The sequence below is a fragment of the Rhinolophus sinicus genome, chromosome 15 (genome assembly GCF_057876585.1).
Source record: "Rhinolophus sinicus isolate RSI-liver-muscle chromosome 15, RSI-T2T, whole genome shotgun sequence".
Lineage (NCBI taxonomy): Eukaryota > Metazoa > Chordata > Mammalia > Chiroptera > Rhinolophidae > Rhinolophus > Rhinolophus sinicus.
The window spans coordinates 88,343,799-88,632,156 of record NC_142515.1 but is presented as its reverse complement, the minus strand read 5'-3'; the positions used below and the strand labels follow the sequence as shown (position 1 = coordinate 88,632,156).

At 38.4% G+C, this 288,358-nt stretch overlaps 7 protein-coding genes and 4 pseudogenes across 19 annotated transcripts; 7 read left to right on the top strand and 4 right to left on the bottom strand.

The window, feature by feature from the left end:
• The first annotated feature begins 34,992 nt into the window (after nucleotides 1-34,992).
• LOC109454202 (large ribosomal subunit protein uL23 pseudogene) lies at nucleotides 34,993-35,416 on the top strand (annotated as a pseudogene).
• A 15,627-nt stretch (nucleotides 35,417-51,043) lies between these two features.
• APELA (apelin receptor early endogenous ligand) lies at nucleotides 51,044-63,047 on the top strand. Of its 4 annotated transcripts, none has more exons than XM_088792457.1 (4): nucleotides 51,044-51,419; nucleotides 52,780-52,869; nucleotides 58,376-58,413; nucleotides 62,347-63,047. In XM_088792457.1, exons 1-2 carry the CDS (start codon nucleotides 51,347-51,349, stop codon nucleotides 52,866-52,868), a joined length of 162 nt encoding a protein of 53 aa, XP_088648583.1. In that variant the 5' UTR covers nucleotides 51,044-51,346; the 3' UTR covers nucleotide 52,869; nucleotides 58,376-58,413; nucleotides 62,347-63,047. The 4 variants fall into 4 exon arrangements, with proteins under 4 accessions (XP_088648583.1, XP_088648584.1, XP_019600191.1 ...); XM_019744632.3 differs by having other exon boundaries at nucleotides 51,048-51,419; nucleotides 62,336-63,047; XM_088792458.1 differs by lacking the exon at nucleotides 58,376-58,413.
• A 5,504-nt stretch (nucleotides 63,048-68,551) lies between these two features.
• On the top strand, nucleotides 68,552-75,509 carry TRIM61 (tripartite motif containing 61). The gene is made up of 3 exons (XM_074338281.2): nucleotides 68,552-70,203; nucleotides 70,774-70,897; nucleotides 72,217-75,509. The coding sequence occupies exon 3, from the start codon at nucleotides 72,568-72,570 to the stop codon at nucleotides 73,987-73,989; it is 1,422 nt and encodes a 473-aa protein (XP_074194382.2). The 5' UTR covers nucleotides 68,552-70,203; nucleotides 70,774-70,897; nucleotides 72,217-72,567; the 3' UTR covers nucleotides 73,990-75,509.
• Nucleotides 75,510-81,538: 6,029 nt separating this feature from the next.
• LOC109454201 (tripartite motif-containing protein 75 pseudogene) lies at nucleotides 81,539-82,977 on the bottom strand (annotated as a pseudogene).
• An 8,144-nt stretch (nucleotides 82,978-91,121) lies between these two features.
• LOC141572859 (tripartite motif-containing protein 75-like) lies at nucleotides 91,122-92,756 on the bottom strand. Its single transcript, XM_074338720.2, has one exon. It carries the CDS (start codon nucleotides 92,510-92,512, stop codon nucleotides 91,127-91,129), a length of 1,386 nt encoding a protein of 461 aa, XP_074194821.2. The 5' UTR covers nucleotides 92,513-92,756; the 3' UTR covers nucleotides 91,122-91,126.
• Nucleotides 92,757-96,173: 3,417 nt separating this feature from the next.
• On the top strand, nucleotides 96,174-96,555 carry LOC109454200 (large ribosomal subunit protein eL31 pseudogene; annotated as a pseudogene).
• A 1,281-nt stretch (nucleotides 96,556-97,836) lies between these two features.
• Nucleotides 97,837-98,441, bottom strand: LOC109454207 (dynein light chain Tctex-type 1 pseudogene; annotated as a pseudogene).
• Nucleotides 98,442-103,756: 5,315 nt separating this feature from the next.
• Nucleotides 103,757-170,428, bottom strand: TMEM192 (transmembrane protein 192). 2 transcript variants are annotated; one of them, XM_074338285.2, is made up of 9 exons: nucleotides 170,291-170,428; nucleotides 168,624-168,837; nucleotides 165,538-165,690; nucleotides 146,440-146,523; nucleotides 120,954-121,100; nucleotides 119,493-119,757; nucleotides 114,442-114,576; nucleotides 110,803-110,905; nucleotides 103,757-110,340 (listed from the first exon to the last, which is right to left on the bottom strand). In XM_074338285.2, exons 5-9 carry the CDS (start codon nucleotides 121,092-121,094, stop codon nucleotides 110,202-110,204), a joined length of 783 nt encoding a protein of 260 aa, XP_074194386.2. In that variant the 5' UTR covers nucleotides 121,095-121,100; nucleotides 146,440-146,523; nucleotides 165,538-165,690; nucleotides 168,624-168,837; nucleotides 170,291-170,428; the 3' UTR covers nucleotides 103,757-110,201. The 2 variants fall into 2 exon arrangements, with proteins under 2 accessions (XP_074194386.2, XP_019600198.3); XM_019744639.3 differs by lacking the exons at nucleotides 146,440-146,523; nucleotides 165,538-165,690; nucleotides 168,624-168,837; nucleotides 170,291-170,428 and adding an exon at nucleotides 125,458-125,641.
• Nucleotides 106,487-107,893, top strand: LOC109454199 (tripartite motif-containing protein 75-like). Its single transcript, XM_019744625.3, has one exon. The coding sequence runs from the start codon at nucleotides 106,487-106,489 to the stop codon at nucleotides 107,891-107,893; it is 1,407 nt and encodes a 468-aa protein (XP_019600184.3).
• Nucleotides 170,429-170,608: 180 nt separating the features above from the next.
• KLHL2 (kelch like family member 2) lies at nucleotides 170,609-266,591 on the top strand. Of its 7 annotated transcripts, none has more exons than XM_019744634.3 (15): nucleotides 170,609-170,990; nucleotides 182,658-182,783; nucleotides 193,602-193,708; nucleotides 214,408-214,529; nucleotides 236,173-236,335; nucleotides 243,801-243,910; nucleotides 247,156-247,272; nucleotides 248,449-248,598; nucleotides 253,676-253,793; nucleotides 257,953-258,150; nucleotides 258,572-258,673; nucleotides 259,900-260,028; nucleotides 261,097-261,237; nucleotides 264,263-264,406; nucleotides 265,464-266,591. In XM_019744634.3, the coding sequence occupies exons 1-15, from the start codon at nucleotides 170,965-170,967 to the stop codon at nucleotides 265,490-265,492; spliced, it is 1,782 nt and encodes a 593-aa protein (XP_019600193.1). In that variant the 5' UTR covers nucleotides 170,609-170,964; the 3' UTR covers nucleotides 265,493-266,591. The 7 variants fall into 7 exon arrangements, with proteins under 7 accessions (XP_019600193.1, XP_074194385.1, XP_019600195.1 ...); XM_088792455.1 differs by lacking the exon at nucleotides 170,609-170,990 and adding an exon at nucleotides 172,361-172,501; XM_074338284.2 differs by lacking the exon at nucleotides 214,408-214,529 and having other exon boundaries at nucleotides 170,649-170,990.
• A 4,075-nt stretch (nucleotides 266,592-270,666) lies between these two features.
• MSMO1 (methylsterol monooxygenase 1) lies at nucleotides 270,667-284,949 on the top strand. Of its 3 annotated transcripts, XM_019744666.3 has the most exons (7): nucleotides 270,685-270,804; nucleotides 273,457-273,516; nucleotides 275,394-275,679; nucleotides 278,748-278,896; nucleotides 280,358-280,484; nucleotides 281,872-282,026; nucleotides 283,864-284,949. In XM_019744666.3, exons 3-7 carry the CDS (start codon nucleotides 275,425-275,427, stop codon nucleotides 284,054-284,056), a joined length of 879 nt encoding a protein of 292 aa, XP_019600225.1. In that variant the 5' UTR covers nucleotides 270,685-270,804; nucleotides 273,457-273,516; nucleotides 275,394-275,424; the 3' UTR covers nucleotides 284,057-284,949. The 3 variants fall into 3 exon arrangements, with proteins under 3 accessions (XP_019600224.1, XP_019600225.1, XP_019600227.1); XM_019744665.3 differs by lacking the exon at nucleotides 273,457-273,516 and having other exon boundaries at nucleotides 270,667-270,804; XM_019744668.3 differs by lacking the exon at nucleotides 273,457-273,516 and having other exon boundaries at nucleotides 270,698-270,776.
• The last annotated feature ends 3,409 nt before the right edge of the window (nucleotides 284,950-288,358 follow it).

Sequence of the window (288,358 nt, the reverse complement as noted above, 5' to 3'; positions counted from 1 at the left end):
CTGAACTTGGCTAGAATGATTCAGGGCTAAAGTTGTTTATTTCTGAGGGCAAATTTCAAGTTTGTCGTAAATCAAATCATAATATCCTCTCTGCATCGATACTCCTGACACACCTAATTTAGGGAAATAGGGAGATCAATAAAGTTATATTTAAAAAGAAGGAAAAGTCACAAGACAGCATTTAATAGTGGGTTGCTAGAGGTGGAAATGCAGAGAATTTTGAGAGCAGGTAGAAAATTGCTTCCTGTATGTGATTTCTTAGAAGTAATTTCATCAGCCAGCCAGCAGAGGGAAATGTTTTACAAACACTTGAATACAAAAATAATAATTTTGGGGCGGCTGGATGGTTCACTTGGTTAGAGCACGAGCTCTCAACAACAAGGTTGCCGGTTCAATTCCCGCATGGGATGGTGGGCTGCACCCCCTGCAACTAAGATTGAAAATGATGAATGGCCTTGGAGCTGAGCTGAGCCCTCCACAACTAGATTGAAGGGCAACAGCTTGGAGCTGATGGGCCCTGGAGAAACACACTGTTTCTCAATATTCCCCAATAAAATAAAATTTAAAATAAATAAAAATAAAAGAACTTAAAAATTAATAATAATAATTTTACTTGAAAGAACAACAACTTGACTTGGAAAAAGTCCTGGAAGTACACACTGTTTCCCAATAAAGTCCTGTTCCCCTTCCCCAATAAAAAATCTTTAAAATAATAATAATAATAATTTTGCTCTGTTGTGCTCAGGGGCTACTCCTGTGGAATTCACTTCATGCCAGACACCATGTTAGACAAGGGAAACATCAAGGCTTTTGTCCTTTTTCCCAGTAAACTATGAGCAATACATGCAACTCTTACAGACAACCCCTTAATTATATTAGGTTGGTGCAAAAGTAATTGCAGTTTAAACGGTTAAAAATAATTGCAAAAACCACAATTACTTTTGCACCAACCTAATATTAAAAATGAGGATGGCTTCTCCTCCTCCTTTTCTCAAAGTCCTGGGCCAGGCATGTCCTAAAGGCCTTTGTATATCAAGAGTCCTAACATTGGTAAACTGATGAGAAAAGAAACAGTAAAAAAAAAAAAAAAAAAAAGGAACTGTAAAAAGATCAGTAGCTTTACAGTGAGGAAGAACCGAATGAAGGTCTACAAAGGTGTTAACAACTTTGTGCCATTTATTCATACTTCATATATATGACATTATTTTTGTAATCTCAGAAAACGTGCATTTTTTATTGAGGTATAATTGGCATATAACATTATATTAATTTCAGGCATACAACATAACGATTTGATACAAGCATACATTGAGAAATGATCTCCGCACAAAATCTAGTTAACATCTGTCACCATACATAATTACAATTTTTTTTTTCATGTAATGAGAACTTTTAAAATCTATTTTCTTAGCGACATAGAATTTTTAAAATTACCTACCAAAATACTGCTTCAGCAATTTGAAAATAGCAAGAATTCCAGGCATGATTTCCCCTCACCAGAGCATAATAAATTTCCCTGCTCACCCACCATTTGCTGAAAAGCAAAATAAAAATGGTGGCCCTAAAAATAAAACTTAGAAGTAGATCTAGCTATGAAGAAAGACAGCTGGGGTCAGAAACCCAGCTGGGAGATGAGACTAATAGTGTGGGAGTAGTAAAAAAAACATGCAATTTTTTACTCATCACTCCCTAGGGCGATGTAAAATATGATGAGAGGACAAAAGATATACCAAGCTTGACTCCCAAGCTTGCTTCGAGTTATAGATAATGACCGAAGCCTGGCTACCTTTCTGCTTGAACTCTGAAACAAACAACAGTGTAATTTGTGGTTGGTAAATACAACTGTTCCACGCCATTGGTCCTTAATCTTAGAAAATTTCACATATACAGATAAAGTATTTTTCTAATGCAAACAAAAACATTTGCTGGGTATAAGAAAACATTTAGAAGATGGCAAAATAACTGCAAACAGGAGGAATTAGCTTCTACATAATGAATTTCTTAAGGATGGAAATCCTATACTAAACCAGTAAATGGAAGAATATGGCTTATTGACGCCTGTTGAAAACAAAGTCAAAATATTGTGAGAAATAGCCACAAACTTACTCAGGTATTGAGATGCAAATAAGGAAAGCCTAGTTTGGAAATCCGACATCCTATTTTTGCACCTGGGAATCATAAAAAGGATCAATGTGGGGTCATGTCAGAGGAATATGCCATAGCTTGCCTCATACGACTCATTAGATAGAGTGCCGTGGGTACCTTTGGAATGCTGAGTTTTGGACAAAAAGATCTTTGCTATTATCAGTTGTTCCTGAGGGTTTTTCTTTTTCTTTTCTTTTTCTTTTTTTTTTTTTTTGGGGGGGGGGTGGTGTCTTTTTTTTCTTTCACCTCCTGAATAGTACAAATAGTCTTGTAACATTTAGTAAATGAAGAAAGATTTCTTCAGGACAGAGGAATTTAAAAATCACTCCAAAATGAGTTTCTTTTGCTATTTTTGTTGGTTTACATTGCTTTATTTCTCAAAAACTTCATTAACTCTGAAATTCAAGGTCCATCATCAAACATCCATAAGCCTCAATCTCCTACTCTACAAAACGGAGATAACGCAAGGATCTGATGAAATGATGCATTTAAGTGATCCTTGGGAACTATAATGCTAATCGTGTTCAACGGACTATTTATATAGGCACTCAATAATATTTTGTTCATTAATGAGATTCTTGAGATCAGATCCAACTTTCAATTAGGCAATGTATATTTTCCATACGCTTTTTACATGTGTCTTTTTTAACAAATGGAAACAAATGTCTTGAGAATTATAAAAATGAGATACTTTCTTACAATGATAGAAGCAGAATACCATTTGGAATGGGTTATTGAACATCACAGTAACAGATAACATATCCTCTCAGCTTCTTAAATCCCATCCCAAACTTCAATTTGTAGATAGTAAAAATGGTATACAATAAAGGATAGCGGTTGTCCCTAAAGACCGCATAAACTATATATAGTTCCCCATCTGAGATCGTCAAGAGACCAAGCATTTTTAAGAAAGTATATATGTACAATAAACCATATCTAAACCATATCTAAAAATTATAACCCTAAGGAAAAATCAACTTAACAGATCTGAGGAAAGTAAATTTACTTTTATGACACAATTTCCCAGGAACTTAATCCTAGTTGAAGGACATTTGCTAAATCATTTGCCCAGTAAACCAACTTCCACCCACCAGCAGTTACAGTCTTTGTGGCTCCAGTTTTAAGTAATGGGTTATACTTAGGCCATCCTAAGAGATACTGAAAATTTTAGTCAAGAGCCAACTGGAAGCTATTCTCAGAGCCCGGTCTACGTTATAGGTAAAAGGATGCATCAATGACATCTTCCAAATGTAAAAACTTTGAAAACTACATTTCCTTATGGGTAATTAAAATTCTGCCACTCAATAGTCAGAATTATTGCCAGAAACTCTAGGACTTAGGAATAGAGAGATTTGTTCACTTTTGAACATTTTAGCTTAAGGGCATATTTTCTTTTAGAATTCCAGGGCTTTATTCTGGTATTCTTGAGCCAAAAGCTGCCTATCTAGAAAATGTACTCTCTTTAGCCACTGGAGTTTCTCTTCTTTTGTGCCTAAATGCTAGTGGCAAGGTTTTCTGGGTAGGTTTTTTTGGGAATCCAAACCAGTAAAGCTGCACTGAATTTTGCTCAAAGGGTTTTGTCACTGCCTTGTTTGAACTGACAGCTTAGATTGGGTTAAAAAGTTTATGGCCTGCTTGATTTCACTCAGAAGTAAAAATGGAAATGAGTATGTATAGGATTCAAAGATATTTAAGAAAAAAATGTTGGATCTTAGATTAGCATACATAAACCAATAGGAATCGTAGCTCAAACTGTCCTTGGAATCTCTAGGGAAACCATGAGGTTGCAATTAACACCAATTATGTTTAGCACAAACTAAAGAACGTTTTCCAGAAATTTTCGAGGATAAAAAATTAAGGGAGAGAAGTAACATTAAGTCCTACCCTCAGGGATAGCTGGTTATATTTTAATAATTTTCAGTTTTCTTTGTTTATATCTCAGAGTTTTCGTTAAATAATTCTTAAAACTACTTTTAAAAGATAAAATAATGGTATTTGTGATCAATTTAAATCAATATTACTATTCCCTGGACAATACTAGGGTGGATACTAAATGTTGTACCAAGATATTTTATATCCATTATAAGGTGTTTAGAGAAAGAAATGAACATTTTCAGAGAATAAATCTAGTATTTCCTTGATATTTTAATCTTCCTTCCTTCCTCCCTTCCATCTTTCCTTCCTTCCCCCCACCCCCTTCCTTCCTTACTATCTTGTTTTCCCTTCTTTATATCTTTCTTTTTGGTCCAAGTTAAAAATAAACACTTTTTAAAAAGCTAAAACTTGTGGATAAGTCAGAGTGGGCCCAATGTTCTCTGTGCTCTTTCTTCCTTGACAATTGAATCTCAAATGTCATGAACTAGAACTTACTTTACTTGGGTAATGGAACTTCTAGATCTCTTAATCCTGACCTCAAAATCCCTACCTCTTTAGAAAATGCATTTCATATAAACATAGGCACACTATCAGCTGCCCAAGGATATAAGTCTGCTTTTTATCCTGTTCTGTTTTAGTTTCTTTAGTGCCTTAAGAAGTCAGCCATTTAAGAGAAAGTCTTTAAACATAGTATCAAGTTCTCATTTAGACACATATTTGTACTTTTAACATCTTTGGCAATGTACATTTGTACATATGCACCACCTTGGAGCATGTGTTATTCTCAATTTTTCAGGGCTATAATACCATTCCCAGGCTAGGCTCCGTGCTCAGTTCTTTGGTTGAATCCTTTCCAAAATTCAACCTACCAATCTTTACTCTTGTATTCTTAGGAAGACTTAAGATTACATAAGTGTTTTTCAGGTGTGTTTTCAAATCCTTGCTTTTCTTGAGAAGTACAATACAAATATCACCAGTGTTCATTGAACCCACTGGTCCTGATTTGGAAGAACTTTTTTAATACTGTGTAATACTTATATTTCAGAAAAGTAGTTGACTATAATTAATAAAATGATATTGTATAATTGAAAGTTGCTAATAAGATATTGTGTATTTGAAAATTATAATAATACGGTATTTTGTATTTGAAAGTTGCTAAGAAAGTTTAAGTAGATCTTAAAATTTCTCACCACAAAGAAAAAAATATATAACTATGTGCATTGATGGATGTTAATTAGACTTGGTGTGATTATTTCACAATATACACATATATGAAAACATCTCCCTTACCTCCTGTTTCCTTTGCAGATTTCCTTTTAGGAACAGGACTCAATCCTTGCACCTCTTCTCTATCTGCACACACTCTCTTGGTGATCTCTTTCATCCCGTCTGTTTGGCTTTAAACCGTATCTCTAAAGTGATGATTCACAGATTTACATCCCCAACCTAGACCTATTTTCTGCTCAGCATCTCTACTTCAAAGTCTAATACCAAAACTTAATTCCTGACATTTCTCCCAAAACCTTCTCCGCCTGTAGTCTCCTTCAAAGTTGTTGGCAACTCCATCTTTCCAGAAGCTCAAGACAAATCTCTCTTCCTCTCAGACCCCATATCCAAACTGTGAGGAAATCCTATTGGCTCTAGCTTCAAAACATAACCAGAATCTGATCACATCTTATTAAACTTCCATTACCAATAGCCTCGTCCAAGCCACCACCATCTCTCACCTGATCACATCGTTGCTTGGCTCAAACTTTGTCATGGTTTCCTGTTTCATTCAGAGTAAAAGCCAAACTTTCTACAATGGCCACAGAGCCGAATGTCTTTCCGCCAGCCTTCTGATCTCCTCTCCTATCTCAGTCCCCCAGACCCCCCTGACCACCCGGCCATCCTTGCTGTTTCACACAGACATGCTCCTACCTGAGAGCTTTTCCACGGGTCGTTATCTTTGCTTGGATCTCTCTTACAGCTAATATCCACATGGCTCACTCCTTTGCCTTCTTTAAGTCTTTACTCAATGTCACCTTCTCAATAAAGTTTACCTCAACTCTCATTTAAATTTTGATCTCCTTACCTCAGTATTCCTGGCCCCACTTATCAAGTTCTACTTTTTTTATACAGTGTTTACGAATATACTGTACACTTTCTTATTTATAATTTTATGTTTATTTTCTATCTGTCTGCAAGAATGTGAACTTGGGGGATGTGGGGAGAAGAAAGCAGGAATCTTTGTCAGTTTTAGTCACTGATACACCGCAGAGCCTGATGCATGGTGGGTGCTCAATAATAGTTGCTGAATAAATGAATGAATGAATGTTAATGATGCTAATTGACATTAGCACTAAATAATGTAAATGGATAGTAAGAATGATCAATGTTGATAGAAGTAGAATTTCAAAGTCATAGGTGCTTTAAAGCTCACCCAATACAATCCATTTAAAAAATGTAAAAAACACAACCAGAGAAATAAAAAGATGTTATCAGAGATCATACTGCTAGTTTATGGCAAAGAGGAAAGCAAATCTGGATCTTTTATCTTAGTGGTTTTCCCCAATTTTCCCTGATTCTCTTGCCTATTCCCTAGGCTCAGCCCAGACTTCTTGAGGCTCTGGCAGACTGTCATAATTACATCTAAATAGTGTTTAACTTATTTTTCCCAAGAAATATTAATGAGTATCTAAATAAATGATATCTTGATAGTTCATATAGTAGGTCCAAGGACCGCATAGCAGGCTGAGACCAGACACCAGACCAAATGATACAGTGTTTCCCGGAAAATAAGACCAAGCTGGACCATCAGTTCTAATGCATCTTTTTGAGCAAAAATTAATATAAGACCCGGTATTATATTATATTATATTATATTATTTATATTATTTATATTATTTATATTATTTATATTATTTATATTATGTTATATTACCTTAGCTTACCTTACCTTACATTACATTACATTACATTACATTACATTACATTACATTATATTATATTATATTATATTATATTATATTATATTAAAGAGCCGGTCTTATAGTATATCAAAATAAGACTGGATCTTATATTAATTTTTGCTCCAAAAGACGCATTAGAGCTGATGGTCTGGCTAGGTCTTATTTTCAGGGAAACACGGTAATGACCCCAGACTTACGGATCTGAGCACAAGAGCTCCCTGAATTTATCACTGATTATCTGAAGCACCCAGCCCTCCACAGCCTCCTCTGTATTTACAGATGATGTTGCTCGCATGCAGTTAATTTTAACATCAGTTTATGTGATCTCAGAGTTCACAGGCAGTTCACATCTTACAAAGGACCTTATTAGACTTTGTGTTATTGAACAAAAACATGACCAGGGAAGAAATGAATAGTCTCTTCTCAGTGGTCAGATTTCTTCTTTCTTTTTGCTGTCTTCTTTCCCTAGGTACAATTCCTTTCCTTAGCCAATAAGGAAAACTATGTTAGTGAGTGCCCAAGTCCTGTTAGAACCAAAGTTAATTTATACTTTTGCAAATGGCTAATTCCCAATCTTTCTTTCTTTCTTTTTTTTTTAGAGGAAGACTACCAAATAAAGAAAGAGAAAAAGAAAATTAAAAAGTCTGGAAAGAAGAAAAATTCCTCAGAAGAAGAGAACAAAATTGAAGCTATTTAAGGTTCAGAGCTGTCATCCATGATGCCTCAGCCACAGCAATTTTCCACTAAAGAGACAGAGGGATTGATCCATGGGAGCTACTTACCCAGAGTAAACAAGAGGATGGGATGGGTCAAGAAAGTTAAAACATGCACTGACTGATCAGACAAGATGGTGATAACCATTAATGAACTGAATACTGAGGAAAGGGTTTCATAACATGTTAGTCACTCAGCTTCATGCAAAAATATTTATTATACTTGTTAAGAGCAATACACCTTGCAAGGGGCAATAGAGTACACAAAGGAATATAACCAAAGTGGTCACAATAATAAGATAGTACAAAGAGCAAAAAGAGCCCAAACTATTATACATGTGTTACAATTTGCTAAGAGAAAAAAACAATACATTTTAATCACTTTATTTAAAAAACTTGAGGCTCATATGGTAACATATAAGCCTTAATTCTCCTAACACATGATGGTGAAAAACTTCAATTAACTATATTACTGCTTCTGTATCTAAAATAAACATAAAAGAGAAAAAAACACTATATATTTTTATAGGCTTAAAGCATAAATGTTAAAGTGTTTACATTAAATGGAAATACCATCATTGCTTCAGTGAATTTTAAAACACAAACGTCTAAGTTCTCCAGAGCAATATGGTTTACAATGGCAGTCTTTGTAAATCTCTGATCCTAGTACTATGTAAAGTGTTACCGTAGAGGAAAAAGTGTCATTCTGTGTCTATTACAATACTGCCCAAGATACCTAAGCTGCAATTACTAAGTATAATAGTTTAGGTCTATATTGCTGTTGGCTACTGAGTTCCAGAAATGTGACAGATCCAACTCATCTATACTTATCCCTGCCCTGTACATTTCACTCTCAAGCAAGAATTAATAAAAGTGGTTCCCTGTCATAATTAGATATGCATATTACTGTCAACATACTATTTAGCATTTAACCAAGTAGTTATCCAAGTCATAGGTCAGGATACTAAACATTTTAAAAGACGCACTAAGTTAGAGAGGGACAGAGCATGCCCTTTAAAGACAAACAGATCTGGGTTTGAATCTGCTCCAAGCTTTCCTTATTATATACATCCTTGAGCAAATCACTTAATTCTCTGAGCCTTGCTGTTCCCCCTGGGAAATGAGGATTTAAAAAAAAGAAATCTGCTTTGCTGGATTGATGAATAGATAAGAGACAGTGTATATAAAATGTATAATTCAGTGCTAGGATAGTTGCTCAATAAGGCTAGCTGTTATTATTAGAAAGCATTGATATTCCCTCAGACCTTTAAGTATACTTGATATGATTTTCCAGGAAAGCAGAAAAATCTACAACATGGTTCCAAATACTTGGTTGCTGCCTAGTTCAGTTCCCTTAACCCATCTCCCATAATATTGCGTTGACTGAAAATGGGAAGCACTTAGCAATTAATTAAGACTCTTTCAGGCCAGAGCATAAAGGGGAGATGGGAAATAAAAGTCTCCCTAACATGTGTAGAATAACTGCAAACCCTTAGGCTATGATCCTGTTACCTAGAGAATAACCAATCTACCAAATCAATTCAAGGTGCTTCAGAAGCAACCGTACTGTTCATTACCATGATTGTATTACAAAAATATTATACCGCAAATAGGAATTATGCCATTTCATACCTACACATAAATTATGAACAAACTATCTCACATAAATAACATATTTTTAAACTTTATCCCCATCAGGCACAAAATTATTATTTCAATAGTTTTAATGAACATTCCACATTTTACCTTAAGTATTCTATCATTTCTGATTTACAGCCAGACTAATAGTAAAATGAATGAGAAACTTCGGAGTCTCCCAGAGGCTGAAAAGTATTAGTATCCTCTCAAAAAATTCTGTTCTCATAGCTTCCCATCCTGGATAAGTATATGAATTTGGAAATATTTATTGCACCCCTAAGACCTTTTGAATTGTACCCTTCTCTTCTGTCTCTTGTTTTGATGTGCGCAATTAATATAAGTTTAAATATATATTTGCCCTCTGGCATTTAGTATAAATATATAGTTATAGACCCCTTGTGTTTTTTTCCCTAATGAGAATGTTAGAAATAGACTTTGTTCGAACTCTAATCACACTTACTAAAAAAGTTCTCTTGACTTAATGGCAACTTTCAAGCAGCCACATACTAAAGAAAGAAAGCCTTCCTTTCCTCACAGCTTTTCCCTGTGCATCTCCAAAAGAATTAGCTGTTTTTATTCGAATGGCTTTCCATTTTGTGAAGGGTTTAAAGGGCTTTATAGGAGAGCTAAGAATTGGAGAAATATGATGGATAAGAACTGTATTTCAAACTTGTACTCCTGAAACAGTCAGAGCCCACCCTGGAGTTAATAGGCTGTTCTCCTGTCCACTCAGAGAATAAAAGCCAAACAAAGAAAAATGTTTGCTCAGATAAGAGAAGGATTCCATCAAGAAAATAAGAAGAAAAGATAGGGGAGAGAGAGAGACTTAAAGAAGATATAGTGTTCCTGATAAGTAAACATTTTATTTTGCTTTACAATAGACAGGAAAACAACCTACTGTTTGTTATTTTCCAAACTATCAGTATTTTAACTGATTAAAGACTGAAGTATTTTATTTCTCTTTGGTCTGATTTGGGGAAAAAGGCCAAGGACTGGAATTCCAGGTCACTTTATTTGTAAGAAAACCTTTTCTTTTTAGGCACATTGTTTTACAGACAGTGACAAAATACACAGATGGGTTCAAAATGATATCCCTGCATTTATCCACCCAAATAAAATAATCATTGCCTAATGACTAGAAGACTGAAGTAAATTTTTCTAAGAGTAAACCAATAATCCATTACTTGTGCTACCGGAAAATAGAGAAAGAATAACTAAAGCTTATAAATACAGCAAAAGACAACTTTACTCAATGGTTTTGAGCTTCTCTCAAACTTAATCTATTATTTGAAGAGCTAACCAGAAACTAGACCAACTAGCTTAAGTTTTAACTTCCTCCTCTTTCAACCTTAAGTCCTTCTGGAAAATATATAAAAGTACAAGGAAAAGACTAGCAGGCTTGCAGAAAATAAAAATGGAAAAGAAAATGTAGAAAGACACTGTTGGGGTTTTTTTTGCCCCTGTCTCAGACTAATCCTGTCCTACATAATCCTTTCGTGACTCTTCAGTGCCCAACCTGTGTGCCCACCTGGACCCTATATGCCATGCTACTGTGCTTGCCTCATGAGTCTCTGGCCACTCATTTTCTCCTGGAAATCACATATTGCATCCTCCAGAGAGAGAAATATCTCCAATGCTCCATCCATTAGTTTTTTACCCACTGGACAAAGCTAACAAAAACTACTAGTGGGGCCAGATGTTTATTTAAAAATTCTGTTGGCATCAATTAAGTTATGAGAACACAAAGCCATGGGTGACCTGGGAAATAGAAAGAGAACACAGGAGGTAGCAATAGGTGCTTCCAGCCAGACTTCAGGAGCTAGACTAAGATGCAAGCACAGGAACCACAGACTAAAGACGCCAAGGAGGGATAAAGAGAACCACTGCCTGCTATTCCAGAGCACAGCTTTCAGGTTTCAAAGGAACCAGTTGACATCAGTTACAAAATGGTTTTTTAGATCCCACAGCCTTTCTCATCTAGGTTTGTAAAAGAATTAGCCTTACAGGAAAATATTTGAGTGACTTCTCAATTTCTCCAAGGTAATAGACAGCTAGGACCAATCTAACTGCATAGGAGAGAAGTTCATTCATTACTTTAATCGATGCCTTGGGAATGTGTTGACAAACTTACAGCCACACAGGCAAAATCCAGTCACTCATGTGTTTTTTGTTAATAAAGTGTTATTGTAACACAGCCATGTTCATATGTTTTGTCTGTGGCTGCTTTTGAACTACAATGGCAGAGTTGAACAGGTGCACCAGAAACCACATGGCCTTCAAAGCCAAACAATGTTTACTACCTGGTCCTTTACAGAAAGTTTGTTTTGACCTCTGCCTTAGGTAATTAAAGCATAACTCTACCATAGATTACCAGTTGAGAAAGCTTGTTGGTATATGGCTGAAGCACAAAATCCAAGAGAAGCTGTCAGTCTCTAAAAGTCTACCTCAAAGTCATGGGTGGTGACAGATGGGGGGGATGGTGATAAAAACTAAGGGGAATATCTAGACCTATAGAATGATTTTATCACTCTGAATAAGGTGGTAACACCTTAAAAATTTTTAAATCTCGTCTCATTCCTTCTATACCTATTTGCATGCAGTTTATGTTGGTAAATATTTCCAATAATTCCACTCCTATTTTTCATTTATCACCTTCCTCAAATAATTTTTTTTTAATCTGATGTCTCATGTCATGTTTGTCCTTAATCATTTCACCTTCTTAGGAAGCTAATTTTGGAAACGCCATTTCTCCATATGTCCCTTAGAATTCACTCAACTTTGGGGGACAGGATAGTCTCCTTAGGAAAGAAGTAATATGACATGAATATAGACCATTTAACACATTATGTTGTTGAAGGTTGTGGAGAAACAGACACTCTTATACATGATTGATGAGATTATATATTGATACAATCTCTATGGAAGGCAATTTAACAATATCTAATAAAATCACAAAGGCATATCCCTTTGACCTAGCATTTCTACTTATAGGGATTACCCCAGAGATTTACATCACTTAAATATTTAGCAAAGGTATATGTAAAAGGTTACTCTTCACAGTATTGTCTTGTTACCAAAAGACTGAAAACAACCTAAATAGCCCTGAACTGGGAACTAGTGAATTGTATGAAGGTTCATCCATATCTTCCACACACCAATGGAATACCATGCAACCATTTAAAAATTGAGATTTATGTACTAATATGGCAACTCTTTTGTTTCTTCAACAAAAACTTATTGAGCACCTATTATATGCCAAGCACTGTTCTAGGCAAAAATAAATCTTGTTCACACAGGATACCAGCAATAAATAAGTAAATATACGATGATGAGGTGAGACAGGTGTGGGATAAGACCTGAGAGGTAACAGGAGGACAAGAGTATGTTGTGTCCACCAAGGCAAAGAATGTGACTTTCATTCTGAGTGTGATGAAAAGCCATCAAAGGGTTAAGAACAGATGAGTGACATGATCTGACTTTCTAAAATTTTTTGAAAGGATTGCTCTATTTCATCTGTTTGTTCCTCAGTCAGGCTATTGCTTTCATAGAATCAGGAGATGCCACTGGCTCAAAGCACAGTGGTAACAGAGAAAGTGGTAAGACATATTTGCGTTTTGGATATATTTTAAATGATATCCAAAAATTATTGCTGAATTAAGTGTTAAGGGAAATGTGTGTTATCATTTATGCTTTAAAAAAACAAATGGAGAGATAGAGATATATCACTGTTTGTATGTATATAAAACTTCTAGAAGAATAAACAAGGAATTGGTAGCATTACTTGCTCCTGATGAGTGAAACTAAAGGTCTGGGGAACAAAAGTGGGAAGGAGGTTTTTCAATCTACAGTCTTTTACGTCTTTTGAACTTTGAACCGTGTGATACATAAATGATTCAAATATTTAATTTTTTTTTTAATTTAAAAAAGAAAGTTATGAGCTATGGTTTATGTGGACAAATCCATTTATTATGATTGTAAAAATACCTAAAGAAAAGAAACAACAAGAAACAGGGCCGGCCCGGTGGCTCAGGCGGTTAGAGCTCCATGCTCCTAACTCCGAAGGCTGCCGGTTCAACTCCCACTGGGGCCAGTGGGCTCTCAACCACAAGGTTGCCAGTTCAATTCCTTGAGTCCCTCAAGGGATGGTGGGCAGCACCCCCTGCAACTAAGATTGAACACGGCACCTTGAGCTGAGCTGCTGCTGAGCTCCCGGATGGCTCAGTTGGTTGGAGCATGTCCTCTCAACCACAAGGTTGCCGGTTCGACTCCCGCAAGGGATGGTGGGCTGTGCCCCTGCAACTAGAAAACGGAAACTGGACCTGGAGCTGAGCTGCGCCCCCCACAACTAAGACTGAAAGGACAACTTGAAGCTGAACAGCACCCTCCACAACTAAGATTGAAAGGACAACACGTTGACTTGGAAAAAAGACCTGGAAGTACACACTGTTCCCCAATAAAGTCCTGTTCTCCTTCCCCAATAAAATCTTAAAAAAATAAAAATAAAAAAGTTCTCCTTGAAAAAATTAACAACATCCCAATATAGGATACTGGGTTAAATTAGGTCCCAAGAAGTTATCATTATAAAATCAATTTTATTTATTTTCAAAGAACCTAACACCTATGCTAAAAAATACATTTAGTGTTCACTCACCTTCTAGCAAGATTTTGGACTCTGCTGACAAAGTAAATACTTTTATTTATCTATTTGTTTGTAACATTATAATATGACTTTTATTGTTCAGCCATATCAAGAATTAGATACTCTACACATTTTAAATCTTATAATCAATGAACTTGACTACAAGTAAATCTATATAGTTATACCTTCAATATGTGACTATCTAAATTCACCAAACTACAATTAATTGCTTAAACTTTTATGGTCAACCATTAAAAGTAGATTTATAATTTAAGTTCTCAAACTTTAGGGTCAAAACTCATTAGAGAGGCTTTAATACATGTTTTTAAAATGTTTAATCCCATCCTATCATAACTGAATACCTGAGAACCCAATGGAATGGATTTAATTACTGATAGTAGATGAAAAAACAATTGTTTTTTATTCACACTGAGCTATCACCAAAATTAAAAACTATTTTCCTATGGCATATGGTTCTTCCCTATGGCAGATGACATCTATATTAGTTTGCTAGGGTTGCCAAAGTACCACGGACTGTGTGTATTTACACAGCAGAAATGTATTTTTCTCAGTTTGGCTGCTGGAAGTCCAAAATCAAGGTGTTGGCTGGTTTGGTTTTCCCTGAGGGCCTTGAGAGCAGGGTCTATTCTAGGCCTCTCTCCTGAAATTGCAGGTCGCTGTTCTCTTGCTGCCTCTTCACATTGCCCTCTCTCAATATACCCATGACTTTGGTGTCTCTTCTTCTTGTAACAGCACCACTCATATTGAATTAGGACCTCCCTCTACTGGACTTAATTTAATCGCTTCTTTAAAGACCATCTCTCCAAATATGCTTACTGAGGTACCAGACAATGGGACTTCAACATATGAATTTTCTGGATACAATTTAGCCCATAAAAATGTCCTAAAATGGTTTTTACTCTCAAAGATAGAAGATTTCTAAGCAAATTAATTCTACACACATACACACACACACACACACACACACACACACACACCACAAAAAGGCTTATAGGGCTCCCAAAGGCAATCTGTAAATGAGTGGGTGGTCACATCTGAATCACTTGGGAAATATTTTAAGAATGCAAACTCTAGAGCCTTGCCACTCCGCTACCATCACCACCTCCAGAAGTTTAATTCAGTAGGTCTAAAGCGGAATCTGGGAATTCATATTTTTTTTAAAGTCCAGGAGACTCTGTCATGCTGCCAAATTTAGGAAACCCCGCTTGGTAATACTTCTTCCTCCTTGAAACATCAACGCAAGAAAACATTTGTAGGAACATGTCCCTACTCACACAAGACTTCAAATAGGAGAAGCAAATTAGGGGCCAGATAACATAAGATTTTAAAAATTAAATTCAGAAATTAAAAAATTTTAATGGCATTTATTAGTAATCAAACCATTAATGAAATAAGAAGAAACTTCCTGTCTACATCTAAGATTTCAAATTATACTTCCAGTGTGGAGAAAGGCATTTTCAAAGGAATGGTACAAATTGGCTCAGAAAATCGTAAATAAGATAAATTTGTAGTTACAGATCTCAGTCCATACATCTCAGACCACAAACTTATACTTACAAGAGAGGTGATGAATTTTTTAACCAAAGAGATTTAATCTTGAAGATTCTGTGCCCCTCCATCCAGTTTCTTGGAAATGTTCCATGCATGATCTTATGCAGTTGCAAATTTGTGTTTTTCTGTTTTTTGGGTGGTATTTATTTTTGGCAGAGGAAGGTGTTTGAATGAAAATCTCATAATATTATCCAGGCTCTGAAAGAATTCATAACTCTTCTAATATATAGAAGAAGAGATTCAAATTATTCCTTGGGGTCCCTGCAAAGCAAGAGAGCTCTGGCTATAGATGTGGAGAATAAACCAACATCTTTCTAACAAAAGACTCAAGATTGCCCCTGACTTTGTCTTACAGGTCCTCTGACTAGAAACTGGGGTGTGATTTTCTGCAGCAAATTGGAGAGGGGCAGGGAGGATGAAATTATATCTATTTCAAAATAAACAAGAAAAAAGTTACATTTTCAACAGACACAGTTTAAATGAAAGTCTGGAAAAGACAGGATGATCTTGGAGTTTTCTGGAAAGAAACAGAACCTGCTTCTTTGTCCCCCAGACGATCTAAGTCCTGAAATCAGTTCCATGCAGGACATTCAAAATTCTTCTAAGAGGCGCAATGCCTGAACTGAGTGATGACTGAAAACTGATTAAGACTTGTCAGCTACAGCAAACTCTTTTTATCAAGAAAAAAAATTCCTTTGCACTTAGGAAAAAACACAAAAGCACATGTACTTTGTTGTTGCTGCTATTCTTGCTGTGGTTTAACTCAGACCATATGGAGAACATGTGTCAGGACCCTATCGACCAAATTATACAGGCTTCACAACTTGGAATTTTCATTAATGCTATGAGTCAAATAGGAGTAATTTTACCAATTATATCATGTTGTAAGAAAAGAATTCAGAAAAAAAAAAAAGGTCTGTAATTTTGATTAAGTGTTCCAATTAAATCTATTGCTCTAAATACCAAGATGTATCTTCCTTGGCCTAACCATGCAAGGAATTTAAATTAATTGTCTAAAAATAAAGACTCCATTCATCTTAATTTATCAATATAATGTGTTGTTGGATATAAACTGGCTTGAGTTGGATAATTCTTTTTGTCCAGGTTTCCCAAAATGAATTGTAACATTTTACCCCTTGGGCATTACAGATTAGAAACTTCATATTGAATACCAGTCTTCATTCCTCATACCAAAAAAAAATCGTAACTATTCCCACTTTATCTTTAGTATTTCTTCCATTACTCATCAGATCACTTTCCTGTGTCTTTTCATATACTTTTGAAACTATAAAGACCCTTAGAGAGCTAACCCATCCACGTCTCTTCCCTCTACCACCATCACTTGTGTCCCAGCCACAACCATTTCTCATCAAGACAACTGAGGGAGCTCCCAATTCTGCTGGCTCTCTTCCCTTTGTTCTCCACCATGAAACCAGAGTGATTTGTTCAAAAATGTGTTCACCACTCACCCCACTTCCAGTTATCCCACCCACCCACTAACATCCTCCACCCCCCCACAGACACATCTTAAAACTCTCGAATGTCTTCCCACTATGTGTATGATAAAAATCCTTAATTCAGCCAGCAAAGCCCTACAAAAGCTGGTGCCTGTGAGGTCCACACCCTCATCTCAGACCACCCTCCTTTTGACTCCCAGACTTGGCAGCATTGACCTTCTTTAAGTTCCTACATCACTGCTGCTTACACTTTCCTCTGCCGGAAATGCTCTTTCCTCCCTCTTTGCCTGGCTGAGTTATCCTTCAAGGTACTTTTTCAGAGATGCCAATGCCCTATGTTTTGAATAAATCCCCAGTAGATTCCATGTGAATTCTTTGCTGATAGGTTTGTTTTGATGAAACCCTTACTCCAGCTGCACTAACTAAAATGGTACTTTATGCAAAGTTGGTACGAAACATGACTGTATTCAAAATGCTATTTTTGGTTCTGTTTTTGGAGGCATGACAGGAACCCACTTTGGATAAAAGTAAAGCCAGTGTTCACATGCAGCAGGTTTTCAACTTGTAATGTACCTGAACCTCTTTATTCTGTGAAGGAGCAGAAGCATGAATGCAAACAACGTGAGACTCAGATGGGGAAATGTCTGCCAGACTCCTGTGTTGGAAAGAAAAGATGCGGATAACCAGTTGGTGTGTAAAGGCTTATCTGAGCGTAGTCTTGTGAAATCAGCCATTACCCTGTGTCACAGATAAATGAGTCCCAATTAGGAAATGGACCTCATATTGTTTGATCTCTTGAATCGGAAGTACATCTAAAGAAACGAAGCCTATCATCAACCTAAACCTTGAAAATCGATCAGGTGTACTCATGGATATCAAGAAAGAGAGATGGAGAAGGAAGAGGAGGAGAGGCAGTTTTCTTTCTTCGACTGAATCTGAAGGATGAGGTCCTGAAGCTCTTCCAAGAGCTAAGACTTGTAAAGGGCCCTCTGATGTCTTATCAATGTTTACTTATCTTTCTTAGTTAATGGTGGCAAGAGAGGGTAGTTAGATAAACCTCATATCATTGTTTTAGTGTCTCTTAAATGAGTGGCAAAAGGTCTGGGAATGTAGGTCAATAGACTCCAAATTTTCCTCAGTAATTTAATGAAGACTGGTTAAAGTGTCTATAGAGACTAGCAGTGAATTAACTTGTATGTTTATTGAGTGCTTCTGTGTACTGCCTTAGGATCATGTCTTAAGGGAATACATCAAATAATGAGCTCGGTGGTGAAATATTCACATTCATTTTTCTGATTGGTGCAGAAGAACTGTGATGATTTGTTTCTTCTTTGAAAGCATAATAAGTATTATGTGAAAGAGACATCATTGAAAACTGGGTTTATCTGAACCTAGGAACACATTCTCTTTTAACTTGAGTAGTAAACGACTGCCTATCAGGATTGGAGGATGCACAACAAATGTTACTAGATTATACCAATAACACAAATCTTACCAATGGAAATCTAATTGTTTTTAATTTTTTAAATTTCTAGGCTTTGATGATTTATCAAATAAACCTTTGTACTTTTTTTAAATTTGCAAAATATTTGTTTTAAATTAGATTTGGAGCAGACTCATGAGCAAAATAAGTCTTCAACATCAAGTTTGATAACTAATAACCTGATAACTAAAATCAGCAACTCTTGGAATAAAAATGTCAAATAGCTAATGAAAATAATAGCACGCAGTTGTCACACATGAAACCACACAGGCATGTAAACCTTTAACCTGAGCTTGTAATCACTTGTCATTTTTAAAATCATACATAGGAATCATACATGAAGCTGAAAATTAAATGAGTTTTCAATCATATAAAGGAAAGATCTATTAAAATGGGGTTATTATCATCATATATGGTAATGACAGAGAAATTTCAAAGTTTTTTTTGATGACTTTGAGGTGTAGAGAAGTTAAAAAATTTTTAATAGCAACAAATGAATAATTTCTAATAAGACCTATTTTACTTACCATTTCAGGCGACTATATGCTAAATTATACTGTCACTTTACTATTAAATCTTGCCAGGTCTCAAAGTGAGAAACAGGAAATCTTATATATTTTTTTAATTGGGGAATATTAGGGAAAGTATGTTTTTTCCAGGACCTAAGTCAAGTCGCTGTTTTCAATCTAGTTGTGGAGGGCGCAGCTCACTGGCCCGTGTGGGAATCGAAACTGTGACCTTTGTGTTGCAAGCACTGTACTCTAACCAACTGAACCAACCAACTGCCCAAGAGACAGGAAATCTTATGTCATGGGGAATTGTGTGATGGCTCCATGAAAGGAGAAGACTTCAGATTACATATATAAGTTGCATTTGGGGAAAAGAAAAAATTAAAACATTATGCTCCATATATTATTTGGCCATTCAGTAGATTTTAAAAAAATAAAAAGGTATATTAATAATAAAGTAATAGACAATATGTACATACATATAACTTAATCTGAAATCAATTGTCAAAGCATTTGGTTTATTTCTTTAAAAACTTTTGTTTTCATTTACTCAAAAGGTAAATGAGCACATACTAACATCAGTGAGGAAGAGTTTTGTGTACAGGGAATATAGAAACAAATCAACCACAATCCTGAATTCCAGTGTGTCCTAACAGTTCAAATCATTTTCTAGTCACTTTACCCCTTCTCGTGGTAGATGCCTTAAAATCATGTAACCACTGCATATACCGATTTAAGCTCATAGACGACATAATTCATACCTGTAAACTTTCACACACAAATTCAAAGCACATTCAGAAAAACAAGTAGTTATCTAGCCTAAAAATAGGCAACTTCCCAGTATATTTGCACAGGCCAGAAAACCTCCATAAGATACTGACTGAAAAATCTCTCAGTTCCCAAAAATAAGATTCAGATGAGGAAATGTCTGCCAGATTTCAACAGGTGAGTAAACCTGTTAGGGTTATAATGGTTTGGGGCAGGGGATATATTAAGGACAAGGAAAATAACAAAAAGGTAAAGTAAAAATGTCCCACTACAAATTTAAATTAGATTAAATATTTCCAAAGGAAGAAATGTTGCTTTTCAGAAGAACAAACTCCAGAGTAAAAACTGGTTCCAGAAGATTATTCCCTGAATAATGTATATGAAACCTCAAACAGTCCCTTCAAAACCTGAAAAAACAGGAAGAAAACCTGCTGCACTTAAGGGCCTAATTTCTGGCCAGAAAAAGATAACATACGAACTAGGAACTAAAGATACAAAACGCTTCTTCTATAAGTGTCTATTTCCCTAAATGTGAGGGCTGGACAGGCCTTAGATAAATGCTTTTCCTTTCTGGGAAAGCACATTCCTTCCCAGAATGTTCACATTCTCAAAACCACCTTTTTATTACTTAAAATAATTGTTATTATTGTTATAATTTTATATTTATACTTTATAAATTATTAAATACTTATTATCTTTAAGACCATGGACAAGTTATTGAATCTCTCCCAGCCTATCTTTGTTTTATCATGGGGGAAGGTGGAGATCACAATTCACAGCTAACGCCTACTACTGTTGGGAAGTTTAAAAGCTGTAACGTACAAAAAACACAGGGACTGGCCCATAGGAAAAAATCAGGCCAGAATGGTAACTGTTGTAAGTATCTATTCTATAAAATATCTTGATAATTCTTCTATGCCCTATAGTTTAAATTCAGTCTCCATGGCAGTTCCGTTTGTGTTATTTAAATTCTATATTACTTCTATACCACAACTGAAAAGAGTCATCTAGAACTATTTCTTTATTCCACTATTGTTCCAATAAAATGCCTTTAGCCATTTTTATACATAATGGACACACAAAAGGACCTCTAGGATCATTCAAATGCCAGAGAATTTCAACCCCTTTTCCCAATTCCCCTATATTGTAAGCAGTGAGTGAGGAAACCTCTTATTTCGTTTTTTGTTAAGTAATATTATTTCTAAGACCTGGGATATATGAAAACAACTGAAAAACAAGCACAATGGAAATAAATCATGCAAGCAACAACCAATACTAATATCAGTTGCATTTAATCTTGTTTAGTTTGCATGAAAACTAGGCAAAACAGCTGATGGGAAGCTTCGCTTTACTGAAAACAAGGGAGTACTATTTAAAGGACTAAGGTGCTCAAGAATATATACAGAGGGTGCCAAAAAATGTATACACATTTTAAGAAAGGAAAAACTGTATTAATTGTAATAATACGTACTGATAACAAAAGATAAATACAAGTCACATTTGACGTCTGCAATTACAAGAGGTGCTCAGAGTGGTTACTGTCAGCATCCAGACACTTCTGATGACAGCAAATTACTGCTTGAGTACAGATAACATCTCTTAAAATGTGTATACATTTTTTGGCGCCCCGGGTACATCAGGACAGCTGTATCAGATTATATGACAGAAAGAGGAAGGAGCAATGTGCCTTTTTTAACTACCATGTTTCCCCGAAAATAAGACCTAGCCGGACAATCAGCTCCAATGTGTCTTTTGAAGCAAAAATTAATATAAGACCCGGTATTATATTATATTATATGATATAAGACCAGATATTATATTATATTATATTATATTATATTATATTATATTATACCCAGTCTTATAGTAAAATAAGACTGGGTCTTGTATTAATTTTTGCTCCAAAAGAAGCATTAGAGCTGATTGTCTGGCTAGGTCTCATTTTCAGGGAAACACAGTAGTTTGCAAACTTCCCAGTCTAAGTTATAGGACTGCGATTTTATTAGAGCTGTGACCATTCCACTGGAGAAGACCGCGGCTTATTACTTTGGCTGTTTTCATGCCTTCCCTGCAGTGGTTTTATCATCATGGATGCTAACTGTTATTCACATTAAAAATAAGCACACCTCAAAATCTAAGAAAACAATGTAGAGGGGTTTGGAGGAAAGTGAAAAAAAAAAGTACCTATAACAGCTGAAGCAGTTCCTATTTAAAAGAATCATGCTAATTACATGATGTAACTATTCTATTCCTGTAACCATACAGGACTGTGTGTACATTCTATGTATATAGGAGAATCGTTCAGGAATTGTCACTGTAACTAGCTAATGAAGAAAACTTTTAGTGATATCCTACAATTATGTTTGGCATCAACTCTTTGTTTTTACAGGCTTTGATTTAGTAAGAATTGTCCTAATCCCAACACATACCTGAAAAGTTATTAGCAGTAAGTCTTACAGAATCAGTTATGGCCAATGGTTGGGTTGATGGGGCAACGCACCCTTTGGTACTTATTTACACAAGAATTAGATACTGATAATATAACTTCAGTCAGAAAACTACAGCCCTATAAATGTTCTCTGTGTGTCCCCTCATGCTTAATTAAACATCACCCATGACTGAGTTTTGTTGGAAGTCGTTCAGCTTGCTGAAGGGTCAGGGGATGAAACTTCATGGACTGGAACCAAACGAAAAGTCTGAAAAGTTACAAATGCAAACAAAAACTGCTGTGGTTATGTTTAAGTTTTAACTAGTATTCCAGGCCCACATTCACCCCCATCCTCTGCCCTCAAATCTATGTACAGCCAAGTCCTAGTCAGCATTGCCTGAAGAGAAATATAATTTCAAGGTTTACAAATTTTCCAATCTCTTCAACCTTTCTAGCAATACCCTTTTATCCACATTCACCTCAGCCCAGAGTAAACACACTCTAACTTTTTTGCTCTCCAAACAATTAGAAGCAGAAATCATAAATTTTTAGCAAAGTCTGTTATTTTTTGCTTTATGAGAAGAAAAAAAACACACATCAATTTCAATATAAAAATAGGAGAAAAATTGGAAGGTCTTAACTTCTTATTTAAATATTTAGGATATTTTTATAGCAATATTTTATGAAGTTAAGAGATATTCAGTGGAATTACTATTTTTTCTTCTAGTTCTTCCTTCTAGCTGCTCTAATATTTACTTAAAATAAGACTGTATACTCATGATCATGTTTATTTTTGTTCTCTAAAATTTGGAATCTTGCTATCAACTAGATATGTAATCGTGATCTTACTAAAATTTCTACTATGTGCTTTAGGTTGTAAGTAAATCAACTGCAATGCAGCTCTCATATGCAAATGAGGTTTCATCTGGATTCTATTCTGCCCTGGTCCTCTTTCCTTTCAGGCTGCTTGGCCAGGCTTACCCTGTATCTATATTCTGGCTTTTCTTTTTCTTTCTTTTTACCCCTAAGTGACAGACTTATCTAAAACTGTCAAATAAATTATTTGAGTTCTTCCAAAAAAGCAGGGCATGTATAAATAACACAAAACCATTCAGCAGAAACTAGCCATTTGTTTCTCATTCAGTTCTATACGGCTTTTACAATACCTTCCCAGAAGGGGGTGAAAGGATGGGAGATGTGACAACAATGAACTCAGGGGATTAGTTTACTTTCTTCTTTGTTCATCTTTTATTAGCCCTCCTGATGTTTCCTTGATAGATCTTCTCTATTGTGTATCTCTATGTACATTTAAGAACTAATCTGCGTTTTACAAGCCCACTTTGTGTTCAGAGAATAAGTTAAAAGAAGTTTGTTTTTGTGATGTGATTAGCAACTTTTCATTATAATAAGAATAGGACTGGAATTCAGTAAGGGTTCAAATTTACATCTCCTTTCACCTTCCCCTCTGTGATCCATTCACTAGGAAAGAACTGAAAGGAGATGTCTGGAAAAGCATCTCCTCCCCACCCCCACCCCAGTGAACATCTAATAGTTACTTCGAAAGCCAAAAGATTTCCATCAAGCATTTCTGTGCATATATACCACTACATTAATTAAAAGTAATTACAGTACTAATGTCAAGTTACCATAATTTCTTGAAACAAGGACCAGCATTGGTGACATCCACCAGGGGAGGGAAAGAATGCCCTATAAGAAATCAAACCATTTTCCCTTAGTTTCTGATGTATTTTCTGGTTGGGGGAAGGAAGTTATTTTAGAAGGAACAAATGAAAATGTTTTATGTGAAATTTTGTTTTGGTTTTGAATGATTTTTGTTTTCCTTTTTCTTTCAAGGATTTTTTTTTTTTTAATGCTTTCACCAATGTGCAAATACATATGATCCAGAATGTTACATGTTACAACAAAAAACTGAGAACTACACAGTTGTGTTCTGGTAAATGGTGTGTGGCTGAGGGTAAGGAAAGAGAGCGCTCATGTAGCATCTGCCATTTTCTATGGTATAAATACTCCTACGATGGCTGATTTCAAGCTACCCACATGATGTCAACTGAGCACTGAGTTAGGAAGAGATGCTACAATCAGCTCTTATGAGCTGGTATAAGCAATGTCCAGTGCATCATTGAAAGTACAATTAATGTCCACCAGATGATCACTGTTTAAATAACCTAAGGTAAATTTATACAACATTATAATACTATCTACAATACTGTGCATACTTGGACGAAAAAAGGGGCCATATACTAAACCTGGCAAACTCAGTGGATGCCTGCATGGTGGATCTTATAAACTCAGGAACAAAAGTACTGCAAAGGATGGTCTGAACAGAAAAATTCCTAAAAGCCGATCATGGAGGATAGTATCGTTTTAGGCCTGTACCTTCCTTGAGAAAGGTCAATCTTTACCTTAATTAAGCCTGTGTATTGTCTTTTTGCATCGAAAATAACATACTTTTGAATGTCAGAGTGATCTTCTTTTCCAGACCCCTCAAGCCATAACGGTGGGTACCAGAGCATCATTCCACAGAACCCTTCGTTGTTATCTTGTTCCCTGCGTACCATCTCTACATGCTGTAAATGTTAATTGTTAACTATCCTATACCCACCAATGTAAAGAAGTATGTGCCCTCAGATTTTGATTTTATCCAATCCCAGAGATTTCCCTGCTTTTCTTTCTCCTGCCTCCTTAATCTACCACCAATGGATTTTATATATTTTCCTTACATTCTGTCTTTTGATTCTATATGCATAGAATGAAGTGCAAAACTGCCATTGTCTAGAGCATTTCTCAGTCCGTTCAGATTTTGCTTCCCTGAAATTGTCATCAGTTTGGTTCAACTAAATTCATAAAAATTCTCTACAGGTTTGGACATTTCTCACATCAACATAACCTTTGAAAGAATGTGACAATATATTAATATGAAAAGAATTTCAAGGTGGATATTATTAAATAAGAAAAAACAAAATTCTCTATGATTCTCATGTCTAAAAAATTGATATATAATACATAGTATGTAAAATAAAAAATGGCTAACTTTAAATAAAAACTATAAAATGCCATGTGTATAGAGCTTCATATGTATTATCTCATTGAATATTCACAATTTCTTGACAAGGTAGGTATATTATTATCCCTTTAGAAATGAGGAAACAGAGCATCAACCAGTGTGTGGTAGAGTCAAAATTTACGACAATCGGACTTCAAAACCAAACCTCTTAATAAGTCTTACTGTATGTGTTACTAAATACAAATGCATAGGAGAAAAACATTTGTAATGTATTTACCAATTGTTTACATTGTTAGGTAAGGAGGAAAGAGATTGCAGATAGGTTCAATTACTAGATCGACATTTCTATAATATTTGAACATTTAACGCATTTGTTATTTATTTAATCAGAAAAAAAAGTTGATTAAAACCTTTTTTTTTTAATCAACTGAATCTTTGTCTCTTGCCAAACAGGAAGAACAGAGACATTTACTTGTTACTGAAATTAGTGGGATAAAAACCAGGTCAAAAGCCACAGATGCTCAAGTCTCTTATATAAACTGACATAGAACAATGCATACAATTGGCCTTCCACATCCATGGACTCCCCACTGAGGATGGGAAAAACTGTTTTTGATTCACAGTTAGTTGAATCCGTGGATATGAAACCTGGGCTATGGAAAGCCGACTGCATATTTATTGGAAAAAAAATGTGTCCAAGTGGACACGCACAGTTCCAACCAGTGTTGTTCAAGACTCAACTATATATGTGTGTATTTTACTCCACAAAGCAAATGAGATGAAGGTCATTGTTGACTTTGACAAGATCAGTTTGGTGGGAAGAGGAGTCTAAAAGGACGTTTAGAATATGTTCCTTCGTCTGCAACTGGCTTCCAAAAAATCAGGTGGAAGCTAGATAGTTGGGTATATGGATGTTCAGTTCACAATTCTCTTTTTGCTTACGTTTAAATTTTTCCATTAAAAGAAAGAAAGAATGGGTTCAAGAGAAAATGAGAAGAGAGAAACTGGAGACAGATCATCAAAAACATATAAGCAACTTTTCCAAAAAGTTTGTTTTAAAGAAAAGGAGAGAAAGGGGATGATGTCTGGAGATCCAGATATATATATATATATATTTTTTTTTTTTTTTTTTTTTTTTTGCAACATTTGCAAATGATCCAGGAAAAAGGAGGTGGGATTAATGACGCAAAAGATACTGGGGGCCAACTGCTGGAGGGATAAGTTTAAGTGGGTTAGGGAAGGAGAGGATTATGAAGGTAGAATGGCAGGAAATAAGAGACAAAAAGGTCTGGGCCAAGATGACAGAGCCTTAAATCCCCCAGGAGAGAGGCTGGATTTTACTCAGAAGATCATGGGGAACTTTCAAAGGGTTTTAAGCAGGGGAGTGGCATGTTAGGTTTGTGCTTTAGATAGCAAAAGCTATCTAAGATGGAATTTAATTTAGAATGTGAATTGACCCCTACTGTTCAATATTTGGTATTAATAGCACACCAAAACCTGCAGTGTTCAAGTGAATTCTTTGGATGGCATTTTACATCTTTTTGGAAATCCTTTGAGTGTTAACAAATAAAATTTATCTCACAAAAAAATATCGACTTCATTATATCACTACACCATGATCAATATTAGAAAGTGTAATCATTTTTCTTTGTAGTTTAATATAGGAAAATTGGTATTTCATCACTGTTTTAAGGTGCATTTATTTAACTTTTGAGACTAAACATTTCCATATGTACATTCGTTTTGTGTATTTCTTTTTTACTGCATTGTTAGTAAACTTTATTGGGGTTAAAGGTGAAGTTGTTATACAATGTGTTTTAATAACTCAAGAAGTCTCCTCAAGTAAACCAAGAAACTGTTTCTTGATGGTTTCTAGTATCAGCCCAGAACTTTCTTCTCAAAGAACCCGAAGCTTTTAAATCTATGTACAAAATTTAGTTTTATCTCTCTAGACATAGAGTATAAGGAGCTCAAAACACAATGACCATTAAAGAAAAAACTCCGTCCCTTGAAGACAGCGTAGTCAGATCCCATGGGGAGACTGTTCCTAGCTTTCCCGTTATAAATGATGGCAGTGCACACCTTCTGTTGCTAGGTTGTAGAAAGCTTTTTATGTCTGCCAGATGTAAGCATCACTTGTAAGCTTTAATTTTTTTTTTTTAATGAAGAAAGGAATATGCAGACATTGACACAGTATTAAGCAAGAAGAGAAAGTCAGAAAAAATATGGACCTATTTTTGGGTTATTTGCAATTTAGGGATAAAGCTTTGGTGTAGTCCTCAAAAATACTGAAATCACTGGTTCCCATTAAATAGCTATCTAAGTGTCTTCCAACTGTTGGGAGTGATATAATACTGTGTTTCCCCAAAAATAAGACCTAGCCAGACCATCAGCTCTAATGCATCTTTTGGAGAAAAAATTAATATAAGACCCGGTCTTATTTTAATATAATATAAGACCGGGTCTCATATTAATTTTTGCTCCAAAAGACACAGTAGAGCTGATGGTCCGACTAGGTCTTATTTTTGGAGAAACACAGTATTTGTTGCTGTAATTCAGTGATGAGCAAACTTTTTCCATAGAGGGCCAGATAGTAACTATTTTAAGCTTAACCGGCCACATGGTTTCTGTTGCAACTATTCAATTCTGCTGTTGTATTGACAAAGTAGGCATAGATATTACTTAAAAGTAATGCTGTATTTTGATAAATTAAGCATGGCTGTATTCTGATAAAACTGTAGTAATGAACACTAAAATTTGAATTTCATATCATTTTCTCATGTCACAAAATAGTATTCTTATTTTTTTTCCAATTATTTAAAAATGTAAAAACCATTCTTTGTTCATGGATTGTACAAAAATAGGCATCAGGCCAGATTTTACCCATAGTCTGAAGTTTGCTTACCTTTGCTATAACAGATTAATCGTTTCTTTTTTTAAAAAAGAATCAATATTTCTGCAGGACTCTGAAAATGAACAGCCATTCTAGTCCCCACCTAAAGACAGTATCATAAATGCTACATACTAAATGACAAATTGCAAAGAGCAGGTGACCATGTGTGCCTGAAAGTTGAAGGTAGTATTAAATTCTATCGTGCAAGTAATTCACAAGAATCCACCTATTTGAAGAAAAAAAAAGGTTTGTGTAACATTCAAATGCTTGTCTTTAATTACATTTATGTATCTGTGTAGCAGCTAGCTGATGGCAATGGACAAAGCCCTGGGAAAAGAGTTCATAGCTTTGATGTGAGCTAGCTGTTGGATTTAGGGCAAATCACTTAAACTTTCTTAACTACTATTGTCAATAAAATAAGCCATTAGACCATATTATACCTAAACGTCTTTCCAGCTATGAATTTTTATGAAGTCTATCGATTTACAGCATAAAACATGTAACCTAGTCCATGTTCTTAGAATTTATATAACCTAGTCCTGAGTAGATTGAACATTACTAACCCATGTTTGTCTTTGGTCACCATTAATTCTAACTCCAGGATCTAGACGAGTACCTAAAACATAGCAGGAATTCAATAAATGTGTTCAATCAATAAAAATATGTACATTCCCTCACTTTATAAAACAATGAAAAACAATTTAAATAGGTTAATGTATTCATTCAGCAAATATTTTCTGAATAATAACTGTGTTAAGCATGGAAACTGGACAGACACCAAGAGTAACGAGATAACATACCTGTCCAGGAAATTTCACAGTCTGGTGAACCAAAGGGCAGAATGGGGTGGGGACACAAGAGGTGCTGGTGAAACTTACTTATTTATGCCAATTTTGCCTTTCATTTTCATTTAATAGCTCTAATACAAACACTGAGGAGAAAGAGCAAAATCTGAACTAAAAGACTGTTTTTATGTCTCTGGTCCCTGTCTTTAGAAATGAATAAATATGATTTACTATCATTGGCTGTGTCCCAGCATAGTGTCTTTCACACGTACACAGACAAACACACAAACACATGAACATACTCATGGATCTTCCAATTCATGATCTTTCAATTGTCATGTCTAAAAATATTAATTAGCTTATCAATAAATGAGGATTGTTACATGAGGAGGATTCCAGGGATTTAAAAAGGTATAATAGACAAATATAGAAGTTGTTAGTTCTAGATTATGAAGACTACCGTCATTATGTGAACATAATCATAGGCATCAACAGACTAACCTGGCCAAAGCTTAGCAACAGTGTAGGACAGTTTGGAAAGCAGAGTACACAAGGATTGCTGATGGTGGGTGAATAAATACCGTAGAAATTCTCTTCCGATTGCCCCTAGTGTAATTAGTGAAATAGCAAATAAGCAAGGTCAAAACTGAGAGTGATTAGAAGGAAGGGGGAAAGGTGTTGAAAGTTTGAGAGGGGAAAGAGTAATAAAATAATCACCCTATACATTTTTTTCTCCTCAAATAACCTCTAGGATAATTTTTTAAAACTATGTCCTCACACATTTTTAAGTTGACATTTAAAATTATTTACTATGACTTTTAAAAATTGCTACAGATACAATGTTTGATATGTTGTAAATATAGATATCTTAAATAAAACCTTTATATGATTTTTTTAAAAATATAGACACTGGAATCAGTCAAAGTATAATTTACAAAAATCAAAAACATGACTTATAGAAATATAAAGTGAGGGTGTGTCAAAATTTATTTAAGTCATTAATAAGGAAACCAGCAGAATGGTAAAGAGGGTTTAAAGGAGTATAGAGAAAGAATGTTCATAGTCTCTAAAAGGAAGTATGATGAAATCGGTTGCTAAATTAGATATAAAACTGGCTAATGTCATACAGGGAAATAAAAATGCAATTTTTGAGCTATCCTTTCTCATTCACATCTCTACTGGACAAAATTTATTCACATCTCTACTGGACAAAATTCATTTGCAATGCTATTAGACAAAGAATCTTTGCATTGCCATTAGTTTTCTACAGTCTAGCATCTGCCTTTAGAGATTTATAAAATATTTTGATCAATAGTAAATAGTGAAGTCAAAACAGGTACATAGCCTTAACAAATTAAGTAATTCATGTTTGAACTTGTTAGACAATGTTTCAGTCTTACAGTGAAAAGACACGTGATCATCCTTTTGCCTGTGTGCATGTTTCAGATGTTTTATTTCTTATCAAAACAGCACAGTAATCTGATGTCCAGAATCATTCATTTTAAAAATACGTTGATTCTTCTTTAACAGAAGAATTTACATTTTCCTTTTTTCTTGAAACACTATTTCTATTTATCCTCCCCATATTCTAATTTAATATATTTTTATGTTTGACTGTTTTCCAGTTAGTATTTCTACTTTATGAATGAGAAAACAGAGTAATGAATATCTGAGTTAAGGAAAGAATGCAGTATCAAATATGATCACTCATACTATAGTCAATAACCTCTGGACTACACAGTATTTAGTCTACAGGATTATAATTTTAGATGCTTTCCTCAAAAAAAAAATTATGAAGAGATATTTGCATTCCCTTGTTCACTGTAGCATTATATACAACAGCCAAGATGGAAAGCAACCTAAATATCCATTGACAGATAAATTAATAAAGAAAATGCACTATATTTGTACACATACAATAAAATACTTTCAGCTTTAAAAAAGAAGGAAAAAATTCCATATGTGACAATGTGGATGGACTTTGAGGATATTATGCTAAGTGAAATAAGTCAGTCACAGAAGGACAAGTACTGCATGATTCCACTTATATGAGGTATCTTAAACAGTCAAATAGTCTTTGCTCACAGAAACAAAGAATTAGAATTGTGGTTGCCAAGTGCTGGAGGGAGGGGAAATGGGGAGTTGCTAATTAATAAGTATAAAATGCCAGTTATGCAAGATGAGTAAGTTCTAGTGATCTGCTGTACAATATTGTGCCTGTAGCCTGTAGATTATACTATATTGTACACTAAAAAATCTATTAAGAGGGTAAATCTCCTGTTAACTGTTCTTACCACAAAAAATTTTTTTAAAATTCATCATGACAAATATTCACTATGTTTTACCCTGGGTAGTCTTCGGCAAGGTACTTAACTTCAGTGACAGCAGTTTCTTTTTCCATAAAATAAAGATAAAAAAGTTTCCAAATCATAGGACTTTTGTCAGAGTTCAATGTGAGCGGGAAAATACTCAAATAATATCTGACTCAGACTAACCACCTGATAGTTATTATTCTTTTTATCTGCTTTAAATTATATTTTTATTGATAGTGAGATCAATATACAATTATATAAATACATAGTTTTCTGTGTATTTATTGTATTATTACTGTTTTTCCTTGTGACTTGACTGTTCCTTTGCCTATTTTTTTACTGAAGTGCTCATCTTTGTTCTCATTGATTCATAACAGTGATTTATATTTTAAAGATAATAATCCTGGGGTGGCCGGTTAGCTCAGTTGGTTAGAGCACAGGCTCTAAACAACAAGGTTGCTGGTTCGATCCCTGCATGGGCCACTGTGAGCTGCGCCCTCCACAACTACCTTGAAACAACTACTTGAGTTGGAGCTGATGGGTCCTGGAAAAACACACTTAAAATAAATAAGTTTTTAAAAAAATCTATCTAAAAAAAGATAATAATCTCATATATGACATATATTTAGCAAATACTTTCAAAGTTTATCAGTTGTCTTAACTTAGTATTTTTTGGTTATGAATAGAAGATTGTTTTCAAATTTTTATTATGAAAATTTACCAACATACAGAAAAGTTGGAAGAACAGTATATGGAATGCACATTTACCAAACAACTATTGAACTACATTTTAACAATTCATCACATTTCCTTTACTTTATCTCGCCTTTTTTTCTGAAACATGTCAAAATATGTTGCAGACATGGTATCAGTCCACATCTACATGCATTCGCACGCGTCTCCAAAGAACTTAGGCATTCTCATATATATGTCCACAAACATCATCCTCACCTCAAATATCATCTACTAGAGAAGTTTTCAGTTGTCTCATTAAAATTCTATAAATAAACAAACAAGCCTATTAAGTCTTCAAAATCAAAGGAGATGTTTCAGTGGCAAAGTTTTTCAGTCCTGTAAAATTCCTAGTGAGCCTCTGAGAATCTATAAAAATTGTCCGTAAAAATCAGACGGTTTTACTTTGGCCCGCAGCAATCTTTGCACTGAAGCTGCAGTGAAGCGCATTGTCCCTAGTGAAGCGCATTGAAGCCCCCCTTGATCACGCCCCCACCCCGCCCGCCCATTCTAAATATTCCTCATAAAGTAATTGAAATGAGGATGACAGCTAAACAGAAGACACCTGGGAACAACTGCCCAAAAGGCAGTTGTGGAAGTTGTTAGCCTCATATAAACATGAGTAAACAGACCAAATAACAGCTTGAAATATTTAGTTTAGCCCTCCGTGTATCCACCGGATGTGCGAGTCATTTGTCTTGTAATTACGTCCTATATCCTAGGCACGTATTTATCCTGCTTCAAACATCCCCAGCAGAGCGGCTTTTTTCAGTACACTCGTATCTTGGTGCAGTCAAAAAAAGAAGGCATGCTATTTCTAGAACTTTTGTGCAAGCACATCTGTAATAAAGACAAATTTGGGTTTTTTTCCCAACCATTATCTCTATTCAATATTCCACAAGAGGAGAATTTTATCATTGAAATCTAAACCAAATGATGCAAAACAGAGGTAATAAAACGTGTACTCCTTTGAACTCTCTTACTAATGTGACTATTAACAATTGGAAGGAATTCAAATATTTTACTTTTAAATATGACTTAGCAAAGGCTGGAAGGCATTAAAGACTGCAGAGCTCAGCACCTGTTTGGTGACATTTAATGAAAAGCAGAAGCATCTCCCTTTACCCATGAACGCAAACCATTTTAAATTATTACCAGAATGGGCCTGAAACCCATTATGAAAAGTGTGGTTTTTGTGCCCTGGAATTTACATCATCAGCATCTCTTGGGAACCTGGAACTTTGGCTGTATCAGCAGAGAAGGAAGCAGTGGTCCGCAATGACCTTGAATCACCTAGGCACTCATGAGAGTCCAATCCAGCCGGCCCCATATACTGAAATGTGAAAAGCGTAGGTGGGTGTTTCCTCCTAGGTTCAGACACACTCCTTCCTTGAATTGAAGACTCAAATTCTATTCAAACATACAAATGTTTCTTTTTCACATCTTACTGATTCATCAAACAAACAAACAAACAAACAAACAAAGCACACAATACTAAAAGTACTGGCTAATATTTATGGTTATTTGGAATCCCTTTGTGTAAACTGTCTTAATACATGACAACTAATAGATACACCCCAGAGTTCTGTTAAATCAGTTTTCTCATTTTTCACTATTTCACAGTGATGCTTCAAGAGAATATGGATAAGTAATGAAAGCAGGGCTTAAAGAGATTTTATGATTTTCTTGAGGTCACATAGGAAAATGATGTTACGTTTGTCTCAGCAGGTGACAGCATTGAGACCATTACCAAAATTTTCTGTGAATGTGGTGCTTGTGCCACCATGACTCAGTAGGTTCTTACTTTTCGTAAGTGGCAAGGCTCCAGGTATTTCTATCCTGGGCACCATCCACCCCTAGGGAGGGCAATCTAAAAGAGAAGGGCTGAAGGGAATGTAGGAACTGAGGTGCTATTTGCTGTGGTTGAGTCAAATCCCTGCTCAATGAAGAAGGCAGACATCAACATCCATCACTATGGGAAGGAAGGGCCGAACCTGGGCATTTCAGACAGCAGGATTGAGGAAGAGGAAATCACGCTACTGAGGTTCAAAGAGACATCACTTGCTTCAACACACTATATTTCTGGTAGGCTGAAGTCAGAGCTCTGCAAAGAAAATCATTAGATATTTGCAGTCCAAGTACTAAGACTGTGAAGTACCTGAGGAATCACGAAAAACCTAACATTCCTCAATTCAGTGTGAGAGGCCCTTCTCCACTAGCTTCTGCCACCAAATTAAAATGTCTGTTTTATACAAACAAACAAACAAAAATGCCTGTTTTGCTCCTTCCTCTGTTTGTCAAACCTTCTGTTCCTCCTCACTCACCCCATGGACAGGTGAAGCAGGCAGCAGGAAATGGAATTAATGGGTGGTGTTATCAAGAATTAAAGAAACTGGCCCGGTCAGGTGGCTCAGGCGGTTAGAGCTCCATGCTCCTAACTCCGAAGGCTGCCGGTTCGATTCCCACATGGGCCAGTGGGCTCTCAACCACAAGGTTGCCAGTTCAATTCCTCGAGTCCCGCAAGGGATGGTGGGCTCTGCCCCCTGCAACTAAGATTGAACACAGCACCTTGAGCTGAGCTGCCTCCCGGATGGCTCAGTTGTTGGTTGGAGCGCAGGCTCTCAACCACAAGGTTGCCAGTTCAATTTCTCGACTCCTGCAAGGGATGGTGGGCAGCGCCCCCTGCAACTAAAAATTGAACATGACACCTTGAGCTGAGCTGCCGCTGAGCTCCGGGATGGCTCAGTTGGTTGGAGCGCATCCTCTCAACCACAAGGTTGCCGGTTCGACTCCCACAAGGGATGGTGGGCTGTGCCCCCTGCAACTAGAAAACGGCAACTGGACCTGGAGCTGAGCTGCGCCCTCCACAACTAAGACTGAAAGAACAACAACTTGAAGCTGAACAGCACCCTCCACAACTAAGATTGAAAGGACAACAACTTGACTTGGGAAAAAAAAAAGGCCTGGAAGTACACACTGTTCCCCAATAAAGCCCTGTTCCCCTTCCCCAATAAAATCTTTAAAAAAAAAAAAAAAAAAAAGAATTAAAGAAACTGATCTCACAAAGATGGCGCTGAAAGCAAAGAAGGAAGCCCCTGCCCCTCCCAAAGCAGAAACCAAAGCAAAGGCTTTGAAGGCAAAGAAAGCAGTGCTGAAAGGCATCCACAGCCACAAAAATAAAAAATATCTGCATGTCACCCACCTTCCAATAGCCCAAGGCACTTCAGCTCTGAGGCAGCCCAAATAGCCTTGGAAGAGCGCCCCCAGGAGAAATAAGCTTGACCTCTATTCCATCATGAAGTTCCCCTCAACTACCGAGTCAGCCATGAAGAAGATAGAAGACAACAATACACTATGTTCATTGTGGATGTCAAGGCCAACAAGCACCAGATCAAACAGGCTGAGAAGAGGCTCTGTGACCTTGACATGGCCAAGGTCAATGTCCTGATCAGGACTGATGGAGAGAAGGCATATGTTTGACAGGCTCCTGACTATGATGCTTTGGATGTTGCCAACAAAATTGGGATCTTCTAAACTGAGTCCAACTGGCTAATTCTAAATATAAAATTTTTTCACTGTAAAAAAAAAAAAGAAAACAGAATTAAAGAAACTGGATGTCTTGCAAGAAGGCATTTCACAGTATGTCGTTCACCAGCCACTGTTGTCTCAATTTGAATGAAATTTCAAATCAAGTAGGATTGCCATTAATAGTAAAAGCTAGCATTTCACTCACTAGGCCTTACACTGAGTGGTCCACCTGCCTACTAATTTATTCTACACCCCTTTCTTATTAGACTTTATCCCTGCTTACAGAGAAGAAATCTAAGAGCACCCAGTTAACATATGTTAGGGCTAAGTGTTGCACCCAATCTTTCTGATACCAGATTATATGGCTCTTACCTACTACATTATACTGTCTTCATTGAAATAAATTGGGATATCTAAAAATTAAAATAAAGAAAAGAGACAGGAGCAAAGAAAAAAGAAATGCATGAGGAGATGTTATCCACATTCTTTTAGAAAGGCAAATTCCATTCCCATGTGAAATATGCAGATGATGTTTCCTGCTACACACACAAGATGTCACTGTAAATGACATCAGTAAAACATTTTCTACACTACATGCATGTATGTCCCAGCAGTTGAGTGAATGTGGTGTCCAACTGGGACCATTGCCACAGATGGTTTGGAGGAGCTGAAGACCCTGTAGTACTGAAATCTCTGACTGGATTTCCACTGGAAATAAAAATATGTAATATACAAAGAAGGAATAGAAAGGTACAGGCAGTAGCCTTTTGGGAGAAAGTCGTAATATATATTACCATCCACATTCCAAGGCTGAAAAGTGCTGCTGTTTAAAGAGTATTTGTGGGGCACGAAAGTCTTCCTTGAAAGGATAATTTGATTTGGTGGCAGAGAGAATGAGAAGGGCTTGGCAAAAGCAAAGCAATTCGTTTCTATTCTTTAGCTTGACCACTACTGTTGGATAAATAGGTACTTCTAGATTGATAGTTATAGCCCATTAGATCAAATGGAAAAGTTTTGGAAATAAAACCATTGACAGATGACTAAATTTTTTTTTTTTTTAAGATTTTATTGGGGAAGGGGAACAGGACTTTATTGGGGAACAGTGTGTACTTCCAGGCCTTTTTTCCAAGTCAAGTTGTTGTCCTTTCAATCTTAGTTGTGGAGGGCGCAGCTCAGCTCCAGGTCCAGTTGCCGTTTTCTAGTTACAGAAGGCACAACCCACCCACCATCCCTTGCAGGAGTCGAGGAGTTGAACTGGCAATCTTGTGGTTGAGAGGATGCATTCCAACCAACTGAGCCATTCGGGAGCTCAGCAGCAGCTCAGCTCAAGGTGCCGTGTTCAATCTTAGTTGCCGGGGCGGAGCCCGCTGAGCCCACCATCACTTGCGTTACTTGAGGAGTTGAACCGGCAACCTTGTGGTTGAGAGCCCACTGACCCATGTGGGAATCAAACCAGCAGCCTTTGGAGTTAGGAGCCTGGAGCTCTAACTGCCTGAGCCACCAGGTGGCTGGCCCGGCAGATGACTAAATTTATTTGGATTAATCTAAATCATGAAATGCTAATGTCTTTATGAACTGAGCTGCTCTGCTTACCTGATGACAAAATAACTGCAGGTAGCGTTATTAAGCATTTTAGATAGTTGAGAGGTATAGTTATTTGTTGTGTTGTCTTTTAAAGTTAATGTTTGTGGACTATGTTTGTCGACAATAGCCATGTCTATTTCAAAATGCTTTACTCAAGTACACTTACTGGACGAGCCTTTTAAAAGAGAAATCACAGATCTATATGTTTAAGTACAACCCATGAAAACATTGAAAAAGTAATAAGGACATCAGTATAAAAATACCTTGGAAGCTAGATCTTTGTTTAATAGCTAACTTTAACATGCCCCAGGGCGAGAAGCTACCTGGGGAGAGTAATAAAAAAACTTTCCCTTCTGCATAAAGGTCTTAGCTATGCCTCCTCCATGTCCCCTAAAATAATAGAAATAATATTGGCTCCTTTTCTTCTTGCATCTCTAGCGACCTACCTTAGTCCTAAATAATGATAAGCACCATATAATTTAAAATTTCTCTCATTTACAAATTAACTTTTCATATGTAAATTCCATAGAAGCAAATGGCTGAAGAGTTTTGGTCAGAGAAGGAAGCCTGCAATTCAGTTAAGTCTGAATTTGTCACACACACACACACACACACACACACACACCCCCCACCTAAGCACTCTTGATTTCTCCATCATCACTATATAGTCAATGTATTCTGATAAGATCAGGGTAAAAGATTTTCTTTTAATAGGAATGAAACTAACACAACTACACTGAAAAGTACTTACATTTATCTTAGAATATGCTAGGACCAAGAAAAATAGAAACAAGTTGTAATTGAGCAATATATGTGACATTAAAGCCAGTGTGGTAGATTCTTGTTCAAAGATTGAAGGTTTAAATCACAACTTTATTTTTATACACAAATGAAAACTAGTGAGAAGTTGAATGCTAGTCTTCTCTTAAGCACCAATTTCAATGAGTTGGAAACCATTGGCTGTCCTTTCCTAATTCCTTTACTCAAAACCTGGATTCCTTCCCAAAGGAACTCTATTAATTAAGGGGCGGGGAGAGGGAATCTTTCCTCAGTTTGTTTCTTTTCCTTTCCCAAAGTTTTGTTTCCCTCTTTAGAAATAAATAAGGAATATTACCCTAACTTGGAGTAATAAATTTTTTTAGCAGAATATTTATTTTACAAATTACTCTGAGCTGTCATTTTTTAAAAATTTAAAAACTAGGCACAATTTTTTAAGTCTCTTTATTCATTACGGGACAAAATTTAGCCAGAGTAGCACTCTGATATCTGACATTACTCTAAAGTGCAAACAAGTAGAACAAGCCAATCATCAAATGTGTAGAGTGACATTTTCATTGGAAAATAAGAGACAACATGAAAATCAAAAGAATAGGGGAAAATATTTTTAAAGAAAAAAAAGAATACTCCAAATGTTAATAATAGCTGCCTGTAAGTGTGTAGGATTATGAGTCTTTTTTTTTTTTTCCCTTCTTTCTTGCACTTCTACATTCCAGGAGCCTTAAGTTTGAGGTGGGTATAGAAAGACCCAAGGTTTAAAATCTCCAAATCAAAAAGAAGGAGGTTCAGATGTTATGGCTGGGGGCAGTCGTGCCAAACTAGTAAGGTAAGTGACTATCATACATTCTATATTTGACTCTTCTCTTGGTCAAGCAACTTCATGGAGAATAATGTGGGCACTTTTGCTAACTTGATAAAATAACAATTCAATTAAAATACTTGCTTATATTTAAACCCTAAAATTTGAGAGGAAATAAAAATAATATGTAAGGGCTTCTTCAATACCCCTTCTGTAATTTATTATCTGCAAACATGGACACAGTTTTTAAACTAAAGTAATTGATTCCTTCACACCAAGGTGTTTTAGTTTCTCAGGATTTACAAAACTCCCTGAAATGGGTACTAGTAATCTAATGTGCAAAGCACACAGATTGAAGTTTTATACATTTGCATAAATTAAACCTACCAGTCATTAATCCAGAGGTGACCTTTGTCAGTCAGCGGATGTTTTCTGATTCTCTGAACACAAAGGGAGTACACAGTATATTTGAATGGCTCGCTCTGTCTGGCATTTTTGTGATCCACCAGATAGGTCTTCAGCATACAATGAGTCAGCCCTGGGCTATATTCTCTGTTCTGTGCGACAGTGACAAAGTACTCTGGTGGGATTTAACCCTTACCTTTGTTTGTCTGGAGGCTGTGCAAATTAAATGCTTTCACAAAATAAGAAAAATAACTTCCCAACTACATTACAATATAAACATTTTCTCCTACTTAATGTAGTTGAGTCATAAAAATGCTTTTGTAACATGGGTGGTCAGAATACAAAAGCATATACAAGGAAGATGGGATTTATTCTGGAAAACATCATTTCCCAGTCTTGTAAAGGCCCTCAAATCTAGCTGTTTATTGAAGAATTGATAAATTATATTGTTTTTCTTTATCCTTTAACATCTTTTTTGCCTCACTAAATAAAATTTAGTTCCCTCATGTACATATATAACTTTTTTTAAACAAAAGCATTAAAAATTTAAGATTGCACTAAATGTTCCAAAGATAAGGAAACAGAATAATATAAGAGATCTAACTAGAGGGGTAGCTGGGACCAGAAGGAAAAGCAATTGTAGGGAAGGAAAAAGTTTTCCTTGACCCTCTTAGGGTTCCTGGCTGGGTCAGAAAATTACACTGGCTGAACAACAGAATAAGCATACAAGTTTATTTAATATAAGTTTTATCAATACCTAACAGAAGAGCCCTCTGAAGGAAAAAAGACCCAAAGAAACAGTTGGACCTGAGTCCTTTTATGCTAGGTTTGACGACAAGTGGGTAGTTGTATAGAAATCTGATAGGTTAGAAAATATGAGCTAAGTTAAGTAAACTGGGGAAACTCAGCAAGGCCTGTTTGTTGGGATTCTTCTCCATGGCCCTTTGTTTTAGGAGATAAGGATACTCCTTTCCTCCAGGTAGAGGGAGGGTACCTCTCACAGGAGGGTTTTATGATCCATTTCAGGGTAGATAGGGGAAGGGAAGATCAGAGTGACCTTCCTGCTGCTCTCATTTTTTTCAAACTTCTTTAGCTTAAAGTATTCAATATGCCCAGGTGCCATATTTTGGAGTAACATGTTCTTAACCTCATTACTATCCATGTGAGGATCCGAGAAAGAGAATTCTAAACGGGGGAGATACTGGGTGCAAAGATCCTCTGGCAAGAAAATGTGTGGGTTTCATAAGCAGTGGAACCTAGCAAGGGAAGCGGAGGAGTAGGAGGTAAGCACAGATAGCAGCCACACTACAAAGAACTTAGAAGGAACTGGTGCCATATTTGATTTTCTTCTCAGTGGGAAATCTATCCAAAATGGCTCTTATGTTTTATGACTTTGCTTCTGAGGCTCAATGTAATCTTTGTTCAAGAAGGGCATCTTTTTTATACGCATATTTCAAGCTGTTCATTTAGCCACACATATCCCCTATAAGCCCCAGCAGCCACTTGGAGTTTGATTCTGTGTTTCAAGCTATTTTTATTTTCTAAAATTACTGCCATACTTATTATGAAAATTTTAGACATAAACAAAAGAAGAATAGTTTAACAAGCCCCAAGTTTCAACAATAATCAATAAATTATTTTTAATTGCACAAGCAACCGTGCTCTCTGTAGATAATATAAAATAACTCAAAGAAAAGGCACTTACAATTCCACTACCTAGAGATAGCCACCAGTAACCACAGCAGAATGCTACATCTCCTTCCAGGTTTTGTTTTCATATATACATATACATAGGGTGTAGTTTTTCTTATATGTTTGTTTCTTGTTTTTGTTGTCAAGGTGAGTCCAAACTGTATATGCTATTTTGGAAGCTTAGGCAACAACCTTCAAGCCACTTCTTCTCCTGTCCTCCCCCTTCCCATGGAATTATTTATTTAACCTGAGCTCATGATACATTTATTTTGACATTCCTAATGTTTACCCATCCTTTGTACATATCCAGCATAGCAGAACCATGTTGTGTTAAGAATAATTTCCATATTAATAAACCATCTGCATAGTTGGAAATTGCAGGTTAGCACAGTGGTTAGGAATGTGGACTCTGGGTGAGACAGGCAAATGATTAACCTCTCTGTGGCTCAATTTTATTGCTAGTAAAACGGAGAAACAATCGTTTCTACCTCCTAGTGTTGTTGTGGATAATGTAGAACAATGTATGTATTCATGGTACTAGTCACTGTTCTGAAAACAAAATCCAACCTAGTAAATTTGAAGATCTAATTGGCTTTATGAAGTAATTTCATGACTCTGGTAGCTGCCCGTCTAACAACTGGAAAGTCTCTCCAAATGGTTGTACAAAATGGAAGGATTTTATAGGAAGAAAGGTAGGGTGAGGGAGCTATTAACAAAAGACAACCTGCACATCGTCTTTTGGGGGGAAGGGAATGGCAAGGGTTTTTATCATGCAGATTGCCTCTCCTTTCTAAGGGGGATGAGGGGGCCGACGTATCAGATTACTTCACTGGTGTTGCGCAGAAAATTCCGTACTGGTTGATTGAGATTATGTTTCTACAAGAGGTTGAAACATCAGTGAGGTTAGGTATTAAATTTAGGTTTGGTGTCATGAGCTTTAGTATAGTGACACCATTTGGAGCCCATGATCTCCTCTTTAACATTACATACCATGAGCTTAGCAAATGGTTGCTATTTTTATCATTAAAATATGTGTTATTGGTGAACTAAACTTTTCTGCCAAATGCTAAAATATCAAGGATATTGATTTAATTTCCCAAAAAGCTGTACTCAGCACCTGTGGAAAGTCTTATAACTACATAACTCAGAAAGCCCATTTTCTTATTAAGTTGTTATTGAAGTTAAACTATACTGTCACATTGGCATTCTTATATATCAATCTGTGTATCATGTACAGTATGGTACTTCAATAGGTCTTGGTCTATTCAAAAGGGGCTGAATAGTGTTTGATCAACTTTCACACCCAGGTGGGGAAAGGAAAAATTATTGGTGTGGGAATAAAAAACTTATTACCTTTCATTAATCAACAGTGAGCATATGAGAGCTTGAAGAATCTTGCTGATACAGACCTTCATGACAGTTGGAGGGATAGTTTATCTGGGCTACACCTAGCAATTATCTGTCCTTCATTCCTAACCTGTAGGTAGCCCTGAAAAATCATTACAAGTAAAGGAATGTGGACTCCAAAAGTGTAGAGAAGAATGTTATCTCCTTGATAATTCAGCCTTGCAATTTTCCTTCCAACCTATTTTGCTGATAAAAATTCTCCTGAATTAGATGGGGGGAAAAAGACTAAAAAGAAATCAGAAATGGAGCAGAGATTCAGCAGAAAACAAAGTGAAGAGGTTGATCGCCTTTGTCAGTTTCATTTTTAAGGTGAGAGTTTAAGGACAAAGACCCTCCATTGTCCTCTCCTACAACCAGGAGGGAACATTGATATGTTAACTGCCCTCTTTGCCTCTCATGCTGAGGTGTGATTAGATGACTAGCAAAGCATTTTCAAAATTTAAAGTTGTTTCCATGCGATAGTAATTCCAGCTCTACCATTTCCTTAAATGCATTTAATTTGGCATGACTTTAATGTTACTTTTTACTAGGAGAAATCCTGTTGTGTGGTAATTCAATTTGCAAAATAGATTTTCCTAAAAGTAAACAAAGACTCCATTGAAATTCCTTAACACTCAAGCTCTCTCTTTTTAGCTTACCTTTTGTCTTACTCCCTCCACTTCTCTCTTTACATCTCCCCATTTTCCCCTTTCACTTTCCACTTTATTCTTTTCCTTTTCAAATGACAAGATTACCATAAACATTTTTTCCTTCACACACACACACACACACACACACACACACACACACACACACACACCCATTCACCCAACTGCATCTGCTACTGATTGGCTTCTTCCAAAGGACAAAGGGTCAGTTAGAGGAGCCATCCTTCAGTTTGCATGTAGAGATCCGCCAGACTAGCTGAAATGGGTAGAACTAACTGTCATTACAACTCTGCAGACAATTAAGTAATTGGATCCATATGTGCTGGCTTACAGGATTTTAAAAAGAAATTAACTTCAATGTGCAGTTCTGATTTCAGTAAGAAAGGACACACCTACAATTATTTGTCTAGTTTACTTCCTGGCAAGTTAGTATACCAACCTTTTATAGAAACTATGTGTTATAGCATAGATTTTTGTGCTAGTGTTACAGAGTAATTGGATGTTTTAAAGTCATTCACAAGAAGGTAGTAGCCTAACCTTAAAAAATTAAATTTCTATAAGCACATATATACATACATATTCTATAACTCTACAACCATTATATTTCTGAAAAATAACATTTGACTGGGAGTTCAGCAGAATCAAAAATTCAATATGATTTGTTCATTTGAAGACAAGAGCATTGAATAACACTTAAAATTCAAATAAAGGCTTATTAAAAATATCCAATGGGCAGGCCCGGTGGTTCAGGTGGTTGGAGTGCCGTGTTCCTAATGCCAAGGTTGCAGGTTTGATTCCCACATGGGCCAGTGAGCTGCGCCCTCTATAGCTAAGATTGTGAACAATGGCTCTCCCTGGAGCTGAGCTGCCATTTGCTGCGTGGGCTACCGTGTGCTGCAGCTGGGGAGAGCTGCCCTCGTGGTCAGCTCCTGTGAGCGGCCCACCAATGACCGACCAGCGACTGACTGCCTCAGCTGGGGCAGTGCAAGGCTCATAATACCAGCATGGGACAGGGAGCTGTGTCCTATACAACTAGACTGAGGAACAACAGCTTGAACTGGAGTGTGGGGGGAGGGGAGGCGGAAGAAGGGGGAAAAAATACACAATTATTTTCATTATAAATATTAAGGAAGACTCCACGAAGTTTACCATATGATAAGGATTGTTTTATTCTTACAGCTGTGGAGAGGTAGCTAGCAACTACGAACAGGAATTCTAGGGTCTCCCTGTCTGGGTTTAAACTCTAGATCTGTTTACCAGCTATGTAACCTTGACAAACTATCTCAATTCTCTATACCTAAGTTACATAATTAGTAAAGCAGGCATAAGAGGGTTGTTATGAAGATTAAATCATTTAACTGAAGTAAAGTCCCGACAACAATGCTTGGGATATACTAAGTGATGCAGAGAGGATCTTTCACATTCAACTTGTGTCTGACAAGAACCATTAGTGGTGCACATCTGTCCAATTACGTGCTTTGGCCTTCAGCAAACCATTTCATGCCAATTTCCTCATTGTATAGAGGAAGCATATTGGACCTCATTTCTAACATTATATATGTATATTTCTAGGATCTTTATTGGACTTCAATAGCACATATCCTAGTTTAAATGGCGTTGTGTGTACTATGGGCTCAACAGTCCTAGCAATTGAGTAATTGGTCACAAATATTTCTAGCTCAGGTGCCAAATTTGGGAACTGCAGAGGTAACAACATACTAATAATAAATAATAATAAAATACCCCTTCCAGCCAGGTCAAGAAGGATGACAGAGAACTTTATCCAACATTCTTATCAAATATCCCTTGTGGGCACCCACTGTAGAAAGGAGAGAGTTGGAAATTGTTCTTGACTAGTTATCAGGAAAAAATTCAACCAAAGTATAGCAATGCTAGACAACTGGGATAACACTGATTGGACTGGATTCTCTGGGAAAGAGAAATGATGTTTTGTAGGATATTACTAAGGAGTAAAATAAAGGTCAAAGTTGAAAGGATGAAATGCTTGGAAATTGATCAAAATTATCTGTACTTTGTCAACCACACATCAATTAGCATGTTACCACCCTAGTGTTCTATTTGAGATGTGGATGCTTTGGGCTTATATTACTCTTTCTCATAACATGTGACAAAATCCCTGCACACTAAATGTTCGTTTTATATTTATTAAATGAATTAATGAACCCTCTTACATTTTTAGCTACAGGAAATTGAAGTAGTGCCAAAAGTTAGGGTTTCAGAGAATTTAAGAATCTGTAGATTTAAAGACTAAATATCTCACATTTTAAATGAAGGATCTGAAAAAATAACTTGACCAAAGCCATAAGACTGTGTGACAGGAGCAGGAATAAAAATTCAAGTTGCCTGACTCCGGCAGTCATGCTATTTCCATTACACCAAACTACCTTTACTTTTGGTGAAGAACGACATCATCACAAGTCAAGATTCAAATACCAGGTGTCTATTCTATTAGTTTAATATTAAACCCTAGACCACTCAAGCTCTGTAGTTAAAAAATGATTCAAAAGTCCATGAATTGCAAAGTCTTAAATATGTCCTTAAAGAATTCCAACACAAGGTTTACTAGCAGTTTTATATCATATATAATTCATTGTATACAATAATTGTTTCCCAGAAGTCTCTCATATTTATTATGAAAATTCCCTAGACTGTTTCGATCAAAAGAAGCATATAAACAACGTTAAGAGTAAGGGTAGAGAAGATGCCCCTAAAATATCTCACTTGTTTCTTTTTTTTTTTTAAAGAGAAATATTACTAAGTGGGATCTCCCTTGTGTCAATTAAATTATTCTTACCTAATTTTTTCTTCATTAGAAAAATATGTAAAGATCACCTATATCCCTTTTACTCAATAACAAAAGTGTTCTTGATACCATTTGGTCAATCACTTTAACCCAACAGCCTGGGTAAGAATCACCACAGTGGAGGGGTGCCTAAATGTTCCACATATGTTGTGCCTTTTATTATTTTTGTACTGATATAAATGAAAGTCTACTACTCCCATGAACATGTTATTTTTTTTCAAGTTTGCCAGGCATATGACAGTTAGGAAGACATCCATACTCTCAACAGTGTGTGCCTTTTTTGGAGTTATGGTTTCTTGTGAAAATATATGTTTTGGCTCAGATATTAGCTTGATGTAGCACTTATGATCAGTAATGTTTTTTCAACCAGCACATGTACCCAAGAAGATCCTGGGAAAATTTTTTGAGTGAGCATTGTACTGAATAAATGTTTTACCACACTCAATATTCTAATTTTGTACATTTGATATCTCCAACATGTCTAATTCACCATTTCCTCTAAGTAGGGAGAATGTCAATTTTGGTCACACATTTTCAAAACCAATAGTTTTTTATTTACATATGATTCTATTTTCTATAACTTTGGTTGTTAGTTTCCTTTTCAGTGTTTATTTGGGACCCTAGAATGGCAGTAGATAAGGGAGGTGTAGGAGAACAAATGTAGGGAATGAAAACTAAAAATCATGGGGTTGATCTAGACCTGTAAGTGGAACCAAGGATCAAAAGAAAAATGTATACCAAAACCAGAAATCAATCAATGTATTGGTTCAGAATTCAGAAAGAGTCAGAAAGCAGAGAAATAAATAAATGGGAAGCCAGAAGGAAATAAGGCCTCAGGTAGATAAGTAAAGTCAAAGCAAGGTATTGGGAAGGGGTAGTCAACACCATCCAAGAAATCAAGAATTAAATAGGAAATATTCTTCGGAAGATAGACTACATTAAGCAATAATCTGTCTCCCCCCAGATTAGTTTTAAATGTTTCCATCTGTGGGCAGGATATATATAATCCCACAACAAAGAGAGATAGGTAGTTAACCAGGAATCAAGAGTAGATCCTAATAATATTAAGATCTACTTTGCTATACTCGGATATTTAGAATGGAATTTTAGTAATTCATCTAGTAAATAATAAGTTAGATAATGAAAATACAGCAATGAAGAAAACACAAAATTTCCTACCCTCGTAGAGTTTACATTCCGTAGAGGTAGGTAAATCACAGGTTATGGAGCTTAGTTACAGACCCAGCTTGCAGACTTGAAAGGTAATCTAGTTTCTATCCTCATCTAGGTCAAGTTGCATAAATTGCTATCCTAGTGGTTGCTCTAATTAATTCCTGAATTTATCTCAGTTTTGTTTTCACCTTTTCCAGGTAAATATTTTTTACACATTCCTTTTCTTTATCCAATATTCACTTCTGAAGCCACACTACTTTTAAGTTCGCACGCATTCATTTTTTAACAACTCATGATTTCCATATTCAATTCAATTCAATATTTCTAGGTCCTGGATAAGACATCAAATGGACAGGTCTCTCCATTCAAAGAGTTTTTATTTCTGCAAAAGTCCATATGTCCTCAAGAAACTGTCAGACCAGGATGAATGTACGATGGCCCACACGGGAGGAATTAGTGCTACGGTGGTGAAAAGGCTATGATAACAGAGGAAACTTTCCAGACCTCCAGAACAAAATCAAAATTCCTTCAGTTGGCAGGAATGGGAAAATGCTTATAGAGAATTTATTTAAAAATTAAATTACATTGGATAAAATGTAATGAATAAACAGTAAATTCAAAAATAGGGACTATGTCTGATTCCTCATTGTATCCCTGTACCTTGAACACAGCCCGAACATAGTAGTAATTTAAGTATGCAACAAATATCTGTTGAACTGATCCTGAATGACTGACTTAAACCCTGAACAACCAGTAGGACTTCAATGAGGTAAAATTGGGACAAACAGAGCGGATGTTTCCAAAGAAAAGAAATGCACAACATGAACAAAAACAAGAAAAGAAGAAAGAGTGAGCAGAAAGTAGTTTAATTTGGATGGATTGAAGTTTTTGCAAAAAAGGCCCTATTCGAAAGTTTAATGATTTTCTGTGAGACACACCAGTGCCAGCAGTGTGGTGAAAGCTGGAGTCCAATATCAATGAGATGTATCCTGAGAAGGTGGTGAGGGAGTAGAACAATCAGGGGAGACTCTTTATTTCAGCAACTGGCTGAATAGAGTCTGAACGAAAATGAGCCAAAGGAGAGAATTTTTAGGTTGGAGAGAGCACATTTGTAGGGAGAGAGAGATAGAAAGAAAGATTAAGATGCAAGTGGGAAAGAAGACAAGATAGATGGGGCAGGATCGCTTAGGACAAATGAGGGCACAAGGTGAAAAATCAAAGGGGTAAAAAGCCCAGAACTAGACAGACACAGGCCTCACCCTTGGCTTTGTTATTAGTATTTCATTAAATTCAGAGCTAGTCACTTAATTCTCTGAGTTTCTTCTCTCATCCCTAAAATGGAGATGAAACTTGAATCATATGATTAAATGTCTAAATAAAATAACTTCTCTTAAATACCTGGCATACATAGTACACCACTACAAAAATGTTTTTAAAGAATTATATAGAGAATATATCTACTTATAGAATATAAATATATAGGAGTGTACTGGTTTCCTAGGGCTGCTGCAACAAAGTACCACAAACTGGGTGGCTTACAACAACAGAAATTCATTCTCTCACCACTCAGAAGACCAGAAGTCCAAAACCAAAGTATCAGCAGTTTTGATTCCTTCTTGGGGACTCAGGGGGAGAACCTGTTCTATGCCTCTCTCCTAACTTCTGATGGTGGCTGGCAAGCCTTGCCTTATAGCAGAACTCTAATCTCTTGCTCTGCTGTCACATGGCATTCTCCTTGTATGTCCCAGTATGTCTCTGTGTCTCTTCTTATGGGGACACCAGGAATATTGGATTTGGAGCCCACGCTACTCCAGCATGACCTCAATCTTAACTAATTACATCTGTAATGACCGTATTTCTAAATAAGGTAACACTCTGAGGTCCCAGCTTAACAGGAATTTGGGGGGTATACTTTTCAACCCAGTATAAGAAGTATTTTCTTAACTTACCCTTATTTTTATAATAGCATCAACAAGCTATTATTATAAGAACTAGAATTTGGACCTTAGACGAGAGGATAGCAAAATGCTTGAAAGCTCGGGTCATGGAATTTGAATTCCATCTATTCCTCTTTGAAGTCCATCTATTCCAAGTCGGGTGGCCTTGGAGGTTACACCCTCTTTAGTTGACAGTTTTCTCATTTGGTAAAACAGGGAGTAATACTTCAGAGTGTTCTGAGGAGGTTTAAGAGATGGAATATATGCAATGCATTTAGCATGCTACCTGGTTCAGAGGGACAGTGCTTGGCTCTCAAAGAGGCCCATCTTTGCTGTAGGTGGGGTGGAAGTGGGGCTTTGCATTCACATAAACAAAGATGATTTATCACTTGCATCTAGTTGCAGACTCAAAGCCCTGTCACAGAGCCATTTGCATTGTTCTGACTTACCCCTTTGTTACCAAGACTTCTCCATGCCTGGTTGTTTAACACTAACATGAATGATTTACCACCACTGTTGACCCACATTCCACAGAAATGCTGGGTCATTTTCATTGTCCTTCAATGTCTAGAATTTCAGTTTGCCCGTCAACTCTACAACACTTTATTACTGTACTTCAAAAAGCAACTGCTTACACATAATCATCACTGTCATCTTCCTTAAGTTGTTTTTGGAAAGAATCACTTTTAACTATATAAATAATGTCTTACTTTTCATAAATTTAATACATTATCTCACTAAACCTTTAGAACTCTGCAAAGTAGAAAACCAGGTATTACATGTCAATTTTTTTAAATGAGAAAATTGATATTCCAACGGGTTGTAGGACAAATACAACACTTTGCTGTATCCTAGTCAGTGATGTCATATACCTTGCACAGTACTTGAGTATATTGGCCATATTCTAAGAGTTCACTGTTGATCATCTGGTTATAAAACATAAAAATTTTAATCTATAGATGCAGTGTATGGTAGTCACTATTTTATCCATCAAGAAAACTCACTACTATACCTTTGAATAAACTTATAACTTGGCTTGACGTTATACTGTCAAAATCTACATTAATCTCCTGTTGGTTTTCTTGATTTAAACATCCAACCGTGGTAGCTTGCTGTTTTCCAGTGTGCTAGATTGAGAAGTATGCAGGGGAAGCAAAAATCTGAACAACACCTTTGTCGCTCATGAAGCACTTTTATATCATGAGTCCAAACTCCTGTATTCAATTGATTGTCTGGAGCGATGTACAAACACAGCACGGTAATGTAGGACCCTTTAACACTATGCGTCCTCTTCCCAAATGGGCAAATGTTCTTTGGATTTTAAGGAAGTGATTCTAAGAATTCCTGTATGCTATTGCCTGTTATAAGGTGTGTGCATAACTAGGCAGGCAGGGAATGTTACAGACTGACTTGGAAGACCAAGACCAAATTATGCCTTAATTTCAAACCTCAGGAAGCCCAAGGTGGTGTACCATCTACCTGAACCTAGAAAAGCCAAATGCAAAAAAAATCCCTGGCAGTGTGTAAAAGCTTCATATGCTTTAGATTTGGTCTTTGGGCTCTACATGTGTTTCAACAGTGCATCTACACTATCCTTTTGGATTACTTTATAGTAAGTACAGTAAGTTCCATTTATAACAGCTACATATCACAGAGAAGGAAGCACTTAAAACAAAAAGAGTTGTTAGGACATGTGTGCAAAGACCACACTAGATTATTGTTTGTATCTTCTGAAAGTGTTAGGAGATGACCTGAGAAGTTCTTTCCCCATCACTAATTGCTGTGTCTGTGATATGTTAGCTTGGCATTCCACCACATATAAATGTTTTAACAGAACACAGATTTCATTAGTTCGTGACTTGTGTAAACTTCCTTTTTTAAAATTCTGGATGTATTACCGATAAAAGCAACTCCCATTACTTTTTAAATTGCACTTTACAAAATAAAAACATAAACGTTTTCCAAATTTATTTCAGAATATCCTAAACCCCAGGAATGTTTATTGATACAGACCCACCTAGATTAAGCAATTTAGAAATTTAGGATAAATAGGCAACACTTTGCAGTAGGTTTGGTAATGAAAAAGCATTTCAGCACATGTTCTGCCACAAAGCATTCGGGAGTCATGGGTTAGAGTTTCAGAATTCCTTCTGAAAAGGACAAAAGAGAGACTTCCTGTCATTTCGATTGGTTTCTGCATGTGGGACCAATATGGGCAATGCAAAGTTTAAACAGATGCAAATCATGAGGGGGAGGAGGCAAAGCCATGCCTAGTTTTACATATTCCTGCAAATCCAGACTGAATGAAATCTCTGCTAAGCGCTTCCAGAGTACACTTCCACTGAAGTCACAGCACACTAGAACGCTTCATTTCACCAATATGTGCTTATGGAAATAAAGGGGAGTGACAGAGGGGAAGGAGGAGAAGCGTGGAGGAGGGGCTTGAGGCCGAGGGAGGCTCTAACCACAGCACGGCGCACCAGTAACCTTGTCTGATGTGATCATTAACCTTTCTAGAAAACGCAGCTGGCAGTTCTCTGAGGGTTGTCATTAGAATGTGAGAAGAGCCACACAGCTTTTGCACAAGACTGTTCAAAGAAGTTTGGTTTACTTGGAGAGCTACTGCTCCACTTTAGTGTGGCAGAAAAATGAGATTTCAACAATTCTTTTTTGTATTTTTTATTTTTATGATGAGTCTTCTTATCAATGGACAGAGACCAGGTAAGACTTTGGTACATTTGTACAAAGTAACTTGTTTTTAATGCCTGTTTGTGTCCGTGGGCCTCTAAGCATGATTGTGTTTATGTTGAAAACACCTCAGAGACTGGGGTATTAGAGTGAGGAGGATTTCTGAAGTAGGCTAGCTAGACTGTTAGTTCTATTACTTGGATATTTTTTTAAATAGCTAGATATTAAAATGATGATACATATTTTACCACTACTTTTCTAATTTCAAAGAATATTGATCCCTTAGCTATTGTAGATATGTTGTCCTTATAAGTAAAAAAGGAATTAAAATGCTTGGTCTGTTCCTTACAGAGGTAAACACACTTACAGATTTTTAGGTAAAATGCAAAATCCAAAGCAGTGTATTAAAAGAGTGTGTTGCTGGCTGGACTGGGACAGCATTAACTGAATTAACAACATATAAAAACCATAATGTGACAAATTGTCGATGAAATCTTAAAATAGGTCAATAGCTGTTATTTCTCGTTATAGAATTAGATGTGTCACTTTAAAAAGTACAATTTTTAGTATTGTGCTTATAAAGCCAAAAATGTCAAAAATATGTATGGTTAAGATAAATAATGTTTACTGGATATATTTTTTTAAAATGATATCAGTTGTGTTCTTATCCAACTAGAATTCAGTAATCAGTTATTCTAATGTGCTTTTACTTGAAAACCAAATAGTAAGGTTTCAAAGCACTGGCAAGTAAAAAAATTAAAGAGTTTTCCGACTCAGAAAAAAACAAACCCAAAGTTAAATAAAAAGGTGATTATACGTATATCCAAATATATAAGATTATTTACTTGACAATATACTTCTTCATTTGAACAGAAAATGGTGCATAACTTGTTAAAAATTCAGTTTCTCCTTTTAGTTAATCAGAAGTTTGATCACTGAGGTCATTTCAAATAGACTCCCCTGGTGTGACCTTTTACATAAATAAGAAAAGAGTTCCAAATTAGCAACTCAGATAGCATTCCTTCTTACTATTTACAGCAATTGCTATTCAAACCATTTCTACTTTTCTGAAATATAGAACACTTTGGACAATGTTCTTGTAAAATATTTTTGATTAATTCAGTACATAAAATGAAAGGTCTAGGAGCATTTAGGAAGAAGCCTTGTAGAAGGAGGAGGATATTACTATTAATAGTAGATCCTGCTATTAACAGGAACTGTTAGGAATATACCTTGTGCATTTACATCACATTAATTTTTTTATATCAAAATCACATCTAAACAAATAGCAAATAATCACGGTATATATTGAACCCTATACTCTCCAGAGTAAACAACACTTAATTTTCTGAAAAATGCTCCTAGCTCCTAATATTTCTCCTTTTTTTCTCAGCTAATTTGGCAATGAGAAGAAAACTGCATAGACTCAGCTGCCATCAGAGGAGATGTATGCCTCTCCATTCACGAGTGCCCTTCCCCTGAGGTATTTCTGATGGAAAATAGCTTTCCTACATTTACGCAATGTTCCAGATTGGATATACCAAAGAATGTCTATTCAGATTTTGTAATATGTGATAAGGGCTTTATGGTAATGTCAGTTTAAGGCATGCATATCAATAGATGAAACAGTGAATTTAAATAATTTAATGGGATCGATGCGAAAAATGTAGGAAAATCTTAATTGTTGAATCTGAGTGATAGTTATATGGGGGTGTGTGTTTGATGATTACCATAATTAAAAAATCAGGTACCAGGAGAACATAATTATTAAAGCATCTTCAAACATGTGTTTTGAAAAACACTGACTAGCTCCCTATGTTATCCAGAACCAAGCACATTTCCCACTAATACCATTGTGTTCTTAAAAGCATTTGGACATATTTGCCCAACAACACCATATAAATGAGGTGCTGGCCTCAATATGCAGTTTCCTTTTCCTGAAAATATTTCTTTTAATATATAAAATCAACTTAATATTATTGGCATGGCAGATTTCCAGCCACACATAGAACTGGTCTTGATGGTTGCATCTTTAAGGATAAATCCTGAATAGAATTTTGCTCCTCCCCTTTTGTTGAAAAAAAAAAAGTGATTAAAAGGCCAATGATTTTACACCACCATTATCACCAGTGATACTGCCTGAATCATTTAACTTCAAACACTGCCGAAGTTTAAGTTATTTCACACTAAAAATAAATTTGGCATTCTATTATAATTATTTTAAGCTCTTTAAGTCATAAAATGTCTCTTCTGTTAAAAAAAAATGCTACAGAAATATTCCTCGGCTGGTTAACATACACAGGCAATTGTTAAATTAGCTTATTCAGTTGGCCTCTAGACTGTAGTGTTTATGGCACTATTCATTCAGAGGAAAGGATGGTTGCTATATCTATTGTTTAATATGTGCTTTTCAAACCCAGTGAAAGCCCTGAGTAGGACATTCAAAGAAGGAAGAGCAATTCAGTAACAAGCCTTTACCACCAGGATTAAAACAAAAAGCCAAGTTCTCTATGTCTGTATCTGTAACATATTACTCTTTGCTACGAAATTATAAAAAACAAATTTTGGTGGAAGCAGCCAAAAAGAACAACATGAGGTTTTTGAGAAGATAATTAGTAGTGACTAAACATGCTTTAAAAGGATTTTATATGTTAAAAAACTCTTTGTTGTGTGTTAATAAAGCATTTCAGTCTCACATATAAATTATGGTAAAATCTGTGTTGAGGAGTAGTGGAGAAGTTCAAGATTTTCCCAGCACTTCCTTCCCAAGTAACAAAGAGGAGAGGAGGCATTTCACAATAGCAAGGGAATTCCTGCATATACAGAGAAAGATACCTTACATAACTGTGAAGGAAAGCCCTTAGCTGCAGGTTTTATTGGCTTTCTTCACAAACCACCTGCCATAAAACTACTTGTTGCAAGTAAACATGAAATTTGAATTGCCCAAGTTGAGGAAAATTTTGACCTATAAACCAAATTTGTAAACCAAAGGGAAATTTAAGTAAAGGCCATGTAAACCATTTAATAATAGCACTCCTTTACAAAATTAGGCTAATCTTTTAAAGAACTGCTCAGCTCACAGCATCCATTTTCTCAGTGTTCACACTAGTCTTGCATTCCAGCTACAGTTCTTTGAAGAAAATGTAAAAGCCACATTTTGGAATCCAGGGATAGTATACGCACCAACGCAAGATAAACATGAAGATAAGATTTTCCAAGATCTTGCTGAACCAGGGCTATAGTAGTAACAAGTGCAACTTTCACATTCAGTGGCATAATACTCACTGTCCTGAATATTTGTACATTTTTTATGTCTTGCAACAAAACAACTTGACAATTGGGTAAAGGCACGACAGATCTAGGTAGTAAAACTCTAAGGCAACCCTCCTTTTCATTTATCCCCCCTGTTTTCCTTGCGTGCTTTAGGTAAAATCACATGTATTTATTCGATTCAATTTGGGTCAAGTGAAAGGATAGGTAAGATAAACAGTTGACTTTGGAATTTTTCCAGAGCTACCCTTTAGAGTGGTTTAGACTTTTAACTCACTTAGTAGGTATGCTCTATTACCTTTTACTCTGTCAGTTTTTTCAGCTCCGAGAGTCCTGCTCAATGATCCTCAGTAAGATTTCTTAACAATTAAATAGAAAATCTATGCTGTACTCAATTCATTTTCTTGATTTTCTTTTTTCCTCACAGAAATATTTTGGCATCACATTCAGCCCTAAGGGAATTAGAGTGGAGGAAAAGTGAAGGGGTGTGAGGAAGTCTAAATTTACAGGTTAACAGGAGAGCATAGAGTGGAAAAATGGGGTAGGGGCTTTAGATTCTAATGATTTCCCCCTTCCAACAGTAGAATCTCACTATAATTATTAATGCTTTTATTGATAAATATGTACTCTAGATAACTACATACTGTATTAATACATACTTTTTGTAGCTTTTTAATAACAACTTACTACATTTTCATGGTATAAAATTTTTTTCCAACAATATAGCAAAATGTAAAAGTCAAAAGTAAGTCTTTCTACCTTGTTGCCCGTTTTCACTTACCAGAAGTAATAGCTATGAAAAGATTTTTGGTAAAGCTACCTTTTATAAATTGAGACCAGCTAATATTCTCTTACCACCCTTGATTTATCCAAAATGTAAGTTCTTCCAATTCTCTATTTTCTGCCTCATTCTTAAACCCTGAAAATAAGTCATGGACTTCTGACACCCTTGACCAAACCTCTGCCCTGCTTCCCACCTCTCTCCTGAGGTGTCCTACTATCTTGGACTTTTCACTCCATTCTGCCTTTTTGGCTTAACTGATAGCCAACTTTGCCTTTAACACAGAATCTCCACTTTAGGTGGAGCACGCCATCTCCAACTGGTGCAGCGCTCTCTGAAAAGTACTCTTCTGCTTACTCTTAGGTGCCTCCGATTCTGATGCAGCTATATTTCAAATTTTAATGACCTCCAGTTTCCTTAAACTTCTAAATCTCCTTTTCCAACTCATAGCAAGAGACAATTCCTCTTCCCAGAGGAAATGGAGATAATCAAGCCTCAAAATCAGACCCTGCCTTCAAACTACACACTTCTACATCTGCAACACTTCTATTTTCCCTTCCTAGACTTTCACTAAGAGATTCCTCTCTTGGGTACAGTTAATCTCTACACCCCAAGAACTTCGATCCAACTGTTACTCCCTTTCTTCCCCAGAATGTTCCTTAGTCAAAACTGATCTATTTCTGGGAGCTGCTGGTTAGCTCAGTTGGTTAGAGTGCAGTGCTCTTAACAAGGTTACTGGTTCCATCCCCACATGGGCCACTGTGAGCTGCACCCTTCACAACTAGATTGAAACAACTAGTTGACTTGGAGATGATGGGTCCTGGAAAAACGCACTTAAATAAAATGTCTAAAAAAAAAAAAAATGAAAAAAAGAAAAAACAGTGATCTATTTCATCTATTAAAAAAAAAAAATTGCACCTTTGACCCTATTGTGCTTTCTAGTGACCAACCCACGTTCTCTGTACAGCCAACTTGCTTGAAAAGGTGGCTGTTTCCTGTCCTCCCATCTAATTTCAACTCACTGCTCCCCATTAACAATCTGGGAAAAGTCCTGAGTGACATTCTTCTCAAATCCAGTGAACACATTTTGGTCCTGATCTCAGTTATCTCTCACTGTAGGTCAAATCACAGGATGAATTTAACTTGGTTTCAATGACACCATGCTCCCTTTTGACTATTTACCTCTGGAATAAATCACTAGTCCTTTCAGGCCCTGTAAGGGTATCCAAAGGCCTACAGGAAATCACCTTAGCTGTCCTACAGATGATTCAAGCTCATGTCTCAGGGCATATGCACAGCTCTACCAGGCCTTCTGCACAGCTTATTTCTGTAACCCAGTTCTCTGTTCCAGTATCATAGATGTCATCAGGAAGGACTTCCCTGATGATCCTTTAGATACAAATACAATACCCCCCCCCCCCCAAAAAAAAAAAAAAAAGGCAATATGTCACCTTAACCCTTCTCTTTTCCTGGTTTGTTTTTCTCCCTAACACGGAACGTCATATGATATAACATATATTTACTTTGTTATTTGTTTAGTGTCTGCTCTTCATTAGAATGTAAGTTCCATGAGAACAGGGACTTTGCTTTGATCACAGCTGTATGCCCAGTTACTACAGTAAGTTCCCCAGAAATATTTGATGAATGAATGGATAAACACCTCAAAGTAAACATTTCAATTCCTTCCACTCAGATATTCCTCCTGTGTTCTCAAGATTTGGTGAATTGTAAAGATACTACATATTAGATGTTTACTATGTATGATACCACTATGTGCTATGAAATATACATGTTACTGTCTCGATGTAAATTTCCAAAAACTGTCCTAATGTTTAGTTCTAGTTGGTTTCCCAGGACTGTCATTTCTACCTTGAAATGTGTTGTTTTCCTCTGCTCCCTTCTCTTCATCTCTGTTACTACTACCTGTTATATCTCTCCAACATGACTTCAACAACTTAACTGATCACTCCAGCCTCCAGTTCACGTTCTGGAAAGTCCATTTTTGTTTTATCATCTGATTTTTTTAAACTAAATCTAAACATGTCATGCTATGATCAAAATTCTTAACTGTCCCTGTAGCCTTCAGGACAGCGAGAACTCCCATAATTTTAACAAACAGCACCTTACAAAATATACCTCTTTCGCATCATCTGCCACTTCTCCCCTCCCCTCTCCCAGAGGGAATAAGAAAGAATTAAGAGTGTTTTGGACTTCTGGGATTCGAGTTTTGGGTACATAGCTCACTCCCTGATGATCATGGGTAAGTCACTTACCCTCGCTAAGCCTCCCTCCACTTCCAGACCTGTAAGATGGAGCTAGTAATGGTACTTATCATAACCATCCCTAGCACGTAGTAGCTACATAGATGGTAGCTAGTGTTATTTTTAAATATTACCATTACTTTAAATTCAGTGGATTCTTCACCTGTTGTTCCTCAAGCTACACTTCTGCTTGCAATATCCTTTCTGTCATCTTTTCCTGACTATCAATTCATCCCTCAAGAAGTGTCCCTGATTAAAGAAACACTTCCTGATTTTGATACTCCTATCAATTATATTAGATGCCCACTTTTTCCTCTCAGTACCATTTCCATATTAATGTCAGAGTACTTGTCTCACTGCATTGTAATAATCTGTTAACTGACTGTACTCTTCCCTTCTCTCAGCCTGCTGTAAATTCCCTGAAAGCAGAATGTGGAGTTCTGACTTTGGTTAAATTAGCATTTGTTAAGTGGAGCAGAGTACAGAATGGTGAGTCAGGGGTGAGCCTTAGTTCCACAGCTGACTACAGATGAATTGCAATAGAGAAGTTTATTACTCATGGCTCCTGGAAAAAACATATGGCATGCCTGGGGGGCCTACATGGGGAGGTCAACAGAACAAAGACAGAGACAGAGATGGGACTTGGGGTACAAACAGCATTTTTTTTTTTTCTTTAGGGTCCATGGGTGGAGTGCTTTGGCATTCCTGGATGAAGGTGAGATTGGCACATTCATACCCAAAGAGCTGGGTTTTGGGAAGCCCCACAGGGGTCTTATCTAAGGGGTACATAAGGTATATAGGTTGTGGGAGGCAAGGGAGACTTGATCACAAGGGCTGTTGGCAAAATCATATCAGGAACTTACATCTCCTTGTGACTCTACAACTACTCTCCAGGGCATGTGTTTGTAGGAGGCGCTATTATCAGAGTAAGGTCCTCACAGGCCCCTTCGACAAACAAAATGGATATTGAGGCAGCAATACCATGGAGTAGCTTACCTATAGTCTCAACAGTGGGTTGTAGTTCTCTTTGAATTTCAGCTGACAAAAGTGCCTGGAATACAGCAGGAACTCCACAAATGTTGCTAAAAGAAATGAAATCAAACTTTTATTTATATCTTAGCATTTAAGACCTATCAAATCAGACTCCCCCCACCATACATTTTCAGCTTTATTTTTTTAACTATTAACTTCCAAACTGAACTCCTATCAAATGGATTTCCTATCTCTGTACTTGAAAGTGTTTTCTCTTCCAGGAATTGCTGCCCTCATCTCATTAAGTTCAAACCCTTCCCCTCCCCCAGGGTTCTCTTCAAATTCCATTTTCTTTATGAGGCCCGCCCTGATCCAATTAACTTAAAATAATCTTCCATTCTTTCAACAATCTCAGCATTTTTATCAGTAGTTTTAAAGCCATTTATCATATTCTACTTTATTTTGTCAGATTTTATCTGCATTGGAATGTGAGCTCCTTGAAGACAAGATTGGGCCCCTGAAGTTTAGAATATAAACCTTCAAAATGCATGAATGTCCTGAGAGCAGTTTTAAGTATAGGGGATTCCTCTGTGGACTATCATTATCTGCAGGGCATCTTGCTTAAAACTCAATAAAACAGAAAATTAGTCTTGTCTCAGTGATTGAGAAAAACATTCTTAATTTACTGATGAAATAAAACTTCTATAATGATCATGATGCCTGAATGTTAATACAATTTTCATATATATTTATTGAAAATATAAATATATAAAATTTAGTTACATTATACATTACAACAGTAAATGTATATTCCCCTGTATACAACATGTGTATGACGAACTAACACCTAAATTCAGTTTTCTTCATTTTGGAAACTTATTTCTCATTACAAAGCCAGTAATAATTATTTCTGCAGATATTCAAAATAGCTGCTCTCTATATATCATTTGTGAGTCTAAAATTTCTTTTTAGCATAAAGCTTTTTGTCTTTAGTTTTTTTTCTCATTTATGCATACAATTAGTAACCTAGTGATATCGGGTTAACTTTATTTTTTCAGAGCAGTGATTTGAAAAGTATTCTTAGATAATAACAAGAGGATATTTATTGTTTTGTAGGTGACCTGAAAAAAAACAAAATCATTGATTATTAATGACGTCAATACATTTCATACTTGGATGTATTTTTTAATAGCGGTGTATGGTATTGAATGCAACAATTCTTTCAACACTATTGATACTAAGAAAATTTATGTAAGAATTGTAAACTTCCTGATCATAATAAAATTATAAGCAATTATCACCAGAAACATTCAAATTCTTGTCAGTGTAGCTACAAGTCCTCAAAATATTGCTAACTTATAATTAAAATTCCTTGATAGTTTATTTGTTACCACTCAGAATGTTTATACTTATTTATAAATAATTAATAATGCAAACCACATGTCTTCTGCTTTGTTAAAATTTTATTAAAGAAGAAAAATTGGTAGAATACACAGGCTTTACCAAGACCTTCTCCTCCACGAGGTCTCAGCCATGCGCACGCATAGTCATGCCAGAAGCTTGGTCAGCCACTGCCTCCATTCCAGCCTCATCAGGCCTTGCACATTTCTCCATGTCCACTGACAGGTCTCTCTAGTCTTCCCTTTCTCCATCTAAGATTCTATAATTCATTCTTTCCATAACTGCTACCAATACAGGTTTCCTTGCTGCTGTCTTCATCTCATTATTCTGGAAGGATCCGAAAGTTTTCATCCAAGCATGTTATTGCTACTGAAGAATATACAAGAAGTCTCATTGGAACCACTTATAAGTTCCTCATCGCCCATCTCAGTTCCTCAGTGTCCAGCAAAACTCCTACATTCCTGTGGTCAATGTGTTGCCTTGCACTCCACAATAACTGTTTCTAACTTATACACTGAGCTCAAATTTCAGGCCCTTTTCTTCATTGTTTCAGCAGATGGCCTTGACCCTTATATCACAGAGAAAAAAATTATCTTTTTTTATACCTCAACTTCCCACACCAGATTAGAATGCCGTCTAATCTACTTCTCCTGACCACTCCCGTCCTTCCCTCTTGGTTCCATTCCATTCTTCCAGGAGCCCATTCCCACCTTGAGGGGAAAGGAGGGGCAAGTATTAGGAAAGCTGACAGTTACTGACCAAATTATGCCCATTTCAGGCCAACTGCTGAAGAGGTTAAGGTTTGGCTTCATGGGCTGGTTGTTTACAGAGCTCGTGGGACAGAGTTCTATTTTAATATAGTGTCAAGCCATTGTCCATTTGTATATTCAGTCTCCCAGCTCCAAGCGTATTTCATCCCCAGTTCACACCACCCCAGCCTAACTACTGTTTACCTTGCACCAACCGCCTCACATCCACTTTTGACTAATCCAAGGTCACAAATATTTACACTTATGTATTCTTCTAAAACTTATTTTTATGTCAATGATCCATTTTAAGTTAAATTTTGTACATAGTGTGAGGAAGGGGTCTACCTTATTTTGCACATATTTAATTTGGGTATCTAGCATCATTTGTTGAATGCATCACTACTTCCTCCATTGAATTCTGTTGGCGCCATTGTCAAAAATCAATTGATGATAAATGTAAGGGGTTATTTCTGGACTCTCAGTTGTATTTCATTGATCCACCTGTCAATCTTTGTGCTAACACCATACTGTCTTGGAGATTGTAGTATTGTAGCAAGTGTTTACATTGTGACTGAATCCTCCAACTATGTAGTTTTTCAAGATTAGTTATTCTGGTTCCCTTGAATTTCCATATGAATTTTAAGATCAGCTTCTCAGTGTCTGCAATGAGCCAGCTGTGATTTGGACAGGGATTGTGTTGAATCTAGATCAATGGGAAATATTGCCATCTTGACAATTAAGTTTTCCAGTCCATGAACATGAGATATATTTCCATTTATTCAGATCCTCTGTAATTTCTATCAAGTGTTTTGTAGTTTTTAAAATACAAGTTTTATACTTTTGCTTAATTTATTCCCAAGTATTTTATTCTTTTGATGTTATTGTAAATTAAGTTTCCTTTTTGAATTGTTGATGGATAATATGTAGAAATATAATTGATTTTTGGTTATTGATTTTATGATGAAATTATTGATTTATTAATGAAATTATTGATTCATTCTCATAGCTTTTAGTGGGTTCCTTATGATTTGGTATGTACAAGCACATGTTATCTGCAGAGATAGTTTTACTTCTTTCTAATCTAGATGTATTCTATTTCTTTTCCTTGTCTATATGCCTTAACTAGACCCTTGCATACAATGTTCAATAGAAGTGGTGAGAACAGACATCCTTGTTTAATTCCTGATCTTAGATGGAAAGCATTCTGTCTTTCATTATCAAGTATGAAGCCAGCCATGGGTCTTTGCAGATATCCTTATCAGGTTGAAGGAGTTCCCTTCTATTTCTAGTTTGTTGAATGTTTTTATTATGAAAATAAAAGTGTTAGGTTTTGTCAACTATTTTTTCTATTGAGATTATCATGTTCTTTTGTCCTTTATTCTACTGAAATTATGAAGTTTTCATAACTCATTTCATAACTCATTGTCTATTAAAAAATTAAGCATGGGTAAATTGGCCTGCTGGATAGCATTTCTTATTATGCTATGTTCTTTCTCCTTTGCCTTCCAAATATAGATCTTCTCTAGATAACTTCCCCCAGTCCACAAGATGAAGAAGAGGAGTGAATGAAAAATACCCACCCACACAATCGTGTGCTTGCTTAGAAGTTCCTGTATGAAAAGGAATCATTTGAAAGCACCTGGAATGTCTTAGTTGTTTCACAGGATTCTCTTCTTTTCTTTTTAGAGGGAAAATAACATAAATTTAAAAGCAATTACAGTCTGAAGCACAATTATTTACCTGTATAAGAAAAATCTCTCATCTTTTCTGCACATTATAATTCTTATATGGGTTAAAAAGAAAAATACTTTGTAATGTCTTAGAACTCTCTAATAGTAAAAAGTGCAAGAATTTAAAATTTTTCTTTGATATTCTTATCATTCTTCAAAAATATTAAGATAACTGTATATGTTTGAGTAATTCTTTTAAAAACGCTAAATCTGAAATCAAGTGCATGGACTATTCAGCTTTGCAGAATTGGGAGAAAATAATTGGTTCATTGATTACTTATATAGAGAGACTAAGAAAGAAGCTATTAGTTGCTACCAATTTTATATTATAGGCTTTAATGTTTATAAAAGTATTTTTTATTTTGAATAATATTCATTTAAAGTTGTAAAAGAATGTTTGAAATACTAGTTGTAGTTCATTTTATTTTAAAATTGAAATGTTCATTTCTGAATCTTTTTCTCATCATGTAATTACAAAAAGCTAATGTTTGATTTCCTTTGAAGTTCTGTTTTATTTGTGTAGATAGTCTCTTAGAAAGGCCCACTTAATGTGGACATTTAAAATATAGTTATGCCAATGAAGTCCCAAGTGGGGCAACATCTCTAACATGAGAACCTAGCTCATCATTCTGCTAGGTTCTGTTTTGGTGCTGTTCAACCTATGGTGGTGAAACATGTTAAAAAAAAAAAAAAAAATCAGAAGGAATTTAGGGATATAAAATTATCCTGTCCAAATCTGAATTGTATTGATAATTAGGTGTTCCCAAATTCTTAATTTTATTTATTGAAAGACTGTTAGCTCAGTGTCATAAAGGTTTCTATTATTTTACTGTAAGTTAATTCCAGGTATAAAATTTACAAATTTACAAATTCCGTGGCTCAAGTGGTTAGAGCTCGAGCTCTGAGAAACAGGGTTGCCGGTTCGATTCCCACAAGGGCCAGTGAGCTGCAACCTCCACAACTAGCTTGAAGACAACAACTTGAGCTGAGATGCTGCTGAGCTGCCAAGGGGTGGCCCCATGGTTCAGTTGGTTAGCAGAGCGAACTCTTAACAACAAGGTTGCCAGTTAGACTCCCGCATGGAATGGTGGGCTGTGGCCCCTGCAATTAGATTGAAAACTACAACTGGACTTGGAGCTGAGCTGCGCCCTCCACAACTAAGATTGAAGGACAACAACTTGACTTGGAGCTGATGGGTCCTGGGAAAAACACACTGTTCCCCAATAAAGTCCTGGAAATATACACTGTTCCCTTTCCCCAACAACAACAAAATCTTAAAAAAAAAAAAAAAATTTTACAAATTCATATCTTAACTAGAAATTTTACTTTGTAAACATAAAGTGGGAGAAGCCATGAACCATTAACCCTTATTTTGCTAAAATAAAAGGTTGGGATTAACACAAAGAATTTCACATAAAAATTCTGACATCATGGAGTTTGTCTACCTTTTATAGCTTATTAATGGTGTCTTTTGGGATGGAAAGTGCTTATATAAAGCACTGTAATTAAATTTACACACTAACAAAAGACGTCTTATAAAATGTGTTACTTCATTATTTAAATCAGATATTTGGAGAGATTCTAAATGATTTTCTGGATAAATTATAATTCCTTTACACATGCATTTCAATAGGAACATAAGATATTATCAATTATGTTTGTTTAAAACATGTACTTGTTGATATGTTTACATATTTTGTACAAGAAAACAACACTCGGTTCAGATACATCTCATTGAATACAAGCCTATACTTTTTCAAGTACAGGTTCTCACACTGACAGTAAAAGTTAAATTTTACTGTCCATACCATTGCAAGGCAAGGAAGTGGTTTTAGATTTCTGCTCATACCACTTCAATAATTGTTCAAGAAAATACTCAGTGATTTGAGTGTCTAGTTGTCCTCAGTTTTGTATAAGAAATGCTCAGAGCATTGAGTGCAACATGATAGAAATGTTCCTGACACTTGTCTCTATTTTATTGTTTGTTCCTTTTAATTGATGCATTTAAGATTGAACAGTCTTGATATATTCTCTGCCACTGCAGATTTTTTTACTTAATTCAAGACTATCAGAGTAAGGGCAAAGATTCTCTCAAAATCTGTAAGAACTCAACAACTAGTGGCACGTACGCTGAAAGTGGCATACCAGAATAAGTCCGTAACAATGGAGCCATATTTTATTCACTGACAAGGTGGAACAGTAGACTAGGGAGTGTCAATTACTCGCATGTGTACTTTAAACTTAACCATCTCTGTGATTGGTGTTTGTTTTATTATTTTTCTATTAAAAGTCCTTTGTAATTTCTAACATTTTCAGAATACAAATGAAAAGAGATTTTACATAGTTTAATCAAGATGGCTAAGGGGATCAAATGTAATGGTGCCCCCCCAACTTGGGGCTGTGGGGTGAGTCAGTGAAGTGGAGCAGATGGAGTGGTAGACCAAGGAACAGCTGTAAAGGCTGATCCCTTTCTTGGCTCCATTTCTTCCAAACTCTGAAATCAGTCTTTGGTCCCATTGCATCATTTTCACTCTCCTTTGCAGGGGCCGGGACTAAAATGAATGTGTATAAAATTTAAGGGTTTGCCAAAAGCCTCAGTAATCAAGATTAGTAATATTTTAACACCCTTTAAAAAAATTAACACCGAAAAGAATGATGAACAATATACTGAACTTTTAGGAAAAAAGATAAGCTGAGCCATGTTAGAGCCTGAGGCAAAAGGGAAAAATTAGTAACATAATTCTGTCAGTAACAAGAGCCTTATTTTAGTCATATTGGAGCTGAGTTCCAGCCCTTTGATTCCTCCTCACTTTCCAAAATGACCTCACTCCCGAAACCCTTGATCTATATCCTGTTTTTTCATTCTTGGCTTCCACCTTGCCAGAGTGTTCATGGGAAGAACACTGGATTCTAGCCTTGACTTTTTACATCTAAGCTCTCATCCTACTATAAGATCATGCCATTGAATTACAAGGCCTCTTAATAAAAGGTAGTGAGGTTGATAGTTTGAGGCTCTAGCCCCTGTCAGTGGCTCTGCAGAAAAGCCCTATCAATCTCTTCTGGAAGTTTGTCATCCAGTTGTACACTTAAGAACTACACACACCATCTCCTGACTATACTTTAGGATTGTTAAAATACTCTATTTTTGCAATTTCTCATAATACCTTACATCAACTGCTTTGTGGCACTTGCTATGTAAGTGATTGATAACATTCTTCAAAGTTTTTAACTATAGTGGGTAAAAGTAAAAGAATATTTTGGTATATAAGCATTGCTCAGTTTTTCTATTTTTAATGTAACATTACCTGGTAGGATGTGTTAGTATGTCAGTATCCGCACTATTCTCCCGTAAGTTTTAGACAAAGCTTTTGTGTTTTATGACTCAAATATTTAATGCTTAACTAAATATGACTTGTATAAACTGAGCCATATCATGAAAAGTTCGAATACTACAAGTAACCCAAATCAAAAATATTTCCAGTTCTTCAGCATTTGGTAAACTCTTCATATTATTAGCTTTGAAAAATGAAAAAAAAAATTCTAAAATTGGAATTTGATAAAAAAAGGTATTTTCTGTTAAGATACTCTTCCTTCTGATGAGATTGGGTATTCTTCATATTATTAGATTTTTGGAGTTCTGTTTTTAAAATATCTGAGCCTTTTTAAAAATTATTCCGGTTTTTGGTTTAAAAAGTGCACTTGTTAGGAAGAAAGGGAGAGGAGGGAGGAAAAAAAGGGGTCCAGCCTCTGCAAAGTGGTTTCCCGATAACCCTGTAGGATTAAGTATAATTTTGCCTATTTTTAGATGAGGAAACAAGGACTTTAGAGTAACCTGAAATCACATAGCTAATAAATTGATACAGTTGGAATACAAATCCAAGTGTCTTCTAAAATGTGCTCTTAAGTACTAGGATATAAAAAGAGTTTTACATTATTTATCAAAGCCACATATTTTGTAATGGAATAAATAATAGTTTCCTGACCTGCAACTGAAAAATGGAAAAAAATTTTTGGTCCAGTTTCATGTCTCCTCTAGAAAGGAAATCAGTGTAGGGATCACCACTGTATCTTACTTAACCAGACCTGTGCGTGTATCTGTGTATGACTCACTTAATTGAACAAAGTTTGGATTCATTCCCTCCCGACTTCTCTCCTCTCCTTTCAAGGAAACTTGAAAATTATTGTTTGCTTTAACTACTTTTTAAAGAGAAAGAAAGTACATAAAATTCCTTTTTGTTTATCATATTTCAGCAATATTAATAATGGTATGCTTGTTTTTGTTTTGAAGAGGTAGCAAAATTATGCTCCAGAAACTACTTTTTTTGTCTTTGCCGGCAATTCATTTAGCACAGGTTTGATGTGGGAATCATAATTTCACAAGCATACAGAACAATATCTCTTAATAAGCCTACTAGAAACATAACACACTCCAAACAAATGACAGCTTAATCACACTTTACCCAGGCAAGGGGAGATGAAGGAATAAAATCTGAACTTAATATGAGGTGTAGCTTTTATACGAGGAGGCTGTCAGTTAGCCACTAATCAAAGAGCTGATTTCCAGCTGCCAACGCAAAGGAAAAGGCCCCTATTGCTCGAGCACGTTGCTAGGGAATGAAGACGCCAGTCTTGGTGGGCACGCACGTCTCTTTCAGAGGGCCACTGTGGGTTTATCCACAATCTTCTGAGCAGTGCCTCGCCAGGACAGGAGCAAATGCTCCAAGGGTCTTCAGAGAGTTTTTAGTGAAGAGTCGCCTCACCCAAACCAATACTCAAATAGTCCTCACAAACCCTCAGTATTTATAGTCTAAATATTCCCTTGCCATAATGGCTTCTCCATGTCCTCATCCATAAGCCCCAAGCAGAGCCCCTCAAGCTGGGCTGCTGACTGCTTATCGGCGACACAGATGTAGAATGATGACATTCTGGAACGATTCACTTCATTCTTATACGAAAGTAACTTTTTTTTTCTTTGTAATAAACGAGTAGATTAAAACAACTTCACATAAGTCATAAACAAGTGGCTATGAAGTCACAGAAGCCAATCCTCAACAGCATCAAAAGTGCTTGGCCTTTTCTCTTTAAAAAATGATTTTCAAATGGCAAAGAAAATACATAGATTTAAGTGTCTCTTTTTCTTTTAAAGAAACTTTTACAAATGACATAAAATAAAATGTAAAACACTGCCCTCTAAATCTCTCTTCTGTTCTCAGAGAGAAGCAAGTAGGCATTTTTAATGAATTTATAGATAATGTGTGTATATATATATATATATATATATATATATATATATGTATATATATATATATATACACACACACACACATATATATATATATATATATGTATATACATATATATACAGAGGGTGCCAAAAAATGTATACACATTTTAAGAAAGGAAAAAAACTATTAAAATTACACTGATGGTAACCACTTTGAGCACCTCTTGTAATTGCAGAAGTCAAACGTGACTTATGTTCATCTTTTGTTATCGATATATATTGAGTATTACAATTTTAACATAGCTTTTTTCCTTTCTTAAAATGGGCATACATTTTTTTGGCACCCTCTGTACAAACACTTTATTTATTATCTATTTTTACACTACATTTACCATGCCAGACACTGTTTCAAGTGTTTAACTTTTGAAAAGCCATTTAGTACAACTCTAAGAGGTAAGTTATACTATTCTTACTTCCACCTTTTTTTTTAACTAGATAAGAAAACAGGCACAAAAAGACAACCTGTCAAAGGTTACACAAAATAGAAGAGAGCAGAGCTTGGATTTGAACTGGGAGCCTGGTTCCAAAGCCAAGAAGTGTTAACTGCCACTCTACATGCAGCAGGACAGACCAGATGTGTGTACCCACATGTATACACATCCATATACATGTTTCATGTTACCTACTAAACGTTTTTCATGTACCCTTGCAGGCCTTTGCATATATACATGAAAGGCAGGAAAGGAAGAGCAACTGCGAACGAGAGGGAGTAGCCAAAGACTATAAAACATCTCAGAGTAGCAGGCATGAAAAATATTCCATGGCTGAGAAATCAGATCACTGATAAACTTAGAACAATTTCAATTCTTACACAAGAGGAGTAAGGGTGAAAGAGAGAGTGTGTCTGACCCAGTCTTGTAGGGAAGAAAGTGTTAATTCTTCAATGCAATGGGTCCAGAGGAAGAATCCAGGGTAAAACTATCAGCTCATTAGGGTAATCAGCATCTAGCAGATAGGCTGGCTCCATCCTGTTGAAGCATACTATACCCTACAAGGCATGGCCAGCCTTTCAGGGTTCAGTGTCATTACGAAGAGGCTCCTGTCTTAAGTGATTTTTTATGCCATAAACTATGATAAGGAATGACTTGTATTTTCTGTCTTACAGTATTTAAATTAAAACTATATACTCCACAGTAAAAGAATAAACAGAGGGGAAGCTTCTGCCACTAGCAATTCAAAACGTTTAGGAACCACAACTTTAACAATATCTGTTAAGGATTCTCTAATTCACACCTGTATTTAACTGCTCACCAAGCACGACTCCTTGGATCTCTTAAAGGCACCAAAAGATCTGTTGCCTGAATTGTAGCCCATCATCCTTTCAAAATTCAAATTGTATTACAGGCATGCTTTGCTTCATTGTGTTTCAGAGGCGTTGTGTTTTTTACAAACTGAAAGCAAAACTCTCCACCAGCAAAAAGATCGCTTTATTGCCGTACCTGCTGTATTACGGTGGTCTGGTACCAAACCCAATATAGCTCCCAGGTATGCCTGCATATCACGGTTTAAAATGCTCCACTTGTTTCCTTTGCACTTATCAAGACCAAAAACCCTCAACTTTGCCTTAAAAGATCTTGCAGCAGCCATTCTTGCCTATCTCATCAGCCTCACAAAGTCACTTTTCACCTTTTCTACTTCCCGCACCTCCCTACCTCCCCTCGAGGTGCCAGCCCAACCAACCTCTTTCAGTCACTCCTGTACCAAGTTAAGGGCCTTCTCATTGGCTCTTCCTTCAGCCTTGAATTTGTCCAACTAACTCAAAGTCATTCTTCAAATTTTACCTTAAACGTCACTTCCTCGGGACATCTCAGTGAGCCTGAGTTGATGCGGGCATAATTCTACAGGGTGGGATAGACCTACCCACCCATCCACTGACATGCAAATTGACCCATTGAGGATCTTCCTTTGTTTACTACCTTTTCATCAACCACTACAGACTAAGTGGACCTGCTTCGGCACCGCAAAGCTCTCTCTTCCCTTAGTATCTGAGAGGAAGTTGTGGGGTGAAGCTTTAAAAACCAACCTGAAAACCATACTGTGATCCTCAAGTTGCTCATAGGAATCATAGTAAGAACCTGAAAAGACTAACACTGGGAATGAAATGCTCAGTTGAAGCCTACAATAGCCTAATCAATGAGGGAAACACCCCCAGCTGTGCCCAGGGCCTTCCTGCTCTTCCCCCGCCACTCGGTCATTGAGCATGCGCATGTCCGTTACCTGCCTATTTCAGGAGGAACTGCCAATCACCGCACCCGCCGGTACGTGTCTCTGCTGAGAATCCTGCCCACTCAGGCTTGTTGGGTGTCGGTCCTACGGGGAAGCAGGATCTGAGTTTCCACACAATCTGGGTCCTGAGCCTTCAGTTCCAGGTAAGTGGGAGGCTGCAGAACTGGACCAAGCGGGGCTGCGTGAGGCTGAGCTGAGCACGCCTGGGGCTTCCTGAGCATCTACTGTGCTCCATAGTGGGGCGTCGCCGCTTGCCGGTGAATGGGTCTCCTTCAGTCTCGGGCAAAGAGCTTGTGAAAACTATTACTTCCGAGTCCCAAACCTGTGGAATCAGAATGGGGGTGGAGGGCCTTAGTTAAATAAATTTCCAAGGTTTTAATCTGAAGAGTTTGAGAATTGTCACGTTATCTCCAAAGAATTACTTTCTGGTTTTGGTGGAGGTAAGTAGGGGAGAAGGGAGGAGAGGTGGGAGGTTAAGGGAGTAGAGTGGTAGCCACCATTTGAGAACCTACTACCCTACATTGCCTACACCTCCTGCCCAGTTTAAGAATCCTTTAATCCTCACAAAGATCTTACAGTTAGGAATTATCATTACAGATTTACAGATGAGCTGGTTTAAGCCTCAGGCATGTTAAGAATCTACTGGTGTGGCAGTGGTTGAAACGGAGGGCTGGGAATCTGCCACATTTTTGTTTGTTTGTTTTTTCTCAAAGGAGTGGTTCACAAAGTATGGTTGCAGGCCAGCAGCACCACCTGGGAACTTCTTAGAAATACCACACACCAACTGAATCTGAAACTGGGGGGTGTGGCCCAGCAATCTTTTACCAAGACCTACAGGTAATTATGCAAGCTAAGGTTTGAGAACTACTTTCTTAAAGGAACAAAAGACCAGTGGAATGTTTTAAGTTTGGAAGATAAAAGGATTGTTTGTATTTGAAAAGATCGGTTAAGCTACAGAGTCAGGGAAGAAATGATTGGAGGCACCATTGTATTTTAGAGTAGGGAAGGGCTCATTCATACTGTAATCCAGGAAAGACACGGGTGTTTGAACTAGGGTGGCAGCAGTGCCTATAAAGCTGATTCTGTTCACTTCATGGTCTGCTTGCTTAATGGCCTGATTCTGGAAAGGATGGAAGACTGATTTGTGTATGTGCTTGGGAAAAGGAAGGGCACAGTGATACCTGGAGTGAGTACCTGTTATATTCCAAAGTTATATTTTTTCCTGTTGGGTTTTGTTTTCCCCTTATGCTCTGCAATTGGCTGTGTGATATTGGGCAATGTTCTTAAAACTTTCTTCAGCCTCAGTTTTCTAATCTCTGACCACTCTGTGCAACCTCACCTCCAATCCCATGCACTCTCCATCTTTCTTAATATGTATACCTCTTGTATAATGAGAGACCCAGGAAAACTGAGTAACTCACTAAAATAACAAATGACCACCTTAAGTATCATCTTCAGCTGAAGACAAAAGATATTGGTAGGGGGAGTGACTTATAGGAGAGTACCGGGAAAAGCAGAGGAAAGGAGGGTAAGGTTGTTAGGCATATTGAAGCCATTGTCTTATGCATTGATAAGAGTGCTTAGAGATAAAAGTCTTCTTCCAGATACAGCCAAGGGAGACACCCTTACAAACGTCAATGTTTTACAAAGGGTAACTTCTACTTGATTTTCAGAACTTCCCTGTTGTCTGCTCTTTCTTAAAATTAACCAGCCTAAATGTTTTAAAATTCCAGACTCAATCAGGGATTGCACATTTCATTTGTCTTGTTTCTTTAGTCTTAAATCTAGAACTTTTTTCATGCCATGTACATTTTTGAAGAATGCATACCAATTGTCTTGTAGAATGCCCCACAATCTAAGAGTTTTTCTCATGATTAGATTGAAATGGAATATTTTTAGCAAGAATATTTTATAGTTAATGTGTGCTTATTTTTGCATCATATCAGGAAGCACATAAGATCAGTTTGTTCCATATTTTTGTTGTTTTTGATTAATAAGAAATATGTAAGGTGAATCGCTATAACTATGAATTCTAGTTGTTCCAAGAACTTCCATCGAATAATTTTAGCATTCATTGATGATTCTTGTGTGAATGTTTTAAAATATTGGTGATTGTGGGATCGTATTTTTTATTTAATGTCTTTTCTCACCCACAGGAAGGATTCTTTGTCTTGCACCTAAGACTACTTTCTTAAACAAGAAAGCCATTTAGCTTGACTTCACATCATTGAGTGGGAAGAGGAGCAGCAGCCCAGCTAATATGTTCAAATATTCAATAGACTGCAGCCTGTGGTGTATTCTGGGCAACAGACTCTGGAGCTAAGGGGCAGAAAGAGGTATAAACAAGTTTGTAGAGAGGCTGCCATCAACATGCCAAGCCAGTAAAACTGAAAAGCTGGTCAGTTTGTGAGGTCTGGGGGAAGATATACACTGCTTACTGGCTAGAGAACTAGGCCTTACTAAAGGACACGTTAATCTTACCCACCATCACTTTTGTTCACGGCTCAATGGAGTTTGTGTCAGCCTTGGCCGACTTTCAAGCAGAAGCTAGTTGTCCCATCTGTTTGGACTTCTTAAAAGACCCAGTGACCATTAACTGTGGACATAACTTCTGTCTCTCCTGCATCAGTCTGTCCTGGAAGGATCTAACTGATACTTTCCCCTGCCCTTTTTGCCGATTTTGCTGTCTAGAAAGGAAATTTGCTAGCAATCCCCAGCTGGGCAATTTGACTGAAATTGCTAAGCTACTCCAGATAAGAAGAAGCAAGAGGAAGAGACAAGAAGAAAAAAATGTGTGTGAAAAGCACAATCAGGTTTTGACTTTTTTCTGTCAGAAGGACTTAGAGGTTTTATGTCCACAGTGCAGTTTCTCTACTGACCACTGGAATCATTATATTTGGCCCATAGAGAAGGCTGCCCCCTATCATAGGGAAAGACTGGAGTATTGCATTGAGCCGTGGAAGGAGAGGGTGGAACAAGTTGAAAAAGTGATAACTATGCAAACCAGAAAGTCAGGGGAACTGAAGAAGAAGGTAGAATATAGGAGAGAAGAAATAAGGTCTGAATTTGAGCAACTTATGTTGTTTCTCCAAAATGAGCAAGAGACTGTTCTGCGGGAATTACAAGATGAAGAAACAGCTATTTTAACAAAACTAAAGGAAAACCTAACACAGTTTTCAGATCATGTTTCCACATTAAAATGTCTGTTAAAGGAAATAGAGAGCAAATATGTGAAGTCAGAACTGCAATTCCTGACAGATGTTAAAAGTATCTACCATAGATATAAAACCTTAAAGGCCCCCGAACCGTTTTCATTCCAGTTAAAGGAATATGGTTACCATCTTCCCCCGCAATATTCTGGCCTAAACAAAATTATCAAGCGATTTCAAGTTGATGTGATTCTAGATCCTGAAACAGCACATCGTAAACTTATTATTTCACATGATAGAAAAACTGTGCAATATGGAAATAGAATGGAAAACTTACCTCATAACCCAAGGAGATTTTATCTTTGCCCAGCTGTTCTAGGTTCTGAGGGATATAATTCTGGCAGGCAGTATTGGGAGGTAGATGTGAAAGACAAGCCAGAATGGGTTTTGGGTGTCTGTAAAGACTCTATTCCTAGGAGAAGAAGGAGTCAGAATCCATCAGTTTTATTACAGGATGGGTTATGGTGTATCAGACGAGGTAGTCAGAGTAATTATGTTGCATTGGGTCCTAAAAAAATTAATCTCCTGCCAAAAGTAATACCTAGAAAGATTGGCATTTTTTTAGACTATGAATTGGGTGAGGTTTCCTTTTACAATTTAAGTGATAGATCTCTTCTCTGTATTTTTCACGACTATTTTGCAGGAGCACTTTGGCCTTATTTTGATACTGGAACTGACTCAAAACCTCTTAAGATCTGTACAGTAACTGATTCTGAATGATGAACTATTGTAAGACTCTTGTTTGTTTTTTCAGGTCATGGACAAAACCAAGACAATTCTGTGTTTTTTTTTTCCTTTAAGCAACCAGAATGGTTTTCATCTGTTTCAGCAGCTTCTTAAAAATGTTATAATCTACTTAACAGATAAATTACGGATCCAATTGGAAAGTGGTTTAGAAATTCTAAGATAAAATACTTATAAAATATATTACTTTTGCAGTCCAATAATTGCCAAGTAAAGTCCAATAACTTTTTTTCTGTATGAACTGCCTACATGTTTTCCCTTAAAAGCAAAAACAAGCTTTTACTAAAGGCATGCAGGACAACCTTCTCTGTAAAGGTAGCCACTTTGAACTTGCATCTGTTTACCTCAATAATTCCCCATAATGTGTTTGTTCTTTTTATTGTGTCTTTGTCAGTCTTGACTTAGTACAATGGAAAATTAGGCAGTACCCCCGCTATGTACATGCATCATAGATTTACGTGTGCACACACAATCAATAATCTTCCTTCTGTTCCTGTTTCAACAGTGTACCTTCTAGCTCTGTTCAGCTGTCATTCCCTCACCTCTTTGGGGAACTGACCTTTTCTGAGAACCCCTGTTGATTTTGTTCTGTTTTCCTCCTTTGGCTTACTCTTTTCAGGGAGTCACATCATTCAGCAGATCATAGATAACATAAAATTTAGAAGAACATATCGAAATAGACTGCTGAGCTTTTGGTTGGGACTCTGTTGAATCTTTAGATCAATTTGGGGAGAACTGACATCTTAATATTGAGGCTCCCAATCCGTGAACTTATTTATTTGGGTCTTTAACTTCTCTGCAGTATTTTGCAGTTTTCAGTATACATGCTATTAACATCGTTTGTCAGATTTATCCCTAAGTAGAGTCCATTGGATTAGCTGTAGAGATGCTCATGCCATTTGTAGTCATTTTCACTTTTTCCTTTACAGGTTAGGTCCATTTTCTTGTCTGTTTACACTAACTAGGAACTCCAGCACAGTGTTGATTCTTATTTTATGATGGGCTTTACTTGTCATTTTACTGCTCACATTTATTCAATTTTTACCCTTTTTTCTGTTGTTCCTTTTATTACCTAACTTTGATAGCTCCCAGTCTTCACATAAAACAATTTCTGTTTAATACTGTCAATTCAATATTACCTAACCATTTCCCCACTGATGGATATTTACTTAGGTCATGTCTAACTTTTGCAAATAATGTACAGTAAATACATATTTGTACTTTGAAACAAAATATTTAGTGAAAGTATACAGCATAATGAAAAAGAAAACGGCCATATATCCATGACCTAATTTAATGTTAACATCACTTTTGAACTTCCTTTGTTCCCCTTCTCAACCTCAGCCTCTTCCCTTCCTGGTCCTTTCTAAGTTCCCTCCACTATTAATTTGATATTCCATTGTTTTCCTAACTTTTTACCATGTATGTTTGTATCCCTAAATAATATGGATAGTTCCCCATGTTTTTAAATTTTACATAAAGTTGATGCTGAATTATTCTGTCTTGTATTTTTTTCATTTAGCATTATGTTCACGCGATTCGTCACGCTTTTGTTTAAAGTTTTACTTTGTTTTCATACTACTGATGGATACTCAGTTTGTGAACGTTTCATAAACTTGTTTCATAAACTTTCACAAACTGCTGCAATGAAAATTATACATCTGGTTTCTTTGCAGAGTGAATTGTTGGGCTTTCGTCTTTACTGGATAATGTAAATTTTTTCCCAAAGCATTGTGCAAATTTACACTCCTACCCACAATGTATAAATGTTCTCATTGCTCTGCACTAACTATTTCATTTTTAAAAATTATTTACTAATTTGCAAGATGTTAAATGTTTTAATTATTTCCATGATTTCTAATAGAGCATATTTTCATAAATTTAACAATCATTTGCTTCAGAGCTATTTGAAACATCTACTTGGAGTCGTGTTTGGGAATAAGACGGCTTGTGTATGTATTTAATTAAATAAAATGTTATAAATAACCAGTGGTCATAACGCCATTTATTGAGCAGTCCATTTCTTCAACTGATTTGCAATGCCACCTGTATCTGATACCTAATCTGTTTTACTGATCTATTGGTCTATCTTTGGGCCAATACCATACTCAAATATTATAGCTCCCACATTTTTCTTTTTAAATTGCAGGTGTATAAAACAATAATTGGTAGATATTTACATCCCTTACAAAGTGTATAGCTCATTCTTGATATCTGGTGACCATTTTTAATCATCTCTTCAGGGTTACTTTGGCAACTCTTGGCCTCTTCCATGTAAATTTTAGAGCTTACCAAATTAAACAACCATGGAGGTTTTATTTGAAATTGCATTGAAGCTATACATTAAATTGGAGAAAATTGACACCTTTATTGAGTTGCCCAGCCCATGAACATAATATAACTTTACAGCTATTTAAGTCTCTTAATAACTTATACGTCATCCACCAGTTGCCTACCTTAGATACAACTAAACTTTCTAACTTGACATGACTTCAATAGGGCACACTTGACATCAAGATTACTCAGAAGGGCATTGAACAGTAAGCTTGCCAGCAGGCAGCTTCTCAAATTTTCATGGAACTCCTTACTATCGTCCACATAACTTAGAAATTCAGGAGGATTACTATTTCAGGTAGGAGTAAATGAGACATTGAGAAGGTAAGGTAAAAGCTTCATGTTCCAGCCACTAAATCTTTTAACAGTGGGGTCCATAGACAGAAAGGAACCTCCTGAAATTACACTAAAGAGTTAATAAATGGTCTCTGGAGGAAGCACATTTGATTTCAATTGAATTTTTTAAATCTAGTTTTATTGTTTCAATTATTCATGTTCATTGTTTACAACATTGATTAGAATTACCAACCATTGCTTTACAACTACTATTGCCAGCTACTAAGGCAACCACTTTCCAAGTCTTGTTTTTGGGTATTTCATAGTCATTGACAAGCTTCTGGATTTTGACTAATAGTAAAGCTTCTGGATTTTTCAGCTTGAGGTATTATTTGATGTCCTACTTTGGAAGATGAGAATTTAAAGCAGTTTTCACTCTGGCCCTCATGAGACAATCATTTTTGTATAGAATATTTTCTGATGTATACGTTATTTTGTCTATGTCAATGTCATTTACTTGTAATACACAATGATTGCATTTTGTTCATTTCATATTCCTGTAGTTCATAGTTGCCTTATATTTCTCATTTGCTTTTGTCTTTCAATTTAAATACATTTAGCTTTCTACCACTTTGATTTTGCTGACTACTCCCAGGGACCTGCCTGACCTCCAACATAGGCAGGTTGTTCACTAAGCCAGCAGTTCAGGTATCTTGGGGATATCTTTTGCATCTTTTGTTTTTCCATTTGGTGATTGTGCCTTGTTGGAAAACGTCCTTCAGTAGCTTCCTAATCAGGGTGCTTAGGAAACAAATTTTTTGAGAACTTCGTCTGAATAACTGTTGACAACCAATGAGAAGAGCAATAATTGCACAAAACCAAATTGGCTTAAGTCCTTTCTCAACATACATGGTAGATAATAATGTAGAGGTATTCTTTTATATGTTTAAAGGAAAAGAGTAATACCATAATCAAGTGTCTACCATTCAACTTAAGAAATATACCTGTAAAAACAAAAAAACAAAACAAAATATACTTGTAACTTAAAAGCCCCCCGTGCCTTTACTCAATTGCATTCTATTTCCTCCCTAGAACCAAAAGTTTTTCCCAATTTGGGGCTTTATATAAAAGGAACCATACAACAGAGATTTCTCTCTGACTTGCTATTTTCTCTGAGTGTTATGTTGAGTTTCATCCATACTGATAGATGTAGCTTTGTGTTTTTTCATTGCTACGTAGGATGTAGTTTCTACAGTTAATATGAGGGTCTGTGTGACATTTTCCTTTGCCAGAGGAACAGCTTTCTCTAATTCCCAACTATATTGGAAGGAAGAAATCACTGGTTTCTTATTGAAAGAACCGTGGAATGCAAACTGCTAATTTGGAAAGAGAAGTACTGGTTGCTATGAAGGAAAACAAAGCAGGGAACTGATAGCGTTGGGACAATTTCAAGTTGGGTAGCTGAGGAAGGCCTTATTGAGAAACTGGGCTGTGAGGTAAGCATTGAAACTGCAGAGCTGATAGAAGAGGTTCAAGTAGAGGGAATAGCAAGTGCAAAGCCATGAGGAAGAATTAATATCTGGTCTCTACGGTAGGAATTGTAAGGAGTTCAGCGAGTAAATAAGTGGGAGAGTAATAGGAAATAAGGTCAAAAAGCAGTAGGGGTCTAGACAGTGTAGTGTCTGGGATATAATTGCAGGGATCCCCAAGTGAGATGGGAAATGACGTGTGTTTTGAGCAGAAGAATGGCATATTTATATTTCAAAGGATCACTCTGGCTTCTGTTGAGTATAGACTATAGGGAGCAAGGTTAGAACCAGGGAAACAAAGAAGGAGACTTGGAATAATCCAAGAGAGAGATAATAGTTCTTAAACCAGGGAGGTAGTGGTGGAGTTGGCAATATGTTTAAAGGAAAAGAGTAATACCATAATCAAGTGTCTACCATTCAACTTAAGAAATATACCTGTAAAAAAAAAAAAAGGAAGTAAGGTAGTGGTGGAGTTGGTAAGAAGTAGTCACATTCTAGGTTTATTGTGTAAGTTTTTTTTTATGAATCAAACACTGATATTTTAGTCCAAGCAGGAAAAACAAAACTGTCCTTTGCATTTCAGTGGTACACCTCACCAGTTGCAGCTTTTCAAATACTGTTTCTCCTTTACCCATTGGTAACAATTGCAACAAGCAAGTAGAGGATTCCATAAGCCTGCAGTCAATCACAGCTCAGTCACTCCCCCTTCTCTTATCTAAAGCCAGGCTCAATAGCTTAGTCAAGAAAATAGCCACAGTTGAAAGGCACAGAATAATTTCTGTGAGAAGTTTCCTGATTGAAAAATCTGATGGTATACATCCAGCATCCCTGCCTTGCCCCTGCCAGTTTCTGGCTACTAAATATTCCCCCACCAACGTTGTGTCCCCAAAAATCATCTATTTTCCCCATTTCCCACAAACCATCAGGCTTATTCCCAATTGTCCCCTTGCTCAGACCATACAGAATAAAAATAGAAATCAGTAATGGATAACTGGAGAATCCTCAGATATTTAAAAATCAAATAATGCACTTCTAAATAACCCATGGGTCAGAGTTAAGTCTCAGGGAAATTAAACTAAGGCTGTGGAATAGCAGGAAGAGCATGCATTTGAAATCCCAAACTATGTTGGTCTTTATGCTGGTTACTAATTTATTGCCTCTCAATTTTATCTTTTCAAAGAATCAGTTTTGGTTTTGTTGATTTTCTCCATTTTTTCCAATTTTTAAATTCATATTTCTGCTCAAATTTTATTCTGCTTGCTTTATGTTTAATTTGCTTTTTTATCTAGTTTCTTAATACAAAAGCTCGTGTTACTAATTTTAGATCTTTTTTTCTAATACATTTAATGCTATAGATTTCCCTGAAAATATTGCTTCGACTAACCCCCATAAACATGGCTGTATTTTCATTTACTTCAAAAACGTGTGTTTTTTTTTAATTTCCCGGAGACTTAACTCTGACCCATGGGTTATTTAGAAGTGCATTATTTGATTTTTAAATATCTGAGGATTCTCCAGTTATCCATTACTGATTTCTATTTTTATTCTGAATGGTCTGAGAATGTATTTTGTGTGATTTCTATTTAAATTTGTTAAGGCTTGTTTTATGGTCCATGATATGGTCTATCTTGGTGATTGCTCCTAGTAAGCCAGCCTGACAGAATGTTTGATTATAGTTTTGTGGTCTTTTCTCTTTGGAAATCATAAGATTAGGATGTGCTGTTTCAGAATCCAGAAACAGATTTTATCTTGAATTGATAGTTTTGTAGGCCATTTTGTGACAAAAGCCTGCTGCAGAGTTTTTATCATTTATTACCTGTTGTGGAGAATTTTAATATCACTTAGTAATTGTCAATCTGACTGACACATTTTCTCTGCTCTCCCTTAGATCTTTGAGTATGAAAATATGATCTAAATTTTTTTTCATTTAGTTTGTGTAATATCCTATTCTTTATATTTTCAGGCTTTTGTCATTCCGGGTGTCATGTTGGGTCTCTGCTCCGGCTCCCCACATAAGAATGCAGGACATGGTGAGGCCAAAAAGGAACACCCACGGATCATAGGCAGGGGAGTCGTACCACTACAGTCTCGCTGGCGGCTGGGTTGGAGACACAGGAAGCAGGAGCCACACAATCCACAACCTGCCGTCCACTTGTCTCTGCCAACCAACCTCACCTGCTAGCGGCAATCCGCCGTGCTAACTGCAATCCGCTCTTGCTAGCTCAGCCACCATCCTCTTGCTAGTCCCCCTTTTGCTGCTAGCGTAGCCACAGCAGTTATATTAGTGCCCAATGGCTCACTGGTTACAGCTGACAGCCAACTACCCACAGCTGATGGCCATCCAATCACAGTTGATGGCCATTTACTACCTGAGCCAGCACCTTTCCACGTGAGGGCGAGAGCCTGGAAACTGCACTCCGGGCTCTGTCCCCACAGTTTTCAAGGCTGCAGTCTGTTCATTTTCCAACAAGAACATCAATTGGCTCCAAACCAGAATTTAATCTCCCTCTAATATTCTGTGCTCTTAATGTAGTTTTTGCTTAATGCCCCTTGCCCAATCTAACAAAAGGTGAGCTGACTGGGAGATTGTATTGCAGACAAAAACTGTCTAGGTCCTTCTCACAAAAAAGGGTGAACACCATAGTATTTCCCTCCCTGCCTTTTTCTCCCGCTCATACTTATTTGGAGTTGCTTGGCAATTTCAGTGATCTATCCGGGTATTGCTACTAAAATTCCTCTCTGGGCAGAGTGAGCAGCAGACAAGGCAGGGAGAGAAAGTATTTTTCAGGTTGGGACAAAAGTAATCACGGTTTAAAAGGTGGAAAAAAAAAATTGCAAAACCGCAATTACTTTTGCACCAACCTAATAGCTCCTCTCGATTACAAGAGGGACGGCAGTTGTGCGGGTGTGGTCATCAGTGGGCCATTAAGAAACAGGCACAGTCGGGGTTGCTGTGCCTCATCATGAAGTCTGTCACGGCGACCCACACAATGCTCTGAGCCGCAAACAGTGCTGACCGAGCTGGCTGCACGGCCAGCTCTCCAGTCCCTGGGTCCAGATTGAAGAGACACACAACAGCTCTTCTGCCCACACCATGTACCTTTTCTTCCACGTTCCTGGTTCCTCGCACTGTGGGTAGTCTATACACTAATCCCAGAATTCCAGAAACACTTTACAGTTATTCTCCACTTCTCCATGTGTTCCCACAACATCTCTAATGCTATTGAAGCGAAAATTTAAAAAAATAGAAAACAAAAAAAAAACTTTCTTCATGTACGTTAAGTCAAATAGGCATTTTAAAAATGTTGGTGCTACATTCACGGAGTTGTACAAAATTCTAACCACTGTCCATAAATTACAGGAGGAAAATGAGGCAAAATCACAGTTCATCCTTCATAATCTCTTACGGCACAGATTGTAAGAGGTTTAGGATCACATCCAATGCAGAAGTACGGCTTTAGTACTTCAGAAAATTTATCCATGAAAGAATGGATGTGAGACCTGTCATTCAAACTATAAAACGAAATCTGACCCAACTCATAGTCCAGGTAAATGCCAACTCCTGTGGGCTTTTCCTTCAGCACAAGAGTGACAGGAACACACGATCGTGCCACATAGTCACCATTCTGCAGCTGAATTGTCCAGCATTTGTTGTGCTCTGATGGGGGATGCTTTCTCTTCCTGGAAAGGGAGTCTTTACAAACCCCCACAGCCCACTGGGGCTTGTCACCCACCTGGACCTCCCAGTAATGTCGGCCACAATTGAACCCTTCAGAACCTAGGACAACTGGATCAACTGTAAATCTCTTTGGATTCCGAGGAAACCTTTGTTTTTTCCTCATAAATGTCACAGACTTTTTATCGTCAGACACAAGCAGATTAGGATGTGCTGTCTCATGATCCAGAGTCACTTCTTCTCTAAATTTCTGTATAATTTTCTTCAGAGCTGAAAACTGTGGAGGAAGACTGCATCCTTCTCTCCTTAACTGGATCCAATAGACAGCTGGGGGTTTCAGGCTTTCACACGTGTGGAGGACACTCTTGATATCCGTCAGCAATTTCACATCGGACATCACACTCCTCTCAGCCACCTCCTTTAGTAGACCTTTGAGGGTGGAAATGTGCTCTGAAAATGCCGTTATGTTTGCACTGAGTTTCTCTTGAATGTCCTTCTCGTCTTCAACCAGCCTCAAGACAACTGCCTCTTCTTCATGTTCTACAGATCGCATCAGATGCTCAAGTTCAGACGCTAATTTCCATCTCCTGTTTTGCACCTTCTCTCTCAGTTCTAATAGTTTTCTGTCTTGCGTGGCTACTAGTTTCTGAACATCTGCCACCTGCTTCTTCAGGGGCTCGACGTAACTGCTGAGCCTTTGCCTGTGATGACAGGCGGCCTCCTGCATGGGCCTCACCCGGTGGCCCTGGTGCTCAGGGGGCTGAGTGCACAGGGGACACAACACCTCTAGGTCCTCCTCGCAGAAGAGGCTCAGGACCTGGTGGTGCTTCTCGCACAAGCACTCCTCTTCCTGCCTCTTCTTCTTGCTCCTGGTCATCTGCAGGAGCTTGGCAATGTCAATCATCCTTCCCAGCTGGGTGTTGCTCCTCAAGTGCCTCTGTTGGCACGGGTGGCGGCACACAGGGCAAGGGAACCTGTCCCGTACATCAGCCCAGGACTTCTGGATGCAGGAACGACAGAAGTTGTGCCCACATTCGATGGTGACAGGGTCTCTCAGATAATCCAGACAGATGGGACAGTTGACTTCTGCCTGGAGTCCTGCCAGGGCTGCTTCGACCTCCATGGGGCCGTGAAGGAAAGATTGGACTGGGGTGGGTTTTTTTCAGGAGTTTGGGTTCTGTGGGATCTCTCCGCCGAGAAGCAGATGCACCCTCAGATCTCACCGTACTTCCTGTCCTAAATTTTCTTTGTCAATTATGGGCAGCCCTTGATGTCCTATAACGTCCTTAGCTACAGAGGTATGTGCCCAGAGCACCACTGCCCACCTGCAGCCAATCAGAGTCGTTGGAGAACTAGCTGCGCTTGGCAGCTCAGAGGATATTACCATAAGCCAAGCTCAGCAAATCTCCTGGTCAGAAAGCAGTCATGCCTCTTAGGTTTCTATTGGATCCTGGGGATGAGAAAATATAATTCCATGTAATAAAGTCTACTTAGTATTTATCTGGTCACCCTGCTCACTGCCACCTTTGAGGCAACCATGGATTTCTTTCTCCAGCCCTGTAGTCCAGCTACACTCACATCAACCACACTGGGGAAATGTGACTACGTTTGGTACCAGATCCTCTGTCCCTGAGCTAGGTTTCAGCCTTAGTCACATACTCTCTAGGGGACCTGGGGAAAGTACTTAACATTAAGAGAATCAGGCTAGCAAGCCTAAAACCCCCAACTTGAATCATTTCAAATTTTTGAAAAACCTCATAGAAGGATTTGGCAATTTTTGGCTTGAAGCGTTTTTTGGCTTAAAACAGTTATTTCTGATAGCACTGAATTCATACTATGAGGTCTGACAATTAAGTTCACGAACTCATCCTAGAAAAAGTGCTACATACCTCATTGCTGAATATCACTATGGTCACCTTCGAAGTACTCCCCTTGGGAAGCTATGCACCGATGACAGTGCCTAGTCCACCCTTCAAAGCAATTTTGGAACTCTTTTTCTGGAATGGCCAACAGAGCTGTCATCGTATTACCCTTGATGACCTGAATGTCATCAAAATGTCTTCCTTTGGGGCCGGCCCAGTGGGTCAGGCGGTTAGAGCTCCATGCTCCTAACTCCGAAGGCTGCCGGTTCAATTCCCACATGGGCCAGTGGGCTCTCAACCACAAGGTTGCTGGTTCAACTCCTCGACTCCCGCAAGGGATGGTGGGCTGTGCCCCCTGCAACTAGCAACGGCAACTGGACCTGGAGCTGAGCTGTGCCCTCCACAACTAAGACTGAAAGGACAACAACTTGAAGCTGAACAGCACCCTCCACAACTAAGATTGAAAGGACAACAACATGACTTGGAAAAAAGGCCTCGAAGTACACACTGTTACCCAATTAAGTCCTGTTCCCCTTCCCCAATAAAATCTTTAAAAAAAAAAAAAAAAGTCTTCCTTTCAATATTTCCTTCATCTTCAGGTAAAGAAAGAAGTCATTGAGGGCCAGTTGAGGTGAGTAGGGTGGGTGTTCCAATACAGTTATTTGTTTACTGGCTAAAAACTGCCTCACAGACAGTGCCATGTCAGCTCATGCATTGTTGTAATGCGAGAGCCATGAATTGTTGGCAAAAAGTTCAGGTCGTTTTGGCCTTAACTTTTTCACACAGCCTTTTTTAGCACTTCCAAATAGTAAACTTGGTTAACTATTGGTCCAGTTGGTACAAATTCATAATGAATAGTCCCTCTGATATCAAAAAAAAGGTTAGCAACATCATTTCGACTCTTGATTTGGACTGATGGAACTTTTTTGGTTGTGGAGAATTGGCTGACTTCCATTGTGCACTTTGACTTTTAGTTTCAGGGTTGTACTGGAACACCCATATTTTATCACCAATGATAACATGGCCCAAAACATAGTCTTGCCTCTCCAAAAGGTCTTGGCAAATTTCGACTCTCCTCTGCTTTTGTTCATCGATGAGCTCTTTTAGGACCATTTTTTCGCACACCTTCCTCATGCCAAGACTTTTAGTTAAGATTTTCCTAACGGTTTCTTTATCAATGTTTACTTGGTCTGCTATGCACAGTCAGCCAATTATTTTGATGCACAATTTGATGAATTTTTGCAATGTTTTTTGTTAGTTCTGCTTGTTACTGGCCACCATAACTTCTCTTTATCAGTGACGTATTTGCTCTCCTCAGAAAAACGTTTAACCCATTTGTACACTGCCATTTTCTTCATGGCATTAGCCCCATAAACTTGGACTAACATATCCCTGATTTCACTTCCACTCATGCCAAGTTTATTCAGAATTTTTTTGTGTGTGGAACCAACAAGATAATCTTTTTTATTTTGTATTTTAACAAGAAATTTAATGTTTGTTCATTGCTCTAATTCAAGCTCAGACATTCTCGTGATGGCACACAAAAGCACACAAGAATGATGAATGCCACTCAGCAAGATACAAACACAACTGTGAGACACTGATATACCAAGGTTACGAAAGCTTAGTGAGCTCTTTGTACAGTGCTGCCAATGTAAGCACACGGTGGCAAGTTCGCAAACTTAATTGTCATATATCAAAATTTACTTCTTTTTCATCTATTCGTCTCAAATGCAGGATATAGTGTACTGTGTACCTAAGAGGATGGTATTAGGACCAGATTAGATTTACTCTGAAAACTCTGCAAGTAGGAAACCTGTGATTATCACATGATATACAGAATACAATTCAACGTCAGAAATTCAATGTGAGAAAAAGCTGGGAAGCACACACACACACTACTGTTTGAAGTTAGCAAGCTACCACTACCAACTAGTGAGGATTTCTGAGACGAGAGTTGAGCTTTCCCTTACAGTCACTGTAGAGGCCATGAGGCTGAGAAGGTGACCTCCATGTTGGGTCACCTTGTTTAACCACAGTGTCATGTAACAGTAAAGGCAATATCATGAATTTTCATTCAACTCTCATGTTGCAAAATAACACATTTTGGAGATCTCAATTCCCCATTATTGTAACCTACATGTGATGCCCACCATGATTGTATCTCCAATTATCTCCTCAGTCCCTGGCTAAAACTGTTGAATGACTAAAATCTTGGACAAGTCTCTGTGTTCCCTTAGGAATTGAGTGACTTTGAGATTACTACTTAGACTCTCTGAGCGTTTGTCTGCAGGCAGGTAAAGATCAAGTTAATTCACCGTCTGAGTACCAGGGATACCGGCCCCACAACAACCCTAATTGCTCCACTCTCTGCCTATACACAAACCAGCCCTCACTGAGACCTCCTGAAAGGGATTCCACATGTGGCTTCTGACCAGCACCTCTGAGCGCTGTCACAGATATTAGGTAGTCACCCTTAGGGCAGGTTGGGATCTCCATATCTGTATTTTTAGCAAGCATTTAGATAACTTAGGACAAAGGTCATGGAGGGATCTGGAATACAATAAAAGCATGTGCCTTAAAATAACCTGAATCCAAGTGAAGATTCGCCTGCAAAAAAGCAGCCGCACAGGAAGCCCGGGCTCCTAACACGTTCCCGCCTCCCGCACCTACGTATATCTTCCTGTCTCCCAGCTCACCTGGAATCCGCTGCTATGGGTTAGTTAGTCTGTGAGAGTGACGTTTGAGGACACTCGCCTTTGCTTTCTCACACACCGATATTCCCGTTTCTGACCCCTGCATGGTCAGATCTGGGTATCTATATTTTTAGTGAGTATTTAGGTGACATAGGACATGGCTCCGAGAGGGACCAGGAAACCATACGAGTTTTAAAAATCGCACGTTTTAAGGCAGACCCTCAGAGCTATCCCGTAGCCTCTGGAGGAACACCCAGATTCTTTTAAATACCCCAAGCCATACTGAGAATGTGAAGGCAGTTTCTGGAGGTGTTAACCCGCTGTCTTCTCAAACCACCTGTGCTCTGATAATAAACGCTTATTCTACGACCCCCCCCCCCCAAAAAAAAAAAATCGCACGTTTTAAAATAAGCCAAACCCGAGTTTGGATTCCATTTTAAGCTGTGAAGTGTCAGCTGGGAAGAGAGCAGGCTCTCAGGACGTATTACCTCGCCCCCGCCTCCCACACCCACATGGTCTCACATTGGCTCACCTGAAACAGAGGGCTCTGGGCACTGGTAGGGTCTGAAATGCATGGTCTGCGATGTGACCCTGGTATATATACACCCCTAGGTGGGGTGGAGCTATTAGGACCCCGCCCACCAAAGCCAGATAACTCCTCCCTCGCGGAGGAAGGGATTGGCTCAGAGTTGCTGGTTGGTGGGGATAGATGTCCTGTTTTTCAATCAGGCCAAGAAGGACTGACACTGCTGATATGCATGATCTAATTTGCATCATTGTAAATCTCCCTTGATCCACTCAACACTCTTTAATCCCATTTTTGCTGATGAAGAAACTGAAATCTAAAAGGCTAAGTGAAGCCTGTTTCTTTTCTCACCCAGGAAGATGGAACTCTGGAGCCCACCAGTTTCAACCTCGCTTCACACTATGCAATCTCAGCACTTTGCAGTCGTACCCTCGCTCCACACTCAGGACATGACAGCCCTCTGCCACAGGACCTTTGCTCAGGTGACTTTGGTCCATGACAGCTCTGTGTCGCATACACATTGCTCACTCCATTGTTTATTGGCACTCTTACTTCAGATCACAGCCTAATTGCTACTTTTCTTGAGAAACATTCTCTGAGCTCTAAAATTCTTCATCACAATTTATTTTTGGCAAATTACTTCTTGGGTAAATTGGTATTCATATTGATTGCTAAAAATTTACCCACATTCCTTTTTTAAAATTTACTTTCAATTATAGTTGACATCACTCACATGTTTTAAAAATTCAAATATATATTATATGCTACCAATCTATAAATCAGTGAGTCCTACAAAGCAAAAAACAAGTACAGAATCACAGTTGAATCTTGTCAAACTCACAGCTAACAACAGTCTTAAGGAAAGAGATACGTTAATAATTAAAGAGTAGAGTGTCCATTTAGCTCAGTTGATTAGAGTGTGGTGCAGTTAACAACAAGGTTGCCGGTTCGATCCCTACATGGGCCAGTGTGAACTGCACCCTCCACAAGATTGAAACAACTACTTGACTTGGAGCTGATGGGTCCTGGAAAAACACACTTAAAATAAATAGAAATTAAAAAAAAAAGTAATTGTGGAAAACAATGATAATAATAATAATAATAATGACTGAATAGTGTTCCAGTGATTTTCCTGCCAGATGACTAATGAGATTACTGAGAAACCATTTCAATGGAGTCATAAGCTCAGGTGTCAAACTGCTGTTGGTTAAAGTGTGAAGTAGAGACAAAGACATAAGTTCTTCAAATCTCCTATTCTAGAAAATTCAAAGTAGGTCACTTGACTCTTTAAGTCACTTCCATCAGGATTCTGTTTTTCCCCACAATGTATTTCTTTCTTTCTTTTTTTTTAAAAACTTTTATTTATTTGTGTTTTTCCAGGACCCATCAGATGCTCCAAGTCAGGTAGTTGTTTCGATCTGGTTATGGAGGGCGCAGCTCACTGTGGCCCACATGGGGATAGAACTGACAACCTTGTTCAGAGCACCGCACTCTAACCAACTGAACTAACCGGCCACCCCCCTCTGCGATGTATTTCTAACCCTTACTCCAGACCATGGGATTTGCCAGCCCAATAGGGAGTTCACGACAAATAAGATAAATTAGCCCAGAAAAAGACATATATTGTCCAAAGGAGAATGTTGGTAGAAACATGAACATGAAAGGTCCTTTGCTGACAATTCAGATGGACATGAGGAACATGTCATATGAGACTGGAGAAAAGCTGATTCTTGTTATACAGTGACAGAAAACATAGCTGAATTGTGTACTATCATTATGTGGAAAGCAGAACTTGTAAGTAAAGAACTTGGATATTTAGTTGAGGAGAATAGTCCTCTGTGGATGGAGACTCCACCCTCTGGGTCCATATAGTTTCTACTGTAAGAATTACTCACTGTTTATATGGCATGGCTAACTGAAGTTTGAACCAGCGAGGGACCTGGTTATTCAAGTAACCATGGCAAAGAACGGTGTGTATATTGGAACTATGCAAAGTGTGAATTGCCTGTGTGGGTCTGTCTGTTTCCAGTCTAAACATGCCTCAACCCCAGTGCTGGCCTTTATAATGTCTCTGCAGTCATTTATGTAGCTCTTAGGTTACTTACCCACAGAAGCCGTTATCCACTGAGTTTTTCCCTTTCATTCAATTGTGTTAAGACATTTAGTCTCAATGATTCAATGAATCACCACAATTTCAAGATAATGTGTTATATTTCTGCCAAATGCAGAATGTTTTAAGGCTTTTAAATAAATATCTCTTTACTGGAAGAAGTTATTGAACAGCTACTATAGGATGAAGCCAAACTATTGTAAATCTCAGTGTTTATTTACTTACAAGTTTTAAGTGGAGAGTTTTAATTCTAGCACTCAACATTAGTGCAAATTGCACTAATGTCTAATTGGATTCAGGAATCATGGCAAACAGTTTAGGTTTTCACCTCATATTACATGTATTCTTTCCTACCCCTTGCATATAAATGGGGCCCTGCAGTTAGTATTAGAAAATGGAAGAAGAGAAAATGTGTGTCACTTCCTGGAGTTGGCCTTCAAATCTCAGTATGCCTTTTTTTTTTTTTTTTTAAAGATTTTATTGGGGAAGGGGAACAGGACTTTATTGGGGAACAGCGTGCTCTTTCAGGACTTTTTCTCCAAGTCAAGTTGTTGTCCTTTCAATCTTAGTTGTGGAGGGTGCTGTTCAGCTTCAAGTTGTTGTCCTTTCAGTCTTAGTTGTGGAGGGCGCAGCTCAGCTCCAGGTCCAGTTGCCGTTGCTAGTTGCAGGGGGCACAGCCCACCATCCCTTGCGGGAGTCGAACCGGCAACCTTGTGGTTGAGAGGACATGCTCCAACCAACTGAGCCATCCGGGAGCTCAGCGGCAACTCAGCTCAAGGTGCCATGCTCAATTTTAGTTGCAGGGGGCGCTGCCCACCATCCCTTGTGGGACTCGAGGAATTGAACTGGCAACCTTGTGGTTGAGAGCCCACTGACCCATGTGGGAATCGAACCGGCAGCCTTCGGAGTTAGGAGCATGGAGCTCTAACCACCTGAGCCACCGGCCGGCCCAGTATGCCCTTTTAATGCTCCCTTTTTTTCTAGTTGAAGTGACGCTGTGCTGTGACAACCTAAAACAGAGGGAGTCCTGGGTGGGTAATGAATATTGACTTACTGACCCACATAGCACTTTAGAAGAGTAAGTACTAGGTTTTGTCTTGCTAAGCAACTGAGATTGCCACAGCATCATCGCATGGCTACTCTGATCAATGCAGGGGTCTCTCATACCTCAATGAAAGGGGTTCTCAAACGTGCTGCTGAGAATCTTTTCATGTTATGGATATAGACAAATATGACAGATATGTACAAAGCAAAACTCTTTTTTATTTCCCCACAATACACATATAGGCTTCCAAACAGAAGCATGTCCTAAAATGTCAGCAGTTTCATATAATGTTAAACACGAGGATGTGGTGTTTGAAGTTGTATATGAAAATGATTTTATAAAATATGAGACAGAAGCAAAACAATTAGAATTCTTAAAATTTTATATAAAAAAAAATAAAGAAAATAGAATGTGTTCTTTATTGAAACTTCTGACTGGTTAGTGAAATCAATGTCACATTCTTGGTAGAACTCAGCAAATGCAGCACAAGGCAGCACACCTGAAAAGTGCATCCTTGCCTCGGGCACCAGAGCCAGTTACTAGCCATAGTCAGAGGAACCCATGGTGGTACCCCACCTTGGATAATCCTGTTCACAGTGCCAATGGTGGGAACCAGGTTGCATAGCCACAGTGGAACCCATTCAAAATTTGTTTCAAATATTAAGGCCAGTGATGCCACACCACATACCAGAAGAGTATGAGAAGGTTTCTTACAAGATGAGCTTTTTGGGGAGAGCAGGGTGGCTCTCAGAGTAGAACCCAAAATGACAGAGACCTCAGGGGAAAAGTACTAGCTTGGGGTTACTGGGTGATGTTAGTGGAAGGGTTCTGGGACTATTAGGATCTTCATTGGTTGGATTTTCCCACCTCGGCCAGAGGGTGGGACACCCCGTTTTTCTCATCAGCTTTCCCCAATGTGAGGAAAAAGGGATGAGAGAAGGGTGAGTCTTAAAAGCTTTCAGTAGTAAAACATCAAAACTGGAACCAGAATCTTTATTACAAGTATATCTCCCAATAACAAGGGAAGAAAATCACATACAAAATTGTCCTCCAAGTAGTTCATCCTTTGTCTCTGAGGATACAGATTGTAAGAGATTTTGAAGAGGGTCCAATAGAGAAACAAGGCATTAGTTTTTCTGTAAATGTATCAGTGAATCTATACAAATACGACCTGTTATTCAAATTATAAAATGAAATCTCTCCCAACTCATAGTCCAGAAAAACGCCAATCTGCATGACTTGTCCTGTAAGGCATGTACCGCATATAGTAGTGAAAAGCTGGTCTTGCCAGCAGCCATTGCTTAGGGATGGTGACATAAGACGATTTCTGAGGAAAGATTCTTTACAGACGCCTAAGGACCATTCACCTGTGCCTCTTATTTCTACGTGCCAAAAATGCCTACCTGCATCAAATCCCTCATAACTGAAGACTCCTGGGTAAGAAGTAAATGCCTGGGGATTATGAAGATAGTTTCGTGTCATTGTATTAAACATCACACGTTTTCTATCTCTTGAGACAATGAGACATGCATGGGCAGTTTCTGGATCTAGTGTCAAATCTACCTGAAATGTGCTGATCATTTTATGCAGGCCAAAATAATGTGGGGGGAGAGTGCAACTCTCTTTCTTTAATTCATATGAAAAGACGGCTGGGGTCTCTATGTGTTCATACCTGTTGTGGATATTTTCAATATTTGTGAGTAAATCTAGGTCTGTCTGCAAATACTTCTCTGCTATTTCACTTAAGAGATTGTTTAGCATGGACATATGGTTTGACATTTGTCTCCTATTTTCAGTTAGTTTTTCTTCAACATCCTTCTCTTCCATAAATAGGCAGGCATTAATGGTACCTTGCCCTGTTTCCAAGGAATACTTGAGTTCTTTACACTCATAGTGTAATTCTCTTTTCCAATTTTCCATCTCCCTCCTCACTTCAAACGGTTTTGAAGCTTCATTTTCATATCCCGTCTCAGCATCTTCAGCCTGCTGCCTCAGGGGCTCAATGAAGCTTTTGAGCTTCCTCCTCTGACCAGCTGCAGCTTCCTCAATGGGCATCAGGCGGTGAGCCTGGTGGTCGGAGGAGACCCCGCACTGGGGACACAGGAGCTCCAGGTCCTTCTCACAGAAAAGAGCCAGAACTTCATTATGCTTCTTACACAGAGGTTTCTCTTCTTGCCTTTTCCTCTTTCTCCTTGGAGTGGGAAGCTGCTTAACAATGTCAGTCATGTGACATAATTGGATGTTCCTCTTGAAGTTCCTGTCAGAGCAGTGGTGAAGGCAGACGGGACAGGGAAAGATGTCCTGTAGGTCTTCCCAGCGCTGGTGGATACAGGAGTGACAGAAGTTGTGCCCGCACTCAATGGTTATTGGGTCTCTCAGGTAATCCAGGCAGATGGGACATCTGGCCTCCGCTTGGAGCTTGGCCAAGGAGACTGCGAAGGCCATTGTGCTATGAAGGTTTCTGTCTGAGGAGACTCTCTTCAGTCAGTCAGTGTGATTCTCCAGGAGCTAACAAAAGTGAGAAGCTGATGTCTCCTCAGTCCTCGCTCTCCTCTGTGGAATGCAATAGGAGCCCCCAAGTCACATCCCAGCCACCAGCTGATTTCCTGTCTTCTAATCACCCCCTCCTTCTATATTTAATGGCACATTCACCCGAGTGAAGGTCAGCCACAGAAGCCTCGTGGTCAAAACTGAAGCACAATCCAAGTCATGTATGGTTTCTGTGAACAAAAGAATATTGCCATTTAAAGGAAAGTTCAATCAGCATTAATCCTTACATCCCCATATGCACAATACCTCACTCAGGTAGACCAAATCATTTTTCAAGATAATATTTAAGGAGTTAGCAATGAAGGCTATCATCTATTTTGCAACTCTAAATGAATTAATCCACCTAGGCAAATGCATCATTGGCTACAAACATCACAAAAAGCATGACAAACATATTTATAGAAATGCTGAAGGAAGTCCATAGCACTATTTGGGAAGAAGTTTTGCCAGAAACCTAAATCTCATCAAGCAGAGACCTAACCACCTATTTACAGAAAATATCAGGGATAGAGAAACATGTGAAGGAATACCTAGTTAATTTTGTGTCAACTTGATTGGGCCACTGGGTACCCAGATAGCTGGTCAAACACTAATTCTGGGTGTGTCTGTGAGGGGATTTCTGGAAGATTAGTATTTGAATCAGTGGATGAGCAAAGCAGATGTCCCTCCCCAATGTGGGTGGGCATCATCCAATCAACTGAGGGCCTGAAGAGAAGAAAAACTGGGGGGGAGGGAAGGTTGAATTCACTCTGCTGGAGTGAATAAGCTAGCACATCCACCTCCTTTCCTCGGTGCTCCTGATTCTTAGGTCTTTAGACCCAGATTGGAATCTATACCGCCTGTTCTGACTCTCAGGCCTTCCAACTACACCACTGTCTGTCTGGAGATTAAGTTCTGGGAAAAAAGTAGAAACTGTTGAAGGAGATTTGAAGAGTTTCTGGGTTGGGGAACACATCCAAATGCCAGAAGGGTGGCACAGCCCAGTTCCGCAGGGATAGAAGCTCCTGTCTCAGAACTTCTCTGGCTATCATCCTACATGCCTCTTCATCTGGCTTCTCATCTGTGTCCCTTATAATAAAGGTGGTTAACCTAAGTAAACGCTGAATTCTGTGAGCTGCACCTACAAATTAAAATGGAACCCAAAGAGGAGGTTGTAGGGACCTGATTTAGTTTGTGGGTCAGAAGTATAGGTAATAACCTAGGCTTTCGACTGACTTCTGCAGTGGGGCCAGTCTTGTGGGATCTGATGCTGCGGGGACTATCTAGGAAAATGGTTTCAAATTCACCTAAATTTTAGGAATACTCAGTTATTGTCAGCTTTTATTGAATAACTGCTTGGTGGTGCTGAAAAAGGCACCATCAGCCTTATTTAGATTGTTTAATTGCAGGTTTGCTGATTTTTCTCAACACTGTCAAAATATGTCTAATGTACAAATTCACTTTGAAGTCCTCGAAACACCTAAACCACTACAATTTCACCAGCACAAAGTCTCCAGTTTGTTCCAGAGTGAAAAAGGAACATATATACCTATTAAAATATCAGTAAATATGTAATCTTCAATCAAGTAATTATGCACACATACATAAAACCTTAAACGGGGAGTACATTGAGTTAGAAAATGGAACAGCAATGAGCAGAGGGCCTGGCACACGGCAACTCCTCACCAGAAGCCCCTGGGACTTTCCCATACCTCCCTCAGGTGTGGTCCAGGTGAGCAGCAGAAATCGGGTCACAGCCACACCCACAGCTGGAGCTTCCTCTTCCCCTACTGTCTCCTCCTCTGAACCCACTAAATTATCCACTCTGCCCGCCAGAAAAACCTCTTCCAAATAACTCCAATGATCGTCTCCCATCCTCTCTGCAGCCTCCCAGACCACTCTGACTCGGTCAACTCCCCCGTTACCGCCTTCACCCACCACGGTGAGGCGCCGGCGACGAGTCACCCCAATCCACACCTTGGCCGGCCGGCTTGGTCGCTCCCGCTTCGTTCACCCCGATATTCTGGTCCCTTTCCTGGGTGCCCGTCACCTGTGGCCTGGGACATGCTCACCTGCTGACTTGGCTCTCTGCTGAGGCGGCAGCAGCCCTGTGTCCGTTAGGTCTGGGGGGCGGTGACGGCTTCTTTCTTCCTCGCAGAACAGATAGTCTTCCTTGATCCACGGCAGAGGACAAAACACGGCCCAAATTTTCCCTTCACTGTTACCAGAATCTGACCTGGTTCGGCTTTTATAATCCTGTAGGGAGTTTCCTCTCCTTTGTCCCATTGGATAAACTCTAAATGCAATCAACATCGAGGAAATGACAGGCCCCTGATGACATTTCCCATCTGCCTTTCTGCATCTTCTAAGTTCCCACCTCCTTTTACGACTGCACTTAATCTCCTCTCTAATTCCATCAGTGATCTGGGTTCTGAATCTACTGAATATTTCGAAAAGTCCTCATTTTGTTTTTCTCAAGTGAAATGCCTACAAGTCTTAGCTTGTTTCTTTGAGGTTGTTTTAATACCTTCTGCCCCTAAAAGGAGGTGTTTCCAGAATCTGCCCTTGTCACCGGTATCTGATTCACAAACTCATTCTGTAGTTCTCAGCCTCCATAGGCTCCCAGGCAGCATACAAGCTCCCAGTAGTAACATCTCTCCTTTCACTGCTCATTCAGGAAATGGGAACTTTGTGGGGGCGGTGGGGGATGGACTATGCCTGAGCAGTGCCAGGACCGGTACTGGATGGAATGTATCGGAATTTTGCCTTTAGGAGTCATAGGATGTTGTTTGTGTGTGCATGCGTGTGTGTGTGTGGTGTGTGTGTGTTTATAACTGAACCTCCCTGGTGCTTCTGACCTTTGGTGAGTTCCTCAGGAACCCTGACTCTCCACATTCAGATTTGATCTTTCTCAGGATCTGTATATACATAATATCAATCACCTATGTGACATCCCCGCCATTGACAGCTCAATCATTCAGATATTCACCCCTCACACTTGTAGAGGGCTCACTGTCCATGGACGCTGACTAGCAGCCTTGGATATAGGGTTCACAGCACATTCCCCACCAGCAAGGAGCTACAGTGCTGTCTGGAGAGAGAAGGGCCACAGAATGAAGGTTTTGGCCTCAGCTTCATGACAATAGCCATCTCCTCTGAGGAGAACATGAAGATTTTCTTTAATCAGGAACACAGATGCCTCTACTCCAGAACTATTTTCTGTAAAGGTTTTAAAGGTAAAATGAAACCCCATATATTATGGAAAAGGCTCCCATGGTATAACGGCTATACAGTGACTTCCTCTCCTCTATTTGCCTTTCTAGAGGAATTCCCACTTGATGGCTGTTTGAAGACCCTTCCGAAATTAGTCTATACATATAAAACCAAACACTGATGTGATTTATATGTTTGTATAGAGAACATTCCCCTTGTATGTCTCCAGATAAGAGCAATCTATGGATTGTACAATTGCCTATGTTTCACATACTTTTGTCCTTTATCAGCACATGTACTTCATTGTTTTAAATGTGTTTCTGTCACACAATATCTTGCGCTGTTCCTTTCCAACTTGAGCACAATGGCTGCCACAAAGAAGGGTGGCGAGAAGAAGGGCCATTCTGCCATCACCGAGGTAGTGACCAGAGAATATACTATCGACATTCACAAGCGATCCATGGAGTGGGTTTCAAGAAGCGTGCCCTTCGGGTATTCAGAGAAATTCGGAAATTTGCCATTAAGGAGATGGGAACCCCAGATGTGCGCATGGCACCAGACTCAACAAAGCTGTCTGGGCCAAAGAAATAAGGAATGTCGCCTACAACCTCTGTGTGCAGTTGTCCAGAAAATGTAATGAGGATGAAGATTCTCCAAATAAACTCCATAGATTGGTTACCTATGTACCTGTCTCTACTTTCAAAAATCTGCAAAGTTACTGTGGATCAGACAGAACTAGCTGCTGATTGTCGAATAAAGTTATAAAACTGCCAAAAAAATAAAATAAAATAAATGTGTTTCCATCTTTAAGAAAAAGACTGAGTGTGAAATAGGATAAAGATGGTAGACGTTTTCTGAAGAACTTGTAGGTTATCTACTCTTCTAGGTGAATGTTCTCCACAATGTATTTGCCTATTTAGTTTATTCTCTGAACACAGCTAAGCAAAATAATAAATAAAGTCATATTTAATTATTAAAGCAGTGCCCTTGGGGATTTTATTACACTGAAGCTGTAATTCAAGTTGGAGAAGACTAACATCTTTACTATATTGTCGTACGATCCATGCGGTGGTATACTTTTATATACAAAGTTCTTCTTAATCTCTCTCATTGAATGTTTATGATTTTGATCATCATATTCGTGCATATTTATTCCTAGATTCATTCCTAGCTGTTTTATATTTTGATGCAAGTGTATAAGATTCACTTCCAACATTTTATTTTTCTTTTTTTGCTTCACATAGGAATATACGTATTTGTTGTTCACATGTGGCTATTGATTGTTTTATACAATAATCTTGCTAAAATCCCCTATGTCTTTATCATTGTCTGTAAATTCTTCTGGTTTTCTAAAAGACAATTATATCTTGTGCAGGTAATGACAGTTTTATTTCTTCCTTTCACTGTTTATTAAGACTTCTTTTTAGCATCACCTTACTGAGCTCACCAGAAACTCTAGTGAGGACTTTACATTGAGTTCTCAGGCTGTCACCACCCTAACCCACCACTACTAAAAAGACAACTGGCCTGAACTTTTCATAAAAGTCAACATCATGAAAAACAAAAAAACAGAGGGAAGGACAGGATAGCTTTGGAGCAATTGGAGAAATGGATATTATGTAATTAAAGTCATTTTATTTCTTAATTTATAATAATGATATTATAATCCTATAAGAGAAATCCTCATTTTTTAGGCTGTCACAGCTTAAGTATTTAGTGGGAAAGTGTCATGGGCTCTGACACTTACTTTTAGCAAAACAAATTAATAAATAAAATGAATATTTAGAGATAATTAAAACAATAAGGCAAACATGTTCATTTGGGCAGCCTAAGAGAGATGTATATAAGTGTTAACTGTACTATTCTCTCTTTTTTTTAAAATTGGAATAATTTATTCTAACAAAAGTACAAAGTATGGAAAATTACTGTACTTGAATCGTTTCAGACAGTAAAGAAAGTATCACGCTAGAAGATTTTTGTTTTTAGCACCTTTGAACAGAAATATTCAGAGTGAAAACTAGTGGCATCCAGGCTTCTGACTGACCACCTACGATGGACGATTCCTCTGACTTAGGGGGTGCAGCTCACAGAACAGTGCAGTCGTCTGGGTTATTCTCTACATTTTGAGAGTGCAACAAAGGACGCTTAAAGAGAACGACAAAGGAGTTCACTGAATTCATGGCTGGTGTTTAGAAGATGGAAGAGAGGTGTTGAGACAAAGGAGAAAGACGGCGGGCGGAGCTCAGATGGACAGTCCAAAGGCGCTGACGATGCAGTACATGGTCTTGTTCTCCCATCGCACGGTGCAGCTCCGGTCAGTAGAGCTGTCCCAGAAGCAAGAACTTGCCATGTGTAATCCTGCTCCATTCTTCTGCATGATTACACAGGTCATGATGTATTTAAATGGTTTTCCCAGCTTGGTGAGTTGGCTTAAAGTCTGTTCTACTACGTTTGTGGTCCACTGATTCACTTTGCTGTGCTGGTAGGTGATGCCACCAATTGCACTTTCTATGGCCTCTTTTACAATGTTGCTCACTTCGTCAACAACAAAAGCAGTCTCTTCCGCAGACTGGTAGTCTTCCATCTTTCCTCCCGCCCGTCGCCTCCTTAACTGTACTATTCTTTTCATTTTTTTTTTTGCAGATTTGAAATTTACAAAAAAGAATGTGTGGAAAAATAGGAGTATTTGCTCTTAGAGGGATGGATTGGTGGAATTAAGTGAAATGGGGAGTTGGCACGGACTCAGAGACACTGTCATTTTTTGTTTGTTTGTTTCCCCCCTTTTTAAATAATCTTCTGTATTGTATACATTACCTTGTACCCAGAATTGGTAAAGATATTTTTAAATTATGCAGAACGATCTCCTTCCCATGTTATGTCCACTTTTCTTCCACAAAATTAGAATGTTGGAAAAGTTTTTACACTACATAATGTCTACAGACAGAGTGAACATATGCATATGTTCTAGGCACTTCCATCAGTCTATAGAGGATAACAGACTTAAAAAAAAAAAGAAAGAAAACTAAAGTAAGTTTTTGGGATCAATAATTCCTCAAGTAAAGTCTGTACTCTGAGGTTTTTATAATCTACTAATTTCTTACCCTTTTGCTTGTTGAGGGGCACTGATCTGTTGCTACTGTCATTTATGGAATAACTATTTTGTGTCTGTTATTTGGATAATACATATCCTCTGTTATTATTAACACCACCACGGTGGCTTTTGTCTTACACTTATTTTGTATAAAAATAAACTGAGGTTCAGAGGAATCAAGTAATTTTTCCTAGGAGACCTAGCTGGTAGATAATAGAGCTGAGATCACACCCGAGCTCAAGGTCCTTGTGTCTTCTCTGCACGTGGCTTTTTAAAAATCTTTTCATTTGACAAGTAGTGCTGGCATGGAAATCATCTTACAATTATCTGGCAGGGCATGACGCACTTAGAATCAGAAAAAAAGAACATTAGTGACCTACAGTGAGATACAGGTTGGGGAGTGTTCAACAGACAGATGGTAGTTGAGACCACACAGGGAATAGGTGTGGCCTGAAGAGGTGACCAGGATATGTCCTTCTACAATTCTCTGATGGTCATTGCTTGTCATTTCTCTCCATTTCATTTTTTCCCTAGAAAATATTAAATACGTTGCACTTTCTTAGAACCTCCACTTTATTTTATTGTAATTTTATTAGAGTTAGAATAGAAAACATTCAGCTTCATTCGCAAGACAGCAAATCTTATCTTGTCTGGTATTAAAACCCCTGAAGGGGAAAAATTCTTGTATTCCTGACCATTTTCCTTTATCTGTAGGTTAGGCCATAAAACTAAATGGAATGAGCCAATAGGTGGGAGGGGGCAGAATTGAGAAGCAATTACCGATCATCAGAGATGCAAATTAATCTGCAAAATCCATCCGGTTTACTTGGATTTCAGGTTCTGGGCTAATTACATTTAGGAATTACAATCAGTATTTCTCTTTCATATCTCCCATCAGAGGCATCCTGGCTTTTACCTCCAACCACTGCACTGAAATTATTCCCACTAATTTATCAGCAATCTGGTGTGCGAGTCCACTGAACACTTCTTCATTCCCTTTAAAGTTGTTTTGATCCCTCATACACGTGCTGGCGCTGACTGGCCTCTGACTGCTTTTCTTAGCCTCTTTGGCAAACAGCTCTTCTGCTGCAAACAGCTGTTCTGCTGCCTGCTCCTTAGGACTCAGTGCTTCCTAAGGAGCTGCCCTAGGCCAGTGGTCTCCACAGGTCCCACAGGAGCCCAAACCTGGTCCCAAAGTCACATCCCATATGACAGTGTGATGCTGGAGAGAGATAATTGGAGGTCCAAAGTCAGGTAACCCAGGACAGGTGTTCCCAGGTGTCCCCCAGGAGGGTGTACTGGAATCCAAGAATTAGACCAAAGGGAGAATGACAGGACTTCCTGATTGATTGGGTCAGGAGAAAAGAAATGAGAGAAATTGGAAATGCCTCCTAGGTTTTTGCCTTAGCTATGAGGATAATGGATGTTCCCTGAATCGAGATAGAGAGAGCTGGGGTATGAGCAGTTTCCCAGCAGTGAGAGTTATGTTTTGGAGCCATGAATCTGGAGATGCCAGTTAGAAATCCAAGTGTATGCCTCCACTAAACAGTTGCATACAGAAGACTGGTGGCCTGCAAACGGGCCAGGCAGGAGAAAAATGTTATGTCCTCTCTCTGCACTGAGGTACGTTAAATAGTGCCAAGGAGGAATGATAGCACTTCCGGAGAAAAGTAAAGAGAAAAAAAGAGGGCGCTCCAGAAAACTCCAAGGAGAACTACAAATTAACAAATGAACGAATTCTTAAACTCACTAGTAATCAGAGAAAAGACAGTTAAATTGAGATACATTTTCTCTGCCAGATTAACAAAAATTAAGATAATAATAACCAGTTGGCAAGGATTGCGAGGGAAATCATATACTGTCAGTGGAAATATTAATAGATACAAACTTTCTTTTTACAGTTAAAAAAAATTGAGGCATAGAGGGACAAAATGAACAGGACTTCTTTTTTTAAAAAGCATGTTTCAATTTTATAAATAAGACGTTCTAGTGTATCAGTTTGTGTGCATAAAGAGTTGCTGCCAGAGGGAACTCTCTCTCCTTGAGAGATTTGATTTAATCGTGCGTCTCAATCAGACCACATTATTATTCCATGAAAGACCACATCCCTACATCCCATTCTCTCTTCCTCCACTGAGCACCCACTTGAATGCATTTCATTTGTCTTTAAGAATGGGTGTAGTCTTGTAAAATAGGAAATACTGCTTTGTGTGTGTAATTCTGCTTCATTTACTGTTAAATTCATTTTATCTATATGAATTTATTTAACTTATATGTTTGGCTTTGCTTTTTAGTTACTGGTATTACTTGCTTTTACAGTACCACGTAAATGGTATTAATGCTTTAGTTTTAAATAATTTTCTTTTTTGCCTGCAATCTACCAGTATTCACCAATAGTAATACAATTTCATTTTAGTGATTTATCTTTTAACAAGTTAGCTGTAGAACAGCACAATATCTACAGTATTATTTCCTACAGGATTCCATTATACATTATACTGGATTCACATGAACACAAGAATGTTTTCGGTTACTAAACCTTTTTTTAAAAGATTTAAAAAAAATATTTTTTTGTAAATCTTGTTACGAAAATGTTAAAGTTTATACAAGGTAGAGATAATAGGACAGTGAACCTCCCACAGTCATTAATAGTGTAACAACTTAATCACTTGACAATTCTGTTCTATACGTTGTATCAGATAAAAAGAACAGCTTATATCTCAAGAATTTCCTTATAAAATCAGTTGGTATCTATGAACCACTCACTGCTTGCTCCCTTAGGAGCCCATATGAAGCCCTGGGAAGAAAGGATCGCTCAATAGGTAACCCAGCTGGCAGGCTTTGGGTTGAAATCTCTTTCTGACTTTCTCGACCTCTCTATACTTTAGCTTGCTCATCTAAAAAATGCAAACAATAACAGAAACAGTCCTACAAGGTTATTACGAGGACGAAGCCTTAGATCAAGGCCAAGGACACTTAAGTGCTTGTTACAACGACAGGAGAAACCCCCATCCTTCTCTGTGTCCCGCCCCTCCCACTTCCAGGAGGGGCCGCGGCTTTGCTGGGTGGAGTCCTCACAGCCGCACTCTCACACCTGTGCGCGCGTTTAGGTCCAGTGCGTGGTTCCTCTGCGCCGGTAAAGGACCTGTCGCAGAGCCCTTCTGCTCCAGGTAAGCAGGGAAGTGGGAGCATGCGGGTGCAGGAGGCTGGAGCTTGGTAAGAGGCTTGGCCTTCGGAGGTGGTAGTTGGTGCCCGGGAGAGATCGTGCGGCGCCAGGGAATCCAAACCCGTGTATTATGGTTCCTGGTCTTCAAAGAGCCTTGTCCAGAATCGCCTGAAATGTTTGCTGAAAACACAGACACAGATCCCACGCTGTCCTAAAGGGGAACAATTAATATCTGTGTGTGACAAAACCCCAGAGGTGCAGGTCTGAGGCCAAGTGTGGCATCCCCTTCCAGGATGTCCCAGTGAGGGGAGGTTTGCGTAGGTTCGGGGAGTGGAGGGATGAGAACTATGGGGTCGGTAGACTTGATTGTCTGGCCCTGGATGACCTTGATCTTCCTTAATCTTACAGAGGGCAGACAGGCTCAGAGAGGTTAAGTAGTTTACGCAAAGCCACAGAACTTGTAAGGGGGCACCAGGAATCTAATTAGTCAACAAATATTGAATGAGTTCCTATTAGGGTCCAGCCCTGAGCTGGACGTTTAAGGATCAATGATAAGAAAGGAGGATACCGTTTTGGTTAGTGTTGAAGACAGATCTTGACCTCAAAGAAAATCACTACAGTGATGAAGTCTTATAGAGGGGGAAGTGTGCGATACTGAAACTTGAAATTGAATGATGAGGCCAGGGGAGCAAGAGGCGGAAGTAAGGACTGATGTCCTGGCCAGACCTTTGCTGTATTCCAGGTCAGCAGTGTTCCAATGCCCTCAGGTCAATCATATCTCAATTGAAAAAAAAAAGGGTACTTGCATGCTGTCTTGAGAGAACAGGGTTATATCACTATTTTGTAGTAAGTGGAGAGAAGTAGTTAAGAACAATCGAGATGAAGATGTTTCTAACACCCCACCCATCCCCCCCAGGGGAAAAAACAAAAAAACAAAGCTCTGGGCCCAGAGGCAGGTCAGCCTGTAGAAAGTGAAGGAAGCTGGGGCTGGGGCTGAAGCCAGCCTGGAGGGGGCTTGGTGTCAGGTAAGAGACAGACCATGAAGAGTCTTGGGGGCTCCGTGAAGGGTCTGAAAACCCTGGGCACATTCTAAGTCCTGCCCTTGTGTAAGCAGACGCAGGAATGGCAGGGGCCTGGGGGATGCGAGGCCCAGGTCATAGGGTAATCCTACCGAGCCCACAGGTCTGAAACCCCCACACAGCTGTAAAACAAGATTCTGAAAAATTTAGTGCAAAATTTATTTGGCAGAACATCCCGACATGAAGAGCTTTTTATTTAGTCTTTAATTATCCCATTTGGTTTGAATACACATGCATTCTGTTCCTTATTACTATGTTTAAATAGGAAGTGCTTCCCCAGATCATTCTGTGGATGTTTACATAATACACGCTCTATGTAGCATATTCATTTTCTAAAATACAAAATAGCTGGCACTGGAGTGGGAAATTACCTGCTTGTTTCCATCTACAGTGCATTGTGTGCCTCTTCCTGTAGTCAATACATTTGATGCTACCATCCTTCTTTAAAATCTGCTTGACAGTCTCTTGAACAGAATGTGTTTAACACGTATGTGGTTAATTCAGTCAATACTGACAATTGATATTGCTAATGTTTCCATTTTTTTGAAGTTTAAGCCACTGCTTGAAGAGAACATCTTAGGGCATCTTGCGTTTGTTCCTTTTTTCCCCCCGTATATCTTTGACTATTTGTTCAAGTTATATATGTGTTAAAAAACAAAATTCAACTGAGTAAATTTTAAAGATCTTATTGGCTTTATTCAACGATTCAATAGGCAGCATCCAATCAAGCAGAGAGAAAGGAGCTCTGAGGAGCTGTACAGAATGACAGGCTTTTGTACCTAGGCAGAAGGGAACGGGAACAAGGAAGTTACAGGCAAAAAAGCGGGTTAGTTATTGCAAGGTTGCTTTCCTTCAGGGGATGGCAAGTGTGTATCAGACAGATTACCTCACTAGTGCTGCTCTGGCAATTTCTGATTCATTTTAGATGCCATTTCTGAGAAAGCTGAAACTGTAAGTCTTGATTTGGTGACTTGGGGCTTAGCATAAGTAACTTCTTTTGGGGCCTGTTTTGTTGTTTTAAACAAGAGGTTTTTGGAATTAGTATTAGTAGAATTACAAGGGCAAAGCAAAAGGTTTTTCCATTTTTGATGGACAGTTCAGCATTGCATTGCTCTCTTAAAAAAAGGTTTCTACTTCACATCTACAGTGCTGAAATATCTACCTCCCCAAGCTAAACAGGAAATTATCAGCTCTTTTCAATCTTACCAGTACAGTAAGCATACCAAATAAGGGGCAGATTTGCAATTCATAGATGGTTAATAAATTTCTGCATTTTCCCATCACTGTTGCCTTTCTGCTTCTTTTTCTACACAGGGAGTTCGTTTTTTTTTTGTTTGTTTGTTTCCACGTTCTTATCTTGCAGGTATTCTTTGTTTAGAGATAATGATGTTTTACTAGTAAATACTGAAAATACTTTTCCCAGTTTTGTTTATATTCAGTTTGTATGTTTCAAATGTCATTTATTTTCTGGATATCATTTCACTAATAGGATTTTGTGGCCTATTCAGCTGTTGAAGGGAATTGGAATACGCCACTCTAAAATATGCCTCTTTGGAATAAGAATTATTTGGGGCTAATTATTTTTGAAAGACTGCAGTTGCATGAGAATCTCTGAAAACAGTCTAGAAGTTGCCGTTTTTTTTGTGAGGGAAATTTACACTTATAAGGGAACTCTCCATTTGAAAGGTGGTTCTCACTGTACCAGGAAGAGTAGGACTCTATAAAGTTCTAGAAACTCTTGATCAATGGAGAAGGCACAACTAAAATCTACCTACTAACAACCTTACCTTTGTTTCCTCTGCTTTGCCTGATAACCTCCCATAAATGCCTCTCCCCACTTCAACGTCTTTCTTTTGTCTTTAGCTGAAGTTGATATTTAAGGTGATGGCTTAGGCCATTTTGGGGAGTGACTTGCTTCTCCTGGGTCTCTCCCAAGTATACAGGAAGTACACATATTATTAACCTTGTTCTTCTCATTAGTCTGTCTTTTTATTACAGGGATGTCTCAGCCAAGAACCTAGGAAGGTAGAGGGAAAAAATGTATTTTGTGTCTTGTACTGTAGAGGAGCAAGAATGAAAAAAAGCCAACTGAATTAGGTAAATGTGAATTCTGAGCTATCATAAATACATGGTTCAAGCCTCAACACCGATGGGGGAATTCCTTAACTTCCATACCCTCATAAGACAAAAATTTATAGTGATATTATTATTCTTATATACCTGATTCTAAGAGTTTGGGATTGTAGGGGAGGAAAACTACCCTTCTACCTTTCTAGGTTCTGTGTCTTAAGAATGAAATGGACATAAAATAGATTAATAGGAGGAAAAAAAACATTTTAATTCCATTTCGTACATGCAGGGATTTCAGATTTGGGAATCAGAATGTGGCCGGACAATGGGGACTTCTACACTCTCCTGAGGTAAGGGGTGGGGGGTCTGGGGCTTTTTAGGTTGGGGAGGCAATTCACGGGAAGGTGAGAAGAGGAAATGTTTGGTAAACAAAGGTCCCGGAAGCAGGTAAGTCTCTTAAGTGAAAAAGTTATCTCTGGTAATATCTCTCTTCCTGCTACAGGCCTTTCGAATGTAAATTTCCTTTATAATTGCTGATTTTCCCCATAACTGGGGAAATTTATACTTTTGTTTCTTTGGCAGTTAAGGGGGAGCTAAAAGGCTTTTCCTGGGTCTGCGGGGTCTTGATTGCCTTAAGCTCAAAGTCATCCACATCCAAAATGGCATATTTTGCGGTAGCATGGTCTGAACCCCTTCAGGATGTAAGATCAGTTCTCCCAAGTTACATGGATAGGTGACCAAGGCTGTATCCTAATTTGGGTATGGTAAATGGGAAGCAGATGGGATGTAGGGATGGTCATACCAAGTAGACGGGAGTATTAATATATAAGGCACCATAATAAAGGTTTGGAAACGGAAGATTGGGGTTAGGAGAAGATAATCTGTGTTTGACTGGAATGTGGTAGAGGGAAGGACCACTTGAAATAAACCCGTTTTGTTTTGTTTTGGTTGGTTTTTTAAGGAAGAAATACCTTTTCAACCAGAGCAACTAACGATGTGAGGAAACCACTGTTCTCCTAACCAAGAAAGCTGCTTACCGTGGCTTCATTTTCTCTGAGCTTCCAAAAGCTGGAGGAGTAGCTGTCCAGCTAAGCTGTGAGTCTGTGGGAAGGGCTTCTCTTGGCAGCTAGAATTAAAAGGTCTGAAGACTCAGGACTTCATAGGCTTCCGGCAAACTGAGGACTGAGATTTTAGGGTGTATCCATTTCTCACTGCAGAATCCAGCTTCCTGAAGAAAACCCACCCCAGTCCAATCTTTCCTTCACGGCCCAATGGAGGTCGAAGCAGCCCTGGCAGGACTCCAGGCAGAAGTCAACTGTCCCATCTGTCTGGATTATCTGAGAGACCCTGTCACCATCGAATGTGGGCACAACTTCTGTCGTTCCTGCATCCAGAAGTCCTGGGCTGATGTACGGGACAGGTTCCCTTGCCCTGTGTGCCGCCACCCGTGCCAACAGAGGCACTTGAGGAGCAACACCCAGCTGGGAAGGATGATTGACATTGCCAAGCTCCTGCAGATGACCAGGAGCAAGAAGAAGAGGCAGGAAGAGAGGTGCTTGTGCGAGAAGCACCACCAGGTCCTGAGCCTCTTCTGCGAGGAGGACCTAGAGGTGTTGTGTCCCCTGTGCACTCAGCCCCCTGAGCACCAGGGCCACCAGGTGAGGCCCATGCAGGAGGCCGCCTGTCATCACAGGCAAAGGCTCAGCAGTTACATCGAGCCCCTGAAGAAGCAGGTGGCAGATGTTCAGAAATTAATAAGCATTCAAAGCAAAAAACCCTTAGAACTGAGAGAGAAGGTGGAAAACCAAAAGCAGGAATTAGTCTCTGAATTTGAGCACCTGACGCAGTTTTTGGAACGTGACCAAGAAGCAGTTCTTTCAAGGCTAGCTGATGAGGAAAAGGCTATTCAAAAGAAACTCAGCACTAATATAACCGCATTTTCCGACTACAATTCCACACTCAAAGGTTTACTAAGTAAGGTAATAGAGAGCAGTGTGCTGCCCGAAGTGGAATTGCTATCAGAAATGAAAAATTTCTACAAGAACTGTGAGGAGTTTAGCCCATCAATCTTTTCAGTTCAGTTAAGGAGAGAAGGCTGCAGTTTTCCTTTCCAGTATTCTGCTTTGCAGAAAATTATAAAGAAATTTAGAATAGATATAATTCTAGATCCTGAAACGGCGCACCCTAACTTGATTGTCTCTGAGGATAAGAAATGTGTGAGGTTTACAAAGAGAAAACAAAATGTTCCTGATTTTCCAAAAAGATTTACAGTCAACACAGTTGTCCTGGGTTTTCCGTATTTTCATTCCGGCAGGCATTTCTGGGAGGTAGAAGTGGGAGACAAATCCAAATGGGCTGTCGGGGTTTGCAAAGACTCTCTCTCCACAAGGGCAAGGAGAAGTCCATCAGCCTGGCAGGGATGCTGGAGGATACGGCGGCAGGAAGACAGTTATGATGCCCCGGGAGCTAGTACAACCAATCTGCTGTCGGGAGTGAAACCCAGAGGCATTGGCATTTTCCTGGACTATGAGATGGGAGAGATCTCATTTTATAACATGACTGACAAATCTCATATCTATACTTTCACTGACACTTTTAATAGACCTCTTAGGCCTTATTTCCATGTAGGGCCTGATTCAAAACCTCTCAGAATCTGTACAGGAACAGATTATGAATGAAAACTCCGATAGGTTGGACCAGTTTAATAGCTGTTTGTTTGTTTTATAAATGGGAGGTGGGTAGGCTATTGTATTTATGTGACTGTAAATCTAATCCCCCCTTCACAGTTCCACCCCTCAAGAAGCAAGTTTCATTTTGTTTCGACAACACAGTAAGGTAGCATCAAGGCCGTCCAAGATCTAACACTGGCCACCCCGCCTACTGTCCTGCTGTACGCTTTGGTTCCCACTGTTAACGATGCTGGTGCTCTTCTGTAGCTGTTTGCTTTATCCATGGACTTGTCTGAAAATCCTGAAGCTTCCTTCCCCTCTAGGGTACTCTGACCTTGGAGCTCCTATACGACCTTGGGCTTAATGCCATTATTTCACATAGCCCAGAGCCTAGAAATCCTAGTCCTCTCTCTTCGTAAGCTGCAAACCAAGGTCTGTCTTACTAATTTTTGTACCCCTGCTGCTAGGACAGTATTTACCTGGTGAATAGAATGCTTAACCTTTAAATTGCTTTGGTCATTCTTCTGTTTTGCTGGTTCTGATACTTAAGTGTCCTTTTATTGTTTGAAATGTTTGTTGTTGAGTTTTAAAAAGAGCGTTTGTGGTTATATAGACATCACATCAGAACCTGAGTATCCTGACTTTTTAAACTTATACCTTTCACTGTAAACCAAAGTTCATCCCATTAACCTTAGTGACTATAGGTCCTAACTGAATTTAAGAATAAATAAGAACGAAGCATCTCTCATCAGTGTTTTCCTTTTGAAAAAGAAAATAGCTGATGGCAAAGTTTATAGACTCTGCAGAACATAGAGACAGATTTCCAGAGAAGGAAGTGGTTTCGAGACTTATTAAAAAGGAAGGAAAGAAGAAAAGAAGGGACAGGGGGAAGCCAGGAAGCTTGGATACAATCTGCATTTTAAAAATACAATCTTGGCTTTAGTTTATGAATCTTGTCATCTTGGGGATTCAATGGTATTGTTTGCAGATGAAACATCACCTCTTCCTTAGAAAACTCTTAGATGCCCCACGGTGGCTGTGTCTGAAGGAAACAGGTGTTTGCCCACCTTCTATAAGTAACAGTGGGTGTGATCAAATGACTACATCTCTTGCCAAATAGTTGTGTATAGCTTACGGGGTTTCAAACTAAATACCGATTATTCAGCTAAATACACACACACACACAAAATAATAAAAAATAAAATATAGTAAATAAATAATTAGCAGCATACATCATCACAAACATCTCCCCTCGTTAAACTTTCAACTACGTCTAAGGCAGCATGTGAAGGTGCTGATAGCAAATTGATAAAGGGGCACAGTAGAAAACTGGAGAAGTAATGCCATTTACTCATAAAAATGTTTCATTTTATCTGGAGAATTAGATACGTCTATATCTGTATATAAGTTGATATGACATTTTATTCCCATCATAATTTTTCAGTGGAATCCAAGAACTAAAAGTGTCTTTTTTTCTTATTTAGACAAACTTAAAGCCACAGAAGATCCCTTTCCTATCACTGAACTTAACCGATCCAGTGAAGGTATAGTCATATAGTTAATACTGAAATACATGGCAACTTCTTGAAGAAGAGCAAAAATAAAGAGAAAGTTTAGGGTTTTTAAGTATTTCAGCTGTTGCCAGTGGAAGGTTCCACAGATGTACCAAACAGCAGTGGTTAGTGTAAAATGGTCAGTTTAACACTGATCTAAGTCACCTTAGCTCATATCACATGTCTGGAAAATGGAAAACTGCAGGAGATTGCATAGTACATCACCTAGTGAGACCTTGGTTCTCCAGTGAGGAAATTGTAAATGCTACAAGGGCCATGCTGCCAGCTGGTACCACACAAACATCAAATCCATAAGGTTCCATGGGAAGAAACATAAAAAATCACTTTCCTCATCAATTTAAAAGTGGGAAGAACTTGTTTGATCAGCTCCCTGTTCTAAACACATTGTCCTGTCAGATTCCCTCTGTAAATAGCCCAATTACAGGGTTCTTATGTCATGTGGAAGAAGTACTGGCCAATGAGAGATGTTTAAACTGCCTTTGGTCCTTGAATAAACCAGGCAGTTCAGTAATGTCAAAATGTGCAAAACAGACATTCTTGAGTTATCAAGGCTCCACAACACCTTTCACAGGACTCAAACCCTACATAGTAAACGGCCACACAGGTGAGAACCAAATTCAGATTTCCAACCAAAATTGTAAAATGTTACTTGGCAAAAGCTGCAATCCCCTATGTCAGCTTGTCAGGTAGTCAATCAGTCTTAAATCACTCTGGATCCCTCTGCAATTGATGTCTTCCCCCTGTCACATTCTGCTTGGCTGGGAGCCTAGGTCAGACGAAGTGAAGGCCAACAACCGCTTACTCAACAGTGCATTGTGTCGCTTCAGGTATACTATTATGTCTCCTTGCTTTTCGACAATTTCTTCTAGGCTTGAAATAGTCCTGTAAAGAATTAAGATACGAATGGATTACTCATACTCACCAATACTCATTAAGCCCTTCGCAAATGGGTCCCTACCCCTTGAAAACTGTTGGAAGTACAGCATATTGTATTTGTTACTTTTTCTTGTTTCTTTCTCTGAGGAGGGCGCAGCTCAGTGGCCCCTGCGGGGATTGGACCGGCAACCTAGGTGTTATTAGCACCACACTCTAACCAACTGGGCTAACCAGCCACCCGTTACTTTTTCTTAGATGTTCTAAGCCGAGGCAATATTCCAAAATGAGATTGTTTTATTAGACTAGATCTCACCACAGCTGAAAGGAAGTAAACACATTAAACCTAATTCTAAAGGCACATGTGCAGAGTCATACTCTCCAAGCATTAGAATGGTTTCTAAGATTTCCAGGGGGGGAAAGATTTTCAGTTCTCTTTCTCTCATCTTTTACTCCTCACCCCAAACTTACCTGAATCCAGTCTCTGAAGCAATATTGCTGGGGTAAGCACAGACCTTTTCTTCTTCAAGTATATCAGGCTGTGGTTTAGCTTTATTAAATTTTCGAATTTTCACTAAAACAATAAAAGTCATTGTCAGGTTATCTAATTATGAAAATTTCTATTTCCATTTGTTCACATCACAGTTGGCTATTCTTTTCAAATAAGTTAATATGCATAAAAATGCTTCATAAAGTACATTTATTGATGTACTCAAACATTTGAAAGTCTACATGCCAGGCCTGTACTAAGCAGCGGGAACAGTGATTATTGTTACTGATAATAATAATAACATATCATTTTTTGTGCATTTAAAACAGAAGGCATAGGTGAACTGTTTTACAGGGAAGCTCCACAAGTAGCCAGAGCTATAATCCAGGAGGGAGCACTCCACAGCCTCCTCTGCTGACACTGCCCTGTAAAAAGAGCTACTAGTCCAGGGAGACCAGCAGATGATAAGCCTATATTCCAAGACAGTATGAAAAGGGCCATAAATCTAAGCTTGCACAAGGGGCTAGGTCAGCCCTGGAAAGCAGCCCCTTACGAGTGGGATGAGGTGGGGAGAAGTGCAGAGGGGAGTAATGGCAGGGCCTGAATTCAGCCTTGAGGGAAACAGGAATTAATCACACAGACTAGGGGAGTGGAGAAGAGGGTGTTTTAGGTGAGAGAAGAGCCTGAACAAATACTTAGGATCCTGAGAAAAGGAGTGTGTGTGTGTGTGTGTGTGTGTGTGTGTGTGTGTTTTCTAACAAAATAAGTCTATTTAAAACTTACATTAAGACAACTAGTAGCTTTAACACAGAACAAAATAGCTTTTGGAACATACAACAAGCTACTTTATAAAGTCAAGTCTCAAACAGTGTTACCTTGGTTTCTAGAGATTAATTACTTACAATGCAAATAAATTAGTCAAGATTAGATTAGAATTAGTGTATCAAAGAATCATGTCCGAAGAGTTACCATCCACATTTACTAATATCAAAACTAGCCATCTTTTAAAATACAGAGAAGCAAGAAAAATCCACTTATCAGGGAACCGACCTTAAATTTTCTGGGACACTGAATAAAAACATTTGTCCCTAGAAGCGACTCCCTAAATCTCTCTTGTCAGAGTCTACATTTAAAGGAGCATTATAATTTAAAATTGAAGATGTGGATGGAAAACTTGAACCTTCGAAAGTAAACCAGTCTTTGCAGAGAGCCCTACATTAAGTAAATTTATAATGATTATAATTATAAATCTTCCCTATGTAAATCATCTATTTTGCAAGCCTGAATTCACCAATTAACAGGTTTTCTTAAAATAGGAAGCATGTTAATTTGAGATTTAAAAGGACAATTTTTAATAGTATATATTATTTGTATAAAAAATTTAAAAATGAATGTAAATAAAGATGAAATATGCTCCTAAGTCTTTGACTGCAGAGCAAAAACAGTTCAATTAGGAAGACAATGGATTAAAATACATGGTATATGCTAAAGGAAAAGTCTTTCCGTTCAAATTTAGGTGTCATGTAACTAATACAATTGTGCCAACTGTAAAAATTAGTTCTCAGGATTCTTCTTTTTTTTTTTTTAAACTTTTATTTATTTAAGTGTTTTTCCAGGACCCATCAGCTCCAAGTCGAGTAGTTGTTCAATCTAGTTGTGGAGGACGCAGCTCACAGTGGCCCATGTGGGGATCGAACCGGCGACCTTTTTAAGAGCACCACGCTCTAACCAACTGAGAAAACCGGCTGCCCCTAGTTCTCAGGATTCTTGAAACAGCTGCTTCCTCTGCCTCTTTTTAAATGACCTCAGGTCTTTTTTGTTTTTAACATCTGTCTTATTTATAGCATAATCAATTTTAAATGCTACAGTAAATCTTTTAAAAATAGTACAGTAAATCCTGGGGAAACAATCTTGGACTACATTTTAACAGTATTAACTTCCCCTTATTTACATGATGACACACATGATTTTTGGAATTTACTATCACCTCCTTCTATGTCATAGAGAAGTCTACAGGAAATATACTTGACTGCACCCCTTGTAGTGAATCAAAGTTGTAGAGATACTATAAAAACAAGCTAATTGAATTCTATATTCAGACCTAAACCTATTTATAGTACGTGACAGACAAATGTCATAGAATGGAATTAATCAATCAACAAGATAATTCAATGTTCATTTCTCTCACATGGACCACTACTGACATGTTGTTTCCTATATACTGCAAAATTAACCTTACTTTAAAACTAGTCTCATGCTTTTCTATTAAGCGGGTGGTATACATTTCCTTTTTAAAGAATTTTTAAAGGTACAAATGCAATCCTGTACCTAATTTGGCTAATAGTTAGCAGATAACTACAGAAAAATTTATAGAAGTCAATTATGAATGTGATACCATTCACATTTACAAGCTAGTCACTCCATCCATATTCTAAATACTTTTCGGCTAGGCTTCAAGGAGACCAAAGACCAGTAAAGTGAAATACGAGATAAGCCCTGTGTGACTTCTTTCTTCATAACCAGAGAAATTATCTCTTTCAAGATGGATAGATAAGGTATATCATTCCCACAAAACAACTGTTGCTCATTGCCACAAAGTTAGCTACTATGATGGACAGATTTTACTGCAGGTCAACACTGCAGCTGGAATGAAATCTAGATTTCTCCAGGGCTTGAATTTTTTTTTTCCCTGTCAGAGTATCCTTTCATCTAATTTTCATATCTGAAGCTTACTTTAATTTTACCATTGAGAGTTCTTTTTTCTTTTTTTAATTAAAGTTTATTGGGGTGACAATTGTTAGTAAAGTTACATAGATTTCGGGTGTACAATTCTGTATTACATCATCTATAAATCACATTGTGTGCTCACCACCCAGAGTCAGTTCTCCTTCCATCACCATATATTTGATCCCCTTTACCCTCATCTACCACCCCCCTCCCCCCTTACCCTCTGGTAACCACTAAACTATTGTCTGTCTATGAGTTTTTGTTTCTCATTTGTTTGTCTTGTTCTTTTGTTGTTTTTGGTTTATATACCACATATCAGTGAAATCATATGGTTCTCTGCTTTTTCTGTCTGACTTATTTCGCTTAGCATTATAATCTCAAGATCCAACCATGTTGTCACAAATGGTCCTATTTCATCTTTTCTTACTGCCAAATAGTATACCATTGTGCCATTCAGAGTTCTGAGAGAGAAAGACAGATCAGCCATCAGACAGCTCTAAATTTAGAAAGAAGTTGGGTTCTTAAGTGGTTTATCTCAAAGCAAATTTGGCCTAACTGCAGTTTTGAATGCATTATTTATTGACTTAAAATTTTTAATGCCAGACTTACATTTCAGTTGCCTATGAGGAATCAAAAATTTGTGGACCTTTTTAATTCTTTTGTTTTTATTTTATAATGAAAAGGCTTCACTTTAGTTGACAAAAGATTTGTGGATGACACAAATTTAGAATTGTGACTCACTGGGATCTGAAATGAGAGAAGTCTGGATGTGGTCAGCAACGGGAGAGATAGGTGCTCAATAGGTTATGGGCTCTGTGGGGATTCCCATTGCAAAGATCATGGGCTAGGCTTCAAGTGGGTCTTTGTAAGAACAGCCTGGTAGCATTTCTCACCTGTGTAGATGAGCAGACATGTCAGAGAACAGATCAGTTCCAAGGCCAGGATGGTCAGAATGAGGTCAAGATACAACCTGCTGGGCTCCGGGAAGGAATGCTGCACGCACAGTATGAGGAGAAGTGCCGTGCTGCCTGAGAAGGAGAAACAAGCCGTGTCAGGCAGAGCCCAGCGCCAACCCCCACAAGGCCCTGGGTGCACCACTTACACTCAGCAGTGAAGGAAGTTAAAGGATAAAAATCCCAAACTGCTCATCTTGAGAGAAAAAAACACACACAACACACCAAAACCTCTAAGTTAATGATGTCTCAATACAAATACAGAAGAACCTGGACTTTCTTAAAAACTAAGGGATTATTGTTTTGCTTTATAGAATTATTTATTTATTTATGTATTATTGTTAGTTTCAGGTATACAGCACAACATAATGATTAGACATTTACACCTGTCATAAGGTGATAACCCCAACAAGTCTACTACCCATTGGACACCATACATAGCTATTACAATGCTATTGACTATATTCCCTATACTGTACTTTACAGCCCACAACTACACACACACACACACACACACACACACACACACACACGAGTGTCAAAAAAATGTATACACATTTTAAGAAAGGAATAAACCATTAAAATTGTAATATATACGGATAACAAAAGATGAATACAAGTCAAGTGTATACATTTTCTTGGCACCCCAGGTATATGTGGATATGTGTGTGTGTGTGTGTGTGTGTGTGTGTGTACACACACACACACATGTATTTAATTATAGTTGACATTCAATATTATTTTATATTAGTTTCAGGTGTACAATGCATTGGCTTTAGAGAATTATTAGCAATGACATTCCTTTGGGTCCTTCGTGCATTTAATAAATGACGTGGTTATTAGCAATTTGCATTATCCCAGTTCTTCAGGATGCAGAGGCACTTGAGGACCCTAGGAGCCCACTCTGGTCACGCAGTATGCTGACAGCAGTGCTGTGATGCTCCGGAAACCTGGAGGAAAATCGGGGACCCCCGCTAGCTAACCTTGGGCAAATGATCAACGACCGCTGCTCCTCGAGTTCCTCATCTGAAAAATGGGAATAACAGGACCTTCCTCACAGTGCTGTTGTGAGGACTTAACATTTGAAAAACATTTAGCATGATGCCTGGCCTGTACGTATCCAATAAATATATTTATTGGATACGTACAGGCCAGGCATCATGCTAAATCCATTACTTTTGAAGACCACTTAAACCTCATTCCGCACTTTTATTCTGAAGACGGTCAAAGAAAAGTTTAGGGGCCAAAGTGATTCCTACAGCATCTTACCTTAGAATTTCCTAAACCTTATTTTAACATATTTATCTAAGTCTGATCATGGAAAAGAAATGCCTATTTGATTTACCTTCTACTTCTTGGTACAAAAAGGGTCGATGGAGCCAGAGTTTAAACGACCTATCAGAAGGCACTGTACAAAGCTGTGTTCTAACAAGGTCCCTTACATGCAAAAATGACCAGTCACAATGTATTTATTAGTATGGTGACAGATTGCTCAATTTGTAAATTAGTTTTATGAACATGACAAATACAATTTTACAACATTTACAGGGGGGGAAACCACTGCACAGAAGTGACCACAGTATTCAGAGGATTTTCGATGTGCTGCGTGTGGCCTATGTGTCAGCAGTTGGAGGGCCAGAGGGCGTAAGAGGGAGCTCTGCAGACATGAAGTGTGCAGCCCGGTGGAAGAGGCACATGGAAATAAAACCTCCCCACAGGGCACACGCTGTGGACACTACAAAGGTGCCCTCCTGGAGGAAGCCCTGCCCAGCACATCTCCGTTCAGACTAAGATCACCCTACTGCTGGGTGACTGCAGCAGCCTGATCGGTTTTGTGCCAACCAGCTGCACTCTCCAGCTCCAGAGCCTGACCGAGCTTTCTAAATCTCACAAGTCTCAGCCAGTCTCTCCGGTTTGATTGCTCTCCTTGGGCCTCTCAGGATAACCTCTGCAGCCTCACCCCCTTCCCCCCCACACACCTGCCTGCTGGCTGCTTTGCTTACTCTGTCAGGGTCCAACAAATACTTTTTACATGACAACAATCCATGATCGGAGTTTTTTTTATTTTATGGTTTTATAACCATAGACACAAACCTAGATGTTTCTTGTTTTATTTCACTCACCGTTAAAAAAAAAAAAAAGATTCTAAGAGTTAATGGAATCCTTGCTATTCATTCAAAATACTAGGAAGAAACAAGTTCTTGGGGGCCAGGGGAGCTAGCACAGTGATGAGAGCCTGGAGGCCTGGGCTCTAGTGGAGGATCTGCCACTTCTTATGGACTAAAGCTGTTACTCTGACCGCAGACTCCTCCTCTATGAATGGGGGGGAATAATACTTGTCATACAAGCCCTGTTGTAGGAGGAAATGAACTAACAAGGCCCAAGCAGGTATTCAATTAATGGCACATATTATTATAATAATAATGGTTTTATGGAACCTATCCCAACGCCTGGCATATGCCATATGGTCCCTCCTCCAGGCGAGTCCCCATGGCTGACTGACAGTCGCAGGCCACACTAGAGCAAGCCCTAGCTCTGCTCCACTGCTCCCAGCAGTACCTTGCGCCTTCCCGAAGAATGTGGGGCCAGTGAGAGCCAAGGGTGTACAGCACACAATCTCTCCCACTTAGGATCCTAGAATTCACACTGGGACCTACTTTTATAAATAAGAATTCCCTCCAGAATTACAGTCTAGAGTAGTTCCCTCAAACTGTACTTTTCTGGGATTTCAAAAAAATTGTTTTGGAGAATTTTTATTTGAGTTTAATTGAGCCAAACTGATGACGTATGCCGGGAAGCAAGATCTTAAATGGTCTTCGAGCTGAACTTTTGCATGACTTCAATCTCTAGGTTCACCCTGTCAGGCCCCAGAGAGAAACACTGCTTGTCTGAGCCCATCTGACAGATTAAAAATGACTGCTTTTAAGTGAAGGGCCAAGTTTTCATTTCAATGGAAAAATAAACAATGAAATAGGCAACTTACTATGTAACAAATACTATTTGATAGAGTTCAAAATGTATTTGGATCTAACGAAGGAGAACAGATAAATTAGATAAATATTTTCAACTTATTTGGAAGAAAAGCAAAGCCCCTTCTCCCATCTCCACAAAATAAATTTCTTTTCCTCTCTAGACAATAACAAAAAGTAGGACGAAGCTAATCGATATCCAGCAATACTAGCACATGTGATAAAGCTGGCTATACTCTTCTGATTAGCTGAAAGTTCTATATCTTCTATGATGTACCTCCTTTTCTTTCAAATAAGAAAAAAATATACTTAAAGAAAAATAGATACAAGGTTAAATACCTGCCTCAGTCTTTTTGATTTTTCTGGGTCTTTATGTGAGCAACATACAAGTGATGCCATCTGTGATTAAACTAAGGGTCCAATTGTTAAGAAACAGATGATGATGGAGGGTCACATGATTAATACGAATTTGAAAGTCTGAGGAAAGGTAAAGATCAGACAATCTCTTGGTGGGCCTCAAAAATACTATTTCCAGAGAATCACTTAAGAAACTGACCATTATTTTGGTCATAGAGTATATAAGTTCTTTCAGTAGTTAAAAATAGGTTTCTGCTTTTATCTTTGTCCGGGAGGGAGGGGTGATAGTGACATCTTCTGGCCACGAAAGAGTACTACACGTCAAAAATTGAACTTGTAAAACCAAGAAAGGAGCAGTGAATGTCGCCCTAGCCTTCTAGCTAAGTGAAAATCAGTCATCTCTACAAAGCGCGGCTTTGTTACAACAGGGCACTTGAGCTTCCACTGAGAATGTCAGTGGGTGGATGGACTGACTAGTAGTTTGCCTTTAAGGAAATGTATTAATAGAAGACAGAAGAAAAATAAGAATCAAATTCAGTAGAGCTATTTTTCTGTGGAAAAATTCATTTCTAACTTGGTTTTAAAATGTTTAAAGATTTATTCGGGACTCAAGTTGAAAAAGAGGGTCTTTAAAAGTGACAGAAACTTTAATAACACTAAGGCAAAAATACCTAAAGAAATTCAATTTAATTCCATTAAGCCTTTAAAATGCAGCAATAAAGAAAAGTGGGCACTCATCAACTCTAAATCCTATATGGACTTTCTGATCTTGCCTTCATAATTTGTTTTTAGTTTTCCGTTTGGATAATGCATCTTATTACATAGCAGTCTCTAACTGCAAGAAAAGTACTGAATTTCATTCAAAATAAAACAATTCTCACTTCTTAGTCTATAAGTATCAAACAGCAGCATCATTTAAATCTCCTTAAGCTGAATAAGGAAAAAGGGGAAATTTCTACATTTCATACAGGTATACGTGGACATTACGTCCATAATGAAGGGGAACAGAAAATGCCACCCCAAAATATGATTTTTTGGTATAAGGATGACTTTAAGCTGATTAGTTTTAAGAAACAGCAGACACCGGAAAAGGTCTGAAAACCGAGCAGAAGTTATCCATTTGTAGGACTGTCTCCCTCTCTGTACCAGGAAGAGAAGGATGACTCTAAATCTTGAGAAACTTATTAATGGAGAAGGCACCTACCTAAATATGTATAACAACCTTACTCCTGTTTATTGTGCTTTTCCTGGTAACCTCCCATAACTACACCCACCCCCACATCTTCTTTTGTCTTTTAGCTGGAAAGGTGATGACTTAGGCTGTTTTAGGGAGTTACTCAGTTTTCCTGGGTCTCTCCCAAGTATACAGCAGGTATACATGTTATTAAACTTCTGTTTATTTTTCTCCTGTTAATCTGTCTTTTATTACAGTGGGGTCTCAGCCAAGAACCTGGAAGGGTAGAGGGAAAATGATGTTACCTCCACTACATTAACAAACAAAGATCCTATCGCATCCCGTAACATTTTAACAAAATGACCTTCAATGAAACATTATTCAAGGACCTGCTGTATTTGATTATAAAATCAAACTTCACATTTCTTTCTGCTGTCATTTTTGCCACTCAAGTACGCCACAGACAGGCTGAGTGAGACAACGGGGCTTACCAGTGGAGTGTATCATTAGTGCAAGCCTTTTAAGATGCCTCGTCGATAGGTAGATCATGTGATAGCCTTGGTTTCTTACTTTGCTGTGGTGATACTGCATGTAGAGTTCAAGCAGGAGGTGCAGAATCCACAAAATAACTTTTCCAAGGATTATGACTGTCTGAACTTTCAGTGGGTTGGTGTAGTTTCCTGGGCACTTGTCCTCATTTGGATTAGGGTAAGAGCAAAGCACACCTGTTAAAAATGCTAAAATAACAAACACAACCTGGTGGGAAGCACAGCAGTAAGATTAATATTCAGCATTTGTATTTAGGAAACAAACATCACCATCCCAGCACATACTCTTAAACCTATGACTTTCACTATCCAATTTTTAGACATGAATTTAAAAAACATATGTTTACAAACTTTTTAAACAGGAAATTTGGAGAAAAATTTGCAGATAACTTGGAAATCCAAATCACAAATAAGAAATTAAAAATCACTCAAAATCCCAATAGAGATGAGTACTTCATATTAAACAGTTTCCTGCCCACTTTTCTTTTATTGAAAAAAGTAAAAACAGTTCATTGAGTGACTCAAAGGTAACTAATGAAAATCATGGTTTAAAAAAGTTTATTTCCAGTTTCAGTATTAACACACAAAACTATCCAATTAAGTTGACAAAAATGTAAAAGATTGGTACCAAAATACAGGCAAACAGACATTCTCATACATTGCTGACTGGTCTGAGAATTGCTGGTGAAAAATAATTGGGAAATATCTTGACCCAGAAACCCTACTGTAAAGACTCTACCCCCCTGAAGTAAAAACACCAGTACCTAGTATTCACGGGTATGAATACTTACTGCAGTGTTCTCTATCTTTGCAAAACTTGGAAACTGTCCAAGTATATGTATCCATCCATAGCAGAATGCTTGAATAAATTAAGGTACATCCATCCATATAATGCTATTCAGCTATGAAAGAATTAACTCAATCTCTGTGTATTAGTTTAGATGGATATTTAGGATATGTTAAGATTAAAAGAAATACGTTGCAGAGTAGTAGTTTATACGTTGCTGCGTGATTTCCAGACTAGCAGCATGAGCGTCACTAGGGAATGTGTTAGAAATGCAAATTCTGGGGCTCCACCCCAGACCAGCTGCATCAAATTCTGTGTGTGTGTGTGTGTCCTAGCAATCTGTAGTTCAACAAGCCTGCCAGGGGGGTCTGATGCAGGCTGAAGTTCAAGGAACACTGCTGTACAGTAATAAATATAGTATTAGCCAATTTTTAAAAAAGAAATTGGATAATACTGCAACTATGTCTACAATAAATTCTTTGAAATAGAGATATTAGTAAAAAAGTATGCACATTTTAAATGCTGAGAACTATAGCCCAACTGCCCTCTGAAGAGCTTAGATACATATTTTGAAGAACATCACCTCTAGATGGGTCACTTTCTCCCAGTCAACTTACATGTATGAACAAGAGAAGATTTGCTATGAGGACAGTAGGAAGAGGATGGAATCTTGGTCTAAACTGAGCATGTAATGAATGATATGGGAGATACTGGGGGTCCAGAAGGGGGTCATCTTCAATACTTTGGTTCAGATCCATGGACCCCTGGGGGGCAGAAAAAAGGAAGCAAGCTGTAATCACCACTTCTCTGGATTATGTTTCTAAGACAAACTATAAAGCTAAACTATAAAGCTTTGAAAAATCATTACACAAGTTAGAGGCAAAAAAATCCACTCCCCAGCTAAAGCCAAATTTGAACATATACCATAAACCTCTAGATAACTGTATACAAATTGGTGAAAACAAGGGTTATTAAAACAGGTAGAGGACATCTTAATTTATCTTCAAAGAGGTAATACATAATGAGATTAAAACAAATAATTTTCTTCAAGCCCTCAAAATTTAGATATTGGTTTATTTAATATTATTGATGAAATAATTACATATGGTGGCAATTCTTAAACTTTATCTCTGTGTTCCATAAAATTTTGGCAAGTTGGTGGTTTTCTTAAGAGGTCTTAAAACAAATTTTCAGTTAGGATAGAAATATTAACATTTTAGAGTACTAATAGAAACAGATCACCCTGATAGACCCTCAGGGAGACTTTAGTTTGTAGATGCCAGATTCTCAATGAAAACAACTATTTTAATAGTTGCAACGTCACTTAGATAGTCGGCAAAGGTTTAGCTGCCAACTTAAAAATCTAGTTAGTCGTGTTTAAAGGTCCTGAAAGTATTGTCTCGACAGGAACAGTACTTTCTGGTATCTGTGCCCAAGATAAAAGAATATAAAACACAGTCCAAAAGGAGATTATGTTTTTATTGGGGAGGTTAGGGGTAAAAGCATGCAGGGCTAAACAATACAAGAATATACAGTAGAATATAGGGAAGTGATAATAAATGAGCAAAGTGATAGCACAGACGATACAAGTTTAGGTCAGCCAGTTGTACTAGAATGAGGAAAATGAAGATTTAACGCACAAAGGGAAGCCTGGGAATAGGATTCGGGGACAGAGGATCAGGGCTCCTTACTTTGGAAGGGGTAGAGGGTGGGACAAAAATGGCGTGACATGACTGTTGGGCACTAGGATTATAAAGATAATACAGTAATCTGGGGCATGCCCCAGATCTGGGGTGAGCTGCTTGATTTCCAACCTCAGGCATTCAATGCTCAGACAGCTTCCTGTCTAGTTTGCCATAACTCATGGTGCAATTCTGACAATTTCTGTTCTCTATAAGACTCCTGGGCCTCTAGTTCTTTCTCAATCAGCAGATGTTCTAGCCTCCACCACTCTTCCCTTAGCTAACATTCATGCAGCCTTCCAGGCCCAGCTGGGGCAATTTCCACAGGGAGCCTTCCTGGGCACCCAAGCATCTGGATCATGCCACCTGTCAAATACTTGTCCCAGCAAAAATGCTTCCTTCTCTGATGCCTCAATGCTGTTTCTTCTGCTCTTTTCATCTGCTATTGTTTTCATCACTTCAAGTTTGACTTGGGTTTATTTCGTATCTTCCATGTGTCTTTTTAACCTTTTGAGCACACAGAAAACAGTTATAAAAATGTTTTAATGGCCTTGTTTGCTATTTCTAGCATGTCATTTCTGAATCAGTTTTAATTGGCTCATACACACCTCTATTATAACTCACAATACTAAGCACAAGGAATCAAAGCTGTTGGAATAAGGTGTGCTTCACAAGGGCAGGACTCTATATTGTATTATGTTCTTTGTACCTTTAGTGCCTGATGTATAGCAGGTTCTTAATGTGTGTGTAGATTGAAGGAAAGACTACCCAACTTCTTAAATAGCTGGGACCTGGGAATTTAAACAAAGCTAGCACTGTGACCTTAACCATAGATGGTAATCTACAGTAAGTCCTCACTTAACATCATCGATAGCTTCTGCAACTTTAATCAAAACAACGTGTGACGTGTAAGGAAACCAGTTTCACCACAGGCTAACTGATACAAATAAGAGTTAAGTTCCTAAGGCATCTCATCAATGTTATAATGAAACGACGTTGAACAAAATGATGTTATTCGAGGAAATGCTGTATTTTATTTACCTCCCACTACTTCCCTTTCATGCACCTTTTCCTCTAGCCCAGTATATTTGTGGAGTGCCCCACAAATATACTCTTACCTTTTTCAGAATCCAACCCATCTTTCATGGTCCCAACCAAAATGTATATTTTCTATAAAACTTGTCCAGCCAAGTGTTTTCTTTCTACTTTAAAACTAAAACATACTGCCCATAATATTGATTTGGAATGTTTCTGATGCTGTCTTTTATTGTTCCTTTTTTTCATGTATATGCCTTTGGTTTTCCCTGTCTACACTGAAGGGGTTAGGGACCACAATACAGTTTCTCCTCTATGTCACTTATTAGATGTTAAGTAAATAAAACGTCTTTGATGTCTATATCAAATACACTGTCCAATGGATCCTATAGGAAGTGTAGTATAACCATACAAACAGCACCCCATCATTCTCTGTAACTCACCACCTGCAGGTGAAAGGGGAAGGGAGGAGGACTCCCGAGTCCAAATAATTTCTTCATTTCCACTATTAATACTACATTTCTATTTGTAGAAAATATCTGTTGTTTTTGCCCACACCATCTCTCTCCCCTCTTCTTTCATGACAATAACTATTTCCTTTGGGGACCTACCATCTATCTCTGCATTAAGTCTCAATGGGAACATCCTTCAATACTCTTTACTCTTCTCTGGCCTAGGGGTGGTCATGGAAACAAAAAGGGCTGGGACAATCCACTCTTTCTGTGAGCAGCAAAGCAAAGGGAGACCATGGTTGGGACAGATTCATTCCAGAACAGACCCTGAAAGGACTTGAGGTGCCCTTGTATGGGTCCTTTCAGAGGCCTAGGTGTTCATCAACCCTAGATCCTTTCAAATAAATCCCTTTCTTCTTTAAATTAGCCAGAGTTGGTTCCACTGCTTGCAAACAATGAACCCTAACTAAAAAGCCTTTGCCTCTTTTAACTCATTGAAGTGCCTGTGCCTATGACGTGGCAGATCATTTTTAACTTTTTACTGAATGGTAGAAATTGTATCTACAAAATACCAAAAGCAGGCAACTTGCTCACATCGAAAGTGATTTAGCTATGTAATGGTTGGTGAGACATCAATCTCCAATTGTTTGGTGAAACAGATTTCTTTTTTCTTTTTGAAACAGATTTCTAAGATTGTACTCATCCTAAAGTTAAAAGCTGCAGATCCAAGTACCCTGGGGCATTTACTGCATGAATTTTTCTAAGTCTCTCTTTTACTCTCAGATATAATTTTTTTCTCATACATTGTCAGTTCATGAACCCCACCCTTAAAAATGTAGAAACAATCAATTTTTCTTTAAATATAGAAACCCGGAATCTACTTCCAGGTCTTAGTTTTCCATTTTCTCCACTAGGGTTAAAAAAAGGAATTTTCAGTCATTAGAAATTGTTTGGTCTTTATTTAATTAAGATAATTTAACTATAGTCACTATTCACACAAGAATCTAAGCTCTTGTAGGGCTGGAACTGTGTTTCACCGGCCTGGCTTGAGGCACATCATTCAGTGATAGGGTCGCAGTAATGCTTTTATTAATATGTTAATCCAAAAAATGCTTTCATGTAACTGTCAACTTTGCATTTCTCAAGGGCAAGATTTTATTTTGAGTCAATGGGGCAACCCAACCCAGTTAATTCTGGGCACAAATACATTTCCTTTAAAAATGTTTTAATATACCTAAGCAAAGATTTTTTGCAACTATGCTACCACTTCATTCTATATACACTGTAAACTAGGGCACTGGAGTTTTAGTAATCTGGTTTGGATCCATCTAAGAAAGGAGATTTAAAAAACTCTTTAATTCCTATCATGCCTAGATTAAAAACATCAGGGCAGTTTTTCTCTAATGTGGACTTCCGGGTGATGACAGCGACCGGCCGGCCCGTGGGACGCCGGCGGCTGGTCTGCGTGTTGCTGCCGCTCCAGGTCCACAGCTCTCTAGAGCCGAGGCAGGGGATCCAAGAGGAGGGGAGATTCGCCCCCTGCGCTCCAGGGGCGATCGAGCGGAGCCCAGCGCCCAGAGACGCGCCCAGAGGCAGGGTTGTCAGGTCAGGCGCGCATCACGTGAGGCTTTCAGTTCCTGGATCAAAGATGCTGACTGCACGTGGGCTAGGCGCCCACCAGGGACCCCCGCACCCGCGTGGCCACCGCCCAGCAGTCCACCCGGGCCTCCACCCGGGGAAATAAGCCCGGATCCCGCGCATCGCGGACCTCACCCCTCCCGGTGCCTTCTCCTACAACCCCGCAGCCCCAGCCAGCCCTGCGCAGGAGGCGCCGCCTCCCGCTCCGTCTACGCGGGTTAAGGGTGGCTTCCTCCGGCAGTCTCCGCCCAGCGCGCCCAGCCCAGGAAGAAGGGGATTCCGCGGCCAGCCGCCCGCCACTTTCGTGCACTCACATCCTCCATTCTGCCTCCCGCCGCCATTTCCCGACGCTTGAGGCCGAAGCCCTGGCCAGCCCGGCCTCTCTCCACCTGTTTCCATGCACCGTGGGCTCAGAAAAACTGCCACCTCCAAGGACCTGTCAGACCCTACTCCAGACACACCGACTCCTGCGTCCGCCCCACCTCCTCACTCCCGATTGGCCGAAGCAGAGGGAGGGGCGTGTCCTGCCGTGAAGACCAGACCTGTGGGCCGCAGCTGTGTTTGGGACCTCCTGCGGTTCTGGGGATTCTCTCCTTTTCCGCTCGGGTCTGCTATTGGCTAGGGACTTGGGCAATGAACGATGCTTTCCAAGTCCAAGAATTTAACTATTTCCGGCCGCCACTTGCTTCTTTTTGAAATACTAACTTTTTTCGGTCTTCCTTGATTTTTGTTTGCAGGCACAGCGCCATGCATAAGTAAAACCAGTGGTAGAATTTTAGGGTTCCTATTTTTAGCTCAAAACTTCGCCAGTAGAGGGACACGAACAGAAAAAAAGATTCTAATTCCCATGACCTATTTACAAATTTCACCAATGGGCACGAATAAAGAAACTAAATTGGAAGCCATAGTCTCACACACTTTGCTGAGCAGTAATTGGCGCTTATTCAGTTCTGAATCATAGACTTCACCGGTTTTCAGGAGACTCACTCTCCCGAGTCTCTTTGCCTGTATAACACTTTCAGGAGTGAAAACGTTTCATCTTTTTTCAACTTGAACTTTATACTTCTTTTATAAGTACTCCCCAGTTGACAGATTATTTAATGAATGATGTTGGGAAAATCAGGTAGCCATTTGGAAGAAAATAAAGCTGGATCACTACAATATTACTTAAGCCCAAATAAATTCTTAATAGTTCAAAAACTTAAACATAAAAATAAATCAACAAAAGTTCCAGAAAAAAATTAACATAGTCTTACAATAAAGACTTTCCATGCATGACCCCAAACCCAGAAGCACTAAAGAAAAGTGTAATATATAGATATAAATAGATCATTATCTATTTATAAATAAATAAATGAAAGTTGCCATTAAAAAACTTAGGGGTAGATCTATTTGCAATGATCCATATGTACTACAGAATGATAGCTAAGTAAAAACATTTCAATTTGCACCAAGATATAGGTATATATATCTCATATATATCATATATAATCATATATTAATATATATATCATATATCATGTATATATATTAATATATATCAGTTTCTATTTGTGGGAAAGTATCTAGTACATATTTGCTTTTGTACAGTTATAAAATTTTTCTGCAAGAATATGAGGTCTGACAATTAAGTTGGCGAACTCATTGCAATGATGTTGCTAACCTTTTTTGATATGAGAGGGATTATTCATTATGAATTTGAACCAAATGGACAAACAGTTAACCAAATTTACTATTTGGAAGTACTGAAAAGGCTGCGTGAAAAAGTTAGACGACTTGAACTTTTCGCCAACAATTCATGGCTCTTGCGTCATGACAATGCACCAGCTCACATGGCACTGTCTGAGGGAGTTTTTAGCCAGTAAACAAATAACTGTGCTGGAACACCCTCCCTACTCACCTGATCTGGCCCCCAGTGACTTCTGTATTTACCCAAAGATAAAGGAAATATCGAAAGGAAGACATTTTGATGACATTCAGGACATCAAGGGTAATACCATGACAGCTCTGATGGCCATTCCAGAAAAAGAGTTGCAAAATTGCTTTGAAGCGTGGACTAGGTGCTGGTGACGGTGCATACCTACCCAGAGAGTACTTCGAAGGTGACTGTAGTGGTATTCAGCAATGAGATATATAGCACTTTTTCTAGGATAAGTTTGCGAACTTAATTGTCAGACCTCGAATGCCAGAATCATTCATGGTTACCACTACTGAGAATGTAGAAGAATGTTTTCTTTCCAGTTTAAATTTTTCCATACTCTGAAATTTTTACTATGTATGACTTTTTGAACTTAATTTTTAAATTTTTAATTAAACAGATAATTCATGACTACACAATGAGCAGTGTGTGTGCATTGCCAATGTTTTTCTATATACTACTTTTATAGCATAAATTTGCGTGTTAAAATATTTGGTTTTTCTATTACACATACATTTTTCATGAATAACATTTTAACTATTTTTTCTACATTATAGAGCTGTTATTTTTGGGTAATGTACACAGATCCACTTCATTTTTTTAAGTTGTTGAATAATATTCTAATTATGGATACTATAGTTTATTTAACCAGTCCTTAAATAATGGGTATTTAGCTTGCTTTCAATTATTTGATGTTTCAAGTAATGCTATAAATGAACATTCTTCTACTTCCTTCTTTATGTACGCCTTTGCCTCTTGGTGCATATGTGGAAGTATTTTTCTAGAACAGGTATGTCATTTTTACAATTAAAAATAGTTTGGAAAGGAATCATGCTTTGGAAAGTAACTAGAAATTTTTTCTTTTAAACATAAATATCCAACAATATAAATAGAATACATATTTATGAGATGAAGGTGTCTCTCTATTTGAAAGTAACCGAGAGAAATAAAATGAGGGAAAAATGACTTAAAAACCTACCTCATTATCTATATGCCTGAAACATAGTTGGGTTTTTTTTTTTTTAAGATTTTATTGCAGAAGGGGAACAGGACTTTATTGGGGAACAGTGTGAACTTCCAGGATTTTTTCCCAAGTCAAGTTGTTGTCCTTTCAGTCTTAGTTGTGGAGGGCGCAGCTCAGCTCCAGGTCCAGTTGCTGTTGCTAGTTGCAGGGGGCACAGCCCACCATCCCCTGCAGGAGTCGAACCTTGTGGTTGAGAGGACGCACTCCAACTGATACATCTGGGAGCTCAGCGGCAGCTCAGCTCAAGGTGCCATGTTCAATCTTAGTTGCAGGGAGCGCTGCCCACCATCCCTTGCGGGACTCAAGGAATTGAACCTGCAATCTTGTGGTTGAGAGCCCACTGGCCCACGTGGGAATCCAAACAGCAGCCTTCGGAGTTAGGAGCACGGAGCTCCAACCGCCTGAGCCACTGGGCCGGCCCCCCATACTTGGTTTTTGAGTTATATATATAGTGAATCAAAGTTGGGAATTGTAACTGAAGAAATAAAGAAATGAGGAAAACAAACAACAGAAATGTGAGGAGGAATCCCCCATGATTGAAGAAATGGGGGACTCACAGGGTAAAGGTTTTCTCAGCACCAAGCAGTGCCATGACTCAAAGAGAAAGATTGACCTTGTTGATCAGAAATAACATCTGCCCATTCCCTAACATGCGTGTGCTGGCCCCCTCTTCTTTCCCTCGTATAGCCTTTCTTCAGCTACTTGAAAGTATTAACAACCTTGAATTAAAGAAAAGTTTCTTTTCCTCATACTTTTCACATTTCTCATAATTTTCATATTTTTATCCTTTAGTGAGTGAGAAATTAGCACAGGTTAAGCCTGGTATTCAGAGTTTGGAAGCTTAAAAGAAGACAAAAGCCTTTCTTACCTATTTAGATCCTAGGTCACACCATTTTTCTGTCTGACTTCCAATAATAATTATTTTCTGTAATCACTAAGAGTTTCATGGTGATGCCTTAAAACCCTCCCCCCAACTAAACTTCAGCTACTCTTCATCACGCACAGCCCAGAACTGAACATGTGAAAAATAGTGATTGAATTGAACTCAGCCAAAGACAAATGAGGGAGAAGATGTAAAAATAAGATACTGATGGAAGGTAGGAAATGGGAAGATAGGGAGTGGGATAAATAGAGAAAAAAGGATATGATAGACAGAGAGCTATGGGAAGGAGGAGAGATGCGAGGAATGGAGGAAGAACAGAAAAGCACACTTGTAAAAGTTGAGGAGAGAGATATGGAAAAATAGCGAGGAGAAGCCTGAGGGGCACTGAACTGGGATGTCACCTGTGCTGTTTATTAATTCCATCAAGATATGGATAATAAGATGTACGTGAAACACCAAAAGGTCTAGTAAGGAGCACAGGGAGATAAATAGTGTAAGGTGCCTGAGGCAGGGCAGCAAACACACAAACATTACATGCTGGCAGTTAGTGGCAAACTAATGCCAGGCAGTGAGCAAATAGCTACAGGGTGACAGAATCTTCAGCTGGGTCCTCAGCGCATTGCCAGGCCACCAGCAGCAGTGGATATCTCATTTGGGCAGATTTCTCATTTGGTCGGGTTTGCTGTGGATCCTACCATAGCCTTGCAGCTTTACTCCCAGAATACTCCTGGGTCACGGCCGACTCACTGTCCCAAGTATAAGCCTTAAATTCCAAGGGCATTCTCAGAATCTCTAAATAGCCTGGGGAGGTGGGAGAGGAGAAAGGGGCAGCTACTTCTCAGATTGCTGCTTTAATGGTGTACCTCAAGCCTAAGATAATAAGCAAAGTGTTCTGCCTCAGATTTTAGAGTTTGAATAAAAAAGTATTTTTCAGAATATCTGCAAGACATACTTTTTCCATCCCAAGTTACATAACATACATTATCTTTGCCTTCCATCCCCAGAGGCTTGGAAGCTGTCTTATTGTTTCAAGGAGTCCTTTTACTTTGAGCATATTTCCCTACAACAACCTGTCCTCCCAGAGGCAATGTGGTGTTAAGGGAAACAGGCTCAGAGTCAGAAAACTCAGCTTGAATTCCAGTTCTACAATGTACCCCTCCGAGCATCACTTTTCTTGTTTATAAAATGGACAAGATAATACTTATCTCCTAAGGTGACCATAAGGATTAAATCACATGTGGAATCTCTACAGAGGACTTGGTACAAATGAGGAACTCATGAAATTTCAGCTGCTTTCCTGTCTCTCCCCCAACCTCCACTTCTCTAGACCGTAACCGGAAGGAGAGGAGGGGTCAGGTACACACAGTTCCCTCTGTGGGCATCCAGCACAACACGGTACGGAATTAAGTACTTAATAAATGCTTTTTGATTAAGTTCAGCATCATCATAGCAGGAGAAAAGCACTTTGCTCAATCACCCTGATTGGATGTTTTTCCTTGGCAGAAATTCAGATGGCACCAATGCTAAATTCAGAGTGTTGTTTTGGCAAATCACATAATGATGCTTCAATTCATTTCCCCCCAAGATGGAATGATAATTCCCATACCTGTCTCACAGCCTTTGCTTTTATACCTTTGGACAGTAAGATGTCTAGAATTTGAAGGCCTGCCTTTTGGTCAACAACATAGCCATCTAGCAGAGAGGCGGAAAGATTGAGAAGCTGGGGGCTAGTCAGAGAGACTGATGAAGTGGTTGGTCTCTTGTTACCGTCATCCACCCTTTAAAGGAAGAACGGGTCAGCAAGGGGATGAGGCTTTCAGAAGAAACACAATTGTTAGCCGGGGTCTCTTTGTCTTTCTCCTTTCACTGAGTTCTACAAAAAGCTCATTTACACTAAGTGTTTGTGGATTCTGTAGGCTTATCTGAGGTTTTATGAAGTGTAAGGCTTTCTGTCATCCTACTTGCTCAGGCCTTTTTCCTTTCCTTTGCTTTTCCCTCTTTCTTAGGAAGGAAAAAAAAAAAAAAGATTGCTTCTTGTTTCATGCATAGCCATAGAGCCATTCAATTTTTATCTTTTGTTGCCTGAGCAGGCCCTTGATGTCTCACCCTTCTCTCCAAGCAGCTTATCAACGTATTTCTTCCAAATATACTCAGGACTCTCCCTAGGAGAAATTCTGTGACATGAAATCTTATGACCTCACCTCCCTTTCTCCTGTCTTCTACTTCATACCACGTTCCCTACACCACACTCGTGGCTGTTCCCTACACCACACTCGTGGCTGTTCCCTGAGGGCAAGCAATGAGGTTTTGGGCAGCACAGAATGCCCATCCGAATGCTTTTGGGACTGCAAGCTAGCTCGAATTTTTAAGGAACTGACTTGTTCCTTAATAGCTAAATAATTGGTTGTAAATTGCCCGGAACCACACTTGATTTGGAGGCGCAGTTCTCATCCAGCCCACTGAGCTGTGCTGTTCCTCTGTTAGTGAGATGGAGACAGTGCATTCAGAAGCGTAATCTTTCTCATCAAATGGGACAAACATGCAGTGTTTCTGGCTAAGCGCTTAAAAATAGATACTTGTTTCCTTTTGTGACATGTAGGAAGAGGTTCTTTAGTGGATCCTAAATAAGTGAAGTGAGCTATTCTTTGAGTAGCATTTGTGTGTGTGCATCAGACATTGCGCCAGGGGGTGGACATACCTGAATATCTAAAGACAGATCTAAAAGGGTGAGCCCTTAACGAACGTGCTTCAGCTATCATCGTCATCCTCCTCCTCCTCATCATCACTAAGGTCAGATTCATAAGTACTGCACTGAGCTGTTGCTGTATACCTGGGTATTCTCTTCTTCGTGCAGGTGGCAGGAGCGTGAAGACAGATAACACAGCAGAATTACTTTAACTGTGAGCTTGAGAAGAGACACCCTGAGTGTCTTCATTTTCCCTTTCTCAAGAAGGAGGGCAGAAAAAGGAGATTGGTATTTATTAATGCCCACTATATATTAGGTATTATGTTGCTGTCTTATAAAAGTAATCTTATTAAACCTTCTAACCTTATGAGGTAAGTGATGTTATGTTTATTTTATAGAAAAGGAAACCAAGGCTCAGATAAGGCAGATGACTTGACTAAAGTCACACAGCCACACCAAGGTGCAAACTCAAGCATATGTGACACCAAAGTCGTGGTTTTCACCAAACAAATGCACAACAGCAACAAAGGGAAGTGCAGAGGTTTCTGGTGGGAGACGATGTTTTCAGTTCCCTGAAGTTATTTTAAAATGGCAAGATTAGGGGTCTTGAATAAGGTTTCTGTGTTGTCCTGAAATCAATGTTGCCCATCCATTCTCTTTTTTCTTCTTTTTAAAAACTGTTTTCTTCAACATTGCTTTATAGAACTGTTAGGTGATTGAGGACTTTAAACTGAATGCAAAGAAATATAAAACTGTTTCATTACAGATTGACTTCCAGTTCACGCTCCTAATTTTCTAGCACATACTACATTCAAATGGACTCTGCAATTTTTTGATTTTTTTGCTCAAGGGAGAGAGAGTCAATGACCTTTACATGCTAACATAGCAGCATGACAAAGATAGCAGAATCATTTCACTTGGGTCTTTGCTTCAGGTTGTCTTCGGCCTATCAAGAGAAGGTTACGGAAGCAACAGATGTTGCTTTCTAGCAGGAGAATCTGACTGATGAGTAGAATATGTCTTTCTTCCCCACTATTTTCATGCTATATCTGGGTGCCTGAAGGACTTGTATTTGGTGCCTGCTGCAGACATCCTCTACCACCTCCCAGATCTAGACCATTATGATTTCTCACCTGGATAGCTTCAATGGCTTTCTAATTAGTTTTTCTATTTTAGTCCTTACCCTCCTCCTAATCTATTTTCTACACATTAGCCAGAGTGACCTGTAAAAAGCAAAAATAAAATCACGACACTCTATACTCAAATGCTCAAATGACTTGCCGTCTCACTCTGAATAAAGTCAGAAGCCCTTCCCATGGCTTTTCGGTAATGAGAGCAAAGCATCAGAGTTCACGTTAGCCTGGGAGATTCTAGATCTGTACCCACAGAATTCATACAGAAGTGTGAGGGTCGTAGGGCATTTGGACAAGGCATTTAAGGCAACATACCTTAGAATTGATATGATGAGATAAAACCCAGCACCTCCAACTTTTAATGTCGAAAGGAGAATTTCTAGGGAGAGGGGATAAATAACCAAGCCCGTCTGCTTCTTTGAGTTGTACTTTAAATATGGGATCTTTCTGCTTCATTTTACAGCCGCCACTAGCAGGCTGATGCCTTAGTTTCCTCATTTTGTAAATGGAGATACTATTAGTAGTCCTATCTCACAAAGTTGTGGTAAAACTTTAAATGCGTTAGTATGTGTAAAATGCTTGGAAGAAATCCTGGTACACAGTATGTACTTAGTAAATTTTAGCTGTTAGTATTATAGCAATTCTATCTTAGTACTTAACCATCATCATTGTATTCATGTAATATAATTGGTCATATCTCAAGCAGTAGCTACTTCAATTTATCTATCACGGCTCACAGGCAGTTATTTACATGGGCAAGGATAAAGGCTAGGACACATTTATCCTAAGACATTTTGATGAGAAAATAGCACGCTACCTAAACTCTATATGCACATACTAAATAACAAGATCATTACTCAATCCTCTACCTCTAAATTCACTTTAATCTTGGATGGGAAAATTGATACCATTTTAATTATTTTTAAAAGATTAATAAATACTGTTTTTAAAGAATTCATTTTCATTGTGTTTTCTTAATATAGAGTCTTTCTTTGGAATAGGGTCTCACTTGGTGAAAACTTCAGCACTTGGCTGCCTGTGTAACTAAGACTTACCCATCACACCTTATTTAGGAAACCCCATCCTGTCATTCTGCAATATGGCAAGAATTCAAGAAGTTCATGTACCACTGGGAGAACAAAGAGAAATGGAAGCTGTGTGATCAGCAGTTAACAAGCAAAGGAGAACAAGTGTGTTGTCAGAGAAATAAAAAGTCCATTTTGTTTCAGGGACCATTAGTAATTTAGTTTTGTTCTAAGATTTGTCTTTGACACCAATTTCCATGGAAAGCGCAGAATTCTAGGGAGGAGGATAACAGGCTAGATCCACTCTGGGGCAATTATAAGAGAGAAGTCAAGTGTGGGTTAAGTACTTTTATGCGTCCCCTGAGAACTTCTGTCCTTTTTAATGCTCCTCTTTCCTCTTCTTTCTTCTTTCTACCCCACAGTCTGATCCTGTATTACTCTATCATGACTCCAAACACTAATGCTACCTTTTAGTTGTTTAGGACCTAGCAACACATTGTCCTTTCTTTGACCACTGCCCACCGTCTCACCACTATGCCTCCCCCCATCAACTGTCCACATTGAAAAGAACTTATTCTTTTCCATCATATTTTCTTTCCTCAAGGTCCTGGTAACTGACGGCTGCTCACCGGATAAGTTAACTAAAGGAGGGAATGGCCAATATTGTTTTTTGTGTTTTTTTTTTTTTTTTAAATAACCCTGTAAAATGTATTTGCTTATTAATAGAGGTTTCCAGAAGTGGCAATGCCTTACCTAAAGGATTAATTTCTCTAATAATGGAATTAGAGGCATTTTGACATGGTAGTTGGGGAGATATGTTTTTTTCCCTGTATTATATCATCAAGAAATTTAATTTTATTACATCATGTTCTAATTTAAACATGTATTACCCACTGTGGCCAGGTTTTTTGTCATTGTTTGTTTTTGTTTTTATTATTATATTTTGTTGAAATTTAATTCATATACCATAAAGCTCACCATTTCAAGTGTGCAATTCAGTGTTTTTAAATATATATATTTATAAGGTTGTACAACTATCACCACTATTGAATTCATCACTCCAAATGGGGAAATATTTTTGAACAGGGAAATCTTTCAGCAGTATGTCTCAAAACATGCCTACTTCATAAGACTACCTAGAAAAAAATAATTGAAATGCCCTTTAGAAGATTTTGAATTCTTTTGAGTAAGAGGAATATCCAAGGCAATCACACAACAACATCTTCCTACAATTAAATTGATTACATTTACTAATTAAATGGACTGCATTTACAATTAAATTGATTGCACTCTGAGTGTTCTTGTAAATTTGCAAGTATTTTGCTCTACTAAAGAAAAGTGAGCAGATGAGATAAGGACAGTAGGGGGGAAAATATATCTTTTCCTCACCAGTTTAAAATCATTAGCATGTTCTTTATTTTAAGGTTGGGTGGTAGAAAAAGGGATTGGGATTTGGGTTGTATTATTTAGAATTCCCTTGTCTGCAAGCAGCAGAAACCAACCCTCACTGGCACTAAGAAGAGAGATGGAGATGGAGATGGAGATGGAGATGGAGATGGAGATGGAGATGGAGATGGAGATGGAGATGGAGATGGAGATGGAGTGTGGCGGCGGATTTGAGAGAATTTGTTACAAAGATATAGGCAGGGACACATGCCTGTAGACTGGAACTAGAGCCTGCAGCATCTGAATGAACCAAGGAAATATTTTGTTCCATTTCTCATCTGCGTATTCTCTTGACTTGCTGACCAACTTCCTCTGTTTCCACATGGGAGAAAACCTAACTGCCAAAACATTTCAAATTTGTCTTAGCCTGCAGGTCCAGCCACCTGGTGAGAGAGTTTTGCAATTCCCAAGGATTGAGATTGGTCCAGTTTTGGACTGTTGGCCATAGCAGAACCAATCTGTTGGGGATAATTTAAATAAACTGTAAGGGTAAGAAAGGCAGGAAAGAGTTCCTAGAAGAGAAATGTGGGCAATCAAATAGGCTTTCACTATTGCAATCTTTGTGATCTCATCCACCTAAACAAAATGGTTTCTGCTTGAATTCCTACCATTCCCTAAACTTACCACCACTAGCCATGGGAAAAGAAATATTCCCACTGCTCTGTTTGAAAATCAATGACAGCCAACACTTCTAATGTCTTATTTCTTGAAGAAAGTGGTGGCACTTAGTCATACATGGTGGTAAACTATACAATATACAGTCTATTCAGCTTAGCCTTTCGATGAACTGCAGTGAAGACTGACTAGAAAACAGCATCCAGGGGAAGATAACGAAGGCTCTGTTACTGACATAGTCTCAGATGTCCATCTGAGAGTTTTCCATCCCATCATTTAAATAATGAAGAGCTATTGGGGTTGAAGCCAAATGCTTTTGTTACCCAGCTAAAAGCTTGACAGGAACCAGAACAAAGCCTTCTTGAGATTTTGCAGAAAGCATCCTTTCTGAGATTCTAGTAAACGGTACCTGCAAAGAGGCTTCTGTGATTGCCATATTTTGCTTACAAAGGGTATTTTAAAATTCTATGAAAAACAAATGGCCAATAAGAATGTATAAGTGTGCAACTTCGTTAATAATAAAATAAATAAAAAAATCAAGCAAAAACCATTGGTTTAGTTAGCAATTTGGCAATACATTGAAGAAACGTGTTCATTATTGATGCAAATGTGTTGAAATGGGCACTGTCAGCCTCTGCTGACAGGGTGAAAATTGGCACAAACTTTCTAGAGGTCAATTCGGCTGTCTGTATCAAGTGTTTTGTTTTTTAGAAGTACTTTAAAAAAGGAATTTACATCAAAAACACTCACACACACAAATATGTACAAGTGTGTTTCTTATGACATTGTTTCAATAAACAAAGATCAAAGAGAAAGAAAAAAAATCAAAATATCACGTATAAAAGGATGAAATGGCTAAGTAAATAAAGGTTTAGGAACACAATAGAATACTATGCAACTGCTTTAAATGATGCAAAGATATTAATGTCACTCCTACTTTGGCTGATGTTCTACTTGCTGAAACCTTCACCGTCTGCTTGATCCCTCCTGCCTGGCTGGAGATCCCTTTTTGGCTACTGCTGGGTGAACTGCTCCAGTGTTTCTTAGGCCTGAGTTGTTCTCTATTCTCCTGTTTGTTGTGATCCCAAAACTTAATAAATGGCCGTCAGATAGAAAAGACTAGCACTCATTCCTCACCTTTCTCCAGATTTATACCAGCAACTCCTTACAAAAGTTTCCTTTGATTATTGACCCTTGAAGCTTTACGTATCAGTCCCTGGCTGGGTCATCTCTACCCACTCTCTCAATATTTCCATTAGTCACTAGCATCACTAGCATACTAGCACGCTGGTACAATTGATATAAAATCTTGGCATATACTGTTGGCTCATATCTTTTGACTCATTCTGCATTCTTTAGTCACAGTCCAAATGGTTCTTCTTTCCAGGGTCTTGAGAATCTTCCTGTGCTCGATAGTTCTGATTCTCACCATCTTTTGCTATCCAGCCCCATCCTCCTTGTTCCTAATACACCATTTTCCCATTGCTTCTTGTGCTGAATTCTTCAAACAGTTTCCCTTAAACACTGTTTTGATCGTGGCATTTCCTCTTTCAAAGTTTTGCACTGGCATTTGATATGCCTAATCGTAACAGATGGAACACCCTCCAGCTAAATCAACACTGCTCATTCACTTCTTCCTGTGCTTGCTTCCCCGAGCTTATTTCATATTAGGTTCTATCCAAGTTCCTCTCCTCCATCCAAAACGACCTACTTTCCTTCTCTTGTACTAATACACAAATATTGTTCGAGGAAAGATCAAATACGTTAATGATTTCTTCCTGAGCGACTAGTGTGGGGAACCCTGGAGTTGGCAGTCATAGATTTGCATCCCAGCTATGCCATTCACTGAGGCGACCCTGTTGAAGCTACTCCTTTAAACGGTTTCCCCACTTATAAAGGTCAAAAGTACCAGCCCTAGACTTGTGAGAACCCCCTGAGATAATGCACGATGATAAAGTGTTTTTTAAACTGCTAGGCAATGTGTAAGAAAAATGGAGCTCAGTGACATGGACAGCTCAATATCCAGAAGGCTGCTTTGACATGATCTGATTTTGACTGAAGGGGCACGTATCAAATAATTTTCTAATATAAACATTTTAAAAAGTAAAAAAACACACACACACAAGAAACAACCCAAACATCTGACGTGCAGATGTCAGTGCTTGGTTCTTGCCTTTTACTTGAGAATCTGTTCTCTGCTTAGCATCTTTGTTCATTATGACAATCTTGGCTCCTTAAAAGCTGGCAAGGCAAACTCTTTTCTCTGAGGATATTTAAATCTTTCTTGGCTCATGGTCGTTTCCTCTTGGGTGTTGAAATGAAAAGATGCCTTCCAGCCTTTCTGAAATAGAGTTGTAAGGAAGACTTGTGATGCTCTCATTTTGACAAAAGGACCTTCGTAAATCACAGATGTAATGGGCTATGGTCAAGGTTAACACTTCTTCACGAGATCTCAGATCTCCTGCTTTAGTTTTAGATTCTAATTATTTAGGTTATTTTTCTAATTCTCTCTTCCTTTTCTTTCTTAGTGTTAATTAACTGAGGACATTTGCCTGACATTTTTTTCTCCGTTATTTTCCCAATGTTTGCATTTTTTTCCTGGTAGTTCTGACAGACCATCTGTCAAAACTTTGCTGGTTTCACAGCAGTTCCATGCTGTTCCCCCCCCTCTTTCTCCTTTCAAAATTGCACATATAATACACAAATACATTCTCATTGCAAATGGTTTAAACAATAGAGAAGTTTACAGAGTAACATGTTGGGGTTCCTATTCACCCCATTCCCATTCCGAACTCTCTCTCCAGAAGTAACCATCACCATTACAGTTTGATGGGTATCTGTATTAGTCAGGGTTCTCCAGAGAAACAGAACCAAGAGGATCTGTCTATCTATCTATCTATCTATCTATCTATCTATCTATCTATCTATCTATAATAAAAATTGGCTCATGTGGTTATAGAGGCCAAGAAGTCCCACAATTTGCCATCTGCAAGCTCGAGAACCAGGGGAGCAGGTGGTGCAATTCAGTCTAACTCTGAAGTCTTGAGGATGTGGGAGAGTGATGGTGTAATTCCTCACCTCAGTCCAAAAGTCCAAGAACCAGGAGCCCTGACGTCCTATGACAGGAGAAGATGGAGCTCTTAGCTTAAGCAGAGAAACCGAATTCATCCTTTCTCCACCTTTTTGTCTTATTCAGACCCTCAAGGGACTGGATGATACCACTCGAATTGGTGAGGGTGATCTGCTTTACTCAGTCTAGTGATTCAAATGTTAATCTCTTCCAGACACACTCACTGATGCACCCAGAAATGATTTTTTATTACCTATCTGGGCATCCCTTAGCCCAGCCAAGTTGACAAAAGAACAGGAAGTTAAATCTAATTAAAAGATAAGGAGGAAAAAATAAAGTTAAATGTAAGGTAAACCCAAAATAGATCTCTTTTTCACAAGCAGATAAAATTAAACAATTATGTGAAATAAATAAATTTATGAATTGGTGATAGAGCGAGGAGTTAAATTGTGGGGTGAAACTGACAGTAAAATATATGAATATTTTAGAAATAAACATACTTACCTATTGAGGAAAAATAATGAGAAAACAAAAATAAAACGAGTATTACTGCAGAGAAGGAACTCTGAGCCATTAGAAGATGTGTGCATTTTCTGAGCCTGCCGAGAACGGCTTTCCTGGAGTAGCCTGGGATCTGATCTTGGGGAGCCTGTTGGGCCAGCCTACCCTGGGGGAACTAGCATGGAGAGGCGGAAGGGAAGCCAGCATCACTGTACAACTACCAAAGGTAAAAACTGAAGAAAGAAAGAAAGAAAGAAAGAAAGAAAGAAAGAAAGAAAGAAAGAAAGAAAGAAAGACAAAAGGAAGGAAAGGAAGGAAGAAAAGAGACTATCTAGTTTTGAAATGTGAACATAATAAAATCAGAAACACAAAAATGTTGGTTTATAAGTCTGGCTGCAGTATATTGATATTTCCATACCATTTAGTAGTCACATAAAAATAGTAGTCCTGCTACTCAGATACCATTACGATGATTCTCTAAATATTAAGACTCAGTTTCATTTGATTCAGTCTTTTACCTGTAGTTTTAACCATTGTTTCCATTTTTATAACTAATGTCACACACATATTATCACACGAATATTAAGAGAAGTACTGAGCAATAGTTTATGAACAATTGGTGAATAACATGCATACTTTTTTTTTTTTTTTTTTTAAATGTTAACTCTTTTATTTTATTTTATTTTTAAAGATTTTTTTTTTATTGGGGAAGGGGAACAGGACTTTATTGGGGAATAGTGTGTATGTCCAGGACTTTTTTCTCCAAGTCAAGTTGTTGTCCTTTCAATCTTAGTTATGAAGGGTGCCGTTCAGCTTCAAGTTGTTCTTTCAGTCTTAGTTGTGGAGGGCGCAGCTCAGCTCCAGGTCCAGTTGCCGTTGCTAGTTGCAGGGGGAGCAGCCCACCATCCCTTGCGGGAGTCGAACCGGCAACCTTGTGGTTGAGAGGATGCACTCCAACCAACTGAGCCATCCGGGAGCTCAGCGGCAGCTCAGCTCAAGGTGCCGTGCTCAATCTTAGTTGCAGGGGGCAGAGCCCACCATCCCTTGCGGGACTCGAGGAATTGAACTGGCAACCTTGTGGTTGAGAGCCCACTGGCCCATGTGGGAATCGAACCGGCAGCCTTCGGAGTTAGGAGCATGGAGCTCTAACCGCCTGAGCCACCGGGCCGGCCCTAACATGCATACTTAAAACCAATCGTGGTAGATCAGTAACCAGATTGTATTTTAGAAAATATCTTTTTTCCTTCAAAGTTATTTTGGGCGGCTTGGTTCCTCTGAACAGTGTCCTTAAACCCTTTATTCTGCCTGTGCATGTGCTCTGAGGCAGATTATTGAAAGTGCAGGTGAAGGGTAGATTTCATTGCAATTTGTAGGCTCTGTTCTCATTTGGAAGAATGCAAGCCAAACATAATTGCTTCAATTCACTGGTCTCTGGCTGGGTTTCTTGCATGAAAAATAATAACAGAAGGCAATTAAACACACGAACAGACTGAATAAAATTGTAGTGTGTTAACCCTGAAACAACACACCTAACTGCCATCCTTGGGATTGTGCTATTTCAGAACATGTCTGCTGGCAAAAGGTGTTGCAGATGTGTCTTCCGGAAAAACTGGTTTAATTTCTTACACATATACAAATTGTCTGTGTGTACATAAATTCCCACACATGTTCATGAAATTGAAGCACCTTTCCATTCTTCTCTTTCTCCCAATTAGGATATTTTTTCCTTTTGTATTATTCTTGATTGTTTTTCACCAAGTAAATCCAACAGAGAGTTTGCCATTTTCAATTATGACGTAAACAATTCACCTGGCTTTAACAGCCAGGAAAATAATGGTTGTAGATCAGTCACATGTTCATGGATCTTTTAACACCAAAGTACCTGAACTCTAGTTTGTGGCATGAAAGATCAGACACTCAGGACTTTGAAGGCTCAGAGGGATAGAGACGAAGTTATGGTTGGAGAACTGGGCAGAAGTCAGACAGAGCCATGTTTTCCAGTGTACCCACCAACCCTACCTGTGTACCTCAGCTTAGTTCTGTGCATATTCATTTCTAGACCCACCTACACTGTCTTTAAACTTGTTTCTCTTAAAAATATAAGCTTGGTGACTAAATTTCTTACTTTATCTGTACATCTCTAAAATGGGACCAAAGGCAAATGGAATGAAAGGAATATATTTCCAATTTTCTAACACTGATGGAGAAGATTGCCAAAAAGTTATGTGCTACATGCTTCTTTTTCATTTTGTTTAAGGAGGGTACAGCTCACAGTGGCTCATGCTGGGATCTGGCAACCTTGGTATTATCAGCACCACGCTCTAACCAACTGAGCTAACCGGCCACGCCCCACACTTCATTTTTAAAAGTTGTAAAGAGTCAAGTCTATCATTTTGTTTTAGATACAAAACTAAAATACACTTACATTTGCCCACTACTAATCTACTTCATATGGGTTTCCTTTTATAAAACTGTTTTACTGAATTGGTATATATTCTCAACACACCAGGTAAAGAGGTTAAAACATATTTTAAGCGGATCATTTGTAGAGTAATTGTGTGCATCAACGTGACTGTCAAGATTGAACTAAATCAAACCTCAGAGTATTCTTTGTATATTTATGGTATTTCTCTTTCCAGACATTTTCTATTTCTAGACAACATATAGGAAAATTAAGAGGTAAGGATAGTAAAGAAGCAATGAGGTATTCTATATTTGGAAATATGATTTTTCCCTTTTGGAAGAGTGCATTCATTGCTTCAGAGAGGAACTAAGATTACCTGGAATTTCAAGAGCTGGCTATAAATAGACTATCTAGGGCTATTTCTTTTGTCAAGTTGATGTGATTGCTCTATTCCCCCTCAGCTAATTTCATCCAAATTCCTTACTTTTTCTTTTTGGTAAAAGTAGATTTTCTTCTTCAGGCACTAAAACACACAGATTGTTATTTTGAACTATCAGAGACTTTGTTTATAGAAATAACTCAAAATTTTTTATTAAAAGTTTTTGATGGGGAAGTGGGGGACATTGCCTAAATATATAAGGACCCAAATATTTTCAATGGGCAAATCATATTTTTATAACGTAGATGGTTGATTTGACATTTCTACTCCCTAAATTCTGAACAAAAGCATTCTGAGAAGCTAAGCATTTATAGTTGGCAATAATTAACATATTTATGGCAAACATCACTCCATTTACAAAGATCCAGGTCTTACCAACCATTTGGCAATGCCAAGCAAGCCCCTCAGCTTTAGCCATCCTGTCCAAGACAGACCCAGAACCAGTGGAAAATCGAATTTGGCCATCCTAAGATATTTTTTCTTTTTTTTGAGAGAGCCTTCTTCCTCTTCTTCTTTTTTTAAAATTAAAGTTTATTGGGTGACAATGGCTAGTAAAGTTACATTGGTTTCAGGTGTAGATTTCTGTAAATCATCACCTATGTATCACATTGCGTATTCACCACCCAGAGTCAATTTTCCTTCCATCACCACATATTTGATACCATTTACCCTCATCTAGCACCCCCCACCCCCTGTACCCTCTGGTAACCACTAAACTATTGACTGTGTCTAAGATGTATGTGCCCTGATGTTCATTGTAGCTTTATTTATGGTGGCCAAGACATGGACACAACCAAGGTGTCCTTTGATAGATGGTTGGTTAAAGCAGATGTGGTATACATGCACAACGGAATATTACTCAGCTATAAGAAAAGGTGAAATAGTGCCATTTGCAACAACATGGATGGATCTTGAGATTATTATGCTAAGTGAAATAAGTCAGACAGAAAAAGCCGAGAACCATATGATTTCACTGATATGTGGGATATAAAACTGAAAACAACAAAGGAATAAGATAAACACATAAAGAAACATCCTAAGATTTTAGAAAAGCAGAAAAGCAGTAGATTCTGTATTTCTAAAAAAGTCTAAACAACATGTTTTGGCTTTCTTAATGACCTCATGATCACTAAATCCACATCTTTTTATGACAGTGTATATGACACAGGCTGATTGTGAAAGGAATAGTGAGCAAAGGCTATTCCTCCTGGTGTCCACAGTGCTGAACTTGAATCTGGTAAAACATTGGCAAAAATGGGACAAGGGAGGGTGACATGACCATGGGAGAAGGAGGGGACAGGACAAACAACCGGTGTCTAAGAGTGAGAAAGAAAAAAGCAACTCTTAACAGCTGGGAGCTGGCCTGGTACCACCAACTGGGCCTTGGCACTAGTAGCTAGGCCATCATGCTCTCCTGTTGAGCACAAACAATGTCTGAGAGCATGAATATTAGATGAGGTCACTCTGTGTCAGTGATGAAGTAAATACAAAAAGAAGACCACTCTGTAACTGAGTCTGAACTCAACAAAAGCAAAGCTATAAAAATGATCAAATGTCCTCTCTCCTAGCAGAGTAACTACTGGTTCTTTACCAATTGCAGCTGTAGCTCCACTTCATCCCCCCTGTGTTCTAGCTAAAAATGATTAAGCTACTCCATCATGGAATTGCGCTTACTTCCCGATAGCTCCCAAGCCATGGCAAATGTCTGCTTTCTTGAACCCACCCTCAAAATGTCTAACACAAGCCGAATTCCCATAGAAAGTTCCTAATAACTTTTTCTGAATGAGATGTCCCCAGAGTTCCCCCATGGTGTGTGGTCTATGTGATTGCAATGAGCCCAGTCCATAAACTCAAATTTGTTTGACTTACTGGTGGTCTTTGGCTGTGGTGCATTGACAACTGACAGACCCAGATTTAGAATTTCTATATATTTTCTTTCCAAAATTTGTCAGAATCACCTGAGCCTGCTTTTAAAAATGAAGATTCCTGGGCTCAATCCTAAATCTCTGGAACCTCTCTGCTGAAGCCCATATTCTACATTTTAACATGCTCCCCCAAGTGATTCTTATATGCATGAAAGCGTGTAAATGACTGCTAGATATGTTTTCCATGTTGAGGAAGTGTTCATCCAAGTAAAGCCAGAATGAGACCGTGCACCTTACCCAAATCTGTAGCCATCTCTTTGAAAATCACTTCCCATACTTGCCAAGTTAAAAAATTTCATAAATGCAGTTGATTGATTCTCAGTTTGGTGAATTTGCAGATCTCAATTTGGTGAATTTGCTTGCTTAATAAAATTGGTTTGTAACTCCAAAATCAATATTCATGACATTTTCCATGGCCATTTGCAGTCATACACAGAGCCCCCCAAATTTGACTCACCTGATGTCCTCACTCCCAGCTGAGGTCAAAGAAGGCACCTCTCTGCTTTGTTTCAGCTCTGATGCTGTAATGGCCAGAGGATGGAGATGGTAGGAGCAGTGTAGGAAGCTCCTGGGCCAGTTGGAGGACGTTTAAGTCCCAACACTGCCAAGTTTTGTGAGGCGACTTTAGGCAAATCACTTAATACTTCTGAATCTCTCTCTTCCTCTTGTGCACTCATGATTTTTTAAATTGTGGTAACATACACATACAATTTACCATTTTAATCATTTTGAAGTGTACAATTCAGTGTTATTAAGTACACTCTCAATGTTATTCACTTTCCGGAACTTTTTCATCTTTCCAATCAGAATCTCTGTACCCATTAAACAATAACACCTCATCCCTTTCTGCCCCGTCCCTGGTAACCTCAATTTTATTTTCCGTCTCTATGATTTTGCCTATTCTAGGAACCTTATATAAGTGGAGTTATAAAATAGTTGTGTTTTCTGTGTCTGGCTTATTTCACCTAGCATAATATTTTCAAGTTTCATCCATGTTGTAGCATGCATCAGAATTTCATTCCTTGTCACAGATGAATAATATCCCATTGCATTATATAGCACATTTTGTTTATTCATTCTTATGGACATTTGGGTTTTCCTCCTTTTGTCTATTGTGAGTAACACGACTGTGAACGTTTTCATACCAGTGTATACAGAGGGTGCCAAAAACATGTATACCCATTTTAAGAAAGGAGAAAACTGTATTAAAATTGTCATACTCAATATATAGCGATAACAAAAGATGAATACAAGTCATGTTTGACTTCTGCAATTACAAGAGGTGCCCAAAGTGGTGACCATCAGCGTCCAGACACTTCTGATTATGGCGAACTACTGCTTGAGCAACGTTGACCAAGGTGTCCACTTGTATACATTTTTTTGGTACCCTCGGTATTTGAGTCTCTGTTTTCAGTTATTTTGGGTGTACACCTAGGAATGAAATTGCTGGATCATATGGTTATTCTGATTAACTTTTTGAGGAACTGACACTTGAGGAAAATGTCTTAAAATTTTTGCCCACTAATAGTGACTAAATAGTGACATCATCCTTGAAGACATATTTTATAACATTTTTTCCTTCTGGTATACTTGTTATTATAATAAATGCTCCAGCTACCCCTTATTAGATTGATTATCAGGAATCCTATCCCTCTTTTTTTTTGGTTTAAATAATAGATTCCAAGTAAATTGGACAAGGACATGTCTAGCTCTATATAATTATTATTCTACTATTAGTAGTTGTAGTAGTAGCAGTAGTTGTGGAAGCATTAGTAGTACAGTACTGGATTGTTTATAAAAAGCAAACATTTTCCATGTATTAGTTGCTTCTCAAAGCATATCTCTAGTGCAGATACCCAGCTCTAACAACTATTAGATATTAAAACACTTTAAAATGGTATTTCAAAAATTAAATCCAAGTTTCTCAAAGACATATGGCTGCATCTACAGTGATTGCAGGTGAGGGCAAACACAGCGGTAGATTTTTTTCCTGTGTGAGGATTGAAATCAGTGGTACTGCACCCTATAGTACTATAATTTCCAAATTGGTGTTCATTCACACACCCTACTGAATTGGCAATGAAGTGTTAAACACAGACTTGATTACATTTTCCTAAGAGTCCTACACCAGACTCTGACTGACTGATTGATTGCGTGAAGCAACAAGGCCCTTTAGACAACAACAATGACAACAAAAGGATAACGTGGGTCTTGACTGGTGACTCACTTGAGTTGATGTGGTCTTTCAGCGATTGCAGTGAGGATCAGGTGCTTCTGGATGGTTCTGGATGGTGACAACAGGGACAGTAGCCTTTCCAAGCAGGGTATAAAGCGTGGAAAAAAATGTTCATGGATTAGAGCACGCTTCTCTGATAAACACACCACGGTTCTCCTACACTCCTCCCTCCTTTTTGCAAGGCTTGTGTATCCATCACACCCGCCCATCCAACCACCAGCCCACTTTCAGCAGATTTGTCATTACCTTTGTAGTAGGAGCAGAAAGACACAGAAAGTCAGCTGGATTTGTGCAAGTGGGTTTCAAATTTATATCTTCTAAAATGGAAAGCCCTTTGTTAGCCAAGTTTTATAGACCAGGGGAATTAAACTATCTACAATTAAATTAATCCAGGTCTATGGCTGATGATTGGAAACCTTATAATTTCTCAGTTTGCATTAGTCAAGAGATTTAGAGTGTTCTTTGTTCCTTTTACAGCAAAGCAAGTTTTTAACAGGGGTTTTCAAAATTCCTAGGCTAGCCTTTGGGAAGAGGAAAAATACGGAGTAAATAATTGCTTCCGTCTGTGGCTTCAATACTTTCCCCTCATACAATTCTTATTTTTAAAAAAATAGCTTTATTGAGATATAATTCACATATAATGGAATTCAGCCTTTTGAAGTGTACAATTCAATAATATTTAGCATAGTCACAGAGTGGTACAACTATCTCCACTATCTAATTTCAGAATATTTTCATCACCCTAAAAAGAAACCTTGTACCCATCAGTAGTCATTTCTCATCCCCTACTTCCTCTTGTCTCTGGTAACTACTAATTTACTTTCTGTCTCTATGGAGTTACCCATTCTGGATATTTCATATAAATGGAACCACAGCATGTGGCTCTTTGTGGCTGGCTTCCTTCATTTAGCATAATGTTTTTAAAATTTTTGTTTATGTTGTATCATGTATAAGGACTTCATTTCTGAATAATATTCCATTATATGGATATAACACATTTTGTTTATCCAGCCATCAATTGGTGGACATTCCGGTTATTTCCAGTTTTTGGCTATTATGAATAATGCTATGGACTTTGGTGAACACTTTTTTTGTGTGGCCACGTTTCAATTGTCTTGGGTATACACCTATGGTTTCAAAATTTTAATGTAATTGAACTATTGTTTAAGCAAATTCATATAGACTATTTCACTCTCTAGGGGTAAATTCACATGTGATCATAGTTTCATTTTATAACACATATGATATTTTAAATGAATTGATTTCGAAATTACTACTTGAAGTAGGACTAAAAAATGGTGGGACTGTTAAGACACATTGTTTACAATCAAATTATAAATGCAAAAATAATGTTGTATATCTTGAATAGAATTCAGAAGTTCATTAAAAGACTATAACTCCATGACCAAGTGGGATTTATTCCAGAAATGCAAATGTAGCTTATAGCTTTAAAAAACTGTTAATATAATCCACCATATTAATAAGTCAAAGGAGAGAAACTGTATGATCACCTTGATTGATGCCAAAAATGCATTTAATAAAATTTAACATCCACTTCCAATAAAAACACTTAGTGAAGTAGAATTATATGAATATTTCTTTAATTCATTAAAGTCTGGAGTAAAATAGAGGGGCCACTAATATATTAACCAAGGAGTCAAATAAGGAATGAAAGCAGCAAAAGTATCATTTTTGCAGGTGACTTTAAACTATATATACAAAATTAATGTTGGCTTATAGACAAAAAATACCTGGTTATAAAAGATATTGACAGACAACACATCAATTTTAATAGCAACAAAACTATAAGTTACATTAGAAAACCTTAACAAGAAATGAAGAAAATGATAAAATTTTATTGAGGTCTGATTCCAAATACAATGCTTTAATCACTATGCTGGATATACTCACACATATTAATTTATGTGATAAAGGTAGCATTTTAAATAAGTATTTTTTTATTAAAAAGTTCATTCTATGAGGGTTTGGGACAATACGTCAGTCATTCAGAAAAACAAAACAGATCAAGATTTCACCTCCTTACAGGTAAATACTTGTTAGATGGATAAAAGTTGTGTGACAGAAGAAACACTGAAAATACCAGAAGAGAATAGGTAAACAGTTTTACCTTTGGGATATGGTAGGCCTTTTTAAACTATGCAACAAAAATCCAGGAACCAAAAAAGATAAGATTTATAATTTTAACTCTTTAAACTTTTGTGTTGTAAACAACCAAACAAAAAATAAACACAACTCACACCAAAAAGAAGGGAAAAAGTCAGAAGACAAGTTGGGAAAATGTTTTGCAACATGATACATAATAAAGGTCTAAAAATTTAAAAAATTTATACATATGTAGGGGGAAAAAAGAAATGAAAGGTGACAAATGAAATGAACCGGAAATTTACAAAAAGAAGAAATCCAAATGACCAATAAACACAGGAGATGTTTAACCTTATTAGGAATCAAAGATTAGCCAAATAGAATATTAATGAAATATCATTTTGGGGTCCAGTTGATAAATATTAAAAAGGTTAATAATATTCAGAGTTGGAGATGGTTTCAGAAAATGGCTACTTTTATGTCCTATTGGTGAGAATGTAAATTTGTATATTTCTAGAGGAGAGTTTGTCAATATGCATAAAAATGATCCAAAACTCCACATATAAGAATTATTCCAAAAGAAATAAATGAATAAGTGAGAACAGACGTAGTTGAAGGATACTCATCGTGGCTTTGTTCACAACAGTAGAAATTCAGAAACAGACTAGAATTTAAGTAAATAATGGTGTATGGATTCAGTGAAATACACTGCAGCCTATAAAACAAGAAAGTAGTTCTGTATTGATGGGAATGGAAAGATGTCTGAGAGAAATCATTGACTGAAAAGAAGCATGTTTTTGAATAGCATGTGCAGTGTGATTTCATTTATGTAAAATTGCATTTGTCTACAAATGTGTAGATGTGTAGAGAGAAATGTCTGGAGAATGTTCCCCACATTGTCAGATGTTCTCTGGTGACGGGATTTTAATTATATTTTTATTTTCTTCTTTGTACTTTACTGTCATGTGAGAATTTCACATGTAACGAGCATATGTCATTTTAAAGACAGAAAGCTAGTTTCAATATGTACTGATCCTAAATGCAGCTCCTTTAAGCATGGCAGTGCATGTGCTAGCAGGCTGGCACAGCTTTGGGAGCAGTGATGACATCAAGGACATTTCTCCCCTAAAACTCTCCCAGTCCTAAAGAAAAATGTGGAAAAGCCCAGCAGCTGGAGGAGGTATTAGGAGTTACTTAGTACACCAGACACAAGGTGGTTCATATGGAGTCAGACAGCTCCATACCTAATAGAGTGGCCTCAGAAAGTTCACCTAGCATCCAGGTATCCTTGAAAACATTCTACCACCAAAATATTACATTTATACTCAAAAGTTAGATTCATGGTTCAGAACCTTAAATCTCTTGAATTTGCACATATTCCCATGATGAAATATATTAAAATGATATATCACCAGGCTAGGAAAAGCATCATTGTAAAGCATCATTGACTCCCATGAAGGAAACTTAAACATTTGTAGTCAACGGCCAAAAAATAGTATCAGAGCAAGGCCAAGCATTGCACACCATTGCCAGAAACATATTTCTGGCAATGGAGCAAGGACTGGTCATTGAACTATCAAATATATTTCAAGAGGGTATTATGTTCTAGAGAGAATGAAATAGACTTAGAAATAAGATTTAGTCTTCGGTTTCCTGACCTGAAGCATTTCTGAATACCAGTAACTATTAGTCAAGATCTCCATAATATTGGAAGCAATAAATGTATGCTTTGTGTTTCTTATAAATTTTCACATATACTTATTTAGGAATTTCTTTTTCATGTAATGATGCCAATAGGCACCCTCTAAAGAAAATTCTGTTTTAAACAAACTTCCTTGAATATATATATATGTGTATATATATATATATATATACACACATATATATATATTCAGTCAACTATATACATATATATAGTCAAATTTTATGATTTACTACAACTTGATTGAGAAGTTTTAGACCCTGCTGCCTTGAACTCTATTTCCGGTTGCAACAGTGTTACACAATTTACTTTGGACAAATTTCTTTATTTCTGGAAGATTTGGTCAGCCCAGTTGAGAGAGAGAGAGAGAAAGAGTGAAAGCAAGAGGGAGAGGCAGAGGGAGAAAGAGAGGAAGAGGGAAGGAGAGAGAGGGAGAGGGAGAAGGAGAGAGAGAGAGAGAGACAGAGACAGAGACAGAGACAGAGACAGAGACAGAGAGAGAGACAAAGACAGAGACAGAGACAGAGAGAGGGAGAGAAAAACATTGCCTTACTCCATAGGGGGGCAGTAAGGGTTAATGAAATAACATTGATAAACCATTTTTAAGGAAAAAAGTCCTATGGATATGCGTATTGCATATTGATAACTAAAGGGAAAAATAGTCCCACAAATGAAAAACATGTGTAAATTAATACTTTCAATGCTTCACATTCACAAATTCTACCTCAAAAGCTCGTCAAGGAAGGTAAAAAAAAAAAAAAAAAAAAAAAGCCAGAAAAACAAAACCCCCAAACCCCTCAGCTTTAGAAAGACCAAAGTTTCTGAGATCAGAGAAATGCTAACAGAAGACAAGCTTACCACACTGTCCCAGTGTTGAGCCTGATCCATTTGTCAATCACTAACTGCTAGATCTATTTTTTTAAGGAATGTGCATAAGCCAATTTAGCATAAAAATTGAACTACAAAACCACATATTTTTGAAAAGTGATTGAAAATAGAGAACTCATTTCGACTAGTCAAACAGCTTTCTAAATTCCCTTTAGCCCAATTCAAAAAAGCACAAGGCTCATTGGGGGCTGCTAGTTTTTATTACTTGCAAAACCTAAAGTCACTATTGCAAGGTTCTAGTACCAACTGTAGAATCTCATACTAGAAACCTGGATATTTTCCCCAGGGACCAATTAATTCACTATTTATAGCCCCAACTCTTAGTTTAATGCAATTTGGAATATCTCCAACAATAAGGAATTACTCTTTGGAATTTCTTTTTCAATTTTGACAGATTTACTAACCAAACTTCAAGGAGCAGTAGAGGTGGACCAGTGATTCTCAAAGCGGGCCATGTGGGAGAGTGAAGAGTCAACCCCTGTCCCCTCCGTTCCACACGCAAGGGAGTTGAGAATCTCTAGGTATATGTGAGTGGAAAAGAATTCAATATTACAATTTTATACCTTGGGGGGAGGGACACTCTGATGTTTGTAATAAAATGACGGACGGTAAGACTGAAACATTAAGTGTACAGGTTACAAAAGATTGAGAAGCTCTAATAAATACTGAAAGTTACTGTAAAGGAAGGAGGGTTAAAAAGAGTTGGTCATTTAGCTGGGAGCTTAAGAAAATTTTCTTGGTAAAAGAGGTGACAGAGGGACAGAGAGGAGCATGCAGTACCCAGTGTTCCAGCTTCCTCCCCCATCCCACACTTGTCTAGTTCATGAGCAAGCTGTGAATTTGGAAGGCTTAATATGTGATTTGATTAGCTTGATTAAAGGCTGAGTGAAGTTAAAATCTTTGGCACTGCATTTCAGAACTGAAACACATAAACATAACCCTTGCCAAGTGGCAATTCCAAAAAGTTTAAGGTTTTTGATGGGGCCTAAAGGTGATTGGGAAAGCAAAGGGGAAGCTTTGGTAGTACGAAAAAAACCAAACCAAAAACAAAACAAAATGAAAAATCAAGGGTTCAAGAGCTCTGGAAGAGAGGGTGGGAGAGAAAAATTAAGAAAAATTTACTTGATTTTTAAGTTTGTAAAGAAACACAGAATCACTAACAGTAAATCATCATAAAATTGGTGGTACAGTAATAAATAAAAAATGACGTTTACTCCAATGCATGGGGATTTAACATTTTAAGGTAAGAAGTCTATTGCTGCCAGAAACTGGACATACAAATAGTAAGCAAAAGCACATACACATTTTTATACTCTAACCAATCATTACAGGGAACTGTTAGAAAAATACACTTTCTGAAGAACAAACAGGGACTGTCTATCTGTATCCCGTGAAGGAAGAATTACTTTCAGATATAAGCAGCGCCACTTTGGGAAGAATAATGCTCGTATTCTTTTGGATTTCTCATGGCCTTTCTTTTCAGTGCAACGCAGTTGGGTCCTAGTGTGGTACAGTTGGGTCACGACTGCAATGAGGTTTGTCTGGTCTGACTGATCTGGGTTAAAACATCCAAATCACTTCTTCCTTTGCTATCCCTCCTATGTCATCAGGAGGTGGGCAAAATGGCTTAACACAGTGAAAACTCTAATTCAGAATAATGACCTGAAAGACTCACGTGACTTAGTCTGATTTATAAAGTTCTCTTTCACATCTACATGTTTGTATTTTAAAGCTCTCCTGGAATATGGGCTAATTCCCACCAAATTTCCAAGGAGAACTTCATTTAGACCTGTTTTAACAAATAAATAAATACGATTTTTAATTTGTTCATCATTCATATGCAAAGAAATGCTGCCACAGAATTTCAAGGGTGTTCAAAACCACTTCCTGAGAAAGGTGAATAGGTCCCTTTTTTCATTAATAATTTATTTAATTTCATTAATTTTCATTAATAATTTTTTCATTAATAATTTATCAAACACTTTCTTTAGAAAAAGTATAAAGGTCGTGACCTTGCCACCTTAGATTTTCCTATCTTTTTAAATACTAGGTTTATTTAATGAGATATTACTGGAATACTCATGATGACTTTTATCACACAAGAATGGTTCATTGTGCCATGTGTATAAACCTTGTGGAAAGCAGTCCAGACGGCAGTTCCTTATGGTTTGATTTAAGCTATTTCTAGAACACTCATTTTGACATTAAACAAAACACTGGAAAATTTTGTGGTTTTTGTGTTGATTTAGCTGATGAATATTTATCTGTGTCTTTTTCCACATAAGCAATGTGTTGGGAGATGGTGTAGACAAAGGTTAGGATCCAAAACATTTTTCAAAAGGGATAATGAGAACAAACTGAAGCCTGCTAAGGTTGGAGGGTGAAGCAGAATCACCCAGCAAAGTCCAGGCTGGAGCAGCTACCCCAGAAACCTGTGAGCATGACAATTAATGTCATAAGCCACTAGAGTGTGGTGGTGTAGACGCAGCATAATCACAGCACTGGCTGATAACTACACAACACAAGCTGTGATCATTTCATTATTAACGCAAAGAGGATAAATGGGGGGAAATGGAGAAAGACAAAAAGTGGCATAAAAGAGGTGAATGGGAAAGATGTTGGTCAAGATCCATGCAAATATTAGATTAGCCAGAGTTCAATCGGAGTCTGTGTTGCATGCTAGTACAAGAGGTGAGTTGGGAGGAAACCTTCCAGATTTTCGAATCCTCATCTTACAGAGGAAGATACTGGAACTCAGGGAGATGGAGTTACAAGCGGACACCACGGCAGAAGCAGGTTGTTATCTTTCCCTATCCATCATCTCTGCCAGGGAAATCCTACCCATTCTTCAAGGCTCAATTCAAAAGCCACTCTCTTCGTTACCCCTTCCTTGGTTTTTCCTAACTAAAAATGGTCTCTCACCTCTGAATTTCTACAGATTTCTGAACTCTGTCTGAATTTGAAAGAACACGTTTTGTGTTATTTGGTTTGTCCTGGTTTATGTAGGAGAGGAAAACTTTTCCCTTTTTTCTTTCTAGGTTCTTTGGCTGGTCTAATAATTAATTTGACATAAGACAGATTAACAGGAGAAAAACACATCTATTTTTGTACGTGTGAGAGCCCATAGAAATATGAGACTTAGAGAAGTGACCAAAGCAGACAGCTTTTATACCTTTTAGACAAAGAAATAACAAATTTGTGAAGAATTGACAGAGCATAGAAGTTTGGGCTTGGGGTAGTAAATTATTGAGGAAGTAACAAGGTTTGTTTATACAGCCTTTTTGGCCCTAAATTCCCTATCTCTGGTGCGAAGGATGCTTTCTACCCTCCTGGTACAGGGGAGGTACGTGTCACATGGGAGATTTATTTTCTGCTTTCAGAGGGACAAAGGAGGGTCAGAGTATCCTTTGTGTACCAGCTGTTTCTCAAGTAACTTTAATTCAAATTAATAAGTATGCCAAAGTGGCTTATTTTGGGATGACATATTCTGCTGCCCTTCACTTACTAAGCTTTTCCTGTCCTGGGCTGCTTCTCAGCAAAGGCCTGCTTGAGCTTTAGGAGAGAGAGGCTCCTCCAGACAAGCATGGCTGACAGGCATGGAGGTTAGGAAGGGTGTCCTACATAGTGTTCTCTCGCTGGAGAGAAAAGAACAGGAAAAGAATAAAATGTGCCTTGGTGTCATCCTGTATTTCTGCTTTTCAATAAATGGCCTTCATAAGTTGTATTTGTTTTATTTCTCCCTGTTCCTATGAATCCAGGCACTAGATTATTTCGGGTTTTCCTTCAGAGCATCCCATTAGCTCCACGTTATGATTCAAAAATAAAAAAGAAAGAAAGAATTCTGGGGACCTGTGGTAGATCAGAAGCCAGGTGACTTCGGCTTTTCTTTGTTCCCCCTGTGAGTGACAGTCACATAGTAACGGGTGCACCTGAAACCTGTTAGTGTGATGTTGCTAGGTGTCACAGAGCCAAAGCAGTCAGATGTTTAGTAACTAGCTGATCACTTAAGAGCAAGAAAGAATGGATTTATAACTTTTTCTATTGTGATTATTCTGAAAGAGAACACATTATGAAATTATGTTACAAGAGAAAAGATGGTTTATACCTAATGGAGGAATTAACAGCTCAGAGAAAGAGATGTTCTCTCCTGTCAGTGAGCTTTTGTGACTTTAGAAACCCCGAGGAGGGAGTCACTGAAAACACCCCAACAGATAACATACTGTTAATCTGTCTTTTCTTCACTTGGGACATCAGATGTGAGAGAATTGAAGTAAAAAATAAAGTCCGCCACCCATCAAACATCTGGAAAAACTTGTGGTAGAAACAGTGAGAGACCAAAACAAAACAAAACAAGCAAACCCAATAGCAAGAAATAGAGAGAGTGTGTTTAAGCTGCTGCAAAGTCCTGGAAAGCAAAGGCAGAAGTCAAGTTATCAACTCCTTGAAGGCAGAATTTCCCCATGAACTCCCTACAGGGCTCGGCAGTACACAGTGGATAGTCAGTTTGTGTTTGCTGCATTAAACCCTTTGAGATCTCCTTGGTCTAGAAAAGGCAACACGTGCTTGCCTATGTTCTCTCTCAGATTAAACATTTCTGAGACTCTTCCAATCTTTTCTGTTCTTTGCACTTCACTAAATTGGTGACAGGAAACCAGATGCCCTCAATCCTTTGTACTATGTGTTCTAAGCCTGGCTCTCACAGCAATTCCTTTCCCTTTTATTCTGATGAGTGAGAAAGTGATGGCTTTTCTGGTAAACGATGTATGTCTCTCCACTGCCTCTAAAGATGACAGATCAAAAGGCCACCGGGCTCCAGTTTTTCATGCCTAGAGACTATTACAGGCATACATTGGAGAGATGGCAGGCTCAGTTCCAGACCACCACAATAAAGTGAGCTATATCTTTTTGCTGGTGGAGGGTCTTGCCCTCAATTTGAAAAAAACACATCTGTGAACCACAATAAAGTGAAGTGCGATAAAAAGAGGAATGCCTGTATTGGTTGGAATTTGGTCCTTGAGTTTCACAAATTTATTCCTAAATCTTTGGGGCTTTTGGGGAAGTGCCCCTCTGACCGAAGTACCTGTCCTGCCTGTAACCCCTATAGTCCACTTTGCATTTCACACTAAGAGAGCCAGACAGCTCTATCTAGAGAGCCTGTGACATTTGTAAAAAAATGAAGTTTTCATAATCACAAAAGCAATATATTTTGTTAAAAGCAATGGTAGAGAACTGAATGGAATAAAAAGGAAGCGTTCCAACCCTTAGCCATCCTATTACCAAGCCATTCATCTGAGGTCACAACTGGTATGTCTTGAGAGATTCAGACAGATTCTGTCAGTGCCAACGTTTGGAAAAAGAAAAAAAAAATCTTACGTTCAAAACAATTCTGTCTATGAACCTGCCAGTCACTGATTTTATAGCTTTGAAAAACCACTGGTCAGGTACTAGAAAGGATTTTTAAGGTATTATGCCTTGCACACCCTGTGTGTGGTATAGACTGCAAAATGTACACCTTGTAATATTCTTTATGCATCCTGGATTCCTGGGGAGAGGGTGTATGACGTGGGCGTATTTCGTGTGCTTGATAGCTATAAATACACTCAGAGTCTGCTCAAAGCTGCTCACTGTTATTTCAGCACATTCACTATTCCCAGTTTTTGCATACACCCGCATCCTCACAAAAAAAGGAGTAAAACGGAATTTCATTTTTGCTATGATGACCATGATTCCAGATAAACTGCTATAAAACTAGATTTTTTTTTTTTAGGTGTACCTCACTGCAAAGAAGTAAAATTCACGTCTAGTTTGTCTGCAGCAACGTGTAGGACATTCTGTTTCCACTCCGTTCTCTTAACCTTTTTCAGGGTTGACTTCCAGAGGCTGACATCTACATGTTTATGTCTGCACCTGCCTTCTGCCCTTTGGTTCAAGGTTCATTTTGTCTCAGCCCATGACTCTGACTCCATTTCTTGGCTAAAGCTTTTCTGTCTTCTTTTTCCAGGAACCTCAGCCCCCAAGTCGTCCATCCCTGGCTGCCTGTACCTATCGCTGCGGTCTGCACTGAGCTGAAGGATGGGACCTTGACAGTGTTTAAGGTCCATCACTCACCCTTCTGGTCGCACTCACATGGTTTTTCCTCATGTAGAGCTTAGTAGTGAAGAACAGTCTCTGGAGCCAGACTGAGTCCAAATCTTGGCCTTGCCTCGTATAGATAGATATAGTTTTAACCAATATAGATATAGATATAGAGACATGGATGTAGTAAGGAACTAGCATATGCAGCTGTGGGGGTTAGCTAGGCAAGTCCAAAATCCACAGGGCCGACTGTCAGGAAGGGCAGGCTAAACCTGCCCACAGGAGCGAAAGCTACAGTCCATAGATGGAATTTCTTGTTTTCCAGTAAAGCCTTACTTCTCTACTCTTAGGGTCTTTCAACTGATTGAATCTGGTCCCCCCAGATTATCAAGGATAACATTCACAGCAACACCCAGATTAGTGTTTGATTGTATAACTAAGGATGATAGCCTGGTCAACTGGCATATAAAATTGACCATCATACCTTTTAACATCTTATATACTTTATAATTTTTAAATTTATCACGTCCACTGTCTGTCTCCCCCACTCAGATATAAGTTCCATGAAGGCTGGAGGTCTTTGTTTGCCGATATATTCCACAGTAAACATTCAATAGATATTTGTTGAGTTAAATCACTTGTTGAATTAAATAGCATCGCATTCTCAGGAAGTCACTTCTGACTACCTGCTGTCTCTACAACAGAGGCCCACATCCCCTAAGTGCTTCTCTTCTTCTCATTTACCTCTTTAGTTGGCTAAATCTCCACTTCAGTCAGACCCATCTAACCTCCTTACAGGAGCTTAAGTAGAGCACCAGAAATAACTAAATATCTTATGATTTTATTTATTTAATTTATCTCTTTGCTCACATCAGTCTCTTATTTACATCCATTCCTTCAGCTCTTTTCCCCCTACTCTACTTTGACCAGCAGGGGAAAAACAAAAGAAAGGATTGTTATGATTACATATATATATATATATATATATATATATATATATATATATATATATATATATATAAAGAAGCTTTACACAAAAGGCCAAAAGGAGGTATTGAGTTCTGTGACATCTTTACCTACAGAAACAAGTCTTTTAATTTAGCATCATGCATCCATCATTTTACCAGCATCTATTAAGCACCAAATACATCAGACGTTGTATTGAATATTGAGAGGAAAGTCAAGAACTCGGCCTTCAAATTGCTTATAGGCTAGTGCAGAAATGATGAAGTCATGTCCTGGGGGCTGAATCTAGTCTTTATTCATTATTAGCTCAACTCTCATATTGTTGGTCTGTATGGTGGTTGATATTTAAATCAGTAGTCAATATTGGAAAATCAGAAGATTTCACATAAAAATCAGAATGTTTGGCTTCCCCTGAACCATCAGAGGATCTAGTAACATGGCCTATAGTTCTACATGGCACAAGCAGCTGAGATCTGAGGAGCAGCTGCTCCCTCTTACTAGGCATGAGCTCTCTCTCTTGGTTCACCATCTTCCCCACCCAATGTCCAGGTCAGGTGGCAGTTGCTATTTATCATCTTACGCTTGGCCTGAGTAGTCATGTAGGTTACCTTCCAGGCCTCCTGTAGGCATTTGATTTTTTGGATTCCTGGTATAGTGGGTTGTATTTATAATACACCAATAAAACACTTTTTAACTCTATAAAAATAATTCTGCTTCTAGGATATAATTTGATGTTCATAATAAATCGAAGAGGTATGTAGGCCAAGTAATATTAGTTCCATTTTTCTCACGAGGTAATGAAAAATTGGGCTGATTAATTTACCAGTCCGGGGTATAGAGGTGGATTTTAGAGTTCAAATTTCCTGATGAGCCATCCTAAGTCTAGCAAGTACCGCAGAGGGATCTCCCCGCAGCCCCAATTTTCCCCACTATAAGATTTCAGACTGGAGTAGTCAAAGATTGGGGCAGGAAGAAAAGTGAACACAAAGTTAAATTTGAAATTTTACTATTACTTCAGATTGAATTGTGGCTTTTTAGGAGTATAATTGGCTAAAGGACTTCTTATTATCTAAGAGGATAGGCCTTTTCCGTACTTCATCTTAGGGCAGGAAAAGATAACACCAATGAATACATGCTTACAAGGACAGAAATTGCATTTTCTATGCAATCAACATGTGTCATATTTGTTTAACTTAGCAGTTACCCGCAGAGAGATGCACGCGTACACACTTACATTCACACACACACCCATTTTTTTTCCTTTTACCTGCATAGGATCATACCATACGAGTACACAGTATTTTGTAACTTCCTTTTTCCTTTAACAGTATGTCATCTTTTTATGACATTAGTCTATAATAGTTTTAACCAATTTTAATGGTTCCATAATAGTCCACTACATAGTGGTATGATAATAATATTTGGCCAGCCACCTATTGGTCAATTTAAGTTTCCAATTTATTGTTATATAAATATACTGTACTAAATATTCCAGTAGCTGACTCATTATGTGCATCTATGATTAGTTCTTTAGGATAAATTCCTGGGAGTAGAAATGCTGTGTCACAGGACACATTTATTTCTTTCAACGTTTGATGCATGTGTAATGTCTCCTTAATCAATACTCTTCCTTCTAAAATCTCCCAACTCCCAACTTGGTCTGTCCACTCCAGCCAGATAAATCTCACTAAAATAATGTTTGCATATTTTACACCCTTTTTAAAAAGGCTTGGTGTCTTCTAGCTGTTTAATATATTTCAAACCATTCTCGTCTAGGCTTTGGGAGTCCCCTGGGAAAACACCTTGCCTTACCTCATCTACTACTTTTCAACTCTAGTTAGACTAGACCTATAATTTTTGACAGGTCCACCATTTATATGAGAAACCTTCTCCCTTTTCTTCTCCATTAATCTAAATCCCATATGCCTCCCAAAGCCCAGATCAAATTATGTCTCTTCCAGAAAGTATTTCTGGGATAATTCCATCCACAAATTATCTTTTCACTCATGTATTATATTCCCCTGTAATTTTAGGTATGTATATATCTCATTTACTTGGGGGTGGGCAAGCTGGTCCCAAGTAGATTATTATTTTTTTTAATTATTTTTTTTTTAAAAGATTTTATTGGGGAAGGGGCACAGGAATTTATTGGGGAACAGTGTGTATTTTTCACAGTGTGTATTTTTCCAGGATTTTTTCCAAGTTGTTGTCCTTTCAATCTTAGTTGTGGAGGGTGCCGTTCAACTTCAAGTTGTTGTCAAGTTGTTGTCCTTTCAGTCTTAGTTGTGGAGGGCGCAGCTCAGCTCCAGGTCCAGTTGCTGTTGCTAGTTGTAGGGGGCGCAGCCCACCATCACTTGCGGGAAATCGAACTGGCAACCTTGTGGTTGAGAGCCCACTGGCCCATGTGGGAATTGAACCGGCAGACTTTGGAATTAGGAGCACAGAGCTCCAACCGCCTGAGCCACCGGGCCAGCCCCCAAGTAGATTATTTTTTGAATCTGTCTCCAAAGCCAACACAGTGCTAGGTGCTGATTGAAAAGAATTGTAAAAGTGTAGAACGCATTACGGGAGAAAGTTCTGAAATAGTCCCTACGTGCCTTTGGAATTGGTCATCCTTCCATATGAAATTGGGTGAATGGACTTGATGAGTTTTCAAAGTGGCTTCAGCCATACTTTTCTAATAACATGATTATAACTAGTTATTGGTGAAATAGAAATAATTTTCAGTTGATCGTTTGAAAGACCCCTCCACTTACTTGCAAAAATTATTTGGTATGGAATTCAGTATAAGAGAAATATCTCTCAAAGAAAATTTAATCACCACAATCATCAAAGTAGTTGGTGGTGGCTGCATGACATGGATTTTAAAACCACATTAGTGAGATTCCATAGTATAAAGATATTTTTATTCATAGCTTATGTTATAAAACAGAACCAATGAATATTAAAATTATCCCAGAGACTGAACATTACAAAACAAAACAAAAAACCCACAAAGAAACAAACCTTTAATTCATTTAAAAATGCATAAATTATTTTTCTTCCACCCCCCCAAAGTATGGTACTTCACTGTTCCAAAAATATTACACATTCAAATAAACTGTAATTATGAACATATATAGCTTCCCACAGTTAGAACTTTAAAAATGGACTGTGCTAAATAAAATGTATGTTGCTGCAATATTTAAATGTGCTTTAAAGTAAATCATTATAAGCAGGCATACAATTACAATGGTTTTAGGACGCTTTAACCAGGAACTAAAACACAAAAGAATTAAATTTCAGCAGCTTTTGACCACCACACCTCAGTTCTTCACTATCTTCCTCACCCCCCTGAGTTTTCAAGACAAACTCTTTTCTTAGGCAAGATAACTGGCATGAAAAATTATGGAGAGAAAAGATACAGACTGAAATAAAAGATACGAAAAAACAGAAAGAAAGAATCTAGAAATATTTAGGATTTCTGGTATTGCAAATCCACTTTTAAAGAACTAATTTTTACTGGAGGAGTAGACTTGGAATCTTGCTGCCTCCCTAAGGGTTAGAGTGAAAAACGAGATTTCCAAAAGAGTGGGTGGGGTTTGGTGAGAGGGGAGGGAAAAATGGTTTGTGGTACTAAGTTGCAATAGAGTATCTATCTGGCAGGGTCCAGATAGATGCATCAGCCAAACTCCTGATGTTCAAAACCTTCCCTGCAATTAGTATCAGTTAAAATCCTGGAGGTATTGGCAACTGACAGCTGAACTCTCCTGCCTGGGTCCCCCACAGCTACAGCAAATTGGCAGTGAGGCTTCCTTAGCAGCTGCTAATGGGCTGAAGGTATCGTACAACATGATTCCACTTATGTAGAACAAACAAATACAAACCGATGCATTTCTATATGTGCCACCTATGTGTGTAACTGCATAGAAAACTGTTTGAAAAGACAAAACCGTTAATATGTGTTTTCTCTGGAGAGGGGTTAGGGGTGGGTCAATGGATCTGTTCACTTTATGGTTTGAATCTTGACTGTAAGAATGCAATCATGGGGGCAACAGGTTAGCTCAGTTGGTTAGATCAGGGTCCTCTTAACAACAAAGTTGCCAGTTTGATCCCCACATGAGCCACTGTGATCTGCGTGCGCCTTCCACAACTAGATTGAAACAACTATTTGACTTGGAGCTGATGGGCCCTGGAAAAACACACTTAAATAAATAAAAGTTAAAAAAAGAAAAATAATATAATCATGTATTATTTGCCCAATTTTAAAACTTAAAATTAAGAAAGCAACACATAGGGATGCCAACCTATGCAGAGAGAGATGTGGAGACTATGCAGGAGAGTTTACATCTTGTAGCAAAGTAGCTCGCCACAGAAAGTTGGTTGCATTACCAGTTTCTTCAGGGGACAATAACTTTATGAGTGATTCTGTCTTTGTATGGAGTGTTCTTGTTCTGGCTCATCTACACCTTCCTGTTGGACATTTCACTCAGATATCTTGCTATTACTGCAAACTCTGCGGACCTAAAACCATACACATCGTGTCACTTTCTTCTTTTTATCTATTCTAGCTCCACATTGTCAGGTTTAAAACCGCAGGATATTTGACTACTTCGTCTTCCTTGCCCCCCCTATTAAATTAGTCATCAAGTCATGCTTATCCCATCTCTGCCATTTGACTTTCCCTTTTTCATTTATATTACACTATAGTTGACCCTTTCATGACATGGGTTTGAACTGAGCGGGTCCACTTACCCGCGGATTTTTTTTCTTTTCTTTTTTTTTTTTGGATTTTTTTTCCTTTTTTTTTTTTTCCCCAATAAACATATATTTATAGTACTGTAAATATATTTTCCTTCTTTCTGATTTTCTAAATAACATTTTCTTTTCTCTAGGTAAGGTCAACAGCAGGCTATTAATAGTTAAGTTTCTGGGGAGTCAAATGTTATACACAAATTTTTGACAGCACGGGAGGTTGGTGCCCCTACCTCATGCATTATTCAAGGATCAACTGTACTTCAAGTTTTATTATCTTACACACAAATTCTTATAATAGCATCCCAACTAATCTCCCTGCTTCCAGTCTCTCCCATCTGTCATTAATTTTGCACGTAAATCCCAGATTAAAAATCTTAAGAGTTGAGTTTGTTTACTACCTGACCAAACATACACACACACACAGACAAATATGCTCCTCCAATACTTGTCTACTTACTTCATATAAAGCCTAAAATCCATTTAAGGATCCCTAGGGTCTGACCTTAACACTAACACCTCGTCTTTATTTCTTATTACCAGACTCTTGGAATCATTTATCTAAATCCTCTTTAACTGTCCACTGAACATACTCTCTTTCCCCACGATGCACCTTACTCTTTGTTAAGTGCTCGAGTAAGTATTTATTTTATTTGTGAGGACTTTGTTGTCTGGCATTTTTGTCTAATTAATTTGATTTAATGCATTGGATCTATTTCTTGTGTCTGAAGTTAACTACAAGTTTCTTAAAGGCAGAATCTTTGCCTTAAGCTTTTTATTATTTCTTCCCCTCCACCATTCCCCACCTATTACATACAGTGTATTCATCAAAGAAGTCATTCAATAAATGTTGGCTGATTGAATGACTAACATCAAAGAAAGTTTCTCTGTGCCTTCCTTATTTTGGGGGAGCACTGATTTTATACTTCTAAATGTATTAAAAAAAAATACAAAAAAAATACAATGTAGTATATAGCTGCTAAAATGCACCTTGAATCAATCTGAGTTAGAATGTATGTTCCTAAAGGTAAATGTTTTAGTTAATGTATACAATGAATCCTGCTAGTTTGTTCATTTAACAGTATTTGTTGTGGGTATACTATGTGCCAGTACTTTACTAGGCCCTGGGGATATGGCAGTGACCAAACAGACTAAAACCTCCGCCTTCATGGAATTTACATTCCAATAGAGAAGACAGACAATAAATGAGCAAAACACATAGTTTGTCAAATTTTGATAAGTGCTTTGGGGAAAGATAAAACCAGAAAAGGAGTTTAGGGTTGATGGTGTAGGGGGTAGTTGCACCTTAAAATAAGGTGATCAGTATTTTCCATATCTGGCATAGAAAAAAGTTGATATAATACCCAAGTATAATACAATTAAGACTGGCTTAAATCAGTTTGCCTCAGAAAATATGACTAGGAATATTTTTCTCATGATTTAATTTTAGCTGGCTTTTAACAAAGACTTCAAAATGGCAGCTTAGGTTCATTTTTAGTTCAATGAAGAATAGTTCTCATACAAATGCAGCCTGGATTCAATTCTATTTCTTGGGTTGGATTATTACCAAGATCTTAACAAGGAAAATGAAGAAATATGCATGCCTCAGGAATTGACTAACCACTTATACCTGCATTAAGCATACTTCTCTGCATCCAGAAGCTGACTAGTACCAGATTAAGAACCAGAAAGGATTTCTTGGCAAAAGATCCTCAGTTGCAAAAATAATTCCAAGACTTGGGCTGAGCTCAAAATTTAGGATTTATGTGGACATTCAAGACTTATCTTTTCACATTACCATGTGAACAATTTGAACAAATAATACAAACTCCCAGAGGTTTAGTTTCAAAAGGTCTAGAGTTTAAGAAGAATATTTTTCATCTCCTCTCTCAGCATTGTCCTTTATTATAGTAATCATTCTTTTCACAGTGTTAACCACTAATACTTATATTAATGAAGAAAACACATTTTAACATTACCTTTGTCACCAAAAATGTTGCCATGAAGTAATATGCAAGGCGTTGGAATACATTCTAGGAGGAAGGAGAATAGGGTATAGGGTATAAAGATATTATTTGGATACAATAATACTAGTAGGAAGTTACTCCAGTATATTGAAACATTATATGAGAGTGTAATCCACTAATCATTCTGTTAACTAATACTAGATAATTTCTAAGTTTGATTAGGGATGAAGAAAGGACAATGAAGACCTACAGATTAGGTAAAGGTTAGAAGTGGTATCACACCTCTATATTGACACCAGAAGGAAAAAAGGGAACTGAACAGGGAAAGTAAGAATGCCAAAAATCAAAAAAATTCACAAGTTTGCTTAGAGGTCATGCTATGAATAGCTGAGATGGACAAAGCAAAGCTGTGGGTAGAAGTTTGTGTGTGTGTGTGTGCATAACTTGAGCTGAATGACATCAAGCTAATAATTTTTACTTGCTTTTTCTTCCCCCAGCACTGCTGACAGTGTAGAAAGATGTTTAGTCCTAGGTAATTCTATAATGAGCTATTACATCACCAGACTATATAAATAGACACCATATAACTATATACAAGTAAAAATAGATGAAGTAAATTGCCTTTTCTTAAAAAAGCACAGAGAAACTGCTTACCTGATATACATGAGTGTGAAGTCTATTTTTGGATTCTTCCTGTACCAATTCCAACAGATTTCCAATTAAACTTTGCAATTTTCTTTCATTTCTCTAGGAACCTCCAATATAGGATAATGGGCAGGTGTGCTGTGCTAGAAGTAAGCTGGGTACCTTAAATACAAAATACAAGGAGTAAGCATTTGTATAGTAAACTGAACTCGTAGAAATTAAGGACTTCTTCAATGAAAGATTTTCTATTGATCTGGAGTGAAGACTCACGTTACCCCATTTAACACCACAATGCTTGTAACAAATGCCTGAATGTACTGACAAATCCATTTGCTCAATAGCAAAATCTCACAAGAATACTTTGAAATGCTTCATAATATGTTATGTACACTAAGCTGCTTCCAAATCAAAAGAATAAAAGTGAAAAACCCTAAATGAAAACTAGAAAATCAAGGAATGCATTTTAGACTAACTTTAAAAAATTTTTTTTCATTGGGGAATATTGGGGAACAGTGTGTTTTTCCAGGACCCATCAGCTCTAAGTCAAGTCATTGTTTTCACTCTAGTTGTGGAGGGTGCAGCTCACTGGCCCAGGTAGGAATCGAATCAGCGACCTTGGTGTTATGAGCACTGCGCTCTAACCACTGAGCCAACTGGCCGCCCTAGACTAACTCTTTAGGATAGAATATAAGACTTTTTAGAAGGCCTCCATCTTCTTTTATACCCTATTTTTGAATGAGTGATGCTTTTCATACTTGCTATCTTTACGCTGAAAGGAATTATAAAACAGGCTGTTACAGTTTTACATTCTTTGGTGAAGTTAAATCTCCTTTTTAGGAGCAATGCTCAGTTCCCAGATTCTGGCCATGTGATGTGTTTGTGCCTGTCATGTCATGTTATGTCACGCAGTTTTACTGCAACACCTGATTTCAACTCAATCTAAGTAATTTTTTGCCACCAGCTACTGTCATGGACGTGTTGCTCTGTGTCGTTCCATCTTCTTTACAAAGACCTTCTGGTTTCTTACAATAGCTCTAGGTTACGATTACTAATATGGCTAAGGGATTGTTCTAGTTCAACAGTGTAACGAGTGGATGGACTTTTGTAAGATCTTTCTCCTCAGTTGGCAGTGAAAAAAGCTCATCTAAAGGATAATCAGGTGGGTGGAGTGAATACCCTGAGCAGGAAGAGGGCAAACGCCTCTAAATGTCCAATCAGTTTTTATGCCAAGGGAAATGGAAACCAGAAGTCCTTGGTGGCCTTGGGTAGCTACTCTTAATCCTTTGTGTCCTTTACTTGAAAAAATGGTGAAATTGACATACAAAGATTTATGAAAACATTTTTCCCCACGGATGGATTTGTGTTCATCCTGTAAAGCATTTTTGTTTCCTTTTCTTGTGAATGGTTAAACAGGGTTAAGTGTTGAGGTTGCATCTGGCCAAGGACCAGTTCTGAGAAGTTACTTGGCTCAAACAAAGATGAAAATGGAAATTCTGGCTTCTCAGGCCAGAATTGCTATGGATCTCAGGCAGGTCTGCTTATGTTGGAAAGCCAAAGGTTCCGTCACCGTCTTTTCAAAAAACCAACAAAGGCTCAGTGTAGATTAATTAACATTTCCAACTTGCTTCAAGCATCTTAGATGAGATGCTGTGTTGTGGGCTCAGCTCTTTCTGTTCTCTGAAGGGAATGGGGTCCAGGGTAAAGACTTGGATTAGGAACTGCCTTCAAATCTACCTGGTGGTCAACATACTAGACACTAGTTTGTTGGCTGATATTTAACTCTTAGCAAGGTTGAGCTATATGTGGGTAAAAGGTGCTCTTTCTCAGACTAGCCTACAAATTTAGGGATGGGTGTGAAAAAGAAAAGGTTTAGGTAGACATTTAGCATGCTAAATGGCCTAGGTCCCTTAAGCAGCAGAGAATTGTGACAGATAAAACTAATCCAAGGAGGATGTGAAAGGCGCTATGGTTTAGAGTTGTGTGCCTACTTGTAAGACTGAAACGTTTTCATTTTTCAGTATTTACTTGTACATATAATACTATTTTGGGTGGGAAGATACAAAAGCAATAGATTTTTTTTTTTCCTGAAAGAGCTCCTGAAATGGTTGCTTAAACAGCCTTACTCGTTCAGCTTGCATACAGAAGAAGGAAGTCAGGCCAAAGGTTTGATCAAACCTAAGTTAGTGTGTATCTCTCGGGTCTAGCATTTAACCTCAATGCTTAGCTAAGTCAGGTATAATTGATGGTCATGGAAATATGTAGAAATAATAATAGCGACAAACATTTATTGTTTCCATTTTATATTTAGTGCTATATGCTTTGCATAGATTATTTCATCTAATGCTTACAATGATTTTATAAAGTAGGCAATTTTATTATGGATTTGATCAAAACCATCACTAGCACTAGAGGAATAACTCATCATCTGTGTCCTACTCATGATGGATTAATAATGCCACCAGATTATTAGAGAGGTTAGCTCATGCTAAGGCATACTAAGGTATTGCCTTTTCCTGGAACTCTTCACTAGGCTATGAAGATACTTCTTCTGGTCCTCCCACCATACTGGCTGCTGCTTGTCTCTGTTTCCTTTGCTGAATCCTCCTCATCTTACTGTTTTAATGTTGGAGTGCCCTAGGGTTCACTTCTTAGTTCTCTTCTTTTCTCTAGTTACATTATCTAGTCCATCTCAATCAGTCCCATAACTTTAAATATCATCTATATACTGACAACCTTCACATTTCAGTCCACCTCAGATACATATACATATGTATATATATGTATCTATGTATACACACACACACACAGGAGGTCTGAAAATTAAGTTCGTGAACTTGTTGCAACAATGTTGCTAACCTTTTTTTTTATATCAGAGGGCTTATTCATCGTGAATTTGTATCAACTGGACAAACAGTTAACCAAGTTTACTATTTGAAAGTGCTGAAAAGGCTGCATGAAAAAGTTAGGCGACTTGAACTTTTCCCCCACAATTCATGACTCTTGAGTCAACAATGCACCAGCTCACAAGGCAAGGTCTGTGAGGGGGTTTTTAGCCAGTAAACAAATAACTGTATTGGAACACCCTCCCTGCTCACCTTATCTGGCCTCCAATGACTTCTTTCTTTACCAGTATTTCTTTACAAAGGAAATACTGAAAGGAAGACATTTTGATGACATTCAGGACATCAAGGGTAATGCGATGACAGCTCTGATGGCCATTCCAGAAAAAGAGTTGCAAAATTGCTTCGAAGGGTGGACTAGGCGCTGGCATCAGTCCATAGCTTCCCAAGGGGAGTACTTCAAATGAGACTGCAGTGATATTCAGCAATGAGGTATGTAGCACTTTTTCTAGGATGAGTTTGTGAACTTAATTGTCCCACCTGGTATATATATTTGTCTACACCTATCTTCACATAGATGTTTAGCAGTCACCTCAAACTTACCATGTTTAAATCAGTTTACAAATACTCCCCTCCCCCCACCAAATCTGTTTCTTCTCTGTCTTCTTAATCTCAGTAAATGTCAATTCCACTTTCCCAAGAGCCTAGACGAAAGGCCCTTGGGATCATTTCTGACTTCTCTTTCTCTTATACTCATATCTATTCTATTAGAAATTCCTGGGTGCTTCATCTTTTAAATAGAATCAAAATGTGACAATGTGACCATTTCTCCCCATCACTGACTTTAGTCCAGGCCATCCTTATTTTTCATCCCAGCTAGGCTAATCTCCTTGCTTGCTCTCTTGCTTCCCTACATATATTGCTCATATAGCAACCAGTAATTAAAAAAGCAAAACAAAAACAAAAACAAATAACGTATGAACCTTTTAAAACATACACATATATACACACATAAATGATAATTACCCCCAGGTATCCATTACTCAGCCTCAAAAATTAACATCTTGCCCATCTTCTTTCTTCTGTTCTTTACCCTTCCTCTTTTTTTGGTGGAGTATTTTAAAACAAATTGCAGCAAAGTTGTTCTTTTAATGATCAGCTCAAGCTGCGCACCACTTTCCAGTAAGATCCAAATCCTTTACCATGGCCTATAAGGCCTGTGTGATTGATCACTATGACCCTCCACCCCCACTTCACACCATCTCCTTCCATTGTCTCCTGTCCTCACTCTGCTTGAGTGACACCAGAGGTTCTCCAAACTTAGCAGCCACCAACATTATCTGGAGGGCTTGTTACACACAGCATAGGCTGCCTGGCCCACTCTCAGGAGTTTCTGATTCAGGGGAGCTGAAGTGGGCTTCCAGAATTCGCGTTCCTAACAAGTTCCCAGATGCTCCTGCTGTCCAGCGGGCATATTTGTAGGTACCACCTGCTACACTGTTCTCCTTCCCGTTCCTTAACAAGCCAGGCAAGATTTTGCACAGGAGTCTCTACACTGCTCTTCCCTCTGCCCTGAGTACTCTTTGCATTACTCAAGATTCATTTTATCCCATCTCTGTTTAAATAATATCTTTTGAGAGGCCTTCCTTGATCACTCCTAAAATAGCATCTCACCTCCTCACACTGAGTTCCTTTCTCGTGTCTCTTATCGATCTAGGTGGAGAGCTTCACACTCGCAGACCTGGTTGTGCTCTCCATCGTGTCTGCGGTACCCAAATCTTGCCGAGCAGGTGTTCACTTCACTCGAATGGAAGGAGTGAAGGAAGGAGGCCCAGCTCCTTGCTTGGGACACTAGACAGGCAAATTCCTTTCTGCCTGCCTCCGTGTCAGCATTTGCAAAGGAATTGGTTGGTTCTGCTTACCTTTCCCATCTCCCTGGGCTCAAATCAAGAGAACAACGTGAACGTGCCTGGCAAGCACAGCGATAAGTGAATACCAAACGCTATTATGCTGTGCTTTCGGGCGCCTTTTTCCTGGACCGACAACACCCCCTCTAATTTCCTCGCTCCCCCGCCCCGGCGACCCACAGACTCCACTGCAGGCGGCGGTCTCGCCCGTCCCGCCCCGCGGGCCCGCGTCTGGGCCCCCCCGCCCCGCGGGCCCGCGTCTGGGCCCCCCCGCCCCGCCGCCCCGCCGCCGCCGCAGCCTCGGCAACGGCAGCAAGAGGAAGGGGAGGCGCCGAGGGAGGGGTCCTCGGCCGCCGCGGGAGGCCGCATCGCCGTCCCGTCACAGCGTCGGCGCCGGCGGGGCCAAACCCGGAAGTGGCCGAGCCCGCGCGCCCGCCCGTCCCGCCGTCGCCGCTGCCCCGCACTCGGGCGAACGCGGGAGCCGCGCAGTCAGACAGAGCGCGCCCGGCCCGGCGGGCCATGGCTGCGGGGGCCGCTGCCGCAGGTGGTGGCGCGTGGTGAGGCGAGCGGCGCCCCCTCTGGGGCGGATGGAACGCGGCTCGGCGGGCGGGCAGTGCCGGCGTCCGCGGCTGGAATGGTGCTGGCGGCGGCGGTCGGTGCTCGCGTTCTGAAGCCCGAGAGGAGCCACAATGGAGACGCCGCCGCTGCCTCCCGGGTGAGTGAGCGGCCGGGCTGAGCCTCTGCGTTATCGATGAGCGCGCCGCTGCGGTGCGTGTCGCCGGCCGCGGGCGCTGCTCGGCGACGGTCGCCCGGTGCCTGGCGGCGTTGGACGCCCGGAGCCGCCGGGGAGCGGGCGCTGGGGGAGGTGAGAGGTGGGAGCTGCGGGGCGTGACGAGGCGCGGTTCCCGCAGTCCCGAGGAGGACGCGGCGGAAACTCAGCCTGGCCAGGCGGGGGACTTAAGGCTCTGCCCAGGATTTCCAGGGAAGGGTCTTTCCGATCCCAGGCGAATAGAAGAGTCGGGACGGGATGATGCTTGGGGACTCTGCTGGTCCTGTGAATCCCTCCCTGCGAGGCATGGGCTGCTCGTGCCCATCTCACCTACCCTTTTCTAAGGGATGGAAATACGATGCACGGGTTTCCGTTGAAAAAAGGCAACTGAAAAGTACCAGACGCTCGGCATCTAAATGAATGGATCTTAGGTTGCTTGCATCTCCGAATTTCTAGCAAAATTAATATCCGAGGAGCTTTTACATCACACTAAATGAGCCGCGGCTGTTCAGGGCATGTGACCTCTTTTACCTGGCACTGCAGAAAATTCTATCCAGAAATCAGAGCATCTTCTGTTTCCTTGGTACCCTGGGCAAATTAGTAGTGTAGCGCGACCTGCCAGGCACAGGTGTCTTTTTCCTGGGTACCCAGATACGTTCAAGATCACCTGCAACAAAATGACTTTTTAGAAATAATAACAGCTGAACAATTATGTGGGAGATATTGAAGATATTAAATTATTCAGTACAAGACTTAAAAAAAAACCATTTTGATAAAAGTGGTCTATAAATCCCCAGGAGTTCTGAAATTTTCAATTTTGATATGCTTTCCTTAGTTTAACCTTATGAAGGAAGAAGAGCCCTTTGAATCTGACTTTTCAAAACGCAGACCAACCTCACTCTGAAGAATGGTGTACCTTTTCCTAAGAGCTTATTCATGGAGCCTTACCATTTTTCACTTAGATTTGGCCAGCTTCCCTTCATGGCAGTTGCACCGCACTAGCCTTTTGTGGTTATTTGGCAGAATTCCAGCCAAAATATGGATATTAGGCTTGGGCTGAATAATGTTTTTGATGTCGAGTCCTTTTAGGAGAGCTAATAGGATTCTGGAACTGCAATTTCGAAAAGTGCCTTGTGGAATTGTTAGCTTGAGTGGAACAGGTCATGGGGATCTAAGGAGTAGATGATAAGACTCTTGAATTGACCCTCCTGGGCTGATAGAAACAGGGGCTTAGTTGCTTCATGATCGCTGGGGCTTTGAGGGCTTTGTGATCTGGTCTTGTTCTTCGGCAGGTTCAGGAAGGCTCCTGACTCCTAGGAAACACGATGGTGGATTGTTTGCCTCAGCAGCGTGAGCACAGCACCAGCACATGAGTTCTGTCCAGGCTCAGAGGCACTTAAGGCAGGAAATGCTACCTGTACATAGACAACACACAGTATATAGAATATACCATGAAGGTATGTTATTTGTAGCAAACCTGCCCCCTTTATATCAGTCCTCTGCAATCCGTTTTCACTTTTTGGAGCAAAGGAAAGAACAAGATCTTGGAATGCAGGTGAAAAAAAGGGTGTGGAAAAGCAGGCTCTGGAGAGAGGGAGTAGAGACATAGACAGTGATTTAAATAGAAATAATTAAAGATGAAATAGATCTATGCATGCAAATATTGATAAATTGAATCTAAAACAGATCAACTAATCATAATTTTGGTGTCTGGCATAATTTTGGTGTTTGGTATTGAGACTCAATCAGTAGTGCTGGAACAATGACAGGCTGAGAGGTAATGGAAAGCCTGGAATGCTAGCCGTGATGAGAGAATTGTTAAAACTTCTTTTAATCATGGCTCACTACAGTTGGTGAGATTTGATAATCAATACAAATAGGTTTTATTTTCATTTGGCCTATCTAGGAATAACTCTTTGTCCAGAGCTCATTAGAGTGTTACTTACCTTTCTGTAGATCAGGAATAGTCTTCCTTCCCACTCCTTGGCCTGTTGGCTTCCACTCCCATTAACTTGTTTTTTCCTTCCGCACTGAATCATGGGTGCGGGGATTTGAGAAATGCTGGCAGTGTCTTTGGAAAAGAGCTTCATTGGGCCTCACTGGGCTAGAGCTGGGCTAGGATGGAGGCCAGTGGAAGTTATTGGGAGGGCTCAGCTTTTCTTAATGAAGGTTAGATTTTTTAGCCTAAGCTTTAAGTCAAAGAAAGATGTTTGATGTGAACTTAAAGTGCCTTGGATGATGTGGTTGGAGGTAGGGACTCATATCCTCTTTGTGTGAGTGTCTGTTTATTAATTCATTAATTCTGCAAATATTTCAGTGTCTGTCTCTGCCTGGCACTGTGTGGTACTTTTGCTCATGCTTCTCTTTTAACAGTCAGTTTTACATTGTTCTGAAATCCCTTGCTCCGTTTCAGCCTGTTAGCACATTGTCTTGGAGGGATGGAGGTGACTATGCCTAGGCTCCCTGGTTTCTTCAGGACGGTCTTGTTGAAATTAGGTTTTGATTTCTTCTCCTTTTTTCACTCGTTGCCTCCAAGTACTCCTCATCCTTTTTGAGTCTTATATCAGTTGTTACTGGCTTCATATTTCTGCTTATTGTTTTTTGCATCCTTGAGTATATGTGGCACTTAGAGTCTGTTGTGTTTTGGGGACATGTGCCTTTGATCCAATTTGCACAAAGGTGTGCAACTGAAAATTAGATGTACATTAATTAGTAAAGAAGTTTCAGGCCTTGAACTGATATGTACAAAAGGAAATGTAAACTGATACGCCCTGACCTCAGGAATTTTTTTTAGATTCTAGCTTTGAGAATTTAAACAAAGGATTTATGGCATTCTTAAGGTGAGGGAAGAGTAGTAGGAGGTGTAGGACAGAGTGCATCCTTTTACCTCCACTTGCTGGACAGTTTTCTTGGCCTTGGTTTTCCAAATGGCTCCTCTTTCACAAGTTGACTTTCTATAGTCCTTGCTTTTTTTGCTTTCCTTCTCAAAGCTAAGCAAACATATGTTGGATGCAACCACAGCTTTTTTCAGTCGATTCCACATCACTGGATACTCTGAACATCGGAGGTGTTCAAGCATAGGCTGGCAAACATCTTGTTGAGTATGTTCTAAGGCATTTATTTAAGCAGTAGGAGATTGCTTGGGTTAGAGCAGAGGTTCTCAGACTTTTGCATTTTACCGACTTGTAATATTAAAAAAAAAAGAAGTCCAACATAGAATTGCTAAGTTTTTTATTTTGCCAAGTAATTATCAATAAGATAATAATTATCAACTATCATCTTTTTGTAAAAGAATGGACATTTTAGTGCCCGTTCCCAAATTCAAAGAATAACATAATCTCAGGTTAATGGTAGCTCTTAATTGGAATAAATTTAGTTTTATGAAAACTTACTACATTGCCCTCATTTTGTCATAGACCAGTTAAAAATTCATTGAAACCTGACATTTGGGAACTATGGACCCTATGACCTTTTAATATTCTTTCTAATTCTAAGATTCAATTACTGTCAATTTGGAATCTTGCCCCAGGTTACCCCAATATTAATTTGTCTCTGGTAGCCCATTGGACTGTACTCTTGTTTTTGTTTGACAAGTCTTAGTGTAAATTGGGCATCTCTCAGATCATAGGTGAATCTCTTCGTGATAAAAACCTTTAAAATATTTAAGATCCGTAACGACCCACAAGGTAATGTTAGAAGACATATGGATCAATGTGTATTGAAGGAAGTGTACTCTATAAGGAAGATTTTGGGGTGCATTTGGGAACTTGAGAAGTGGATTCTGGAATAGGTAGTTTATGTAGTCATCTTAAAAATTTCTGATGCTGGCTGGGAAATCACTCCTCCTCCTCCTACCAAATACCTGCAAACCTCTTGTTTCTAATTTACATTATCGAATGCACTTAGTAGGCATTCAATAAATATTAGTAAGTGGGTTTTCATGAAGGTGACTGTGAATTTACTCCTCTGTGGCTGTGATGGAATTGCCCCAGGAGTGTTTATGAAAACAGTTCAACTTCTTAAGATCAGGTAGAAGGTTCTTTCAAGGTGATACAGAGAGTGGAAATTGCCTTTTAGATGCTCTTCTATAGAATTCTACCAAATCCCAAAGGTATTTACTGTTCATAATGAGGGAGTTCAGGCTTTTTGTTCCTGTTTATTGGGTGCCTTCTGTGACCAGGCTTTGGGGATAGCTCAGAAGACAAGGTCCTTTTCCTCATGGTTGAAACTGATAGTAAATAAACATATAACACAATTACTGTCATGGATGGGTGAAGATACTTGTGTTATACGTTTTTCTTTCTTACATTTCAGACTCTGCATTTGCTAAAGTATTTTTCGGACCAGTTCTTTTCACTGATTCTGCCTTGAAAAAACAAGGCCTTGCTTTCCATGACACTACTTTTTCTTAGTTTCTTCCTCTGGTGTTTAGGTTCCTAAATGTGATTTAATTTTTTGTATTATTTTATTACTTTATTTCATTTAATCTTGTCAACAACCTACCTTATGGTGTGGGTCTCTGATAATCATCTTTTTTTCAGAGGTTAAATTACTTTCCCAAGCTCAACATGTAGAGGAGAAACTGGGACTCTGATCTCTTTCTGTTGATCACTTTTTTGGTCTTACGTGTGTGGCTTCTCTTCTGTTACTGTTCCTTGGCAGTAGCGTTCCACACAGATGAAGGCCGTGGCCAATTCTTTTCAATCAACTATTAATTACTAAGTGGTGGCTCCATTTGTATCTCAAGGGTAGGTTCTAGATCTGTGCTTCAGTCTTGAATTTTGAGCTTCTTGACGAACATCTAGCTCGTACCTCAGATTCTGTGAGTCTAAAACTCAGCTCATAATCTTTGTTCTTGAATTGACTTCCCTTTACAACATCTATAGTTATTCAGTGGAATCATCATCCTTCTGGTCCTGGATACCCAAGGCCTTGGCATGGTCTTTGATTTCTCTTTCATCACCCTCTGCGTCTTACCAGCTCCCAGGAACTGTTGAGCCTTGGTTTCAGGTGTCCATTCTGACTGCTAGTATTTTGATGAACAGATTTCATCACCTGATACCTGGATTTTTTTCTCCTATTGAGCTCTGTTTTCTCTCCTCATCTTTCAGTCCACCTACTATTTTGCACCACTCCCCTCCCCTCAGCCCAAAATCTTACAGTCACACCAAATGACTTAAGGAAACCAGATATCTCAGCCAAGTGATCACAGCCCTGTTTCATTGTGGCCATGTCTTATATGTTGAAAATCTGCCTTATTCCAAGCCAGGAGTTTCCAGTCTTTTCCTGTCCTGCCCCTACTTGAAACAACTTGGAATTCCTCCAAGATTGGGAAGCCCGTCTCCTTCACAAAGCCTTCCCTGTTGACGCCAACTCATTCCAGCTCGCTTTGCATGCTGATAGTATTTATAATCGATAGCCCGTAATCTTGCACCTGTGTCCTGACTTGTGCCCTTCCCCGGTGGTTTCAGATGTGCCTCCCCGGTACAATGGGAACTGGAGAAGGCTCCTGTGCTCCGCCTTCTTTATGCCCCTCACCCCTGCTTAGTATAGGGCATGCAGTGGGCATATAGGCAGTGCTTACCTCCTGGATTTATCAACAGTGGTGGCTGGCTGGAGTATCGCCGATAGTTTTCATTGACTGTTGCAATGAAAGATGAGGAAGGTCAATAAAATCCATAAAAATATATCTCCATTCAGTTTAGCTCCTAACATCAACATTTTTCTTAACTCTGTTTACATTCTTATAGTGTTTAGTGCTTGTACAGCTTCCTGAGGCAAGTAGGTGAGGTGCTGTTATCTTTGACTTTGATGTTCCATTTCATAGTAGACCTATTTGTGGAATAACAAAACCTTATTTTATAAGTAAACAGTCTGAAGCCCAGAGAGGCTAGGTGACTAATCCAAGGTCACTTGGTTGGTATTGGGCACAGGCAGGAGTACAGTGCAGGCCGTGCAGCTGATTCTGGTCCTCTGCTAATGCCTTTTCATCCAAGTGTTGGAAAATGTAGCCCAGTCTCCTGAATTGCCGTCATGTTGCTGCCTTCTTGTACCAGCCAAGTGATGGCGGTACTAGGAAAAGTGGCAAAAGAAAGGTGAGAAATATGAGTGATAAAAAACATGAAAATGTTTGAAATGGATCATCACCCTTCTTCTTCCTCTTTTAGAGCCTGACAGTACCCTACTGTGATAGTGCTTTGTTAATTGTTTGTAACATATTCCTTAAAATAAGGGTGATCTTGCATAAGACAGGCTTTTATCATGGTCCCTTTCCTGGTAATAGTCACTGTCGGGGACAAAAAGTGCCTGATTGTGCTCTGTTTGTCATGTAGGTGGGAGGGAGAGCTGAGTTGAACTGAAGCAGAGCTTTTTACAGCTCTATTGTTCTACTATCAGAGAGCAATTATACTCCAGCTTCCATCAACCTCTCCACTTCAGACATCCAACCACCTCCTCCTGCCACAGCTTCCCCACACACTTAACCAGAAGCCACACAGCCAAGTTCTAGGAGGGAGGATGAAGAGGGTGGTTTGTAATCCCTCCCTCTGTCCTCCAGTAGGTTCAGTGCTCTATTAACTGCTACTCCATTTTAGTAAAATTGGGCATTTTCAGCTTTTCTAGATGTTTCCTTTCCAGCTCTGAGAAATGGGAAACATAACTTGTAGCAATACCTGTGCTATACCGATGTATTCAGTGGCATTATTATGAGGTTGAATGTAAGGTGTCCTATGACTGGATAGGAGGTTTTTTATCTCCCAAGATGCTTCGTATTCATTTCTAAAGCTCGACATACTGAAGGTATAATTCAAGTTTTTACATGTCTGTAGGGCAGATGATCACATTTTTTAAAGCTATATTTATTTGGCAATACGACTGTATCTTTGTAGGTGGCAGTTAGTCTCCTGGCTCTGGACCTCATAAAAGCTTAAATTCTAAACACTTGAAGAAAATTGGCAGAGCATGTCTCTTTGCCTTTAGCTAATTGCAAAAACTGAAACCACAACTCTACCACAAACCAAGACGTGTTTCCAATGGAGGGAGCCCTCGACTTTTACAACCTCTAAGTAATATGGTGGTTATCTGGGTGAGATGCAGGATGTGAGAGTATTTTGTTGGGAAACTGTAGAGTGATATGACAAATATTAGTTAAAATATTAGTTGTGGTTGACTCTGTACTTCTGATATCCTGGACTTGGGTATGGAAGCAATGTTAGTTCGATAACCAGCCTCTGAGTGTAAGTTTAGCTGGGAAGACAGCAGAGCAAACAAAAGAGATATTATAAAGTAATGGAGAAACTTCAGAGCCATACAGCATGGATGGTGACTTTGAAAAACAACAGCTGCTGATGTGAACTTGGCAGAAATTTGTGACTAATGGTGGGTGACTCATTGCAAGCAGGGGAGTCTTGCAGCTTTTGAGGTGAACAGGCAGAGGGGAGAGCAGAGATGGGGGCCACCCAGGGGCTAAGTATTTGTGTCCTGAATGTGAGAATGGCTGGTCCCCTGTTAAATTTTGCAGCTGCATCATTCGCATGAATTATAGCACTGTTTCCACCAGAAAACATTAAAAACATAACCGTATTTTCTAGTGTTTTTTCACAATCTGAGATGATTGTCCTGGAGTAGGAGGTAAGTGGGTAGTGGGGTATATTACATCACTTTTTTTTTTTTTAACTGTACATAGCTGCCCTTTCCCCCCTACTCCTGGAGATGGCTATCATTCTGATACACCCAGTCCTATAAAAAGGGCTTGCCTGAATCTTCACGTGAAGAGGTATGGTGAAGTATAGTTTGAAAAACTTACTTGGGTCATTCTGATCCTTTTGTCCCCCTCCCTCAGAAATCAGTATTCCCAAGCAAATGATAAACATTTCAAGAAAGTGTAACTCATTTTTAAGCTGTTCTCAAAATTTTCGCAGTAGGTTTAAACCTCTGCCAGGTGATGGAGTCTTGAATGTTTGAAGGAGATAGCCAGTCTGTTTGCTTCCTTTTCGAGAATTCAGTTATCATCAGATGTGTGTTCTTAGGCAGAGCTAGAAAGTTGCCTGGTTTGAGAAGCCACCCTTGCCCACAACTGGGAATTTGCAGAAGAGTCATTCGTTGAAGGAAGACTTTAGGGTTATCTGTTGCACAGCCTAGGCGTGTACTGGGGTCCAAACCCTTGGAAGCCTCAACTACTTTAGAGTATGTTTTGTGACAAGAGGTTACTGGATAATTTTAAGACTATGAAATGTAGAGTTGGGGAAAGACTTAAAAGTAACAGAACCTTGCAAAAGTATCTCCAGATTTTTCAAAGAAGGCAGTTCTCAGAATGAGGAGCTTTTCTGGAAAAGGCTAGCTTTTTGCTTCAAAGGGAAGCAAGCAGAAGGTGTAACTGCACCTACTGGTATAACTTAAAGGGTAAACCTTTACCTCCCACTTAGCTGCTTCCTAGTGTATGTTCCTTTTCCACATCTATAGTTTTAGACATGATGTGTAATTTTCTGTTACTCAGTTTTGCTTCTGACTGAGAGAACATCTAACACAAAACCACATAGGAAATGGAAAATTATGGAAAGGGCTTGGGTAGACCTGTGCTGTATTTGTAAGTGGCTCTCAGTACAGAGAACACTTAAAAAAAAAAAAAAAAGTCAGTGTTATTTCTTATTCCTTTAAGCCTTTGACTGAAGTCTTTTCTTTGCCGAGGTTCTGGAATACATAGAAAAAGCAGGAGCTGAAAATAGCTTTAGGAAAGCACCAGTATAGACATTGATTATTGTATGGTAGCTGTCTTAAAGTTAATTCTCTCATGCAGAAAGTTTTAATTCCTAATTGCTTAAGCAAATATAAACACTCTTGACTCTTAATGATATTCTGTCTAGGGCATAGTTGCCTTCATTTCCATTCTGAGCATTGAAAAGTCTTCCATGATAGTTCACCAGTCCTCAGTATTATATTTTCCCTCTGTTGTAAACTCTAAGTTATTAAACTAGAAGCAGCTATAAACACTATTAAATCGCTGTATATATGGACATCCAGTGTTGCATGGTGAAAACGTGTAGGTTGTGTAGGTTTCATACATCTACATAACTTCCCCTTTTTTTCTGCTGTACTCTTTATGAAAGGATGGTGAGAAGGGGCATTATGAGACTGTGCCTTATACCATTAAGTGTTTCCCCAGTCCCCTCCACCATATCTGGATGTTCTTTCATCTTTTGGTTTCTAGACTTACTAGTCCTTTTTCTTAGGCCAGGTGTAAGTCATACTTCTACACACACACACACACGCACGCACACATGCACACACACACACACGCATGCACACGAGAGGCCTCAGGGAGTAGAGTGCACCGTCCCATTCTCCCCTCCAGCTGTGCACTCACCCACTGGAGACAGTGCCGTGTACTAAAGTCATTTGCAAGGCCCCTTTAAGAACTCCAAGTGGTGGGGAAGCGGGACTGCTGGTTGCTTTTCATAGGCCAGCGCTTGAAGACTCAGCTGTCTCCATTAGTGTTGATTCCAGGGGCAGGACAGTGGGAACACGCAAGGATACCTTCTGTGGTTAATGTTGGCGGTTACCTTAATGTTTGAGTGCCCGAGTTTCATGGCTTCTTGTACCACGTGTGTAATCAATGATTCCCACATTTCTGCCTGCAGCTAGATTTTTCTCTCCAGTTTTAGGCTCCAGTAGTCATCTGATGGCATCTTTTTGACGTCTTCACTTGGAGGTCTCTGATATCTTAACCAACATGTATGAAACCTGAGCTCTTTCTTGATCTTCCTACCCCTAAACCGGTTCTACTTGTAGCCTTCCCCGTCCAGTTACAGGCGCTCATTCCAGTTGCTCAGGCCAAAAAACTTGCAGTCATCCAGACTTTCTTTGGCCACATGTGACCAAATCTTGCATTCTGTGAACAAATCTCATTGGCTCTACCTTTAAAATAGATCCAGTACCCAGTCACTTGTCATCACCCCTCCTCCCTCCACTGCTACTACCCTGCTCTGAGCGACTGTCACCTCCTACTGCATTAGCCTCCTAAATAGCTTTCCCCCTTTCATCTTTGACCCATATAGACTATTCTTAACCAGCTGCCAAAGTGATCCTTTGAAAACCTAAGTTGGATCGTGTCATTCTTCTGCAGTGCCTCCCCATTTCACTCAGGGTAAAAGCCAAAGCCCTTACAAGGTCCTGCAAGGTCCTACGTGATCCGCACTCCGCTGTCCCTACCAGCCCCAGCCCGGGTCTCACGTTCCTGGAACACACCAGGCATGTACTGGCTTTTGCTCTCGCTGTATCTTCCTCCTGGACCTTCTCTCACCTCCTAGTCCTAATCTCAATTCTCAGTAGGGCCTGCCTTGATCACCCTATTTCATACTGTGAGTTAACGTCACTGCGCACTCCTGACTCTCTTTACTTTGCCCTTTCTCTTTTTTCCGTCACTCTTACCCTTTTCTAATGGGCCACCTACTTCACTGATTTGTTGTGTGTATTGCCCCTCCCCCTCCCCCTCCCCCGACTAGACTACAAGGTCTGTGAGAACAGGGATCTTTGTCGTGTTTATTGATGTATTCCAAGTGCCTAGAAGAGTGCTGGGTACTTTGTTGGCACTCTAAAAATATTTGTTGAATAAATAAATGAAAGATAATGTTTTAACAATGAATCAGCCTTTCAGAAATGGGTTAGGAAAGGAAAAGATGTGAAGAGAAATGCAGCCGTAATGATTGATGTTTGCCTGTTCTGCTTTGTGTGCTATACATACAAATATGATTTTTTTAAAGCTTCATTTTCTATCCCAATTTTTAAATTCATAGCTTGATTGAGGTATAATTTACATGCCATAAAGTTCACCCATATAATTGTACAGTTCAGTGACTTTTAGTAAAGTTCTAGGGTTGTGCGACCATCTCCTCAAAAAATTCCCTTGTGTCCATTAGCAGTTAATTCCACCCCTCGTCCCCCATCGTACTATGATTTTATTTGTTAATTTTTTGGCTCCCAAGTCTACCATTTACCAAGTACCTTTTTGCCTCAATCTCTTCATCTGTTAAATGGGGATACTAATAATATAATTAGCTCACAGGATTGTGAAGATTAAGCAAATAAAGACAGTAAAAACTACTTAGCCCGGTGGCTGCCGTATAGTAAATACTCAATAAACTTTAGCTAACATGACTAATCTCTTGTTAGGGTAGGTCCAGAATATATGGGGTAAATAACCTTGCAGGTAGAGAGCAAAATTCAAATCAGATTCTGTTTCTAAAGTTTTGTAAAATACTATCTTGTTCCTGTCTCGGTTTGTAAATAATGTGTGGTTACGACAGATTGTTAAAATTACGCAGGTTACTTTCCAAAAGGGATGATCATTTCTCAGAATTTTTGTTTGGAGATGTCTGCTGTATCACTTTTACTGAATTTTCGGTGTTCATCTTTGACCAAAAGATTTTTTGTTAAAATCTTAGTGACCATCAGAAAGTGTTCGAAATTGTGTCTTATGCTGGGATTATTGTGAGACTTCCTCTAAATGAGTGAGGGAGTGGGCATTCGTTGTATTTCTTGTTGCCTTATAAGCCTGAACTAAATTATCTTTAATAAGGTGTTTTTCTGTTTTTTTTTGTTCTTTTCTTTTATGTATAGATGCACAAAGCAGGGTCATCAGAAGCCTCTCGATTCAAAAGATGATAATACTGAAAAACACTGCCCACTGACAGTGAATCCTTGGCATATGAAGAAAGCTTTTAAAGTCATGAACGAATTAAGAAGGTATCATTACGTTACCATACATGGGTCTCTTTCCTTTATTTTTCAGTTGTTTATAGTAAATATACTCCCCTTGCCTCATTGTTGCTTTGTTTGATGCAGAAAACATTAAAAGCTTTTTCTGTGAGTATTTTAAAAGAAGAGAGCAAATACTTTATCAGAAGTGTGACTGGTATAAGGCTGCTTTGTCCAATATGGTAGCCACCAGCCACATGTGAATTGAGATGTTCTCTAAGTGGAAAATACATATGAATTTCCAAGACTTAGTACAGAAAAAGAATGTAAAATAGTTATTAATAAGTTTAAAAAATATTGATTACATTTTCACATGATAATATATTGGATATTTTGGGTTAAATAGAATTATTATTAAAATTTACTTCACTTTATTTTCTTATTTTTTTAATGTGATTACTAGAAATTGTGACCTGCATTATATTTCTATTGGACAGAGCTGGTCTAGGGTTTCTTTGTGAAAGACATGTATTTTTTCCCACCATTTCCTTTGTGAAAGTACTCTCAATATATTTAAAAGCTTGGGCTAAGAGGGGAATGGCTTAAACTTTCCCTTAACATCTCTGTGCTATGTCTTCCTAAAAACCCACCCTTTAGGTCCACCATTTGTTTACTCATTGGTTTATTCTTTAGTTAAATTAAAGAGTCAATATCTATTTATCTGCTGGGTGATGGGGTACAGTGGTGAGCCAAAACAGACGTGGTTGCTGTCCTAATGGGGCTGATGGTTGACGGAAGCAGTCAGAGCATCACACAGCAGTAAGTGCTGTGAGGAGGCCTATGAAGGAAGGTAACAGTGGTCAGGGAAGGCTTCCCTGAGAAGATAGGAATAGCTGTGCTGAGATCTGGAAGGAAAGGAAATGATGTCAGGATAGCGATGAGAGAGAGATTAGACAACAGTATTCCAGCAAGGGAACGGCAGTACTTAAGTCTCATGGTGGGGGGGAGCCCGCTTCACTGGACGAACTGAGGGGTAGCTGGGGTGCAGATGGCCAGGGAGGGGGGGGGGGTCAGAGCCAGAGAGGAGGCTGAGTGGGTAGGTGTGAGCCAGCATTATTCGGGCCTTACACATCGTGGTCTTTATCAGGAGTTGCCTTGGGAGGAAGCCATTGGAGGCTTTTAAGCAGGGATGTGACGTGATCAGATGTGTATTTTGAAAAGAACACACTGGCTTCCAGGTGGAGAGTGAGTGGATTGGAGAGAGGGAGACCAGGGAAAGTTAAACTGAATATTGGATATTAGATTTGCTTCCTAGTCTTGCTCTGAGAACATTTTCAATACGTAGGTTTTCATTTAGTTTTTGGGAAAAAATACAGCTGGGATAATCCAGCAGGTCTGGTTGTGCTGTTTTAGCTTTTTAATCCCGTTGCAACTGTAGTTTCTAGAGTGTAAAACGCAGTGGCTACGAAGTGGAGCTGAAAGAAAAATAAGAAAAATAGTGTAGTTATTTTGAGACTGAGATCTTTAATGGCTTTTCTCTTTCTTTGGAAAGTCTAGAAACACTGATTTTTGATAGGCCTATTCAAATGCCCTCCTCCCCCTTCCATGAGTTGTAGTAGCCTTGGTTTTCCACTGGTGTGTGTGAGGGGATCTCTTTGAGCCTTAACTATAAAATGAGGGGAGTGGACAGGGTGGATTCTAAGTCACTGCTGCTTTGACATTCTGAGCTGATGAGGTGTTTTTCCTGCTTACCTGTGGGTCACGGGTGTCCGGCCTCCGTCCTGGGATTATTGAGCTCTAGCCTTCATTCACCTATTGGTTTCATTTTGGGCGTGAACTATATGGCTGTGAAATAGTACCTTCTTGTTCTTTCTGTTGCACCATTTCAGGAGCTAGTGTGTCACCAGCCTGGTAGTTGATGCTGATTTTCAGAACAAAGAATGACCTTTGAATTGCCAGAGTGTTGATTCCAGGTCTATAGCCAGGATTGTTGTAGCAATTGAAGTCAGCAATTGTTAGTGTTTTTTTAAAAAATGAACTCTCTTTGGGGTTCATCAGAACCTTTTTTTGTTTGTTTTTAATGTCATTCCCTTTTCTCTTACCCCTGGTAGCTAATTTGAGTAATTCTTAAAAAAAAAGAAAAAAAAGAAAAAAGAAATCCCTGAAGAGGCCTACTCCTTTTACAGCTGAAAATCACTTATTATTTCCTGTCCTTGCATCAACTTCCTTCTGCCAGGAAAGAGTAGCCGAGAGCGGTTTTGTGACTTCTGGGAAGGGAGAACTTCCGTGTTCTCACCACGCTGCCCTCGGGCTGCCCCCTCTACTTGGTAGGATAACAGCTGTACACCAGAGTGTTTTTATAAACCTTTGGCTGATGAAGTGAAATTTTAGGGGTAAAAGTCACTTTTCTTCCAATTATAGGTGGTGTAAGGTGTGGTTGTAGGAGTGGGAGGACAGGAGTTTTGTAAAGTTTAAGTTACTACAGTTTATAGAAAAGGAACGTGACATTTTCTTTAAACTAGTTTTTTTTTTTAGACAGGAGGCCAAGATATATCTCTGTGTCCCAGCCCAGTGTGAGCTTGAATAACTTAACATTATTTAGTTTAAAAACCTTGCGTCATTTCTTAACAATGTATTCAACAATGCATTTGTAACGGTGTGTTAAGTTCTCGTTCCCCTTTGAAATCCGCTAGCATGCCCAAAAGGCTGTGTGGGAGCCCAAAACCGTATCAGACTTGCCCATGCCCTTCAAGTGTCTAGCTTGCTGCAGGAGATGTCAGAGAAGAGGATGAGGTGGTGCAAGATGGTGTGCAAAATGTGGGTGCTGAAAAGGATTCTCACAGGACAAATCTACAACGTCCCACAGACCGTCCCACAGATGAGGTTTCAGCGGGGCCTGACAAAAGTGTGGGGGTGGTGGTGGTAGGATTCATGCAAAAGATGGGAGAAGAAAGGCAGTTCCTGGTCTGGATGATTGCATGAGCTAAGGAGGGGATAAACCTAACCGATTGGATAAGTGAATCAAGAATTCATGCTGGGAAGTCTGTGTAGAAAAGGTTAGGAAGTAAGAGCATTGTGGCAGGTTTCAACAGCGTAGTGACTTTGGGCCTAATCCTGTGGTCAGTGGGATTCAGTGAAAGTTTTGAGAAGGGAGTAGCATTGTAAAATTCATGGTGTCGGGGGAACAACTGGCAGTGTGGTGAAAGGGCGGGTTTAGTACCGCAACACAGATCTGGTGGGAAACTCAGCTCTTTACGTTTCCCAAGCATGGGTTGGGGGCCAGGAGAGGAATTTCTCGAAACCCTAACATTTTCAAAATCAAGCCAGTAGATCTTTACAGAGTGCTCGTTATGTGCGACACACTGTATTGGGTTGATGGAGGAGACAAAGAAGCAGACTAAATTCCAGACCCAACCCTGTGAGCTTTTTGAGAAGACTGAAAAAGGAACTGTCAGAGGTAGCATTTTGCCTTTAAAATGCATTTTAAATGCAACTCAAGACGTCTGTTTTCTAGGATATGGGATAAGACCGTACTTAAGTTTTAAAAATGTCAGTGTCTATTAGTGGGGGCCAGCCTATTATTTGTTTAGAACGGAGATAATTTTTATCCTTAAGTTATATTTGGGAATGGAAGGTATTCAGTAAGGCTAAATCATACGAAGCGATGCAAATGTTCACCTCTGGATCATACAGAAGCCATAAATATTTAGTCATTCAGTTATAATAGCAGTTCTTACATTGCAGAGGATAATTTCAACAAAAGAGCCCGGAGCGCTCTCTTAGCGGAGTGCTTATTGCGTTTTTTCCCCCAGGACTTTTAGACATCGTGGACCCATATCATTACTAGGATGAAATTATCTGTTGTGCATCTGAGAAAAATTTGAGTTGTGGCTCGTCTTTGGTAATTTGTACTTTGTTGCTTAGATGGCAAGAGAAGCAGCAAACTGAGCCTATCTTTCTCTTCATAGCTTTATATCACTTTTCCCCCCAAGGTTATTGAGATGTAATTGACATATGACATTGTGTAAGTTTAAAATGTACAATGGGGTGATTTAATATTCGTATATATTATGAAATGATTACCGTAATAAAGTCAGTTAACACATACATCATCTCACATAGTTATCATTTGTGTGTGTGTGTGTGTGTGTGTGTGTGTGTGTGTGTGTAGTACATTTACTATCTACTCTTGGCAGTTTCAGGTATACAGTGCTATATTGTCAACTATAGTCATGCTACACACTGGATCCTCAGAACTTACTCATCTTTTTTTTAAATTGTTAGTTTCAGCTGTACAAAACAACATTATGATTAGACATTTACATCCCTCACAAAGTGATAACACCCCAAGTCTACTACCCTCTGACATCGTAGATAGTTATTACAATACCATTGACTGTATTCCGTATGTACTTTACATCCGTGAATAAATAAATAAATATATATATATATTTAAATTGTTGACAGTTGATACTATTTTATATTAGTGTCAGGTGTACGTGCAGTGGACAGGCATCCTTACAACTTATGAAGTAACCCCCCGTCGAGTCCAGCACCCATCCGACAGCATACACAGTTTTACAACATTATGGACTGTATTCCCCATCCTGCACTTCACATCCCTGTGACTATTTTGTGGCTACCAATGTGTGCTTCCTAATCCCTTCACCTTTCTCACCCATTCCCTCAACCCCGCTCCCATTATATCACTGTTTTTACAAGAGACTTTGGGAAACTCTATAGGATGTGCACTTTTTTTCCATCACTCTAAGTATTTTTCTACACTAAAGCACTGTCAGATTCTTTTGTTTTCATGTCATCCTAGAGTAGAATATAAATCATTCCTTGAAGGACAGAGCAGTTGGAAAGAGCCCCCAAATCAAGCAGACTTGTTTGTTTAGAAAGTTTAAGGGATATTTTGAAGCTCACAGTCCCAGGTTAACTGGTAATCTGCAGTAATCCTTCAGCACTCATGATTGATCGTTTTTTTTTTTTTTAATGTGGTGTTTATTGAGCATGGACACAATCATTAAACGTTTCAAAGAATGTGAAGAATGGATAGTAGTAAATGAATTTACTAACCCAACTTCTGTTCCTTGTTCTCTCTCCATATTGTTGAAAACCTACCATGTGTGAAAAACTGCTGCTTCAGAGTTTGCCTCAGTCTCCCCTCTTAAATCAGAAAATCTTAGTTTGGCTTATTTCTTTTAAATTTTTTTAGCTAAGAGTGTTCACCTTGTGATTTATTTCACCAAGCTGTTTTTTATAAAAAAAACAAACACAAAACTTTTAATGAGGAAGTTTCCTTTGTATATAGTCTGCATTTTCTACCAGTAGTCACACTTTTCATTCACATTTTCAAAAACTCACCTCTGCGCTACTGTTTCCCTTCTGAAATCCTTGACTTCCTTATCTCTCTACTCTGCCTCCTCCCCACGTTCTTGTCTCTGTCCCTAATGTCTTCTTTCACTTTATTTCTTCTTCTTCTTCTTTTTTTTAAAGACTTTTTTGGGGGAGGGGAACAGAACTTTATTGGGGAACATTGTGTACTTCCAGGACTTTTTTTTGTTTCCAAGTTAAGTTGTTGTCCCTTCAATCTTAGTTGTGGAGGGTGCCGTTCAGCTTCAAGTTGTTGTCCTTTCAGTCTTAGTTGAGGAGGGCGCAGCTCAGCTCCAGGTCCAGTTGCCGTTGCTAGTTGCAGGGGGCGCAGCCCACCATCCCTTGCGGGAGTTGAACCGGCAACCTTGTGGTTGAGAAGACGCACTCCAACCAACTGAGCCATCCGGAAGCTCAGCGGCAGCTCAGCTCAAGGTGCCACGTTCAATCTTAGTTGCAGGAGGTGGAGCCCACCATCCCTTGTGGACTCAAGGAGTTGAACTGGCAACCTTGTGGTTGAGAGCCCACTGGCCCGTGTGGGAATTGAACCGGCAGTCTTCGGAGGTAGGAGCACGGAGCTCCAACCGACTGAGCCACTGGGCCGGCCCCTGGCCCCCTACTTTCACTTTATTTCTTATTATTTTCATCTTCTCCTCTCAGTGGTAACCAACTTCTTACAGGTCCTCACACCTGGAGATGATACCTTCCCTGCCCTACAGTAACGTGCTTTCCTCCATGTCTTCTTGTGGCTGCGTTTCGTCACTTTTCACTGACATTCTGCTGTCTCAATTCTATCTGAAAAGAATGATAGATTCTTCTAGGGCCCCGTACTAGTTTAAAGCAGTTCCTAAATCACTGACTATAGGAGGATTTTCTTGTGACTTTTCAAGTTGACTTGTCACTGCTTCCGATTTCCAGTTTGAAAATCTCAGCAGGTACCAATCTGTTGAGGAGGCCGTGCTGTTCTTCAGGACTCTCATTGTGTGGTAAATCTGATCACAGGTTTTCCTTGTGCTTAATTGCCACAAATTCAAACCATCATGGTTTTAAGAAGGAAAAGAAGGGAGACAGCACTCATCTCGGAGTTCTGTCGTTCTTTGAGGTTATTGACCTTTGGGCCAAGTTGCATCTGCCTTGTCTGTTGAATGACATTGTCAGTTATAGGAGGTTTGGTTAAATATGACTAATTTGAGTGAGCAGTCAGGAAGCTGTTCACCTTTAAAATAGTTCGTCTCCCCACCTGACCTCCCTATGTGCCTGATGGCCAACCGTTGACTCTGGGCCCTGTCCTGACCGGCTGCAGCACATCTGGCTCACCTCTCCTCCCTGACCAGCTTTTAACTTTCTGCTTCTGATCTCTTGCCTCATGTCTTTTTATGTCTTAACTTGTTTCTTTGTCTTAATATCTTATCTGATGCTGTTCCAAGATGATCTGGGGCACATTCCTAGGCTCTGGCTTGTTTGTGTTTGCCCTGGGGATTCAGGTTAACAGTGCATCTCACCAGCCGGCACCTCGATTGTTACTCTGATTCTACGCCATGTGGCAGAAAGTGCCTCCAGATTTTCCCTGACACCCAAGGAAGAAAGGTGGACAGATGCCATGTCCTCTCCCTACCATCCCTGCTTCTAGTAGAAAGTAAAATTCTTGTTTCATTGTGACTGCTGATTATTTTTGATATCTTAGTGCCCGATGGTGCGCGCACACACACACACACGCACAACAGTGATAGGTTTTTCTTGTCTTAGGAATTCATTTATTTTATATCATAAAACCAAAGAATGCCTTGGTATGTTAGGGCATGCTTTATTAAGTTTCAAAGCACAGCAGTTTTTTTCCTGAGAAGGACCAATTTTCATGATGTCCTTTTAGTTAGGCGGTGGCGTGCCTTTCATTTCTCTGTGCCATCTGAGTTTTACATGAGGGCTGGGTAACTTGTGTTTTTCGCGTTTGAACTTAGAAGCATCTTTTTTCCAAAGTCTCCGTGAGATTGGGCCTATCTCCTCTTGTGTGTTCCCAAACACCCCACACTTGTGTCATCTACATAGTCCCATGTTCGTTTTGTAGTTAGTTATCTGTTGGCTAGTCTGTGTCCCCTGCTGTACTTTAAATTCCTTGCTGTCACGACCATTATCTTGTTTATTGTGATAAACCTATGTAGTGCTTGCTGCACAGTAGCCACTCGGGATAGTTGATGAATGAATGAAGAAATGCAACTTCATTGACTTGATGATACTGAAAGCCTTTCCCTTCAATAGTGCGTTCTTTCATTAGATTTCAAGTAATAGGAACATACACTCAGAAACTCACCGTGTAGACTGGGTATGGGCTGCTCAAACAAGTTTCTCTTACATTTATTGCCACACTTATTGTGTGTAGCCCTCTTCCACCTCACCCCAAAGTCATTCAACTTTGTGAGCATGCACATTTGGAAAGAGGTAAAGGCCAGACTCAGTAGACCCATACTGGCTGGAAGAAGAGAAGGTTGGTCAGATCTCTCTCCTTTTTGAGTGCTGTTTTAAAATCTGTTATTACTGGAGGCAAAAGGATAAAAAAAATCAAACATAAGGGGCAGCTGGGTAGCTCACTTGGTTAGAACGCAGTGCTTATAACACCAAGGTTGCCTGTTCGATTCTCTCATGGATAAGTAAGCTGTGCCCTCCACAACTAGATTGAAAACAACGACTTGACTTGGAGCTGATGGGTCCTGGAAAAACACACTGTTCCCCAATTAAAAAAAAAAAAAAATAGCACACTGAATCCAAGTACGTATGTCCTTGATCTGTAAGGTGGCCCTTAGACTCCATGTGACCTAACCCTGGGTACTGCTTACTACTTTGGCAATGTTTTTACCTTATTTGTTAACTAACATCTGCTAATAAGCCTCTAAGGCCGAGCTAATTATAATTATGTAGGTGCCACCCAGCAGGTGTTATGCTAGGTTTGGATCAATGCGTAATTATAATTGAAGCTGAATGTAATTAATTATATGATTTTTGAGATTTTCCAGTGTAATTCCACTTAAGTTTCACCTTGAAACTAGGGTACTAAGAGGGATTACTGACAAAAGGAATATAGGCATAAAGATTCACTTGACTCATGTTCGAACTGTGTCTGGTTCTCCTGGTCACAGTAGGAAAGTGCAAATGGCCCTCTGGAGAGACTAGGCAACTCTGCTGACCCCCCGATCCCCCCATTCCCCCCACACACCCTCTGCCTCTTCCAGCTTCTTGTTCCACAGCTCCCCATTGGGCTTTGCTGCTTCAGGTCTCCATGCAATAGCACACACTGTTCTCTCTGGAGTTCTCTTGCTCCTTCTTCATCCAGCTAACGTGGACTTGTTTTTAGAACTCTGCTTAAGGTCAGTAGCTGCAGGAGCCTTTTCTGACCCCCAATCTGATTTAGATCCTTCCCGACTCCCATAGCATCTTTACGGGGGCACTTTCCACTCTGTGCTGTAGTCTTTGCATTGTCAGCCCTTTCTGCCAGTCTACTTCAGGAGAGGTGTGAGCTTGCAAGTGCTTTGTTGAATGAGCAAGTTAACTGTGATTGTTCTAAATATTCTTATAGAGATAGTGCTAAAAACCCACTAAAATCAGGCCTTTTTATAAACTACATAGAACTTTACAAAACTAGTTTCTGGTATATAGTACATCAAGTGACAAATTCGTGTTATTTATAATTTATACTTTCTATTCCCTGTTTTTTTCAAGCTTTCACAAGTTTTAAAACCACGCAGCCTTAGGTGGTTTTGTCGTGGTTAGGAGGAGCTGCAGGCAGACTCTGTGGATTTGATTCCAGGCATTGCCACTAGTGGGGTCTTTAGGCTGGTTATTCATCTTTAACCGTGGCTTCCCCAGCGAGGCATTTTAAGGGTAAAAATCCTAATAATTCCTACCTCACAAATTGTGGTGGGGTCTAAATTAGATGCTACATGCAAATAAAGCTGTTGCATAGTTTCCTCCAGAGTATACTGCTGACGTTTCTCGCCCTGGTTATTTGTGAACCCATGGAGCTCAGGACTGTGGAGTGCTTTTAGATTTTCAGAGCAGACGGTAGACGTTGTCAGTTCCCCACACTGGACGAATCACAAATTAGTGATGTGGAGGAGTGACGGATGAGTAAAACATTGTGCCATCGTTTATGACTCCGATGTGGGACCTGCCTGATGTCTCATACAGCATCGTGAGCTGTCACATTGGTACCATTCAGGAGTTAGACCTCAGTCTAAAGGGCATCGCAAGCTCATCACCAGTGAGGCCGCGGAATGCAGTCATCACTGGTGCTGGAGGGTGATGATGTAGCTTATAGTTTCTCCTAGAGTGGAGGGAAAATAGACGTCAGTAGGGCCTTTGGTGGGTTTTGGTGTGAACTCCACAGAAGCAGGTTTGCAAGCAGTGTGGAAAAATGGAAAACTTCAAGGACTTGGTTAAACTCATGTGAAAATGTTGCTAGTTGCTTATCAGCTGCTAGAAACTTACAGAAGCAGGCAGGCTAGCCTGGGAGGCAAATCAGCAGAATGGTGGAGGAGGGGGCCACGTGCGACCTGTGTATGCTACACACATAAACTCAGTGCTCTGATATTTGAGCTGCGGAAATGACTTTCGGTTTCACCACACCTGTTTCTGCCATGGATGACATGATTACGAGGGAAGTCGGTTTTAGAGTTGGCACCTTCTTGCTTGTTCTCGAATAAGCATCAGCAACCTTTTTCGCCAAGAAGATATTCTGTGACATTTTTATTTAGCTGGAGAATCTCACCAAGCAGCTGGTATAGCATGTGAAAAGTGTTCACCACATGTTTTTGAATGAATTAAAATGGATATTTTAGAATTGGAGGTATGTTTGCTGAATAATGGTTTGGGTAAGGTAAAATAATGGTTTAAGGAAATAAAATCCTTTTTAATTTTATGTGTGGTAATATTTTATGGCCTTGAGGAATGAGATATTTTGCATTAGAAAAAATGATATGGTTAAGTTAAGCTTCAAATGCCCAAATGCCTTTTAAGCAGCAGATGAAGTTGAATATAATTTTGCCTTTGATGACCCAGAGTCGTTTTAAATATATATATATATATATTTGGTACTTTGACCCAATTTAGTTTTCTACATATGCTTTATTTGGTCTTAATGTCAGACTGCCATTTGCCACTTCTGCTAATGCTGTTCTTAATTCAAACATTCTTCCCTGTACTGTGTCCATTGATTGTTTGCCGCTGGTCATTTCTTTTAGGTTGAGAAATCGATAATCAGTGTTGGAAATATTTCTCTGATAAACAAAGGCAAGATTCTGCGTGAGGGCCCAAAGCTTGGGTTTTTGTCATGACAGTTTTCTGTGTACTTCCTATTTAGAAATCCTGTTCTGAAGGATGGCAGTTTTCAGTTAGTCTCAACTTCAGAAAAGTGGGCTTTTACTGTAATATTTTTACAAAGGATGCTCAGTACATTTATTATTGGTATCATTAATTTTGTTTCCTCTGCTTTGTAAACAGTCAAAATTTGCTGTGCGATGTCACAATTGTGGCTGAAGACATGGAAATCTCTGCTCATAGAGTGGTGCTGGCCGCCTGTAGTCCTTATTTTCACGCCATGTTTACAGGTATGAAATATCTTAGTTACAGGTATTTTTTTTAGCCACATCATCTTGAGAAAGCTCAGACTATTCTATATTTTTAATTCGTGATAAAATATTTAATTAAACTTAGATCAGAATCTAAGCTCCTTATTTTTTTAAATAATTAAAACATTTTCAGTTATAGTTGACATACAGTATTATATTCATGTGTACAACATAGTGATTAGACATTTATATAACTTATGAGGTGATCACCCTGATAAATCTAGTACCCATCTGACGCCATGCATAGTTATTATTAATACTATATTATTGATTGTAATCCTTCTGCTATAATTACATCTCCAAGACTGTTTTGTAATTACCAGTTTTTACTTCTGAATCCCTTTCCCTTTTTCACCCATCCTCCAACCCCCTCCCATGTAACCCTCAAAATGTTCTCTGTGTCTATGAGTTTGTTCATTTATCTTGTTCTGTAGGTTCCACATATAAGTGAAATCATATGAATGTGTCTTTCTCTGTTTGATTACTTCACTCAGCATAAGGCCCTCTAGGTCCATCCATGATGTTGCAGATGGCAAAATTTTTTATTTATTTTTTTATGGCTGAGTAATATCTCATTGGATATATGTACCACTTAACACTTTATCCACTCATCTGTTGATGGACATCCAGGCTTTCTCCATATCTTGGCCATTGTAAACAGTGCTGCAGTGAACATACAGATACACACATCCCCTCGAAGTACCATTTTGGGTTTTTCTGGTAAATAACCCAGAAGTGGGATTATTGGGTCCTTCTTTGTCTCTTGTTATAGCCTTTGTTTTAAAGTCTGTTTTGTCCAGTATAAGTATTGCTACTTCAGCTTTTTTTGTTTGTTTCCATTTTCATGAAATATCTTTTTCCATCTCTTTACTTTCAGTTTGTGTCTTTCTATCTGAAGTGAATCTCTTGTAAGCAGCATATGTATGGGTCTTATTTTCTTATCCATTCAGCCACGCTATCTTGATTGGAACATGTAGTTCATTTACATTGAAAGTAATTGTTGATACGTAGTTATTGCCATTTTATTCTTTTTTTTTCCTTCTTAAAGAAGGCCCTTTAACATTTCTTGTAATACTGGTTTGGTGGTGATGAACTCCTTTAGCTTTTTCTTGTCTGGGAAGCTCTTTATCTGTCCCTTGATCCTAAATGATAGCTTTGCTGGTTGTAAGTTCTTGCATTTCATTACTTTGAGTGTTTTGTGCCACTCCCTTGTGGCCTGCAAAGTTTCTGTTTAGAAATCAGCTGGCAGTCTTATGGGAGCTCCCTTGTAGGTAACTAACTGCTTTTCGCTTGCTACTTTTAAGATTCTCTCTTTGTCTTTAAGCTTTGGCATTTTAATTATGTGTTTTGGTGTGGGCCTCTTTGGGTTCATCTTGTTTGGGACTCGGTGCTTCCTGGACTTCCTTCTCCAGATTAGGGAACTTCTCTGTCACTATTTCTTCAAATAGGTTTTCAATTCCTTGCTCTCTTTTCTCCTTCTGGCACCCCTGTGATAAGAATGTTGGTGCTTGATGTTGTCCCACAGGTACCTTAAACTCTCCTCATTTTGGGGATTCTTTTTGCTTTTCTGATTGGGTGTTTTCTGTTACCTTATCTTCTAAATTGCTGATTCAGTTCTCTGCTTCATCTAATCTACATACTTTTGATTCCCTCTAACATATTCTTTTTTTTTTAATTAAAATAATTTATTTCAAAATTTGAAAGGCCACCATTCAAAACTTCTCTCCTGTAAAGACATCTCCATTTAATATTTTCTTTCTTTTTTTATTAGTTTCAGGTGCACAAGACTAAGTAATACTTAGACGTTTATCATTTATATCCCTCACACTGTGTGAATCCCCCTCCCCCCACCCACTAACCCTTAGACATCCCACAGAGCCATTACATTTCCACTGTCTCTATTCCTAATGCTGTACTCTGCTTCTTGTAAGTATATACATATATATACACATATATATACACATATATATGTATATATGTATGTGTGTGTGATACACATATATATATATGTATAAAAGCTTGTAGTTGACATTCATTATTGTTCAGCTTCAGCTTCAGGTGTACAGTGCAGTGATCAGGCATCTATATCATCCCTGAGGTGGTCTCCCTAATGAGACAAGTATCCATCGGATACCCTACAAAATCTTTACAACATTATTGATTACATTTCCCAAATTAATTTTCAAAACCCCATGGCCATCTTGTGGTTACTGACTGCTTTCTAAACCCCTCACCTTCCCCCTTATCCCCACCCCCCCTCCCATCTAGCAACCCTCAGTTTTTCCTCTATGTCTCTGAAACTGTTTCTGATTAGGTCATTCACTTATTCTTTTCTTTAGATTCTACATATAAGTGAGATCATATGGTATTTATCTTTCTCTGTCTGACTTATTTCACTTAACATAATGTTCTCTAGGTCCATCCATGTTGTTGCAAATGGTAAGATTTCTTTCTTCTTTATGGCTGCGTAATACTCCATTGTATAAATGTACCGCAGTTTCTTAATCCAGTCATCTACCGATGGGCATTTTGGTTGTTTTCATGTCTTGGCTATTGTGTATAGTGCTGCAATAAACATAGGAGTGTGTAAATTTTTTTTTTTAATTTATTGGGGTGACAATTGTTAGTAAAATTACATAGATTTCAGGTGTACAATTCTGTATTACATCATCTATAAATCCCATTGCGTGTGCACCACCCAGAGTCAGTTCTCCTTCCATCACCATATATTTGATCCCCTTTACCCTCATCTCCCACCCCCCCAACCCTCTTACCCTCTGGTAACCACTAAACTATTGTCTGTGTCTATGAGTTTCTGTTTCTCATTTGTTTGTCTTGTTCTTTTGTTGTTTTTGGTTTATATACCACATATCAGTGAAATCACATGGTTCTCTGCTTTTTCTGTCTGACTTATTTTGCTCAGCATTACACTCTCAAGATCAGAGTCCAGAGTGCTAACCATTACACCATGGAACCTACACTCTCAAGATCCATCCATGTTGTCACAAATGTTCCTATATCATCATTTCTTACCACCGAATAGTATTCCATTGTGTATATATACCACAACTTCTTTATCCATTCATCTATCGAAGGACATTTTGGTTGTTTCCATGTCTTGGCCACCGTAAACAAAGCTGCAATGAACATTGGAGCACACGTGTCTTTATGTATAAATGTTTTCAGATTTTTTGGATAGATACCCAGGAGAGGGATTGCTGGGTCATATGGCAATTCTATTCGTAATTTTTTGAGGAACCTCCACACTGCCTTCCATAAAGGCTGCTCCAGTCTGCATTCCCACCAACAGTGTATGAGGGTTCCTTTTTCTCCACAGCCTCTCCAACACTTGTTACTATTTGTCTTGTTGATGATAGCCATTCTGACTGGGGTGAGGTGATATCTCATTGTGGTTTTGATTTGCATTTCTCTGATGATTAGTGATGTTGAGCATTTTTTCATATGTCTATTTGCCATTTGTATGTCCTCTTTGGAGAAATGTCTCTTCAGGTCGTCTGCCCATTTTTCAATTGGGTTGTTTGTTTTTTTGTTGTTGAGCTGCATGAGTTCCTTGTATATTTTGGATATTAGCCCCTTATCGGAGGCACTATTTGCAAAAATCTTCTCCCATTCAGTTGGTGGCCTCTTTATTTTGTCAATGGTTTCTTTTGCTGTGCAGAAGCTTTTAAGTTTCATATAGTCCCATTCGTTTATTTTAGCTTTTACTTCCATTGCCTTTGGAGTCAAATTCATAAAATGCTCTTTGAACCCAAGGTCCATAAGTTTAGTACCTATGTTTTCTTCTATGCAGTTTATTGTGTCAGGTCTTACGCTTAAGTCTTTGATCCATTTTGAATTAACTTTGGTACATGGTGACAAATAGCAGTCCAGTTTCATTCTTTTGCATATGGCTATCCAATTCTCCCAGCACCATTTATTGGAGAGGCTGTCTTTCCTCCATTGTATGTTTTTAGCTTCTTTATAAAAAATTATCTGTCCATATTTATGTGGTTTTATTTCTGGGTTCTCAATTCTATTCCATTGGTCTATGTGTCTGTTTTTCTGCCAATACCATGCTGTTTTCATTATTGTAGCCCTGTAGTACAAGCCAAAGTCAGGAAGTGTGATACCTCCATTATTGTTCTTTTTTAAGATTGCTTTGGCTATTCGGGGTCTTTTGTGGTTCCAAACAAATCTGATGATTTTTTTGTTCTATGTCTTTAAAATATGCCATTGGGATTTTGATGGGGATTGCATTGAATCTGTATATTGCTTTGGGTAATATGGCCATTTTAACTATGTTGATTCTTCCAATCCATGAGCACGGAATATCTTTCCATTTCTTTGTGTCTTCTTCAATTTCTTTCAAAAATGTTTTATAGTTTTCAGCATATAGGTCTTTCACATCCTTGGTTAAGTTTATTCCTAGGTATTTTATTCTTTTTGCTGCAATTGCAAAAGGAATTGTTTTTTGTATTTCTTTTTCTGAGATTGCATTGTTAGTATATAGGAAAGCAGTGGACTTTTGTACGTTGATTTTGTAGCCAGCAACTTTACTGTATTCGTTGATTGTTTCTAATAGCTTTTTGGTGGAGTCTTTAGGGTTTTCTATATATCGCATCATGTCATCTGCAAAGAGTGATAATTTAACTTCTTCATTCCCAATTTGGATGCCTTTTATTTCTTTCTCTTGCCTGATTGCTCTGGCAAGGACTTCCAACACTATGTTGAAAAGCAGAGGTGATAGGGGACAGCCCTGTCGTGTTCCTGAACGTAGAGCAAAGGGCTTCAGTTTTTCACCATTAATTATGAGATTAGCAGAGGGCTTGTCATATATGGCCTTTATTATGTTAAGGTATTTTGTGTAAATTTTTTTGAATTAGAGTTTCGGATTTCTCCGGATAGATACCTAGGAGTGGAATTGCAGGATCATAAGGTAGTTCCCATTTTCAGATTTTTGAGATACCTCCATACTGTTTTCCATAGTGGCTGCACCAATCTGCAATCCCAGCAACAGTGCACAAGGCTTCCCTTTTCTCCACATTCGTGCCAGCACTTGTTGTTTGTTGATTTATTGATGCTAGCCATTTTGACTGGGGTGAGGTGGTATCTCATTGTGGTTTTTTATTTGCATTTATCTGATGGTTAGTGAGGTTGAGCATTTTTTCATATGTCTGTTTGCCATCTGTATGTCCTTTTTAGAAAAATGTCTCTTCATGTCCTCTGCCCATTTTTTAATTGGGTTTTGTTTTTTTGGAGTTGAGTTGAGTGACTTTTTTATAAATTTGTGATATTAACACCTTTTCAGGTATATCATTGGCAAATATCTTTTCCCATTCAGTAGGATCCCTTTTTGTTTTATTGATGGTGTCCTTTGCTGTGAAAAAACTTTTTAGTTTGATAAGCCCACATGTTTATTTTTTCTCTTACTTCCCTTGCGTGAGGGGATATATCAGTAAAAATCTTACTCCGGGTAATGTCTGTGAAGTTTCTTCCTATATTTTCTTCTATGAATTTTATGGTTTCAGATCTTACATGTAAGTCTTTAAGCCACTTTGAATTTATTTTTGTATATGGTTTAAGGAGGTGGTCCAGCTTCATTTTTTTGCATGTGTCTGTTCAGGTTTTCCAGCACCATTTATTGAATAGACTGTCTTTACCCCACCGTACATTTTTGCTTCCATTGTCGTATATTAAATGTCCATATAGGTATGGATTTATTTCTGGACTCTCTATTCTGTTCCATTGATTTATGTGTCTGTTTTTATGCCAGTACCATGCTGTTTTGATTACTGTAGCCTTGTAGTATAATTTGATGTCAGGTATCATTATACCTCCCACTTTGTTCTTATTTCTCAAGATTGCTGAGGGTATCTGGGGTCTTTTATGGTCTCATATAAATTTTAGGATTATATGTTCTATTTCTTTGAAAAACGTCATTGGTAGTTTGATAGGAATTGCATTGAATATGTATATTGCCTTAGGCAGTATGGACATTTTATTTATATTAATTCTTCCTATCCATGAACATGGTATGTGTTTCCATCTATTTGTATCTTCTTTCATTTCTTTCTTCAGTATCTTATAATTTTCTGAGTACAGATCTTTTACTTCTTTGGTTAAATTTATTCCCAGGTATTTTATAGTCTTTGAAGCAATTGTAAATGGGATTTTTTTAAAATTTCTCCTTCTGATGTTTTATTATTGGTATATACAAATGCAACTGATTTCTGAATATTAAGTTTGTATCCTGCTACTTTACTAAATTCATCTATCAGCTCGAATAGTTTCTTGGTGGAGTCTTTAGGGTCCTCTATATATAGTATCATGTCATTTGCATATAATGACAATTTTACTTCCTCCTTACCAATTTGGATGCCTTTTGTTTCTTTTTCTTGTCTGATTGCTGTGGCTAGAACTTCCAGCACTGTGTTGACTAGAAGTGGAGAAAGTGGGCAACCTTGCCTTGTTCCTGATCTTAAGGGGAATGGTTTTAGCTTTTCCCCATTCAGTATGATGTTAGCTGTGGGTTTATCATGTATGGCCTTTATTATGTTGAGCTATGATCCCTCTATTCCCACTTTCTTAAGCGTTTTTATCATAAATGGCTGCTGGATTTTATCAAATGCTTTTTCTGCATCTATTGATGTGATCATGTGATTTTTATTTTTCATTTTGTTAATGTGGTGTATCACATTAATTGATTTGTGGATGTTGAACCACCCTTACATACCAGGGATGAATCCCACTTGATCATGGTGTATGATCTTTTTAATGTATTGCTGAATTCTGTTCGCTAGTACTTTGTTGAGGATTTTTGCATCTATGTTCATTAGCGATATTGGCCTGTAGTTTTCTTTTTTTGTGGTGTCTTTGTCTGATTTTGGGATCAGGGTGATAGTGACCTCGTAAAAAGTGTTTGGGAGCCTTCCCTCTTTCTGGATTTTTTGGAAGAGCTTGAGGAGAATAGGTGATAATTCTTTTTTGAACGTTTTGTAAAATTCACCTGTAAAGCCATCTGGTCCAGGGCTTTTGTTTGTTGGGAGATTGTTGATTACTGATTCAATTTCCCTGGTGGTAATCAGTTTATTCAGGTTTTGTGCTTCTTCTTGAGTTAGCCTTGGAAGGTTGTACGCCTCTAGAAAATTGTCCGTTTCTTCCAGATTGTTAAATTTGTTGCCATATAGTTGCTCATAGTAATTTCTTTAAATTTTTTGTATTTCTGCGGTGTCTGTTGTCACTTCTCCTCTTTCATTTCTTATTTTATTAATTTGGGTCCTCACTGTCTTTTTTTAAATGAGTCTGGCTAAAGGTTTGTCGATTTTGTTTATTTTCTCTAAGAACCAACTCTTGGATTCATTGATCTTTTGTATTGTTTTTCTGGTTTCTATTTCATTTATTTCTGCTTTGATCTTTATCATCTCCTTCCTTGTACTCCATTTGGGCTTATTTTGCTGTTCTTTTTCCAGATCCCTTAGGTGTGAAGACAAACTGTTGATTAGTGATGTTTCTTGTTTCTTTAGGTAGACCTGCAGTGCTATGAATTTCCCTCTTAGGAATGCTTTCGCTGCATCCCATAGGTTTTGGGTTGTCATGTTTTCATTTTCGTTTGTTTCGAGATATCTTTTGATTTCTTCCTTGACCTCATGGTTGACCCATTCGTTATTTAGTAACATGTTATTCAGCCTTCATGAATTGGTGTGTCTTCCAGTTTTTTCCTGTAGTTCATTTCTAATTTCATAGCACTGTGGTCAGAGAAGACAATTGGTATGATTTCAATTTTCTTAAATTTATCAAGACTTGTTTTGTGGCCTAACATGTGGTCTGTCTTGGAAAATGTTCCATGTGCGCTTGGGAAGAACGTGTGTTCTGCAGCTTTGGGGTGAAATGCTCTGAAAATATCAATTAAATCCAAGTGGTCCAACGTGTCATTTAAGGCCGTTGTTTCCATATTGATTTTCTGTCTGGAAGACCTGTCCCTTGTTGTCAGAGGTGTGTTGAAGTCCTCTACTATAATAGTGTTACCGTTGATCTCTGTCTTTATGTCAGTCAATATCTGTTTTATATATTTAGGTGCTCTTATGTTGGGTGCATTGATGTTTACTAAGGTTATGTCCTCTTGTCGGATCAATCCCTTTATTATTATATAGTGCTCATCTTTGTCTTTTAATATATTCTTCATTTTAAAGTCTATTTTGTCAGATATAAGTATTGCAACTCCAGGTTTTTTCTCATTTCCATTTGCATGAAATATCTTATTCCAACCCTTCCCTTTCAGCCTGTGTGTGTCTTTTGATCTGAGGTGAGTCTCTTGTATACAGCATATACAAGGGTCTTGCTTTCTTATCCACTGAGCTACCCTATGTCTCTTGATTGGAACATTTAATCCGTTTACATTTAAAGTGATTATTGATAGGTACATAGTTATTGCCATTTTTTAATTTGTAGTTAGATTGTTTTCATCTTCTATTTACAGAAGTCCTTTTAGTATTTCTTGCAATGCTGGCTTGGTGGTAGTAAATTCCTTTAGCTTATTCTTTTCTGGGAAGCTTTTTATTTCTTCATCAACTTTAAATGATAGCCTTGCTGGATAAAGCAATCTAGGTTGTAGGCCTTTGTTTTCCATCACTTTGAGTATCTCCTGCCACTCCCTCCTGGCCTTCAATGTTTCTGTAGAAAAGTCATTTGATAGTCTTATGGGAGTTCCCTTGTAACCCTCTGTCTTTCTCTTGCTGCTTTTAGGATTCTCTCTTTGTCTTTAATCTTTGCCATTTTAACTATAATGTGTCTTGGTGTGGACCTGTTTGGGTTTATCCTGGTTGGAACTCTGTACTTCCTGGGTTTGTATGTCGGTTTCCTTCATCAGGTTAGGGAAGTTTTGGACATTATTACTTCAAATATGTTCTCCATCCCTTGCTTCCTCTCTTCACCTTCTGGTATTCCTATGATGTGCATGTTGTTGCGCTTGATGTTATCCCAGAGGTCTCTTAAACCATCTTCATTGTTTTTTATTCTATTTTCTTTCTGTTGTTCTGTTTGGGTGATCTCTGCTAACTCATCTTCTAAGTCACTGATTCGATCCTCTGCTTCATCTAACCTGCTGTTAATTCCTTCAAGTGAGTTCTTTATTTCAGTAATTGTATTCTTTATTTCTAACTGGTTGTTCATTATGATTTCTATATCCTTCTTTATGTCATCACTGAACTCCTTAAACATTCTTATCATCAGTGTTCTGAACTCTGTCTCTGATAGGTTGTTTACCTCTGTTTCATTTGGTTCCATTTCTGGAAGTTTCTTCTGTTCTTTTGTTTGGGACATGTTTCTTTGTTTCCCCATTCTGGCTGACTCTCTGTGTTTGCTTCGATGTATTAGGTAGAGCCCCTAGAGTTCTTAGTTCTTGCTGGATTAGTATGTAATAAATGTCCTTTATATTTGACTTGCACTACTTCATTCTTCTCTTCTGCGTGTGCTCCAAAGGTGACTCTTGTGTTGTGTATATTGTCCTGTTAAAGTCTTTAATTGCTTTTCGCTTGTGAGTAAGTGGGGTTAACGCCTAGGCTGACTAGTTGTGAGACTTGGCTCTGCCCACAGCAGGGTGTTCTGTTGCGTGAGGGTTGACTACTTAAATGTGTTTTTGCCTATATGGGCTCTTGAGTCTGTAGAGAATTCCCTCTGGGTGTGTCACTTGTATGTCAAACCCGGTAGTACTCTGGTTTGGTCTGGAGTTGGCCTCTGGGTGTGTTGAATCTTGTGCCTCTTAAGCTGGGCCCTGGTAGGGCAATTTCAGAACAAAGCAAATCCCCAAGCACAACAACAATAACAACAACAAAGAAAAAATGAAATACATTCACATGTAAAAATAACCGACAACCCACACTCAACACAGGCAAAGATATCAAAGATACAAAGACAAAAAAAAGCAGCGCCAGTCTTGGCTTAAGCCCACCAAGTAATCTCCAGGTTGTCCTCTGCTGTACCAAAGAGTCCTCAGTGTATTGTGCAGGCAGAGCCTGGTGCCGAGAGTGACGTTGGGACTGCAGATTTAGATGAGTCTTGCTGAGGGGTCTGGGTGGTATTTGCTACAAAGTCAGTGCAGTTTCTGCTCTTGCCTGCACATATGCACACTGAGAGTAGCACCACCAGCCCTGTGTCCAGTTCTGAGTCTTGGGGCACTTCTTCCGTGTGTGTGTGTGTGTGTGTGTGTGTGTGTGTGTGTGTGTGTGGCGGGCGGGAGATTTCTGAGCTGCTGAAAGCCCAGGGCTACATCTGCTGCTTACTGCTGATTCCTGGGAGTGCCTCCGCAGTTGTAGGGTGGGGGCTGGGAATGAGGTGTCTTCTCTCTCCCAGCCCAGCTGTGTCACACTCTTCCCGCACGCCAGAAAAGGTGGTGGCTGGGGGTAGACTAGTCTCTTCTTTCCTAGTCCAGCAAAAATCACACTCTTCCCAGCCTCTTCCCTGTGTCAGAGCTGCATGCCTGTCTTCCCAGAGCCTGAGCACTAAGGCTCCTCTGTAATCTGACACTACTCCTCAGTTCAGGGGCCAGTTTAAGTCTCTGGAAGGGTGGGAGTAGGATTGGAAGAGTGGGGGGAGGGGCCCAGGTATGGAGTTTGTGTCCTTTGTCTGACCAAGGGCCCAGCTGGAGGTCTCAGCTGAGGTTATTGCCTCAAATGCTGGATATGCTGCCCCCTTGGTGGGAGAGATCAGTTGTGGGATGCAGGGAAAGAGCCCACCTCTTGGCTTTTGTGTTCTCTGTTCCGTCCTGGGATCCCCTGTGTTTCTGCAGATGCTGGCAGCGTCTCTACAGCCTCAGATATGGGCCGTGTTTCCACTCCACTCCCTTCCCTCTTCCCCTGCTCTCCCAATTTGCCCACCTTCAAGTAATCCTTGCACGAGTCTCTTAGCTGTTCTGCGTGATGAGCAGAGAGTCCTTTGATGGGTTATAGATGCCCCGTTTGTGTCTCTAATGTATTCTTTATTTCCGTTATTGTATTCTTCATTTCTGAGTGGTTCTTCTTTTATGTTTTCTATCTCCATTTTTATGTTTTTTATCTCTTTGTTGACGTTGTCCCTGAGATCATAGAGCATTCTTATACCCAGTGTTGTTTTTTTCTTTTATTTTTATTTTTTTACTTGGGGAATATTGGGAAACTGTGTTTCTTCAGGGCCCATCAGCTCCAAATCGTTGTCCTTCAACCTAGTTGTGGAGTGTGCAACTCAGCTCCAAGTCCAGTCGCTGGTTTCAGTATTCAGTTGCAGAGGGCACAGTCTACCATCCCATGTTGGAATTGAACTGGCAACCCCGTTGTTCAGAGCTTGTGCTCTAACCAACTGAGCCATCCGGCCGCCCCTATAACCAGTGTTTTGAACTCTGCATCTGGTGGATTTCTTGTCTCCATTTTGTTTAGTTCTTTTTCTAGAGCTTTGTTCTGTTCTTTTATCTGGGACATGTTTCTTTGTCTCCCCATTTTGGCTGCCTCCTTGTGTTTGTTTCTCTGTATTAGGTAGAGCTGCTATACTTCCCGGTCTCAGTAGAATGGCTTTATGTAGTTGGTGTCCTGTTGGGGTCAGTGGCACAGTCTCCCTGGTCACCTGAGCTGGGTGCTCCAGGTGTGTCCCTGGTGTGGGTTGTGTGTGATCTCCTGTTATAGTTGAGCCTTGGTTGCTGTTTGCACATGAATGGGAGGGATTGACCCTCAGGGTGATTTGTTGTGAGGACTGGCGTGTGGAGGAGCTGTTGTGCAGGGGCTGACACTACAGATCAGGATTCACTTTAGCTCTGCTGCCTGCCCAATCTGCGCTTTGGGTGTGTTGTTCGCAGAGGCCACTGAGCTGGGTGGTGCTCTGGCTCAGTCTAAAGCAGGCCACCAGGAGTACCAGCCACAGGGACACCTGGAATGAGCCACAAAGCAGTCTGCAGATGGCTGCCACCCACACTGTTCTTGGAGGTGTCTGGGAGAGGCTAAGCTGCAAACCAAGGCCAGCTGAGTTACAGGTATTTTTTTAATATACACAGATCTGGGCTTTTCTTTTCATATTTTCTTACTAACATTTTACTTTTATGAAATCAAGCATTGTAATTCAAGAAAACGTTCTTGCTTTGTTCCAAATTCCTCCTCATCTTTGTTTTTCATTGTTGTAATCCTTTTGTGTGTATGTGTACATTACATAGATACTCACAATTTTATTCCCTTTTTTCCCCCTTTTCACTTACATTTACATATATTGGCTCACTTTACCTTCTTGCCATTTATAACAGCTTTTGGCACTTTATTATTTTGGCAAAAGAAAAGCACTTTTACTATTATACATTTTTTCAAATGATTTTCTCATTTCATCCAGTGTTTACAGTTAACAGAGATATGTTTATTTAGTGTCCTTTGATTCGGAGATATAAGAAAATAGGATGGATACTTAGGCCACTGTAAAAGTATGTAGAATGTAAAATAGGGTGGATACTTAGGCCACTGTAAAAATATATATCGAATGATTTTAGTACTTCAGGAAAAATGGGAATGTATGTATGCCTGCCACACTTAAAGTCTTTAACCTCATTATTTAAAAAAAAGAAAATGAAACAGATAATATTCTACAAAGAAATGAAGTTATCTGTTCCAACAATGAGCTTAGAGTTTGGTAGGGCAAACAGAATACTTACAAATACAAATGTAGTTATACAATAAAGGCACAGATACAAAGATATTTATACTTTAGGAACTATCAAGTATTTCTTGTGCTTAACATTTTGCTAGATACTCATAAGGAATACAAACCAATGTAAGCGTACTTCTCCCTCTAGTAGCTTATTGTGTCACTGGGGAGATGAGATGTACACTTTATTTATTTTTTATTTTTATATAATTTTATTAGTTTCAGGTGCACAAGACAAAGCAATACTTAGACGTTTATCATTTATATCCATCACACTGTGTGAACCCCCCTCCCCCCATCCACTATCCCTCTGACATCGCACACAGCCATTACATTTCCACTGTCTCTATTCCTAATGCTGTAATCCGCTTCCTGTAACCATATACATACATATATATATATATATATATATATATATATATATATATATACATACATACATACATACATACATACATACATACATACATACATATATATAAAATCACAGTTGGCATTCATTATTGTTCAGCTTCAGGTGTACCGTGCAGAGATCAGGCATCTACATCATCCCTGTGGTCTCCCAAATGGGACACATGTCCATCGGATACCCTACAAAATCTTTACATTATCAATTACGTTCCCCAAATTAATTTTCAAAACCCCGTGGCCATCTTGTGGTTACCGACTATTTTCTAAACCCCTCACCTTCCCCCTTATCCCCACCCCCCCGCCCCTCTAGCAACCCTCAGTTTTTCCTCTATGTCTCCAAAACTGTTTCTGATTAGTTCATTCACTTATTCTTTTCTTTAGATTCCGCATATAAATGAGATCATATGGTATTTGTCTTTCTCTGTCTGACTTATTTCACTTAACATAATGTTCTCTAGGTCCATCCATGTTGTTGCAAATGGTAAGATTTCTTTCTTCTTTATGGCTGCGTAATACTCCATTGTATAAATGTACCACAGGAAATGTACACTTTAAATACATAAGAGTGTATGGAAGATCTGTGTGCTCCAAATAGTGATACGGATGGCGAGGAGTGCGATGGGCAGCCTCGAGAGACGGGAATCTGACATTTCCTGAAACCTAATGGATGTAAAGGGTTTACACAGATGAAGATGAGTTCAGTCTGTGCTTCACTCCATCACTGTCAATCTGTGCTTCAGTTTCCCCATCTGGAAAATGGGGATGATAATATTACTCACTTCCTTGGACTTTTATAAAGGGTAAATGAAATCATATATGTGACTCTTTAGCACTTGGCACATAGAAAATGCTCAAATAGTGTTGGCAGTAATTATGATTATCATTATTATTTTTCACTCTCAATCCCTAAATGTCTTTATATTCTGTAAGAATAGAAGATTGAGAAAGTTTTAGACTAGATTTTTTTAAATTTTTTAATTTTCCGTAGTTACAAAAATAAAGTGATTCACTTAAAACTACAAGGTCAAGGTTAGTTTCCTTTCCCCTCAAAAGGCAACACTTCGAGTCTTCAGACTTTCTGAGCCTTAGACATCCGAGATATGGATGCTAGAGGTGGGAGATCTTATGTCTTTATCTTTCTTCTCTGTTTCTTTTATAACCTAAATTACATTTGAGTTTTCCTCTTTATGTTTTTGTTCAGTGGCTCTCAACTCTTCATGTTTTAGCTGACTTGTAATTTATGAATATGTGAGCTTTGCCTAATGGGAGTGAGGCCCTGAAGACATTTTCAGTCCATGAATATTCCTAGTGTAGCTCAGTTAACTGGCAGGTGGGTACTTTTTGCAGTTCAGCCTACTTCTGCCTGAGAATGCTTGGCCAGATTTTAGATTGTTATGTGCTAAGGTAGATGCAAAGAAGGGATGCTATGTTAATTTCTGGCACATATAAAATGTGAATTAAGTACTTCCAATGTCTTTTTTTTTTACAACTTTATTGAGACATAGTTTACATAAAATTTACCCATTTTAAGTGTAGAGTTCAATGATCTTCAGTAAATTTGCTGAACGGTTCTGCCATTACTGTAAATCAATTTTAGAACATTTTTATTCCTACATAATGTTTTCGAAGCTTATCTATATCATAGTATGTATTGTCAGTTTGTTCCTTTTTATTGCTAATTAGATTCCATTGTATGAATATACCACATTTTGATTAGTCCATTCACCAGCTGATGGACATTTGGGTTGTTTCCAGGTTTTGACTGTTATGAATAATGCTGTTATGAACATTCATGTGTAATTCTTTGCGTGGAGAATTATTTTCATTTCTCATGGGGGTAGATAGACATATAGGAGTGGAATTGCTGGGTCACACGGTAAATTTACATTTAACTTTTTAAAAAACTGCTATGCTGTTGTCCATAGTGGATGTGCCAGTTTATTTTCCCACCAACAGTGCACACAGGTCCCATTTCCCCAGCTTCCTTGACAACACTTGTTACTCACTGTCTTTTTTTAAAACTAGTAATTCTACTTTAAATGGGTGTGAAATGGCATCTCTTGTAGTTTTAATTTGCACTTCCCTAATGACGAATGATGCTGAGCGTCTCTTCATGTACTTACCAGATTAGAACTAGACTTTTATGGTTCCTCAGATGCTCTTTACCTGTCTGGCAATCCTTGTATGTTTTCTTCTTCTGAATCCACTGCGTAGTTACCAGTTTGGCAGAGATGATGTAAAGAAGAGATGGAGATTTGGCAGAGGTGGCTTAGTGTACATACTATATTCATTTAAGATTTGCTAGACTATGAGTCCATTGTCTCTTTATCTCTTTTGTTGGGCTTGAAGCCCTGTGAAAGTTTTATTATAAAAAAGTATAGAGTGTGAGGGATAGATATGATAAATGTCTAACTTTTACATTGTTTTGTGCACCTGAAACTAATAAAAAAAGTTATAAAAAATATAGAGAGGACAACAAATAGACTTTTTATGTTTCCGTTCCATCATAGGCCGTGTATATTTATATTTTCTTGATCAATGGTAAGCAGACGTGTTTGCAGTGGCACAGGGCGTTACCCTCCTCTTCTTTTGTTTTCCCATGACTCACCTCCTGGAAATGGGGAATATGCCGGTGTTCTTTCTTAGCCTTTGTTTTTAATGTCCTATAAACCATAGGTGAATTTTTGCTTCAAATTACATCACCTAAAAAAGAATTCTGCTTCATATCATAGTTCCAAGTATTTGGGTAGAGAAGGGAGATGAAAAGTAATTCTGTGATACAGTCACAGGTTTTTACTTGGTGAAGTATGGGCCAGTTTAGAACAAGACCAAGTTAACTATTACTTGAGAAAGAATATGTCAAATTCTGGTGTTTTTTAAATTACTTGTTTGTTACAAATGTGGCATTTAAAAAGGTGTTTCTCTTACAAATACATTTGAGGCTTATTTGGTGCCACAGGCTAAAATATCTGAAATCTAGTGGGAAATATTGAATTTTAATTTTCACTCTTTTTGTGTGTGTGCTTTTTTTCATGATTTCTTTTGTCACACTGAACATTATTCGGTGAAGTAAATTAGACTAGGAAAAGATAGATTATCATTTAAATGCTTAAGAAGTGATGAGTTTTTTTCAGTTGTGTGCCTGGTTCTATTTGTGTTAAGATTCATGCTTTCATTCATCAAGGAATATTTATTGAGCCTCTTCTGTGTGCTAGGCATTGTCGTAGGCTTTTGGAACCACAGAGATGAATAAGACAGATAAGTCCCTGTATTCATGATTCTCATTGGGGAGAGGAGGAAAGGTTAGAGCGAAAAGGTAAAGAAAGGATCATTTCTGATACCGCTGACTGCTGTGCAGGAAATGAAATAGGCTATTGCGTATGAAGAGTGTAAGTTAGAACATTTCGGTCTGCACCTACTAGAAAACTCCACTTAAACTGATGTAAATAGTAAGGAATTGTATTCTCTCATAATTGGAAAGGAGTCATGATCGCACCTGCAGCTTACGACTTTCATCAGGAATCTAGTTCCTTCTGTCTCTCCACCCTCGGTGCTCAATAAAAATTTTATCCTAAGATTGCATCTGCTCCTGAATGCAGGAGGCCTGCCAGAGTGGCCCTAACCTCTCAAGGAAGGAGGAGGATTGTCTCTTTCTATGTTTCTCTGTTTTAGAAGTTAGGAGATTTTTCCAGAAGTTACACAAACTAGACCAAAAACTGGCAGAGGAATGCAATTCCCATGTTTGCTTTTGATTAGTTGTAGAATTGGAGAGTTAGGTACTATGACCACCATAGAGAATGGCTGGCAGGGGCGTACGGGTCAGCTTGCCAGAGTGAAAATACCTGTACGTCAGTAGTAGCTTCTTTGTAACCCAGACCGATAGGGAACAAAGGGCAGTAATGATTAGATGACAGTGGAACTTGAGTAAATTTTATTTAGTAAATGCAACTAAATTTGTTATTACTTCTTAGGGTTTCAGCATACTAAAAGCTTCTGTATTATAGTTTTATGGTTTTTCCCAAATATTTTTATGTGCTAAACAATAACTGAAATTGGAACCATAGGATTTTTAAAATTGGAATGGATCTTAGGGTTTGCCCTCTTAAACTTACTTACTTTTTAGAACTTCAGAATGGATAAAGTGAGCCGTTTGTGTCGGGCTTCAAGTCCTGATTAAAGGTCCTTGAGATGGAAATGTTTTTATTCATACATATGTCCTTAACCTTTTACAATTTGGAGGACTTCATTTCTTTCCTCAAAAAAAGTCGAGATGGTTCAGTGTTCACTAGTGAAAGTGCTTAGCTTGGCCTGGAGGGCATAGTGGATGTTCAGTAAATGTTGACTGAAATCTTCCATAGCTCAAATACCCATGTTCCAGACTAACTTAAGAGTTATTAATTATGTGAAGTAAAGGTGCTACATCTTAAATTAGCACCTGCTTACTTTTCGTTCTTCTAGTCATTCATTCATCCAACCAATATTTATTGGATGTTTACCATACATCAGGCATTGTGGGGAAAAGACATAAGAAAGACGTCATCCCCCTGAAGAATCCAGGTGGGGAGAACTAGCTATTATTACGACAGAGTGGATCTGCAGGAGGTAGGCAAGTATACCCAGGGTGCGAGCCTAACCCAGCCTTGGGTCACCAACAGGTAAGGCTACCTGGAGAGAGTCCAGCTGAATCTTGAAGAAATTGTGGGGATTAGCCTGGGGAATGAGGGTATGGGGAGACAAAGAGGGCAAAGCTCAACAGAGGCATCAAGGTAGGAAATTGCTCAGTGTGTGTGGGAAACTATGCACAGTTCCTTCTTGATATATTTTGAGACTAGAAGTGGGAGAGAGTGAGGAGGCTGGATAGCAAAGCAGGGGCGGCTGTGGAAGGGGCTTGTGTGCCTGGACGGGGAGCAGCGGAAGGCTTCTGAGGGCCGTAGTCAGACCCGTGGAGTCTGCACTGGAAGTAAGGAGAGAATTAGGAGGTTACTGTGGTGGTGGTGTTGGCAAGAGGTGATGGGAACCGCCATGGCACAGTGGCAGAAGGGATTGAGGGGATGACGGGGGAGGGGGGGGGATTGATGTGAGATGTATCTGTGGTTAATTCTGCAGGTTTGGGTGAACGGTGGGATGGGTGCCTAAGGAATAAGGAGAGTCAGGGATGATTTCAGGGTTTTGGTGAGTGGGTGGGTATCCTAGTAGAGCTTCCGAGTTCTACATGATCAAAACACAGACACAGAACACTAATCTGAGAGAGGGACTATGGGAAGTTAAAACCCATACAAGATGAACTCTCTGCAGTGTCATTGGATACCTTTTTAAAATGCATTATCAAAAATAAATCTCACAAAACCATACTGTGTGAAGACTTCCTCTACGAACGCAGCAAAGGGCAGTAGCTAAGGTCATATGTAACAACTAGAATTAGATCGAAACAGCCTTTACAGCTTTCTTTAGTGTTTTGATTTTTAGTAGTTACTGCAATTTTTAAACTATTAATGCAATCAATCTGTGGCAAGCTGTTTGTTTTTATTACTGCTTTTGTAAAATAATAGGAAAAATAAAGATGAAAATGTTTCTGAAACAGTATATGATTGGAATTGAATTTGGTGAAAGTAGGTAGATACAATTCTCTGGGGGAGAGAAACAATTTATATTAAAAACGACATAAGGAATGTATGAATTAGCAAAGTACTTCTTACAGCAGTACTTTAAAAACTATAACATTAAAAGCTGCTGGCAGGGGACTGTTTTTCAGTTACATATATAAATTAAAGTCCGACTTTTGTTTAAGCTAAGTCTTGCCTAAATCCTGAGGGGAGAGTCTCCTTGAGAACTTGATACATGGCTTTGTGTTTGTGTGGCCCCCCGTCCTGCAGGGCTTCTGTGGATGGATTAGATGTGACTAATGTCAGATGTCCATGTGGGAATCACCTAAGTGTCTTCACTTTTGGCACAGAAGAGCATCCAAGGTGATACAAATCTCGTCTAGCTACAAGATCCAGAGAGAGTAGATACGCAGATGAAGAACAATTTTTCCATGTTCCTCAACCCTCTTTTCCCTCCCCTTTTTTAAGGGGGACAAGAAATATGTTCTGTAACAGCAGACACATAACCCAGTCCCCTGTCTTCCTGCTTTATAGGCATATGTACCTTTTTCTCATTAACTATCTCCTTTCCCTTGTGATACTGATAGATATTTTTCCCTTGGGAAGTAGCAGGGTAGTTTTTAAGGTATTTTAGCTCTTAGGAGAACAGCTTCTTTCTGAGATCTTGTCAGAGGTAATCTCCAGGGAAGCACACTGTTAAATATATATCACTATTACTATTTTTTTTCCTTCCAGGCTCTGTGTTTGCAAAGGAATTTTGTGTAATTATGGATTCCCATAGGCTTTTCTAATAGTTTACCGTCGCAAGCAGTGCACTGTATCTGAAAAATTAATGAACTTTGAAGAAATCTTGAGGCCATTGTGTTTCTTTTCTAACAGGAGATGCCTGCTTAAGGTAAAGGTGAGGGTTGGAGGCATCGTTTTTCATGCTGCTTCTTTTATCTTTAAAACCTGATGAAATCTAGAATCAAACCTTTTTGCTAAGGTATTCCATAGCACTCAGTATTGTTTTTACTGCCCTTGTTTTTAATTGAAATTTTCTCCACCGTTCGATTACTTACGTCTTCTCGGGTCGTTTTGTTGTCCGCACATAAACCTGCTTCTTACTCTCCGTAAGTCCCTTTGGTTTAGGGGCCATCCCTTCACCTGTCTGCTTCCTTGTTTCTTTCCGTAAGAGAGGGTCTTATTTATAATCCCTGAATACTTAATTGGTTCATTGGTATGGGGTGGAAGGTCTTGAAGCACTTCTTAGCAGGCAGTGGTGTAGAAGGCACTGGCTTTAGTAGTGAATGCTGGCTTGGAAACGACTTGAAGATGAAGTCACCGCAGATGACAAACAGGAATGGATTTGGTCTAGAAGGTCGCTGTAACAAACCTTTGCAATTGACTAACCCTTTTCTAATCCCTCTTTTCTCTTGCATTCCCTCAGCATCTTCCTGAATTTGTGTTCTGAGTGTTTCCTGCATGAGAGTTGTGCAGGAACTCTGTGCCCAGTGCAGAGTTGTGCAGAGCCTCTGGGCTCAGCGCAGGCCGCGCGCGTCCATGGCAGGCATTGGTTGTGCTTGTTGAATGGTTGCTGCTAACCCAATGGGCCTTTTCCAGCCAGTGCTCATTGCTGTTAGCCAACGGCGGTGCCACTGTGACTCTTCTGGTCATGAGCAGTAATCTAAAAAGAAAACAAACTGCTCAAAAGCACGGGCCAAAACAAAAGCACGGACAGCATCAGGTGCTGAAGCTGTAATGCCACAAGTATCACTATTCATCCAGTTGGACACGTGGCATGTTCATTGTTGTGCTGTGATTTGTAGGTACAGGTGGTCACAGAAGTACATTTTATGGTTTGCTCAGGTAAGCTTTTAGGGGTGGTAGCAGAATGTTTTAGGCCTGCAAAAAGAGGCTGACTGTGTTGCCTACTGAATACAGGGAGTGTTCAAGAAAATGGACCAATCTGCTTGCCATTGGTATTTCCACAGCAGCGTCTTGCTGTTGCATCACCCTTACTCCTTTGTGTTCTAGGTGAGATGAGTGAGAGCCGAGCAAAGAGAGTTCGAATAAAAGAGGTAGATGGCTGGACCCTGAGGATGCTAATTGATTATGTTTACACTGCTGAAATCCAGGTTACAGAAGAAAATGTACAGGTAAGAGTAAACACCATACCACTTAGCACTTTATACATGCCAGGTTTTTAAATCAAAAGAGCCTACCTACCCAATGCACATTTTGTGCCAGAGTAACAGAATTTGTTGTTGAAACTGTATCTCTCAGAGATATTTGGAACGATGATATCGTTTTAATAATGTTTCTGATTTCAATATCTTTTATATTCTTAAAGTTCTAAGATACAACTCCTTTAGTTTCTGAATGATGCTTGTTTTTTTTCTTTTTTTCTTTTTTTATGAAAACACTGTCATATTCATTTATAACTACTGATTGATGCTGCCCACATTTGTCTTTATTCCCTTGAAGGTTGAAATCTACAAAGGATGTTTTTGACTACCAACAGCATTTACTTCTTTTATTATTTCAGCGTCCTCTTTTAGTGCTTCTAAAGGTTTAGCTAAAGGTTTAGCTTTAGGTTAGCTAAAATTTGACATTGCATCTTTCATACTTTCTATAGAGAACAAATGTTTTATATATGTGATGTATTTAAATAGTACAGATGTATATGGAGTAGAAAGTGAAAGTCCCTCTTTAAAATTGCTCTTCCCTTCATGCCCATGCCAAGCCACACACATTGATCCACTCTCCAGAGCATAACCACTGTTTGGTGTCAATCCTTTTAGACCCTTTTCTATGCAGTTACACACACACACACACACACACACACACACACACACACACACACATACACACCACACTTCTTGACATAAATATATTTTTACTATACCTGTTGTTCTGCAACTTGCTTTTTTCACTGCACAAGGTATCTTGGAGTTCTTTACACGTAAGTACATGTGGGTCCAGCTCATTCTTTTGTGTGGTATCCATTATGTTAATCGGCATATATGATTTTTCACCTTTGCAAAAATGCTGCAGAGAATGAATTTCTCTGCATCCAAAAATTTCATGGCATAGATTCCTCAAAATGTAATTGCTGGATCAAAGGGTACATGCCTGTTTTAATTTTTGATAGATATGCCAAATTGCCATCTAAAAGTCTTCATTCATTCATCATTCATTCATTCATATATACTTTTTCCAACAGGTAAACTGTTTTGAGGACCACAAAAAGAATTAGGATTAACTTCTTAAGAAATAATCTCAATTCTACTTGCACAAATAGGAAATTGTGGGTTCAATCTTTTGTTCTTTATAATTAGTTGAAATATGTTACAAAATATTGGAATGTAGAGACTGAAATCTTTGCACTTTAACTTAAGACATGCTTTTGTTAAATCTGAAATACTGACTTTGATTAAGGCCTCCTTGCGGGATTTTTCCTGCAAGGGATCTCATTAGCCTTTGCTTGGAAGTCCTGTTCATGAGGTAAGGCATTTGAAAAACCTCTGTTGACGTTGAAGTCGACTATGTAGGTGTGAATCAGATGCTAGGTGAACATTTTTTGTTTTGTTTTTAAAACATGGAGAAAAGTGTTCGGTACATGTCATGTCATAACAGTACCAACATGTCATCTCATTCTGGTGTTTTTTGTACAGTTATGCTATTTGTTGGATCTGCGGCATTATTTTCAACCAGATCTTATCTTGGGTTTCTTTTTGCTCCCTCTTTTTATTCATTTGAGTGCATAGGCCTCCTTGTGCCCTCTGTCTGACCTTCAACAAAGGAGTTACTGATTGGTTTCTTTGATTCCCACAGTGCACCGCACAGGGGAAAATTGCAAAAGATGCCTTAGGCCTGAGAGACTAGCTCTTGTGAGTTCTGCCGTGAATGCTGTGTGTAGTGGTTCTTGTGCTGGAGACACGGGCCTGAGGAACTGGGAGACTGCCTGCCTCTCATGTTTCTTTTAATAACTGTCACGTTCTAGTCCTGAAATACTAATCATCACAGCCTTTCAGAAAGCCTCTTGCCATGCTAATTTGCCTTTTGTGTATAGTGTGCTGCTCTTACAGGCATACATTCAGTGAGTTGTATTTGGCAGACTTAAATGTTTGTTTTTTTGGGTGGGGGAGAGCGATGTTTCTTCAGCACAGGGGTATCTTGGTACGGAAAGCCTTATTTTATATTCCATTGGAAAATGCTTGTTTTGGAAAAGACAGTATGGAAATAAAATTGAAAATGAAAATAAACTGCCTTTTCCATAACAAGTATTTTTTAATAAGATGCAAAATAAGGGTCTACCTATCAAAGATATACCAAATGGCTTTTTTCTCTGGTTAGTGAATTTTTGTCTGTTTGTACTTTGTTAAATCTGTCTTGTAAGTGCTGTTCACCTTAAGGAAAGGACTGTATGGTGGAGGTATCTGCTGTTCTTATTAATGTTAAGCTCAAGTTTGAAATGGCCGCAACGAGAAGCCCCGCTCTGAGTATGCCTGCTTTGAGAGTGCCAACTGGGGACAGAACTGTCTATAATTCAAAGGTTTATTATTTTAGGTATGTTTTCTCATTAGACCTAGAATCAAATCTCTTGTCAGGTGACCTCCCTTTTTGTAAGTTTCTGTTTTAGTAATAAAGTACAATTTAAGCATAACCGGTATCTTAATCAGTCTTTGGTTGTGGGATTGCATGTTTTTATGTAGAATCATAGTGCTATAGACTGCTGAGGCCCATCTGCGTCAGTCAGTGACAGAACAGGACCATAACCCTGGTTTCCCTGATTCCTAGTGTAGGGTCCCTTCTGTGATAGCGTAAAGTATCCATTACACAGATTAAATACACGAGTACACACACACACACACACACACACACACACACACACACACACGGTGCCAAAAAAAAGTATATACATTTTAAGAAAGGAAAAAACTGTTTTAAAATTATGCTGATGGTAACCACTTTGAGCAGCTTTTGTAATCGCAGAAGTCAAACATGACTTGTATTCGTCTTTTGTTATCAGTATATATTGAGTATTACAATTCTAATACAGTTTTTTCCTTTCTTAAAAGTATGTACATTTTTTGGCACCGTGTGTGTGTGTGTGTGTGTGTATGTGTGTGTGTATTTGTAATAATAGTTTGAAGTGAAAGTTGTTAACTTTGAGTTAGAATGAGACAATAAAGTAGTTTGAAAAATTAACTCCGAAGAAGGAACAATTATTACTTCATTACACAAGTAATAGGGCTTTAATTCTTGGCTGTTAAGGGTTTCCCTGATGTGTGTGTGTGTTGTTGTTGTTTTTTGTTTAGGTTTTTAAACTTTGGTTTTGAGTTTAGGTATTTTATTTATGGCAAAGTTGGGGAATAATTTCAGCCAAATGAAATTGTTCATTTTTTAAAAGAGAAATGAAAGGAGAATACATATCTTTTATTTGAACTTTTTGTTGTTGTAAGTAATTTAAAATTAGCTTGTGTTGAGTTTCCAATCAAATTTTATAAACTTTATAAATTTGAGAATAGAGAAAATAAAGCCAAAGCCTACTATAAAGTAGGCTTTTAAACTTTTTGGGGTCATGGACTCCTTTGAGAATCTGATTAAAAAAACCCAAGTAAAGTGCACATAAGCATTTATGCACATAATTTTGCATGCACTTTCAGAGATTTCATGTACTTTGTCTCCCCCCCCACCCTTCACTATTAAGAATACTTGGAGATTTATCTATATATCTATATCTCTCCCTCAACACACATTCATACATACATACATACATACACACATACATACATACATACATACTGGGGGTGCCAAAAATGTATACACATTTAAAGAAAGGAAAAAACTATTAAAATTGTAATACTCAATGAATACCAATAACAAAAGATGAATACAAGTCACGTTTGACTTCTGCAATTACAAGAGGTACTCAAAGCGTCCAGACACTTCTGATTACGGCAAACTACTGCTTGCGCAACGCTGAGCAAAGTGTCCACTTGTATACATTTATTTGACACTCTTGGTATATGAAGGGTTTTCACATGGGTTTATTTTCAACCACATGCTGGGCATTTTACATATGTCTCATTTGCTATTCACCACCCTATTAGATAGGTATTACTCCATTTTGCAAATGAGGAAGCTCAGGAAGATTAAGTAATTAGTTCAACATCATGCAGCAACTACTAAGTTGTCATTAACTGGTATTGTTAAAAAGAGAGTTTATTAGTTTGAAAATAAAAATACCCTTATAACTGAAAAACATTTTTTCATTATCCAAAAATTATTGAAAATTTACTCTTCTTCATATGATTTGTTGATTAACATTTTTGCAGAGTCCTAAAGGATCTTGAATTTTTAAACATTTACTTCATTACTGAATTTGGGGTTTTGTTACATTTTTGACTTCTCAGCTTTTGGGTATTTGTTTTGGTTTGCTAAAAGTAGGTAAGATTTTTCACTTGCTGTAAGTGTGAAAAACAAAGGTAAGGATGTTAATAGATAATGCCAAATGTAAGTAAATGCTCCTATTTCCATATTAATGTGTGTTCATCCACAGGTTCTGTCTAAATTAGATCTTTTATCATCTCAGAAGATTTTAATAAGCATCTGATAACATTGAATGGACAGCTGTTAAATAGCTCATGAAACTTATATGTTGCATAAATTGAGATTATTTGAAATAGAAAAATCTCATCCTTTTAAAAAAGGAACATTTAAATGAGAGTTTTTCAAGAGGTTTAAAATTAATTATTGGTAATGAACCCATCAGAGTGTTTGACACAATCTCAGTACAGTAGAAAATTCAACATAGTGTGTCCATTTTATTGGTGGTGTAGGGCAGGTTGTTTTTATTTGTTTCAGACAGGAAGTGCTAGCAGTGTGTTGTACAGTGTTTTGTCCACGAGGGTTTCTTGAAGGAAGGCATCCCAAAGGAGGAGCTTCCACAGTAGGAGGCTATTGATGTGACTGAGCACTTAACAAAAAAGGATGTTAAAGTGGAGAAACAATTGAAAAAGAAAATATGTGCTGTATACCCTAAATATTCTATTTTAACCTGAAACATGTAACTGTACAATTGTATGTCAGTCTTTCGTTGTAAAACTAAGTACGGTCAGGTGCTTGGAGAGCCGCAGGCTCTTTCTTGCACATACCATACCACACAGATGCGTCAATTCTCATTTTCCATTATTTTTTAAGTGCAGTAAGAACTGAGATACGTGAAAAGAAATCTCAGTGCAAAGTCATCTTCGAATTATACAATTTCTCTTTCAAATTCCTCCCACGTCTAATTTGATAAAAAAATTTTTCTTTTTGCTTTAACACATTGGTCATGATTCTAAAGCAATAAACTTAGCTTTCATAGAAACAGCTCTCTTTTTACACTCACATTTCGTTGGCTTGCATATATTTAAATTATGTAATTTCAATAACAAGTGCAAGTGTCATAAACAGATTTGGGAGCAAATCCAACATGTATGAGCTGATAAAATGCAACTCAGCTGGAGGGGCGGAAGTACATATACAAGCATATTAGAGAGTACACTTTGGGGAGTGGGGCGAGTTGGTTAGTCAGGTGAGTAGGTTAAGCAGAGGTTGTAAAGGGTGCGTTTGCTCTGTGTATTGCAGAATTGTGTAGATAAACATTGCAATGAGATTCGCATTAGATGGACATTTCTCTTAAAAATGATTTTGAAGACATCCTATCAGTTGAACAGACATTGGTGGAGTAACTGCTAACTACTCACTTGGTCCTGATGCTATAAACAGTGAACAAGGAACCAAGCATAATGGATTGAGTATAGGTTTAGACTGGATTTGAATCTTGCTTTGCTGTTTAAATACCAAGTGACCTTGTCCACATTCCAGAACTTCTTTGAGCCTCATATTCTTGTTTATAAAAGGGCTTAATTCTGTTCTTTCTTCTGTGAGAGTTTGTAGAACATCAGTCATTAGATAACGGGTTTATGTAGAGATGAGACATGCTGGGACCTCACTAAAAGCCTAGTTAAAATTGAGGCTTGAGTCATAAATGAATGGGACCAGGAATAGGGGCACTGATAGGGGAGCACACACTTAGTAAATAGTTTTTAAACTGAGGGGAGCATGTAGTCCAAAGTAAAATGTTCGAGGATGAGTGACAAATTCAGGTTTGAATGAGGTGCTGCACGTGCTGAAGTCTCATGGTGGTGTTGATGTTAATGGTGGTATTGGTGGTCGTGGGGGTGGTGGTGGTGGTGATGGTGGTGGTGGTGGTGGTGTTGATGTTAATGGTGGTGGTGGTGGTAGTGGTGGTGATGGTGGTGGTGGTGATGGTGGTGGTGGTGGTGATGGTGATGGTGGTGGTAGTGCCTGCTGTTAGGCTGATGGCAGAATCTTAGATCCAGGAAAAGTTGCACTGGGTGAACAATGACTCAAGCCTACAGCTCCTGTGTTCTCGCTTGTTTGGAAAGAGATTTGGTAAGGGCTGGGTAATTGTAATGGTTACAGCCACGTAAGTTTGGGGTTGTGGAGAGTCTGTGTTCCCATTAGGGAACTGGACAGGAAACCCAGGATCTGGGGCTGTGCCCAGTCCTATGGGCCCGTAGGCCTCACATTGTATCTTGGTAGGCATAAAGGTGCTCTGGGGAGCACACCACATTTAGGGCAACAAGATTAATGACAGACCATAAACACTGATTAAGCTTCTAATGCACTTTGCAGTCTTGGTCAGGATTAGTTTAGGACTGAATTGGACTTAACTTGAAGATTTAAGACTTTTAAGATCTGTGGCTAGACCAGGATAGACCAGGTAAGGGTTAATAACCATTTGACCACCTTTTATGTGTGGCTTGCTCTTTCCTACTTTGAAGCTGTTGAGCATGCCCATTTTCCCACTGCCAGTATCGATTCTGATGAATTCCACTTTTCAGTGATAGTTCATTAAACATGAATGGAGCACCTTTTATATGTTGTCCAGTGTTCTAGCCACTGGTGATGCAGTCAAACATGACAGGCAAGGCCTCTGTCCTGAGAGCTTTTATAGCCTATTACCTTTCCAGGGTAGTAGGTGTTTCTAGTGACTGTATATGTGTACATTATCCAATGTGCATCATTCCTAGGATCTAGGTACCTAAGTGATAGAATTCGTAATCAGAGGATTGTTTGGTGAGCGTGGAGTCACCGAGAAGGGGGTTGACTTCAAATGTATAAGGGAGGGCCTAATGAGCTATCATCCCACTACAACACGTAACATTTCTGTTGACCAGAATATTGATCATTGAGCTAGTGCCATCAATTTCAACGTCTCTCCACTTCGTGTGATACCGGAAAAACTGACAAATAATTGCTCTTCAGATAAACCCACTTCTGAACATTTTATAATCTGGTAGTTGTCTTTTTCTGCCCTCAAGCACTGGAGGATATGACTAACTTTGCCAGCCACAGTGGCTCACTGAGGCTAGCATTCAACTAGAGGGTGGGGGCCTGAGTATTTTGAATTCTCATCTTATTCTATATGGAAATTGAATAATATGGACCCTTTTGCACCTTAGGTTAAAAATAGTTTCTTCTGATAGAGCCGGATAACTATACACTTGCTTATGTTTTAAGCTTGTCACGTTCCAGATCTGCCCTTTAGTTATCTTGATTGAATGCCATTTTCCATTCTTGGCCACACATTTAGAAGTTGTCCAACTACTAAAGGAGTTCAGTAGAAGGCTCATCTTCAAGGTGAACAAAACATCTATTGAACAGTTTTGTACATGTTTTTAGTGGGTTTTAGGATAAAATCATTTAAGTTACATGTATAACAATGCTGCATACTTAAATTACTGTTGAACAGCTCAGTGGGGAATAATAAGGGGCCCTTAGATTGGCTCTATGCTAGAAAACGTCATGGGTTACTGGACTCTGGCCATCATCATATTAGAAATCAGAGCTCAAATGTTGAATTTACCATTGACTTCAAGAATGGCCTTAATTAAGACATTAACCTTTCAATTTTTCAGCTTTAAATGAAGCTAATAATGCCTTGAAACCTTATAGAAATGCTATAAAATATACCAGTTACAGCTTGTGAAAATATTGACGTTCTCTATGAATGTTGAGCAGAAATAAGATATGGGGCAGCAATAAAAAGAAGACTTGAGGCCACGAGGAAGAAGAACTCTTTGAAATTGTTAGGGATCACTGGGTTAAAAAATGGCTCATGTAACCTTTCCCTCACTCTTTATGTTTTGAAGCGGGATATGTTTTTGTGACACCCCTGCACCAAAAAAAGAGAGACTTAATTTGCTATTGATTTTCTCCACTCAGCAATTCTTGTGTTTTTGGGTTAGTGTGGAGACAGCCCTCTGGTGATTTCAGTACTGTTTTCTATCTTTGATTTATAACAGCCTTTTCCATTAGTCTGACGTGTGGTGGCTGAAGGAGACGTGGTATTTCTCCCACCAGAGTCTATGGAAGGCTTATTGTTTGTCCATTCATGTTCTATTACTCCCATAAGATAGAGAGTAAATCCTTTGTGAGTAAAAGGGTTTAGCAGATTACGTGCTTGGAAAACACAGGTTAAAACTCAAAAAAAATACATGAAAATGCCTTGAGTCAAACCTTCAGGATTAGTGGTTGTTTATGGCTCAGCAATGGAGAAGCCTATCATTGAAGTGAATTTATCTGACATTCTAATACCCAGAAATCTGTTAACCTAGTATTTTATCACTTTATCAGGATAGTGATAATTTAAGTTTATTATTATCCAGAGGCACAAAGTGATCGATTTCTTTTACATGAATAATTTCTATAAAATTTTGAATTCTTTATTATTGAGTTTTAATGTTAATTGTATTTTAAGTCTGAACTTGGTAATCTTCATAATTTTAATCAAAATGTTTGACCAGTGGGGCCGGCCCGGTGGCTCAGGTGGTTAGAACTCCATGCTCCTAACTCCGAAGGCTGCCGGTTCGATTCCCACATGGGCCAGTGGGCTCTCAACCACAAGGTTGCCGGTTCAACTCATCGAGTCCCGCAAGGGATGGTGGGCTCCGCCCCCTGCAACTAAGATTGAACATGGCACCTTGAGCTGAGCTCCCGGATGGCTCAGTTGGTTGGAGCACGGGCTCTCAACCACAAGGTTGCCAGTTCAATTCCTCGAGTCCCACAAGGGATGGTGGGTAGCGCCCCCTGCAACTAAGATTGAACACAGCACCTTGAGCTGAGCTGCCGCTGAGCTCCCGGATGGCTCAGTTGGTTGGAGTGCATCCTCTCAACCACAAGGTTGCCTGTTTGACTCCCGCAAGGGATGGTGGGCTGCGCCCCCTACAACTAGAAAATGGCAACTGGACCTGGAGCTGAGCTGCGCCCTCCACAACTAAGACTGAAAGGACAACAACTTGAAGCTGAACGGCACCTTCCACAACTAAGATTGAAAGGACAACAACTTGACTTGGAAAAAGGCCTGGAAGTACACACTGGTCTCCAATAAAGTCCTGTTCCCTTTCCCCAATAAAATCTTAAAAAAAAAATATTTGACCAGTGAGAGCATTCATTTCTCTAATCATGCCAGTTAAATGATCTTTTACTCTATATAAGTTAAGAGTACAGAACATATGAAAAGTTTATTTAAAATTTAGTATGGAAGAAGCCATTGAGCTCAGTTAGTTTAAGAAAATGTAGAGGCTTTATTAAAAGAACATCTTGTAAAGCTAGATGGACATTAAACTTGAAGTAATTTTTTAAAGTTCTTGTTTGGAGAAAAGCTAGGTACTCCAGAAGCATTAGTAATTAAGTTACTTGTGGTTTTATATTATTAAAATATATAATCTCGAAGGTGTCCACACAGTTGAGTCATTTTTGCAATTCATGTTTTACATAGCTTTATGTGGTACATAAAAGGCATTATATTAATGAACAAAAAATGACTCTATCCTTATTATGGCAGAACCTCTTATAACAAACTCGTAGTAATTAAAGCAAGGATGAGAAAATTTAGAAATACATCAAAGTCGGTATCAGGTGAATTTTTTTCTGGGTTTTTGATCTTTGCCTAATGTTGTTTAGTTGTGGACCTGACTAGATCGCCCATTTGTATTAGGCTTGTTGTCAATGTTCAGGACCCCTCTCTCCAAACCAGATTAGGTGGGGAGAGTCTAGAGTTGTTAAATAATCTGTGGTTCTGGCATATTTGCTTTGAGATCAGCCAAAGGTTTTTATAAACCCTAGCATTATTGACATACAATTTTTAAAAATATTATTACCTTTGGACCTCATCTTAATCCTATTGTCAGGTTAGTAAAATTAATGTGCTTCTGAAGATCATCTGGTTTAAGTGTACTTGTGCCTTTCCTTGGGATATATATGCATAATTTATGAAAACTTATTTTTTGTGTGAAAATAGTGTATAGCTGTATTACTAACATATATTCACAAGCTGCTATTTGAATTAACTTTCTGACTACTACTGTAGAAATTTAAATTTTGTCATGTAAACATATTTGGTTTTTTTTGTGTGTGTCCTTTTTTATATTGGATTTTATCAGATAAGATTATCTTCCATTTAAAAAATTATTTCAGAATTTATAAATGCTTTCCACTGACCTAATTAATCTCTTAGTGTGGGCTTAAAGTATTAATTTTTTTTCCCCTAGTGGGATATAATTTGCATACCATAGATCTTAAATGTTCAGTTTACTAAGTTTTAACAAGTGCATATACCCATTAAACCACACCCTAATCAATATTTTAAGCATTTATAACTTCAGGCCTCTTCCCAATAAATCCCTCACCCCTGACTCTAGGCAACCACTGATACAATTTCTATTATAATAGGTTAGTTTTATCTATTGTTTTATTTCTTATGAACAGGATCATACAGAATGTATTCTTTTGAGGCTGACTTGTTTGGTACAGTGGAACAGTTGTGAGATTTATGTGTTACAGTGTGTTTCGGTAGTTTGTTTTTTATTGCTGAGGATTCCATTACTGGGTATGATTTTACTGCAATGCAATGTAGTGTGTCGATTCACATGTGCTAACATGTTTGGCTGTTGTGAATAAGATTTAAAGCACTTTGATAAGGATCATTGAGACTAACATATATTCTATAATTAAGCTCTAGTTGGGGTCAGAGAGCGGCATCAGGAGGATGGATGAAGTTATTTAATTGCCTGTTAAATGTGATATTGTTATTTTGCTTAACCTGTGCTTTTCTGTCATGTATTTTCTTCCTTTTTGTCCTCCAGCAATAATTTGATCTTATCTTATAATCCCCTTTTCATGTGAAGCCTAGGCTTTGAGAAGCAAATTTGGAAAATAGTGTATAAATATTGATTACAGATGAGGTTGGGAGGAGAGACATAATAAAAATAATTTTTGGTGAAAAATAACATGCAACTGAAAAAGCTATTTGTCCAAGAAGTAAGAGTGTGTTATGTGTGTGAGAGTGTGTGTGTGTCTGTGAGTTTTGATTTGGCGTTATTTAAAAAATTATTTGCAGCCTCTTCAGCCTTGAAAAAACCTCCGTTGGAATAAACTTGGTAATCTGTGGGGGGACTCTGAGTAATATAACTCAATTTGGGAAGAAGATGAAAAAGGAGCAGGTATAGAGGAAAAAGCAAGAGGAAGAGAGAAGAAAGAAGAGGGAGAGAGGGGAGTTATATATAATAAATACAGTGGCCTAGGGAGCTGTTTGAAATACTTCCCCTGGTCTAGGGAATGTCTGCCACAAAAAGGAGACAATGAAAATAAATTATTTTGACAATTATATTTGTCAGTTAATTTGGCGATTGCCATCCAAGTTATAAATACTTGTATATCCTATCCATGCATCACCTTTCAAAAGGGAGAGGTGTCATTAGTCCCTTATATTAAGAGATTTGTATCTTACCTCTGTTCATTGAGTTAACTGATGAACTTGGTCCCTTAAATTGGCTTGATTGTATTTTAATTTTTAAAAAATATTTTGAGGCCTACTGAGGGTACTCATTGGTCCCAACTTTTTTCTTTAGACGCTGGGTTGATGCCTCAATTTTACCACCTTGATTGATCTCCCTAGTTTAAATTCTGTTTTTGGAAGGTGGGTGTGGAGTCAGTGATAGTCTGTTAGTCTTTTCTTTAGTTATTCATGAAATTCTGATGTTGTGGAAAGGAAGAATCCTGGATAATCCAATGGAGACCCAAGTTTTGATCTATAGGAGTAAAGTGCATGACCAAGTTAGTCAAGAGACTAGCAGTCATGTGTTTTGATTTGTAGTAATTGTTGAGAGGAAGGATGAGAGGAGAAGAGACTAAGTGGATTAATTCTGATGACAGTAGAAATAGAATAAGATATTCATTTGGGAAGAAGGGGCTGCCTACTTTCCAGTTACTTTGCTAAGTACTGACCTCATTTAGTTTTTATAGCATCCTGGGCAGAGAGTTGTTTTTATAAATCAGAAAATTGTAACTCAAGAAGGGCTAAGTGATTTTCTAGGGTCACATAGTATGGATGGCACACATCCAAGATTCAAAGCCAGAGGTCTCTTGACTCTGGAGCCTGTGGTGTAGTTTCCATTCTCCGTTCTTTGTATACTCACTGCATTCTGCCCCTGAGGCTTTGTAGGAACTCGGTGACAGATTGGGAATTAATGTCTACAGCTCCTGAGTCCTTTAGTGCCTGTGGACTTGAGACTTTGAAGGGCAGGATGCTGAGATGATGGATACTGCTCTTGCCCATACTAATTGTAAGTGCTACCTGATAGATTCTCGGCTCTAGGATAGCTGGTACATTTGTCCAGCTGCCATATCCAGAACTTAGACTGGTGACTGGTATTTATTAGAAGCTCAATAAATATTTTTTAAATGAATAAATAGGGAACGCCCACTAGGATAGGCAGGTCCTGTTTAATGAAAGGAAGCTGAGCCAAGCAGGGGTTCCTGGTAGGAATGGGACAAGGAGGAGCCTGGGAACAAGCACTCTGCATCTTCTGGGCAGGGACTCGGGGTCAGGATTTCAGCCTCTGGGAGAACTGGCCAGTGCACAGCACAGGAGGGCCAGGTTAGTGATGCCCAGTGGGAGAAGGGTCCCAGTCAGAGGCCACAAGGGGCAGATGGGCTGGAACTGGGTCTGGGGAACAATGGCGCACAGTGTCTCATTAGGACTGGGGGGAGCTGCTAGGTAAGGCTGGACATTTTCTCTGATCAGAGACAGGATTGCATCCAGGTCCAGTGCTGCCAGCTAGGGAGCTGATGGATGCAAGGGCAGGGAGCCAGGCTGTCCTAAAAAGATCAGTATAGAACACTTTACTTATATCCACTAGGTGTTACAAATCGTGTGGAAGTGTTCAGTTGTTTCTTCTGTCTCGGTCCACATTCTTGAGATCAGAGGAACTTGATGATGTCTGTTAAGATTTTCTAATATGATTACAGGTTAAAGCTTTGTATCCATTTAATTTTATAATATGATTGTATGTAATTGTAAATATTTTAGAAGTATTAGTTTTTTTAACCCATTATTAGCCTTCATCATCTTTCATTGATTATAATTTTTCATCATGTGGATTCAACATAATTTACTTAATTGTTGCCTATTCTTAAATCTTTAGTTATTTCTGTTTTTTTTCCTTACTCGTATAAGTAATGCTGAAATAAAATTCATGGATTGTAGCCTATTACATTTTTTTTTTTTTTTTTTTTAGCTATTTTCTCAGGGTAGCTTTCCAGAAATATACTTTCAGGGTTAAAGGCTTTAAACTTTTATATCTTTTGGTAGCTGTTGATGAATGTTGCCTGTTTACTTCCTAAGAGAGTTGGCTAGTTTACAGTGATGACAAAAGTGTGCTAGTGGCCAAAGCTTACTGTACCTTGACCTGAATGTATGTTAAAAAAAATTGTATCGATAGTGATAAAATGTGCTCTCTCATTTTAATATACATTTATTTGATTAACTAGTGCAGTATTTAAATATATTTTTGAATGCTGTGTTTGTTCTTTCTAAGTTGTCCCTGATGATGTCTTTTATTTTTGGAATATTTGATCAAAAAAGAAAGCAACCTTATGCTTATTGTGAATGAGCTGGGATTGAATGGAGGGAGAGAGGAAATCCTAGCATTCTGTTGTCATGGGGTTAAATGTTCGATTCAATCCAAGAAAAAAAGTCTTGAGTTAGAACTAGTGCGCTACTCTGGTCATGTGCCAGCACTGTGTTGAATGGTTGACCAACTAATTTAAAACTTTCAACAACTCTACCAGGGAGATGCCATCTTTATTATACATTTGAGCCACTGTTGAGTAAGTTGGAGATTTAAAGAAACCTTGGGTTAAAAATAATGGAAGAAGCAGCTGTAAAAAGGATAGTCTAGGAGAGGTGGCTTTCAGCATACCTGAAAATCACATTGCTTCCAAATCTCTTTTCTCTGTCTGCCTTTGCTTTTCCCCTTCATCTGTTGTACCATTAGAAATGACATTAATTACAGATGTATTGTTCTTAAGAGTTAGCCTCTCTTAAAACTTGAAATACCATTGCAAGGGATTTGTCCTGGAAGATGATGCCTTATTAATCATTAACATGAATTAATAATAAGGTGGCTTTCCTTTTGACCCTGTTGGCAGTCAAGCCAACTGCCTGAGGGATGGACCTTGGGTAGGAGTGTGCTGGGAGGGGGAGGGGCGGTAGGTGAGGGTGAAACAGCAATCAGGAGAGGAAGATCTGGGTAGAGAATCATAGGTGGGTGCACAGAACACAGGGCTAGCTCCTGGTGGCGGAGGTTTTGAGATGTAGAAGTGCCATTGAGGTGGCAGGATGCCAGGGACAAACACTTCCTATTTCAAAACTCTGCACTGGGCCAGGTCTAGATCCCAGAAAGAGGAAGGAAGCTTTCTTCTTCCTTCTTCCCTGTACCTGATACCCACTGAGGTCACAGAAGTCAAGTAGTAATATGTTCATTGCGAGTGTGGTTTGTAACTATTTGTAATACTGTTTCTATGAGTAAATGTGCAGTGAGCGTCAAGCAGCCAATTGAAAAAAAATAAACTTGTGGACAATGACTTATATATAAATTGGGAATCTAATGCAGATTTTAGAAGATGTATGCTAATGAAAGTTACGGATTATATTTCATCATGCTTTTTTAGTCCGGTGACCAGTAGCTTCTTTAAGTGTGGGCATAATTTCTTCCCTCTGCTCATGCCCTTTGCACAGCTGTTTCCTTGTTTGTTTTAAGGTCCTTCCCTGCATTCAAGGCCTTTGCACTTTAAATAAATGGATGCTTCTGATATGAATATAAAATAGCCGGGACATTAATAAAACTGCTTTTCAGCAGTGTGTACTTACTTTAATGTTAGCAGGGACTGAGTTGTGAGTTTCATGTTTGCATGTTTTCATAGACATCTGGAAATCTTACATTTGGAGCAGTCAGACCCATTGACCGTGTCTTCTAATAAACACACTGCTGAGGGCTCAGATTGAAGAGATTTGCAGCATAAATTATTTCCCCCAATGGAGTAAATGCCCAAGCTGAAAATAAACTATAGATCCTACTAGCCAAGCAGAAGGAGTGTACTTGTCTAAGTGAAACATCTTATGTGTAATTTGGCTTGTCAAACACCATGAAGTAGGATGAAAGCATCTTACTTTAAAATCTGCAGCTGGTGCACGAGTGTCATCTGGGTGCTAATTGTTTGGTTTGGGTGTCTTCCGTGTCTAGTGTTCTGCTTGTCTTCACTAATCAGTGGTAGCTTCCCCCCACTTCCTTGTTCATTGCAGAAAACATCTCCATAGTATACAATATTTAGGCTTTTATGTGTCTCCTTCTGTTGGAAATCAGCATATCTAGATGACATTTTTTCCCCCTGTTTTAACAAAATGATAGCATTTGAAGTTGTTAACTTAATTAGCTGGCCATGTTCTTTTACTTCATGTTTCTCCAAGCACTTATAATATATTGCTATTCACTTGAACAAGAGAAGTAATGTACAGAGCTTATTTAGTCTACAAAACACTAGCTTGATGGTCAGAGGCATTTGAGACTCGTGGTACTCAGGACAGGTGAAACTGAGGCCATCTCTGGTGAGTGGTGGGTGATAGTCACAAGTAAAGCGCTCTCTGTACTATTTCTAGATTGGCTAGAATTCTAGCGATCCAGAAAGGCATTCCTTTACTTGCTTCTTCTGGACTTTCTTATAAATAATATGTGATCTTTTAAATGGTGCATATTCATTTTAGAAAATGTAGAAAATACAAATAAGTAAAAAGAAGCCAATAGAAAGCCTTCATCCGATCGCTAACCAGAGATAATTCCTATTAACAATTGTGGTGTAGTCCTTCCTCTAATGCGGCCTCCGTTTACATCTATGTGTGTTTACAAAAAGAGGATCAGATCATACTGTATATGCTGTTAGAAATTAGCTTTTTATACTAAATATATTAGGACTATTTCCCAAGTCATTAAATATTTGTCTACTATATCTTTTAATGCTTATGAAGTATTTAATTTTATCGATATTACAAAATTTACTTCATCTGTCTCTTGTTGGACGTTCGTTCTTTTTAAGTTTTGATACTATAAGCTGCACTTTGTTATTCTTATTTTCTCTTACTAAGTATATCCACATTCAGGTTTGTTCAATGATTCCCCTGGAGCAAGGCTTTTGGGCAGTTTATTTGGAAAATGGTCTAAGAGAGCAACAGTCAGTGAATGGGGGATTTGAATTGGAAAGGAGGGAAAACCGATTCAAAATGTGGTATAGATCTGGCCACCGCTAAATGTGACATGTTTATTCTTATGAGGACCTTTCCAGGAGGCTTATGAAATTTGTCTCAGAACTGTCTGCTTGGGGAATAAAAAGGGGAAGCGTTTATCTATCATCTTCCTTTGAACTGGTCTCTATTGGTCCAAGGTGCTCCACAAGCGTAATTTCCTCTGTGTTTCCAGATTGGGCAGGTGTGAGACCCCAGTGTGTTCCCCGGGTAGGAAGCCTGAGAGAGGTGTGGTAGGGGTTGGGATGATGCGCTGTGAACTTACATCTTCACAAAGGTGATCAAAGCCTACTTAGATCTGGTTGCTGCACTGGCGGCTTGAGCAAGAGGTGGGGCCGAGAGGATCTGCGGTAGGACACAGGTTCCCATACAGATACATTCTAGAAATTGAGTTTATATGTCTGGATCAAAGAACACTTAAAATTGTATCTTTTAAAACATATAAACATTTACAAGAGTAACAAATTATATTCAGGCTGATTCATTTATTAGGCACTAGATATTCTTCTGGTACCTGAGGATATAATGCTGGGGGGGGGGGGGGTAATAGATGTGATTACTGTTGCAGAGAAGACACTCTTTTAAAGTGAGAGAGACAATTAACACGGGAGCAAATGCATAAGATCAGTTTTGACAATGGTAAGTGTTATGAAGCAAATGAAATGGAGCAGTGCTCCTAATACTGACCTCAAAGGGCCTGGGACCATGGATAATCCCAGGGTCTAGTGGAGAAGCTCCGGGATGTTGGAGTAGAACTAAAGCAGAAACGTGTAGGGAGGAGGCTGCAGGCCGGAGAGGTGAGGGCCAGGCCCAAGACAAACTGTCTGCTTTACATTTTTTCGTAGGGCTCAACATACCCGAGAAAAATGTTTCAGCTTTTGGAATGTGGTCCTCCCTCAGTATATACACTATATGGGAATTAATCACTTTTAGATTCTTAGGATATATTGTTTAACATTCAGAACACATAGCAAATATAATAGCTTTTTCTTGGATGTTTTGGAATACACTGCAGGATCTTAGGGTGCTTTAAGGTTATTTTCATTAATCTCAGGCTTAATACCAGTGAAGCATATGGAAAATGGAAGCCAAGGGAAATTTTGCATTAGATCATAATGCTGTGTGGCTGGGAGTTTATTGTATCAATATAATTTCACCTCATATAAGAAACAGCCCTATTCAACTGCTTCTTTGTTCTACAGAACTCAGAAAAAATTAGTTTTAAAGATGTAAATTTATTCTTCAGACATCTTGATTACAAAGCCCAAGATGTTTTTGTGACCTAAATAGAAAGTTAATAAACCACCTCTTTGCATTACTAGTTGTTTCCCACATTTGTGAATAATAGTACAATTTATCCACTTTATAGAAAATAAATGATGGGATTATGATAGCCCCAGATTAAAGCACATTATTTCTTTTCAGTGATGTGTAAAAACCACAGAAATCAGAATGATGTCAGATGTTGAAAGTTGCAATACTAAATCTGACCTCCCAAATCGGGGTTTTATAAAGTTCAGTAATTTATGTGTCACCTCCATGATTTTCCCGTATTCCCTACTGATACTATTGTTTAATGTTTTTCTCTACATCGACTCAATTTTTGCTTAAATTAATTTACTTAAGAATTTATATTACTAAAATAAGTAGAAGGTAACTTTAAAAACCGATTCCTAACTATTAACATGAGAATGGTTAACTGTGTGCCATCTAAAAGCATTATATCCACTTTGGTTAATACTGAGCTCATAGCTGACTCAACCTGTCTCCTACCAGGTGTGTGACCTTGGGCAAGTTACCCAACTTCTCCAAGCCTCAGTGTTCACTTGTGTATAATGGGGATAATGAGATATTATTACCCCCCCAAGTGTTTAACACAGTCGTTCAGTTAATGGAAACTGAGTAATTAAAAGAATGCACTGTTGAAGTGATTATTATCTTTATTACTCTTGCTGAAAGAACAATTTTGGAGATTTAGAAATCAGGCAAGCACTTCTATTCTGCACCTTGAGATGCGGCTCAAGGTAATGGAACAAACAATAGACCAAAGAGTTGGTGAATTGATTATATCCCCAGCTTTCTACAGACCAGCTATATGACTTGGTCAAGTTTTTTTCCTCTGTAGGATCTGGTTTCTTCATCAGACAAATTAGGAAGTTTGATTTGATTTGATCCGAAGGCATCCAGCTCATAGGCTGCCAGCCATTTGCGTGGTTCTGATGGTGGGCTATGGTTCATCTAGAATTTGGAGCGTTTTTTATTTCATTTTGTTTCAGCTGGCCAGCTAACGAATACACAAAGTAATCTAGAAAGTTTCCGTGGCCCTAGCTGCTCTCCTGTTTTCATCATGAGTGACTGATGGTCACCAGGGATCATGTTAGGAAGGCTGGGCCAATTACTGTTTTTGAAGCTGTATGTAATTAATTTCCTAATTACGAGCTGCTGAAGTTTAGTCCCAGTAAAATTGCATCATAACCGAGGCGTTTTTGAGGGATTTAGTGACAGGAGGAAAAGATGAATAAACTCGTTTTATGCGTTTGACTAACATTTAAGACATGTTTAATATATGTTTGCCAAGCATGGACGCACTTGAATCACCATCGTCATCAGTAAAAAAACTGTATGTGAATTTCAAGTGACATGGCCTATAATTTAAATAACTTGTATATTCCTGGCCTACCCAACTTGTTATATCTTCTCCAGGTCTGAGATTCTACAATTTTATGAATTTCAATTTTATGAATTTCTTGGTAAGGGAGATCTGGATTTGGTAGTAAAGTTAAAATCAATGAAGCACAATAAAAAATTTTAAAGCCTGCTGTAGCTGTCTTTTTAGATGAATGTGTATATAAGTGGGTGTGTATGTCAGTATAGTTTGAACCCATCACTGATTTTTTTTTCTGCTTAGGAATATATCTTAGAAAGTATCCCATTCATATAGTTTCCTCATTCTTTTGCCTCTTTTTTTTTTTTCTTTCTTTTTTTTTTTAAAGAGGACACAGCTCACAGTGGCCCATGTGAGGATCGAACTGGCAACCTTGGTGTTATTAGCACCACACTATAACCAACTGAGCTAATGGGCCACCCCTTCTTCATTCTTTTGAATGACTGCACATAAGTCCATTGAATGTATGTCTATAAGTATGTAACTAATCTTCTTATGATGGACATTTAGGCTTTTTTCTAACTTCTGCTATTACCCACAATAATGCTGTAATAAATGTCTTGTGCATGTGAGATGTTGTGCATCCATGAGTGTGTCTGTAAGTTAAGTCACTGGGTCAGAGGATGAGCACTTGTAATTGTGATTGAAATACACAAATTGTGCTTCATGGAGATTGAACCAATGTACGCTTCCACCAACAATGCATGAGTGAGCCTGTTTCTGTTCAGCACTTTCTCCCCTACCAAGTATCTCTGTCTTTTCTTACCAAACAATTTGAATACTACTGTACTACACTGTGTTGTCTCTGGGAAATGCTGATTAGATGGGTGATCATTACTGTTTTTGCAAATTTCACAGGATTGAATCTTACCTTGAAGACCACTTTCTTAACTGTATGCATTTGTTGAATTAAATGGTTACACTGTTAAGCAGCGTGGAATGTACTTTACGTTGCTTCAGAGCACAATTACACCAGTGGAGAAAATCCTCCAACTGGCAAATTATCTTCAACTAAAGCCTTCCATGGAGATTCATTCTCATAACATAATGAAACACACTATACATATTATAGAAAGGTTTGGCTATTAACAATTTTATTTGTACTTTATTTTTCCTAAATTCAGAAGTAAAAGGCATTATCTCTAGATACTGTCAATTTTTCAGAAAAAAATTAATATTAGTTGGACTAAAACAGAAGAAATTATCCTCTTAGTCCTTAATTCATGACCATTTGATTGTGTACATGTGGGCACACATAGCCTTTAAGTCTGAGAGTTAAAGCTTCTGCAGTTCCTTTAAGAAAATAGAGTAGTTTGGGTTACAGTAAGACATGAACACACTCTTTCTCTTCCACATTTAGGACTTGTTATGTAGATTTCGGACAGTTGTAAAAGATATTCAAAACTACTATTTTCTCTTTTCTCTTTTTGGCTGCAGCTTGGGCTATATGAAAGTCAATTACTGAAGGAACTTGGGTTTTATTTATTTTTTTATTCTAATGTGATCTTCTCTAAAAGTGACCGTTGTTGTAACAGTAGAGGCTTTCTTCTTTTTTCCCTCTTTTGGCTCTTATAAAGGAACAGCAGATGTTCGAGAACTTCTTTTTCTGAAGTCCTCCTAAATTTGACTTTCAAATGTGGTCCTTAGCATAACACTGTACTAATTCACTTATAAGGAAAAATGTTTTCATTACTGACCTATTTGAAAAGCAGTTGTAGAGTTGTTGGATATTGTATTTATAGTGAAGATACTGGCTAAATCCCATAGAATAACCTATAACTAATATAAAATTTCTTGGAGTTATTAAAATAAAACTACAAATTAAAAAGTCATTCTTTGGCAGTTACATTTTGTGTGTTCCTTTTTAGCACATGTATTCTAGACACTGTCTGCTTATAGCTAGAGACTGTTGTTCTGCCGCCTAAGGAAAGCAGTTCTGTGTTCTTCAGACAGTGGGAGAACAAAGTGAGGCTTTGTAACGGTATGCATTACTATGGGCTCACCCCGCCTCACAAATCACGGAAGCTCATGACTGTTTGAACTAAGGAAACCAAATCGTTTTCACTGAACCATAGCACCCCCTAGCATCCGAATCATGTATGTTTTGAAAATTCAAAGGAACATTTAGTGTATGCTTATAAAAAGAACCATTAAATCTAATATGATCTAATTTCTCTTATATTCTTGTGACCAAGAAGAGACCTTTGAAGGATTCCATAGAAATTATGGAGACTATAAGGAGGCATCACTTTTTTTTGGTTTGTTTTTTTTGCAAATAATTGTTTCATGACTTCTCTGTGTATGGGTCTGGTTGCAGATCATAAGCTGTGGCTGGACCTCTTGTGCCTTACGTAGAAGTGGTCAGTGGTGATGGCGTTTTTCCAGCCACCTGCTAACCGTGCTTACTTGTGTGTTGTAGGTGCTTCTGCCAGCAGCCGGTCTGTTACAGTTACAGGATGTGAAGAAGACTTGCTGTGAATTTTTGGAATCTCAGCTTCACCCTGTCAACTGCTTAGGAATCCGGGCTTTCGCTGATATGCACGCATGCACCGACCTCCTGAACAAGGCGAACACCTATGCAGGCAAGTACAATCGACCTTGGCTGCGTTTGAGACCAGGAGAAATCTGGAACTCTTGAGTTCTGATATGATTCAGTAGTGATTTCTGGAAAGTCATGTCATGTTTCTGGATCTAGACTTTATCCAAATACATTCAAAACCTTGTAATGGTAGCACTGCATAACTGAAGCATGCTCATAAAATTCTGAACTTACAAAAAGTACCTATACGTTAATATTGAGCCTAAATAATAGAATAGCTAGGTTTATGCAAGTATTAAATCCCTATGTATTTTTCTTTCAAATATTCAAATTAATAGGCATATAAAAAAGTTTTTGTATAGGAAATTAAGTCATCTTACCTCTGTGGCTTTTTACACCTTTCTCTTGCATCCATGAAAGCAATCTTGTTGCTTAAAAATCTTCAGAACAATGAAATCTAGATGCCTTTGGGTGGGGTAAAAAAGTAGATCCAATCCAGGCAACGAACACTCTTCTTAGATCATGTCCTCCAGGACCTGGTGCTGGCATCCTCTCCCTGTGGCAGAGGGAGGGCTTGTAGCTCTTGTCCAGGAAGCCATCACTTGGGAGGACCCTCAGCTCTCCCGTCTCTCCAGTTGGGGAGGAGAGATTGTTATAGCTTTAAATGTAGCAAAAGTGATTTGTACCAATAATTTATTTTGTTCTGAGTTTTTAAACATTTAAACATACATATTAAAAGTGATTATTAGGAAGTTTGTAATATTTTTAAACCATCTTTCTGAAAGGTAAACCTGTGGAAGTTAAAATCCACCATCTGCTCTGAGACCCAAAGGAATAGTTACTATAGGACCTTCCATGACCTCTGCTCTCGTTAAGAAGTTCTAGAACCCCTACTTCTTCCAACCTTCAAATGCAAGAGCCCCTTGTCTAAACTCTGCTCCATCATGCTTACTCTGATGAGTAAGGGACATTTTCACACATAGATGTGAGTAAGGGGTGTGTATGTGTACATCCAGAGCCTGGAGAGGAGAAGTATTCCTAGAATTCCTCGTGGATTTATCAAAGAAATAGTGGTATAAGATGGGTTAGTTGAAAAAAACAAAACACAGTGCTTCAGTAAAACATAATAGGTCCAGTATATTTCAGCTTTATAGATTTCTGTAGGGTGGCCCAGTTGGCCTAACTACCCTTTATAAAATTATTTCAGTAGGAAAATGTGATCTGAGTTCTAGAAAGCTTATTTACAGATGAACTTTTGGAACACAACCCCTCTGTAAGTCGGGGAATGCCTATAATGTGTAATCATAGTCATGTAATCCTTTCGAGTGGGATGAGGCATTTTAAGAAAAACCAAAGACATATTTGGAATTCACTGATGTATTTCCATACAACCAATTCTGTTTTTCAGCTAAATAGAAAACATTCCTTCTAAATCCGTAAGATCCATTAACTGATAGACATAATGTGCCTGTTGTAAGTGATTTATATTTTGATAATTCTTTTCTGCATGAGGGAATCGCTATTTAACATTCTCTCTTTCTTGGACTGCTACAGTTGTCGTGATAAATGTTACTGACACTTAAGAGATATGAAGTGGGGCTGGGAGAGAATGAATAAAGTAGGATTAATGCAAAAGATGTCCGTACGTAGTTTACATGATGAACTAGAACTCTATCAGAAACAACTAATTTACTACATTTTAGGAGATAAATTTTTTTTTCTTTCTCATTTAAAATCTTCAATTTATTGTAGTATACTACAAAATATGAACAATTTTTCACCAAAATTAGGACACCACTATTTTTTAATTTGTAGTGTCCTTCATAATTATGCCAAGAATTTTTTGTGGAAAAATTATTCTCGCTTTTCAGCAAAATTTTAAAGAAAAATTGGCTTTTTATTTTAAGTGCACTCTTTTAAATTAAAGTTTAGTTTTAAAGGATGTACTGCTAGTGTACTATCTTCTTAATCTTGTATATGCTTGAGTTTCTCAAGTTTACAAGCAATATTTTATAATATCTTTTATTATGAAAAATTACAACATGTGAAAAAATAGAATAATATTCATCATCCAACTTTAACAGTTGTCAGCTCATGGCTATTCTTGTTTCCACTATATCCTTCTTTACTTCCCCCTCCTCTGTTACCATTTTATATATGGAAACTTTAATGAAGTCTAATATGCATATGCAAGAACTCACCAGAGATTCTGGACGTAAGATCTGCTTCACTTCTTTCTCTTGCAGATTGGAAATGAGTGCTGTAATAATCATAATTACATTGTACAGGTGAAATGAAAGAATTAAGGTGTTCCATGGAAATCGCATCTATGAACTTGGGCTTATTTTTCATAATCTCATCTTTGGAGAAAAGAAAAAATGTAAGAGATCAAGTGAGGAGGGTAGAAAGTCTGAGCAGAGACGGTGTGGGATCCGTGCTGCTCATCCTGAGCTCCTGTGGCTTCAGCAGAATTCCTCTGCGGTCACAGCTTGTTCACACAGGCCAGCTGCTTCCAGGGCATGGAGTGAGCAGCTTCAGACCAGTAATGACTGAGAGCGACACACCAGCCAGGTTCAGAGACACACGTGGTGAGAAGCACAGTGTCCTGGGTTATGGCCAGCCTTTGTTAAGCTCTCGCATACTTATTTTCTTAGCTAAAAAGCTGCGTCAAATTACTTTTTGCTTCTTGCGTAAAAATGAAAATTTCACACCTAACTCCAAGTGTATGGACTTGTTTGGATAATACTGGTTTGTGGACCCTTTTACTTATATGTTTTGAGTGGCATACAAATTTTAACTATTGCCCAAATCATTAAGACCTTTATTTTTAGAACATTTTTTTTTTTTTTCTATTGGGGAAGGGTTACAGGACTTTATTCGGGAACAGTGTGTACTTCCAGGACATTTTTCCAAGTCAAGTTGTTGTCCTTTCAATCTTAGTTTTGGAGGGTGCTGTTCAGCTTCAAGTTGTTGTCCTTTCAGTCTTAGTTGTGGAGGGCGCAGCTCAGTTCCAGGTCCAGTTGCCATTGCTAGTTGCAGGGGGCACAGCCCACCATCCCTTGCGGGAGTCAAACCGGCAACCTTGTGGTTGAGAGGATGCGCTCCAACCAACTGAGCCATCCGGGAGTTCAGTGGCAGCTCACCTCAAGGTGCCGTGTTCAATCTTAGTTGCAGGGGCGCTGCCCACCATCCCTTGCGGGACTCGAGGAATTGAACTGGCAACCTTGTGGTTGAGAGCCCACTGGCCCATGTGGGAATTGAACCTGCGACCTTCGGAGTTAGGAGCATGGAGCTCTAACTGCCTGAGCCACCGGCCCGGCCCAAGACCTTTGTTTTTAGCATTTTTGCCAGGCTAAAAAGAATAGAGGACATAAAAACCGAATTTGATAATTTTGATGCATTTCAGTAGTCCCAGCAAAAGACTCTTTGGGAAGTTAGATTTTAATTTTAACTTGAAATATGAATTTTATTTAACTTTCCTCATTGATAAACAAAAATTGCCAGAGGTTGAACTGTAAGAATTTCAGATAAATTTAAGGAAAATAGTAGTTTCAGATTCTTAGTCATTCCTACATCTCACCACTTCCCGCATTAACAGTTTGAGAATCTACTTAATATCTGTTCCAGTTGACCTTTGGGAAATTTGCAGTATCATTTTCAAGCCAGTGCTCTTGGTGAAATTCTGGGGTGTAAGCACTCAGCATTCCTCAGTAACAGGACTCCCCGCGAGGAGGAAGTCTTCTCTCGTCATCGCATGCTTTCAGTTTATTTCCCATTCTATTCCTGCTCTTAGCCCTATTATTTGTTTATATGTCCTACGCTTGTGTAGACGCCCCACACTGCCCCACTTTTAGCCTTTCCTCTGTGCTTGCACACTGATCAATTTGTTTTTGTTTTTTTTTTTTTACATGCCCAACTATTTTCATGTGTGTCCCGTCTCCCATCGTCTTAAATGAAACTTTGCTTTTCTCCCCAAACTTGCATGTTGGGGGCAAATTTCTTTAAGGGACACTGGGGAAGTAGGTAAAAGGGTCCGAGTACCAGACTATTCTGTCACTGTCACCTTCCTCCATTCTGCACTGGCTGGTTGGTTCTCAGTCAGCAGCATTCTCTCTGCAGCCCATTTTTTCTCTAGGCCTCCAGGCATACTTCTGTGTTTGACACTTAGGTGGTCTTTTCCCACTACACTTGGTTTCTCCTGCCATTAGCAACTTCCAGACCTGCATTGTTGACTGACTCCCTTGAAACTGCCTTTCATTGATCCTTGTGACCACCACCTCTCCTCTGTAAACCCACTGGCCACCTTTGACTGCCATTCCAGGACATGTAGGATCTTGCTGGTATTTGGAACTCTAAGGCCTCATCCTTTGTGCTGACCATATTCATCCCTTCTCCTGCTCTTGTATTTCTTCATAAATCTGTGCTCTCTGGTCCCAGTTCTCCCAGCCATCTCTTGGCTGCTCGTCCTAGACCCAGTTGTCAGTCACTTCAGAGCTACCCTCTTTATGTGCCTGGCATTGCCCAGACTGCTGTGGGTGATAAAGGCTCAGTACGATTTAAGCCCTGCTTGCAAAGAGTTTACAGGCCAGTCATAGTCCACTCACATCCAAATTTAGTATATTCCGATTATGCCTCTGTAAAAGCAGGTCTCATAACGTTTTTTTGTTTTTTTCTGCCATCCATTTACTTCAATCATTTGCCCACTCTTCTATAATTTAGGCTAGGAATCACTGCTTGGGGTAAACATCTGTCATAACAGGCCCATGATTTTGAAAGCTGCTCTCTGGAAAGAGACTTTTGTTGAGAGTGTTTTTAATAATGCTGTTACTAGCTTTGACAGTGTGATATGCATACCAAAGGAATAGATGCTGATTATTCAGTGGTCTGTTTCATTGTTAATTGATGGATACAGAAGAGTTTTTTTTGGAGAACTGTGAAAGCATTTGATGTACCACACTTCATTGAATTCATGCCGACTTACATGGCACTTCTTAAAAGAATTAATCATTTTTATATTCTTACGTTCGTTATGGTCCTCATTTATGCCCTAGAGAACTACATGCACTCTCTTTGCTCTGCTTTGTTGACAGTTCTTCCAGATGAGTGAGCTGTTTTCAGGTTTCACCAAAACTGTGTTAGTGGAACTGCTGGAGATATATATATATATCTCTAGGGGGGATATATATATATATATCTCTAGGGGGGAAAAAATTCACATATATATATATATATATGTGAATTTTTTCCCCCCTAGAGACTAATTGTATTCAGAATCGAAGAATCATAAAGTGTTAGCACTTGTAGGGAACCTTAACGATTATGTAGTCTAACACTTTCACTTGGTTAATTAGGAAAATGTAGACCAAAGGTATTTTTATTTTCCCCCAAACACTCTGTCTCTCAGGAGTAAGCTGTTTGTGGATATAAGATACAGTTGTTATCTATGGAGTCACCCTCACTTTTCAGACAGGAGTCTAGATGGAGTGTAGAGGAATTATAGGAACCGCACATGGCATTTAATTTTAATAATAAAAGGGGCTTGGTGTTTAGAAATCAAATAGAGTACTTTTTACCTTATCACAGTGTATATACAAAACAGGACAACCAAAACATTGGACTTCTGTTGTTGATTTCATTGGACTTAATTTGGAATGTGTGACCTCACCTTATACTCGGTGTGACAAACCCTAGGAATTGTCTTTCATTTCTTGATACGCTTATTTTATTTGCAGGAGGGAAGCAAACAGGAAAGTTCACTAGCTCTAGAGACTAAAGAGAATTCTTATGTACAAGGAAGAATGCATATGTATATTATATGTATACAGTCTATGTGTTTAATGCATATTGCATATATATGGCATAGTCTGTACCACTGGGAATTAATGCCCTATTGCAGTTACGGGATATGTTCAGAGAGATGGAATTGATTATCGAATGCCAGTATGACTACGTTGGCTTTACTCAATGGCAGTGGTAAACCAGTAAAGGCAAATTACTAATGTCACAGTGAAAGCTCTGTGCTAGAAACACAATAATCTGTCAACATATGAGTAAAAGGATTGGAAACACTACCTGAGGTTGGTAACGGAGTGAGAACTAGGGTAATGAAGATAGGAGGTGACTGAAGCAAGATTGGAGATATGGAAACTAACCCTGAATATGAGTAGAGGCAACAAACTAAACTCTGAGATGACCTGCCCTTTAGCGTTACATTTTAGGTAAATGCTTTGTAGGTGCATTTTAGTGTGTGTATGTTTATTGCCATTGTGCAGAAACTGCTAATTTTGAGGTATGGTGCTTACTGAGGTATGGTGAGCTGAATAAGAATTCATTCAGTGAAAGGAAGAATATCTCATCTCAGCTTTGTGAGAAGTATTAGACTTGTATTGGCCAAACCAATCCAAAGGTATTAGGGTTTTAGTTCATAGTGTATTTAACAGCAATCAATAATATAGTTGTGTCCCGAAAGATGTAAAGAGATCACATTTTGTTATGCCCGGGTAAGACCATATCTATGAAATTTTCAGGTTCCATATTTTGAGAGAGGCTGATGAACTGAATCCCTGAGAAAGCCTCAGAGTTTCTAGCAGGGCTAGTGGAAGGTATCTTTCTCCCGAAGGCAGTTAGTAAAGTCTGGAGGAAGTGACTCTTACTTCAAATGCAAAGACAGCTTTGCAGAACTCCAAGGGACGTAAAAAATGAAGGACACGTAGCATTACAGAAGGATCACAATAATCTTCCAGTAACTGAGCCCAAAGACGTGGGAATATGATTTATCCAATAAAGAGTTCAAAATAGCTATTTTACAGAAACTCAACAAACTCTACGAAAACAGAAAGACAATTCAACAAAATCAGGAAAACAATGCATGAACAAAAGGAGAAATTTAACAGAGATAGAAATCATAAAAAAAAAATCAAATAAATTTTGGAGCTGAAGAATTCAGTGGATGAAATGAAGAATGCAATAGAGAGCATCAACAACGCACTGGATCAAGCAGAAGAAAAAAATCAGCTTGAAGACAGGAACTTTTAAACTATTCAGTCAGAAGAGAACAAAGATAAAAGATTGAAAAACAGTAAGAAAGCCTACGCAATCTGTGGGATGCCATCCAAAGGACCAATGTGTGAACAATTGGAGTTCCAGAAATCGGAGGGGGCAGGAAACTTATTTAAAGAAATAATGGTTGACAGTTTCCCAAATCTGGCAAGAGATTTGGATATTCGTGTTCATGAAACTTATAGGTCACTAATTGAAATCAACTTAAGAGCCCTCCTTCATTCTTTTGCATGTATATATCCAGTTTTCCCAACATTATTTGTTGAAGAGACTACAGTTTCCCTTTGAGGGGTTTTGGCACCCATGTCGAGACCATTGGCCTTGAGGAAATACAGTTGGTTTTCTCATTCTCGGGTTAGATTAAGAAAAACCTCTTCTTTTTTAAGCACTTTGAAACTATGATGATGGAATGTTGTTATTAATAGATTTTCTTTTTTACCTTCAAACAGAGCAACATTTTTCAGATGTAGTACTTAGTGAAGAGTTTCTCAATCTCGGCATTGAACAAGTGTGCAGCTTAATCTCAAGTGATAAACTTACCATTTCCTCAGAAGAGAAGGTAAGGATGTATTTCTTTTCCTAGTGTACAGCAAGGTAGTATATTTCCTTTCTTTATTTGACTTTGTTTTGTAACTTTATGTAGTGCCAGCCAGTGATCTTTGATCTGGAAGTTAAGAAAACCCAGCTAGTTGACTTGTTGATTGTCTGTGTAAATTACTGTGTTCTTCACTCCTTAGGTAGTTCCCTGAACGATTAGATATTAGAGTTTTGCACTTGACTTCCACAGCAAGAGCTTGCATACATTGAATTGTCTTAAACAAGTGTCTTTTGGGAACTGGATTTCTTCCTACAACTAGATGCCTATAAAAATTGTGATCTAAATGCACTGTTTCTCAAACTGAAGTAATGTCACTATCTTATAAGTTGGAAGAAGTTACCCTGGGTGACAGAGTTCAGCTGCTTCCAGACTGAACATCTTGGACTGTACTCTTCCTTTAGACTGGTCCCCTGTTACTTATACACTCCAGCCCCCCCAGTGCTTCTGTGCAGCTGCTTCATCTGCTTGTAGCCTTCTGTCTCCCCACGTTTTGAATTGCCTTTGTCAACCGCCTGTACCATTCATACAGGTGGAGGAAGAAGCTTCTCTTAGTTGCTTTTTTCCTTTGGGTAGGTTTTGTAGCCCCTGCGAATCAGGGCACTAAAATTTGTGAACACACTGCATTTGGAGGAAGTGAAACTGGAGCTTTTCCTTTGTGTACTTTGCATATAAAGATGTGTGAGCTTTAATTCTGTTCTTCAGGGATATTCATTTCACCTGAGGGCAAAAAGATACATTTACTCTAACATTTACCATATGAAAAAATCTGAAAATTGGTTGTGAGATGTTTCACCTTAGCGCTCTAGAAATACAGAGGAGAGGAATGCATTACTGTTCAAATTTAATAGGTGTGTATTGAGTGCCTACCGTGTACCAGACACTGCTGTAGAGTCCCAGATATGAGGAGATTAACCTCTCCCCTCTCCCCTCTCCCGTCTCCCCTCTTCCCTCTCTTTTCACTCCTCTCTTCTCTCCCTTCTCCCCTTTTGTCTCCTCTCTCCTCTCTTCCCTCTCCCTCCTCTCCCGCCTCTCCTTCCTCTCCTTTCTCTCCCCCTCCTCCCCGCCTTCTCCCCCTCCCCCTCCCCTTACTCCTCCCCATTTCTTTCCCCCCTCCTCTCCTCTTCGTCTCTGTGGCTAGCTTGGGTTTCTCATAGTATGGTGATCTCAAGTAATCAGGCTTCTTACCCGACATCTGACTTCCCCCAAATGAGCGTTTCAAGAGACCAGAGTAAAAGCCAGAAGGCGTCTTGTGACCCAGCATCAGAAGTCACAAAGTGCAGCTTCCACCACCTTCTGTTGCTTCCACAAGGCCTGCTTCGATTTCCTGTGGGAGGTTACCTGATAAACTGTGGATACCGGGAGATGTGGTTTATTAGGGAACCGTCTTTGGAGACCAGCTATTCCAGGGGTGGAGTGCAGAATGGACCAGAGGCGAAGTAGGGGTAAGGTAGGAGGATGTTGGAGTCATACCCATGAGCAGTAGGATCTTATGGAGAATGGTAGAAACAGGTGGAGAAAAGAAGACAGTGGAGATATAGTAGAATTAACAGGATCCTCTTCTTCTCTAGCACCTGACACATAGAGGCTCTTGTTAGATACTTGTTGATTGAATGAATTACGGAGGTATATATATTAATTATAATGTAGATTATTTTTAGTTTCTTACTGTATTCCTGCATCAAAATAACCTATGTTTAGCTTTCAATAATCCATTACACAGCATCAAACATTTTCTACAACCTGTAAAGATTATTGAGTTATATATTCATCTATCTGGAAGGAAATTATGTAGTCAAATACTGTCTTCATAGTAACTTTTTCATAGGTATATGTTGTAAGTTATAATGCCCTTATTTAGTTTTTATTTTAAATTCAAAATATTACATTTTAATATATTCTGTTGTGACAAAAGAGTTTTAATCTATTCTTCAGACCCTCGATTTAGAAGTGTATGGTCCAACATCTGTTTATAAACCTAGAGGAAGAGCCAAAATGAGTTGTTGATAAGGATACATGATTTTCATTCCACAATGTCACTTTGATTTATTATTTTAGGTGCTTTATTCCAAAGGGATTTGAGATTTAAATTTAGGTAAATAGAACCAAGTTCGATTTGGAAAAATTATCAACAGTGAATTAGATCATACATCATGAAATTATCACAGCTACCACTCAAGTTCAAGAAGATTAGATAAGGTACTTGGTGAGAGGCTTAGTAAATACCAAATGAAAAGTACTCACTAAATACATAAAAGTACTATTAAATTAAAAGTAGAACTACCATATGACCCAGCAATCCCATTTCTGGATATATATCCAAAGGAAATGAAAAAATGATCTTAAAGAGGTATTTGCACTCCCGTATTCATTGCAGCGTTATTCACACTAGTCAAGATATGGAAACAACTTACTGCCCATCAACGGACGAATGAATAAAGATGTGTATATATACAATGCAATATTTATTATTAATATTTATTATGAATAGAATATTTATTTTATCCATGAGAAAGAAGGAAGTATTGCCTCTTGTGATAACATGGATGGACCTTGAGAGCATTATGCTAAATGAAATAAGTCAAACAAAGAACGGAAAATACTGTATGATATGACATGTATGTAGGATCTGAATAAATTGAACTCATAGAAACAGAATAGCGTGAAGGTTACAAGGGATTGGGTGGTGAGGGAAACAAAAAGATGTCGGTCAGAGTGCACAAACTTCCAGTTATAAGATAATGAAATTCTGTGGGACTAATGCGCAGCATGGTGACTATAGGTAACAATACTGTGCTGTATACTTGAAAATTGCTAAGAGAGTAGATCTTACATGTTCTCACCACAAAAAAGAAGTGGTAATTATGTGACATAATGGAGGTGGTAGCTAATGCTACTGTGGTGATCATTTTGCAATATGTAAATATATCGAATCAATACCTATGGTCATACACCTTATACTTACACAGTATTATCTGTCAGTTATATCTCCACAAAGCTACAAGAAAATACTAAGTACCAAATGAACAAAAGAAAAAAATTCAGTGAATGGCTTTTTAAGTCAATCACAAGTCAAGACTTTGAAAACATTTCAGCCACGGAGTAAACTTGGATGTCTTAGCAAGAGTTGTGTCATGAAATGTAGTTATGTTTTACTCATGATGATACAAACTCATTACTTATTTTCTTGTCCCTGTCTTTCCCACAAGGTATTTGAAGCTGTGATAGCTTGGGTGAACCACGACAAAGATGTAAGGCAAGAATTTATGGCTCGGCTGATGGAACATGTACGGTTACCTTTGCTCCCCCGGGAATATTTAGTTCAGGTAAAAGCATATGCAGAGCACGTGAGTACATGTAGCACCGTGTCCCTGGGCTGACGCCATGTACATCCCCTTTACAAAGTGGTAAGAGGTATGGAGCGCAGATGCGTGGAGCGCAGGACAGAGGGACAGTAAAGGCCCCTGTTCCCGCCTGTTTCTGATGTGGGTGAGCAGGTGCTAGACCTTATGCAGGTGGTGTCTGAGGTCATGTAAGTGCCTGTCAGTCAGTAAGTGCACCCGAGGCCCCATCTCACTGCTCTGTGTCTTTGTTGTTTTCCTTTTGCTGGCTTCTTCTGATGGCCTTGCAGAAGTGGAATGTCGACATTCTATCCAAATACTGTTTCGTTCTACTTCATAATTTCACAGGGGCAGGCACTGGATTTCTATCTTCACTTCTAAGTGGAGGGAAACCAGGTTATTTGAAATAAATGGGAATAAATGGACCTTTAATAGTCTCTGAACAAATTTTAACCTTACTTTTTACTGTCAGCATCCTAGTAGGGACATTTCCACATTTTTATAATTGAAACCATCTAAGGAAACATTTCTTTAGTAAGAGATTAGATTTGAGCATTTCAGGATGTCTTGAAGCCTCATTATTGTCGGGATCCGTGGAACCACTGGTAACTCTGCTGTTAAGGAAATGAACAGAAAGAAACCTGCCCTGCATATGAAGTCAGGCATCGCAAGGACAGAACTTATTTGTGGGTTAGGCACATTGTCACAAAGTATTTTGAATCCCTTTTCTGGATATTTTATTTGCCGTCTTGAGTTTGAAAAAGGTTATCTTTAATTTATTAGGATAGCCTACCCCACCTAAAGGACTCATATCTAAATTTTTTTTTTCTTGGTTTTCTTCTGTTTGGCTTGACGTTTAAAGGTAAGAAACAGGTGGCTGTAATAGTATCTACAGGTTATTCAATAGTTGACATTGAAGTATACAATTATCATTTTAGTTTTTTTCTTTATTTTATATGTTTTTCTCTTCAGACCAGGTACTTGAGCATTTTTTTGGTTTCGTTTACTCTTAGTGATATTTTAACCTTTCCTCTGTTAACTTTTACACTGAACTAGAGAGGATAGTTATTGCTTGTTTCCTCCTCTTTACTATTGTTTCTTTGCCAGCTTTATGACGAAATATCTGTCCCCTCATGTGGTGTGTCTGATTTTTTCTCACAGAGGGTTGAAGAGGAAGCATTGGTCAAGAACAGCAGTGCTTGCAAAGATTACCTCATTGAAGCCATGAAGTATCATTTGCTGCCAACAGAGCAGCGGATATTAATGAAGAGTGTCCGGACCCGACTGAGAACACCCATGAACCTTCCCAAAGTAGGATCTATTGTTCATACTTGTTATTACCTCATCCGAAAGGTCCTTAGTGAAGCTGTTAAGATTTTTTGCTCATCTGAATTTCCGTACTTTATTGTTCTAGTTTCTCTGCAACAGCAGTGTAGGAATTCATTGTGTATATAGTTCAACTTGTCTATTAATTTGTCTCTGGAGGGTGGGGATTGTTTGGTTCATTGAATGTTTATAATTCCATGATGTCACTCTTCTGGAACAGAAGGCAACTGGTTTCTGTCCCTTCTGAGTTTTATTAGCTCTAGTTATAGTGGAAAGGAAAAAAACCAGACTAGCTAGAAAGATATCTCTGTAAGCTACTTGGGTTGGATAATAATTGGAAACTGAGTAGTTTCACAGAATTACATGTTAGAACTAAGGAGGATAAAATGGCTTGTTCAATTCATTTCCATCCTATTCCCTGTTGTGTACTATTTGATGGTTATCCATGCATGATATGTAGCCATTTCAGTGTAGAGTTCCCCTATGTCTTTCCAGATCTCCAGTGTGTTCATATTTTCCTATGTGAAAGTTTTTGTTCTACTTTCATATTTTTAGTTGAAGCCATTCATGTTTTACTGGTTTAATTTTCCTTATGGAATAACCCCTCATTTCTGTCTCTGTGTTTGCAATTCCTTCTGCTCTCTTTGCATCTTTACGGTACTGTAAGACCAATACTCTATGCACCATTTTGTGTGTGGTCTAATCAGAATGATCCATATAATGCTTTTATTTATGAATTTTTTTTAGCTCTTGTGTGTATTTGGGGCAATGATGGATTAAGAAATAAGAATCTGTTATCCATTGTTTTCTTACATTATCTTTAGTTATTAATCCTTTCCATTAAATTATGTCTTTCAAATTATTTCATTTTAATGTTTTTTCAAATTTTATTTTTGGAATCTACATTTTTTTATTGCTTCAAATCTATATTGGTATGGTATTGTTTTTTTCCTGTTTTGCCAGTGTTAACAACAGTTCTCAATTTAGAACCAACTGCATATTTTGCCAGTATGCTATTTACTCCTTCTTCTAGATTATTAGATCATTAAATTAAATATTTTAACTTACAATGGACCTCAACACTTTCCCTGGTGACAGATACCTCATTAGAAATATCGATTCACTGACATAGTCCATTTGTAGAAAATTCAGTCCATATGATTACATTTGTTATCTAAGCCAAAAATAAGTAATTTGACATATAACGTCCGATGAGATTCAGGATGAAATAGATTCTAATTGGGCATGATTTTTATTTTAACATCCTTCTGTGTGTTACTCATCATTTTGTCGGATCCTAGAAGTTTGAATGCTTTTCTCAAAATATTCTAAATTTTTAATGACAGTTATTATCACTTAAAAGGTATTTACAAGGCACTCACTTCCTACCCTGTTTTGAAAATTGGTATTTGCCTTTTTTAAATTTTCTGATCTCTCCTCAGTTCTCCAAGATTTTTCAAAAATAATTGTAAGTGGCTCAGTAAGTACATTAGTTAGTTCCCTTAACACCTTAGTATGCATGCCATCTGGGTCTGCTTATTTTATAAATGTTTACATTTTCCAAATACCCTTTTTCCTGCTTTTATAAGTAGCCATCTTTATAAGTCTTCATTCCTTCACATTTGTCCATATTATTTGGTGTCAGTTTTTTGCTCTTACAAAAAATAGATTTATTTTAAAAAAGTGTTCATAGTCTTAGCTCGTTTAAATGACCATTTCTTTTATGCTAGTCTTTTCAACTTCCTTCTAAATAGTTTATTTGATCTTTAATAATTTGATCTTCGTAATAGATCTCTTGTATATTCTGTCTTCTGGCATCTTTAGTTTTGGTATCTTTAGCTGTGCTGCAGAGACTTTTAGGGTAAAAACTAATTCTCTTTTAATTTCTGGAATAAACACATCACTTTTGAAACCTTCTAAAAAGTTTTTGGTACAAGCCTATCAAGTATTTTATTTTCTCTTTTGTAGAGAAAATAAAATCAGTTGTGACCATCAGTTAAGTTGACATTATTTCTGGGCTCCTCTGGTTGTAGCTTTGGAGTGGCCTGTATTATACTTTTGGATTTCTCAATTCTTTAGCTTTTATATTTGGGGTGAGTATGCTGATCCATGAAGGTTCTCTTTGTTCTGCTCTATCAGGGTGGCTAGGGAAGAAGCGGCTGCAGATGTGACAGAGAGCGATGAGAATGAACTGCACTGTTGCTCCAACTTTGCATTTGTGTGGTTCCCTTCTCACAATTTACTTACCTACACATAGTTTTGAAAAGGTGCTTGTGTTAGATGCTCTTTCAACAGCACTCTGTCATTTTAGAGTGGTATACTCAAGATTAATTCTAAGTACATAGGTAAGAATGAAGAAGAGAGGACTGAAAAAAACTTTCTCGTGCTTACATATTTCATAGTAGTCATGCACTTTTTTCATAGTAATGATAAGTTAGATCAGACAGAATGTGGCAGTAGTACTGAGGAAAGTATTGTAACATTTTGAAAATATTTCTACCACAACAATAACTTAGTACTTTTTATATTAGGGTCTGATTCTGTGGACTCATACTAATCTGCATGAATGATTCTTTCTGTATATCAAACAGTTTTGCATCTTCAATAAACAGTATTGGGATTGTATAAGGCACTCTTGGATTCAGACAGCATAATGAAAAAGTGTATGTTTTGCTACTGTGCTTTCTTGTTAGCTTCTTTTTCTCTTTGGAATCTGTATTTTTACAAATGCTATCATATTATTTCTGGGTATCTATATATTTTTATATTTTACCCCAGATGTCTATGGAGATTTATAACTGGAAAATTATGAAACTTGATTTTTCAGGGGGCAATTTTTAAGTTAATATTTAATAGGTGAAGAAAACAAAAGAACAAAATTTAATTGACCTACATTTCAGGATGGTCACTTGAATTTGTTCAACTCTCTACCCCTTGTCTTTCTTAAATATGTCACATTTCTCCATACAAAAGGTCTTCCCAGTTTTTCTTTACATGAGCATAATTAGTTTGGTGTTTCTCAGATGAGATCGCGGGCCTTACACATAACGGGTTCGGAGCCGTGAGCGCCTCTTTTGGTGGTAGTAGTGCAGTGCTTTCTTAGCACAGTCTCTTGATCTCATGCAAATATCCCTGTTCCCTTTTCTTCCATTATACATTCTTCCTTGTCCCTGTTATCTCTGATTCCTGGAGTCCCAAACCCTCACCCCATTTTACTTTTCTTGGGTGAGTAAAGGATAGGTATGACTACCGTTCTCTGTACTCAGTAGCACCTTTTCCCATCCATCCTCATTTTGATGTTGCAAAAGTGAACTCTGTTACATGGAAATCATAATAGTCAAACTTCAAGGATCATGAAATCTAATCATTGTTCCTCAAGGATTATTTTGAAAAGTATTCCCTTCAGAGATTTAAAAAGAAAAAAATTGATCTTCATCAGAGATGTTAGCTATTGTCTAACTGCCAGGCAGAGTTTAGAAGTTTAAACCCAGATAGATCTTATATAAATACCTATGTATAGGGGTCATCTTACTGTGTGTTTTACCTCTGTGGTCCCCACCCCCCACTTTGGTGGTAGGAGGGGAGGGTATTGCAGATTTTCTTTGTTAATTCTTTCTTTTACTTTTTTATTCAACGCTAGGAGAATAGCAGATCTAAAAAAAATCGTATAATTGGTCTATGTTCAATCTTCTTTTTAATACCTTTAAAATTCCTTCCACTCTCCAGTGAATAAATTACTAAAATAGGTTTCTTTTTGGAAACTTGGGATTTATTCTGATTCAGGAATCTTGCTTTCTATGTACCCATCTTTCTGTAGTTCTAAGGACAGATAAGTCATTGCTCAGTCAAGGTTGCAAACCTCCCCTTGTTGTCTGTCTGAGTCATTCCATCTTCTGTTTGTTTTGATTTTTTTGTTTCTTTTGAACAGATTTTCCTGTCATCACCTCATCTTTTCCCCCAAGGTCCTTTGCCATTCTTTATTGTTTTCCATATGTGACATCATTAACTTTTATGTTCTTCTGATTTGAAGGCTGTGTTTTCACTGTTGCCAAAAAGTGGTCATTTGTACTCAGTAGAAGACAAAGACATTGACTGTTAAATTCCATCTATCTCTCAAGGTTCCACTCCTTCCGGGAAACTTTTCCTGAATTACGGCAACATTCCATTTTCTGATCAGCAGTAGCAATTAATGTCTATAGTAATCATATAGCTTGTGGTCATATATAATTGTATATTGTTCTTGAATTACTTCATGTGTCTTGTCTCCTTAATGGGATCTATGCGCTCTTGGGGGGAGGAGACCATGTCTTACATTTCTTGTGCATAACAGTGCAATTCTGGACAAATACAGGTTATAGGCACTTTAGAACTAGTTGTTGGACTGAGTTGAATTGAAGACATTTATAGATCTCATTTATTCTCAGTACTAGACTATTGTGCCATTCATTCATTCACTATGATTTCTAGTATCTCCATTATCTGTCCTATTCGGTTCGTTTATTTGTGGGGCATCAAGGGACGTCTCTTTACTTGAGATCCAGGAATCTGAGCTCTCCTGTGAACTCCAATTCAGTATTCCTCCTTTTTCAATAGTTCCCCTTCTTCCATCTTTCTTTTAATATCTTCCTGTCCTTTCCCCTCACCTATCCACTACCATCAATGTCACTTCTGTGTGCTCTCCTGGACTGTGGAGATGTAATCCCTGGTCATCACAAAGCCAGGACCTGGTTTCCAGCAAGCCCTGTGACACTGCAGCCTTGTCAGTGCTGCCTGCCTGCTGTTCTTGGCTTAAATACTGCTTTGGCTGAAGGATCAGAAACGTCCGTTAGTTTCTGAAATCCTTATTTTTGACTAAATGTGCTACAGAATAGAATTGTAGTTCTAACCTGTGCCCCTTTGTTGATGTTAATGAAATGTTGATGAGGTGGTTGTTTTCCCCCAGCTCGCCCTACCATCTTCATCCTAACACTCTCCGCATCAGTGTCTTCGTAAGACATTTAAAAAAATACCCCTGAATACGCAATGGTTGTTCGTTCAGGTGCTTATATTTCTGCCTTTCCAGTTGATGGTGGTGGTTGGGGGCCAGGCGCCGAAGGCTATCCGAAGTGTGGAATGCTACGACTTTAAAGAAGAGCGGTGGCACCAAGTGGCAGAATTACCTTCCAGGAGATGCAGGGCAGGTAAGCCGTTCCCTACGGCTGGGTCTTTGGCAGCTTCTGTCTCAGGTCTTATTGTATGAATTAGAAAAGCTGTGATTAAAATAGCTATGCGGTTAAACTGATTCAGGAGCCTCGTATAACTCACAAGACATCGGCGGGGAAAGCCTCTCTGCCTTCCTTTTTACATACCTTTCTGAATCTCAAATATAAGGTGGAGGAGCCAGCAATTTGCTGGATATTTTCTTAATTACCTTTGCTGAAGTGCTGAGAAAGAATCCTCTAGGTTGGGACCTTTCGTTCTAGGAGATCCCTGACTTACCTATAAGCCACAGTTGCCTTCTTCCAGGCACCATTTTACAGACGTTTGTTAAAATAGACCTTATTTAGCCAAAACTGCAATCAGAAAAGGCCATTGTAAACTAAGGATTCTTCCTGGGACTCCGACTTGGATCCATTATTCATAGCTCCCATAGCAAAATGAGTTCTCAGTGTAATGGAACATTGCTATCATGGTAATACTTTAACAGTACATCTTAGAGATTGTCACATATCAGCGTAGAGCTGACTTCATTCTTTAAGAGCCGTCTAATTATTTTTCTGGGGGAGTGGGCTGGAAGTAGTATAATTTTTACTAGTTTTTAATTAAACGTTAAAATTGTTTTTAATATTATGCTATAAACAATGCTATACAGAATTCCTTATACATACATCCTTGCGTACATGTGCTAATACATTATAGTAGGATAAAACTCTAGAACTGGAATTACTGATTCAAAAGGCATCCTAAGAGGATACAGCAATTGTTACTTCCACTAACAGTAAAATATGGAGCTGCCAACTTCCGTACATTCCCGACACCTTATAATTAAATGTTGTGAGTTTTGCCAGTCTGGCAGGTGAAATGCTATTTCATCTCACTTTGTACTTTTTTTTATTATGAGGAACCTTAAACATGTTTCTGAATTGTCAGCTTATGATTTTTGCCATTTTTTATTTTTATGATATCTTTATATGTTTAGGAAAGTAGCCTTTTTGTCTGTCATATGTGGTGTGAATATTTATTTGTAGTAATCTTTTTTTCTTTTGACTTTAATTGTGTTATTTTTGCCATGTAAAAATTTTTACCATTTTGTGAAGTTCTGTACATCAGAGTTTTGTCTTTGGATGTAAGGATTTGTTTCTTGTATAGAAAAGCCTTACTTCAAAGTTATTTGCAGCGTGCACACATTTTCTTTAAAACTTTTTATTTTGAAATAATTTTACACTTAACAGAAGAGTTGCAAAGATAGTGCAATGAGTCCTGGAGTACTCTTTCTCTAATATTAGTATCTTGCATAACTATACTAAATGATTATCAAAATTAAACTAGTGTTGTTACATTATTGTTAACTATAGATTTCATTCATATTTTACCAGTTTTTCCATTAATGTTCACATTGTTTCAGGATCCCACGTTGCATTTTGTTGTCATAGTTTCTAAGTTTCTTCTGAGCTGTGACAGTTCCTTAGTCCTTCCTTGTCTTTCTTGCCCCTATTCCTTTTGGAGAATACTTGGTCAGGTGTCTTTGTTTGGGGTTTGATGTTTTCTTATGAATAGATTGCGTTTATTATGATTCCTTCTGGAGATGTTAACCTTGATCACTTGGTTAAGTGGTATCTGCCAGGTTTCTCCTTTATAACAAAATTATATTATAAAAATAGGAATTTTTCTAGTACTTTTGTAGTTTTATTTTTTATATTCATATCAAAAACATGAACCTTATTTTGATATAAGAAGTAAGGTATGGATTTTGTTTTTTTAATCACTAGCCAGTTTTCCCAACACCTTTATTGACTAATCTACTTGCCTTCACTCATTTGAAATGCTGCCTTTATCATATACTAAATTTCTACATTTACTTGGTTTTACTCCAAATTTTCTTTTCTGTTCGATTGATTTGCCTTGCCTCACGCATCAAAACAGAACAGTGTTAATTACTGTGCTTTGTAATACGTTTGTAATACATGGTAGGACCTAGGGATCGTCCTCAGGTCTTCTTTTATGTCCTTCAATAGATTTTTAACATTTTCTCCATATGGCTCTGTATGTTTCTTGCCACGTTTATTTTTTTATTTTTTATCTTTATTGTTACTGTTGGAAATGGAATCTTCCATGATATTTATAACTGGTTTCTTAATATCAGATTCCTGGTACAGTTGTTTTTTTTTTTCCATCGCACCATAAGTCATTACATTGGATCCATTCCAAAGTGTACGGCTCGTGAGTAAATTTTATCTTTTTACCTTTATTGTACCCTCATGACCCCACCCCCTTTAGGTCAGAGCTGATGTCCTTTAACTAACTGTAATCGTGGCCAAACTACTCAAACTTCTGGGAGCTTTGGTTCCCTGTAACTTAGGGGAGTGATCAGTTCTTTTAGTTGATCCCCCTCTTCACCTGGAGTGTTTGGGGGTGGGGAATCTTACCTCATAGATTGATTCATTTATTTTTTTCTTCCTTGTCACCTGAAATACCCTAATACTTGGTAAGCATACGATAGTGTCACTAAAATATGATAGATTTTTGTTTTGTTTTATTTGTAGCGAAAAGAAAATGAACATTTCAGTGGCCCAGATTCCTGCAATGAACATTCCCCCGTGTTACTTATGATTTTGGTTTCAGGACTTTTGCCTGCTTGAAATATGCTGCCGCTTTGTCACTGCTCTCTGGCCCCCAGGCTCTGCCAGGAGATCTACCATGTTCCCTGCTATTGGGGGTGCTCAGGAAATCTAATGGTTATCCTTAATCATCTGCTCGTTCTCTGCCTACTTAAATTGTGCGTTGCCCACAGCTCTCCTCAGCGCAGTCCTGGATTTACCAGAAAGTAGCTTGAGTATTCATTTTGTGATTGAATGAGGGACTGAAAAGTCATTCCTCTCCCTGACAGCATAAACATTCTGGGGGCTGGAGGGTGATAAAGCACCAGAGGGTAAGGCAGTAGGGGGTCGTGATGCACGCTTTCCCTGGTGACATCATATGAAACACTGAGCTAGTTAGACACTTAGAGCTGGTCATTCCTGTTCTCCCTAGTGGGATTCAGAGAGCTGTGGGGCACAGTGCCTGCCCTCAGGCTGGGCCAGTAACATAAACATTACAGAACGTAAGGCCTACAAAAACTTGAACAATTTAAAGCAATGATAATGGCAGACTATGTAAGATTTATTAACCTTAAAATAAGTGTGTTTGCTAGAGGGGTTCAGGAGCTAGAGGTAATCACTTTATGGTTGAAGTAGTTCGGGGAAAGCTTCATAGGGAATGTGGACCTTTCACTGGGGCTTGATACTTGAAGAAAGCAGAGTGGATGGTGACAGGAGTTTTTCAGATAAGGAGAACAGCATGAGAAAGCTCAGAAAGGTGAAAGGGTGGTTGAACTGGTTAGGCTAGCGGGATGAGCTAGAGGTAATCCCTTTACGGTAATCCCGGAACATCTCTTTAGTCCAGAGATAGCAAACTTTTTCTTAAAAAAAACAGGAAGTCTTTTAAGCTTCGTGGGTTATACGATTACTGTCACAACTGCTCAGGTGCCACTGCAGTGCAACAGCAGCCACAGACACTACATAAATGAATGGGTGGGTCTGTGTTCCAATAAAACTTTATTTATGGATGCTGAAATTTGAATTTCATAGAATTTTTTTATGCATCATGGAACAATTCTTTTTCTTTTGATTGTTTTTCAACCACTTTTTAAAGTAAAAAATGTAAGAATGTAAAAACTATTCTTAGCTCTTGGATTCTGCAAAAATAGCCTGCGGGCTATAATTTACAGACACCTGATGTAGCCCACTAACATGATAAACTGGGAGCACATTATACAAATTAAGTATAAACATACAGCGTGGAAGATCATTGAAAGCCACGGGAGACATACATGGGTTCAAGGAGTTGGGAAATACTGGCTCATTGAAGTGTGTAAATACCTCAGCCCGTGCCATTAACAATTTTAATAATCTTAGAAAGGAGGACAGTTTAGTTGTTACATATTCTTGCTAATGAATAGCGCTTCTTAGGACCTACTCAGTCAGATTCTCCTAAAAATAACATATGTTCTGACCGCAGCTGTGACATATTGTAAAGCAATCTTTATATAGTAGTGGTAGTTCAGTCGCATATCCATCGTTAACTGCTGTATTTCTTTTGCAGGGATGGTCTATATGGCTGGGCTGGTTTTTGCCGTTGGTGGCTTTAATGGTTCCTTGAGAGTCCGCACGGTCGATTCCTACGACCCTGTGAAAGATCAGTGGACCAGTGTCGCGAACATGCGAGACCGGAGAAGCACTTTGGGTGCTGCTGTATTAAATGGATTGTTATATGCAGTGGGAGGCTTTGATGGCAGTACAGGTAATTTCATTTTTGTCTTTTCCATGTTGCTGTTAGAATTAACATAGCAGTCGTGATTATGGTAGAACAAATCGTGGCACAATTAGGAGATAGATATCTGAGTGTTTTAACAGGTATTATAAATATTAAAATTTCCACCGAGGATTCCTTTAAGAGTGGTAAGTGCATAGATTTTCTTTCTCATGCATCAGTATCTTGGGTAGGAGCCCAAGATGTCAGTGGCTTGGGTAGGAGCCCTGTGGAAAAGAAGTTCTTGTGATTTATCACTTAATCGATATGTTTACATTCCGTCATTTTTCTCTTTCCATTTTAGCCCAGGTTAAAATACCTGAAGTATGTTTCCCCAATAATATATATGAAGGCACAGTTCCCTTAAATGTTTTCTAGCGGAGGAAGTGAAGAGCCGTGTGCTTTATTGCAGGCTTATCATCGGTGGAAGCGTATAACATAAAGTCTAACGAATGGTTTCACGTGGCCCCCATGAACACAAGGAGGAGCAGTGTTGGTGTGGGTGTTGTTGGAGGTAGGTGCTGCTGCCTCCTGCTGGTGGACGCTGCCAGGTACTGTGGCTTCTTGAGGGTCAGGAGTGATTCTTCCAATAATCTGAACACCAGTCTTCTAAACAGGCGAGCAAACGATCATTTAAAAAAGGAAAGTAGTAGTTACTGTAAAATTTTAATTATCCTCTTTTTAAAATTAGCTTGTCGATATAAACTACCCTATATAAGGCCCCCCTCACCCAGGTTAGCCACCTCTCTCCCTCCCTCCCTTTGTCCCTCCCTCTCTTTCTCTGTCTTTTTTCTTTCTTTCTCTCTCTCTTTCTGCATGTGTAACCTATATAAAACTGTTAACTGCTATTAATACAGTTGTTTGAAGAACAAATCAGATGGCATATACGCAAAATTTATATCTGGAGAAGGGTTGTTTAACATTTAAGGGATGGGTTGCCACAATTATTTATTTACATTCTACTTTGCCCCAGCGGAGTTTAAGAAAGGCTATAAGTATTTTTTGGTGTGATTTTTTTTTTTTTTTTAATTGCTTCAGTAAATTTGTGGGTTGATAAATTACATACCATACAATTCATCCATTTTAAATGTACAATTCAGTGTGAATCTACCATCACAATTAATTTTAGAACATTTTTATTACCCCATAGAGAAGCCCTACTCCCTTAGCTGTCACCTCCACCCTCCCCAGCTCTTGGCAACCATTACTCTACTTTCTGGTTTTGTGTCAATTTCTCATTTCTGGACATTTCATATTAATGAAATCATACAGTATGTGATTAACTTCTTTGACTTAGCACAATGTTTTCAGGGTTCATGCATGTTGTAGCATTTACTAGTACCTCATTTCGTTTTACTGCCAAATAGTATTTCATTGTACGCTGGTACTAACCTTGATTTAACTTTTAATTTACTAAGATAACTTTAATATTTAATTCTGTTTTCCAGAGTGTTGTTCACTTACCAAATAGTGTTATCTAAAAATATAATGCGTGTACTTTCTGTTATATCAGTCAGATTATTGATGAAAATGTTAAATTATTATCATCTATATACCCTGCAGATCTTCATAATGTGATTTGGTAACTCCACCTCTGACCAGTAGGCAAGATCTTGATACTTCATAAAAATCAGTAATCATTAAAGGGAAACTGTACCACCACGGAGGAAAATATGTTATCTTCTGACTTGAAAAAAGAACTTTTTAAGAATGTGGCTTTCTTTGTGATTCCATGTTTAGGTTTGCTCTATGCTGTGGGGGGTTATGATGGAGCTTCACGTCAGTGTCTGAGCACAGTAGAATGCTATAATGCCACAACGAACGAGTGGACCTACATAGCGGAAATGAGTACCAGGCGGAGCGGGGCAGGTGAATAGCAACCTCATTTAGCAACTGAAGCACGAAAATGATGGAAAAGGATTAAACAAGTGAAATGATGCGTTCATATCTCTTTATGTTTTCAGATACATACATACATATATATGTGTACTGATTCTAATGACACTGTTAAAATGTCTTGAATTACACAGGTAGTGGTAGGTAGCTCACTTAAATTTCACATTGTAAAATTTCTGAGTGCTCTATTAAAAGCTGCTTCTCTATTTCATTTAATTATGTTGTTTGGCATGTCTTTTAGTTTTTTAAAATTTGTTTTTAGTGCTTATAGGGGAACTTGCTTAATAATCAAGTCTCTTCATATCCATTTCTTACAAATTTTGTGCTTTAATACTTGTTATGTAAAATTTTCCCGGGGCTGAGAGACTAAAGAAAGAGACTGACAACTCCAGCATTACAGTATGAGTTTATGAAGGGACTTACATACGAGGCATGTCTCAGGCTGCAGCAAGAGAACGTGGATATCCTTCCCACTACGTGGCAGGCATTATGGGGTTATTATATATAACAGGACAGGATGCATAGGGCTACTGGGGCTCGACCTGCCCAGAGAAGGGGAAAATGCCTGGGGGGGCAAAGGCCTGTTCCAGGAACCAGCCCATCTGGGCGTAGGGAAGGCGGGGACAGTCTCTGAGGGGACTTCCAGGGAAGTAATCTCTGTTTGGCCCAGATCCAGCTGGATCTAGCAGGAGGGTCCTGTAGTGGTCACATCATCTCCTCTGTCGTACTGGTTTGCTTTTACCGTGAAAGTTGTTCTCAAAAGGATTATGTTAAAGGACTTCCCACTCTGTGTTCATCTATGCATTATTTTTATTCTATTTGGCATGCCTCTTTCTTTTAGAAGAATAGTTCTTACTGAGATTCTCATTTGTCCATTCTATTCATTTCCATTTCTTAGGTTGTATACTTGAATATCAACTTACTTTTACTATGAGTAATAATTTCAAAAGTTTTAATTATAAGTTACTTGAATAACCCTAATATGTTATACATTTCTTGTCCCTTTTCTTCTACTATAGTTTGGTTCTTTGTGTTTTACAGGTGTTGGTGTGTTAAACAACTTACTGTATGCTGTCGGGGGTCACGATGGCCCTTTAGTACGAAAAAGTGTTGAAGTGTATGATCCCACTACCAATACATGGAGACAGGTTGCAGATATGAACATGTGCCGAAGAAATGCAGGTATATGTATATTTATGAAACTTATATGAATTTGTATTTACAGTTTTACTAGAATAAATGTGTATTTCCATTGTTCTTTTGGTGATCTGGGTTCCTTAACAGATTAGCTCTTTAAAGGCAGAATCGTACGTAATAGTCCTATATAGTGAATGCCTAGTATAGTGTCTGGAACACAGCAGGTTTTTGTGACACTTGAGTTAACTTACAATTTCTACTTCTATGTTTCCTCGAGAATAAGACCTAACCAGAAAATAAGCCCTAGCATGATTTTTCAGGATGACATCCCCTGAACATAAGCCCTAATGCGTCTTTTGGAGCAAAAATTAATATAAGACCCGATCTTATTTTCAGGGAAACCCGGTAGTGGCTATTTTGGGTGATGAATGTAGAGACTAAATTAGAGGAAGAGCCCTCTTTATTTGATACTTTAATTCCTTCATTCTTACCACAAACAGTTTTGAGAGCCTACCATGTACCACATATTGGGGATCCCAGTTCTCAGGGAGTTTACTCTAGTTGAGTAAATATTTATGGCCAGATTAAAAAGCCAGTTGTTTATCTGAATCTGGAGGGGAAGCCCAAAGAAGCTAACCCTAGTTTAATACAGTTCAGGATTTCTATAAAATGGAAAAGCTAAAACAACAACAAATAATAATTTAGGAAAGCTGAGGTCTTTAAGATCAGGGAACTAACTACTTGAAAAGAAGATCCACAAAGGGAAATAGAAATGGAAAATATATTCAGTAAAACTAGATAGTCTTTTTTTGGCAAATGCTAGTCTTTAAAATGCCAATGTCATCATGCCATTTTCCATGGTCCATATAAGTTCCTGATGATTCTCGAACTCACCATACACCATTGGATGCTGTTGCAAAACGCATGTTCTGCCCTTCCCAACGCTCCTCTGAATTTCTCATTAATTTCAATGTGATTACTATGGGAAACTAAATACGTGAGACTGCAAGGGCTGTCAACAACAGAACAGAATTTATAATTCTACTTGAACTTGTTGTATTTGGTGAGGTACTAAAAACCTCTCAGCTGTAGATAGTCCAGGACCATGGTAAAGGCCTACAGAACTGAGCCCCAGGTAGAATGAGTGCTTGACCCAGTACATATTAAGTTAGAAAAGTCATAGTAATATGTGTGTATGCCTTCCTGTGTTAGGAAATTTATTTGCAATTTGAACTCTTTAGGAAAATTTGCAGTTTGGAATAATCTTATTTTTTTCTCCACCCTTGTTTTATTGTTTTCAAATCAAAATTAGCTCATTTCTGTTAGCCAAAAGAATAAGGAGATAATTTGTATATGTAGAGCTATCATTGTCCTCCAACTGGTTTGCAAGTATTTGAACTACTTTAAAATGGTATGAAGTTGCTTCCTCTGAAGAGATTAGAATAGTAACACTATTTGAGTAGAGAAGATCCACTCCATTTGCACAGAAGATATTATTGCACGTGTTCTTTTAAATGCTGTATGTAGTGTGGGCTCATTATTTTGTTATGTTAAAAATCTGCAAGCATGTGTTAATTTTACTAGCAAAACTACCTACAAAACTGCAGAGACCATTGTGTGGGCAGCATCCTTTTGGATTTTTTTTTTAAGATTTTATTGGGGAAGGGGAACAGGACTTTATTGGGGAACAGTGTGTACTTCCAGGACTTTTTTCCAAGTCAAGTTGTTGTCCTTTTCAATCTTAGTTGTGGAGGGTGCCATTCAGCTTCAAGTTGTTGTCCTTTCAGTCTTAGTTGTGGAGGGCGCAGCTCAGCTCCAGATCCAGTTGCCATTGCTAGTTGCAGGGGGCGCCGCCCACCATCCCTTGCGGGACTCGATTTGTTGAACCAGCAACCTTGTGGTTGAGAGCCCACTGGCCCATGTGGGAATCGAACCAGCAGCCTTCGAAGTTAGGAGCATGGAGCTCTAACCGCCTGAGCCACCGGGCCGGCCCCTTTTGGATTTTTTGATGCCCTCTAGTACCAGTTCATAATAGCTCTGAGTCTTGTTTAAAGCTATTTAATATGCCTTTTTAAAAAATTGGAATAAAGAGCTTTTACAAGGTGTTTATCTTTTGACTCAGTAATTGTATTTGTAAAAATTTATATTAAGAAAATAGTTACATAAAAATGCAAAGAAGTATGCAAGAGGGAATCGTTGTTCATTGCCACATCATTGATAAAAGTAAAAATACTGCAAATAACTTACTATTCATCAGTAAAAAAAAATTTGGTATCCATCAAAGACAATTAATAAATTATGGTATCATCAGACATGGAAGACTATGCAGTCGTTAAAATTTATGTAGACCTATATTTATTTATTAATTTGGAGAAATGTCCAAGGTATATTGTTTGGTGGGAGTGGGTGAGTAAGTAATAAAATAGCATGTGTAATATGAACTGCTTTGGGGATAAAAAAGAAGTGTCTGAGTATATGTGCATAGAAAAGCATCAGCAAGAATAGAGATCACAATTTCAATGGTGTATGATTAGAAGTGATCTTTTTTTCTTTATACTTTTCTAGATGTTTTGAATTTTTGCAAAAAACCCCATGAGTTACTCTAATAATAATGAAATCAATAATATTGTTCTCCCCTTTTAAAGGAGATAAAATAGTATGATAATTAAAATTCACAATCATTTTTATCTGCTACTAATATATATTTTGTCCCTAAGAAAGGGACTTTGGGAGAGTTACTAAACTTCTTTGACCTTTAATTTTCTATTTAAAAAATAAAATAAAATGAAGATTAAAATTGTGTCTCACCTGTAAAGTAAGGTTATAGTGACGATTAAATGAAGTAATGAAAAAATAAAGCAACTAATGCATAAATGACACGGATAAGAGCTTAGAAGTGGTATTAGACTCTCACATATAAAAAGGATTTCTTCCCTGTTCACCATTTTCTCGTCTTGCCTCCTTAAGGAATTAAATGTCTCTGGATCACTTCACCAAACATGAGTAGGGATATTCCTCTTCATCCAAATTTTAAAAAAATAATTGTTTTTTTCTCTGTAATTTTTTAAAGGAGTTTGTGCTGTTAATGGTCTGTTATATGTAGTCGGAGGAGATGATGGTTCCTGTAACTTGGCATCAGTAGAATATTATAACCCAACAACTGATAAATGGACAGTTGTATCATCTTGTATGAGCACAGGGAGAAGTTATGCAGGTAATAATTGTCTGATTTTCTTACAGTCTTCTATTGCAATGCAAAAAAGATGACATCATTATGATTTTTGCATTAAGAATGTTTTTCTGTTATATGAAGAAAGGCTTTTCTCAAAATTTTTGTTTGTTTGTTTTTGTGTTTTTGGCTAACATCTGTATGCAGTGGAGTAGAATTCACTATGTGGCAAGACTTTAATTACTCAGCTATCCAAGATATATGACTCCTACAATATCTCCCCTGGCATGGCTCCATGGGATAGTATTATTAGTGCGGCTGTGGAGGAATTTTCTTACTTAAGCATAGCACAGGTTGAATTATATCATTTTGGTCTATTCTCTTAGTAAGAGAAATGGTAATACTCTTTAATGGTAAAACTATAATGAGTAGTCTTTAAAACTGTTACATATTAAAAATGTTACATATTAATTATTCTGATGATAGATATTCATATTGCTTTAAATATTAGAATATTTCAGTAACATTTTAATATTGATCCAATAATGGAGAAAAAAGAAGTGTATACTAATTAACCATCACTATTGTGTATGTATCATGCCAAACAACACCTAATAGAACTATATACAGCAGGGTCCCAGAATAACATGGCCCAAAATTAGGTATATTTTTTTAACAGCTTCATTGAGCTATAACTGACATAGAATAAACAGCGTACATTTAAAGTATACAATTTTATTAGTTTTGACATATGTATATACTCATGAAACAGTCACCACAATCCAGATAATGAAAATATTCAGCACGCCCAAAAGTTTCTCTGTGCCCCTCAGTATTAGGTGGATTGACATTTCCTGAGTAAAACTATTTTTGCTTAATTGTAACTACAAAGGGCAAAAGACTAATTGTGGGTTAAGTAGTCTGATGTAGTTTTGGTCTATAACTATAAACAAATTTCACTGTCATTTCAATTAAAATGATAATTCTTTTGAAACATCATGCTTTGTTCAGTCCCTGTTGCTTGAGTAGTAAAATATTCAGTATTTTCTCAGAGATACAGAATGCTGCTTGTGACTTCTGTTTTCTTCATTTCTTTGCATAGGGGTCACCGTTATTGATAAACCGTTATGAGCCTGAAGGACATTTTCGGCATATTTGAGAAACAGACTTCCACAAGTATTTCTGAAGTGACTGCGAATCTAGCACTTCTCCACTTGTAGCTGCACTTTAAGTCTCTGCAGAAGATAAGATCGTCTGCCTTTATAGGCCTCAGATACTGAAGATTATTTTTGCTAGAAGCACCGTGTAGGCTCTTTCTGCAATGAGCAGCAGCTGACTGAATTTTAATAAGTAACCTGGACTGCAGTACTTATTCTGTAGTCTTTAGACAACAGTTGGTTTCATAAAGACTAGTTATCAGCCTTGAATGACTGTGGATTATTTTGTGAAGGAGGATAAAGTACTATGTGTTCTTGTAAAATTAAATTTTATCTTTCTTTATTCCTTCTCCTGAAAATCTGTATACACAGGAACTGAAAATCTTTGAACAGGTATTAAAATCTATGTAAGTATACAAACTAGTTGAGGGATGAAACTGTTTGCTTTTATAAAATATCTTTGATTACATGAGTATAATAAATGGTGTGCATATAACTGTGTGTCTATATGCTTTCCTTTAAATATGTTTGAGGAGATGTTTGAAACTTGATTATACTATTTATAATTGGCACAGTACTTTGAATTATGCCAGTAAAACATTGTAAAACAGAGTTGTATTTTTTGATATTTAACAGTGCTTAACACTTTAAAATGCCACTTCTGAGGAATGAACATGGTGTAACACACTTGAATCTGTGTGATGCCAAACTTTTTTTAAATAAAATATAAATTATGCTTATTTATTATTTTCTTTGGTTTAATCTTGGTCATGTTTTGGTGTGTATTTCTAATTTTTTTTCTTAAAGTAACACGTGGGCATGAACATTACTGCAGGTTTTTGATGAATATAATGAATGTTTGGAATTCAACTGAATTTGCATGGTCTTAAGAATTTTTTCTGTGTGTATAAATTTAGCTGCTATTAACAGAAGAGAGACCTTTCTGTGAGTAGCCATGTGCGTTGATCAGGTAAAATTTTTCTGAGATCTTCAATTAATCTCACTTTAAAAATGACCAAAACATGTCTTTCTTGAATTACCTTTGAATAAAAGTTTGTATATTATTTGTTTTACATTGTCCTTGATTTTTATCTATTTAATTTGATCAGAAAGTTGCCTGTTCAGTTTTTCTGTTCTTTTGTAAAATTTGCATTTTCTAACTTCATAAATCGATATTTTTGATTTGTTGCCAAAGAAACCTTTAAGAACAGTCTGCTGAATCAATAACTAAAGTTACCGAAAATTGTTCTTCAAGAAAAAGTTAACTCAACCATCAAGGAAAAGTCTCCCAAGGATTGTGAAATTTAAAGTTTTTATATTCCTCTGTCCCTAATATGAGCTGAACACAAGATACAACAAATAACATTGGACTAAAAAGTAAGTTAAAAAAAACACTACTTTATAGCAATTGAGAAAGAAATTGTGGTTTTGATACCAAATAAAAGGCACTGAGGAAATGGGAGTTGGGGAGTTGGGTGGATAGCTGAGGTGCTGGACACAAGAGATGAGAGAAGGGAATTTAATCAGAAAAAGAAAAAAGCCTATGCTCACCTTATGAAAACATGAATTTCCACTTTAGGGTGGCTCCAAGCACACCCATCATCAACAAACATGAGGGTCTAATGAACTTGGAACGTTGCCAGCTGTTTCTGACTGGCACCAAGAAAAATCTGTGGTGTTTTCTTTCCTGATCATTTTCAAACACTAATGTTCCATGAAACACTCCATGAATCTATGAATGAAAGACATCTAAAACATTTTAAAGCTTTTCTTAAAATATAATCTATTAGGGTAACAAAGTCTTCAATATTTAGCATGTCAGATACCTCTTTGTCTTTACTTACTTGCTTTGCAGCTTTAATAGCGATACCATAAAATAGTTTGCCAGGGTTTGTCAGTAGCGGGGTGGATTCATAACCTGTGATTTCAGGGGCTTTGAACATGTCCCCTTTCGTCACACCAGCCTTTGTCTTTTCAGTTTGAAACATCTTGGTGTGTGTGTGTTTTTTTTTAAGGATATTTAAGAGGGTTCCTGGCTTGTTCTACTGTAGAATAAAATGTCAGAAGTTAAGGCAAAGAGTTGTCTTAGAAATTTTGTCAAGGAAACAGCACCAGGTTTGAGCAGAGTTCAAGGCTAGATGCCTGCACCTGCCTCATGAAGCAACTCTGCTGCCTGCTTTGCTTGGATCTGTGCCTTCTTGGCTGAAAACAGTGATGGAGAGGGTTAAGGGGGATTGTGTGTATACTGCCAGGATACTTTTCAGATCCCTTCACATTTTTTATGGACTCGGGCATATGATTCCTGGTATTTATTATCATCCGTTATAGATAGTATGAGGACCTAGGTATTTATCATCTCAGCTGATGATGAATTATGAGACTTCTTATTTTATTAGGTACAAAGATATCATACTCTTACACAGTGATGTGCTAATAAGCCTGCTTCTTGTTTCCATTTGGTCTTCAGTGAATTGCCTCCTACTGAGTTTTATGGCTCTAGTGTCTAATTGTGGAAAGGAGGCTCCATAGGTGAATGTAATCACACTTTGAATCAAGAATCTAGGGTTCTAACCCTGGCTTCATGACTTGAAGGAAAAAAATCAGTGTGATCTATTAGGAAAGCCCATGGGCATAAGAATCAGATGGCTCTCATCCCCCACTAATAATTTGCTCTCTGTGACTTTAAACAGATCTCTTTTTCCGTTTTTTTTTTTTATTAGTTTCAGGTGCACAAAACAATGTACTAGTTTGACATTTATCATTTATATCCCTCACACAGTGACAACCCCCACCCCCTACCACTACCTCTCTGACATCGCACACAGCCATTACATTTCCACTGTCTCTATTCCTAATGCTGTACTCCGCTTCTTGTAAATATATATATATGTATATATGTATATATATAAAATTATAGTTGACATTCATTATTGTTCAACTTCAGCTTCAGGTGTACAGTACAGTGATCAGGTATCTACATCATCCCTGATGTGGTCTCCCTAATGAGACAAGTGTCCATCGGATACTCTACAAAATCTTTACAATAAACAGATTCTTAACCTCAGACTTTTGTCTTCTTTAAAACACACGACTTAACCTCTGACCTTAATTTTGTCTTCACTATAGCAACAGTAGTGTTTGTGTCATGTACAAGGTTATTGTGGAGTTTGAAAGATACGTATATTGTGCTTGAAATACAGAGACCGCTTAACAAATTGCTACTTTTGCTCTTCTCTGAACCTCCCATTTCTTCATTGTGGGGAAATGAATTGAGCTGCCATATCCGTACTGCCTTTCAGTTCTCAGTCTCCAATATTTAAAATAATTGCAGCCCACCACATACATACACTTGCTCTGATTTAGAAAATATATCTAATGTGGTAGGATTCTAAATCAGAAATAACCAGTGTTTACTGTGCACTTCCTGCATTTCAGATACTGTGCAAAAGCCCTTACGTACACGATCTCATTTAAATGTCATACTCTTTGAGATGTAGGTACTATTATAATACCCATTTTACAGAAATACTAGATAAGACTTTGAGGAGTTACTTATCCAAGAACACACTGCTAATAAGTGACAACGCTTTATAAGTGTGACCCCATAGTGCATGCTCTTAACACTACCTGACAGAGGGCAGCAGGTTTGGGCAGAGGGAGAAGTGGGCTTGGTGCAGTCACACCCACAACCTCAGCCAATAGGAGGGGAAGCTGTGGAGCTGGGCTGGCCAAGTAAAGTAGTCTTAAGTCGGGGTGAGGGGCTGGGCCTGATACCCCTGCATCAACCAGTTGCTGGACTCAGGCTGCCCCTGGAAAGGCTATGCCGTGCGGAGAGGTGGCTCTCTTTGCCAGCACTCCTCAGCTGAACACCTGCTTTAGTCCTGAAGAGGGGGACCTCGGTGGTGCATCACAGCACCCTCTCCAGGCCACCGCTCACTTCTGTGTGCACAGGCCTCCTAAAGGCAGGGCTCTGACTCTGACCACCCAAGGTACAGATCCCACGTCTCTTCATTTGGTGTGACCTCTCTGTCGTGATACTTCACAAAGAATGTGGGTGTCAGACACATGGAAGAGTTAGAAGAGTAGTGGTGACTGGACCTAAGGAGTGACATACCTCAAGAGGGGACTTCTTCACACAGGTGGTACCTGAATTGATGGGTAGGGGAGGAAATGGTTATTTGAGGCAGAAGAGCCAGTTTGAGCATATTGTGAGAGAAACAACAGCATGCTGTTATCAGAAACTACTGTATAAAAAATGCCTTCAACCTGCCCAAAGGATGCCCTTGTGCAAATCTTAAAAAGGGACTCTTAAGTGTAAGTTAAATTGGTGCATTACACTGTGTACACACTGTTATACCCTAGTACGCAACATTTTAGTGAGCGAGACTGAGATGAGGTCAGAGCTGTAGACAACCTTCTGCCCCCTGGTGCTCACTGTCCTGTACAGGGATTGCAACACCCAGGGACAGCTTATGTTAAGGCCTTAATATCCCAGCGGGGCAGCCACCTGCCATCTGCCATCTGTTAAGTCAAATCGTTTTCTAAACCTTTCCGAGCATCGGGTTTTCCCATCTGCAAGTGGGGGTAACTCTGGGTTGTCGCAGGTGATAAATTGCATTTGAAATTCTCCATCTTCCATATGTAGCGGTTTATTAAAGGATTCTTGGGGTGGGGACACAAGGAAGAATGATCTAAATCCAGAGGCGACCAGAGGAAGGGGGGAGCTGTCCTTAAACAAAAACAGTCAAAACAGATTTTAAAACTCCTCTGTCCTATTATTTTTCCGGTTTTGGGCCATGTGGCTGCTACAGTATCGTTTACATCTTAAAGTTGCAGGAACCATGGTCTGGTTCGCTCTCCCAGAGAATGCGCCGCAGCTCGCTGGAAATCCGCGACGGAACCGAAGTTGCCAAGGCGACGAATTCCTCCGAGGCGCCGGTGCCCGCCCCCTCCTACGTCATGCTCCCTCACGCTGCCCCGCCTCCAGTAGTGGCGCGGCGCCTGCCACTGACTGGACGCTTCTGTCTCACTATCCTCACTCCATCCGCACAGCCAATGGCTGGCACCGTCAGAGATTCGTTTGCGCGAGTCGCACGATGCCGGCAACCGCATGGGCCAATTGCAGCGCCGAGGAGGCGGGGCGGAGCCCTCCCAAGCCAATAACAGCAGGAAGAGCGGCCCTTCAGCTGTTTCGCTGTAGCCCTGCGTCCGGGCTCCGCTGTACCTGGTCCGCTGCACCTGCCCGCGCGAACGTCTTGGTGAGGGAGCCGGAAGGGAGGCTAGTAGGTGAGGAAGGGGGAGCGTGCGGGATCCCGCACTATGTTCCACGGGATGGAGTGGAGCGGGGTCTGGCGTGGATGCGCGCTCAGGGCCGGATAGGGGCACCCATACCCCAAGCGAGGGGGGCCGGGGAGGAGGGCGGAAAACGGTGTGAAATTCTTAAGTGGTGGAGCTGGGGTGGGGGGACGTGTTTCTTCCTTTTTAAGAGTTTACAGCCATCCGGAGATGGGACATACTGGACGACAGTTACAGCACAGGGTGATGGAGTGATGAAAGTTTTACAAAACAGAAACACTTCCTACAGCGGGGATAAGATCTGTCATGTGTGTGTAATGGGGGTAGAGGGATGCGCAAAGGCGTCTAAGAGGAGGTTACTGAAGGAGGAAAAGGAGTTGGATAGGAGGACATTACTAGCAAGGAGATGCTGTTTCCGTGGCCAGAGAGGATTAAGCAGTAGGAGCAATGGGAGGGCCGATAGTGTGAGAATTGGAAGTATAGGATGAGAGAGTGGAGAGGCCTGGCAGGGCCAGTTTTGCATCGTTGAGGACCTTAGTCTTTATCCGTAGGGGAGGTATTCCCTTGAACTTTAAGGGCTTTAAGAGCGTGAATTCTGCTGTTTAGATAGATCCTGGCATTGGGGTCGTGGACATAAAGTTTAAGAAGAGCAAGCTTGGAGGCAAGGCAACTCCAGCAAATGAGGGACCTGGTGCAATCCCGGCTTAACTAAGGCAAAGGGTGCAACATTGGCTGACAGTACTCAGAGCTAAACTTCAAGGTTTCTCAAAGAATCAGCAAATAACTAAATTTCTTTTTCCTGAGGATCTAATCATCCTGCCCCGGCGCAGGTTTCCAGTCAATCAGGTGGTCCAAGGATGAGAAAAGGAAAAGAAAATTCACTCGTTATTTCCTCTCCCCTCTCCTGTTTAATTTCTATTTTTTGCTTTTGTTCAGTTGGCAGCAGTGTGCCCGTTTTCCTCCCTGTGTAAGGAGAGTTAACTCCTGAATGTTAGTTAAACCAGGTATCTCTAAACTGAAAGTTTGAAGGTACCTTTGCAGCAGAGATAGGAGAGACTTAGAACATTGTCAGAGATGACTAAAGAGGTGTGTACAATTAACCAAATTAGTCATTACCGGAAACTAGGGAGTATTTGGGCAGGGTTGTGAGGCTCAGGTGCGTAACTTTTGAACTTGTTGGGTTTGACATGCCTCTGAACTGTCTTAATTGGAGCTATCCAGTAGACTTTTAGATAAGCAGAACCTGGAGTTTAGGGGCGAGGGCTAGACATAGGTTATGAATATCAGCAGATTTTAAAAATAGGAAGTAGTTAAGATCACCTAAGGTAATCTGGAATTACCAAATTACTGCTAGAAAAGGAGACAGGAAAACATCATTGGGAAACTTTCCAGTTTCAATTGTCAAGTCTTCATTTTTCAAAAGCCATACACACAGACATACCCAATCAAAGCGCTATATCCTTTCTCATCTCCTGGTTGAGTCTTTGGACCCGTCTACTCAAAAAATCCCCTTATTCTCAGAAACTCTTTTACTCTACTCTCTTTTAATCTGGTCTCCTCCCCCTCATGCTCCTGGTCTCAGTTTAGATAGCATCTTTCTTTAGGAACTCTTTCTGGTCCTCTGTGTTCTCATAGCACTCTGTGTTTCCCAGCCTTTGTTGTTCTTTCACGTGCTTTTAGGATAGTCTGTGTCCGTCATTGTATTCCTCACTAGATTTTATGTTTTGTGAAGACAGGGTGAGGGCAGAAGCTAACACAGTGACTGCACCCTCGTAGAGCACATTAAATCAGACTGAATGCATGAGAATTCCAAGAACCAACGATGGAAAGTATTTCAAGGAGAGAAGTATCTAATCTCCCAGATTGGTCAAATACAATAAACTCCAAAGAATGTTTCTTGGATTTGACAGCTAGGAGATCCTTAGTGATTTTAGTAAGAGTAAATTCAGTGCAGTGATGAGAATAGAAAGTAGATTCTAGTTGCTGGAGACTAAATGGGAAATGTGAAAAGGAAGACAGCCTGTGTAGAAGACTCTTTCAGGAGGTTGGGATAAGCTGTAGGAACTATTCGGCTTTTACTACAATATTTATTGTGTGTGTTTTTACTCATAGCATAATGGATGAGAGTATAGGCTTCCCCACTTAGCACTTTTATAACTTGGGAAAGTTCGTGATCTTTCTAAAGCTGAGTTTTTCTTTGTTTTTTTTTTTTTTTTTTTTCTTTAAAGTTTATTGGGGCGACAATTGTTAGTAAAGTTACATAGATTTCAGGTGAAGTTTTTCATTTAGAAAATGGGGGCAATAAAAGTACCTACCTCGTGAAAGTGTGGTAAGAATTAAAGTCTAATATGTAGAGAATATATAGCACACTTAGAACACAGTTCCTGGCACATAGAAAGTGTTCAATCAAAATCTACTAGCTTCTCAGAATTACTGTGTTTCAGATTCTGTGCTAAGTATTAACTTCACACTCATGCTTTCTTAGACTCATTGGAAGAACTAGTGTTACTCTTTTTTTCTTTTTCAGCTTTATTGAGGTATAATTGACAGATAAAATTGTAAGATATTTAAAGTGTACATCATGGTGATTTGATATTGTGAAAAGATTCCCACCATCTATTTCCTATTCTTTATATTTTGCAGATGATAAAACTGAGGCTAAGATAAGAGCGGTTATGTAACTTGCTCAAGGTCACGGAGCTAGTAAGTCCTGTTGGTTCAAAACTGTCAAATTTGTTAATGACCTCATGAAAATGAGGATTGGAATGACTTGCATTTTGCAGTTTAGAAGATCTTTGATGACATCTGGGTGGGGAGCTTGTCATGCAGGGCGGCCTGCGGGGTCTCAGCTCCCGCTCCCCCCACATAGGAACGCAGGACATGGTGAGGCCAAAAAGGAACACCCACGGAGCCATAGGTAGGGGAATCACACCACTATGGTCTTGCTGGCAGCTAGGTTGGAGACACAGGAAGCAGGAGCCACACTGTCTGCAACCTGCTATCCACTTCTCTGCAATCTGCAACCCACACTCCGCCGTGCTAACTGCAATCTGCGCTTGCCAGCCACCATCTTCTTGCTAGCCCCCATTTGCTGCTAGCGTAGCCACAGCAGTTGTATTAGTGACCAATGGCTCACTGGTTACAGCTGACGGCCAACTAGCCACAGCTGATGGCCACCCAATCACAGTTGATGGCCATTTACTACCCGAGTGAGCACCTTTTAGCGTGAGGCTGAGAGCCTGGAAACTGCACTCCTGGCTCTGTCCCCACAGAGCTAGATTACAAATAGTCGAGGGAGTTGTGTGGATGCAAGTTCAGTAATCAGACTTTAGGTTGATCTCTCCTTTGAGAAAGGAGTGGGTTGGTTCAAAGAAACAGCAATGGGACAGTGGCTTGAGAGGAGAAGTGAAAGAGGGTAGGAAAGCTTTTCTCAAGAAAGGCAGACTTGAGTATGTTTTTAAACTTGAGGGAATGGACTCAATAAAGAGGGAAAGACAAAAGATGAGAAAAGTTAAGTGAATGCTGGACAAGTTCTTGATGAGGTAAGGTAAGAACACAAGATAAGTCAGTCTTAGAGGAGAGGGTGAGTGAGCAAAGAAGTTTTGAGGTTGGGATGGCACAGGATGGAATACGAGAGTCTCCATGGTATACGGAGAATAGGTCAGACAGTAAGGAAGGATGCAGAGTGAAGTCAGAGCTGAGGAAGTTGGCTACGCTTCCCAGTATCTTCTACAAGGAACGGGATCAGAGGTCAATTTGCGGTTGAAAGAGGGGAGGGAAGTGTTTTAAGCACTATTAAGAGTGCTTCTTTGGCTTCAAATATTTGTAGAGTGGTCCATCATCATTTATAAATTAGGAACAGCAGTGAACATTTTTAGGAACAGAACATTCTTCATAAGTTCCTCTAGTTTTGATTTGGTGACCTATTAAGCGTATTTATTATATAAGTAAAACATGCTCATGAAAAAGATTAAAATTGTAAGAAGGTATAAAATGAGAAGTTAATTTTCCTCCTCTCCTTTGTAACAACCTCCCACAGTGTGTGTGCACGTGAGCGTACACACACCCCTATTACCCTTGATCTTTTTTCCTAAAGGTCACCACTGTGCATTATTCCCTGGGTACCCTTCCATACGTTTTCTGTGTGTGTGTGTATGTGCCTGTATGTACATATGCATGAAGTGCATAGGTAAAATACATAATCTTTCACAAAAACATACGTGAGGCTCTTGTTATACGTAATATTCTGCACATTGCCGTTTCATTTATCACTGAGTCCTATGCATCTTTCTATGTGGAACGTATAAATCTTCCTCGTTCTCTTAGTGGCTGTGTAATTGTCTGTGGAAGGACTTAACAGAATCTTTTAATGGATTTTTTTATCAATGGACTTAATTTATGTTTTCTTTTTCTTTTTTCTCTTTGTTTTTGCTATTATTAAGTAATGCTTCCTTCAGTCTTAATGTGCCTGTCTTGATACACTTGAATGACAAAATTGCTGAGTCAAAGGTTGTATTTATTTTGATGGCTGGTAAGTGTTTGGTATCTGATAGGTATTGTGTATTTGTTTATGTTCACAGAACTGTAAAGCTGTCTGCAGAGATTTGAAAAATGGAAACAAATGAAAGTGCCAACATCTTTAGTTCAGCATTCCTGGCTGTGGAGTATGTAGATTCACTTTTACCTGAGAATCCTCTGCAAGAACCATTTAAAAATGCTTGGATCTATATGTTAGATAATTATACAAAGTTCCAGATTGCAACATGGGGATCCCTCATAGTTCACGAAGCCCTTTATTTCTTGTTCTGTTTACCTGGATTTTTGTTTCAATTCATACCTTACATGAAAAAGTACAAAATTCAGAAGGTAAGTACTATGGACTTTCAATGGAATGTTATCATTAATGTTGTTGAATATTTTTAAAACGTAACTTTGTTTTGAGAGACTCTAGATTAGGACTGTCAATAGAAATATAATGAAGCTACATGTGTAATTTAAAATTTTCGAGTAGAATACGTAAAAAGGTAAAAAGAAACAGGAAACTTAATTTTAATAATATATTAGGTTGGTGCAAAAGTAATTGTGGTTTAACGAGTTAAAAATAATTGCAAAAAACTGCAATTACTTTTGCACCAACCTAAAATCTTAACACAATAAGTCTAAACTATTATTATTTGAATAAGTAATCAGAATTAAAAAGTACTTAATGGAATATCTTATGTTCGTATTCTCATCATGTCTTCGAAGTCTGGTGTGTATTTTACACTAATTTTAGCCTATCTCGATTTAGACTAGTCATATATAAAGTGTTCAGTAGAGACTTGTTGCTACCGTGTTTCCCTGAAAATGAGACCTAGCCGGACAATCAGCTCTAATGCGTCTTTTGGAGCAAAAATTAATATAAGACCCAGTCTTATTTTACTATAATGTGAGACCGGGTCTTGTGTAAGACCAGTAATATATAATATAATATAATATAATATAATATAATATAATATAATATAATATAATTAATATAATATATAATACCGGGTCTTATATTAATTTTTGCTCCAAAAGACTCATTAGAGTTGACTGTCCGGCTAGGTCTTATTTTCGGGGAAACATGATAGTTGCTACCATATTGGACAGCACAGCCTTCGATCATTATTGAAAATCTTTCAAGAATTATTTGTTAAATTGTGCTTTAAGTACATGTGATGTTTATGTAATGGGTTTATACATTTAATTTTTAAACTAGCTGAAAGGAACGTTATGGGGATTTGTACGTATTAATTTTGCAATTCCCTCCAGATCCTGAGGTCTCAGCCCCTAAGTGTATGCTAATATTCTAAGACCTTGGTCAGAGCTCTTACAGTTTTGTTTTTTCCCAAAATATAAGGTGGTAGTTTTGCAGTGTCCATGTCATCCCTGAGGCGTGCTCCTTGTCTCGAGGGGTTCGCTTCAGTGCACTAAATGTTTCCTGAGAACCCACTGTGCGTGACAAGGTGTTGACATCTGTGTAGTGCCTCTTAGTTGTAAACACAGGGAAAATAGTGACCTCCACTAATGTGTAGACTGATGAGCTTGACAGTTCCCAGGAAAGAATCTGGCCTAGCCTACCTAGAGACAGAGGATTTATCAGCACTTGGTAAACCCAGGATAGTTTCTCGCGCTTACTCTTTAGTTTTCTAAAAAGTCATGCCAAACTCTCAAACTCACGGGCACACGGTCTTGGTAGAAAGTAGGTGTCTTGGAAGCGTTCATCCATAGAGACACATTTGCACTCACTGAGTCTGCGTTGGATGGCAGTCGGTGTACACGTTCTCTCCTAGTCTCTTAGCTTTATAGCCTCTCCCATTGAGTCTCACGTTAGGCCGGTACTGACACTGATCCTCTCTGAGGATAGTGCAGGGGGTCAGGTGCCTGTGGACTCCAAGCCAGAGGAGGAAAGAACAAAAGGAAAAGGGGGAGGGAATAAAAAGAGATGTGGCCCAAAGGAGAATATCGTGTTACCCTAAATTGAGGACACAGAAATTCCAAAATGCTTTCTATAAAAAGGCCTGCTTTGAAAGGGAGAATTCAGTTTGGATTTCTAAAGGTCTCCTGTGTGTTTGGGATGCTTCTGGCTGCCATGTGTTGCCCACTGATTGGCTTATCTGGCTGATTCATCGTGTGGCTAGCTGGCCAGGCCATAGAATCCTTGCCCTCCTGGCTCTTGCAGTTGGCTCATTGGTCAGAGGTGTTAACATTTCCAGAGACAGGAAGACCTTTCTCAGCCAAGGTTTTAAGAGTGGCTTGAAAGAAAATATGGTAAAATAAAGGACAAGCAGTCCTCTAATTGGTTATAGGTGGTTTATAAACAGAGATTAAAAGGCTGGGTAGTGTGGCTTTAGGTCTGTCCTCAGCATGTCTTCCTTTGAGTTTTACAACCACGAAAGTTTGTGCTTTGAGTTTTTTTGATACTAAAATAAATTGTGATGGTAAAGCAGTACAAGTTTTCATAATATGAGGGAATTTAAAAACAAGTAAAAAAATCACTAAAGTTAATTACAGTAGTTCTCATGCTTGAAATATTATAGATAAAAAAGTTTCCTTGGCAGATTTCTGAATTTTTAATTCAGTAAGAACATTGAAAACACAGCAATAACTACTATTTGTTATCACCATCTTTTTATAAAACAAGAGCAAACACTTTTTCTTATGTAAGTATAGCCCTTTAAATTGGGTAAATTTAGTTTCCTTTTTTAATATGGCTTACTAGGCAAGTTGGTATGCTAATGAGGTTTAATTGAACATTTTTAAATGAACATTTGATCTCACCTTTCCTGTTTGGCTTCAGTCTGTGAATTTCATTGTCTGTGGGCAGTAGCTCTCCATTCTTTGGGAACCACTGGACATACCTCTGAAGTTCTTCCAGCTCAGAGAGTTTATAATTCTGTCATTGTAGATGAACAAAAATGCACTGATTTCTGGGAATGAATACTGCCAGATGTCTGGAAACATCAATTTACCTGTGTAACAAAGGCTTTCAGTGCTGCTGGTACAGCTGCTTCAACAGTTGGAAAACCCAATTCTAATCTTAGCATAAAACATTTCTTTTTTGATATTCCTGGTAAAAGAAGTAAATGATCTGTGGGCAGCAAAGACTGGAGTTACTCATACTGTCATGCTTCTTTGGTTTGAGATCTTATGTTCATTATGCCTGGGTTTGTCTAATTTCTTCACCTGTTTCAAGTACTGATAGTAGTTGTCAAGAATTTAGAAGGGGAGGATGTTGTGATTCCTAGGCCTTAGTTATTGTAATGTAGAATTCACATAACATAATTAATTAACTAACATATAATTAAGGTCTCAATAAACATTAGAGAAAGAACTAGGAATTTACTTCCGCATAGTGGGCTAACCTACTGAAAATGGAGGCTAATACTAAATATCGTGCTTTTTCTCCATAGGATAAACCAGAAACATGGGAAAACCAATGGAAATGCTTTAAAGTACTTATCTTTAATCACTTTTGTATCCAGCTTCCTTTGATTTGTGGAACTTATTACTTTACAGAGTATTTCAATATTCCTTATGATTGGGAAAGAATGCCAAGATGGTACGTAGATATAAATAAATCTTTATGTAAATAAATATTTGATTTTTAGACTCAGTGATGGTTTGCTATCCAGTTAAAATATCCTTAATGTTTATCTTCTTTCTTCATTTGGTTAAATGTTTTTTCTGAACTTTGGAAGTAAATAAAATTTAGAAAAGTAAGCCATAGTAGAAACTTAAAATGTTCCCATTTTTAGATGTTTCTGTATTTTAGTGTAATACTCCATTGGAAGGTGCTTATACTAAGAGAAAATATATTCCAGGTTAAGTCTAAAATGAATGAAAACAATAGTGGTTTGTGAGGTTTATAAAAACTGTGTCCATATAGACACAAATATACGAGGTGTAATTACAAAATACGGTGAATGTTTAAAGAAAAACTTACTACAGTAAAAGACACATTACCATTAATCCCCTTCAAAATACTCCCCCTTGCTTCATACACACTTTTCCCATCATTCTTGCCACTTGCTAAAGCAGTTCTGGAAGTCCTTTCATGAATGTCTTTAGTTGTGTTGTCATGGCTGCCTCGATGTCCTGAATTGATTCAAAACGTTTACCTTTCATGATCATTTTGACTCTGGGGAAACACAAGTCATGCGGTGCCAGATCTGGTGAATAAGGTGGATGAGGACACACCATAATGTTTTTATTTGACAGAAATTGCCATATACCAGAAGAGATGTGTGACATGGAGCGTTGTCATGATGGAGGATGATTTATGGCACACTTGAAAAAACACCTGTCAACCGTAGCTCACACCCAACTGACTGCACTGAACAAGTTGAAACTTGTCACACTCTGTTACTAAGGTTCTATGAGCTGCTTCCCGTATTGAAGATCCCTGCCTTTCTGTTGAATGGCACTCGGCAGCAGCATTCACTGTATTTTTTGATCATACCTCGTCTCATATTATCTGAGCACAAGCATTTGTGTTCAAATAATATTTGTATTCAACTATGTATTCCTGACATAACCTGAATACAGATACACATACAATATGTAGATATATACTTTTTTTATATAACATATATTCAACATATGAAAGAGTTTCTTTGTATGTGTTCATTTGTGTATAGAATATTTTTTGCCCATTGCCCTTATGTTTTTCTTTTTGGTGGAAAAAAGTGATGATTTTACTATTATTAATCTTAGTTCAGATCCTTCATTAATGTTACTGTTTTTCTAGAAGTTTTGAATTTTTTTCTTAACTCCGATTTTATGCCTGTGAATTTTTTAAAAAGTGAGTTAGAATTGGTATAGTGGTAAATCTCTTTGCCTCTTCTTCGGGTGGTATCACATAGCTACCTTGTATCTAGCAGTTTGGAGAATTTATTAATCAGTATATCCAATTAGGTCAAGCTGGTAAGTGGGTATTTGGTTTTATGTAATGTCTCAAGCAGTGATCCCAAGTAAAAGTCTAGATGTACTTGATACTCATGACAGTATTTTCATCTTAAAGGTATATGCTTTTGGCAAGATGCTTTGGTTGTGCGGTGATTGAGGATACCTGGCACTATTTCCTACATAGGCTCTTACACCACAAAAAAATATATAAATATATTCATAAAATTCATCACGAGTTTCAGGTATGTTAGAATTATATTTAATACTTTTTTTTTTCTGTTAGAGGCAAAATGTCATTTTTATCTCCTGAGCATTTAAAAAAAAATTGTTCGTGATGTTTATTTCTTTTTCCTTTGCCATGATTGTTAAGAACATCTCTCTCTCTGTCTCTCTCTGTCTCTCTGTCTCTCTGTCTCTCTCTCTCTCTTTCTCTCTCTCTCTCTCTCACACACACACACACACACACACAGACACACACACACAGCCAATTCTACAAATTTTCTTTTTTTTAAATTAAAGGTGATTGGGGTGACAATGGTTAGTAAAGTTACATAGTTACATAAGTTTCAGGTGTACAATTCTGTAATACAACATCTATCAAATTTTCTTGTAGTGTCTTAATTTCATGGTAAATTGAGACCTGAAAGAAAAATGTTACATGGAATAGTTCAGGGCAGTGCACTATCTGATGCAGGTGAATACCTGGCTGTTTGATAGAAGCTATAGCAATGTTAGGGTCATTGGAATGGGACCCACAAACAACAGACCTTTAATCTTTAAACTTCTGAGAGAATTACCGACTTAGTTTTAAAACATTCTCACCACATTGCTGACTCCCATAACAACAGTGATTTTTATCAGAACTGCTTTTGATGCACATTTGTCAAACTGGTTGTATGACGTTCTGCATTGATCCTAATTACACAGTATGCTAAAGCAAGCATCTCTTTCTTGGCAGAACAAATTCAGATGCATAAACCAAAATTAGAGTTGAAGTCAATTGTTTAATGCCTTTATTATAAACCATTAAAGATAGTTATTAAGATACTATTAAGGACATCCCTAGACCTTTGATGTTTGGTAGGAACTAAAAGATTTTCTTATTAGGAATTACTTTTATTGTTTACATATGTATGGCTAGATATACTATCATTACATGTAGAAACAACAATTTTATAAAAGTATATTTATAAATAGTAAATAGGTATTAGGGTTCTCCAGAGAAAAAGAAAGAAGAGGGGATACACACATATACACACATACAGATTTATTTTAAGGAATTGCCTCATGTGATTGTGGAGCTGGCAAGTCTGAAATCTGTAGGGCAGACCACAAGCTGGAAATTGAGGAAAGAGTTGATGATTCAGTCTTGGGAATTCCTTCTTCCTCAGGAAACCTTAATCTTTGCTTTTAAAGCCTTCAACTGATCGGACGAAGCCTACCTGCATTGTGGAGGGTAATCTCCTTTACTCAGTCTACTGATTTAAATGCTAGTCACATCTGAAAAATACGTTCACAGCGACATCCAGACTGGTGTTTTCTTAGCAACTGGGCACCATCGCCTAGCCCAGCCGACGCTTAGAATTAACTCTCACAGTATATTACGGAATTCTTATCTGTCTATTTCAGGCTCCATTTGGAATGGAAGCTGAATATGCACATCCCCTGGAAACCCTAATTCTTGGCACTGGATTTTTTATTGGAATCGTACTTTTATGTGATCATGTAGTTCTTCTTTGGGCATGGGTGACCATTCGTTTGCTAGAAACTATTGATGTCCACAGGTGAGCTTTGGTTTCTATTCCAGCATGAGGTATCATAAAATGTGTTTGTTTTCATGGCCGTTAGATTATCTTTATTTCTAAGTAGATAAATAGAAGTTAATCTTGTTAATATTATTATTTTTAAGAAAACAAGAGAACGTAATCATTGGATAAAAGTTCAAATAATGGAGATTTTTTATATCTCTGTCTGTGGCTGTTGTCGTTTTTACAGTGAGAATAAGTTCAGTTGTTTAAATAAAATAAAATTTTGATAGGTACTTCAAAACTGCCCTCTGAAAGCGGCCCTGTTTCCTTTCCAGCTGAAGTGTGTTGGAATGCTTTCCCTCCCTCAACACCCTTCCCAACCTAGATATTACAGTCTTTTCATCTTTGTCAGTAAGAGGACGGAGAGCTTTGAGTGCACTGATCTGTGTGCATTTCTCCAGGAACCCATGAGGCTATGCATCTGTTTGTGTGCTTATTGACCAATAGTATTTTTGTTCTTTGAATCACCGTTTTATGTCCTTTGCCCATTTTTCTGTTAGTTATATATCTTAAACCTATTGATTCATGTAAGCTTTGTTTGTTACATATGTTCTAAATATTTTGTCTCTGTCATTTGAATTTTAACTTTCGATGTTCTTTTCTAGTACTGAAGTTTTTAATTGCATGTATTAAAATCAGTCATTTTCTTGATGGCTCTTGGAGTCATGCCTTGCTTAGGTCTTCCTGAAACATTGTTCAAATGAAACTATGTGGTTTTCTTAAAAATTTGGTTAAATACCACAATTCAGGATCAGCTATTCCTTTATCCTTCTGTAACGAATCAAAGCCTAACTCTTATTTGAAAAAAAACATTGAAATATTTAACCTTCACTAAATAAGAGTATGTATTTCTAGTCTCACTGCCCAGCACTGATGAAAGCACGACTTAAAATATTTACATACTTCACATGTTCCTTTCTGTTGATTGGAAGATATTTTGTTGTAAATTATTTATATTTAATGCCTTTTAAAATATCCTAATTTTTCATTATTTAAAAATTATATATTCATTGCATTTTGATTTGGGATTTATTACTATACCCATGAAAGCAGAATATTCTAAGAATTAGTTTTAAGCCACTAATAGTAAAATTAATGCCTCTAAGTCTAGGCAGAGAACATTCTGTAGATAAATTGTAAATGATGTCTCTTTCTTTCTTTCTTTCCTTCCATTGTCTCCTCTCTCTTTCCCTCTCAGCCTCCTACAGGGAGGGAGAGATTGGGGTGATTTGGACTGGTATAATTGTGGCTGTCAGATTTTAGAAAAGTATTAGAAATAAAGGAGGATACTCTGATATTTCTTTTTGAAATCATATGTGTTCTCCCAACTACAGAAAGCACACTAATATTGTAATTAATATGGTACATTTAATTCCAACTTGTTGCCTGAAAAATTAAAAGAAGTTGCAGCACAGTGGTTCTCAGGTCTAACCTTTAATGCTTGATACTAATTTCATATAGCTTTTCCTAAAAGACATGTAGTATTTATAGGTGAGAAAACTCCTCTAAAACAGAAAGAAAAATAATTCTTGAAAAATCTATTCATTTACTACAACTCCTCTCTTACATCCCCTGATGTATGATATACAATTTCCATAGATCTAAGTTTTTTAAAACATTTCTTTCTTAAAGTGGTTTCTAGAATATGCAATTTTCTGTTAAGTTTTTGTCTTGTAAACATACCCAAAATAAAGTGACTTAGGTAGACTGGAATGTTATTTGAATTAGTGAACAAACATATGACTATCAATAAAAGTGTCAGTTATTTGAAGTGTATTTATTTCCTTTATAATTTTTATTATTTTTATTTCAGTGGTTATGATATTCCTCTCAACCCTTTAAATCTCATCCCTTTTTATGCTGGTTCTCGGCATCATGATTTTCACCACATGAACTTCATTGGAAACTATGCTTCAACATTTACATGGTGGGACAGACTTTTTGGAACAGACTCTCAATTTATTGCCTACACTGAAAGGATGAAGAAGGTTGAGAAAAACGACTGAGTAAATATCTATGTAAACCTTCCTGAAGACATACGTACATTTTCCTGAATTAAAACTAGTAGTAACGTTGCTTTTGGGGAGCGGAAATAAATGTGTCTTGGCTACTAAGTGATAAAAAAAAAAGATTAACCTTTATCTTTCGCGTGAGAACGTTCTCCATTTAAGTTCTGTATGTATAGAAGTAAGGAAGTTTTAAAGGCCATGTTGGTTTTACGTAATAGAAGAACTATTAATCTACGTCTTTTCCCTCGGTAATACCGTAGGCCTGAAGTTGAAATTGGTCTTTGAATCTTCTAAATACTCCCGGCACTTCAGAAACTCTTGGTAGGGGATTGGCCCTCATAATGGCCAATCATATTGGCCTCATATTGAACTTGAAACATGTTTTTAGATTTGCCTAAAGATCAAAATGTCATGGGTTAAATGATACCAGTTGATACAGTGTGAGTAAGGCCGCAAAATGAGGAATAGCCAGCACCAAGAATTTACACTCTTGTTTGGAGCTGACTGATTTGGGGTGATGCTCTCTTTGAGAAGGCCTTTTGGATTCCAATGTACTACTGACGTCTCTTAAAGGCATTTTTGGATTGACGTAAGTGGAATATTTTAGTCTAAAGGTTTTCAAGTTTCTTGAACTTTTTATAAAATGAAGCTTTATTTCTGTTTACTTGTTAATATTTGAAAATCAGGTTTTTATTATACTTAAAGCTGTATCTTGAAACTGTGTGAACTGACTTAGTGTATTTGCACATTGAGCTATTGAAATAAATGTGATTTTTCTGTCAGATTATCTGGTTTCCAATTTTGAACACCAGCTGTCACCTTTTATTCTTACAAGGAAAAGTACAGAAATCGTGAAATTATTAAGTTTTGTAATAAAAGGAGTAATTTTATTTTTTGTAAGTGCTTCATTTGCTGAACTTTTTTTTTTCCAATTTCAACATGTGTTTATTGGGTTATCTATTGTGGGAAATTCCATTGACCTAATGAAGTGGAGGGTATTGAAGCAGCTTTTTTCTCTACTTAGAGAATGTATGTTGTCTGTACAGATGAAAGAATAGAGCTAAACTTTTTAGGGATGACTTAATTCCAAATGTCTAGATTCCAAGTCAAATCAAGAGTTAATAATTCTAACTTAGTGTATGGTAGTACTGAATTGTTATAAAATATGGAGCCATTTTTTGGTAAGTTTCCCCTTTTTTTGAATAGGAAGTAAAATAGTTCTGTGAAGAGCGCATTGAATCCTAATAGAGAGGAGGAGAAAATTTAATGTGGTCCCTAATAGCTTTAAATGAACGTGGAAGTTTCTAAGTTCAAACGAATTGCTTTGCTGAGGAGGGAAAGAAAGAATTTGCAAATATGATTGCGAAACCATTTTAGAGGATCAGGCAGCAAATTAGTCCTTTCAGACTGTCTTTTTCTGTAGATTGGATTCAGGTTCAGTTTCTCCAGAGAAGAACCTTTCTATTTCTGTCTAGGGAAGAATATGCCCAGATGCAGACATTCTGAGAATTAAGTATGGAAAGGGTGCTTAAGATCCGTAGCTCAGTACGTAGGTGCCCTCTGTTCTCAGCCTGATGCCCACCTCATGGCCTCCCAAGTATTTGGAGAGTCCTGGGCCTTCTCTTCAATTTTTATTCAATTTCTGTGAAAAACAAACCTGCGCCCATGGGAGGTGTGACCATGTAGATTTGAAGAAAGAACCTGTGACCCAAAGGCCTTATAAACAGCTCTGAATGAGATTACAATGCTGGTTTTCAGTATTTTGCAATACTGTTGGAAAAGTTTAATTGAAGTACATTATACAAACACAAAAGCACACAGATTGATGGATGATCATAACCACGTAATCACTACCTGGATCAAGAAGTTGGGTACCTCCTTTATCACTTTTAGCCAGGAATAAGGTGAAATTACTAACCTGGTTAAACAGCTGAATCCACGTCTTGAGTAATGAGTTTCTCGTGTTGTGACAGGCTTTGTCTGTGGTTTTGTCGTGTTAAACATATTTATCATTGACTCGGGTAATGACCTCGGAAGGCAAGCTTATCAAGTTTATGATTCAGGCAAAAGAAAAGCTAATGTTTGTTCTATATGACAGAATCAAGATCCAACAAGTTTTTTGTTTTAAAGTTGTGCTGCACAAATGGAGGATGAGAGTTATAGACCTGGGTTAATAGCAATATATGTCTGAAAAACGAGAATTTTAGTAGACTGCATATACTAACTTACCCAAAAGTTTAGGCAGTCTTACGCTGAATTAGTGGCAGGCCTAACCTGCAGAGAAGTGAACGGTGTCATTTTATTGCACTTTGGTTGGCTACACGTGGTAAAGCATACTATGTTTACTACCGTGTTTCCCTGAAACTAAGACCTAGCCGGACAATCAGCTCTAATGCATCTTTTGGAGCAAAAATTAATATAAGACCCAGTATTATGTTATATATTACATTAATTATATTTATTATATTTTATTATATGTTAAAGACCGGTCTGGCCAGGGTCTTAATTTCGGGGAAACACGGTATGTCATATTTTGACTAATATATAAAGAAGTAACCAGGAATTATTTAAGATCTGGCAATCATGACAAAAAATAGTTTGAGTAAATAGAGAGGCCTAGTGTAGAACAACTCTATCAAGTATGATAGCTGGCTACATGCAGGGCTTTGACATCTTTTGGGGAAACGCATTTCAAGCCATAAGAAGCAATATGGACATATTTTCTTTAATTCTAAATGGAAGACCAGGATGCTAGAGATCTAAAAAACTCACCACATTCTCTCTTTAAGACTAATCCAGACAGAAGATATTTTTCTTCCTCCTGTTAGCCTGAAAACCTACCTGGAAGAAATGGAGGTTTTTCCAGAGTTGATGAAGACATTTCAGAATGCTGTGTCCTTTGTGACCTTCAAAGTCATTTAATCATCGCGGGAGAGCAAATTCACCATCAGCAGTAGCTAATTGTCAACTTGTGACATTTGCTTGAAGCCATGAGGCCCATGGAAATGGCACGGGAACTGCAGGAGCTAGACACTGCTGTTTACTGTGGGACCTGTCTGTATGACCTTGGACAGGTTGTTTAACTGAGCCTCTGTTTCCTTATCTGTAAAATGGAAATATTAATGCTTACCTTGGAAGGTTGTGAGGGTTAAACACAGTTATAAAAAACCCAGCAAAGAATCTAATGCATAATAGAAATGGCAGCAACAAAAAGCTGCAAATTAAGATAACTGAGGTTTGATTTTCTGAATTAATTGACTAATATTTTTCAAACAGACTCAAGGAAATGGAAAATTTGGAACTAATACTTATCCATTTCATTGGAAACATTTTTCCGTGTGCACACCAACTGAAATACATAATTTTTACAAATACTTTTCTATAAAATGTGTGTACAGATACTCAAAATAAATTGGAGTAAACACCAAGTGCACATTTAAACTTGAAATAGCTGTTAGTTCATAGTAGTGTAACAGCAGATTTATTAAGGAAAGCTTAAGATTTTATTTTCAATTTCATCGGAAATTTTACACTGAAATGATGTTTATCAGCCATTTTGTCAATTTATTTTAATCCAAATGAATCGTTTTATTTTGCAGCACCTCTTATAACACTTCAAATATGAAAGTGATTTTCCTGCTCTGAGAAGTGCCATGCTGGATTGAAAGCATGAAGTAACTCTGGACTAGATAGTCCAGGTGGCTATTCTCCCAAACAATTTACCAAAGTGAATGGTCTTATTAAATTTTGTTCATTCTATTCCAGTTTATTTTTACCATTTAGTCCAAGGGTAGTCTCTAGTTACTGCACTTAGCTTATATGTTAGAATTTCTTATGAGACTGAGGATTGACTAATAATTGTTTTGAAAGCATCAATTCAGTGTAGTGAGGACAAGCGACAAAATTGCAGCAGTGGTTTGAGACTTCACTATTAACAAATATTCCCTTTTAATATGGCAGCCTGTGTCCTCTACAGCCTTAATTGTTTACAGCCTGAACAGTCCCAGACTGAGAATTTGGTAATGATTAACATTTAATTGTGGTCAAAGGATGTTTACGGAACGTGGTGGTTCTCTTCAAGGAGCAAGGTAGAAATAAGTCACCAAAAAATCTTGACTGTTTCTTACATAAGGAGCATTATTTAAAAGCACAATTCTAGTCTAAGAAGTATATTAAGTCTAAAAAATCTGGAAATGTCATATTTTTCTTACAGATTGAGTATGTGCTTGGTGACATATATCTTTACCTGTGTTTCTAGTCTTAGATAACCCTCTTTGAATGTTTTACTTGTTCTTGTCT

What these genes read in the sequence shown, in the direction of transcription:
- APELA (XM_088792458.1), top strand. Translation starts at nt 51,347, where the DNA reads ATGAGATTTCAACAATTCTTTTTTGTATTTTTTATTTTTATGATGAGT. An exon ending in TATCAATGGACAGAGACCAG is followed by an intron (nt 51,420 to 52,779) that starts GTAAGACTTTGG and finishes TTTTTTTCTCAG; the next exon opens with CTAATTTGGCAATGAGAAGA.
- TRIM61 (XM_074338281.2), top strand. Translation starts at nt 72,568, where the DNA reads ATGGAGTTTGTGTCAGCCTTGGCCGACTTTCAAGCAGAAGCTAGTTGT.
- LOC141572859 (XM_074338720.2), bottom strand. Translation starts at nt 92,512, where the DNA reads ATGGCCTTCGCAGTCTCCTTGGCCAAGCTCCAAGCGGAGGCCAGATGT.
- LOC109454199 (XM_019744625.3), top strand. Translation starts at nt 106,487, where the DNA reads ATGGAGGTCGAAGCAGCCCTGGCAGGACTCCAGGCAGAAGTCAACTGT.
- TMEM192 (XM_019744639.3), bottom strand. Translation starts at nt 125,484, where the DNA reads ATGGCGGCGGGAGGCAGAATGGAGGAT. An exon ending in ATCTTCTCTTGTTCATACAT is followed by an intron (nt 119,758 to 120,953) that starts GTAAGTTGACTG and finishes GCTTCCCACCAG; the next exon opens with GTTGTGTTTGTTATTTTAGC. An exon ending in ATGTCTGCTCATCTACACAG is followed by an intron (nt 110,906 to 114,441) that starts GTGAGAAATGCT and finishes TTATTGTTTTAG; the next exon opens with TGAAAATTCGAAAATTTAAT.
- KLHL2 (XM_019744634.3), top strand. Translation starts at nt 170,965, where the DNA reads ATGGAGACGCCGCCGCTGCCTCCCGG. An exon ending in TTACAGAAGAAAATGTACAG is followed by an intron (nt 214,530 to 236,172) that starts GTAAGAGTAAAC and finishes TGTGTGTTGTAG; the next exon opens with GTGCTTCTGCCAGCAGCCGG. An exon ending in CATGTGCCGAAGAAATGCAG is followed by an intron (nt 261,238 to 264,262) that starts GTATATGTATAT and finishes AATTTTTTAAAG; the next exon opens with GAGTTTGTGCTGTTAATGGT.
- MSMO1 (XM_019744665.3), top strand. Translation starts at nt 275,425, where the DNA reads ATGGAAACAAATGAAAGTGCCAACATCTTTAGTTCAGCATTCCTGGCT. An exon ending in AAAAGTACAAAATTCAGAAG is followed by an intron (nt 275,680 to 278,747) that starts GTAAGTACTATG and finishes TTTTCTCCATAG; the next exon opens with GATAAACCAGAAACATGGGA. An exon ending in TGGGAAAGAATGCCAAGATG is followed by an intron (nt 278,897 to 280,357) that starts GTACGTAGATAT and finishes TTCATCTTAAAG; the next exon opens with GTATATGCTTTTGGCAAGAT.